The sequence below is a fragment of the Trachinotus anak genome, unplaced genomic scaffold (genome assembly GCF_046630095.1).
Source record: "Trachinotus anak isolate AG129_WGS33_773 ecotype Australia unplaced genomic scaffold, CSIRO_AGI_Tana_v1 ptg000011l, whole genome shotgun sequence".
Classification (NCBI taxonomy): domain Eukaryota; kingdom Metazoa; phylum Chordata; class Actinopteri; order Carangiformes; family Carangidae; genus Trachinotus; species Trachinotus anak.
Window position 1 is genome coordinate 12,593,271 of NW_027273862.1, and position 288,358 is coordinate 12,881,628.

Sequence of the window (288,358 nt, forward strand, 5' to 3'; positions counted from 1 at the left end):
TGACCCAGTCACTCCACTGATTCATTCATTCATTCATTCCCCTTTACTATTTCATTTTGTCTTTTTTACAGTCCCTAGATGTTCTCCTGTTTCACCACTTTTTTTTTTTTTTTTTATAAAGGTCATAGCCAAATTTAGAATGAAAGAAAGAAAAGAGAGACAGAGGCAAAGACAGGGAGGTAATTGGTCTTTGGTAGACTCATTAGCGGCAAAGCAAATCACCGGGATGCCTATAAATTGACCTTTCGTTCTCTTCGTACATACTAATGTTCAAGCTTTTTGATATGCACAGGCATGTGTAGCTCATTAAACACACGATGTAGTTTATCAAAGACTGACACAAGTTAAACTCCATGGGCTAAACAGAAAAATTTTCTTAATTTGTGTCTTTGAATTTTTTTTTACAAACCCTGACAAAAAGATTTTGCATAAATAAACACTCTTAGCTATTAATATAGTTTTTAATCACATTACAAAAACATTTTCCACACCAAAAGTGCAGAGGTTTCTTAGAAATAAAAAAATATTCACAAAAAACGACTGAGAGTACTTCTTTGATACAGGCAATTGTGGAATGTGACTAGAAGGTTTGAAGTTGTCCTTCCTGGCTCTGCTCCTGACTGACTCTGATCCTGCTTCTCAGTTAACTTCTGGCTGCTGAACTTGAGCAAATTTTGGCCCGTCTGCCTTTTATTAAGGAACGTGGCTTCGTGTGTTTGTTGTTTCAATCAGTTCATTGAGAAACAGACAGGCAGGGGAAGATTAAAAGATGAAAAGAGACTTTAAAATAGACAGACAAAGGAGGAGAGGGGGAGTGTAAGGCCATCTGACACAATTTGTAATCTTCCCCTGTGAGATTATGCCTCTCCGCTATATGATTTCTTTGACAACAGGGACAGAAGAATGGCACACCAGATGAGACTGAAGTAACCGGTGAGTCTTTGTGTTGCTCTGACATTGCTAAATAAATCTTAGGGGGCTCTTAATGGAAGTCCCACCAACCACCAAAAGGATATTAATGGTAACTCTTTTCCATTCATTTTCATCACAAAATTATTAACATTACCACCGATGGAATCTGAACAATCTGAACTTCCTCATTTCCTCTGGAGCCAGATGAGCCAGCCTGTATTATAAATGTCACGCAGGAAATGTTGACACGTTTGGGAAAAAAGACTGACAAAATGTCAGACTAATTTCACGATTTTGAGGACCATGTTTTCAGTCTTAAAATATCTTTTGATTTCTTTTAGCTGCTAGATAATGTCACTTCCAGTCACACAAGGCAGGACAATATGTGTTTTCAGAACAAGTTAGTAGTGGGCCAACAGTTTTTAAATGTGGTGGTGTACTGCTGTAAGTGTAGTAACACTGGGTTGTAAAACCTCTTTTCAATTCAGTTATTCACCTTGTTGTTTTTATTTATATTTTGGTCAGAAATGAAAAAGAAAACTATACAGTAACTCAACATATAACAATACAGCATAAACATCATACCGACTATGAGCGGCTGCCCAAGAACTTGTCACTAGCAAGCATGCCTGAAATGGTGGGATGATGGTGGCAGCTGCATCTCTGCATATGGACATGTGACAAAAATTGATACAAAGATTTTTTTGATATTAATGATTAGGTCAATTGGAATACATAGTTTTTTAGATTAACATCTGTGGATAGACATTGCAGATGTACAAAAACTGACTTGCAAGAAGTTGTTGTCTGACTTTTGGAGTATTAATCACACAGTGGTGTTTGTGATGTTGCATGTCCATGCCAGGTCATATGAGCCACCACTGTATCCGCTGTGTGACAGGAGCAGGTGCATGATGAGCAATATATTCACTCTGAGCTGCAGTGCTGAATTTGACTTTGTGAAACATGGACTGCTTTGGGAAGTGGTGCTGGCTGATTGTCTGCGGGGTGGTGCATGTGTGTGTGACATGAAGCACAGGAAAAAAACATCATAATACACTGTATTCAATTCATCATTGCAGTTTTCATATTGAAAGTAAGAGTCTAAAGAAACAAAAATAGCATCTATACTATACTATATTTGCTTTTAGATGTTTTATTACAGAAAGTGTTTGAAACCCATGACCAAAGTAGTCATGCATTCTGTCGCTGTGTTACTTCTGGATGGAATTATAATGAAAACAAATTATTCCCCTTTTTGCTGTGGATCCCCAAGGACCCCTGTATCTATATAGTACCTATAATACCTATCCCAACCTGAATCCTCAGCATGCACATGAAAATTGGCCAAAGCTGAATCCTGAATATGCCAGTACATATTATGTGTCAAATTGCAGCAAGTAGCCAAATGGCAGTCAGTTATATTTGAACACTCCTTTCCCATTTGCTGTGTCTGTGAGCCACTTGAACTGCACACTGTCACATCTTCATGTTTCTTATCAACACTGTGAAGTTTCAGAAGGCAAAAAAAAAAAAAAAAAAAAAAACAACCAAAAAAAACAAAAGAAAACAAAAAACAAAACACAAGGCAATCAAAAGTAGGAAAGTACAAAGTTGTAAAACAACATTTCCCTAAATCATTATCAAGATCTTAGCAGACTGGTTTGTTTGTGTTTCAAGGTGGCTGGGTTTATCTGCAGGAACAATGTGACCGTTGTAAGTATCAGTAAGTTTTTATGCACAGAGAGAAGTTTGTTTTACTGCGCAGCAGAATAGTGTTGTGTACAAGAGCTATTCTTACTCTGGCTTTGGTTTACCTACCGTCTCTGAAAGACAGAGCAAGAAGTTGTGTCTGTTAACAGAAAATAAATAGTGAACACTTTTATTAAACAAACTGCTCAAGTCATGAGATCATAAAGTGTTTGACAAATGGTGTGAAAAGTGACTTTTCAATCTGTGTAATCTGCTATTAGAAACAACATATGTGTGGGTTTGGGGCCAAGGTAGGTTAAGGTTGTGTTTTATAGCATGGTCTGTGAAAATTGGAGTCATAATTTTGTTCTGTTGTATGTATTTTTTTTACAATTTTTTTTTCTAAATAGGTCAAGTAAATGATGATTCAGTCAGAAATTAGTAAATTAGGATTATTTGAGCTCTAGCTGTAGGAAGTAACATTACCTGATACATTAACTGAAACTGTCTGCTTTAAAAAATAAATGATTAAAACTGAAATATTGATGGGTTTCAAGAGTCTCTTTTTTATTTCTAAGTAAAAAAGAGATTTAGATGGTCATATATTTTACAGTGCAGTTGTATTCTGTGATTTGTTCAGTTTGTTAATTTCTTCAAATGCTTTTCTGAATGGACAATGGACTCACGAGGCCATTGTAAAATCAATATGGTGATCTTTATGGAAAATTTAAGTAGATCAAAGCAGGACCATAAAGACAACAGGAATCAAAACAGCGGGCACTGGAGGTAAGAGCAGAATGAGAAAAGAAAGAAAAATGAAATGAGAGGAAAAGTAGGGGAAATTAAAAGTTGGAAAGAAGAGAATTGTACCACATACCATGAAATTGCTCTGACATTTCTTCCTGAGTGACATTTATGTAACGTCATTTGGCTGCTTTGGCTCTGTCCATAAGGGAGAGCTGTGATTGGTCAGATTCCCTCAGGGTAGAGTGTTAACAACAGCAATGCTTTCATTCACACACATACACACACACACACACACACACACACACACACTACACCTTGTACACTTTGCATGGTGCAATACAACACAATGCAATCAAAACAATCAGTACAACACAACACGCAGGAGAAACGCCAGGGATCTCATATGTCCTGCTGTTGTCTGAGAGCCTGAAGGACAGTATCAAATCACAGAGATCATTCTTTTTCTATTTGTCAAAACACATTGAATGAAAGTCCAGAGCTCATCCATAAGCCACTGTCACCTTTGAGCGCTGATGATGCCTGCTGCCAGTTTGGATGTTTTGTTGACATTTCTTGTTCATTTTACAAATCATAATTATCACATATTTGCTTTCTCATGTTTTATTGTACAAATTGCATTATGTCTGCTTTTAAAATGCAGAATTTTTGTTTTAACTTAATAGGCCTTTTTCACAGCAGGCATTTTGACTTGTCACAGGTATTACTAACATTAACAGTGGGTGTCCGAGGAAGACATAACAGTGTGACTGTGAACCAATACAACCAAGAAAATGACCTGAAACTCAAGAAGCTACTGAGAATTCACCCATCATTACATCTATTATTATTTATTATCATTATTATCTGTGCACTTTTATCACTTTGAAACATCACAGTGTGTGAAAAAAGGCCTAAAGACCTGCACTAGAAATGTAATATTTGCAAAATATTAAGTTTTAAGTATATAAGGAACTGGCAGATGACCTTAATATCACCTCATTATAAGAACAAATTTAATTAACCTTACACCTAAACACAGGTGAAGGCACCTCATATATGCAGATTTAGGTTTAATCAGCCAGAAAGCCAATGAAGTAATGGACGTACATGTTGTGATGTGGGGCAGGGGATAGGAATTAATTATAATTAATGAGTTGATTTGAATGTCATCTCATGTATTACAATTAGGTACACACACACACACACGCACGCATGCACACACATGCACACACACACAAACACACACGCGCGCGCGCACACACCACTCAAGAATCTGAATTGCATTACAGGTTAGGACAGGCACCATGTCAGATTCACACGCACTTTATGCTCTGATGTAAAAGTTTTCTTGCCATCATGACATTTTTTCTACTTTTTGTATGGATTTCAGTCACTTCACGCTATTTCAGTTTTCAAAACAGACCTGCGTATTAAAATGATTGGCCTATAGTTTATATTATCACTTCTAGAGGTACTCGAATGGTAGTTCATGATATGAGATCAATTCATTTTTAATTTAGCACAGTAACTTGTAAAATGTCGCATGTTTTTACAAAATCCCTCAACCTGTTTCACCAAATGGTCAATATTCAAAAAGTCAATATTGTTACAATGACTTTTTTTCCATACAAATATAGGCTTGGCTCATTTTTTAAAAAAGTTTGCAGTTGTGCTACCACTTAGAATAGGAGAAGTTTAATGTTTCAACCAATTTTTAACTTACAGCTTCTCTGCTTACTTGCTGACTGGTGCTCATGAGCTTTCAAACATGCTGCATGTTCAGGTGTTACAACTGCTGTGTCTTGTGTAGTCATCTTAGTGCTGGTACTTTTTTTAGAAAGGTAATAACAGGATTTTACGGCAAGTGAAACTCCTTTAGTGTTTGTTTTTGTAATACTCATTTCAGCAAAAGAGGCCGTGACAAAAAAATACCATAGATTCCATAGATTTCACAGGTGATTTTTTCGCAGTCCAACTCTCACTTTGCTTTTGTCGGCTACCCTTTTGATTTCTTATCTTTTCCATTCATTTATCTGTCCAACCATAGCCATCAATTGTTGGCCACAGAGCAGCTCTCCCCAAGGTCAAGGAACAGCATTTTTCATGGGCATCTGGACATAAGTCATTATAGGAGGGGAATTATTAATTGGTTCATTCATCATATTCTTTCAGACTTTAAACTTGAACCCTCAACTCTGGACTAACAACCCAATATTTTTTGCTGTTTCAGTATTTACAAGCCGTTGCTGTATCATGATATTTATGATCTTTGCCATGCATGTGACCCAGTAATCACTGAACCCTTTCACAGTCACTGCCCCAATTCCCTTGTAGCTGAAAATGAGATCCAACTCTTGAAGTGGTTGTGTGATAACAAAAACTTTAATGGAATTCTGCTCTATGCAATCCATGCACATAACCTGGACCACCACAACCCACACTCTCACCTCCCATATAAATCTACCTATGAAATCAGCCTCAACACCAAACACGTCTTGAGTTTGTCATCTTTTTGTAAAACTAAGCAGCAGAGAGCAATTTTATTACGGCAATGTAGAGATTCCATTCTGCACTGAAGTGAATGATCGAACACAGTATATGACACTGACCATACTGGCATACAGCCTGACAGAAATCTTCACAGCAGTACAACACACTGCTTTTGTGGGAGTTTGTGACTTCAGAACATGTAGTAACCCTCTGTGACCCCTTAGCGATTTCTCTGGCATCATCATCATCATCAGGTTGAATTTTTAATTTGTCTGGTTTGGTTTATGAACCAATACTGGGAAAACTGTGCTTATCACCAAATCTTAGGATGCTAACATAGTAAACTATGTTAGCGAACATGGTAGACATTATACCTGCAAAATATCAGCATGTTAGAATTTTCACTATGAACAAGTTGCCATGCTAGAGTTAGCATGCAAGAGTTGGCATTTTGCACAAACCACTGCTGTAAGCAGTACCGCACAGTAAGTGTAGTCTCACAGAGCGGCTAGCATTGGCTATAGACTTTTTTGGATATGGTGAAATGTTCTGTTTTGTACTTGAGAGTCAGTGTTGTTTATTGAGTATTCAATATACTGTTGGTGCATGACTTAGTGCACATATTAACACTTTATATGACACAGAAAAGGAAATGATTGCTCTTCTAAAATGTACTAGGCTATTTATGATCATCATTTATTTCCCCTTGCTGACCTTTTTAATTTTCAAGCTCATTGGTTCATGTTCTTGGAACCCGAACAGAGTAAATATAATTTTTCTCCTGGGGCCCAGTGTCATTCCAAAAAAAGGACTCACGAGAAAACCACCTGAGACCATAAACTCAATTTCTGCTAGACCATTTCAATTACTGTAAAGGTACAGAAGAAACAGGGATGGTGTAGGTTCATGGATAAGAGACAAGTGTTAATTGCATTTACCTTCTTCAAGTTCCTCTCTAGACGTGGTTTATACTATGCAAAAACACTCTGCTATGATTGATATTTTATCAAACATGTTTTTCCCCACATAAAAAATGAAAAAAGAAAAAGAAAACTGGGGGTGGAAGTACATCTACGCTTACTTCCTCATTGAGAAATCTGGATCAGGCCTTTTGCCCTGCCCACGACTGCTGCTTGCACTAGCCTGACAGATTAAACAGCAATGTGTATCAAGATAGTTTGCAGGGGAAACATTGTAGGAGATTGTTGTACACCAACATTGGCGGCTAGAAAACGTATCGAACTATAAGCATAGTTAATTGGTTATGCTGTTTGTTAGCTTGTAACTGGCGGTTACAAGCTAGTTGATGGGATTAGGTCTGTAGGTTATATGGTGTATGAATCCCTGGCTGTCTGAATCCGTTTTTATGAGACCGTCATTGGTTCACTTCAGTTCCAAAGTGAAAATAAGCAGTCATGGCGTTGACTGCTTATTTCGCTCATGATATGTCTTGTATTCAGATGGATATGTTAACAAGTTTAGAATAAAGCTGATGATTATTTGTTGTGGACTCCAGCTGTGTTTGTTGTTGGATTTCAGACTCAATCTATTCCTACTGTTTGTTTATTGAGTGTTGTCGTCAGTGTTAAATGCCAGCATCAGAGCAGACTGATTATAAGACCAATAAATGAGTCGCACATGATATTGTTTGTCATGGTGTGGTAATTTGGTTGATACATTCAAAACAGTGTGTTTGTTTGGTCTACCCTGAAGAATGAATATCTCATGTCTTCACAGTCACAGTGGTAGGAGTGTATAAATGTGGTGTATGAATTCATGCCACGGTCCACTAGATTTTTCTGATGTAGGCTGTACATGGATGTGTTGGAACTGACTGAAATTATTCACATCTGTTCACTGCTAAGAGGCATAAAGAGAAAAAGTAGCATCAGCAGCCTGTATATGTAAATAAAACCATGTGGCTCTAAAGATCCCCCTCTCCGTCTGCGTTCCTGCTGCTGCCCACACTGAATGATTAGGTTAGTTTGTTACGTTGTGCAGGGCTAAATGTCAGCATCAGACCAGACACAGGGCTATGTATCAGAATAATAAATGACCAATGTCCTCCCACACATTATTGGAAACTGTGAGTGTGTGAGAGGGTGTGTGTGTCTATAAAGAGGGAAGAGCTAGAACCTGAATGCTCCATTTCTGATTTCTAATGAGAAAAATATTTATAGCTTGAGCACACAAAACACTGAATTTTACACATAAATCTCCTGGTTTTAACCTCCTCGTTTATACTGTCTTTTACTAGTTTTGGGTAGAACTTTGTAACATTTCAACAGATTATTAGTTGAAATTCAACAATTCAGCTGTTTCACTAAACCTAACCCTAACAATTGTTAGTTGAATATTTGTATATACTTTGTTGAACCTCAGCTGAAACAAATATCAATGAAATATTACACATATTAGAATAATTAATAATTAATAAAGTAATAAATCAATAAAAGGTTTGTTGTTGTGCCCTCTGTTATTAGGGATCCAACTGAACTTATGTATTTTAAATAAGTTTACTGAAATTCACATGAATCACAACACCACTACCATGTGGATGCCTTGCTCAGGGTTTTGTTGGTGGGCAGGCAGTCTGGGCCTTTGGATAACTTTAATTTACATTTGCGCACAGTACACGCTTAAGTTGCCTCTTGTATACAAAAACTCAGTACATTATGTAAACGTATAGACGTGTTAGGGTTAGGGTTAGGGTTGTGGTTTGTCTTAGGTTTCGTTTATGTCATACTGATTAGATGGCCACATTTAAATAAACAATCAACAATAAATGACTGTCAAAACTGTGGGTGAATAATTGTTTCCTTAAACAGTTTACAGGCTCTACATTATATTGCATCAGCTGAAATGTGATATTACAGAGCTACGTGTCTCTGGCCACTTTGACCATGTGTATTGATAACTACTGAGCTAATGCTTGATTTTGATGTGTTGGATGCGGTGTTCAGTGCTTCACTCCCAGTCCACTGGCTCTAATTTGAATCGAGTTTATTGGCATTGTCAACCAGAGCATGCTTTTAATTTAACAATTTTGTAGCTGCGTTAGGACCATTAACTTCTTAGATGTAATTCATTAGTAGAGGTTGAATGGGTGGGGGGAGACAATGCACTGTGCATATGTGTGTGTATTTGCCAACTTTGGTCCAAGTGCTCCCAGAAGAATATAAAACATGATGTCAGGTTTATGTATGTCTGGTAAAAGTTTGACAGTGATGATAAATAACACTGCAAGCACTACAAGTTGCACCTGTAAGCCGGTGATGTGAAATCTTGTAGCACACTTAAAGTGGATTTATGCTTTGGTGTCGGTGTGTTATGGCGGTCCTGCTGTAGGTGCCTCCCAAGTAATATAAACTGATTTATATTTCACCATAGAATTCAACCTGTTGCTTGCAGCTACACTATAGTTGATGGAAATCCTTTCAGTCACAAAATGTGTCTAGTATTATTGAATAGGAAGATTACAAAACCTTTCACAAGCATATTTAATGATCAGAATCAACTCTGCTGGTATTGAGAACTGGTAGGAGAAAATATTTGGTAAATCAGTTCCATTGAAAGGCTGTAGTCGGCTATGAGAATTCAGATGACATATCAAAATAGATGACAGAATAAATAAATACAGTGAAAAATCAGAATTAAAGCAGTGCAGTGACCATGTTATGCACATGTCATGTGAGGCTGTCTGCCTGGCTCTCTTCTGCTCTCTGTACATCTGTTTGCTCATGTGGTTCAGTGTGAACAGCTGAAGAGGAGAAGTGAAAGTCAACGGAAAAACAACAAGATGGAAATGGGCAGAGATGACAGGCAGTCACACATCAATGCAGACTTTATCTCAGGAAAGCGAGAGAAAGGGAAACACTGTCAGCAAAGAAAGTGAGAGTCTGTACTGTGGTAGATGCAGAGGAGGAGCCACTCTGCTCTTTCTGATCTCAAATTTGTGCTTAAGATCAGTAACTCACACACACTTTATACTCTACAAGTCAAATGAAAGAGGAGAAAGAATGAATGTGAATGGAATAAGACACTACTTGCTTTAAACATTTATTCAAGCAAATATTTCTTGGTATGAATTTTAATGTCAAGAAATATTTGCTTAATATCACCCAAATGTTTTGTTGCATAAACATAACCTTGATGGCATAATCCCCAAGGATTATTCAGACTGCAACTGACTGTTGATGGGTGACCCTGTAGAATGATTCTATGCAGTGTGAGAGACTGAGAGCATCTACAGTGTGTTAGTGATGACAGCATTTGAAATGTCCATTACTATGGTGAGTAGGGGAAGTCAGAAATAAAGAAATGAAGCAGGATGCATTGCAACAAAACCACTCCATGTTTATTCCAAGTCAGTGTTACTTGACCTCCTGGACTATGATGACGCTTCATCCACATATCTTACAATGTTATAATTACTAACTGACAGGAATGATGGACAAAACTACATAGATGAGACCAGTATAAAGTGTCTCTTGGAATTACTCTTGTATTGGATGATTCTGTATCTCACAATTTACATTCACTGCCAGACCAGGCAGTCGTGTTTCCTTTATGCAGCAAGGCAGAGGGCAGTGTTTACAGGCTATGCTTGCAGATATTGCAGAGAGCAAGCTTTTTTTTTTTAAATGTTGGTAGTGGATTTAAGGAAATCTTGTCATTGAATGTAATCTGGGGTTTTACATAATTGTCCAATATCAATGTTCTCGTCTCATGATAGGGCTCATAAGACTCAGGTTATCTTTAACAGCTTTTGGGTCTCATTAGGTTGAGGCTACAACCTGACAAAAATCAGGACACATCTGGCCTCATTAGGGGGGCGTGGATGCTCCACAGTATTGGAGCTTTACTTATAAAATATAGGTAACATGCTTAACTAAAATTGTGAAACAGATTTAGTATATAATTTCAGAATCACCTCAAATCTATGTAAGAACAAACACCCATGCTAAAGGCTTTTTGGAGGGAAGATGTGATACATCTCAGGCAAACATTGCTCCCACATGTGGCAATGCTGCTTGCACATGACAATTCATACTGTATGTGTTATATGCCATTTTTCTCTTATCTGTTAGAACATTTTGCAAAGAAACAAGAAAAAGTAACTCTCCAAGTGAAATCACTTCCAGGGAGACAAATACCAGGTTCATTTTATAATGTGATCAACCTTTAATTTGGACACATGGTAAATCAACAAAAATCTGTGGGAGGACTGACCTCACATCTGTGACTGTTGCTTTGCACTTCAGCCAATAATTACTTAAGCCTGCTAATGATAATAATAATAACAATTATAATAAGAATATTTTTTTTTTTCTGACTAGGACTAGTAGCAAGAATAAGAGCCGGTGGGAAGAAATCAACGAAGTTATTTTAAGATGTGCGTTGGTGGAACAGAGCAACATGAGCACTCCATCCAGACCATTCCCAACAGCTTCTTCCTTCCTTGTTGGTGATGTAGGAAAAAAAATTCTCCTCTGTTGTGGTGGTAGGAGTAAAATATTAATAGGTTCCATTCAGTGGGAAGCCCTCAAAGCAGCAGGAGAAGCAGGAGTAAGAGCAGAAAATAGAAAACAACAAATAAACACCAAACCACTCTGGACACTCTCCACATATCACCAGGGTTCAGTCTTCTTTGCATCGCTCTCCACACAAGTTCTTCTCATAAGTAAAGGAGTTGAACTTGGTTGAACCAGAGCCACACAATGGTGAGATGACACACAGATAACCTCTGTGTATTAGAAGCAAGAGTCTTGCCTCCCTCTGTAAAGCAACTTCCTTCACTTACAATAATTTGTTAACTCTCACTTACATAATGAGTCACTGAACAAGCTAATCATGTTTTCAGTGCCACTGATGCTGCCCACCAGATTTTATTTCTTACTGGTGTGTAGAGTATATTGTTAATTTTCAGATGTTTTTTCCAAACTCGTTTGGCTGTAATTAACTTGAGTTCACTTAATTCTTTTGCTTGTAAATACAAGTCATTTTTTAACATTATAGAAATGAACTTTAAGAACTCCATTTCGATGAAGAAATGAATTCCTATGCTTTGATGTTTTTATACCAGCGGTTTTTTTAAGTTTATATGTTCATATTTATGTTTTATGTAGTCTTAATTCAAATACTTTGAATATTGTCACTTTCACTTTCAACTAATTTGCTCTGTCTAAAAGATAATAGCAGCAGTAATTTTACTATGTCCTCTGGCAGTGTCTTTTCAGTTTTTTCCTCTACACTGTACTCGTAGTCAGACCTTTCATATACTTCATTTGCATACTTTTGCATGAAAAATTTAGACTCTGCTTGTGACTCAGGGTGAAGCCTGACTTGAAAACACACAGTGTGATATCAGCCATCATTTATTTAACAGCTCCCCAACCTCTAAAACCCACTTTACTGGAAGAACCATTCAGGGCAGTCAAAGATAAACAACAGAACTTATCAAACAGCTTCAAATCATTTTATTTTCCATCCTTAAACAGGCAACACTTTTGTCAAGATACATCTTTTAATAATTGTGGTTTTGTGCAACTGAATGAACTGACGATGCTACTAACTTTTAAAGACAGATGATGCATTCCCAGTGAACTTGAACTTTCCCTTGAACTTTGAAAATATGTCTATGCATCCTCTAATACTTTTAAAGAGACAACACCGGCACTTTAATTGTGATGTGTTGGTGCTGTGACAGCAGACTGTAGTCATGACAGTTACATCATCAGAAAATATTCCCTATGTAATATTTACAACATCTGACATATGGTACACAGTAGAAATATACGTATGAAAGAATAATAACAAAACAAACTATAAAATGTAAATAATAGTTGTATATTTAAAATTTATCAGAGCTGGGTCAAAACATTTTTAGCTTAAGGAAAAAAATGCTGAAAATCTTTCATAATGCCAATTCCCCTTATAACTTGGACTGAAAAGTGTGTCTGCTAAATGTGTGTGATGTCTAGACAGGACGGTCCTTTTAACTCATTACAGATATGACAAATGCAGTTACCTGAGTGGAAACACCTTTCTGATCATGTGTGTGTGTGTTTAAAAAAAAACAAAAGTCTCTCAAACTCAAATGTTACCGTATGTTGAAGCTGACAATGAAAGAAATGTGTCAAACAGAAAATCTGACTGTGTGAATGCAGCCTCACTGTAAAAAGCAAGTAGTGCAAATATGACAAACATACACCAAGTGAGAAAATACATATAATGTTTACCTTCAACCCACCAGCTAATAGCTTCACAAGTTACAGTCAAACAGGAATGAAGCTGACACCTGAAAACCCCCTCACCTATTCAAGGCCAAACAGAACGTACCAGCGTCAGAGACAACCCAATATGTTAGTAACTGTTTTTGTAAATGTACTCTTTTGCTCTTCTGCAACCAACTGCACCTCCAGTGCAACCTGTGCTACCTGGTAACACCTGTTTGGCCTTATATCTTGTTGAATAATGGATATAACTTCAAAGAACCAACTCAAAATGCTTGAAAATAAAGAAGCAGTGATGTAAGTAGGTAGTGTGCAGCCACGTAAGCAGACAAAGGCAGGGAATTGTGACATAAAAATCATCCTCTGGAAAGTTTAGGTCTTTGGTCTCAGTTTCCAACTTCATACCAAACCAAAAAATGTTCAGTAGCACATAAACATCACATTATTCACTTATATCAGGACAAGTGTATATATGTAAAATTTTATACCACATAAGATAATATATATATTTGCAATTCCATGTACTCTACATCTTGGCCTATTTAGCAGCCCTTTGTCCTAGAAATTACACAACTAATTCATTTTGCTCAGTCTCAGTTTGAGACCAATATAATAGCTACTTGCATTATGTCCAGTGCAACATTTTTCGAGTTTAGTAAGATAAGTAAAAAGTTATAGGGAAGTGCTCTCAGGACCTTGACACTGTGGACAGGAGTTTAGTCCCGTGAGTGGTCAGGTTTCAAGGTCAAAACTACTTTGCTTAAGGTAAAGAGGAAATTAGTGGTTTGGTTAAATGTTAATAAAGTAAACATGTCATATTGTAGCTTGTGCTTCAAGTCATAAGCACAAATGAAGCATAAATTTTGCATTGCAAAATAAAATCATTTCCTCATGTTGATAAAAAAAAAACAAAACAGAAAAAAAACCTAATCAGAGAAAGCACTGTATTTACTGCTGAAAATGAGTAGAGTGTAAATGTAACTTCTAAGGGACAGGGCTGCTATACTTAACAATAACCCTGAGCTATCCTCTTGTTATGGCAAAGCCATTGCATTCGCATTCATTTATTAAATCAACTCACAACAGATGATGATGCTTTGCATTTACTCATCATTCAGCAGCAGACTTGAGTTCACATGGAGAGACAAAGTTACAGCTTTGATGAACAAATTAAGAAAATGTCTATAACGACAACACGGGACACATCATGAAGGATCAGTGAGCACTTGTGGTTATAAGGGAACAGGCAGCGTATACATTCTTATTCTCAGGGTTATATTTGAAAATAATTCATTTTCAGAGCTGAGGCAAACATATCCTGCTTCCACACATCAAACATGGTGTCCTGCAGTATCTAGCACTGCAGGGTGTTTTGGCAACAGTAGTGGTTGTATGATAAAACCAGTGGTTTAACAGAGGAGTACAAAAATTATTTAATTGGTAGTAGAAGAAAAACAATAAACACAGGTATCAAGTAAGTCAGTGCTGTATTTTTCCTTTCGTATTATAAAACCCCAGAAGCAAAACTGGTTGTGTTGGTTTTTGTGTTCATCCCTGAGACTGTCTGAGGCACAGAGCAGCTAAAAGCACATATGCATCACATCATGAGCTCTTACTTCCCCACTCATACATTAGTACACTGTATGTTGACACAGTAATCAATAATTATTCACTTTCTACAGTAACTTTACAGGTAAAGCTGAAAAATGAACACTTGAATATTAAACTCCATAAATTCTGGTTAGTGAAAAATTCTGTATTCCCAATAAAAAACAAACAAACAAAAAAAAAAAAGAAGTCTCCACACACGAGTGTGCTTGTAGAAAACCTACAGTGGCTGCAACAGTATCTGGATCGACTGGAGCCAACTGTGAATGTTGGCTGGGGTCCATTTGCTGCTTTCAATTATTATTTTTTTGATTTTGTGTTCATCAGTCGATCTCTGGCATACACTTAAACCATTTGGATACGCGGCCCTGTCTCTTGGCTCCTCTTTCCTGTACGTTTGAGCCCAGAAGCCCATCCGTGTAGTGACCATACTCACTGATGGCGTCTTCCACACGAGTGATATACAGCCAGCTGACTATCACACCAAAGAACTACAGAGAGAGAGAGAGAGAGAGAGAGAGAGAGAGAGAGAGAGAGAGAGAGAGAGAGAGAGAGAGAGAGAGAGAGAGAGAGAGAGAGACAAGGAAGCTAAGTATTAGAAGTGGAGGAAGGGAGGTCACCGTGGATGCTTCTCATTTGTCTTAAATGTCTCTTTGTTTCCTTCACTTGCATCTTACCCTCACATCTTAGTCCTTCCCGTGTAGGATGCATGGATGCAAGGAAGAGATACGAGGAAACATGATTTCTGAACTGTCATTTGAAGCAACATCAGTTTCTGATGACTAAAGTACAGCTGAATCACCTGTCACTCTGCAGGTGTAATATATAATGTGTAATAATAGTTACTACTGCCAGGGCAGCGTTGTAGTGATGTCCTCCAACATGTCAAAAGTGAATGTAAAGTATCTTTGCAGGTGCACATTCATTACAAACCTGTATTTTGTGTTTATATTGTAAACACATCCATCAAACCAGAGTGCTCAGACACTGAAAACACATGAGCCAGCAAGGCTTTATTTATCATTTGCATTTACTGTAAACTTACTCAGTTTACATATAAATATATAAACTGATTATGTGAAAATCCCAATTAGGATGAGAATGTATCAGAATTTGTAGAAATAATTTAGTATATATGAGCTGAAAGGCTAATTATATTGTTATCCATGATACAGGTTAAAATGGGAAAATGATGAACAATGAAAAGGAAACTCTTTCTGATGAATGATGAAAGATGTTTTCTGCTTCCTTCAGTAATCAGACCTACAGTTACCACAGATCCAATACTATACAATAGAAGACGTCCTCTTACCCATGAAGAGAAATAAGGGAACTGAGATGTCCTTCTTGATGGCAGACCATATTCATTTTCATGTCTGCCATATTCATGTCAGATGAGTAAGGAGACATGAAATAGGCCAAATGAGAAGCACCATATGTATGGACTGGATGAGTGACTGACAGCTTCTGCTCTTTAAAGCCCATCATGCTTATCAAAGTAAAGCATCATATCTATTCATACATTCATAGCTGCCAGTGTATGTATGTGTGTGTCTGGATTGTATTGCTTCATTTGAGTTAAAGTGAGATGTGAGAGGACAGAAATGACAAAGTGTCTGTCACACCCACATCCTCTAATGGATCTGGTAAAAAGGAAAATGGATATGGAGGGAAATGGCGGATGTGTAGTGTATGCCCATAATGTGTAGATTTGTCAAAAAGTTTGTGGTTAAATATATCATCATATTAATCATCATCATAGCATCATATTAAAATACAATAATTATTCTCAGTAGGTTGATGTATCAAGGACTTTGTCTGCTTTATTTTAAACCTTCATGAAATGGACCAGCGTGCAAAGCATCTTGTGAAAATTGCCCTGCTTATTTTATCACTGTTAATGCTGTGGAGTCGTCAGATGCACCTGAGGTAAAGCAATTTACATTTCCTCCTGCTCATCGGAGTTGCTTGCATTGTTGAATATGGGTAAATGCTTTATGTCACTGTGCTACTAATATTTACAAATATACTAAAGCTAAAGTTGCGCAGGTACAAAAGACACAACACCTTTACCCATCAAAATGTTCAGTCGAAAGATTAAACAGGCTAGTAACAATGAGATCAATACACACAAACTGCGCTGATCATCATGGATATTGCACCGCCAAAAGAGATGAAGGTTACATTAGTGTGTGTGTGTGTGTGTGTGTGTGTGTGTGTGTGTACCTGAGGCAGTAGGATCCCTAACAGCAGTCCAGCCATAATTTTATAGTTGTCCATCAACCAGATGAAGAAAGCGTTGGTGCAGCCTCTGACATTAATAATGTCGGTCAAGTCCAAACGCTATGAGAAACAAAACACTTGTTATCCATCATTTTCCACAGTTATATAATATCACAACACTATACATATATACAGTAGCTGTCCCATGTTTTGTACCTACCAGTTTAACTAATAAAGTGGAAATAGACACATTTTTTCCTTTAAATTATCATTACGAAGTGAATACAGATTGCATAAGGTAATGGCTACAGAATCATGGCCCCATCTGTGTTTATACTGGTTCCCCTCACTTATAAAAAGCTTTTAAAGCTGGAGTTTTAAGCTGACATTAAAAAAAGAGGAACTGCACTTTAATGAGGGTGAAGACACATCTGTCTTTTCTTAATTCAGTCATGTAAATCAGTGTTCATTATCTTACCTCTTTTTCCAGCACCTTGTAGCCACACAGGGTGTTGGCCACTTCATTTGGCTGGAGGGGAGAGAAGTGGAGAAACACAGCAGATAAAGTTAGAAGTGAGCAATAAAAAGGAAATGGAAGACAGGCAGTATAGCTTTCAGCATCAAGGGGAGTCAACATCAGACAGAAGAAGACAGGTTTTCAGTCAAAATTATCCTTAGAGGTGGACTTTGTACAAAAACCAGAGGCAGACTGTAAAAGAGGTGCGCGCATGCGCGCGCGCGCGCGCGCACACACACACACACACACACACACACACACACACACACACACACACACACACACACACACACACACACACACACTTCAACTAGGTGAAACTGTAGTGTGTATGTAAGCGTGTAACCAAGCCTTTTCCATATTCAAATAGGCCTATTGAAATATATTCATGTATTCAAATAAGATAAGATAAACTGTCAGTCTCTGGTGGCTGTCTGACACAGGAAGAGGAGGAAAGGAGTGATCCCCAGTTTTAACTCATTGTACAAGTTTCAATGACCTTTTTTTGGAGATTTTTTATTAATTTCTATCGGATTGGTGCGATTACAAGTAGGACAATTACAATATCACACTGTCACCATATTTCCACACGAGTGATCTATGAAATATCACAATTCTAGATAACTAAAGAGGAAATAAACCATTAAGAGGCAAATAGCAAGAGTCAGTGTACAGGTATGAGCTTGATACATAGCATGTCCCACTCCATTCATTTCAATGGAACAGTTGGAAAAAACTTGTGAGCCCTCCATCCAAAAACAAACACCATGCCCAATCAAGTGAGTTAATTGCTGCTTCATGTTGATTTGAACATGCAGGCTTCAAATTACAAGCATAATTACAAAGATTAGAAGGTAAACAACTAAACTTTTAAGTGACTGTCGCCTGCCTTTGACCAGTTACTGGTACTACTACTCATGAACTGCAATTCATAATGCATAATGTATGGGTGCAGACCTATATGGAACTCATGTATCATCTAAATATGAATGATGGACCTTTTATCTGGATGATTATACAATTAAACAATTGAAATATAACCTGCATCAGCTGCATCTATTTTACATTTGTACCAGTGGACAACACTTTAAAGAATAAAGTGCACATGTATATTTTACAATTGTATATGCTGTCTATAACTTTAACTGGCACCTGGTACTTGCTACTTCTTACATTATACTTAATACATAATACAATCAGGTGTAACCCATCATGTGCAGCTTCAACATGTGCTGTCTCTCGCACACAGGCTTGTATATTTCACGAGTTTTTGTCATACATCACTTACGTCCTATGTCAAGACCAAATTTAACTTGTTCTTTGAGCATTGTGATCTATGAGTTATCTCGATGTGAGAACTTTGTCGTGCTTACATTCATATAGAGAGAGATCATAAACCCCGGCAGCTATTTAAATATTTATTGACAAATATGGGCAACTGAATACAGTGAATAACAAGAAACCACACTGAGAATTAATTATTGGTTTGCCACTATTCCATATCTTGACACTATGATAACAGCAGGACTGACTACAATAAAAATATTACATTGGCTGCCTTTAGGCTGGTTAACAATGTTTCCTTTGTAGTTAACAGAAGTGAGCCACACAGCTACTACATTAATGGAGAAAATACAAAATACTAAAACAGTGGAATGAAAAATAAATTACACCCACTGGAAAAAAGGAAATGATTAGAAACATTACATGCTGTTGCTTAATACAAAAATAAATAGTTGACATTTTTCTCACTTAATTAACCTTATTATCACAACTGACTCACAATCATGCAAACTTGTCGAATAAGAAAATCTTAATGCATAGCTGTGGTAACTGAATTTAACATTTACAACAAGGGTGAAGGACTGGTGGTTTCAGCTTCACGACATCAGCTATGACAGAGAGTAATCTTGTTCATCACATTGTTGTCTGAATAAAAATGCTTTGTTTGTTCTCTCTTTATTCTCTCTTTGTTCTCACTCTGGGAGAGTGTAGGTGTATAAATGAAAGGTAGCAACTGTGATGTGTGGGAGAAAATTGCCTGTGAATGTGTCTAGCATGGAGCAGGCTTAATCACCATCGTAAGGATGATGAGATGCATTTTAAATGTAACTTCACACTATTACAGCTATTACTATAATGACATAGAAACCGAACTGAGTGTTCAGGCTTTTAATAAATAAATAAATAAATACATAGGCAGGAATGACAAAATGTTTACTTTATCTAAGCTGTTTAGGTAATGTTACAAATGCTCGTATCTAAACTGGTTAACACATACTATATACAGGATAACCACCAACCAGAAGTGCCAAGAGTGGTAGATAAGATATGGTAGTAATATTACCTACAACAGGAAACTCATCACAGACAGTAACAACAGTGTATGATACTGCATAAGAGTAACATCAGATATTGTAGCAGTTAGCGTGGTAATGATACTAACAGTTAAAGTGATAGTGATACCGACCTTAGTAGTAATGCAGCAGGTATATGGGACACCGCAAGCCAATGGACCACGTGCAGAACAGTTGTGGTACATGTTGACCGACCAGTCTTTATACTCTTGACCTCCACAACACTTAAACTGCCAGAGATGAGAAAGGTGAAGAGGAGAAAAGAGGAGACACAAGTGAAGAAATTGGAAGGAGAAAAGAAGTGAAAAATAGAGAAAGAAAATACAGAATGAAATAAAAGAAGAAGTATGGGGTGAATGACAGATTGAGAGAGGGTAGGCAGGTAGGTGAGAGAGGGGAGAGATAAAAAGTAAACAACTTTGTAAACATTATCACTGCTGTGCTCATGCAACGCCAGTAACATTTTGCAATGAAATGAACCATAATTAACAACAATTTGCATGTAATTATGATTCTGTTTTTAAAGTGTGTGTTTGTCTCTCTTTAACTTTGTCAGAATGTTGTGTGTGGTAGGGCTGGGCAACATGGTTGAAATATAATGTAATATCATGCCAAAAAAATAATATTTTACAGATGTTATCCAGATGATGACCACAAAGCTCCATGTGTCCTTTCACTCACATTAAAGAAAACTAAAATCCAAATTCAATATAAAGTCTCTCTCACCCTTCCTACACAGTCAGCCAGCATTTGAAAGCAGCAGCCTCTCAGACTGAAGTTATTCTTGTTGAATCAATAACACTTGCAGCCCCATACAACAAATTGATACCTGACAACCTCCTGCTGTTGGTTCACTGGCAGACAATAGTGTGACACCAACCAATTATTTTCTATGGCCCCCTATTTCTGCCATTACTGACAAACCCTCATAAAAGATTATTACTTCATAGGGACAATGAATGATAAGCTACGATTATTGCTTTTGGCTGAGAGCTTTTGAGTTACACTGAAACAACTTCATTATTTGGTTTGACTGAGTGTTTCTGTGGAGCATTGTTTGAAGACTGTTTAGATAATGGCTCTATCCAGAAACAGTATCATGTGATGCAGAGCATTTGTCATGGTGGATATTTTGACTTCTCATAGCAGTAAAGGCATGACATTGATGGGATGCAACTGTTATTACTGTTATCAGTTATGCTTGTTTGACAAGTCAAAATATGCACCATGAGAAAAGTCTGTAGGACAGACATGACAACCACCTGAGACCAAATGCTTTTCAGTATTTAAATAATTTTAAAAAAGCACACTGCCTCGAATCATAGCACTCAAACCAAATTACACCCACACTTTAATGTCTCAGTAATCTGTAATCAGTAATTTCTATTTGATTTTTTTTTACTTTCACTAGGTAGATAGCAGCTGCACAGCTGCCAATGTGAATAAACACTCAGGAAGCCCCAAGAGGCACACCATTAGCTGTGCTTGTTAGTCATTTACTAAGACAAATATTTTATTGGAAAGGAGAAAGTGAGTCAGAAAGGCAGGAAGAGAGAAAAAGAGGACAAATAGGAGGAAGGGTCAGACACCAAGAGAGACAGTAAGAGGATGAGACAAGAAATAAAGAGAGAAGATGAATAAATGAATAAAAATTAGGCTACTCTTTGCCAGGCGGTGTGATCAGTATGCTGACATGATGCCAGTGTGCCAGGAAGTTACTTCTCGCTGGCGTGACACCACAGAACGCCAGCACTGGGTCAGGACCCAAACAGGAGTCACAGGAAGGCATAGCAGTTATGATGTGATTAATGTCTGCAAATAAATTCAAAAACATTACAAGTTCACACTGAGTTTCTATTTTAGCAGGAACAGGTGTACAGTATAATGCAATCCAACAGTCCTGCAGTAAATCCATTCTTTGGGAAGATTGATGTCGAGTGCGGTTCAGGGGATTGTGCATCCTCACAGGACCAACCTGAAGCACCAATCTCTCAAGACACTTGTCAATGAGACTGCAGCAGAAGAGTGAAGTCCCCCCATCCCGTCAGACCATAAAGAGACTCTCCCCACAGTCTCTTTCAGATGGATGACTCGATTCCACAACAATTTGCCGACTATTGTGACAGCAAAACATGAAGTCAAGTGAAATGGGACTAGTTTTCATCTGTTTTCATCCCTGTCTCAATCAAATACTGACCCTGAAACAAAGACTCTTTCTATTTTCTTTTTTTACTTTTCCTGTGGTTTTCTATCATATACTTCTCTGTTGGATGGCAAATATTCTTCAGATGTCAATTACTGAGAGAAAATCCCTTGAGTGAGTCGTGTTTTGCAGAATTTGCTGAAGGAATGATTGGCTTTGCAGCCAACTGCCTGAGTGACTGATGACCGGCTGTTCACTGGCAGACTGGCTGACTAAATAACTAACTGGGTGGCTAATTGGCTGGTCAGATTGTGGGTTTCAAGACCCAAGTCAGTCCATCCTGTGCTCCCTGCCTTCATTATTAAATGGCACCCATGCAGCAACACTGTGACTTGCATGATAAAAGGCTGAAAATCAAAAGATGTTTGCTGGCTCATTTTCTCCCCTTCAACCTGAAATTGTTTATAGCTGCACCATAAGTTATTAGAACAACTCTGGAGGAGTGCACACCACGGAGTTTGGAAACAGGCTATAATCACAACATCATAAAAAACAAACCTGTTCATTTTTTGAAAGACTTTTTTTCATTGTAAGCTGATTCTATCTAAATCAACAGTAACGCTGACATGACTCAGCATTGATGGATTTGCATGAAATGTGAAATTTGCATTCAAGACCAATCAATAAAAATTCAATATGTTTCTCTGGATATAGTTTCAACCGTTGTGAGCTTTAACGTATTATGTTTTCATTATGTCAAATGCTGTGCAACTATTGTTGGCACAGCAACGCACATTGACCATATGCAGTCCAGCCAAATACCAGGTTTTGACATAGTCTTGGCTTAACATGACTCTAGGTCACATACTGGAAATGTATTATTAGGCTTTTGATTATTAAATCAAAATGTCTCTGAGCAATGCTCACCTCCATGTGGACATTGCTCAGACGCCTGCATGTGTGCCTTTAATTACACTCCCATCAGGCCAAGTGGGCTTGCATTTTCTGAGTAGTTATTACAAACCATTATCCATCATCCTGCCAAATGTCATGTCTCTGTCTTGTGTTGTCCCCCATCAATTAGAAATACAGAAGAAAAGGAGGCAAAGGGATAATAAACAACCAGAAAACAAAAAGGTCTCAACCCTACAAATACCTGAGGCCAATGCAATATCAGCTAATCAATAGAAGATGGAAACAAAGAGATAAGAAAAACAGGAAACAAGAGACAAAATAAGAAAGATATTCAGTTGCTTCTAACTTTCTCCCTATGTGATCATTTTAGAAGTAAATAGCACAGTTTCTGTCTTTTTGGTGATTTTGTCAAATGATGCCGCAGCTATAAAATCAAGGTTTTAACAGTTGCAGGGCTGCAGCTTGGAAATAATTTGGAAGGGAGTGTTGGTTAACACGTAGTCTTAATGGGCCGCAACTCGGTTAATATTTCATACTTATTTGATTGTCTGACAAGAAACAGAAATGAAAAAACATGTAAATGAGAACAGCTTTAGTGGGAATTCAGCAGTATTAAAATACTATAGCTATATGTGGGTACACAGAGGAGGAGAGAAGCAAACAGATAAAGGACTGAAACCAGTTTACACTACGCAGAATGCAAAGACGATGTCAGTTTTTTCAACTACGTCCTCAATTTTGCACATTGATCATGTGTGATCCAGCCATATACTGGATTTTGGCCTAGTCTTGTTTACTTGGGTCTGCTTTTCAAGAGCTGTGTAGTTCAGCTCTTAAAATGTATGGAGATATCTATCTGAGCCTATTTAGATGTGGCATAGTGAATTTGTTTGCTTGGTCCCACTTTAAAACACCATGTCTTCAGAAGGTTTTTAGATACCTAAAATGACACTCATCCACAGAGTTGATTAATGCCAAAATGTGGCACTTAACACTGGCACAGTACAACATTTTATTTTCACTGTAATAAACGTTGGACTGTCATAAAAATAATCTCCCCTACATCTATATGTAATACAGACTGGTTAGCTTATACATAGCCTTCTGCTTACAGATGCAAATGTTAGTGATGCTCTATGAAAAAACAGTTGTGTTTTGGAAAGCACACAAAGACAACAAGTACTAGTATATAAACAATCAGTCAAAATACTGAGTATAACTGCCACATAATGGGAAGGAGAAACTCGAATCCTCCAGTGACCCTCCTCTGTTCAGGTTGTGTTACTGTGTTACTGTAGATCCTCAGATGCTCCAAACAATCTATCGTTTGACATGAATAATGGATTGTTCCTGCCAATGTTAAGCCGGCCTCCTATGTAATGGATGGACATAGTCTGTAGACCAAACGGATCAATCAGGGCTTGTCCAGGTCTAATAGATGAAGCCAGGTATCAATAACAGACAGATGGAGTTACTGATTGGTTCTTCTGAGAGGGCAACATTAACCTATGCATTTTAGCTTTAATATTAAAACACTTTGATTCCCTTGGTTTTGTTTATTGCCAGTTTTTTTCCCTTTGGTTACTCATTAACATGAAGTGTGGATGAAGCAGTTTTTCCTCTATGACTCATTTTAGTATTTAGTGGCAAACTGTATGACTATTTCCAGAAAGTCCCCTTGTTCCACTTTTTTTTTAACCCAATAATGCCAAATGCATCAAATTTGATACAAGCATTTCTGAGACCTATTGCATCACCTTATGGTAAAAACTTCACTCAAAACCCTCTTGTATCCAATCTGATACTTGTCTTCCAACCCCTGGTGGATCCCTTTATCACTACAACAATTCAAACACAGTACATGGGACAATCCAAGTTGGCCACCTTCAGATAGTTCCCAACTCACTGGATCAAGGTGAAGAAAATTGCAATTTTTATGATTTTCCAGTGACATTTCCTTTGAAATTTTTAGTAATATTCTAACACGAACAATTAATCTGTTGAAGCAAGTTATAATTACATATTTTTTTGCATTTTAATATGTAGTAAAATCGTGTATAAAATTTGGAAAAACCTATAACCTTTTTTTCAAATTTTGTGAAAGGGCCAAATAAAGGTTCCAGATTCAAGAAATCAGAATTTTCTGTCCATTATTTCTGGGGTCAGGCATTACAGGGTTAAAGTTTTTTTTGGGGCCTTTTTTAATGCCTTTATTGGATAGGTCAGTGAGAGAGTGACAGGAAAGTCAGGGAGATAGAGAGGGGATGACATGCAGCAAAGGGCCGCGGGTCGGATTTGAACCGAGGGCCACTGCCTTAATGGTATGCGCTCTACCAGGTGAACCACCGAGGCGCCCCGCCCTTGTTCCACTTTGACCCAGAGCTTGTGTGCAGTTTTATCTGGTTCTTCAGGCACTCTAGACAGAAAAGATTTATGAATATCACATAAAACATTTCACCTACGTATCTATATACTAAAATTGTAAAGATGACATTATATTTCTATCTAAACAATTAGAAATGTGTTGTTTGACAGATCTGATCACCCTCAACTCCATACCCGATGCACTGTTCAACTCTGCCTGTAACATTTCTTAAACAATGCGTTGATAATATTAAAGGTATAGTATGCAACTTTTCCACATGTTTCAGCATTTGTTAGTTATATATATCTTATTGAGTTGTGTACTTTATTCCAAATTTTTCCATTGATTTTCAAACCTAAAAAAATGTGTAATTTTAATCAAGGTAACGGTCAGTTTTATCTGGTCACCTGTCAATTCCATCTTTTAAGCTACATTTTAATGATACACTTTTTGGAACTTTTAACTACATTGGATGTCTGGATCTTAAGTTATCAGAGAAACAAGTTGAGCAAATGTTAGTGGTAGTTCCATGTTTACTGAACAGCATTGGAGAACCATGTCTTATTTTTAACATGAAACTGCTTAACATGAAACTGCTATATTTGTTTTGGAGAAGTGGTGACCTCTTTGGATAATTCAGCTTGCAGTAAAAATGATCAGTGGCAGAAAATTACATATTGTGCGCTCCTTACAGACTGCCACTTTTGAAGTGTTGTATTATCTCTAATGTACCTTTGCTTAGAAAAATACTTGAAGACATTGTATACAGATAACTGGATAATATGTGACCTGTACACAGTGTGCCAGTTGGTTTCAGAGCTAATCACTAAAAGTCCTTCCAGGATAATTAATGACATCTCAATCAATAGTGACTAAAAAAGAATTTCCATTATTTTCCTAAAAAATAGCCTCTCTGGATAATCCACAAAACACATACATGTGAAATTGTGTCTATAGAATCATGTCTTCTGACCTGCTCACTGACTGTGATCCACTTAGGCCTCCAGGGTCTAAGAATAGAGGATGCTGTTTGTAAATCCCCTTGGGGTAAATTATTGATTTGTGATATTGGACTATATGAATAAAATGGACTTGCCTTAAGTTAGATCTCTCAGCTCATCATGGCTTGTAACTACAAATAACAGAGTAAGATCCAGATGTGGTGAGTTACTGTAGTCCTGCTCTAAAAAGGAGAAACTGTCTGATAATGTAAGCTCCATCACAAGGGATACATTAACTTACACCTTGTTTTGATTGTGTGTTTTTTTGTAAACAGTCTAGACAGACTATCTGCTTCACAGCATTGATAGTTCATCAAAAATTCTAAAATTTATATCAAAATTGATGATAAAATTGTTGAATTGATTATTGAATTATGTTGGAGTATTTGAGAGACATAAGACCACCAAAATTAAGATACATTGATGCTGCGTGTGTGTGTGTGTGTGTGTGTGTGTGTGTGTGTGTGTGTGTATACATAAGGATTACTAACTAAGGTTTTACTGCTTTTTAAATTTTCTCACACACACACACACACACACACACACACACACACACTACTTGTTGCTGTATACATAGTATGTATGTATACATATACATAGTCCTACATAATAGGACTTTAAATATTAAAAATTTACATAGTACAGTCTAAAATGTGCTATATAAATGAAATTGCCTTGACTTGCTTTGCCAAAAATGCCAACAATGCTGCCTATGATGAATCAAAAATGAACTTATAAATATGCATGATCACTTTTTTGTCAAACGACCACACAGCACTGGGGAAATGAAGTCAGTGTCTGTCTAAATGACTGAAAAGCTTTGTTGTTTGCAGTGCTGTAAGACTTGATATGAACCACACAATCCTACTGAGGCAGCTGTGAGAACACTGAGAGCTGTGACTTCAATATAAATTGGGAATTAAAAATGGTCTGAAATATTCAAGCTGTGTGGTGGACGGGTGTTTGGAGTTTCCTCTGATGAGAGAGATGAAAAATGGCAGCTTATTGCAATAAGACATGGCATTAGTCAACATTATGATTAGTGTTATGATTAACTATGCAATGTAATTGTGTGGGGAAAAAATGCCATCACTGTCTCCCCCCTGGTTGAAGACACTGGAGGAGACAGTGACAGCCATTTCTGGTGGAATAAATGTCACATTTCCATTAGCATACTGAGGCACAGTGGATGGAAAGGCCATCTAGAAATTAACTTAACTCAGGATATGATATAACCTGCCACTAATCTATGGATTTGTGTTGTGATTTTTCTCATTTCCTGTTGCTGCAAACCTGACACAATTCAGGGTTACACATTTCTACAGCTGGAACAAAGAGTTTACAGGGGGTTTGTCATAAGAAACACTTGGTTAAAGGGTTCAGTATGCTTCAAACAAGCTTATCTATGGTTACGACTAATAACCATTACCAATTAATTGGATTAATATTTTCTAAAATAATTGACTAATAACTATGAACAATGCTCATCATGTTTCTGAGGCCCAAGGTGACATCATCAAATGTCTTGTTTTGTCCAACTAACAGTCCAAAACAGACAGTCCAAGTTACTTAAGACAAAGACAAAGACACTGAATACTTAAAAATGAAAAACTGAAATCAATGTATCATTTCAGCTTTACACTTATTCATATGAAGTGTTGTCTGAGCACATCTAAAGCCAAAACTGGTCTGAACACATGGCATGACAGTGACAAGTCCGATTCAAACATTTAAATGTCTGACAGGAAATGTGATGGATCAAGAAAACGTGGTCACATTCTAAACAGTAAGAGTTGTGCACAAACACGGGCTGACACCATCCTCTATGACAGGATATGACTTGGAATTATATTTTTTGTTTACACTGAACTTGGTATTTTCCAGGAAAGTCTCATCTGACCTGTTCAAATCAAAGTTTTCATTCCTGAGCTCAAATTTCATGCACTAGAAATGTTTTACATCGGCTGGATATAAAGCTGTGGAGAACTGACAGGAGCACACTGAAACAGAAATACTTGTCAGATGACCTAATCTACTTCTTAAAAAGAAAAAAAAAAACAAACAAACACAAAAAACAAACAAACACCGTAAGCACATGTTCACTCCAACTGCTCATACACAAACACACCCAAAATCTCTATGCAGGCACCAACCCACACACAACAAAGGGTTTTATATGGGAACTTTTAATTACTACTGAGAAAAGATCATGATGATTAAATCATGATACCAGAAATTTGGTGGTTCCAAAGTACCATCACATTTTTGGAATTTATACATCGACTTGGTATTGAGGTATTGTTCTTTTGACATCCCTATTACAGTCTATCGTTGAGTTTGTGTTGACTCAACACAAACCCACGTGTAAGACTGAATTCAGGCCATTGCCCTCACAAACATCGATAAATCCACAAACCCCATTTACGCGTGGAAACAGCCACAGTCTGCACTAAGGTTTTCTGATTGTCTAAGTCCTCTGGGAAGACACTTAAATCTCTCCTACTGCAGGACACTTGAGTCGACCATTAGCTTTACACCAGGTCAGGAAAAATACAGAAGAAGCTTTACACCACTGCTGCCAAATGACTTCGTACCATTACTGAGGCACTGTTTGTTGTTATCAGAGCAAGCAGATCACAGCACCAGTAAGTTAAGCTCTTCAAAAAGCCCATCACAGGACAAACATAACAAATCTGCTGCCAAAAGAAGTTGGCTTCTGTTTGTCTGGAATCATAATGAAGTGGAACTGCTTTTGAAGGTAACAGCCAAGTGCAGGTTAACCACAGATGTGGAGTCATGCCAAAATTAAAATGCCAAAGTCATATTTTGACCAAAAATTTGAACTGCACAAAATATTGTCCCTCCAGCAACAACAACTATTCCTTCCAGCACTGAAACAAGTGGCACTGATGAAGGAGTCTCTTAATCAATGGAGAGATTCATGAATGTCTTAATCTTGCAATAAATGATTTTTGAGCCTGTGGAAACAAGTTATGAACACGTCATTGAGACTAATTCACATTATATGTAGAGTTTTTTTGCAAACTGTGTCACAAACAACGTAATCAACATTGTCATTGTGGCTGGAGACCTGGGGAATTCTGGTACAATATTCACTCTTTTTTTAGCTTTTTTTGGTATCCTCCTCCATCCTGAAGGAACTACCTGGCTCTTCAGCTGCTAAATGCTCAAGTGAGTCACTAACATTGTGTGTCTGCTTTTTGGTGCCAAGCAGGTTGTGTACAGTGGGTTTTAGATCTTCTTCAGTGAAAACAGTTGAAAATTGTGGATCAGACAGCTACACAATGAGCTGAAACTCAGGATAACGGCCAATAGGCGCTACAGATTCTGGTGATAATTCTCTGTCAGTTCATCCCTTTTCAAACTGTCACATTGTTTTTCATATTATCATTTTTTATTATTATTATAATAAAAATACCAATTATAGTTGCTTTAAGTAAGAAATTAATACAAAAAACCCCCAAAAAACAAAACAACTCATCTGTCTACTCAAAAAAATCATTTGCATCTGGGCCCAGTCCTTCAAACACAAAAAACTTGCTTGTGAAATAACCATATCTGCTCTAACATCAACAGAAAAAATTGTGTGTTCTTGTGCAGCCCCATTGCTCATAGTTAGAAACCAGTATGAATGGTAGAAATAAACTGCCTCAGCACACTGGACATTAGGGGAAGGTGCCTTCTGAGTCTGCCGATCTACAAATGTGTGAATGTTCAGACTTTTGGATTCAAGTATTTAAAAGCTGAACAGGTCCACAGTGGAGGGATTTGAACTGAGGCGGGGGCTTCAACTTCCATTTGCCTAACCACCAAATCAGCTGCCACACAACCAGCTACTTTTGTGCCTTAAAGTATCTAGAATATCATTGATCAAAGTCACAGTCTTGTCCACTGTGCCGGTCATTCTGCACATTCCTTAACAGCACAAGGCGTGAAGCCTGCAGACTGAAGGAACCTTTGTCTTTTCTCTTCTGTTACAAGTGGAGTTTGTTGCAGGCTGTTTCTGAATTTCAATGGGCAATCATCCTGCTGCCCCCAGACGCAGCATCCCCGAGTGCTTGACAAAAGTTGGTAATGAGATCTTCAGCTTTAGGCTGTGTGATGTAATCTGGGAGCAGGTGCACAGTGATGGCTCAGCACAGTTCTCTCATTATTTTGGACAGGACTTGCTGTGATCATCCAAGTTCACTGGTGGTACTTTTTACTCAAACAGATCTTAAATCATCCTTGTGATACTGTCTGTACTGCATTTTGATTATAACATATTCAAAAAGCTAATACAGACTTTTCAATTTATATCTCTTGTTGACAGGAATATTCCTCAGTGTGAGTGGCATAACCTTACCTTCCTCTGTACAAAGTCCATGATGTTTTTGAAATCCAGGTCATCATAGTAGTTCACTATTCCCTTTCGGATGTTCTTGTTCAGTAATTCCAGCGTCTATAAGGGTGAAAATAAACATAACAGTTTGGGTGTGTTAATGTAAATGTAGGGGTGTCATGTGACCATGTTGCTTTTGTCAGGGACACAGCTCATCTACCATTAATGTGTCAGACAGGCAGCTCTGGAGAGGAAATGCTGTGATTAGTCAAGGTGACTGATCCACTGAACTGGAATATTAAAATATGACAGTCTGACAGCTCACATCTGTCAGTCACAATCTGGTACAGCGGGGTCACATTAGGTTACTGTATCAATCTATCCACAGACAGAATAAATATTTGAAACTTGGAACTCCATTAAGTACACTCGTGGAGAGCTCTTCATTGAATGTTTTCATTTAGCGAGCCGTTCATTTATTCCACTAATTTCACTCCACTTCCTTTCTAATACCTTAGTTTTATTCATAGTTTATTAATCTTTGGGCTTTTTCCCTTACTCAAGCCTGTCGATGCTCTGTCATGTCTCTCTCATACCCACCAATAATAATGAATTGAGACCTCTACCCTCATGAGAGTCAGAGATTAAAGGGACTGAGCTTTTCATTTAATTTCTTTTCTCCCTCCTCAGAATATATCACATCCTAACAGTCAATATATAGGGGCAAGGCAGCCACGTTTAAACCTCATTACAATGAGCAGATTTATAGACTTGAACTTAAAGACTCTGCTTCTCCTCTGAGAAAGACGACACTGGGCTATTATTAAAAAAAGCTCACTATTAGCTCACCTGGCTTTATCATCTTAAACATGGTGTTCATGGAAATGAACAAGCAAAGAAAAATCCATCAAAAAATCCATTCCTTATACAGGCAAGAAACTGAAATCCTATTAATATGCACACATTTCTCATTCACTTCTATGTTATTTAAATCTCAATGTAAATGAGATGACACTAAACTAAAAAGAAATAAGAGTAGCTGGGACTTGATTGTATTTTAAATGAAAACGCCATTGAGACAAACATTAAAATGCTTTACCTAGTACTATTGAAAAAGGTAATCAAAGACAGGCCATTGTTATGTTTAATGTCACAGTCATGTAAATGAGATGATTAAAAAGCATTAAGAAAGTCACAAACCCAGAAACTCAAGCTGGTCCCCACAGAGCCACATTAAAACATTCATGAATGAAGGAACCTTAAATCTAATCAATAAAACTGATGTAATTAATATCTCAAGAGAGGACTGTCAGTAACAAATTCATTCATAATTTTAATCTTAACCATCACTTTGAACACGTTTTTCAGTTCCTAAATGCTCTATATTTGCAAAAGTCATGAGAAAAATAACATGAGGCATGTTTATGCCTTTCACCATCAGTTGTAACATGATCTTCATGTAAATGAGATGCAATTAAAAGTCATCACTGACAAAGAGTTATGATGACTTGTTATTCAGCACACTATAGTTACTCCCGGTACAACATGCACAAATATGTAAAAAAAAAACTTGAGCAGCAGTGAACGTGATTAAGGATACAGCAGGTCTCCCAGTAGTCTGCATGTAAATTCAAAGCCATTTCATGCAGCTGTGAGTCCTCTCTAATAATATACTTTGGATTGGGTTCACACTGGTTTGGCCAGAAAGTATGTTATGGCCACAACAGCAAAGGCTAGACAATTTTATTTGGGGACAATTTCATTTTATTATGACAGAGTCTCATTTATATAAGTTATATAAACATCTGATATTGCATAAAAATTATCTAATAGTTTTGCTCCAAATTGTCAAGTATAAAACAGTGAGTTGGAGCACAGAACACTGTTGTTTCCTTTACATTCAAATTTAAATCAGTAAAAGTGTTCAGACTGTATTAGTTTTAAATTAATTTTCATAACATGCACCCATGATTTGCTGAATAAATACGTTCTGAGTCTGTGGTGCAGACGTTGTGGGTTTCCAAAGATCTCAGCATGATTAAGGTGCTTGTTCACTTTGAGGACGTGGTAGAGGTTCACCTAAACTGAAACAAGCTCCTGCCTCTTGCAGCTCTTCATCCTACCACTTTACTGTTTCTGTAATCATTCCTGCCTGTCAATATTGAAAACTGGTTCTCTTTGAAAAAAAAAACAAAACAGAAAAATATCAGAAAAATATCTTGAATATTTTGATCACAAATGAATTAACACTGTCACTAAACCTGATGACAAGGATTCGCTTTCTGCAGCTGTTTCTCAACAAAGGCCTTCATGTGGCTCACCATGAAGGGCTTTTAATGCGAAGCAGTGGTGAGAATTATTTGTTGTGCATTGATGTCAGCCTCATAACAAAGAAGTTCATTATTGCATGAGTACAGCAAATGAGATGTTCAAGTCATGTTGTGTGATGGGGATTTGCCGGGAGGTGGTCTAAACTTCCACCTGCGGTGCATCACTGATCAACCAAACGGTTACTATATTCAATGGAGAAAGTCTTTCCTTGCTTCCTCTTTTTTTTTTTACACAAAGTGCTGCTCATGATTGCAACCAGAAGCTGCTTGCTGAGTCACGACGGCATAAAAACTGTGGATCATGCTGTGTTAGTATGCACAGGAACGTTACTGGATTTTGTTGCCAGGAGGGAAATGAGTTTAAAAACTGAAGAGTGAGACAAAAAGGGGAAACAAAGAAAGGATACAAGAGAAAGATAAGGAGCGATGTATTAAAACTGAAAGAGACAGACAAAAGAAAGACTGATACACAAACACAAAGACAGGGCAGGGAAGCAGAACGTGCCATCAGCACACTGATATCACACAAATGCTAATCCTATCTCCTTTTTGAACAGATTAATTCTGATTATGCTGTCCCTGAACCTCTCCTGACTAAAACTATGAGCAAAGTGTGGTGTCAGTGAAACCTCCAGATAAGATATTATACCACCTGCATAGTTTAGTTCATTATCTGTCTACAATACACCATTTGGTGACTGTCAGTTTTAAAAAATGAGAATCAAAATGACATTAATATTTTCTTTAATTTTCTCTATCCCACTATATGGTGAATTTTTTTTAATGTAATGTGATATAGTTGTTCATGGTTCATTCATTCATTAATACTGCCTTACATATTTGCTTTTCTTTCAAATTTCCTCTCTGTTATGGATGTTTTTGGGAGTTTTTAGGGACTTCAATTCAGTTCAATTTTATTTGTATAGCGCCAAATCATAATATACATTATCTCAAGGCACTTTACAGGGTAAGGTCAAGACCTTACTTTGTTATAGAGAAAAACCCAACAGTTCCCACAAAGAACAAGCGCTTTAAGCAATGATTGAAGGGATGGCTACGACATGATGTGTGTGACATAGATTCTATTGCAACACTTCCTACTGTTGCAGCCCAACTGTCTGCTGTTTAAAGTCCCTTTTGAATGAAGAGGGCAGTCTTATTTTGTAGAGATCATGAAACCCTTCGAGGCAAATTTGTGATTTTTCATATTAGGCTATATAAATAAAACTGACTTGAATTAAAACATCTCTGACAAATGCTCTAACTGAGGTGGGAGTGTTCCTAACAGATTATTGATCAGAGCTCACCTGGTTGCGGAACGCCAGTGCCAAGATTCCTCCAAGCAGCTCCAGGAACAGACATGCTGCCAGGGTGTACATGAACTGTGATCCAACAGACAATAGAGAGAAGAGCCATTACATACTTACATATTTATCTTTTCCGGGATTTGCCTTGTAGTGAAGCAACATCTGAAGAACTGGCCATTATAACCAAGTCATCACGAGACACAATGTGAGATGCAATTTTAGATAAGTGCTGAATTATACTGCAACTGTCCACCCACCAAGCTTTTTGATGGGAACACCTGCACACCTGCTTGTTGCGCTGTGTATTTTGTGGCAGCAGTGCAGTGTATGAAATCATGCAGATACAGGTCAGGAGCTTCAGTTACAAACATCAGAATCTGTGGAAAATGTGATCTCAGTGACTTTGAATGTGGCATGATTGTTGGTGCCTGATGGGCTGGTTTGAGAATTTCTGAATGTGATTATCCCCTGGGATTTTCACACATAACAGTCTCTAGAGTTTTTACTCAGAATGATGAGAAACACAGAAAAAACCATCCAGTGAGCGGGAGTTCTGTGGACAGAAATGCCTTGTTTGGAAGAGAGGTCAGAGGAGAATGGCCAGACTGCTTGGAATTGAAAGAAACACTACAGGAACTCAGATAACCACTCTTTACAACTGTGGTGAGCAGAAAAGCATCTCAATGAACAACATGTTGAACACTGAGGTGGATGGGCTACAACAACAAAAGACCATGACAGGTTTTGCACAAGTTTGCATCAACAGCATGAATCCATGGACCCAACCTGCCTTGTGTCAACAGTACAGGCTGGTGAGCCCTTAAGACAAATCAATCATGGTGCCACAGCCTATCTGAGTATTGTTGCTGACCAGGTGCCTCCCTTTAATAGCCACAACTAAACCATCTTCTAGCCACTGTTTTCAGCAAGAAAATGCACCATGTCACAAAACAAGTCTCACACTGGTTTCATGAACATGACAGTGGGTTCACTGTACTTCAGTGGCCTAGCCAGTCGAATTATAATGGACCAGAATCTCAAAGGAATCAGTACTGGTCTACCATCAATATGATGTGCTTGCTAAGTGTATGTTTATCTTTGGACCTATATTTTTTGCAGGTTTTGCAGTTTTATAGTGTTTTAAAGTGATCCACTGGTACAGATAAAGGTGAATATGAACACACTAGTTTATAACTAAAGCAGCTTTAAGACCAGAAATCACACAGTGAAAGCACACTGAAAGGATTGTTCGTATAGTGTGCTACTATAAAAAAAACATTAAATAAAAAAAAAGAAAAAAGAAAAAAAGAGTGAATTCAATAGTGAATACAAGAATGAATGCAATATTTACAGACTAAAAAACAAAGAATTTCTCGGCTGTAAAGACAACACTCACCACTTTCAATAGTGTTAGATTATCCCTGAGAGAAGCCAAGACTCCAATGAATGAAACAATAAACATGACGACTCCCAGGACAATCAGGATTATAGCTGGGGCCAAAAATACCCCCTCCAGTGTCTTGTAGCGTTGTCTCTCCACCTCAGCATAGATGCCAATGGCCAGGATAAATCCACCTATTAACTGGGAACACAAAGGTGAAGCAGATAGCACGGGTTAGTCATCAGCTTGAACATAATGGAAAACAGGTGGAATTTCTGAATTTTGAATGCATATAATTTCATTTCTTTAAATGTGACTAAAAGAAGATGTAGATGTAGTGGACCAAAGACAAAGCCACAAAATTGTCTGCACACACAAAAAAATTATGTATAAAAGAAACATTGGCAGAGGACAGTCATGGGATCACCAAGTTTCATGATATAACAATGACAGAGGTAAATGAATGAAGGTGATCAGACTCTATAAACTGGTATTGGGGTTTGGTCGAATCTAAATTCAGTATTAAAATAGCTTCTTGAATCTGAATAATGTTCATATTCTACTGATTCTATCAACTATTAGATTTCAGTAATTAGAAAAGTAGAAAAGCTTTACATTACCCTACCCCTAAAATTCAAAGAGTACAATGACCTAAATATAACTAACACAGAACATCTACTTAGCAGAAGTACTTATTTGTATACTGTACACATTATGAGTAACATATATTATGAACTAAAGATGTTGAGTATTGGAAAACAAGTTTACCTTGTTGTCTAATTGTCATGCAAGTATTCAAGTTCACTAGCAGTTGTGGTAGTTTTATTGTTAATTCCATTATCATTATATTCTGTAAAATCAAAATAAAGCTACTGCAGAACATCTTTCTTTTGCTTGTAGATTCCTTTTCAAATGAGTTATGTTTTAACCATGCATTGGTCTGGATGGTAATGTCAGTCTGTTGGTCTACCACTTTGGCCCAGCCTGAAATATATCAGTACATTTTTGTAGATATATCCATGTTCTCCGGAGGAAGATGCCAAATGACTGTGGTTTTCCCCTGACTATTCCTCTAGTGCTACAAAGTCTGACCAACTATTGGTTCAACTAAAATTAAATTTGGTGCGCACATTCATATTCCCCACAGGACAAATTGCAATAACTTCGAAAACTAATGACACTTCAAATAAGCCTCCGGAGGAGCTTGTTTCATGCTGATTAGGAAAATGTTAGCATTCCAACAATTCATTCCAACTAATCTAGGATAGTGAACATCCGCATGCATAGCATTGTCACTGTGAGCATATTAGCAGGCTGACTTCAGCATTTAGCTCGAAGGACCAGTGGGCCCATGTACAGCATCACAGCCTCAAGAGTATAAAACTTCTGTTGTTTACATAGTTTATATAATTTGTTTACTTTTGTAAGACAAACTTCATAATTGGTAATGTATCTGGGTTTCTTTTGTTATTTGTACATTGTTTCATTTAGATAGATAGATGGATATACTCTATTTATCCCAGGGGGGTGGGGGTGAGGATTTACATTTTCAGAGCAACCAATCACATAAATAAACAACAAACAAGCAACTGTTCTATTATTTTGAAGGCTTATCTTAAAGTTGTGCATTAAATCCTCTGCTGCTCTCATGTGAGTGAGACTCTGACATCAACAGCAAGCAAGCAGCAAGCATGGACACTGCATGGACAGTGATATGAAGGACTTAAAGGAGATGTGAACGGTTATAAATAAGACTCGAAGATTATTCCCTCTTTTGTAGCATACAGCCATCAACGTATTTGTTTTGTTTGTCTTTGTTTTTCTTTGGTAAAATGTTATTCTACATGCTGTGCATGCTTATGTTTATGTTAAGCTAACATGGTTATTTTGTGTGTGCAGTTTTCATGGTAGATTTGATGTGAAGTCTCCAGCAGCAGTAGCAGGAAAGTCATTTGTGTCTACCTGTGCTTCAAGGGAATTATACTAATTATAATCTGCATTTTCACTAGACTGGAGTGGACTGCAGTGACAGACATTTCAGTGTTGTTATTGTAAATGACAACTTTCTTTAATTAGGTTCTCTGATGGACTTCAGTTGGGGATACAGTAAATCTACTGGGAACAATCAGTGATGTCTGAAGTACACACACAAACACACACACACACACACACACACACACACACACACACACATACACACATACACACATACACACATACACACACACACACACACACACACACACACACACACACACACACACACACACACACACACACACACACACACACACACACAGCTTCACTGCATCTTTATCTTGGTGGCCTTCTCTCACTCAATTACTCCAACATAATTCAATAATAATTCAAGCCTGACTTTAGAATTTTGAAGGACTATCAATGCTGTGAAGCAGATAATCTGTCTAGACTGTGTAGAGAAACACACGCACACACATTTTTATCTATCACTGTCTTTGTGATTCTTTGTCTTTCAGTTCCTCCGTTTCAGGATTTCATGCATCTATCCATCCATTTTCTAAATGGACTTATCTTGCTTGGGTTTCTAAAAAGGCTGGATTTTGTCAGACAAGAGGTGTCTACACATTGACTCCAGTGTATCACAGAATTGATGACTGCAGAATGAGGCTCAGGACTTTCCTCCTGTGAGGCTGCCGACTCAGAGACAAAATATCTCTGCAGATCAGAAACTTAACAGGCTCTCTGGCTGAAGGTTTATGTACACCATAAAAACAAGACGCCATCATCAAGACACCACATCAGACTTCAAAGAAAAAATAACTTTGACAACATCACGACAGGAAGAATATGAATCTGAATCTTTTCAGTTCAAATGGCATCACAATTTTTTCCCAATAATTCAATAAAGAACAATTTAGAGGATCTAACAAACAAGCCTGCAATTAAAGGGGATAAATACAATTATAACACAACCTAGTTGCATTTTTTGAAAACTGATATTGTACACATCTAAAAATATACAGTAATTCAGCCCCATAATGATGCTTGGCATTTCTATTGTTTAAATAGTAGTGTATACCTTTCAACTACCTAATTTGTTATTGTACAATAGAAATAAAAGTGGTCTTGACAGTGTAGTATGGCCATTAATGAATGCTAATTGCAGGCTTTCCTCTCAAACATATATAAACAGGTCAGCCACAAAGACTCCTGCATTTGATAAAGGTCCTTGAATGTTTTAAGAAGCCTGGGCTGCACGGTAAGAAATTCTGTTTAAGGCAGCAACTACAAACTAGAAGAATCTCTCCACTTCTGCACACACTGCTCCCTACAAAGTAAAGAATATATCACATCAAGGCTCATTTACGTAGAAATTAAAATTGTTAATTTGATCCTCCCTTAAAAGGTCAATTTAATTAACTTATAACAAACCTTCTGGTAAATGTAATAATTGTTTCACACTGATCTTGTTAACACTGACAAGAGTTTAGACAAACCTGAGCTCGTTGCACAACAGATGAACAACCGACTGAGACAATAGCTTGATTCTCCAGTCCAGGGATTTTTTTTTCCACTTAGCTATAATATTATCTAGACATGCAGATCATTTTTGTTGTTTCTGTTAATGTATTGAGATGATGATATCTTTGATGCATGCTACAATGGAGGTGAGTGGACTAAATGCAACTCACTTCTATACCAGTAGAAAATAAATAGTAAAAAAAAAAATACAGTAGTAACAAACACTCCCAGAAACAATGTCCCAGTGCAATAATTCAAAGACACAGAGAACAATAGAGCTCTTGTGGCTAAATGACACCTTTTGTCAGTTAACGAAGCAAAGAGATTATTCCCTGAAGACCTACCTGAAACTCAAAATGACACTGGCTTGCAATTATTTAAGGGGCTATGAAATCTGGTAGTTAAGGAGCTGCCCATTTCAAAAGCAATTAATTATATTCAAGCCCTATCAGAGGCTTAAGGGAATTGTAATATAGTCTGGTACAGCTAAATCGTTTGATAAAATGGTGATCATTTTGATTTTGATCATTCAGTCTGTTAAAGACCATTAATACTAACAGGAATGTTATAGCTTCTGATGGATATGATCAGGGAAGTGGACCAATCACTTGTCATGAAAGGAATTTACAATTAATTTAAAAACTACTTTCTCTAGGATATAGGCCTAAATAACCTACATATTATATTTCTAAGAAAAATACAGCAGCATTCTGGTTCAGACCCTTCTCAACTTATTAAGTTCCTCAGCGAAATTGGGCTGTTCCCAGATGTATGAAAAATGTTTTGGTAATGCCCATTTTAAGATCTTGGGACACTGAAGAGATTAGCAACTACAGGACAATAAGTCCTCTTCCAGTCCTGTCTGGACAAGATTGTCTCAGAACAACTGCTCCATTACTTGGAGACAAACCAAAATTTGCACCCTTTACAGTTTGGCTTCAGACACAACCGTTCCACAGAGTCAGCCACTTGTTTACTATTAGTAAATATAAGACAGTCAATTGAAGTAAATGTAGTACACACATTTCTATCATAAATCAAAATACCTTAACTCTCAATGTTCAATTTGTCAAAACGGTCAGTGGTCATGGTTTGACAGGTTACGAACAGTGTGTTGTGATTAATCACATCCTTTTCAGTGTGTACATTAAAGAAATTTGCAATGGTATAGGTCTTCAGATGTATGCTGATGTCATCCATGCATCTGCTGTTGCAGATACCCAAACCAAAAACTCTGTTGACATTAAACACTGATAAAATAAAGTTTTCCATTAAAAAGCTATCTGCAACCAAATCCTTAAATGAATAGAATCAAAGGTGAAGCTAGTGAACAGGGAATACATTTCAGTATAATCTTAGATTCTCAGTTAAATTTCAAAAGTCGTGCCAAAATCTTTTGTAAAACGATTAAGTCTAGCCTTGGCTTTGCACTTTTGACTGTGCCTTGTTGTTCAAAGATACTCTCACATATTACCTATGGTTTCTTTACCTCGTCCCCGGTCAACCAGTCAGAAATGAAATTCAGTGCCCTTACAATCAGGCCTTGAAAATCTTGGATAAAAGGCAACCAAAGCATCATCTTAGCGGCATTTTTAAGTTTTAAGTTTATTGATTTTCATATGTAAAGATTGTGTTTAAATGATTAAATTATCTGCCTCCTCAGGCTTTCTGCAAATACGTTGGGAGATTACAGAGCTGCAGCAGATCCACCAGAACAGCTGTAAGTGGCAACTGTCAAATTTACAACTTGATCACTTGAAATTTAATACAAACTTCATCAGCAAAAACAACAACAACAATAATAGTAATAATAATAATAATAACTCTAAGACACAGCTGCAGGTGTGTGACAGTAAAGATGCACAGAGCAGGATTTTCTTTGATTCACTTTGATGCTCAACTGATCATTGATGAAAGTGTCCACTGAAATAATGCACTGAACATACACTGCATATAAAAAGGCACTGAACAGACAACAAAAATATAAAAATATGCTAAAATTCTGGAAATTTATCTGGTAAAAAGAACATTTCCATGGGATTGGGGGTTCATGACAACAAAAAGTCTGTCCCCACAATGTGCTTCAGGCAAATCTAAAATTAAAAAGGCTACTTACATAGATTCAGTTACTGCCAAATATCACAGGGGCACATGCAGGCCTGTAATGTGAGCAGGCCACTGAGGAAGTAACTGGGCAAACACCAGTGACCCATTTATAGTGACATCAATTATTTTGTTATCCTTTATGTATCCACGAAGGGTCAAGTGAGTGTGCTTCCTTGCAATGTTCTGCAACACACACATATTTTACATTTACCTGTACACTGCCAAACACAATAACTACAATATAGTGGTTTACCAATACTGGAGGTTAAGCTTCTTGCACTATAGGAACGAGGAACAAAAATATTACAACTTTCAATTTCAGGTTTGTTTGTGCAGCACAGGGAAGCCAATTTTACCAGACACAGCTATTAAATAATTTGAAACTATTTCGACCGGTTTTACACTTTCAATGACATTTTGTTTGTCTTCACACTTTACACTTGCTGTTGGTTATTACTCCACACTAACAGTCATTCAACAGAAAAACACTTAAAAGTTGAAGGCAACCTTTTTTTATTCACACACACACACACACACACACACACACACACACACACACACGTTAATCACAGCATGTTGCTACTGAAAACAGCTCATTCTTTGACACATTTTTTGCTAATTGCTTTCAGCCTCCTCACGATCTATCTTCAGCCTTTCCAAATTAAGATGGACAACATGTCAGAGAAGAGGAGCAGAGGAGGAAGCAAAGGAAGGAGGGGAGGAGAGAAAATTAGTACTCATTGCTGAGTTCTGACAGTCCAAGCACTGTTTATACTCCACCATCATGTCTTTTCCTTACATGTCCCTGCTTGCTGTCTGTTATGGTATCTTGCTGCTGGCTGGTCAACCCCCCACCCACCCACCCCAAAACTCACTTCCATTACCTCCATTCAGCCAAGAGCATTTTAAACAGAGCAACTCTTAAGTTCTGCCAACAATAAAATATGTCAACGTTCATGAGTGATGATCTTTACAAAGAGTCTTGTTGGTTTGTGAATCACTCTGGTTCATGTAAACAAATCTTAACTAAAATAGCTGTGATAATATAATAGAACAGGCAGTACTGTGTTTATCCCCATGCACTTAGCTGCAGATGACTTAGTGACAATATCAGGGCATAAGGCCAAGGTTAAGTTGGATTATAAAACCTATTACAGTCTGCTAAAAACAACTTCACCGTGCTACCAGTATGCTTGACTAACTGCTATGGGGGAATACATTGCTGAAACTCAAATGTAGCTTTGAAACCAGGATACAAGCTACAGAGAGCCATGTACAGCCTCACAGAGCTGCTTTTAGTCTTGTTTCAAGTCTAACCAACCAATTAATACATTTTTTCATCAAACAGGCAGAACTGTGCAGTGGTGCTTGGCCACTGGGTTTACACACAAAATACTATATCTTGATGAATGCTGGCTTAATGTGTGTTGGACTAAGATTTTTTTTATATGATTTTGACATGAGGCCAAGAGGGACGTTTATACTTGGTAGGTATATAATGCTAGTAAAGGTTGCTGGACTGTAGAGGACTATAGAGCTTCCAGTATGGTACACAGTCCCAAATCACAATGCAATTAAAACTGCTCCGTGGTCAAAGGTCAAAGACTAACATTGAACTGGTAAGTCCCAAAGTGTGAAGGTGTTTCTGTGTGTTATCTGTATGAGTCAGTGTTAAATAAACCTTCACTGGGTAAACAAAAGTTGAGAAAAGCAGATAACCTCATGCAGCAGACTAAAGTGAAACGAACATGATGTTCAGAGCTGGAATCACAGTTAGTTAGATCTTTTAAAAAAAAAAAACTTCAGTTGTTTTAGCATTACTCTAAGATTAAACTGACAGGAATAAACACACGATGAAAGAGTTACAGATGGCAATCATAACTGACAACTGACAAAATCCTTTTACAGACCTCCAATTATGTCCCAGATAATCCCCATATAATATAAAATAAAATAATATTGCATAATGTTGCTACTGTTTTGGAATAACAATTTATCTCAGACTGGCATTCAAAGAGTGTAAAACATGTCCTGTGGTATTCTCCTCACCCACATGTTTTTGTTTTAGTCTCCAGTCTCGTGAACTGTACCACCTTTTATCATACACAAAAAGGCTAAATCAGATTAAGCTCCTGTCCTTTTATCACTGAAATCATTTTTCACAGTGAGCAGGAAATGAGTCACCTTCTCCTGTACATTGTTCCTGCAACATATGCTATTTTGTTTGGCTATTTATAGCCTTAGCAGCTGATCTCAAGCATGTGGATATCCTTACCTCTGGGGTACTGAGTCAATGTGAAGAACAGGTCACTAAAAAAACTGAAAACACGACAGAATGGGCCAATAGTATTCTTCAATCATCTTTTTAACTGTTTAAAAGTTCAGTTAAATATGAGAAAGCAAAGGTCTGAGGTCAAAAACATGCAACAGGAATTTATTTGGGCAACTTCCCAATAAATCACGAGCAGAGTACTTGGCCTATGCTTCTCTGCAATGCTGCCAATAAAGCTGCCCGTTGTTCTATCATAGTTCATAGCTGTATCAGCATTTGTTGTTTCCATCATTACATGAAATGTGGAAGTGTTACTGAGAGCACCGTGCAGTGAACTAAAAATAAATCCCACACTCCTGTTTCATGAAACATTTTGGCAGAATCTCTGTTGGTGGCCATTATAATAAATCAGCACCACCTTTAGTGCTCAGTGTGTGAACATTTGCTGCTGTTTACATTTCCTACAGGATGTGACAGTATGACCTATACAGCTCTTTGTTCTTGACAATATCACGCTGAAATGAACCATATTCCTCAGAGACCGTGTGCTGTGAGAATATCTCCTTAATACGACAACAAGCTGTCAGAGCAAAGTAAATATGACTTGTTAATCTGTTTCACCCCTTCTATCAAGGCAGCATTCATTCTCCATAATACACTCATTACCAACGCCTGTGCTTCTCTCTGCCGCACCATCCCACTCTCTCTCTCTTGCTCCATGAATAAACGCTTCAGAAAAAGCGATTTTCTTATCGCACAAAGTGTCGTCTCAATCAGCCATCTGTCTGCACAAATATACAATCTGTCATGTTGTCTATTTGATGGGGCGGCTGCAGAGTTTGGCTAGGCTGTACAAGATCTTTGTTCTTAAAAACACTGACATAATGTAAGCTATCACAGCAGCTTATTTTAATTAGATCAAAGTTATTTCAAGGCATTTGCTCACACAAATGTCAAATTATATTACTGCCTGTAAAATAAAGTAAACTGATGCAAGCAAATTATCATTAAGGCATTCCATCCTTGTTTTTGACAAATCACTGCATCTTAGAACATATTTAAGCACTAAACCACTTATATTGACACAATTCTCCCTTACAGCTGAATATGTGATTCTTAGGTTGCCAAGAGTCTCAATTACCACATAAATATATACCCTATTAGGCGTCACTTCTTCTGCTAAGATTATCTTTTTAGTTATTTTGTATTTACTCACCAATTCATCTAGCAAGTATGTAGGTTGGACAAAGAGTGCTCTTCCGCCAACACTTCACTTGTCATCTCTACTGTCTTAGAAATAAAATGCAGTGTCTTATTCCTGTGTTGGTGTTTGTACTTCTGTAACACAGTCCTAAGTTCTCCTTGAAGGAAGACACAGCATATTTATCCTTTTTTTTTTGGTCAAGTTTGTCTTATTAGAATAAGATTGCATAGCATAGCATATGCACAGCATATTTGTCTTAACTGCGGCTTCTGGGGCCTTTCATGGACCTCGGCCCCTGTACATCTGCCCACTGTCCCTGTGAGTAATCCAGACATGTGGGGGCAGCACGAAGCCATCAGTTACCCATCCCGAGCTTGTCAATCAGCAGACCCATTCATATTCTTAGTAACCTACTTGTTTCATAAACAGTATATCACTATAAGCAGTTGGTGAAATATGGTTTTAAATTTGCTTGCTTTATAAAAGAAGACGATAATAATAATAATAATAATGATGTCAACTTTAGAGAAGATGACTCTACTCATGAGACAAAGCTAAGACGCAAAAAGGCCCAAAACAATTAATAACAGGGAAATGACTCAGTAACTCAGTCCTCATCTTACTTTTACTGTACTGTACTGACTTACAAAACAGTGGCATGTGAATCATTTTTTATCAATCAATTATTATCATTTCGCAAGCGTGAGAGACTCGTATGCCATCAAGACACAGTAATCTATCAGATGATGGGTGTCTCTCAATGGCAGTTCTTTTATATTCATTAAAAATTTCATCAAGCACCTGTGAACATCATCCGTACACTACTTTCAGTCCAGTGTGTTAATGTTCTGTGTCTCCTACTGTTTAAAATTAAGTATACTGCCAGAAATATCTTTGAAAACTTTACAAAGATATGCCCATATCTAACTTGAGGCTACCATAAAGATAGGATTTTGTCAGTAAAAAGCCTAAAAGGATGAACGATTACTGGACCAGCTTATTCATTTAGAGCAGTAAAATGCTGCCATTTTATCTTTTTTATTTTCATTTCCTGAACACATTTTTGCTGATCTGTCTTGTGTTGAGCCACACATGACTGTCACAGTACAGTCTGACCACGGCAGGACTCAACAAAACACGCACATACAGAAGGCTATGTGGGATCATCCAGATTTTTTAAAGCCTGAATCATTTGATCCTCTTTTTTCTTCTCTTTATCTGCTCTCTCTCTCTCTCTCTGTCTGCTTTTACACAGTGCCTATGTCAGGCAGGTAAGGGTAGGGTAAAGGTGCTCAGGGGAGGGTGTGGCCACCTTGCAGCAGGCAGACGGTTATGTTGTGTAATTCAGCCTTGCAGAGTAACTTTACCGCAACAGGTACAACACCTGCCGCTTCAAAGCAGGGGATCACAAAACTCAAAGCTGTCATTTGAAAAGGAGACAAAATCCTGTCGTGATCTTTCTCTTGCGATAACAAGGTCTATTCGTATTTTTCCTATGGAGCTAAACAAAACACGCTGTCCCAGCTAAAACACACACACACACACACACACACACCCTGTCTGTCTGTCTGTCCTCTAGCCGGGATATCTGTCCAAACAAAGCGCTCACTCCTCCTTAACGAAAGACAACCACGGCGGTACTCACCCACCAGCTGACGGCGTAGGAGAACAGCAGGAATTTAAGGCAGATGTAGGAAAACCTGTGGCAGTATCGGATCTCGGCGTTGTTGGACATCGTGTCTGCCAGAGGACAGTTAACTTCAGCGGCTTCCTGGGCTGCTGTTGACAGGACACTTCCGCGTTGTCCTCGTCACCACACCTGGGAGCGCCAGTAGCAGTGATGGACGGACGCATGGATGGATGGATGGATGGATGGATGGATGGGAGGATGGGCTGACAGAAGATGGGAAGATTTATGTTTTTACATTTTTCTGTTTACTGAGATTTTTCTGATGAATGATGCCCTCGGTGAAATACAATTGTTTCTGGGCGCTGAACCTCAAAATTGATTTTAATGCCTCAAACTTCCTCTGCTCAGGGGCGTAGCCATGATTTATTGGCTCGTTGTATATCCTCTTCCCTTCCTTTATTTAACCAGGTAAAAGTCTCACTGAGATTATAATTTCAAAAACATTTTTTTCCTACAATGCGTAGGCCTACTATAACATTTTTTCTTGACCGCTGGTGAATTTAACAAATGAAGTTTTCCTTTGTGCAAGCAGATAGCAACCGTTTTGTGTTTCCTGGAAGTAGCCTAGCTTTAAATAAATCAATTAAATATGATCAATTAATAACAGACATGTATAAGCCTCAGATAGGACATGGTGAAGTAAATAATCACACAGAAACATGATAAGCAAACACAGTTTTGCACACTTTCAACAACTGTTTTTTAAGCATAATGTTATGAAGATTTATTTTGCCAAATGCAGTTTGTCGTAGCAGCGGCCGTAGAGATTAAACACTAATTTAAAAACACATAGAGTCTATGCTCAAAACGTGTTCTTTTGCCCCCTAGTGGTGAAGTGTAGTAGAGAGACACACAGAATGGGACATTACTGTTGTGTTGTTTCCCAAAGAGGGAAACGATCAATGAGTCCTTCAGATAACTTGCCAACATCTTTTGATGCAGCATCTATGTTAAAGTCACATGCGACTGGTAAATCAAACAAGACATTCAAATCACACAAACCACACACTGGATCAATGAAACACATGCAAACCCGTTCCTTACACATCACCATCACAACACTGCATTATTATGTACAGTACAAAGTTGACAATTCAACCTGAATTTAGTGCAAAATGTATGCAATATAACCCTCGCATAAGAGAGGGTTTAATATGATATGATTGCTGTTTAGTTAAATAATCTAAAGCTTGGATACAAACCCAGAGTGTGCAAAGTATATGCTGTGTATAGCCAGTGATTTCCCTTAGTGTTTGCTGTGTCTGCATTCGCTCTAGTCGACTCTTATCAGCAGCTGAGAAAATTGTCTGAGGGGCTGTTCAGTCAAGTGTATCACCATTTTCACCCGGTTAGTGTGGTGATTTCTTATCCCTCCCCTCCACGTTTTCTTATCTTCTTCAACAAGCAAAAGACCTTGGGCTGACATTACCGGTGCAAAGTACAGTAAAGCAAACCGGACATATTCTCAATTTATATTCTGAGAACATAACAAAACTTTTATATGAGATTCACTTGAGCATAAAATATAAATGGTTGTTTTTTTTATTGTCTTTCAGTGGTGTTTTTCTACTACTGAGTATGTGCAAAATGTTATCGTGTGTCAGCAGTCAGATGTAGTCCTTGTGATGGGTTCAGGTGCAGCTTCTAACAGAAGACATGAGGAAATGTGAATTGACGCAGCCATTTGTCTTTGTTAGTGGTAGTCAGGGATAGACAGGATATGTCACCCCTTCCTCATCAGGCCTCAGATAGTCACCAGTGTAACTCGTCGCCCACGGTGCCTCAGGCTCCAGATTCACTCAGGAGACCACACTTATTGAATACAGTTAAACCAGCTGGATAGAAACTTTTCATTCCCCTGTCTGAATCCTTCAACATGCCCTGCCCCAGGCCCTGCTGGCCAGTGAGGATTTGTGACCATGTGAAAGTACACACATGCAGTGCATACTGTACACATACAACAAAGAGAGAGAGAGAGAGAGAGAGAGAGAAGAGAGAGAGAGTTCAGCTGAATGAGATCAGACTCTGCTGCTATCCATTCTTTTCTGTGCAAACACATGGATAACACATACAGTTGATTTCCTCTGAGAGAGAGAGAGAGAGAGACCCACACAGAGCAGGAGGGAGGTGACACAGAAAGAGCATACGTGTGAGAAATAACAGCAAACAAAGTGGTGGTAAGGAAAGAGAGCCATAGAAGCCATTAGACACTCCAATGTGTGGATGTGAAATGTGCACATTGTGAAAGTACAGCAAGTGTATGTGTCCTGGTGGCACCTTATGGTTAGCGATAAGTGATAGGATAAAAAGTACAGTACATATTTATATTGTATCAAACACACATAGACGCCAATATACACAAACACAGACCAACAAATGCCCCCTCCACAACACACATACTGCACACAACACCAGGACACACTGGACACCTGTGGACTTAACTTACACGCACATATTTTAATACTTTTATTTACGTCCACACTCTTAAAGCAGCAGTACATAAACACTGACTCATTCAGTCTCTGCTGGGACATTTAAGTGTTCTGTGATGTTTCAGGTGCCACAGCTTTAACTAACGGCACAGACGGCAGGAGCTTCTCTGTCTCTCTCTGTCTGGCTGTGGTGTTTCAGCCTCTGTGGTCACTCCCCTTGTTTTCAATCCTGCAATCAGTTCACCTCAGATAAATTCTCAGCCTTTGGAAACATTGCAATTAATTTAGATATCAAACCACTCAATGGACCACCTCTTTGCTTTTTCACAGACTAACAGCTCATTAAATGGGAGTGTGATCAGCAGAAGAATAATGATGAATCATGTCATGTGTTGATTGTGAATATGTGAGAGGAACAAGAAAAACATCAAGCACAACCTCAAAAACAGAGATCTTGTCAGCCGGAGAAACGGAAAACAAGAAACAAATCAAGAAATTATGGTAGTATTTATGGAATTTGCTATTAAAGAAGCATCTCACTGAGGAAGTGAGTCTGTATTTATTGTATATCTACATAATGCAAATGTATGAACAGTGAAATCTCCTAAGAGCTCTCTATCTGTTCTCAGACCGCCCAGCAAAACAAAAGTCTAACCCATGTTGCACATCAGGCCTCTCTGTGTGTCTCCTGCATATTGACAGAGGAAAGTAGATAATGGCTAGGTCAAGGCAATAACACCAAACCACCACAAACCTGATTCAAATTTCAGGGGAGCTGGGAGCTGATGGCTGCAGGACATTACAGGTAACAGGAGAGATCTCATCACCTCTCTCTCCTCATATTGCTAATTTAGTCTCTATTTCACTCATACTCAATTCATTTCATATCTTGGTTCAGACGGAGCCACGCACAGATAACACTCTGCGGTTTCTCCCATTCTCCTTTCTCTGTCTCTTTCAAGATTTCCTCTTTCATTAACAGCTGTTTTTGCCACATTTTACAGCTGCAAACCAGAGTGAGAAGCAGAGCTGCTCTGATTCTTTCATTCCTCCTCTCGTAGCACAGCTCCACGCGTCTGTGCGCCTCCTTCGCCCTCAGCAGCCTGTGCCGTGATAAGCGAATTACACTTTCTAGGAGGGAGAGACAGAGTGTGTGTATTTGTGTGTATTTGTGTGTGTGTGTGTCTCTGTGTGTGAGGGAGATAGTGAGAGAGCAGCGATGTCTTGATGGATTATTGGATGGACCTGGTTGTCCATTACGCAGAAGGAGTCTAATCTTCTCATATAAACAGCGATGGATTGGACCAACTGATGTTAAAACTGACCACTCAACGGCGCAAATAGAGAGGTAAGAGAGATGAAAGTAATAATCCGAGAGAGATATTCACTTATTTTTTGAGGAGAACATCCTTGGGGTCGTCCAATGCATGAATTCATCACTTGTGCTGTGACTGTTGCGCTTCTGTGGTCAAACCACCCTGTTATTGTGAGTGTGTGCGCTAAATGCCTGGAGTATGTGCATGTCAGCCCATAAATTCACTTTGCTTTGGTAATAGTTGTTGAAGCTTGATCGAATGTGGACAAAAACCAAGTGCGCTTTGTTTTATTTAACGCACAAGGATTTTGTTAGTTAAAACTAACATATGTTCTGGTAAGATTAGACTATCAGGAGACTGTGAAACTTGCCACAACAGTGATATGATGCATGATTATTAACTCGACTCTGCTGATGCCCAGAGAGCCAAATGCCTTCACAGCTAAACCGAGTAATTTGACTACCTCAAATCTGAAATGGATAATTGTTTCATGGTGCAACAATGAAACAATTAAAAAAAATAAACATTTTACTTTGATAAAGTACGAGCTAAAACGGTCCACAAGTGGTTGGCGGGTGAATATTTTTGCCTGTTGTCTATAGGCGCAGTGGAAGAGCATGTCATAGAGAGGTTAGCCCACTGAAGGTACATGAAACATGTTTAATGTTTGCCACTGGCAAATACACACCACATTCACATCTTTATACATTTGTAAGGCTCCTTCAGGAGAATATAACTAGTCTACCCCTCATTTAGTCTCAATACGCATGGCGCACAACGCACGTACAGGTATACATAAAGTGTCTGTCACCAGGTAAACAGGGAGGAAATATGGACGCAGAAAGTCTTATTCTACACATTGAACGAGACATGGAGGCCACTTCATTGCCCTTATCAGTGACCGCCGACTGGCTGGAGGACGGAAACGAGACGACTGGGAATCAGTTCCAGCAGCCCGACTGGCAGGTGGGAGAAATACAGCGAGATTAGAAATGAAATTGGTGGAAGTCAGAGGCAGCTCTTTGAAATGAAACTGTGGATCTAAAGTTCTGTAAAATTTCTATAACCAAACAAAAATTGATGCTTTTTGAAATTAGATGTTTGTCAATATATAGTCTAAGAGTAATAGAAATGATCCTTTATGATTACATGATTACATTTTGTAATCTGGCTGTGATATTACTAATTAGACACTCATGGAAAGTGTTGAAATAAATACAGTTAGGATAATATCAAAGGTTTGAGGTTTGCTTTATTATTTGAATGATCAGTGCCTCTGTTGAATGCATTCTTCAAATCCCATAATATTATCTACTGATGTTTAATTCAGTATCATTTACTCCTCTCCTCTCTCAGGTGGCTCTGTGGGCTATAGCCTACTCCCTCATCATCCTGGTGTCCATTACTGGGAATGTCACAGTGATCTGGATTATCCTCGCTCACAGACGCATGAGGACTGTAACCAACTACTTCATTGTCAACCTGGCTTTCTCTGACGTTTCCATGGCAACCTTCAACACTCTTTTCAACTTTGTGTATGCGCTTCACAACGACTGGTACTTTGGCCTGGGCTACTGTCGATTTCAGAACTTCTTCCCCATCACTGCAATGTTTTCATCAATATACTCGATGGCTGCCATCGCAGTTGACAGGTGAGAAAGCAATGACCCCGTTAGGTCTAACTTGAACTATTCGGTGTGTTTCTTTAACATTACAGTTAAGCTGGTGCTCTCATCCAACAAGTCAGTGCCTAAGAACCAGCAATTAGACAGTGAATGAGTGAGGAGATGCATTATGCAAACAGTCAAAAAGGGATGGATGACCAGTTAGTGAATCAGTCAACTCAGCAGTACAGAAACCATGTTGTATTATAGCCCATTTAACTATGTTACTACACTATCTGTGATATATCAATGTTTCTTTCTTCATAGATTGTAATTATGGTTTTGTGGTTTACACACTGGTTGATGTGTAATACATATCCTGGAAACTACACATCATCCCATGTATTTTGGTCTTTAATGGTTGATCTGGTCATGCCCAGTCAGGAGTTTGTTCTTTGAGATCAAGCAGCAACTTCCTGTGAAATGACCAGTCATTCAGACACATGAGCATCACTTGATAACATCATCAGAAACTGTTCACTCGATACAGATGAAAAAGCTGCATGAAGGAGATATGGGTCAACAGGCAGCAGAGATACAGATGTCATTAATGCTTACTGGAACATGAATGGGCCGTCTGTTCTTACTATGAAACTGTGCTTAACATAGGATAAGTATACTTAGTTAATACTTTATTAGGTAAACTTGTACAATCTAATGCAATAAAAGTAAAATACAACAGTTCTATAATAGATATTCTATATATGAAACTAGTGATCATTTTTGAGGCTGTGGTTAGTGATGGTGTTGCATTAGACTGCAGGTGTTTCCAATGCTTTGTTCACCCTCATTTACATACACAAAGGAGACTGAATATTGTGAACTTCACAGGACTGCTCTATGAGACTACATTTCATAGCAACGGTGCAGCCAATTAACTGTACAATACAATTGTTCCAGAGGAGACTTTCATTGCGGCATTTCATTATTCTCTCATATATGCACATGCCATATATGATGCATGGCTCTCTGTGGCTCAGGACAGGTGCGGTGATGAATGAGACGTATACAGGGATCAGACCAGTTGTAAAATCTGTTTATAGTTCCATAATTCCTCCTCATTAATTTCCACTTTACAGAATCATCAGTTCACGTGATTTATTCAAGGCTCTCCTTTTGTGTTATCAGCTGCAGCAGCAAATGGAAATCAATGACACAATAAACAGATAAACTGTTGAACATAATCTTCAGTCATAAAGTGGCACAAAGTGTGTTAATCACAGTTACCTCCACACGGCAGCAACAACTCTAAGCGCACCTTTTAGGTTTGTAGAGGTGGGTCTGATGTGACATGTGACATGTGCCAATCAAAACATGTTAAAGAGTGAGGCCACTGTAACCGAGAATGAAAATGAGTAGTGAGAGTTAAGGTTGATGTAAAAGAAAGTAAAAGACCCATGAGTGGTCATCGTTTTACACAACAGAGCCACCATAACTGATTACATGATATCATCTTCTGTCCTATAAAAGATTGTTTGTTTTTTTTTATGGTTCATTATTTCTGCTTGTGTTTCAGCGTTTAGGTAAAAAGTTTAAACATTTTTTTGTTTCATCCGTTAAGTAATTTCCCCTACGCTTCTCTGAGGTTCATTTCAGGCCACATTTTTCCCAAGTGTACAAACAGCAGAATGCAAATCATTTTAACACAAATCATTTTATGCAAGCTCCCACTCTGTTATTATGTATAAAAGTAAAGCTGAGAAAATAAAAGAGGCACAGCCATTCAAATACATTCATGCTGTCAGTCCTGAATAATTCCGATTAACGATTCAAAGCCATTGCTGAATCATTTAACTATAATGGTGACAATACTGAGTAATGCTGCTGAGCAAATGAATTTAAATACATCATATAGGATTCACGATGGGTTACCATGGCCACCAGGATTATTGGTATTTATTATATTTATTTCACCCTCATTAGTTTTATTCTGTCTTCTCAATTACATGATTCATAGCTGCCATCAGTGAACTACTTAGGTTACAACAGGGGCCTCTATTTCTTTTTTAATGTAGGTTTCACCTCCTTGTGCATAAATATTCTTGTTCTTGCACATCAGATATGCAAATACTTACAGAAGCTATTGTCCATGATCATTTATATTTCATGTAAATGGTCAGTGAGTCTCTGCTGTTACTTGATTATTCAGGTTTTCCCTCTTCTGCGTTTCCCTCGGTTACTGTCAGTACACTGAATTATGTTTCTCTGATACAGACATGTACCGAGGACTAAAATATTATGATTATAATTTTGGCAGTTTGCCAGAACATAACCACAGACAGATAAAGACATACATACAGACAGAGAAATAGAAAATAAATCTTCATGCTTACGTAAATGCAGATTTATGCATGAATATGTGTCTGCCCATTTTCCATAAGACTTTTAAAGTGCCTTGAGATATGATCTAGATAATAATAATAATAATAATAATAATAATTCTGAAGACCACAGAAAATGTGGTGGTGGTGAAAATATCTTCCCAGCCAAGGATAAATGAACTTTATCAACTTTATAACAAATAACTTTTTCTCCTTTCAAAATGTAATTTTATATACATTCTTACATACAATCAAAAATGCTTTTGATATAAGCTATTTAAAATAACACACAGCAAGAACTTTTAAAGAGATTTTTTTTTTTTTTTTTTTTTTGTTATTTCACATCTGGTGGTTTCATGAATAAGTAGGTATATTTTTATTGAGAAAACAGACCTCAACTTATAACCCCCTTGCCACAGATGTCCATGCAAAGAAGAGCTTTTAGGGTTAGACTTTATGTCTATTCCTGTGAGTTGAACATCAGTTTTCTGACTGTTTATCTGAAGGCAAAGATACACACACATATATATATAAATGTAAAAATTTTCTTCTTTTTTCAGGTACATGGCCATCATCCACCCTCTGAAGCCCCGCCTGTCCTCCACTTCTACAAAGGTTGTGATTGCTCTGATTTGGATTGTAGCAATATCACTGGCTTTCCCTCAGTGCTACTACAGCGTGACAAGATTTTATTACCCCAGAACTGTGTGCATGGTTGACTGGCCTGATGATTATGGAGGAAAACATCAGCTAAGGTGAGAGAACAAGATTAATAATTAAAACCCAGTATAAAGAAAGACAGTGACATTTGCAACAAGGTAGATCAATAAAACAATAGGTGGTTGATCTTTTTTATACACTTGCACATATATGTACAAATAGGGCCTATATTTGTTATATGTTATATATATATATTGCAGATCAGTACACAAGTATCAAGTTATTATAATGAGCAAATTCAAAAAAAAACTGAGTCCACATTTTTGTTAGGGATACATTTATTTGGATGGTTCATCTGCTTATGTTCATGTGCTCGGCTTCTCACCTCCCAAGGACTGTCTGACACTTCCTGTAAAAGAAGCGTGTGAAACAAAATCTATTTATTCATGACTTAATGACTAAAAGCTTATTAGAAAATCAAATGACCACATGGCCATAATGGTCATGTCACTAATGGTTCACTGAGGACAAGTCCCCTGTCTGAATTTAATTATTATTATTTTTTTAAATCACCAGGAGTCACTAGCCCTTCTCTCTCTCTCTCTCTCTCTCTCTCTCTCTCTCTCTCTCTCTCTCTCTCTCTCTTTCTGTCTGTAGTTATCAGTTTGCAGTGATACTGCTGATCTACTTGCTCCCTCTCCTGGTGATGCTGGTGACCTACAGTTTGGTCGGCCAGTCACTCTGGGGTGGACATATCCCTGGAGAGGCTTCAGACCATTACCACAGCCAGATAACAGCCAAGAGAAAGGTCACACACACTTCTACTTTTCTGCTGTCATAAACTACAACTCTGGGCTTTTAATGTGTCAACTGCAGTATTATCAGAATGGACTAAATTTAGCTGAGCTGAACTGAGCTATAATATATAAAAATGAGATGAAGTTTAACTTTTCCACATTAAAATGTCTAAAAATGACTAGACCTATGTTATATATATTTTTTAAGTTGTGTACTTACATCATCCCAAATGTTTCCAGCAATTCTCAAACCTAGAGAAAAAAGGTTTCTTTGGTTGCCTGTCAATGACGTCATATGCCCTATGCGCAAGTGTCAGTAATGTGGCTGTCTGCCAAATGCTCAACATTGACTTTTATGCAGTTTTAAGCCGCATTTTTAGGATACACTTTTTTAGTCATTAGACATCTGGATGTTAAGTTATCAGAGAAAAAGCTGAACAAATGTCAGGCAGCTCAGCTCAGCTCCCACCCACATCAAAATACCCTACTGGTTTTAATCACCTGGTCTCTTGGTTGTGGAGGAGACCTCTGGATAATTCAGATGCTGGTAAAAACCTCCTGAATGTCTGTTTTATAAGTTATCAGAGAAGCAATCAAAACTTAAGTTAACAGCAACCCTTACCTGATGTCTTGTGTTCGCCATAGCCTATAGTCAGCAAAACGGGTCTGTTTGTTTTGGGAAGGAGACCTCTGTGGATAATTTGGCTCCCAGCAAAAACCTATTGAATGACCGACGCTGAAGGAATCCTAAGTGGGAGAAGCTTACAATAATGGTAGTGAAGACAAGAATTCCCACGATCCCATGCTATTTCATGACGTCATACAACAACGCCTTTGTTATTGTTTTGATTTAGAGACCCTATAGCGGCAGGAGTTACATATTGTGTGTTTAGACACAAAGTAAAATTGAAATACAACAGTAACATGGGCTTAAATAATGTTTGTTTGTGACTTCCCATAGGTGGTGAAGATGATGGTTGTGGTGGTGGTGACCTTTGCCCTCTGCTGGCTGCCTTACCACATCTACTTCATACTGGGATCATTTAACAGAGACATTTATAAACAACATTACATTCAACAGGTTAGCAGCTGTCTCTCTGCCTGCTATTCATTAATTCATTTTGGGCTAAACCTTCTATTCAACAGGCATCATGTTTTCTTTCCTTGTCAGGTATACCTGGCCATATTCTGGTTAGCGATGAGCTCGACCATGTACAATCCCATCATTTACTGCTGTCTAAACCAAAGGTAAAAAAAAAAAACATTCTTACGTCCTCAGGTTCCAGTGTCCCGAAACATGAAGCAGACAACCAACTCTCCCCTCTCTCTGCAGGTTTCGTGCTGGTTTCCGTCATGCGTTTGCTTGGTGTCCCTTCATCAAAGTGTCGGAGGAAGACAAGATGGAACTTCAGCACACACACACCTTTAGAGTCACCATGACACGCAGCCACCGCACTGACACCTCATACGCACACACCTCTATCAAAACAAACAACACCTACGACTCAAACTTGGCTGTTAAAAATGAGCTTAACACAGAGCACAACACTTGCATGCAGCCAAAAACACACAGTGCACACAACAACACATACATGGTGAAGAGGCTAGATGATATAAAATCATCACTTATGGAGCACAACCACTGACAATTGAAACAACTCATGATGAGCACATCCTCGATGGGAAGGAAACAGGGTTCTTCTATAGGTAAAACAGAGATGACTAAAATAAAGACTGCAGCCAATGAAGACAAAGATAAACGTGGGCCTGCCAACAGCCAATCAGAGCTCATCAAACCACGGTGACATTCATCCATGTGGAAAAGAAAGAAAATGTTCATAAGACCTGAGTTGGGACCTGGAATCTTCTTTGTTACAGCAGTAAAGAAATGGAGGTGGCTATAAAGCAGATGGATGATTTGCTGTTGATACCAAAGTTGTCAAAGTGAACACGAGAAAATATAGTTTTAAATGGGAGAAAATACATCTGCATACCAAACAACAAGAGTGACTTACTCTGGCATCATTAGCATTTGCTGCTAGCGGGACAGTCTGATGATAAATCCATCCATCTTTCTCCATCTTGTAAATCCTTTCTTTTTAGTGTAATTGTGAAGTTTTTTATCTGTGGTTACTGGTTTTATAGTCCATACATTGGATGAACAGTTCACATGCATCAGCACTAAGCCTTAAGGTTTTTGTTTTCTTTCCTTTTGTCTATCACAGGACACAGAACTTCATTCTTAAAGGGGCATTTTTTATGTTCATTTTCTATTTAATTATTTTTCTTCACCAACCATTATGCACAAAATGATAATTGAAGTCTTTCACTGGTTACTCCCTTTATTAAAAAAAACTTGACATCATTCAGAATAAGCACCAATATCCAGGTTAGCTCCTATAGTTTGGCTGGGAATGGCCACTTTCATGACTTTATAATAAATGCCAAGCTACAAAAAGCAGGAGGTGACACATACACCATGACTGTGTACTTTTATGTGTAGCAACAGGACCAACCTCAACATTTTCTAACCATAAGAAAGAACATCCTCTGTGAAAGCGGAAGCAGTGATTGACAGTCAAGGAAGCAGCACCTGTTTCTAAATACAACATTAACACTGACATTAATTTATCATTATACATTTTAGAAGGAATTTACCTCAGTTCACAGAATTTGCTAAAGCTCCCTAACATGAATTATATTGTTAGCATATATCCATTACTGTAAAGTATGATTTCCTTTTGAATGTCAGTCACACAGTGTGCAGTCATGTAGTATGTTGCTCATATATTGTTATCTCACTGGTTCATACAAGTGTAATATTTTTCATGGTCAGTGTGTACAGTATAGTCCAGATTAAAATGTCAAAGTGCTGCTACTTAGAAGAATCTGATGTGAAATGTAACTTTGACATCTATTGAGTAGATTAATGTAAAATATGCTAATGAAGCGTAAATGTAAATGTGCAACTCATGTGATGGTTGCACATTAACAGTCACGTCATGATGCTGTAAACTAAGTAGCCGTTAACATTTCAGAATGTAGTAAAATCCATTTGATTCCTTGTAACAAGTTTTTCACTTTTAAAATGCACACAGTGATGGTATGAAACACATGTATTTGTCGAAATAAAGTAATATGCTTAATAAATGTAAAAATGGCAATAAAATTGCAGTGCAATAAATACTCACACTTCTTTTTTATATATTAAGGAGAGATCCCATTGAGATATTTCAACTATTGTAACAAACGTTTTGTTTGTGTCAGTTGCCTCCAGCGACAGAGGGATCAGAGGTCTAATTCTGGAGTAAACAGGTCCGGAGCTGGTGCAGAGTTAGTTCATTGCTCGACAACACTTGGGACTAATGGTAACAGACATGGGTGCTTGAACTTAATGTTCTCATTGAACAGTGACACCATCACCAAACAGAATCCATGCAAAATATGCAAAATCTCTGGTGTAAAGAACTATGACATCGGATTGACACAGGTTTGGTTTTATTTAGTGACTGGTTGATTGACAGTGTTGGACGGATACAGTCTGGGTTTTGTGAACAGAGGCAAAGAGATTAAGAGATTAAGGTTTTGTGTGATGGGGATGGCTTTTAGACTGACTTCTGAAGGCAGGTTAGCTTAGGACCTGCTGGAGAGGCTGGCCTTCTTTATCCTGGCAGTAAGTAGGAGTGGAAATTCAACTAGCTTTCACTTCCATTGCTATGATTTGTTATCAGTATTGGCTTCAGGTTGGACAGGTGTTAACCTTTCCTCACAAGCCAGAATTTCACAGTGATTCACTGTGATGGCAGTAAATCTTTTAGTAAAATCTCAAAGGTCCATCCTTGCATTTCAACTGCCATTTAATTATGATACCCTGTCTTACATGGATACCAAGTGTAAGAATGCATATTTCTAATTTTAAAAACATTTGCCTTCATATAGTATAGATTAGAATATCTTTATGTGAGATCAAAAAAGGCCAGCCTAAAATAAAAATGTCTCAGAGAACTGACAGTGATCAAATAAATCTTTACAAATATAAATCCTTCATAGAGTATCATAAGTTGCAGTCATTAACATAATCATCTGATCAAAGAGAAAAATAAATATTGAATTTGCAAGAATTGTGCTACATGACTGAGCCATACAGCCTTTACGAGCACATGGAGAACAGCGGGTGAGTGTAGGAAGGAGCTTTATTTTCAAAATGTTTAAAATTCCCTTAAAGTTTCAGTTACTGTAACATCCTTCTTATACACAGTTTGGCCATTGTTGTTCCTCTGGCATCATTGTTAGCACCACATTCCTGTTTCATGGCTGTTGCTGGGTAACTGTAAGCCTCGCTGTGGTGATGAGGGCAGCCGGTACTTCTTAAGACAACAACAAATTATCAGCAGCTGTGATCAGTACCAACAACAGGATTTCTACTTAGTAAAATACAAGTGCTCTTTGGACATATTTTACAGTAGAGTACGTCTGAGAAAAATAGGATTTTTGTCTTAAATTAGAACAGATATGCACATTCAGTTAGTACGCGACATGGCTTTCCCTGCAGATCAAGTCCCCTCTCTGTCATGTCACACCCTCATTTACAACACAGGTACCATCTGAGGGCATTTTGGACAATGGCTTCCTCTCTGTGCATCATTATTGCAACATGTAACATTTTTCAACACCTCCCAATATAAAAATAAAATAAATAGCAACACTGTATGTATAACATATTGTATTATATCTGGGTAAGATATTAAAAATTTAAAACAAAAAAAAATATTGCCATTCATTTCATTACACATTTATATATCACCTTATTCCCTTTTAAAATGTGAGTAGTCTACAGCAGACACACTTTGGTCTAAACCAGTGTTTTTCTTTATGTCCCTGCCTCTATTGAACATGTTGCTATAATCAAAGTTTTTTATTTATACTGCAATGTTTTGTTGAAATGACCCTGTTGTGCTTGCTGTGTTGCAACAGACTTCAGTTATGAGAGGAATCCTCCAGATGGCGACATAGGAGCATTTTTGAAGTCTTTTTTTTCCTGCTCTGCACATTTTCTCAGGAGTTCAATGTGCATTTATTATATCTATAATGAGTGTAACCTCAGAAATCAAAAAAATTCAAAGACCTTAAGGATTTGGCTATTGTTACAATGGTTAATCAAACATAATCTAGCTACAACATAGTGCCTGACTCTGTGCGTCCTAACACAGCAGAGAAAGCTATCTCTTTCTTTCTCTGTCACGTAGACAGACTAAAGCAGCTACTGGAGCGTGATGCATTGACTGAACTGGTTTGATTTAGGAGGAAAAGGAGACAATGGGTGAGAAAATAGTGAAAGACAAGAGTAGAGGGGGAACCCAGAGAAGTGGGGAGTTAACAGTAAGACAAAAAATATTTTCTATTTATTGTTCAGCTCTTGTCTCAGTCGGCAGCCCACAGCTGTGATGAGTGCAGCTCCTTTCCCGCTCCCATCCTCTGACAGCAGGAAGTTGACATTACACCGAGGAGCCAGTTCATTAACTGTTTGGTGCATGATCCGGGAGAAACTAGAAAGAGAGAAAAGATTTGACATAATGTTATACAGTGAAGTGAAAAATATCGTACTGAAGTAGAAAAACCAAGGCAGTCTAAATGTAGGGCACTAACAAGTCAGTGAGTGAGATCCTGGTTTGCTACAGTTGGTCCGAATCAGCCTGCAGGTGGGAGGTCTGCAGCCAAAGCTGGTAAAACTCGTTTGATACATGTTTAACAAGTTTGGATATGCAGGTGCCTTCTCTGGTAATGTTAGCTTGCCATAAACAGAGTCTTAGTTTCTCCTGATATTGCCACTGACTGTAGATTGAAAGGATTAGGCACTTTGTCCATGGCATGTGGTAAACTGACATTACCCACATCAATAATGGAGCAGATTCTGGAACTGGACAGGAGGTTAAGTGAGAATCATTTTAAACGTAGGTATCTCTAAGTGTTTGATGCAACTGGAAACACATCTTATATTTGATTATGAAATTACTAAAGCATGACGCAACATGATCTGGATGGAGTGTCTGCTAAATAAATGTAACGCAACAACTTGTACTCTACATGCCATGAATTGACTCAGCGTTAATAAAATTATCCCGTGGCCATTAGTTTTTTATGATATGATGTCATTACAGTAGCTGCACACTAGTTCAGTGTATCAGACCAGTGTATGTTATCAGTTGCTCAGTACAAAACATTGTTGTTTTCTTTTTTTGCACTTACAATAAAGGAAGTAAATAAAATGTTGTCTTGAGTTTTTTTAGCATTAAGCTTTGGCCAACTTGCAAATGCAAGTGTGCAAACAAAGGCTAAATGCACACTCATTCCCAAAATGTAGTATGAAGCCACATGGTGACATACAAAAATATACAGTATCTAGTATATCCAGCTTCCAGTTAATGTTGTCATGAGATGGCTAAGAACAAAAACTGCCATGACAGCTTTTTAAAAGTACAGCAAACAAGGTGTGTTCATTCAGTTATAATGGCCTGCAGCTCTCACCTTGATTCCTTGTGTACTTTAGTAGACAGTAAATAGTTTTGTGTGATTATTGATGAACTCACTGTGGATGTAGTTTGTACAGTGTCCCATCCACCCCTACAGTGATGTTGAGATGGTCCAGTCCTCGGTTCTCTCTGATCTTGTCGACCACAGCCGCCATTCCTGCCCCACACAGCTGAGCTGCACGACGTGACACTGCTCCACATACCTAACAATGAAAGCCGTTATCATTATTGCAACAGTTAACAAACTGTGAACCAGAACTCCACAAATGTTGAGAATAAATATAACCCAACATTTCTACCTTGTGTCGACTCTTGAATAGTCACATATGCCGAGTTCTTTCACAAGACAAGTGTGATAGCAATGTATTGTGGGGCTCAAACTCTTTCACAGTGCTCACTGTCCAGTATTTACACACAGCTGCCATTTTATTAGGTACACCAATAGTTCAAAATAATGCTGTCTAGTACAACAGCCTTGCATTAATTGCTATACGCTCTCAAAACGCCATGTGTGATGCAAAAAGGGTGAAAAGTTTGTGTTGATAAGTGTCCTTGTTGTATTATCGAGGTTTGAGCGTGAGACTGGATTAGCTACTAAACATGTTTGTGTGTTAATGTTTTGATTTGGTCCAATTTGAAAAACATATTTTACCATAATGGTTCTTCTATATTGGTTCTTACCTCCTTGACTATGATACTGTCATCACAGGTGCTGTCCAGACCTAAGTGCTGCAGGATGGATCTGACCTGCAGCAGAGCCAATCTGTCACTGGAAAAACACACACAGACGCAATACTGAGTCAGCAGCAGAAGGAGAATAAGCTCAACAAAGTGCAAGGGCAAGAACATTAGAAGCCTGATAATGAAATAAACTGAAAGATGACGAGTTGACGATGGACAAATACTTTTCATGTCCTTGAGGAATGCATTGTCACTTGATACAAACAAACCAAAACAGGGCTCAATTTTTACCTCTCTATCTGTGAGAGGAACTTTGTTTCAAAGATGCTTCTGGTCTTCAGTGTCTCAGAAATCTGTCCTCTGAACAGGAATCCTCTTTTGGTCATGTCTATGAGGATGTTTCGCACAATTTCACCGAGGTACATGCCGCTACACATTTTCTCATATCTGTAAAAACCCATGCAAGCACAAAACATACACATAAATAGACATATACACACAACTACATGTACTGTAAGTTGTTCATAACGATGTGAGTCCGGGAAATAAAGAGTTAATATGCTAGCAGGTGTTGACTTGAAGAATGTAAAAAAATAATGTGCGTGTGTGTGTGTGGGATTTCAACCTTTGTTTGCCTGGATTGAGCGAGAAGTCATCCACAGTGCGGTCGTACTCTGTCCTGATGTCGTCAAGGCATCCATTGTCTCCAAAAGCCCCCCACTCCATGTTGACGCACATCCGTCCCTCATCTCCCTCTATCATCTCAATGTTCCTCATCTCCTCCATGTAACATGCATTACTGCCAGTGCCTGTAGTGAGACCGACACATTAGGTGGATAGAGCACAGGAAAACTGAATATTTATCAAAAAGAGTCACGATCAGGTAAACTAACCGGCGATGAGTCCTATCTCGCAGGTGGGTTCTTCGTAGGCACAAGTCATCATGGTTCCCACTGTATCGTTCACTACAGCCACTACATCCAGGTCAAATTCCTAAAGAGGAAACACATGAGGTGATGCAACATCACTGTTTACATTTTTGCACAGTGCCACATTTGACTGACTGATGCTGCTTCTCATTTCCTACCTCTCTCCTCTTAATGGCCTCCCTCAGCAGTCCCACCACATTTTCTCCTTCACAGTCTGTCGCCTTGAAGCCTTTCGTCCATGTCACCAGGATGCCCTACAGAGAGAGAGAGAGAGAGAGAGAGAGAGAGAGAGAGAGAGAGAGAGAGAGAGAGAGAGAGAGAGAGAGAGAGAGAGAGAGAGAGAGAGAGAGAGAGAATTTAGCAATGATTGTGTCTCCATCTTCAGGCTCATGAAACACAATATTGTGTCAATGTCAGTGTCAAGCTAACAACAACATGATAGCCAAGCGGTTAGGGTGTGTACCACATGAGCTGATGCTCTTAGGAGGTGAGTTGCTGGTTCAACTCCCGACCAGCCTGACTATTTTCTGCATTGATTTAATTATAAATCAAAGGCAAAATGCCCAAAAAATATTGTAAAAAAAAAAAAAAAAGCTAACAACAAAACAAAACAAAACAGTATATCAGAGAGGAAGGAAGAGGACCACACTCACAGCATCCAGGCTGGTCTGTCGGCAGGGGAATGAGAAGGTGAAGCCCAGAGGAAGACGAGCGTTCTTTATCCCCATGTAGTCCAGGAAGTCACTGATGCACTGCACAATGTGATCAAACAACTGGAAGGAGAGGGAAGATATGACAATGTGTCATACTCAAAAACATTAGTCACATTTTGTTCCATTTTCAGCCTCCAGTGGTTGGTCTTGTATTTACAACCTTAAATGGACATGTGTGATTTCACCAAACTACATATTTGAATAGATATAATAAAAAAGAAAAATGTTGTCCCACAGGAAAGTGAGCAGAGGTCTAGCCAAGCACAACAAGGGGAAATGCCTGTGACATATTACAACAAGATAGTGACAGGCAGAGAAGTGGTAGCGGGGGGTGAGAAGGCCAAAAGGTGACAGACAGGATTAGCCTGAGCCAACACAGAAGAGTTAAATTCAAATCTATGTTTTAAAAGACTGTCACCAATGCTAATCTTGACAGGTTGACCTCTATATCTGTCTACCTCTAACTTATTGACCTTCTTCCCTGCTCCTACCCTATTTTCACACGTCTGAGTCAACAAACCATCACACCCCAACATCCTAACCTAATATTTAAAGTACAGCTATGGTAACAGAAGTTCAAAACTTTTCATCCATCCTTCTGTCTTTTTCTCTCTAGTGCTCTCTCAGTATAAATTCTGTCAGTTTAACTTGGATAATGGGGTCAAATGACCGATGAAATGACGTCACCTCCTCTCCTGTGCCCTGCATCACTTCTAGAGGAATAGCATAGATCTTGTTGTGCATCTCCACTGTTCTCCTCTTGCCAGAACGAATCTTGACCAACAGAACTCTGAAGTTGGTTCCTCCTAAATCCAAAGCCAGGAAATCTCCATTCTCTGGCACACAAACAGAAAGAAAAGCAGACAGATAAATAAAACAGTAACCATGTCAAACAAACCTCAGAGATAATGACCTTCTTTTGGACTGCAGACCGACATGTCACAAGTTGTCAGCTTGAATATGAATACACGAGTGTGTGTGTGTCTGTGTGTGTGTGTGTGTCACCTGTGCCATCAGGAGTGCTTCGTACAAAGGTTGGCAGCATTTTGACAGTAGCAGAGTCCTGAGTGCTCTTCGAAAGGCCATTTTGGATCTCTATCCTCATTCGTTTCTTTACCTAAAGAAAAAAACACATTTGGGATTCAGGAAGTGACATCCCAAATGGATGTGAAAGATGCACATCCATTCGTGCACACACAGACAGACAGACACAAACACAAACACACACACACACACACACACACACACACACAGAAGTGTCTCTCTGTCCTCACCTCTAGCAGCTGTTCTGTCGTCAGGCGGAATTCGGACAGTGTTTGGTCGATTTGTCGTGATTGGTCAGCGAGTCTATAGGCCACAGCTGTCACCATGGCGGCGCCCTTTCCACTGCCGCTCTCTGACAGGAGGAATCGGACATCTGAGTCCGGAACCAAACGACGGACTGTCTTATGAAGACGACGGGCATACCTGAAATATGCGTAGAGTTGAAGGGGTGAAATTTTACCAGTGTTAATAGCTAATTTTCTCTTCTTCAGACAGTATGTGGACTGATGACACACAACTGAGCCTCTGACAGCAGCTGTCAATGATTGTAGTGGGAAAGTGAAGAGCGATGATGAGATGCATGATACCAAAAATGGGTGAAATTGAAACAAATTAAAGCAGTGCTATAGACAAAGACAGAGCACACAAAATAAATACAAATGCATAAATGTTCATATTTTACTGTCACTCACTGTGGGTGCATCTTATAGAGAGATCCATCGATGCCTACAGTGGTTCGGAGTCGTGACACACCTTTGTTCTCCTTTAGCCTCATCAGGATGGCAGCCAGGGTGGCAGCTATCAGGTTGGCAGAGCGGAAAGACACGATGGCGCAAACCTGAAGGAAAAGGAGGTGAGGGGATAAAGCCATCAAGCAGCACATCCAAATATAATGAACTGCAGAAGAAGATAAACAAAGCACCTCAGGTGCCAAAAACCAAAAGATGTATGGCAGTTTATGTTTTTGTTTGGAAGTTTTATACGTCTAAATAATATTGCTTTAAACAGAGTGTTTAAGAGGATACACATGATTTAAGTGGTATTTCAGCATCAGTACACACATGCTGCACAGCGATGCAGTCGTCAGTTGAAGGCTCCACACCAAGTCTGGTTAAAATCTCTTTGGCTTTGGTCAGTCCTTCCTTACTCCTACACAGGAGAGAGAGAGAGAGAGAGAGAAAGAGAGAGAGAGAGGGAGACTATAACTGACTAGAAAATGATTTGTTCAGTTCAGTTCAGTTTTGTAACTACTTGATTGAGAAAGTTCAGTTACATCTACAGTTTGTAACCCTGCAGTTTAACTTACTTCTCTATGGCTGAGACGTGCTTGGTCTCAAACTTTCCTTTAGTGAGCAGCTCAGGGGTGATCCTTCCCTCAAACAACAGGCCTTCTCTGGCCATTTTCACCAGAATAAGACGAACCAGCTCCCCCATGTACATACCACTGACCATCTTCTCAAATCTATGGCACAGTAAAAGAAAAGAGAAGTGGGTAAAACAGACATCTGGCTTCTGGTTAAACATCCTAATGCTGTACTTTTTCCTGCTGATGGCTCTAATAGTTAAAGACATCACTATTCATGTTTTAACAACTTTTTGTTTGTTTTAATATAAATAAATAAACATTTTCCAAATCATTCTCACATTTCTCTCCAGCATCAGCAGGCTGAGTAAATGACAGCTAATCATCAGATTATTCTGATTATATGAATAAGGCTCTGATGGTTTTGCTTTGACATACAGCTGTTTGCCGGGGTTGAGAGAGCCTCGGTCTATCTCTCTGTCAAACTCTGTCCTGATGTCCTCCAGCCTGCCGTCGTCTCCGAAGGCTCCCCACTCAGTGTTCACACACATCCTGCCCTCGTCTCCCTCCACCAGGTCGATGTGACGCAGCTCCTCCATGTAGCACGCGTTGGTGCCTGTACCTGAACACATAGAATTACAAATCCTTACAGCTTGATCTCTTTTCTGTTCTGCTTGTTTGATTTATCTTGAGTTTTATTTAAGTTGTAATAATGGCGAATACTCTCTGGAATCTGATTGGCCCCTCATAGCTCTACATACCGATGATGATGCCAACTTCACAGCGTTGATCATCAAAACCACAGGTCATCATTGTTCCAACTGTATCATTTACCACTGCCATGATGTCAGCATTGTAGTCCTGAAATAATGAACACACACATATATATAAGGAAAAAACACAGAATCAAATTTTCTTTTTTTCTGCATCCCAGTTTGAATTAAACCAAATGCATTAGGATCAACTTTGATAAGTTGATAGCCTCAGACCACAGAAGTGAAGTGTGGCATCAAATGAACGAAATGAGAGAAAAAATAAGACTCACTCCTCGTTTCTTAATAGCTTTGTTGAGCAGCTGGACAACATCCGTCCCCTCCACTCCACCAGCCTTGAAACGCTTTGTCCATGTTAACAGAATGCCCTGGAGACAGAGCCAGAGGGAAAATCAGAAACCGAACAGAAAGATTTAATGCTTAATGGAGACTTGGTTTTGCTGGGCAGAGCCTAGCACACACACATTACTGTGGCTCAGGCTTCCATCACAGCTGTGGAAAGGTGTAATGTAAATGGACTGTATGGTAATCTTCAGATATTTGAATGAGAGATGATACCTGGAAAGTGTGGTGTGTCACAAAGAAGTCAACTAGACACCTAACTGTATAAGCAAGAAAGGTACTTCAGACTGCTGCTTGAGAACTTTGATTAGTTGATCTCTCTGATTTTGTTTTACCTCATCTAGTTTGGTCTGCTGGCAGGGGAAGGAGAAGGTAAAACCAACTGGGAGTTTCTTGTCTTTGATGTTGTGTTTTTCCATGAAGTCACCGAGACACTCTGCCACATGGTCGAACAGCTGGAACAGAGGTGGAAAGAGGATGAGGTTAACTCAGGTTGAGCTGAAGAGAGACTGTGTGTGTGTGTGTGTGTGTGTGTGTGTGTGTGTACTTGTACTTGCTACATAGTAAGGACCAAAACAAAGTATTTTACTAACAGAGTGAGGACATTTTGGGAAAGCGAGGACACTTCGGCCGGTCCTCACTTTTTGAGACAACTTAAAATCACATTTTGAGGGTTAAGACTTGGTTTTAGAGTTATGGTTAGAATTAGGTTCAGGTTAAGGTTAGGGTCAGGGTTAGGGTTAGGCACTCAGGTGTGATGGTTAAGGTTAGGGTAAGGGGCTAGGGAATGCATTATGTCAACGAGTGTCCTCACAAAGATAGAAGTACAAGTATGAGTGTGTGTGTGTGTGTGTGTGTGTGTGTTTCCTTTGGTATAAACCTACCCTTGTTCCACTCCCATGAATTATGTCCTCTGGTGTGTCATAGATTTGACTTTCCATTTGAACAGTCTGTTTCTTCTCATGGCTCACTCTGACATGGAGAATCCTGAAGTTGCTGCCTCCCAGATCCAATGCGATGAAGTCTCCTTTTTCTGTTCAAACAGAGGAGGAGGAGGGAGAAAGGCAGAGAGGGGGAAAAAAACGTCATTTTGCAGTTAGGTACATGGTTATAGACTTATACACTGATCTTTTCATTTGTAGCAGATATATTGCCTTCATTGTAAGGGGCAAGGTTTCAGCATTAGTCCTTTGGTTTTCTTCATAAATTAAGTATTGGTGGCACTGAAGAACACACAGCTAATGAAGACAGCTCTGGACTGGGTCTTTACCCATCAGGCAGACATGCATTATCAGGACATCTTTCTTCTGTTAGCTTAGCAAACAAACACACCTATCACTATTACTCTAGAGTGAATTCCTGTCACACAATACGCAGCCTCCAAGCAACACAGGGAAGAAGTAGTGTATGGAAATGTAAAGTAGTCGCAGATAGCTTTCATTTAAAGTTATGTCATGTCTTTGGGCCAACACTGACATCTATCAACCCATATGGCAACAAATAAGTAAATAAAATACGTAGAATGTAAGGTTAGTAGTCTAACTCTATATTTTAACATTGTGTACTGGTATATATACACTATAGGTTTGCTTGACTCTCTATTCTGTCTTACTACAGGATCAACCTCCTGTATATTTATTGGTTAATGATTGCCCAACACCACCAAAAGTGTTATGGCAGCCATACCACCTGGTCAAGAGCTTATCAAAGATAATGTTTCATAGGTAAATTATCATGAGTAAACTGTTATTATCCAGCTAGGAAAAAGCGGTAAACCTGGAGGTTCAACAAGTACAGAGTTTACTTTCATTCAAACTGACACTGTTGTTTAAGTGACAAAGAGCTGTGAGATAATTATTACTGTGAGCAGTTATTTTGCTCAGTTAATATTATCTCTAGGAAATTATAGTAGTGTGTTAAAATGCAGTTTGGATGGAGAAAGAAAAGCTTCATCTTAAGCCCCATCCTCACCCACATGTTAGGTGTTGATGGTGTCTGTAACCTGTGATCAAGAGTATTACTTATTTAGACCATAATATCCCATAATAATCTGGTATACAATTAGTTCATGGTTACTTGGCGGTAAGCAGTAATGGTAGTTTATTATGTCTGTCTATCTGAATTGTGAACATACTTGGTTTATAGCTTTCTCTTTAGATTAACTGCAATAGTGTTTCACATAATACATAGTGTTTATCATAACTGATTAGTAAAAGGACTCAGAGACCATTGGTGAAAAACCAGGCAGTACCATCTAACTCATCACAGATATGGTCTGCTCCCTTCTTGTTACTCCTGTTTCCTTTCAAATCTTATTTCTATGTGATTCAGTACAAAAAAATCAAACTGTAACCCTCCACCTCAAGTAGACATTCAGAAAGTACAAACACAACGTGCTGCTACTTGTGCTGCAACCTTTTGTGCAGCTCATAATGCAAGGTCAGGTCAGTGTAGTTCACACGGGGCAGAGTGACAGATAATGTATCTGGAAGGAATGTAAATGCAGTAGAGACGAGCAGAAACAAGTTTTCAAACTAAGAATGAAGACAGGAGCTTGCAATAAAATAATGAGAAAACATGACATATTTCATATGCAAGCCATAGAGTAACACTGCAACTGTTATTTTTTCATGGTTATTCAGTGTCATTTGTGCACATTTGGAAAAATAGTACATAATTAAACATTGTCTCATAGTAAGAAGATGGCGGAACATTAAATGTCTTCATAACACACAAGCTAATTCATGTTCTCTCTAAACAGACAGAATAATAATTCTATCCCTTCAAATCTCTGCCAAAGACTGTTACCATGGCCAAAAAAAAAACTAAACTAATAAAAATTAAAGCCAAACAAGCATTTAGCCATAAATGTGTGCAGTATCAGAGAACAGGTGATAGTAATACTTCATCTATCCAGAGGAGGCTACTGAACCAGCAACTGAAAAGCAACATTTAGTTGCATGAAGCAGCTAGGTATATTTTTAAAAGCACATTGCTATATAACTGTGTATGCATGTACACTGATGTAACTTTAGGACTTTCACTGTCACTGTATGTGTGTGTATGTGTGTGTGTGTGCGTGTGTGTGTGTGTGTTTCATGTTGTAGACTAAAGTCAATTTAAGATTTCCTTTGTATCGCCCTGTGTGTGCTTGTGGGAGAGAGAGAGACAGAGACTGAGACAGAGGGAGAGAGGGTTTTGCTTCCACCAATATTCAGCTGACTAAGGTAATAAAATCTGTCTATCAATTCAAGGGGGCAGACACAATCAACATGTGACAAAATTCTGACCCACATTTAGATAAATTACAGGCAGTTAACGACATTTATGTGCATAGTGTAGCAAGAGGAACCAGTACTTGTGATCTTAAGTTCAGGTTAGATTTCAGTATGCAAGAGATCTGTTGTGCCAAATCAGGAGTGAAAATGAAGAAAGAGTTTCTTCACCCACTTATTACAAGATGTCTTCTCTGCATAACAGATTAACCCATCAACATGATTCCAGGATTGTATTGTTCTCAAACCAGATAAACACCTTCAATTGTCGTCATCACCAACTGTCGCAAGTGGCTCTGCTATTAATCTAATCTAACTCCAAACACTGTAGTGGTTAGCACTGTTGACTCACGGCTAAGAGAACCTTGGCTAACATTACAGCACCAGAGCTTTCTGCAAAAGGCTTGTGGTTTGCCCCGTTTTACTGTGGTTACAACTTGTTTCCTCCCACATGCCAAAGACATGTAGATCAGGTCAACTGGACACGCTTCATAAATGTCAGACCTTTTTAATTTGTCTTTCCATTACAATATAATGTACTAGTGACTGCATCACTGTAACTTCATAGAACTGAATGGTGGTGGTCAAAATGCATGTTACAAAATAGTACTTCCTGTCCCTGTTGTATCAGTACCTTATTAATATTTGGATGAAGCTGAGTTGGACTACATGCCATGGCAGGCCAAGCAAAGAGGAGACACAAAACATAAGTTTTTCATTTTAGTAGATCCCTTTCTCTTTATAAGTTTCCCCAAATTTGGACCTGGGACCAGGGCTCCATGTTCACGAACACTGGGCTTGTTCTTTAGTAAAAATAACAATAGTCATTAGCTGACCTTCTTGGACACTCATTCATACAGTGATAAAACAGTCAAACTGGTTTTGATATAGATTTCTTCACAGAAAGAGCTTGACTCAGTGGGGTTTTAGATAATCCAACAATGGTTACAATGAGGGTTAGAGAAGCTCACCTGAGCCATCGGGGATTGATCGCACAAACGTTGGCAGCATCTTTAGAGCAGCAGTGGGGTTCGTGTCCCGACCCAGTCCTTTGACCAGCTCCCTCCGAAACCGTTGCATGATGTCCACCAACGTCTCGTCAGAGAAACGCATGGAGTACAGGTACTTATCGATCTGAAATGAAACATTAGAGCAAAAAACAGAAGCATTAGTCTTTTTAATCTTGACCATTAATCAGCCACAAATACACACTAAATTCACTTTTAGTTTATAACTGACGTGACAGAGATTTAGTGGATTTGCTAATCACATTTCCCATAAGCAAAGTGATGAAGTGAAAATGACTATCTCCCCATCCCATAATGTTTTAGTCATCCATGAGTATAATCCATTTCCTGATTGACTGAAATACAACTACACTGATTGCAGCCTGCTTAACCCAGACATGAATCACAGCCATATAATATAATAAATACTTTTTATATTTCTTTATTGCAGTGAGTTAATAAAGTCTTTGAAATCACCTGTCACACCAAAGTCAGTGGACAGTCAGTGGAATGGACAGTCAGTGTATAATGAAAAACAGAGCATCATCAGTATAACACAGGGTAAGACCAGAAAATACAGAATGAAAAGTTACAAACTCATGTCAGGAATAGTAGCTACAAAATCCACAGATAGAGCACAGGTCTGGAAATCATATATCTTCACTAGTTTTATAGACGGTTGAAACTGCCCAGTGTTTTATAGACTGTTGAAACTGCCGAGTGTAGAAAGTGCCACCGATATAGTGCACAGCAGCCTGAGCTGTAGGCTGTGGCCTTTCAGGAACAGGATGTTAAACAATCCTGGTGAAATCTACTGTTGCATCACACAGTGGGATGAAGCAAAGATCTACTTTATGATCTGACGGCGTGGCAAACCAAGAGCAGAATATTAGTCACACATAACTATGATTAAATGTCACGTTCATGCTCTGTAAAATAATAGTGAAGCTAAGCAGGATTAACTCTTCCAGTTGTCCAGCTGAAGTTATAAAACCTGGAGTCCAATCGGTGAAACCAGAATGGAGATGTGGGTTAGAGCTACATGAACTTCAAGAATCATTAATAATTGTTTATTTGTATAGAGCTGAAAAGGTTACAGAGCCATCTCAAAGATGTTCAATATTCATCAGTCCACGGTGAAACAAAGTGTCCGTAAATGGACATGATTTAGTTCTGTGGCTACTTTCTTTAGAATGGGTCGCCCGGCTAAGATGACTCCAAAAGAACAACATGAAGAGATCTGTTATAGGACCTGTTCTCTGTTCATGATTCAACAATATGCAAATCATGGAGCATGGTGTCCAAAAACAAACAAACAAATTAAAAAAAAACTGTCCTGTGCCTCTGAGGTTTCCAATAAGCACCTTGACACTCCACGACACTACTGGGAAAATGTTTCATGGACTGATTGAATTGTTGAATTGTTTTGGATGAAGCACTTCATAGGGTGTAAAAAGGGCACTGCATATCACCATGAAAACATCATACCGAAGGTGAAGTAGGGTGAAAGGACCATCATGATTTGGTGGCTGTCCACCTGCTGAAGCTCAGTAGAAGCTGGGTGGTGCTGCAGGACATTGACCCCAAACATCAAAGTAAATCTACTACAGAATAACTTTAAACAAAGATGATCAATTCAGAAAACCAGAGGAGTTCAGAGGGTTCACACACTTTTTCCTGGCACTGTATATGTAAATGAAATACATAACACTCACAGGGTCAGACTACTGTAGTTCTCACACATGCTCACATGATTCAGTATTCACACACTAACTATTTGTGTGTGTTCTGTGACGTTTATTATAGCCCCATGTGATAATTAACTGGTATTACTCATTGTAACAGGCATCAGAGAGGAATTGTGTAACTTCCTGTCTCAGGAGTCACACATTAACTGTATTTCCTGTATAGCTCTGGTTAACTTACAGGAATGAATTTGTGTCTGCTGGCCACAGAAAAGGACTTTACGAACCCAGTGTTACAGGCTTCAATCAGCAGATATTTACGTTGAGTGCACAAAACTATAGTTTGAGTTTTGTACAAGGCAGTAAAAGATTTCTAAGCACAAAAGGCAATCAAAGAAATGGAATATGGTAACACAACCAGCTGTGATGAGATGTGAGATTTTTACTTTAGGAGGTCAGTCCAGCTTTTATCATACAGCAGATGGATGATAACAGGTAGTTTGAATAATACAAACAAGTTGTAAGCCAACATGGCTGGAGAGTCACCTACATGGGAAGAGCACTGTCCAACTTTAACTACTCTGTAGGTGTTACATTCCCTATATTCTGTCTAAATGTGGAGTCTCGGGGATGAAAGCTCATTAGCACATGCTCTTGTCAGACAGGAGCACACAGCTGAGAAAATGTAACCTCTCACCTCAGCTCAGCTCAGAGAAATACATCAGTACTCTGAAACTGCTGGAGAGCACCATAAACATGCCCACATCTGGCCCTGTATTTTATGGTGAGATCTACTCTGTGGTTTGAAGAGACATTTAAACATCAATGACATGTTGGTGCCTGACAAACGCCCTCCCCTTGTGACGCTACTGCAGGCCCTAAGCAGCTGTTTTTTCAGTTACACAGTAAACAAACCCCCCACTCTCCTCTTTTGACAACACACAAATACCAGACTCTCTAATGCAACTATTTACAAAAACATGCGGATATGCAGGTTTGACATATACAAGCAACATTTTTGCCTTGTTGGCAATCTGTATTTGGCCTTATGGTAAGACACTAAAACACCTTAAAAACATCAGTTTTTAAGAGGTTGTTGCATTTGTATTCATATTTTTGCATTTGATCTGTCTGACCCAGGTCATCTATCAAATGTGAGGAAACAAAATCAGATTAAAGCAAAAGCTACTGTACTACAAATGTCTGCAGTTTCCAACAACAACGTCCTATTCAGAGTGTATATGTGGAAATGATTTCACTTTATGGCTGAGTATGAAGTAAAAATCCACAGTGAAAAAACTTTTCAAAACTTTGCATGATCCAGTACTGACACATTTGCTCACACTGGGGATTCTATTGTCAATCAACACTCAGTCTGCAGCTCCGTGTAGTTGGTAGTTGTCCTTGTGGTTGTCTCCATCCAGTTTTCTCCAACTCTTCTGACTTTGCATTAATTAACAGAAATGTTTGAGAAGCCGAGGAACACTGAGGCCTCATGTCAGCTAGAGACATTCAATCAAGGTAACAACACCCCAAATGAATTCTGCTCCAGGAAAATAATTATTTTTAACCCCAAAGAACAGACTGCCTGTCACATAGTACATAGTATCGTATCTCAGCACTCTATAAATAATCACTGAAAGAGTAAATTACATTTTTATAAATGGCAGCTTCATTTGTGAATGTATCCAAATCCAGACCTTGGACGTAACATGGATGCCAACAAGGAACAAGTTAGTCAAGTGTTTGTTAACATGTTTGCCATAAAATGTTAGAAATTGATATAGTAACTCAAGGTTTGATGACTTAGAGTTTACTTTGTACCACATTACGGTCTGAAAACACACAAATGTTCTTGAAACAGATGTGTTTGCTTCTGTGAATGAAAGAAATTAAGCTCGTGTGAGCTTAGTGCAGATCATGTACCTTTCTATCTGTCAGCTGATGTAAACAGATCCATTCATGTTGGCACTTCAACACGGCGATCTACTGCCAATGCATCCTGTTCATACCAGCTGCTGCGACGCAGTGCTGCTGTCTGCCACTCACTGTTATATTCCTCCTATAACCACCCAGCCCCTTGCTCTTCTGGTGCCAACGGTGGGAACTGTACTACCAAATACAGAATAATTGTAAAACCATTCATAAATTTGGTTTACTTCATGCAGCGTTCTTGGCTGTGCTCTCAGTGAACTCACAGGTTTATATACAGTATATTTGCACTTCCCTAAGTTGGATTCTTATTCAAATGTCCTGGTTAAAATAAGAATGTGTTCCCAATCAGCTAATTGAATAAGAATGCATTCTTAGTCAGTCTACATTAATAACAATGTGTTCCTAGCCGACCTGCCAGGTCCTGGTTGCAATAGGGAGGATTAAAAGCAGGTATTGTCTCCGCATTGAACAATGAGAAATCCACTGAACTGCAGGCTGAATTCAGTTCATGCTGCAGGAAAGAAATTAGCATCACTGTACTATGACTCAGCACCCTGCAGCTAGAAACCATGTCTAAGCACTTTATTTTAGCAGGGCATCATCTGATCTCACACAGCTCAGATAAACATCTCTGCCGTGGGCTTTATACCTCACATGAATAAATAAAATGCTGTGCTCAACAAACATGATTCATCATCATCTTTCACTTTCAATTAGCTTCACTTTCTAATTTTATCAATTAGATTGTATGACCCAAAAAGGAGTGTCTAGTTTTTTCACTAATGTTCAGCAGAATGATATCTCCCCCTGTGGTGATTTGAGGCCTCTGGAGTCTGCACGCATGAGTCTGTAAGGCCATGTTTCCCCTTAAACACACCTCTGACACACAACTTTCTCTGGCACCGCCTGGAGCTTGGTGTAAGTTACAGGAAGAGATCCCACTCCTTGCTTTTCTTCTCTCGTCTCACTCCTTCTCCCTCTCCTTTCTGTTTGCATTCCTCTAAACAATGCCCTGTTCTCCTTGTCACTGTGAGGTGATTCAGGGAACCACTGAAACCTGACTCCGTTGTGTATGTACGTGTGCACGATGTTGTGCACGCACAGCCTCACCATGTGGAAAAATACTGTCCTCTACACTGCCCTCTCCTGCACCAAACCGTCTTCTCCCTTATGCGCACACACACACACACACACACACACACACACACACACACATTAAAACACTGCTTTGGATGCCTGCTAACACTGTATGAGGAAGTTCAGTCAAGGACAGTGCAGTGGATTGAGTGGAGTGGCGATGCAATCAGCTGATTGAGGCTCTTTGACAACTGCAGTTACAACCCAGTCTGCGTGAAAACAGCAGTGAAGAAATTATCTTTAACTTTCACTTGCTGCTGGTTAAATCCTGAACTGTCGTCAAAGCTTGAACAAGCTTTGAAAAGCCACACAATAGCTACACACCTGGCACTGCGTGCATGCGTGTGGGTGTATTTGTGTGTAAGCCTTCTCCTCCTGTCACCTATGGTCACATGGTTCAAAGCTGGCCTATTTTAGGGAGGCAGGGAGAGGAAGAGAGCAGGAGTAAAGGAGGAGGGAGATGTGTTGTATTACATCAGATCCTTGCTACTGATAAATGTATTTTATCTTAACAGACCGTGGACTGATGTTGGTACAGCAGGCACACCTGGGCATGACAGCTTTTTGTATTATCCTAATACAGAGTGAACAACTCTCACTCTGCACTCAACTGAGGGAGCAGCGAAGGACAGGAGAGGAAAATGGAAGAAGGAAGTGTGACAACTTTTTCCATTTATACAGGAAAAAACCAGCGTCTGGTTTGATCACTGCAGTCAGTGATCATGTGTGACATCATCAGCAGGAGACCTTAAAGGGACCTTGCGTCATATGTGAATTAAAAAGCACATGTTGAGAAATGTTCTTGGAAAAAATCATATTCGCAAAGACAAATACGATGACCCAAGTGGGTCTGGAAGTATTTTTAACCACCTCTGACTCTTTATGTTATTGGAATTCATCAGATGACAGAATACAACTAATTGCGTTTGTTTCCTGGCAATGTGATTTTAAGCCACAGTCAATCAAGAAGTGGAAAAGCTCAGCTCACACACTCAGTGGTGCAGTCAGTTTTATATGAGGAGTCTCACAGTGGGGGCCACTCAGCTGAAGAGTTATGAAAGAGGCACATTCATGGTGTTCACCTCATGTCATTCTTCTCCTCTCTCAAGCGGAACTTTTTCACATTCAATCATACTTTAAAACTTGCTAAAAGAAGCTACAAGAGAGCAACATTTTTTTCTCATTTGTGGTCATATCAGTTCCTGCTTCATATGGATATTGCGTAAGGGCAATATTGTTCTACTCGGCTGAGCTCCACTGAAGGAATCATAAGAGTACAATTTTAACAAGATCACAAAAGAAAGTCAGTGACCCCTGTAATGATTCATGTCAGGTTCCACCCTCTCATCCTTCTGCTCATCTGTCTTTTCATCCTTGCCTCTGACTTCCTCTCTCCTCTTCGCCACACCTCTCAAAACTTACATCATGGCAGCTACCACACACTCGTGTCGTGTCTCCTTACGCATCTTACTACACACACACACACCTCTGTGCAGTTTGTCACGTCTCACTGAGCCAAATCTACAATCTATTACTACGAGAACAAATCACAGGGGTTTCTTACACTGATCTCCGCACATGACAAATGTTTTATTCACTTCCTGAAAGAGATATGCCGACATTTCCTCAGACATTCAGAAAACTCCAGTTTTACAGCAAAGTATTGATGACTATATGAATAAACTCAATGACCTCTACAACACATGCTCTCGTCTTCTCTCTGTCCACCCTCCTTTCTTCTTAACTTTTGCTTTTTCCTCACTTCAGTCTCTCTCTCTCTCTCACACAGACAAAAACAACATCTAAGACAGAAGCAGAAGAAACAGAGAGCACTCACCTTTTTAACCTGGTCATCCTTGAGTTCAGTGAAGTAATAGGCTAGTAGCTGGGCTGCAATCATCCTGGTCCTCCTTGTCTTTCACACACACATGCAGACTCACTCGAACACACACGCACTCTCTCTTGTTCTCTGTCACACACACGTTCACCTACAGTCAGATGGATAGAAATCTAAAATAAAAAGGTAAAAAAAAAAAGATAGAGAAACTCTGCTCTGGCTCTGCTTTGTACATACAATCTGTCACACAGAAATAAAAATATCCTGAGTCCAATCCGTGGTGGGGTTTAAAATAGACAGAGCTGCTCCATGTGCGGCTAAGACTCTACAGCTCTTCCTCCTCTGTGCATGTGAGTGAAGCCAGGAAGCATGAGTGAGACAGCAAGTTTAGCTGCAGGAGGCAGAGAGGAGGAGAGAGAGAGAGAGGGGCAGGGAGGGCCAGAACTTGAGCCCTGCCCACTTCATGTGAGCTCATTGGTTAGAGTGTGTGCGTGGTCTGGGCGGGGGTGAGTGCCACATCCTCTTTTCTACGATTGGCTGTTCTGCTGATGCCTTGGAGGCCAACTCAGTGATGGACGACGAAGTGGGGGGGGGGGCTGCATAATTATGGAGGAGGATAAGCAGGGAGGGGGAGGGGGGAGGGACATATAAAGAAAGAGGGAAGTACAGTCAGGAGGGAATTTGGGTTTTACTGTTTCATGGAAGTTATAAAGTGAGATTCCATTTAGCCTGTGTTCGTAAGAAAATGAGTCACACAGTCATGATTTTACTCCAAGTGCTATTAAACTCTTGAGTCAGTTGTGAGCTGGCTCAGGAGACTGAGAGGAAGGGGAGGGAAATCACCAGCCGCTTGCTTCTTTGAGCCTGCATGGGGAACTTTGAGGGGTGGAGCGAAAGCTTTGGTAAAGTTCAGGAACCTGAGTGTAGGGAGGTCAGGAAGCATGGTGGATGTGTTACCTGGGAAGCAGAGTGTAGTAGAGTTTAGGCAGATTGTACTGTACAAAGCTCCTTCTCACTGCAGGACTTCTTGAAGCTGTGGCATGGTGGGCTAAGTTATTCTTTATAAGACTGGTCTCCATGTGTTTTAGAGCTGAATATGAATAATAGAATCTATATTTGAATATAGATAATCTGTATTTTAAGTACTTTAAATAAGTATTTTGTTTTTGGAGAAAATGATTTGGCTACTGGACTCTATCAACGTTTTGTCATGTATGATGGTAAAGTGTATAACGTTGTGCTTTAAACTGTCGGTCTGACAAAAGAAGCAGCTTGAATCAGTCATGTTCAGCTAGGCTTCACTATTTTCTGACCAATGATGACAAAATGACTATTCTTGAAAATAGTCTGCCAATTAATTGATAATGATTTGTGTTTGTGTGTGTGTGTGTTTTGTCACCTGAGATAAGACGTTGAGCTCTTTATAGTGCCTTAGTTGGTTGACAGTGGATGATCCTGTTATTCAGTGTTATGTTGTCTTATGTGTGTTATGTGTTTTTATGTGTTATGTGTGGTTTAGTCTCGATAGTAGGATTTCATGTCAAACATCAACTAATATCTTAAAATATACACATTTAAAGCAACCATATGCCATGTTTGCGTTGCACACACCTCAGGTGCTAATTAATCATCTATGACAGTGTCCCTGTGTGACACTGCTTGCTCTGTGTGGATCTGAGTGACTGAAAGCTTCCTCAATAAACTATGAACTACAGATAAGTGTGCAGATGGTTTGACCTCTTTATATTTGCCTTCCTACCACTGCTGAATAGTCCAATAGAAGAGTACACACCTGCCACTCCTGATGTTTTCTCCACCTACTCTTCCATAATTTAAATAGGAAGGAAGCCACTCAGTCGCTTGCTGAGAGTCAGCCCATCAGACAGCCTCTTTCTCTGGCTCCACTGTCCTTTCAGACAGGCGTGACATCATCTCAACAACAACAGCTGTCTGTTGTCTGGACTCTCTAGAGAACAACAGACACAGAGGAAATGTAACCCTTCATATACTTAACGTGGAATTAACTGCGGAGTAAATTCCATCTTAATACTTTATCTAAAAGGCAGCAGTGTGGCAAAGTGAGCAGCCAGGCTCAGTCCAAGCCCTGTTGAGGCGTCCTCCATAACACTATCTACAGATGATGCTTTGTAACTGACTTTGACTTCTAAATTCATGAGGGAAAGGCTTAAGCAAAATTAGGATTAAGTAATAGCAAGACTCAAATGGAAACTGTAAAGTGGTGGTGATTTGATTTGGTTTTTTAAATATTTTTTGTCTCCAGCTGAACCAGTGCTGACTGAACTTAAATATGTCACAGCTCCCCAGTGTTTCCAGGAGATAATATACACCATTTGCATATTACACTTTACTGTGAAATACTCTATAGGAAGTTGCTAAACTACGTTACCAACACCTGTTCGCATGTCTGCCATTGCTGTGCTGGCTGAAGCATCATGCCAGAAGAGTTTTTAAGGCAGATTAAATCCACACCAGCTAGCTTTAGCCTCCCTGCTACAGGCTAAGACGTATGACAGTAAGTTAACTACAAGTACAATACAGTACAGAAAACCAGCTGCCTACAAAAATGGCAGATCAAGTTACATGTCAGCACACACTGTTTCCTAGTTCTGTACAGTTCACGTTTACCTACATGCTTGTGCTTCGATCTTCACTTCATCATCCATTTCCAGAATATCTTTCTAGCCTTTTTTTCAACAGGCTCATGCATCTGTTTCAATTTCTCATTCCTCACAACTCCACCAGTAATAAACACATCAAAATGAATCCCACATCTCCCCCACTGAATCTGCAGTTGCACTTGAATAAAGCAGTGTTAGCACATCCAAATGCTAAAAAAATTAGTTACCTTCATTGATAAAGTTTTCCCGTGATCCCCGGGAGCTGGCATCCAACAGCTGTCACCACAGTGATGTTTTGGGGCATTAAGGTGTTTCACTCTTCTACTGTCCACTCCACACAGAGTTTCAAATCCCAGCTTCATGTTTTGATTCATTATAACTTTTGATATAGTATAAAGGTGCCAAATAAAATGGAAATCCTATGCTCCCTGACAACTGTATGTAAAGAAACAGAGGGCAATCCTACACCAAAAGAGCCAGAGCTCGTCCTTTTGTAGGTCCTTAAGAACTGGCGTCTCATTTCTGCCCATTTACTGGCGGCCATTTCTGTGTTTGTGTGTGCATATGTGTGTGTCAAAGCTCTTATTGTTACTTCACAGGGGACACAAAGACACACACCCACATATTCATGGAGACTTGGACAGACAGAGACACAAAGAAAATGAATATATAATAACACTCACACACCTTGCTCCCTGAGGAATGACCATTCAGGGAAAATCTGAAGGATGTGAGGACGTATTTGAGGTTATTCAAACTAAAATGAAAGCTAAAAGCCAAAGGGGTGTACAGTAAAGGAGTAGAAAATGTGGATTAGACAAGAGGAACCTGATTGAAAGTATAAAGAAGAAAGAGGACGTAGGAAGGACACAGAAGAATGTGACAGGAAAAGAAACATGTCAGCCTCTGCATCCCCGTGCTGCAGGAAATGCAGATTCAGCAGTCCAGCTGTGTTAGTGTGTGTCTCTGCACTGAAGTGCATGTGTGGGGAAGCTATTAGGTCACTACTAGGACAGTGCGGGATTACTGTGCTGTGTGTGTGGGTGTGTGTGGGTGGGTGTGTCTGCATGTGTGACGTAGTCCTCATCTGGTAGCATCCTAACATGTTAATCCCTGACAGATTAGCTACTGTTTCACTCCTGTTGGCACGTAGCCTTTCTCCACAGATATCTTTCCTTCCTTTCTTTAATCCTTTCTAATTCGTTCCCTTCCTTCAGTCTTCCTTTCCTTAATGCTTTGGTTTTGGTTTTTTTTTTTTTTTTATTCCTTGCACTCTGCTGCTTTTCTCTTCCTTCCTTCATCTTCAACGCATCATCTAATCTGCCATGAATGGATTATCATAAATACACTGATCATTGCACTGCTCATTCCCTCCCCAGTATTGTCAGATCAGTAGTTCGGGATTATAATGCAATCTGTAAACACAAACACTAGTTATAATTTTTTTTGCCAACAAACATTAATAAAAACCTCTCACCATCCCACTGAGAAAGACATTGTCTACACCTGACCTTGTAAATCAGGTCATTAGACTGAAATTTTATCAACAACACTCCATCTTTAGCTCACTTTTAACAGAAAATATCTAAAACTTTGAGGTCTTTCAGTGCATTTCCCCATGTTTCTGCCTGGACTGTTATTTCAGCATGTACCGTGCAGACCGACAGATAAAGACACAGGCAGATGGGCAAGAATCCAGCCAGACAGATAAAGCACACGGCCAGAATGACCAAAAGGGCACAGACAGACAGATGAACAGACAGACAGACAGACAGGCGATCACAAGGACACAGAGTCAGTCCAAAATGACTGAACAGAGCATCAGTTGTTTTTATTGCTGGGAAATGTGGTCAGCGGCATTCCTCTCCTCCTCCTGCCTTTCATCAATACTGAAGTACTGCTGACTAACACACACACACACACACACACACTGTTTGTTTCTCATTTATACATATATCATAATTTCTGAATAGATTGATATTAAATATAGAAAAAATAATAATCATTTATTCAGGGGCACCTCGGTGGCTCACCTGGTAGAGTGCCTACCATTAAGGCTTAGTCCCAACTGCAGCGGCCCGGGGTTTGAATGTGACCTGCGGCCCTTTTCTGCCTGTCATCCCCTCTCTCTCCCTAATTTTCACTGCAGCATAAAAGTTAGATAGAAAGTCTTCAAATACTGTAGCATTAAAACACACACAGAAGGATAACACACACCCACACATTCAGCTAACAGGAGCACATTGCAGTGTGTGAATTTTTGAATGGGAAGAAACTGTTCAGTTCTTATTTCCATAGAGTCACATCATAAGTACACTAAGATCACATTTTGACAGCTGCAGCTTGTCTTACTTACGATGTTCTCAGCTCTTATATCTGAGGCCAGGAGTGTAATCAGTGCACGGCCAATATTAGCATGTGAGCGTGCAGCTGCAGGTGTGATGCTTATTCCACAACTGACTTGGTAATGATTGGAAAGTGAAAGGCTTTGGTTTAAAAAGTTCAAGTAACAAATATGGCTTAAGAGCCATGCATATTTTCTGTGCCAGTCATACATTAATACTGAAATCTGGAAAGGGTTTAGTGTATCTCTACTACAGAGGCAACAAACAGAGGAAGCGCTTTTTGAGTGACAAATAAGAAATGTTTTCTCTGAGCAGAGAATCAGGTCAACAAGCTTAAATGTCTTCTTGTAAAAACTGATTTCATTCATTCATTCATTCAAAGCCCTAACATTATTAGGGACAGTGATTTAATCCCTGACAACAGTATTTCCATCTTTGCTGTATGTACCATGTTTCTGTGACAGTCTGACGTTCTCCCGGAGGATGTTAGAGGTGACCAGCATTGCACAGGGAATCTGACATTCCATATTGCAAGAAAAATTACAGAAAGTGACAAAGAAACTTTGATAAATACATATTTATTTGAATTTTTCATGTCAAGTTACATCTCCTGCTTCTGTCTGGTCACAGCTGTGATGAGTGCAGCACCCTTCCCGCTGCCCTCCTCTGATGGGAGGAAGGTCACATTACACTGGGGAGCCAAAACTCTTGCAGTCTCTTGAAGAACTCCAGAGAAACTAGAAACAGCAGAAGAAGAGTTTGTAGTTTTGAGAAAGTAATTCAGGGAAACTAAATAAAAAGTAAAGGTAGCTGTTGAATCCAGTAACATTTTGAATTGAACTTAATCGTGTCCACATCAAATAATAATAAAAATAACTCACTGTGGATGTTGTTTGTAGAGTGCCCCGTCGACCCCTACAGTGATGTTGAGATGGTCCAGTCCTCGGTTCTCTCTGATCTTATCGACCACAGCCGCCATTCCTGCCCCACACAGCTGGGCTGCACGACGTGACACCGCTCCACATACCTATATAACAATGAAAACCTTTATCATTATTGCAACAGTTCACAGCCTGTTGGTGCCACTGTTTGCTGAGCCAGATGATATCAAATCACTTCACAAAACAGTGGGGAAAAAAATCTTACTTAATCCCAAACTAAAATTGCGACACAGAACAGGATTTTTTGAGCATTGCAGTAGGTCGTACTTTTAACTCTTAACCTCTCCCTGGAATTTGTGACAAATTTTCAAGAAGAAACAAACCATAAGGTTGCAGAATTGTGTCATTTTACATGTACAGTCCTTATTTTTATTAGTTGTTAACAAGGTTCCTAAGTTTTGGCACAATCACCTAAATGCTCCTTGTCATTCACTAACAGGCCTTTTTCAGATGGGATATTTTGACATATCATTACATGAATATCCATAATGATGGCTTCATTTCATTTATGTGTGGTTGTTTCAAGGACTCTCTTGTGATGCCCTCCACCTCTGCCCAGTTTGCAGTCTCTCCTTTTCCCCTGTCTCCTTGTGTGTCTGTGTGAGGGTGTTTAAGCAGATACAGGTGGACAGGAGTATGAGCAGAGCGCCACCAGCTGCATCCCATTCTGCAGTCAAGACATCTACAAATACCCAGCCACCCTGCCAGGATGTTGTAACTGCACATTCAGACTGCTCAGCTCTGGCCCCTTTCTCCAGCCACTTTGTCTTTTCTGTCATGCCCCTCTGCCCAACGGCTCCATCTGAACTACCCCACCTTCCCCCCTGCTCTGCTTACCAGCCACCAGGCCAGTCTCACGCTCCAGTCGCTCCCTCTGCACAGTCCAGCTCAAACTTCATCCTCTTATCCTACAATAAATATTCTGCAATTCAATTCCAGTTTTCCTGTCTTTCTGTGTTTGCTCTTGGGTTCATCCTCCTTGCTGTAACATTTCTAGTGTGTATGTTGACTCACTAGCAAAACTTAACAAGGGAGGTCAAATAGAGCACAGCCGTAATTAATGTATTTTCTGCAAAGATTAGTCAAAATATCTGCTCTAAAGAAAGCATACTGGTCCAGTGTATAGTGTATATACCGTAATCAGTTTAATTGATTTAGACTTTAGACTTCATGTTATCTGACTGTGTGAGGGAGATAGAGTGGTAAAATTGACTATTGTTAGTGAAATATCAAAGATTATTGCTTTAAATGTCTGGGTTTGTGGATTTTTCTTCAAAAACAGACCAGTCTTTCAAAAGTGCATGTAATAGTTGTTCACCAGTAAACACAACTTCTGACATCTGTTAGTGTTAGAGCCCCAGCCCTTTCTCATCATTTTCTATCCTCTACCTCTTTTACAATGATGCTGTCATCACAGGTGCTGTCGAGCCCCAGCCCCTGGAGAATAGATCTGACCTGCAGAAGAGCCAGGCGGTCACTAGAGGGAGACAATGCAGATACACACATTACAGCAAAATACACACACAGTTTACAGGCATAAACAGTCACAATCTGTGTGTGTGTGTGTGTGTGGAGATAACATTTACACATTTAAGAGACATGTTTAAATGAGTTTCCCCTACCTCTCTATTTGTGACAGGTATTTGGTTTCAAATATTCCACGTGTTTTTAAAGGTTCAGTGACGTGTCCTCTGAACAGCAAACCCCCTCTGGTTAAATCCAGCAATACCTGACGGACAATTTCACCTAAATACATCCCACTGGTCAGCTTTTCAAACCTAAACACACAAAAACACACAAAGAATTTGGTTAATCCAGCAAGACTGCAGAACCACCTGACCATGTTACAGGTTAGAAGTCTATAGAAGTTTGTGAGTGATATGTAGCCAAAACACATGAGCACACAACCACATGATTAACACAAAGGTGACAGAATATATACATATACATATGCCAAGAGATAAAGGTGTATTACTGTGCTGAAATCCTGAGACACACATACACAGATAACATGAAAATAAACTACACTGTGCTAAATCAACATAAATTTTAATGTGTGTTTGGCCAAGCCTGGAGCATTTAGAGCATGCACACACACACACACACACACACACACACACACACACTTGTAATTCTATCTTTGTGAGGACACTCGTTGACGTAATGCATTCCCTAGCCCCTTACCCTAACCTTAACCATCACAACTGAGTGCCTAACCCTAACCCTGACCCTGACCCTAACCCTAATCTAAACCTAATTCTAACCATAACTCTAAAACCAAGGCTTAACCCTCAAAATGTGATTGGAAGGTGTCTCAAAAAGTGAGGACCGGCCAAAATGTCCTCACTTTCCCAAAATGTTCTCACTCTGTTAGTAAAATACTTTTTTTGGTCCTTACTATGTAGCAAGTACAAGTACACACACACACACACAGTGAGAGTTCCTAACCTTTGTTTGCCAGAGTTAATTGAGTTTTGGTCCACCTCAACATCATAAGGTGTGATGATATCATCCAGAGAGCCATCATCACCCAGACCTCCCCACTCTGTGTTGATACACATCTTTTGTAGCTTGGCATCCCTCACCTTTTTCCCTTCTGCCCCATCATCCTGTTGAGAGCAGACACCAGTGGTGAAGGGGTTAAACATGAATTTAACAACACCACAGCTCACTGACAAACTAAACACTGTGATGGGTTCATAAGAGTTCTTCTACCTTAACCCCTTCTCCTTCAGGCATCCTGTCTTCTCTCTCCACTTTCTTTTGTTCAATCTTCTCAATGTTCTTCAGTTCCTCCATGTAACAAACATTAGTGCCAGTTCCTGTGAGACAGATCTAACATTACATCTACAATGCTTGTTGTCAAACTCAGTGACAGACAAAATCCAGTATACTTGGTAATAAGTTTGTGGTGCACAGTTGAACCCAAAACACACACAAACGTGTTATTGTCACAGAATTTGTGAGCTACCTAATTGGTGAATACATTTTCTGATCGAATGATAAAATCTACCATCATACATACAACCCCAACCTTAACTTCTACCTTTAACCTTAAACTCAGTTTTAGCCTCTATCTGAAAGCAAAGACCTAAGTGTCATTCAGCTCACTAAAGAAGTGAGGACCCACCAAAACGTCTTGACTTTGTAAACATTTCCTCACTCTTAAGGTCACGTACCAGCAATCAGCCCAATTTCACACTGAGGGTCTTCATATGCGCAGCTCATCATGGTCCCAACTGTGTCATTGATTACAGCTGCTATGTCCAAGTCAAACTCCTGTATAGGCACAAACATACATGCATGTGTGTACACAAACACAACTATACATACAGTACATGTACTGCAGGATGCACACACACACACACACACACACACACACAGACACACACACACAAAACCCTGATCATAATTATAAAAGTCTGTTCTGTTGAACTCTGACTCACATTGCGTCTCTTGATGGCCTCCCGCAGCATGTTAACAACATCATGCCCTTCACAGTCTGTGGCCTTGAAGCCTTTGGTCCAGCTCACCAATGTGCCCTAGAGAACAGACAAAAATTGGAAAAGGTTGCAAAAGTGATGTTTCTCCTTTTGGTATCTGTTCACCTGTGTATTTTACGGTATATTTATCTTTTGAGAAGATGCATTTGAAAAGCTGCTGATTTGGTTATTCATTGCTATTCCAATGAGAAAAAAAGAAGAAAAAAAGTGTTTTGTGGCTGTACCAAACTAATCTAACATAACTGAACCCAAGCCCAAGACCCAGCTTTTGATGTCCACGCTTACCGTGTCAATGGCTGTCTGCTCGCAAGGGAAAGAGAAGGTGAAGCCGGCAGGAAGACGAGCATTTTTCATCCCCATGTAGTCCAGGAAGTCACTAATACACTCCACAATATGGTCAAACAACTACAGACAGACAGAGAGATAGAATAAAGAAAACCGAAAATCTGTCAGCTGTGTACTTGACTTTCACTACTGTTTTTTTTTTTAGAAAATGAATTTGAACTTCCTCTTCTCTTTTTAGACAAACCTCATGTAATGGGTTTCTTTGCTCAGTAAATATGATACTCATTGGCTTTTCATTAGTAATTAATCAAACCAAATCCCATCTTCATGTAGTCTGTCTGCCTGCCACTGCCACTCTTTTTGCCTATATTAATAACATGAAGACACTATATCTGTGTATCTTACGTCTTCTCCAGTTCCCTGCATTATCTCCAGAGGTATGGTGTAGATCTTATGGTAGAGTCGTGAGTACGGTTGCAGACCCTTTTTAAACTTCACCAACAAAGCTCTGAAATTTGTTCCTCCCAGATCCAGGGCAAGGTATTTTCCATGCTCTTGAAAAGAAAACACAACATGAAGTAAGCTTAATGATTATCTGATTCAATTTGAGTCAGTTAAATATAGTTATCCTCATGTGGGCATTTAAAAAAGCATTAGGCCACTTGTTTCAACCAAGATATTATGTCTCTTGTTGCAGCTGAAAGAAACATCAGCTGTGTGTCTCTGTGTGTTTGGGTGTGTGTGTCCGTGCATGTGTGTTTCCTTAACCAACAGAGGCGTAGATGTGATTTCAATTTTAGGGAAAACACACTCATGCTTTCCTGACCTCTGCCATCAGGCGTGCGGTACACAAAGGAAGGAAGCATCTTGATCGCTGAGGGGCCTTTTGCCTTCAGTCCTGCCTCCAGCCCCGTCCTCATCCTGGCCTTCACCAACTGGAGCTGCTCGTGGCTCAGTCTGAAGGGAGACAGTGTCTCATCCACCTACGACACAAGTAAGAGACGCTGTATGTTTGATGTTGTTTTATTAATCGAGATAAGACGTTTGAAGGTGTGCGCGCACACACACACACACACACACACACACAGCATCCTAACCTTTCGCTTCTGTGACGCCAGTCGTTGGGCGACTGCTGTCACCAAGGCAGCTCCTTTGCTGCTGCCACTGTCTGACAAGACAAATCTGACATGGCACTCAGGAAGCAACCGACGCACCACTTTGTGGAGACGTTTAGGGTACCTGAAATGGAAGCAGTCTAATGTTAAATGTTTGTGACCTCTATTGGTAATCTGTAGCAGCTGCAACAACATCACTACTATTGTAATTTCCCAGTATAGAGGTCTGGCACACAATGGCAAGTTGATTTAACAAATAAGAATCCATAATCATATTTTAATTTAGACACCTTTAAAGGTAATTTATCATGTCTTTGCAGTATCACCAATCAGAATGATAATTTAAGGTATTTACAAGGGGACCAGTGAAGGAGGATAAATCAAGATACTGCATCCCCAAATATGTTTTCATAGATTTTATTGAACAGTTTTATTATAAATTAGATATATTAGATATAATATATGTCTGCAATTCACAGATATCAAAATTTATCTTATCTCTAATATTATGACTTGTAAGACCATTTTCTAGGTGAAAGATCACACTGTGCTGGCAAGTCTGAACCTCTGACTGACAAAATCCTGTCACCCCTGGATTAAAGGTTCGGCACAGGAACTGTGTGTGTGAATAGCACATTTGGTCTAAACTTGTAGTTATTTTGGATAAAAAACTGTGATCATTCTAAAATTTTAATCTCATTGTTAATTTTATAATAACCTTTTTTTCACAGCAGACATTTTAACTTGTCACATTAAGAAAAGCACAGGTGTAAATAATGACATTGTTTCAGTAAGCCATGACAGCGTGACAGCGAACCAGTGACAGAAACAATGGAATTCAGCCAACATTAATTTTATTATTTATACCTGTGCTTTTCCTATTGTGACAGGTCACAATGTCTCCATGAAACAGGCCTATTGACCACTGGCATATGAGTATGACTTTCCATAGTAACCTACTGTGGGTGGGTCTTGTACACTGTTCCATCCACACCTACAGTGATCCTTAATGCCCTCTGATTCCGGTTTTGCCTGATTCGAGTCAAGATGGCAGCCAGTCCTGCAGCAACCAGGTTTGACGATCTGAAGGACACAATGGTGCTGACATGCTGGACAGCGATGCAGTCATCAGGTGAAGGGGTCAAGTCAAGGCTCGAAAGAATGTCTTTGGTATTGGTCAGACCATTTTTGTACCTGAGAAAGATCAACATTTGTAATATCTTTATATCCTTTCAGGCAGAGGCAGAGTGACACAGATAAGACAAAGATAACTTACTCCTCCATGGCCGCCACATCTGCAGTGGTTATTTTTCCCTTGGTCCTCAGGGCATGGGACACATGTCCATCAAACAGCAGTCCTTGTTTAGCCATCTTTAACACAACCAGCCTCACCAACTCACCCAGGTACATCCCACTGACCATTTTTTCAAAGCTGCAATGAGGACGTGTGGGAACAAATAAAAAATAGCACTTTAATGTTGATATTGTGTCATTCAGGCTGTGCCATTGTGTGCCATATCACCAAAAAAGACAAAGCTGCTTTCCTGACATTTGTTTCCCAGGGTTGTTGGAGGCTGCATCGACATCCTTGTCAAACTCAGTGATGTAATCGTCCAGGGCCCCGTCATCTCCAAAGGCTCCCCACTCAGTGTTCACACACATCCTGCCCTCGTCTCCCTCCACCAGGTCAACGTGACGCAGCGCCTCCATGTAGCACGCGTTGGTGCCTGTACCTAAACACAAAATCATACAGGAAGTCCACTGGGTTGATTATAATTATCAAAATAAACTTGTACTGGCCACATTCATTGTCTATCTTCTCCTCTTAAGAATACGACTGAAATAAGACACCTTTAAAATGAAAAGTATTAATCCTGAACTAATCTTAATTTAACCGTCTGCTAATTCTACCCTTAACACTAATAGCAAATCCTATTCTCAAATTGACAACTATTAACCCAGTTTGTGTTTATGTTTCAAGCACAGAGCACAAGACCATACACACAAAACACACACAAACTCACACACACATGCAATAACACAGTGAACCACTAGAGAGAGCAGCAACTTAACTAAAGGTCCACAACATCTTTCAAGTTTTGATTACAGAGGCTGTGTTTAGATCGTGAAACAGGCCTAATGAGGCCTGCTTGATTATTTTATCATTATATGGATAATTTCACACTAAAAGTAAATTTTAACTTTTATAATTCTTAAGAAGGTGTCAGATCAATTTTATTGAGTCAGCAGTTTACTGTGATGGACTGTATTGTATTATATGGTCAGGTGTTCCCTATTTTTCCACTACCCAAACAGTACATTAAATAGATAGCATAAAAAATGGAAGATTCAACAGATACAAATGAAGATGAAATATTACAATGTTTTTTTTGTCACAAAGGCACAACCACACTGGTAACAACTGTTTGGGCCACAGAGCAGCATCTCTGAAGCTGGGGGTAGATTTACAGCACCAGTTGTCTGCTGCCTTCTACAGTTACAGCCAGTGGTTCAAGAAGTATATAGATCCTTCAAGTAAAAGTACCAGTACAGCAATGTAACAATACTCCATTACAAATAAAATTCCTTTTTATCAGTAATATCACGGAAATCTAAGTAAAGGTACAAAAGTATTGATGAGAAAATGTACTTACTACTTACTAATGTTCTATAGTGTCAAAGTAAAGGTACTCCTTTTAAAACCTGTAACTCATGTATTATTATATATGAGGTTATTAGATTCTTAATTAATCAACTTGTAATCAGGATTTTACTGCTCAAAGCTGATCAAGGTGGAGCTAATTTTAATTACTTTATATACAGTATGGTAGTTTAGTCCAGTGATTTCCAGGCCAGGGGTCGGGCCCCTTCAAAGGGTCACCAGATAAACCTGAGCCAAAAAAAAAAGGAAAAATAAAGTTCCTTCAGATCTTTGCTTTGTGTTGTGAAATGCTGGATGATAGTTATTCAAATGAAAAAATGTGAGAAGATGTGATTTAGAGGAGAAATTACTATTTGATGGAACTGCAAACAACTCAGACATCCTAAATGTGACAAGAGGCCCAGCTACACACAAGCCAAAAGGTTGGAAACCACTTTAATCTTAAACAATTTCTAGTGTTTTATAAGAGAATCATGTTTTTAAAGTAAAATTTTTACCAAGAAAGTAACCAGTAACTATAGCTGTCAAATAAATGTAGTGGAGTAAGAAGAAGATTGTAGGTGTGTATGAATATAAAGTAGCAGAAAATGTAAAAACTCAAGTACAGCACTACAGTAAGCAATTATTGAATGTACTTACCAATGATGAGTCCTACATCACAGTAATTGTCATCAAAACCACAGGTCATCATGGTCGCTACAGTGTCATTAACCATGGCTAACACCTCTATATCCATTCCCTGCAGAGTGATGCACCAGGTTAGATTTACAGTTGAGCTTTTACGTTGCATCTGTGTATTCTGACATGACTATAATTTATCGTGCTTAGCCAAACACCAAGTAAAAAATATTGTGCAGTACTGTACACAGTCTACTTCTGATTTCAGTCTCTTATTAGTGGTGTCTGTTTTGATAATGTCAGTTATGATTGGTATCGCAGTTACAGCTGAAAGTTTCTGCCAAATGTGTAAAATAAGCTCCTCATCCACAGTCATGTCTCAGTTCTTTTGAAGGCCTGTCTCATGAATAAAAAATAGTTCATACCCCAGTTCTGTCAATAGCTTCTCTGAGGGCCTGGACCACATCCTTCCCCTGGAAGCCTCGAATCCGGTACTTCTTACTCCAGTTCAACAACTTTCCCTGTAGAGAGGACAGAAGAGGTTTTTAGGAAGGTAAATCTAAAAAGATAGAGCCACGACAACTTAAAGAGCAGAATATAGTGCAGGTAGAGGTCATGAAAACCAAACGAGTGCCATTACCTGATCCAGGGTGGAATGTTCACAGGGGAAGGAGAAAGTGAAGGCCAGAGGATGTTTCTTCTCCAGGCTGATGTTCTTCTCATGCAGGAAGTCCTTTAGAGACTCTGACACATGGTCGAATAACTACACACAGAGCGTCAGACAGACAGAGAAAAGAGAGAAAGAAGGTCAAAAAGTAGGTGAAAATTTGAAAAAGCCTCTTCATTTTTTACCCCTCTCTGTTGTTGAACCCTCCTCAAATGCCTAAACTCCTCCTAGCTGCCTTTGCTGTTCCCTCTTGAATTCCACCTTTGCTTGTTGCTCTGTCTCCTCACTGTCAAGGGTTCCTGTCTCTCTCGTTCACCTTCTTACCTCTGGTCCTCTCCCCACGAGTAGCTCCTCAGGTATCGGGTAAGTCTTCTCCTCCATCTCCACTCCTCCCCTCCTAATCCCCATTCCCTCTCTCACTTTAACTTGGAGCACCTTAAACTTGGAGCCTCCAAGATCCAATGCCAGAAACTGTCCTTTCTCTGCAGGCGTGAAGAGAGACAAAAACATATTATATGAATTGTACCGAATGCATGCATACTCATGTATGTGTATGTTTCTAAAAAGTGTATGTTTCTAAAAAGTGTGAAAACCCCTAATGTGAGTAACCTGATCCAACAGGAGTGGAGCGGACATGTGTTGGCAGCATCCTCACTGCTGCAGCAGCATTGCTTTCAGCTGAAAGCCCCTTCTTCATCTCAGCCTGGAAACGAGCTGAGATGTCCCTTAGCTGGTTGTCATGGAGACGCATTGCGTACAGAAACCTGTCCACCTAAAAAAATATATGGGACAGACAGAGCAAACAGAAACAAAGAGAAATTAGACAAACTGATTTATCCACCACTGACCACCACTTAAATGAGAGGAGGAAGACCAGGGGAAAGGAGGAGAAGAAGAAGGAGTGAGACTATTTGCACCATCATCAGACCCCATCCATCAATGTCATACACTATTTGGGGCTCTAGAGATCTCATTTGTCACTGTATAATATTGCAAATGTAAAATCATAATTTTAAATCTGATCTCTGATTGTGTTTGTGTGTGAGAAGGCGCCATTCAAGACAAAATCTGTTATTTTGCTCTCTGAGTAATAAACTAAAAGGAGCAGCAGGACAAAGATGTTTGGGCCGGGTCAGTTTGTTCATCTTGTTTATTTGATCCTAAAATGTGTGGTATATTCACACCATCGTTGGAAAGATTTGGACTTGATGGGAGGAGTTATCAGCATAAAAATTGGTTTCTTCAGTCTTAAATTATGGCATATGTTTAAAATGCCATAAAATCTTGTTAAACTCAGAGTCAGTTCAGTACCATCAACAGCAACTTAACTTATCAGGGTCTGTCACTTGCACATGGGAGTACAGAAGACTATGGACCAGTGTTTGTCACAAGCGGTTTGGAAGTAAAAGTTTTAAAAAAGGAAACTGCTGATCTTCTTAAGAAATGACAAAAAAGCCTTCCCACACTCTCTCCCACACACTATCACTGAGGCAACACTTCCACAGGGCAAGGTCCTTCTGGCCCCTGGCACTCAAGTCTGTGTGAGTGTGTGAAGCGTTGCTAATGGGAGTGTCAATACTTTGTCCCTGTGAGAGTGTGTGTTGATCTCATCTGCACTATGAGGGGCTTAGCGACACTGTCAGGAGAGGATGTTAATCATTTCTTAGGAAAGACAAATGGTGACACAGTAATCATTGATTACAGCACTTTGATCCTCATATTGCAGTATTTATACTACTGCTTTATCTTTTAGATTTTGTAAAGGTACAGTATTTGTGTGCACATTTGCAAAACCTCAGCAGGTCAAGTTCAGAATATGGATCAACCCGACCATAACCAACAGTGTATGATGAAACACCAAATTAGTGAGATAAGTGAGAACTGCACATTATATCATGCACTGTAAGTGACTTGTGAATAAATCTTTGAAAATGTACTCATCATAATTTGGTTTTAAAATGTTTGACAGTAATTTTGCCAGCTAAAACAAGGCGACAGTTGTTGTAGCAACCAATTAAAGCCAAAGAGTAATTTCATAATAAAACAGGATGACGAGCTGCTTAGATTAGTATACTGTGTAGTAAGTGACTTTTTTGTAATTGACAGAGTGCAAAGTAAACTAAACCAGAAAATAGTGCATTATTACAAGCACTTTCATAAGCAACAAATTCTTTTTAACTGAATGGATGCTCTGGGGTTAGTTACAACTATCTACACTTTTTTTCTGTCACTCTGTTATTTGAATATGTTAAAGCAATCTTTGTCAGTCTCATAATACCTCATCTGGAGCAACTCACATATTGAAAGTAAAGCTGAGTGTCACTGCTACTGGAACACAAGCTCGGTTAAACTTGTTTGAGTGTGCCACAAAGTTAATACAATGAGTAACTCTTACCTTCTTCGTGGGGTCCTCCTGGAGTTTGGAGAAGAAGAAGGAAACAAGATGAACAGCCAACATCTTGACGTACAATGCACACCACCATGAAAACTCCTTCGAGGTCAGTTGGTTTGAGTTTGTGTTTGTATTTCAGGGCTCGATGCAACTGCATCGACTTGAATGAAATTATGGAAACGTGTCAGTGTGTACCCATACTAAGATGCAGAAAGGCTTTTTCCCCTCCCACCTGATGGTCTTATTCTGTTCTCACCGACTGAGTCCACTGAGCAGCGACCAGCCTCTGCACTATCTCAATGATTAACAACAAGCCAAACCCCTTTCTACCATCATGTCATTCTCTCTCTCTCGTTCTGTGCCTGTCTTGTTCCATTGTAACTTCACATCAAAGTTTTGGTTGGTTTATGCAGACTGCCATTCAATAATGTGACCCACCTTTAAACATTGATTTTAGCCTTTAGTTTGAGTTAGCTTTTATGTGTCATAACTGTTTAATTAGGGTGTGTGGCACACAAAAACCAAAAACTTAGACAGTTAAAACAATAGATTTTTATTTACTGATGTCATCACTTTAAATATACAACCAGGAAAAAATATGGCCTCTCATCTGTATACGGACACTAAGGGTTGCACTTAATTCAATCTATTCAAAATGTAAACTGTATGCTCACAGAAAATATTCATTAGAGAGAGTTGAAAGTGAATGCTTCAGGTATTCCCAAGTGAGCTGGATATATACTCTCGTGCTGTTCTGAAGTTCGACATTTGACTCCACTGCATGAACTGAGCAAAGCTTATTCCAGACCTGCATAACACACACGCAGTGCATTTTCAACAATTTCTGGTCACAAAAGAATACTTATAAAATAACATTTATGAGAGTGTGACCTTTTCTGAAACATTATTTGCTAAACAATGTTTCTTGTCAGTTTAAGCTGTGGGCAAATCTCCCATCATGATCCATGACAATGGTTTATTTCTTGTAGGCCAAAACTCAGGTCAGTAAAGTTTGGTGTTGGGCCAACTTGTCTCTTTTAAAGTAGGTTCCAAGGTTATTCTGTGAGTTATTTTATTCCCCCACTGAAAAGGAAGAATCTCTGACCAGGTACCTGATCCTTCCCAGTAGTTCACAGGATCCTGTACAGGAAACTGTATCCATTACTGGTTACAGTTTGTACATTTGTAGGTTGGAAGAAAACACATTAAGTGAGCTTTTAGCACAGACAAAAATGTAGACTACATGACGGCCATAATGACGCAGTATTGTGGTGTACACGTCAGGCCATAAAACACTGCTGCTGTGTTCAAACTACATGTTGGTGTTGTACAGCTCAAGCTAAAAGCTTTTTACGAGCCTTCCAGAGCCTTCCTAACTTCAAGCAAACCACAAGATATTATCCAAGGCTTATATCAGTCATCAGTCATCTCCATGGGAACAGTAATGACCTTGAGCAAACATTAATACATTGTTGTTTTCCTCTTCATTTCTTCTTCTTTTTCTTTTTCCCTTTGTTGTTATTATTGTGTTGTTCGGTATTGGGTTGGTGCTTGGTCGAATCCTGTTTTTGATCTGTGGACCACTCCCTCTGCAGCTGCCGGAGCAAATCAGGAGTCAACAGCCCGTCTCTTACCAGCCGACTAGCCAGAGAGCTGTCCATCATCACTCCTGAGCCCCTCTGTCCCCTTTGACCTCTGCTGCCAGTCAGATAATTGCTATCTGCAGTTCCACTGTTCCCACTTGTTTGTCCACGCCTGCTGCCCTGTGTCTGTGGTGGGTTAGTAATAGTTGGGTCAGTGGCTCTGATGAGACGGGTGATATTTCGGACGCCCTGTTGGATGATATCGTCCAGCTGTTGCTGTATTTCTCGAACCGAGGCAGTGTCTGGAAACATGTCCATGAAACGGTAGCTACAGACAGACAGACAGACATCAACAGCAACAATTAGGGTGGTAAGCAGTCATTAACAGAGCTGCCTGTAAAAATAAAATGTTATAACATAAAAAGAGTTTGGAGGAAGAGATATGATGATGATGATGATGATGATGATGATGATGATGATGATGATGATGATGATGATGATGATGATGATGATGATGATGATGATGATGATGATGATGATGATGATAATAAGACTTATTTCATTAATCAAGGTATAATCTAATTAACTGCACTATGTCTCTGCACATAAACAAAACCTTCTGATAATAATCCCAATTAAATGACATGTAAAATAAGTGGAAACAGTAAAAAAAAAAAAAAAACAACAACAAACAAACAAAAAAAAAAAAACATTACCTTAACCAGAGGTAAAGATCCAACACATCGTGAACAGCTTCCAAGTGAACCAGGTCTTTGATGTTTTTGGGATGAGCCAGAGGCCAGCTGATGTGGCGACAGACCCAGTCAAAAGTCAGGGGTTCATCCCGACTGAACTGACGTGCAAACTGAAAGAGAAAGAAAGAGCACAAAGCTGTAAGTATGCACAGCTTAACAATCGAGCAAATGGAAAGACAGATGATGAAACTTCATCTTGAACAGTATCATAATATTACCACTAATATTAATACAATTATAAGAAATAAAGGATCGTAATTCAGAAACTATTACCATTTCCATTAATTAGTGTTTTCACTGAAGTAAACTAATGAAACACTTTGCACTTACATCATACACTGCTTAACCACTCTTTCGAGCAGAGAGGAGCTTTCATGGCTCACATAAACACCAATATCTAAAACGTAGCCCTGAATCTCAAAGGTCACTTGTTGAGGATTTTATTCTGGAGCTAATCTTGTTTTATCAGTGTGATATAACAATAAAATGAGAGCGTATAGTACACTGCCTATAAAAAATATTTTTTTACAACATTGACTCACTGAATCAGTTTCTGTTGTCTGAAGTGATTCAGGAAAACTGAGCGAGATAACTACAGATCCAATGTTTTGTTAGGTCTCTCACTGACCCCAACAAACCCAGTCACGCACTATTAATAAATTATTGTTACTTTTCACCTCAGTGTTGCTACTGCCCATTAGCCTTCTCTTCTGTCCTGGCCTCTCTCCATTTACCTCCTTAAATCTAATGCCTCCTTCCCTTGTTAACTTCTACTCATCCTTACCTTAAGGAAGGAAGTGCATACAAAGGGTTGTTTCTTATTGATGGGAGCAGTACAGAAGACGTAGCGTGACCTCAGGTTGAGTGGGATATGCTGAATCATATCAGCCAGAAACTTGAAGTCATCAATGTTGCAAACAAAATACAGACCATCCACCTGAGAGAGGCTGACAAATATGTCCTGAAAGAAGAGACGGAGAGAGCATTCACAAAGATTGTTAGGATGAGAGGATGAGTCTACAGTGGACACATGACAAACTAGGTCAATTTCATGAATTTCAAATATTTATCAGGACCCAAGTACTGTGGATAAAACCATCAAAATTTCAAAATCAACAGAGTGCTCTTTTAAAGCCCAGAAATGTAGCTAAAAGCTGGAAGAAATCTACTTATGGGGTTGCTACTTGCTGTCGCAATCATGTTTAATAAAGGTGTGAGGGTAAATAAGTAGACAGCTGTACTCACAACAAGGTTGGATAGGGTAGCATCAGGTAGATGATAGGCAAACATCTCTATCTGCTCTGCTGTCGGATGGAGACCTGCAGTCTGAGACAGAGGAGGAGAGATAAACATCCAGTGCAGCTGTGTGTGTGTGTGTGTGTGTGTGTGTGTGTGTGTGTGTGTGTGTGTGTGTATGAATGATCACCTCTATGGGCTCTACTGTGTGGCTGAGTATTTCCTTCAGGACAGGCAGATCATCTCTGTGCATGGTGGTAACTTCTCCCTCTTTAAACTTGGAGGAGAACCTGTGAGAGGTGACAGAGGAAACTGGTTTGACAGAATCTCACTTGTGAGTGTTGTATCCTCTCTCCCACCTTTAACCCTCCGGAGTGGCGAGAATATTAGCAGAAATGAGACTAACCTCCCTGCACGGCCAGCGATCTGCAGAGCCTGTGATGTGCTGATGGTCTCCATCTGTTTTTCCCCCTTCTCGTTAACATTAGGCTTTACCAGACTGTTGAAGATGATACGTTTTATACTCCTATAGAGAGAGAGTGGGAGATATACAGGTAAATGGATAGATATGAGCTGAGTTGATGGAATCGACACAATTTCTTAATATAAATTAGACGCTGCCACTGTAGCCTCTATGTGTAGTAGTGTGTATGCTGAACATGCCAGCAAACAACAGAAAAAATTGAAAAGGGTAAAGGTTGAAAGTTTCCCAGTGACTCTTTTAGATAAATATCAGAAATACAACATGGAGTCAGATATTATATCTGCATGTAATGGCTTTTTTTTTTTTTTTTTTACATTTTTTAATTATTTTTGTTCAAAAATAAGATTTAGAAAAGACCTCGGTATTATTACAGTGTGTATGATGCTACTTACAGGTTAAGGCCCATTCCAATGGCATCTGTAGCAACCAGGATCTTGCAGGTGTCATCGGGGTCATTGAACTTCTTGGCCTGTGACAACTTGGTGCCTGTAAACCACAGAACAAAAAACCTTTGTAATGACAAAAGTCTGTAACGATGGTTTGTAAATCATTTATGAATAACATGGTTTTTTGTTTTTATAATGGTTTTTTGTTGCAGTGTTAAGCTGCAAGTTGACGAGTTTAAATCTTCTCAAGGACAACTTGCGCACTCACCTGGAGGTAAGCTCCCATAAATGACAGCACATTCTAGTCCTCTGGCCTCGATCTGTCTGCTTATGGAATAGATGTCATTTTTACTGAAGCAGACAATACAATCTCCTGGTCTCAGGTTGTCTAATGTCTCCACAGCCTGATCCAAGACTGAGAATGGAGTTAAACGCTGGTAGGTGTGAACCTTAAGAGAAATGAAGGGACAGAGAAAGTTAAGAGGAAAGTGAGCGGTGCCCCAAAAACAGATTTGGACAAAAGCAGCCAAACTCTCCCTGATATACTACATGCTACAGCCTCACCTCCACCTCCTCTCCAGTGGTGTACATTAGCTCTCTGACAAAGTCTATGGCTGCAGGTTCTCCACACACATGGATTTCCTCTGCACAGAGACCTACACAATTACAAAGAGAAGAAGAAGAGAAGTCAGCTGCAGGTTGAGGTTGGAAACATCATCATTCAAAACAAACGATAAAGTCATAGATACAAGCGAAAAAAGAAAAATCACATGATAAAGCTGTGCACACTTGGTTTGTCAGAGGTTAAAATGCCTAAAGATGCTGTGTGCCAGAACATAACAAATGTTCAGCAATGTTCATCATCGTTAATTACCATCACAAATATTAAGTGTGAGTTTTTTAGGTGAATAGTAAATGAATCAGAGGGAACAAGACAGTGCAACAGGTCTTCTGTGTGTTTTGACTGTATGTTTTTGAGTATGTGTTACAAACCCAGCAGTGCTCTGGTCCAGGCCCAGCCTCTGGAAGGATCTCTGATCATCTGAATTTCATCAATCACTGCCACTTCATCTACAGACAAAAAAAACAAAACAATTCTGTGTTAAATATTCTAGGTGACATAAAAAAACATTAAAAAAACAAAACAAAACAAAACCAAAAAAAAAACAACAACACATATGCTTGATCAGAATGTCTGGATTTTGGCTGATGACATTCATTGAAAATGTGACAGAATCACATGAAAAACAAACAAATGAGTCACTGGTCAATAAATACCTCTGGATCAATTTAAGGGTAGTTACAAAGTGCATGCATCTGGGCGTCAATGATTTCAGCCATAACACAAAAACTCGAAACACCTTATTTTCACGGCTAAGATAAATTTCATTCATTTTTGTGTGATTAAAAGATAAGTCTTTTCATTTCTAGGACTAATTTGAAAAGAGACAATAGTCAAGGTTTAAACATGATTACAACTGTTTTTGATCAAAGCCAATGTCATCTAATGAGATACAATTCAATGCGCTGTCCTGCAGAGCAATGCAGTTTTCTTGTAATATTGATGCTACTGTGCAGTAATGTTTGAGTGTGTTATGTTTACTCACAAGGTGTGGTAACACTGCACATCTCAATGGTGCACGCCACATGATCAGCTGCTCGACCCTCCAAGTCCACGAAGGTCCTCTCCTCCCCTGTAACCAAGTCACATGGCACACCCTGGGAGCACAGACACAGACACAGACACAGACAGACAGACAGACAGACAGACAGACAGACAGACAGACAGACAGACAGACAGACAGACACACACACACACACACACACACACACACAAAGGGCAGCAGTTATAAGTATTGTATGGTGAGGAAGAGTTACAAGTTGGCACCTTAAGAATACATACAGAGATGGGAGATAGAAAAGACAGGACGAATACAGTTAGATAACAACAGAATATTAAGAAAGAGTGCTGCACCAATTTAGCAGCGCACTCCCTTAACATTGCTGAATTCACAAACTGACTCAGAGATATTGCCTTTTTTATTCCATCTATTCTTCTTGTCAAAACCTGGAGCCTACATTATCACTGATGAAACTCGACTGCCGGCAGTCCAGTCAGAGTTTCAGGTGTCACAGTTTATCAGATTTCGTACAGCTCCCTCTTGAGTCGCTAAAGGCTTTATGCATGGTACTGCCTAAGACTCATAAAAAGGGATTTGGCTGTGTAAAAACAGTCAACAATAATCAGTGGAGACGCACAGCACTGTTGCTCTTCTCGAAGATCTCATGGGCCAGTAGCTTCAGAGGGCCACAATAGACTCCTGACTTAGCACTCAGGTAGCGCTGAATGGCGTGGTAGGTTTTACCACTGTTAGTGGGACCAGCGTGGAAAATCACTTTCCTCTGGATGGCACGAGCCTCAGGGTACCTGGTGAACACACAAACAAAGAGATACTATAACCACAAGTGCAAGTTATGACACATGCAAACAGGTACAGACTGAAACCTAGATCCACTTTAATGGAAGTAAAGGTATAAACCACTGTGGGTGCCAGAGTTAAATCCAGTATGAGATGTATTAACAGCACCTGGATCTCTAACACATACCAGTTGGCAGGGACTCTGAGGTCTGAGATCTTTCGCAGGTCATCTATACAGTCCAGCATGGGAAAGATTTGCTTGGCATGACGCATGAAGTATGGGTAGACGTCATCTATGTGACCTTGAGAGCAGCAGAAACGAAAGCTAATTAAACCATAAGTTAATTAACCATCCACATTAAACCTTTAATTAGTTACTCCTGACACACACATCTGGAGGCTTTATTAAAAACTGACAAACCTGCTCCACAGCAGATGTCGCTGAGGATGATGTGCAGATCAGCAGGAAGTGCTGACGATTCCAGGGCATACTTCCTGAAGCTGATGAAGGCCTGGTGGAACAGACGAGCTGTGTACACACACACAGACGCAAAAGACGTATTAGGGTGCAAGATCTGCAGAAGAGGTCACTTTAAAAAAAACAGGTTGGTTCATTAAGCTGACATCAGCAACAATAACCTCACATGAGGTGACTGCAGCTTTCAGCACTAGATGTCGAGACCTCAATGCATGATGGGAAACCCTGGCTTTCCACTGAATTGAGATCTTGCTGTCGACTTGATCACTTTTATCCAAATTTGTCACTTTCTGTTTAATTCTAATGACCTTGATTTTCTTAGTCTTCATTTTTTACTATGCAGGTCTACTGTGCGAATAGAATAAACGTGGTCTGGTTGATAACAACCTTTATTGGCCCAAAGAAACTGCATACGTTCATTCTGAAAAAAAAAAAAAAAAAACCTTCTGGTAACAAGTGGGACATGAAGAGTTTTAAAATAATGTCAGTACGGACTGAGGTTACACTCCAATGATCTAGTTATGCCTGATAGATCATTGAAAGAAACGTAGATCTTGTATTAATAAGGTTTATTTTTCATCTCCTGCCTGTATCTGTGTGTAAATTTGAGAATATTTTCATGACTGAATGACATTGGGGGGACTTTCTTTATGTAGTTTGTATGTTCTCCCCGTGTCTGTGTGGGCATTATAAAAGCCTGTGGTCTTTTGACCAAAACATTTATTAAATAAACAGTTATTGGTGACTGAGATGTAGACAGATTAGACAAATAAATACCATTTTGACTGACACTGTATTGACAACTGTACAATGATCAACAGTTCATTGGACAGTTTATTTCCTCACCATCCAGGCCATGATCTGCTGCCAGCTTCTGCATCTCCTTCTTCTTATAAAAGCGGTTCAAAACTTTCAGAAGATCATCTGAATCACAGACACAAAGAGCGGAGAGAAACTTGCATTAATAAAAACACCAGGAAATTACTTTCATGATAATAATCCAGAGATGACACAGGCACCAAACACACAGAATAATACTGTAACAGCCGGAGCAGTATAAGTACATTAGGTGCTGTTATTTACTTACAAGTACATTTACTGACCTTTGTCGAGCGGCTGGCTCAGCTCTAACCCTACACTCCCATCTGCCGCAGACTCCGCCTTCAGAGAAACAGGGACGAACAGAGAAGTGTCCGGGGCTTTTGGGGGAGAGCTGTTAGATGAAGTATTTCTGCTGCAAACCGCAGAACCAGCCTGGGGTTGTTTATGTATCAAACCAGACCCAGACACATGGAAGCCGCCGGCGGTGATGCGAGTAGTCCGGCTGTTAATGTGGCGCTGAAGCCGAGAAAACACAGACACACACCGGTTTACTGACATAGTGACACCCCGGAGTTTGCACCTTCTCTGGGCTACACACGAAACCCGTGTTACTGTCGCTCCATGCTGCTCAGCAGGTGTAAATACGTAGATTACACCAACCAGCAGTTACAGCAAAGGACGGTCAACACATTTCTCTTCCGGCTAACACAACGTGGGACAGGACCACTCTCTGCGTAGCTGCCCGCAAATAAGCCTGTAGTAAAATAAGACAGAAAATTGCTTGTATTCAAAACGTAACGAGAGCTTCTTAGTTACATGACATGGATGTTACATGAGTGACAATGACAAATGTTTGTCAGATAAATTAATATGATCCAAGATTAATTTTGTCAAGAACGAATTATAAACAGGCAAAATGCTGGGGCTTCTCTATAACTGAACCCGAAGATTGTATACACAACAGAGATGATTATCTCGTCCTTTAAAAAATGTCCCTGAAAAGCGACTTAAACGATCTTTGGAGGTTTCCAATGGCATGCATTCACTTAAGCTAACTCTTCAAACTTATTTGTCCCTTGAAAAAGAAAACTGGATGGCGACTAAGGCGTATTTATGTTGGGTAAATTATATCAGTTAATTAAAAAAAAAAAAAAAAAACATGACATAAAATGAGTGTACACCATTTCATATCCACCTTTCTAGTATAACTCAACACAAATATTGAAACAATTATCATAATAGTATTTCCTTTCTCTGTTGGCATGCACATGCACCAGAGTTACAGAAATAATGAAATCATAACCTTAAATCCACCACAACTTCAACCTCCCCCTCTCTCACAGAAATGTTTGACGAGCCAGAAAGAAAATGTCAATGAAATTTAAAAATTACATTTTTTATAACTTTGTAGTTATGCTTTGTAGTTCAGATCTTCTTACATGATAATCTAAGTGCCGTTTCAAAGCTTTCACACAGACTTCAAGTTGGATAACTAATGCATTTTGTGGTCTTGAATGTTAAGTGTCCTGCCATTGTGAAGAAAACTGACAGATGTCACCATCTGCATCAATATCACAGTTCAACGTCTGACACTATTCTCTTGTTTGGTGTACAATATACAATGAAATATACTTGTTAACAATAAAGACCTGAATGTCTTCTGACATTGTTTTTAAAAGAGTGTTGTTCACAAAATATTCAGTATAAATTTGCTTTATTCACCATTCATGTAAGCTATATATTTGGGTTTGGTGTGTATATATATACACACACACGTGCACGCACGCATGCACGCGCACGCACGCACACACGCACGCACGCACGCACACACACACACACACACACACACGTGACATGATTAGGCATTGTGTAAAGATTAACATGCAGTAAATATGACAGGGGCAGACAGTTTTGGCATTTAAGTGTTTTTCATTACCTTGAAAGGTATTTAAAGTACATCAAACATACCCTACCTGTACAGTGTTCAGAAAGACAGAAAATATATCTGACAGGCAGAGAGAAACAAAGTGTTACTTGCAAATAAATTACACTGTTCCCGGACAAAGAGGGAGACCAAAATGCAAGGTCAACACTCATGTGAAGGAACAAAGCAAAACTAAACCATAACTTTAAGAGTAGTAGATCTGAGTGTTCAGACATTTAAGAAAAGAAACATATGACATGGCAGCATGACTTGCACATTAAAGAGACAAAAAGCAACAAAATATTGCTCTTAGCAAGTCCAATTAAAATAAGTAGTGATATATTAATGACAGTATAATTTCCATTACAGACACAGGAGATCTCTGAGGTGAACTCGTCCTTGAGGGATGTTTCATTTCAGCTTCCATGCTCCTTTGTACAAAGTTAAGCATCAGAGGGAAAAGTGCAAAACTGGCCACAGATCAGAGCTTAAAGGCAAATTGACCCTACAACACAGGACTGGCAACATCACCCAACTGTGTGTGTATGAGTGTGTCTTTAAAGCAGGACCTACACTGCCGGTCTGAGCATCACAGTGGAACATTGTTGGATTTTACAGTATACTGATACTGCATTCCTTCCAGTGCTTACAATAGCAGACATGAGCCATTTATTACATTAGTATTCTAAATATACCGAAACAAGAGGCAAAAAAAGACACAGCCTATGAAAAACAGGATGAAACTGACAAGAACAGTGGATCTACTGTCAGCTGATCAAGGCCAGTATCATTTCAGTTTTCCATTGAATCATTCAAAATGTAAAAAGAAGATGTCACACGTGGCGATGACAGAAAATCAGTTTTCAGGTAAAAGTAACCAAACAACTTCTCCAACTTACAACTTTTATAAGCTTTGAAATTTAGAGATTGAAGATGATCTATATCTTACACTGACTGATCAATGTGCTGATGTGATAGTGAGCTGGACACAGGAACTTAAAGGGTCAGTTCACTCAAATTACCAGTAAACATATCTTCTATTTAGCCATACAGTTTAAATTTGCAGACATTCTGAGATCTCTTTCTCAGATTTCTTCCTCCATCCAAATAAAATGGAACAGAGTGGAATTACAGCATTGGGGCTCAAATCACTGAAATTTAATTCCCCTGTTCTACCACCGTAACGTTTTTTTTGTAATTTTGGTAAGCTGACCCTTAAAATAATTTTGAACAACAAACAATAACTGGTTTCCATTCTTCAAGATTAGTCATAAATAAACAGCACCTTAAAGATTAAACACAATGCAGCATGCTAAAGACATATGTTGAAATTTGAAGGCAATCCTGTAGTAACCTGTCAGACCCCATCAGTGAAAACTGCATCAAATATTCATCTTAACAAGAGACTGAAATGTTGTATTAAGCTCATGAATCTTTAATGAGAGGAGAATTTGAATGTATGATTAGAGCTGCAACGACTAGTTCATTCACTCAAATTTAATGGCAACCTTTTTGATGATCAATTAATTGTTTCTGTAATTTTGTTAGGAAAAACTTTTATTTCATTTAATACAAGCTTTTGCTGCGTTTCTCTCTATTACGTAATGTATATTGGGTATTCTGACCAGTTTTAGACTGATGGTCAGACAAAAGATGTCACCGTTGTGCCCGTGGTGACAGTCTATACACTAAACAAATCAATAATGAAAATAATGGTGTTGCAGCTCCAGATGATTTTAATTTATTTATATAATTGTATGTAATAAATGGCTTTGTATGACTTGTATGTAATGAAAAGTGGGCTGAAACAGGAAACATATAAGAGTGGAATGTAATTTCATTTTTACAAACCAGCCACATTTGAAGATGAAATATGGGGTCAAATTTACGTTAAGATGGACATTTGTTGCACTAATTCTTCAGTTAAGTAGACATTTTAGAGCAGTCTGTGGACTGTCGCTACATATCTAACAAAAACAGCAAGATGGATGAACGAGAGCACAGCTGCATCACCGTATTGCAAACTCAAGTATTGTGTATAGATAGCTCATCAACTCATAGCTTTGCCTCTCATGTCCTTTGCTCAAGCTAATCCCCATGTGACTTAAAGACTTTTAACCACCTGCTAGCCCACCCAGTTTCAGGAAACCGTCATTTTGTAGGAGGTTGGGAGGGGGGATGTCAGAGAATGTCCAGGATATGTGCTGTCCAAACATGCAACCAAAACAAGCTCCTGTCGCGATGAATGGTGTGGTGGTCGTGTGTAGCCGTCTCCTCTCCTCCGTTTTCGTTCCTGTTTTATTACGCCTTCAGCGAACTGCGACTGTATGGCTTCACTTGTGTGTGCTTGGGTGTGTGTTCTTAGTCTGAGGTGCCAGGATCAAGTAGGCTGCCTCACTGTTCTTTACTACGGTTGATTTGTTTTGCACTCTTGCTTTGACATTTAGCATTCAGCAGACTTGTGCATCTGTATGCAAATGAGTTTCAGTCCTGGGGGAGACAGTGCTGTTGGTAGGACAGCTCAGATCTGAAGCTGTGAAGTGGTGAGGGGGAGGGTGCGGGTGTCTGAAGGTATATTATGTGTACTCATGTATACAGACATTGCTCAGTCCAGGGAGACAGTGGGGCAGCCTGTGTCTGTCTGTGGGGCAGTCTGTGTGTATTTTCAGTTCATAGTGTCACCCTCACATCTCTGGCTGCTCTGCATTAACTGGCTGGGTTCGGGGCTCAGGCGACTCGTAGCGTTGATGGAAGTTTCTTTTCCTCAGCTTCTCTGGGGCTTTTCTCCACAAAACAATCTCCTACACACAGAGGCAAAGGGATAAAAGCAGTGAAAAGTACAATATTCCCAATTTAAAATCTGGTGTTAGACAGGTAGCCTTCTTGTAAACATTCAGTATTTCTTACCAAAACAGTCTGTGTACCCTTGATGTTTAACAAACACATTAAAGGCATTTCCTTCTGCATAAAAGATTTGCAAAGCTGATTTGGTTTAATATTTTGAATCACTGTTTACATCTATGTTTGTTTGGTAGCAGTTTTCCCCCTTACTGTGTTTCTTAGTCATTGCTGCCTTTCTTGGCGCAGTGCTGCCACCAACTGTTGATCAGTAGAACAGTGTGAAACCAAAACAGTCATCATTGTGCATTTGCACAATACAAGAAAAGGTGACCCACTTGTAAAACCTTGCTCTATAATTCTGCTACTGTTTAAAACCTCCACAGGAGTTAGAAATGGAATCACCGTTGTAATCAACTTGTCATAGACAGAAATAAACTGAATATCAAAAAACACATGGTAATTCTGCTGCTGCAGCCCTGCACATCTGTGACAGAAAAGGTAATAGCAAAGCACCATGACATGTTTATTAATGCCACAAATGGAAAACTATACAAAGTGGCCAGAGAGACTATGTATATTTGTGTAGGTAAGAAGCAATATATCCATGTACAATTTCACAAATGTTCTGCTGGATTATGTATCACAGCCTGTCTGAAAGAGCGATCGATTAAAGTGTATGTAGACTGTCTTATCTTGCTGTAATCAACAGGTTTAATAGAGACTTCACAGTATAAACTACAGTTTTTAACACCAGTGCTATTATAATTCGGCTATTTGGTACCAACAAAATAAGCTTTAATGGGTATCCATTGCCAAAAATGAAGGATAAAATTAACCATATTTTAATCTCTACAAAAACAAGATTAGATAAGAGACTATGTAAACAAGACTAAAAATATATAGTGAAACAGACACAACTTGGCTGTATTATCCACGTGTGTCTCAGTGTGCTGTAGAAACATACAGACACTTGCTCACTGATGTAGAATGTCACCTCTGTGTGTGCAAGTGTGTTACCTGTTGTTTAAAGTATCTTCTGTCCTCTTCATCCACCAGCACCAGATTAAGGAAGTAGCGCACGGAGAACTTCTTGTTGACATCCCTCATGGTGGGTGTTAAGTCATATCCTGTAAGGAAACAGAAGATGTGATAGGCTGTCACTCACACTTAAAGTAAAAACATGTCTATTTAAATGTTTTAATAAGAGATAAGTTAACAGGGAAACTGACCCCCTGGTGATATGAGGGTACATTATATCAGCTCTTACCTGCCAGGAACAGTCTGATGGGGATTGATTCTCCTTTAACTGGAGCTCCATCCATGATCTCATACTTTGCAACCGTCTCTGTCTCAGTGGTAGTACTGGGACCTAAAAAGGAGGACAAACAGTTTCATTAAGCGAAGAGACTAAAATAAGGCAAAGTGGAGCAAAGATGACAAGTTTTTTTTTTTTTACTGGGACACAACAAGTCTTCAAAAGAATAAACAACTGCAGCATGTTACAGCTAGAGAAACTTCAAATGTGATGAACTACAAAGTCAGCAGAGTGATGCTGCTGGTCCATACACACTTGCCACCTGGCTACCCTGGATTCTTACCGATGCCTGTTATCTCCTTCTTGATGAGCTGTAACTCCATGTGTTGGATCTTGATCCTGACCAGCAGGAAGTAGATCTTCCCAACAATCACATCCTTCAGGTGGTATCTGGAAACGAGAAACATCAAGAGATGCTGCTCAAAACTGATGAAGGTCAGGTCTTACTTGGAATTGAGGTTTTATATGGCAGCAAAAACAAATTCAACAGAGAAATTTAAACAATATAGATCTCACTTGGATTTGTTGTATTCAAACTCAATGTGAAGACAGTCTTCTATGCCAACTTCCATCTTGATCGAGTTGTTGACATCTGGGTAGGTGGCTAACTGGTGGACAATTAACTCGTATTCCTTCACTAAGTCAGACAGACGACGAACTATTGTCACTCTGAGGAAATACCTGCAAGAAGAACACACAGACACCACAAGCTTTGAGAGCCAGATGAAAACAATGCAGAACATGCTGTTCTCCAAAGGTAATGCTCCAGTGTATCAATCTGTGACAACCATATCAAATCTACATGAAAAGGCAGGAAATTGAATGAATTGAAATTTTGTAGGCTTTATTTTTTCTCTTCTACATGTGCACGTACCTAACTCAAAGAGAACTATTATGATTAGTCCATTCAACTTTTGTCAGAACTGGGCTGTTTTTAATATATACTATTAATAATATACTGTTTCAACTATTACTTTAATTGTCCATGAATAAACTTATTATCTTAAATGATCAATGTATTTCCTGTAATAAATATTAATAACACTATGATATTAATATAATAATTGTAATCCGAGCAAGAATAACAGCAATATATTCGCTGATCTCCACTTTATCTTATTTACCCCTCCAGTGGGGTAACAGTACAAGAGGGGCTAGAGAAAGGCTACCCTGCAAACTGTTTGCTGCTCTAAGACTGAACCTGGTTACTTGACACCAAAGTTCCCTGCCCATCAAAACACTAAGAGACATGAGTTCAAAGTCACATACATAATATACACATTAATAACATAAGAGAAGCTGCACTTTGCCTCATGTTAAACTGAACTGTGAGTATACCTTAGCCTGACGTTCGCTCCAGTATAGGACTCATAGGGCTTCTCCACCTGCATGAACTCAAAGTCGTAGCTTCTGTTCTGGGTGAGTTCTCCAGGTAGAGCCAACTCTTTCACCAAGTCCACAAACTCATGGGTGTTACTCTTATCAGAGAACAGTTCTGAAATACAGCAGAGTAGAGTTTAGAGTTAAAGCAGGTCTGGTTGGTGTTTTAAATCAAAACAGTTTGAACTTATCAGAAAAGGAAATTGTCTCTTAAATTTCAAAAAAGCTTTATGTCAAGTTGATTCCATTGTCTCTCAGCACATTGCCTGCCCCTACTGTTAATATAGCTGGAGGAGGTTCTGCTCTACTACTGCAGGCTGCACATGACAACCACATGCTCTGCTAAACCTTTCAGTCACGTGAGAAAATCCTATTGTTGAAAAGTATTTTTCTAACTATAAAGCCCAATGGACTCAGTTAGCATTCTAAATTTTCATGGAGCCAGTTCGAAAAGGAAATTTAAAGGTTAGTGTTTAACAGAATATACCCATATGTGAATATATCAATATGATTAGGTTAGTCTATCATATCTATAAATATCAGTTATGTTTTCACACCTCTTCTGAAAGACAAAGAAATAGAGTGAGAACAGAGAGATAATGATAGATGCACCACTTTAACAATGCTCACCTATCTGTCCAACAAACTCGATGCGGATGCCCTGATGCTCAAGTCGCTTTCCTCCCTGCTTCACATTTAGATTCACCTGGAGAGGAAAAACTGATGAGCTCAAGTATGAACCAAAAAGCAGTCACTCTCAGTGATACAAAACAAAATCACCAATTTACAACTATATTTTACTACATATTACTTTGACAAAGCAAAACTAGAATATGTTCTCTTTACAGAACACAAAGAATATGTATTTCCAACAAGAGCAATCCCTTCTTACTACATATTACATACTGCTCGTACTGTATTTATACACATTCTTGTTGAGTGTTGATACAAGCCTGAGCAGGTTAAACTCTTCAGAAGAACTGATGACAGAAGGCAAACAGCCAATCAGGTAAAAATGACAGGTCAAAGTAATATTGAATAGACCCCAATATTACTTAATAAAGCTGATATATCTGCTGATACATTTGTAGATCCTAAACAAAGCTGCTTTACTTCCTCTGAAATTCAGAGGACATACATCAAAACAATCTTAGTTTCCCAATGGACTCAGGTCAAGAGAAAATCCCAAAATAGACAGGGCCCAGAATGTGCTGACTGAGTTCTGTTAACTAATACATAAAATTATAGTATTTGCACCATGCTCCATTTGTGTAGGATCCCATTACTAAACCTCATGGAGCTCTGCACTCTGCTTTACCTTGCCAGATACAGACTCTCCGTCATAGAAAAGGTAGTGTTTCTCCACTTTCCCATCTTCTGTCTTCAACTCGGCTGTCTTTCTGCTCTCTGCATCGTTCAGCAGTACATCTATCTCACATACCGGCCCAAACAAACCTCCTAGGAAACTCTGAAAAAACAAAATACATCACAGACAACAATATAATACATATGTAAACATAAAAATAAAAAAGGTTAACTAGCTGGTGGGCTAAATAATAATTTTACTAAGCCTTTGCTGTATATACAGTAAATTAGAAAAGCTCCTTGCTATATTAATCCATGACTGGAAAATCCATGCTAAAAATGACACATGGCTATCTTGATCTAAGAGGTTGAAATACTATATCACAGTTTTCATATTACTTAATAAATTACAAATGACTTAATAAATGTGACAAGAATGAAGCCGACTCTTAGTTTAAAGCCACAACCATCTATTAGTGACTGAACTGAATTCAACAGAGTTTGTTTAAACACATCTCTGTGATTAATACTGCCCGCTGTGTGCACATAAATGGCACTAACATTAGTGCCATTTGGGTGGGCCCTGAACACAATCATAGTCTGAGGTTATAATCGTGTAAATCCTATTAACCTCACTTCCTTGTCCATGGTCAGGGAGAAAGATAACATCTGTCATGTCCTCACTAATTCAATCACTTATCACAGCTACACAGCCACATTATTTCCCCCCTGAGCCGGAACAAAGTCACAAACACATGCTTCAACGAGTCTGGAGGAGCAACCCCAATCATGAAGATGTCAGGAGAGACCAGTCATAGTTCAATTCATCTCATCCCATGACAAGATGCATCTGTAACAGGCTCTTAATAGAAAGCCCCAAAATAAACTTACAGAGAAAAAACATGGTAAACACTATAAGGCTGCATCAAACTCTGTGCAGTTTGGTCTTTGGCTAATTAAACCAATAAGCCACCATTTTAAAAACTTGCATGTGCTTTAGTTATAAAACCATTTATGTAATTTCAGGAGTTGTTGATGTGTTTTAACATTACCTTGTAACACAACAACTTCACACCACATCGAGCTAAGCTGCAACGTCAGCCACTATCGACATGTACTTAAGCATTTAAATACCATCAACATAAACAAGCTGCAAATTCCTCAATCATTAGCTAATTGTACTATTAGTAAGCACTGTTATTAGCCATAACCACAGCTGCTAAGCCGCTGGCTAGCCAAAACAGCGGGGCCGGCCTTGTAACGTTACTGATGCTAATTGGGCCGACCCAGCTAGCTTTCCTGTCAGCTTTAAACATTAAGCAGCTGCTGTCAGCCGAAGCTGGGAGCCCGTGATAACATTGGGGTTTTTGAGAATAAACATCCAAATTCACTTCAGCGTAGTCCGAATAGTTGATGCTTGGTTTAACACTCACCATCTCGGCCGTCTGGACAGTCAAAGCTAACAGCTAGCCCCGCTCCGTTTAGCCAGTCTGCCTGAACCAGGAGGTAGTATCGAGGCTTACTGTCATGTGACCCGGGTCATGTGTGTGTGTGTGGGCGGGGGCGGGGTGGGGAAGCACCCACCAACACCCATAGGACCACAGGACAGGGGCAAACTCTTCTCATTATGATTATCTTAAAAATTATCAAGTGTGCTGCTGCTGTCCTAAAACTTGAATGTCCCAAGTCACAGTCACCGATAATAACAAACTGTGCACACTAATGTCTGAGTATTTAAGATTAGTACTACATTATGTATATATTCTTGTTTTTCTTCCTGTTAATAGAAAAAAAACAGATTCATAAAGTCAAATTCTTTTAAAATTCTGTCCAAAAATGTTGTTTCTCGACAATGACATAGTTACAAAGCATAAAAACATGTTGTTAGCAAGTGTGAAATTCAAGAGAAGATCACCTCAACTTCTTTCTCCAAACATGAGACACAAAAATTGCCCCAGTTGACTGAAGAGCATGATTGACAGTTAGCAGGACAGAGTAGTTAGGAAACACTGAAAACACTACTGAATAAAGTTGTTATAAATCCTTTATTAATAGAAGTATATCAAATGGAAATGACAACACAGACCATGTTGAAATGCATGCATGTGCATAATACATTTTGTATGGGTTTCAGCTCACAGTGGTTAAGATTGCATTAATCTGTTCCTGAGGGGTTTGGGTTAGCAAGATCCTCTTGTTCAACCTTGCAGACCAGAAGTTTACAAGACGGGCTGCATAACCCTCCTGGGTAAGTGTAAAGTGTCACAACATTTCAGACAAATGGGATCAAATAGTATAAATAAGTCTTTGTTTTCGTGTGTCTTTAAGGAACACATAGCTCCACAATATGTTCGAAACAACATCTCCAAGGTAAGCAACGGATGGACAATGGTGTCAACTTATTGCACTGGTATTTACAATTATTTGAAATCATATTTCAAATTTTATATTATACAGCATATTTCAACTTATACATCTCTTCAACAAGAAAGCACAAATATAGGTCACTATGCATTTGAACTAAATTTAAGCGTGTATATGTCTCGCTTTTACTTTGGCAGATACTTTAACTTTGGCAGATACTTTTACATTGTTTACAGTTGTTGAAGAAAATAATTCCAGTCAATAGTACAGAGAATACAAAATATATATTTGGCCTTTATCAGTCTCTGAGCGACCAAGTTTTTCCACCAAGATTTTCTCTATTATCTGAATGGACAGGGTAGAAATAAAATAGAGGCTAGCCTTGTGTATGTGTGTGTGTCTTTCAGTGGGTGGATGTTCAGTCTACAGCTGCAGAAGGTGGTCGTCTTTCAACTCCTGCTCTGCTGGTGTTGCCTCACCAACCAGAGACCTGCTGGGGATAAACCGCCTCATGCCCCTCATATCTCCACCTGCAAGCAGAAAAACAAGGACAGATCAGACTATGTGGAGCAGAAAAAAAGGGGGGCCCTTGACATGAAGACAGAAGTGGAAAACTAAAATTACCTGTCTGTATGTCCATGTCTCCAGAGCCTGTCTCACTTTCAGCAGCCCCAAAGGCCTGGTCCGCCATGATTACACCTCCAGATGCAGAGCCTTCGTAAATACCAGAACCTTCTTCAGACAGAAAGACCCCAGGTGACTCCCCCTCTTCACTGGTCATTGGCATTTCTTCCTCTTCCATCTCTTCTTCCTCTTCCATCTCTTCTTCCTCTTCCATCTCTTCTTCCTCTTCCTCATCCTCCTCTCTCTGTGGACTTTCATCCTCCACAGGCTCTGCCTCTCTGGAAACAGAATGAGAGTCGGACATTGAGAAATGTTGATGTAGCTGTCTGTTTGACAAAATTGTCTAGCATCATCACCTGAGAAAATAACACTCAGTCACCCCACCACACTGAACACTGCATCAGCTTTGCTCTATTTAAGAACTTACGGAAAGTTTCATATTTCAGCTTTAAAGATCCCCACCACACATATAAAAATACCTTAAATAACAACTTGTCTGTGATATGGTTCTTCCACAGAAACTTCCCTGCTACTATTATACTACAACTACTACTACAACAACTACTAGAGGTGCTAGAGGTTTTAAGTTTGTTTAAAGTGAGCACAGAGAAACTTTCAGTAAATGAATGTGAAATCTTCTGGCGCACAAACTTCACTCTGCACCGTTCCAATAACAATAAGCAAAAACATTAGGTGGACTTTAAGGGGAGAGGATTGGGTGTTGCTTTGCTTATGTTTTTTCAGACTAATGATACTATTCATGTTGAGGGTATTACTCCAAAACTGGTCAGAGGCGTATTTAGTGTTTTGAGCTTTTGGTTTTTTACTTTCAAACAATTAACAGGAGCGGGTAGATGTGTAGGATAAAATTGTTGGGACACAATTTAGAAGATGATGTCACTGGTTTAAGAATCCTCCACACCCATGGTCCTCCTACAGAAGTCTTTTCACTTGTTTTTCAACATGTCTGACCCTTTAATATGTTTATTGGTTCATTAGGTTTTTTTCCAACATAGCATAACTTAACTTCAACAAGAAGATGGCCTTTAAACATCAATACTTATCAGGCCCTGATACTCCTCATGACCTGCTACTGCTGATGGTTTTTAAAATAAAACTGGAAGCCAAGTGGATCTCTTGGTTTTTAAGATAATCAAGGCTTACAGAAATAGCATAACCTTAACCTAGGTCGCTAAGAATATTTTGCTCTGTAGACAGAATTTCTTTAAAAGGTTGTTGAAATAAATGAGTCAAAGTAAGAAATCACAGTTTAATTACTCAGTTACTGTGTCCCCTTTATATGTAATCTGGTATTTCTCAAACTTGAGTATCAGAGCAGTGCGGCACATACTTAGACACAAAACAATAGACCAGAAGCAGCAGCCCACCAGGCGTCATAGCCCACTTCCTCTCAACACTTCCCTCTGGCTTCCTGTTGAAGGCGAGCTGCAAAAGAGAGGGCTGCTGCTGAGGCCCTGATGTTCTTTAGCAAGCTCAAAGTAATGATGGAGGCCAGATAAGACTCACAGACTAACAACTCAGACATTAATAATCTTCTTTTCACCGTTTTTTTTGATCAGACAGAATAATATCATATGATCGGAGCGGCTCAGTAGAGTAGCATTCAGCATGCAGTACATGTATGTAGTATGGCTCATTGATACCAAAACAAATATCTCTGTCATCCACTATTTCTAAGTCTTGTTGCACACATCTGATCCAGAAAATATGCTTTAGATGTGATGTGTGATCTGAGTTTTTCTGTGGAAACCTTGTTATACAACAGTTAACTGAGTTGTTATTTATATAATGCTGCAGCTCATTAAACATGTTTAAACACTGTGTGATTTCAAAGACATCGAGGGTGAACTGAGGCTGGGTAAAATATGATTTGAGGTCTTCATTTCTGAAAACTTTCCTTTTTCAAAAATAACACATCATTAACTGATAGGATCAATGTCAGTTAAGAGGAACTCTAAAAGAGGAAATTGAGGGCCAAGACCAAGACTGTGATACAGTCTTTCTCAGCAGTCACACACATATTAGAACCTAAATTCTTTTACATGTACCATATGTGGCAAACACACACCCTCACACACACACATACACACACATGCAGTTCCTTACTGGCTCATTAATTCCAGAAAGTCACTGCTTTGAAGTTTAACTAAATGGAACAATCTGAGCCAAGAGTCTAAATAAATGAACACATAACTCCCTCACAACTCATACTTCTTCCAAAAGAAGACCTAGATGGGGTTTAAGTACTGATTTGATAGGTCAAAAAAAAGTTCAACTTTAACAACAGGGCAGCAGAGGCTGCTGCTTTGACATACAATTATTATTTTTACAGACAAATGAACTGTTGTCATCATAAGCTGAAACACTTGGAAGTGGCAAACATTTGATGCTTTACTATTTAAGGCAGAAGCATGAAAATATGTGAATGTCTTAAAAAATGGCAATGGAGAATTATTTATGGCTTATTGATTTTTGCAACAATCCAGCTTGAAGCTTATGTTGACAACTTCATGGCAGTTAAGGAAATATGAGCTCTGCTAAATGCCATCTATTTTTTCAAGTTTATACAAAAACTTGCCATGAAAAATAAACTTTAAAGTTTATAATTTGAATGTGGCCCTGATAATAAATGTGGTTCACTCCCTTAAACATTGCTTAAGCACCTTCCCTTTAGGATTCGAGTTAAAATCTGCAACTATTAATCAAAACTCAATTAGAAATGTCTTAATTCACAAACTTTTTTTGTTCAAGGGCACAAAGGAGTGGTATCTATGTCTGCACTGGTAGAACTCACAGAGAGTCAACAGCAGAGAGTCATGAGAGACACGATGACATGCAGTACAGAGAGTGAGGCTGGTCATATTAAAACCAGAGACGCCATCATTACATGCACATGAGCTAACAAAACATCTATGAGATTTACATTTTCAAAAGCAGATCAGCATACATGCTGTATATGTATATGCACAACATAGAATAAGAGCAAAATGTTACAGAAACATAAAGGTAAGTCATGCAGTGAGTGAATTCGCACCCACATCATTCAGACTGTCTCTGCAAGATCCCCTGAAATGAAAACACTCCCTCTTTACTAGCGTTTTCAGTACACAGAGCTAAAGTATGCATCCACAAGACACTTTGAGCTAACCAGTCCCTTCCCCACGCACACACACACAGACACACACCAGCATTAAGAGCAAATGTATGGGGGTTCATATATTGATATCTGTGGCCAAAATGAAGATTTCATTTTTATTCTACTCTTTGCAGCTTGTTCAATACAAAAAGTTTGTAAGTATATTTCAGTTTTTAGTATATCACACCTCTAATTTCATCATTTTCCACATTATACATCTTTTAATGATGAGCATTCATAAATGTACCTTAAAATTATCTGGATAAAGTTTGAATAATTTAATAATTAAAAAAAACTGGATATACTGAAATAATCTGGACAACATCATCCTTTTGTGCTGAGAAAGTAATAACATTTCTCCCAGTCATTCTAAACTATTAGGAAGTAAAACAAAATTGGCCACAGATCAACATCCACTGCTTTAACTTTTATTTATTCCTTATTCTGTGCTCTGGCACAATGTGAAATAGACCAAGATCTCTTCAGGTCCTTCTTATTCCAGCTCTAACTTCTCTTTTCTAACCCTCTCTCTGTTTACCCCTCTGTCTTTCTTTGTCCCTCCATGTTGTCTCCTATTTTGGCTTTTCTTGGCCTCCTACCTCACACTTACACATTCTCTCTCAAACACACAACACACACATATACACAGAGATACAGCCAGATAGAGGTTGTGTTGCTGGAGTTGTGTTAACCAAAATAAGAGACCCAAAGCAGAATCAGCATTTCTATATCTAAAGTCTGCATTTATCTGACAGTAGTATACTAAAATATCACAGAAGTGGTTGTTTTGTTTTTCCGGATTCAATTTAACATTGAAGTGAACTCTCTGCTACCAAGACACCCTCGCCTTACTCTGAGCAACTCACGGAGCAAATAAACCACCACATCCTAAGCTTGTAGGCTATCTAGGAGATAAACACAACTCATGAGTACATACAGATACTGTGCAGCTGAAGCAGGCAGTTTGGCTGGTAGGTCTGGATTCCATGCCATCTCTGAACTTTGCTGAGTCACACAGTTGGCCTGGTCACCCACAGGGTTACATCTCACAAACTTATACACAGCAGTCCTTGGCGCTCCTGGAGAGAGAGAAAGTGTTCAATGTTCAATTTACAGTTTGTGTCATGTTGTTTTTATGCAACAATTCACTTCAGTCAGTGTGTTCTTGACCAACATCTGGTTGCTCATCTGGATCAGTTTAGCGCCACAACTGAGGTTTAATAGTTCTATGTTTGGAGAGTTTCAGGAGATTACAACATTATTCTGCAACAGGTTAAAGTAACGGTTGGCCTTGTGGCCTTCAGAGCTCTTCATTCTCTTCAGTAATGTGTCAGATTAGGAAGTTACAGAATCTAAACGTTTTCTCAACACATCGCAGGAAGTTGATCATAGAGCTCATCTGATGCTAAAAGCACAAAGAGTTCTTTTCCACTAACACCCTGTGTAAAGAAACTCCCTGACTGCTTCATTGCTACAGCAAACAAGATAGCATATATCCCACTGCTGCATTCCCAATTGCCCTACCGGGAACAAATAAAGTAATTGATTGATTGATTGATTGATTGATATATATGTATTGGCCGTCCTTCTATGTAAGGCGCAATTCATGTAAGACTAAATTCATATTAATCATCTGATCATGAGATTTCATATGTTAAGTGATTGATATGGGCATTCTGTGGATTTATCTCTGCTACATCACACAAAAGTTGTACAAGTTCTTTGCGAAACTCCCTGTTTCCTCTTTTGTCCACACTGTTGAGCTCTCAGTATTGTTTAAAACTTATAAACCACTTTTAAAAAGTTTCACTTTTGGGGACGAAGATGGTTGGTGTCCTGTGACAAGGAGAGTCAGTTAAAAAATTAGTAGGCCTAATATGCAGTAATGATAATATCTTGACAGAGTGTAGGTTTGATGTCATGTGACTGTGGGCCTCTAGCTTTTGGGTTTGTGTGTTATTTGACCCTAAGATGAAATAAGATGTCATGCTGTGCTTCCTAATCTTCATTCTGCTCATTTTTATTTGACAGATTTAACTAGATTTAGCTGTTGTTCTTATTTTGGCGAGTTGCATAGTAATTGGCAAAATCTAGAAGAACCACAACAAAGTATACCGGACTTTTGTCATGTCTTTAAAAAGAGATATTAAACTAGTCTAAATTATGACAAAGTCTTATTAGTGACCTAAAGATCCAGAAAAAACAATTTAGTACCGGGTACCCACTACTCAAAAGTTTTAGAACACCTCAACTTTTCAGATGCTATTTAAATCTATTAGTGTCTTGTCTCAGTGTTTCTTAAAACAAAGCATAGAAAAATAAATAATCATAGATTTTAAAATCATGGAATGTTTTTGTTGAACTAAATTTATTCTACATTTGTGACTCATTGAGCAACCGAAGATGCTCAATGCATTCTTTCTGTAAAGGAAATCAAATGTTGTTCACCCCAGGTTTCCACAGATCTGTTGCCCTTGTAGTTTGCTTTTCTTTCACCTTCTGTCCATTTCACCCCAAACCAGCTCATTGAGGTTTGAGTCTGGAGACTTTTCTTCTAATGTGTTGGCTCATTGTCTTGCTGTAGGATGAGCCCCTGACCAATCAGTCCTTTGTTACTTGTCTTATTCTCACCATACAATACAACAGTAAAGTACAACTTCCTGGAATAGATTATTGCCCTAATAATGCATTAGACTAGGGTGTAGTAACAGTTTCAACACGGTCTTTGTACAGACAGAGGGTTTGCAAGTGATCAACAAAATTTGTACATTTCAAGGGTTCAATTACTTTCATTTCCATGGAAAAGCTGTAAGTTAACCAATCCCTAAAAAAGACCTGATGATCTTTCAGCAGTTGGTGACCGAAAGTTGTTGTTTCTTTAACTATTTCCTATTTACCGCTCACCCACTCTGTATACTTGAACTTGTGATATTTCAATAAAAACTGGAAAATCGAGGTGTTCTAAAACTTTATTACTCAGTAAAAGCACATCACAATATTGCTATTTTTCATTTGGCCTGTTACAGGCTTTCCCCATGTCGTCTCCTTCCTCTACTTTGAAAAAAGGACACTAACCTATTTGTATCATCGTAGGAGTCCAAAACCCCCCAAAAAAACCCCTTACATGTACACAGATCTCAACAAGTCATATCGAAACGTAATTGGCGGGGGGGGGGGGGGGGGGGGATACTGAAACGCCTTTGCTCTTTCCGATTTTAAATTTTTCTAAACCAGACAGGGGTTTCTCAAATATTTCCCCACGATAAACCTTAACCATCAGTTCTTCTTAAACATTTGATGGCAAAGAACACACAAGTTCAGCTTCAGGTTTTATGAAGGTGAGAATGTAAGCAGTCTCCCTACAGGTGGGAGGATGTTGAGCCGACATCAGCCCAACAACCAGGACAGAGAAAACTGACAATAACCACTGTACCATATGAGTCAGTTGCTGTCGGGAACCCCATTATGATGACACACAAAGTCAAATACCAGTAAGGTGGAAAAACAGCAACAGCAGCTCCTAATTTGGAGCCTATAGGAGGACAGTCGCTGTGTGGATGACACGCACTGAACTGTTGGGAAGTGAAATGATAACCTGTCTAAATAAAGTCCGAGTAAAATCTGCCGTTACCTGTGCACTTCGTGATAATACACTGTCGACTTACCCTTTCCGTTATGCAAGGCGAGGCAGGAGATAAAGAGTAGCGGGATCAGTTTCATCCTCAAAAACGTGTCTCTCTCTTTTAACAAAACAACAGAATATGAAGGAACCCCTTCCAGATATGAAGCTTCTCTCCGAGGTGAAGCAGAATAAAAGTGTGAATTGCCTCAGAGTCAAACTCCCCCTTGTCAAGGCTCAGCCCTCCGAGTGCGTCACGGTTTTCTTCTGGTTTCCTCCTGGTGCAGAAAGCGGCCGAACATCCTCAGTGGAAACTTTTGCGCTCGCTGCCTCTACTATCCGATATCAGGTCGGGGGTTTGCGTAACTGCGCACCCGGACTGAGGAAATACCAGAAGATAGCATTTTACAGATTCAATCTGTACTTCTGATAACACAGGAAGCGCCAATTTGTCTTAATTGTTTTTGAGGGTTTCTGCCTCTAGGATTCACGTTGCTCTCCGACTCTGTCCGTGCGTGGAGGAGCTGTCCCGCAGGTGAAGCAGCCCCCGTGAGTGGGTGTTGATGAACCAGGAGTCAGTCCACGTCCCCAGCTCTCCTCTCCTGAGAGACCCGCAGAGATACATCAGTATGTGTGATATCAGCCACTGGACTGTAGTGCAGGCCTTTGTGCGTCTGTGCCTGTTTTTCATTGCTGTGTGATGTGTGTCTTTAATGTGTCTCCACATGTCCTGTGGAGACACATTATGCCCCATTACGTTTCAGAGAGAAACACTGCACTTTGTTCTGCACTTGTGTGCCTTTATTTACCAGCTGTAGCCATGTGCTACCTTGCAAAAACATTATACATATAAAATATACGGTCAGCTGGAATAAACTTCCCAAACAGTGCAAAAGTAGCTGAAATTAACCCCCTCTTGACCACATCAATATGCTGCTTACACTTGAAATGATATATGTTTTAATAATATATAGAGGATGAATATATCACTCTGAACTGACCCATACTGCCTTATGAAGAATTTGCTTTTGAAACTTTACGTGGATTTTGTTGCTTAAACATATGGATTTTTACTTATATATATGGACTTATATATATGGACTTTTACAGTAAATTGTTGAGTGTGTGTCTTGTATTTGTACACTGTGCTTTGACCATTTTTATTCAACTAAAAGATCTAAATACTTACTCCACCACTGGTGTTAGTGTTTTTCCGTCTGTGATGTCAGACTGTGCTGGTAAACACAAGTTGAGACATTTCAAGTATCAACAGCTGGTACGGTGCCTCGGGCAGGTGGAGCGTATTTATAAGATTAACTGCATTGACAATGACTCACAAGTTACCAAGGATGCTCCTGGGCTGTTAAGAGCTGGAAGAGGAAGACGTGAAAAAAGCGCTGTGTTTTACAACATGTTGCAAGCATGTGATGTAATGTGCATATGATTTTATGGAAGTGTGAACTATGGAGGTGTGGGACAGAGTAAGAGGAACTAACTGTGTCACAGTTTCACCAGGGAATGACTTTGGATCCTGCAGAAACTCACTGGTGAGCAGTCTTCACTCTACCGTCAATTTCTAGTGGATTAAGAAAAAACATAGATACTTAATCAGTGAACTGTCCCTACCCACATTCATCGGTGAGCACTAGAAAGCAAGGTTGGGCTTTGTTTTTTAGTTGGTCCAGTAAATCACATTATATATTATTATTGCCTAAACCCTGGGCTGTGGTGTGCAGTGGTATGGCATATCACAGATGGTTAGGTTGGATAAACTGGATAGACAACAAAACAAAAGGGGACTTACAGGTAATTTTAGCTTTAACATCTCTTGAACCTCAGTATTTCATTAGAAAATAAATCGACTCCACACAGTGATACATATATATTGTATATTCTTTACCTGCTTCTTCCAGTCATTCATTGATTAAAATTACTTATTAAATCGAATAAAAAAAAATTCAAACCCATTTTTTCCAAGCTGGACCACACCATTTTTATTTAACACAATGTTATTCTCGTCTTCCTCTATTTTCTCGTAATGTGTTGAGAACTTTTGTCAAAGCTAGAGTAAATGTGAAGTTAAGTTTTACTGGTCTTTGTGTTGATACCCCTCCAAAGGGTCTGATTTGTTGATGAGCGTTTCATTAGTTTCATCCGTTAGTAGTGACGAGAGGAACGCTGATATCATCTGTGGTTTTGTGATGTGAGAGTCACTAGTTAAATCTCACATCACACGATCTCACTGCACCCTCCAATGTTTATCAGAGGTTGTAGTGATACTTCACCTTTTGAGTGTAGACTCACTAAACCCTGTGTAGTGATACACACGCCAAGTTAACACTGACAAGCATTGAATGAAAGCTGGATTCTCATCATTAATACATTTTAAATGTTTGGGTATTTCTCCATCACCTCTCCCATCTTAATGTAATGCTCCTTTGCATTTGATTTCTTGTGTTGAACCAGAAAGAGACACACACACACACACACACATATATACAACCACAACACAACAGTGTAACTGTGATTTATGATGTTTAGGTGGCCTTTCTGTAACAGTCTGACTCATGCAGCTGTGTCTGTATGTGTGTGTGTGTGTGTGTGTGTGTGTGTTTGTACATATTACTGTCAGCACTCTTTCAAATATTTGTTGAGCTCTTGTTCTTGCTCTGTGGACTGAATACTGCATTCCTCCTTTTCACTGTTGCTGTGTTATTCTGACTCCTCTTCTTCCTCTATGTCTCTGCCCTTCTTTCTCCGTGTCTCATTCCCATTTCTTGTCAATGTCAGACAAGACGAGAACAGGCGCCAGAGAGTGCGCGAGAGAGAGAGAGCACTGTTTATTTCAGCTGACACATCAGTACGATGCTGTGAAGGAAGTGGTAACATCAGTTGCTATCATTTTCCTGCAGGAAATGACACACTAGTCTGCCCAACCTCGCCTCTGTGCACGCAGACACACATACAAACACACAGACACCCACACATATTTATACACACACCACTGCACACATAGCATGTCTCCAGCTGATGCTCCTCTTGTCTCCTCCGCAGTACTCAATACTCAAGCAATTGCAAAGGCTACATTGCCGACGCAATCACTGATATCGGATACATTCTGTATGATGTAGACATGTTTACCTGCAGCAGTCAGCATGTTACTGCAGCTATAAAAAGTCAGCTTTTATAGCGAGTTTGGTTTCCATTCCCACGCCTGTCACATTATGTGGGATTCAAGTCTATTGTCTGAGCAACCAGAGTTTATGGCAGCAGAGACAGCACTGTTTTCCCTCTCCCAGAATCACAGTAGATGCACACACAGTCGTTAACATATATGCAAGCACGAGAGGATCATTTCAGCAGTCTGGGCAAAGTGACGCTCAAGAACTAGATTTGTTTGGGCTCCAGAGAGACAGTGGAGCCGTGACTGATAACCACAATAAACTAATATCATCACTTTTTCTTTAAACAAGTAAATGTAACACTAGATGTATTTAGGCCACAGGATTAGTCTGTTCAACTCACAAATTGTCACTGTGCCACAGTTTGTCATACACAGCAAACTGCAATGACATTTCCAGTTGCCCTGCACTTCACTGTCTACTTATACGTTTTCAGTTCCCAGAACTGTGAGTCAGAATGTAATTGCTTGTGACACTTTCTAACTGTATTTCCATCTAAATGAAGCATCACAGGTTCATAGAAAAAGAAAAAATCTCTGCAAATGACAGCAGAACAACATCTTAACATTTGTTGTTTCTAGTATTATGAATTCTGAAAATGTGAGGAGAATATATGTCAGCAATTGAATCTGATGGAGGAAGGTTACAGTGTAACTACAGCATTATTATTTATCATTTAATCTCTTTGTGGTAAAGATGTCTTTTGCAAGGGAGACCAAGTACGGCAGAGAAAATAAGCAGAAAGAAAATATAACACAGAGCCACAAGTCACACACAAGCACACACAGAAAAACAAACACAGACATCTCATCCATTGGTATAAGACATGTCTTAAAATCTTTCAACGTTATTTTTAAGATGTAATTTTGAAATCTGTCATGATTCACACACTTCTTTGTATGTTTCACAATGTCAACTGTCCACATCAAAAGATATTAATATCACATGCCATTTCAGCAAGCACATCTTTATTACTGGTATTTAATACAAATTAAACATTCAATTAAACACAAAATTTCACAGTCTTAGGCTTAGATACATAGATATCAATATGAATGTAATCCTAAAAGTACTATAAGTCTGTATGTGTATAAGGAGTAAGGGTGGGCAGCATAAGTTGTGGCAGCCCAGTTCTTACTCACAGCACATTAGTTTGTAGAGTCTCGGTGTTGAGCAGGTATGTCCATACACGTTTTGACAAGCATCAGAAAGGTGACAGGGAAAATAAATTAAAGCAGAAATCGCAGGTTTCTATTCACTGAAATTGTTTCCATTGCATTAAGAGGGCACAAAGAGATAGTTTTTTATAACAAACAATTTACATCACAATCAATATGTTGAATTGTGTGTGTGTGTGTGTGTGGGAGGGGTGTTATTATTTGGTGAAATGTGAGTTCTATTGAACACATTTCTAACACGCCTTGAAGAAAAACCAACAGGAAGGCTTAATTAGATAAAAACAGCTTAGACACTGTGACCTGTTCCACTAACAAACAGATCTGCAGATGACAAATGAAATGACAAATCGACATCAAGCATCTTAATAAGGCGTTTGAACCTTGTTCAACCAAAATATATTCTCTCATGTGGTGATGTGATGACAGTGTTGGCTGGTTTATCTTTTTTTTTTTCCTTTAATGTGTAATCTGTCTGTATATCCATATCCATACCACCCATACGTTTTAACAGGGTGACAAGATTTTTGTAACCTTAGGTGAAATTGGGATGCGTATAATGGCGATCAATTGTGTGTCCATGGTGTCACCAGACTTGTATCTGCAGCTGTCTACAGCTTCACCACATGTCCTTATGGCCTCAGAGAGGAAGTAGCACAGAGTAGGGCAAAGTGATATGACCTCATGGTTTGCTGTTAATGGCAACAGCTCACTCATCTGACATCTTAGCAAACATTTCCTCTAATGAAAACATGCAACTGTATCTGAGAATTCACAGATATTCTCAATTAACTCCAGCGCAACCGTTAGAAAGATCTCACATGGAGAGCCACTGAAGATTTTTTTCTTTGGACTTTTAATATTAACACAAAACGTGCCTTTATCTCTGAAGCTGTAACACGTGTGTAGTTTAATTCAGCAGCACAATATGATAAATGTACATAACATTGTCAATAATATGGAAACTTGCAGCACAAAACTGTAGAAGAAGATTGACAAAAGATGTAGGTTGCGCTACACTGTAACTTTTATAGGACATCAACACACAGTCAGTTTAAGACATAATTTGGTTTTAACAGACACAGTTTTAGATGTTTCCCTGCATTAAGCAGTTTAATAGTCTGGAAAAACAGCTTCTTGTATTCATCTGGAGCCCAAACTGAGATAATTTAACCCAGAGACCCACATTCATCAAATCCACTTAGTAATCATGTTATACAGAGATATACCAGAGAGAAGACTGACGACCCATTTCACACCCAGCTTCTCTCTGCAACTACAAAAGCACATTTTGGTACTGTGACATAGGTGTGTGTTACTTCATTGGTTTAATATCATTATATACAGTATCTGCTGCACATAAAACAGGATGACAGTGTGATTCCCCAGAGACAAAAAGAAAATACACAGGTTGAACCGGATGAAGCAGGCATCATGCAAATTGTGACGTTTAATAAGCCAACATCCTGTGTTAAAGTCTACTTAATGACTTCATGCTACTGAGATGGTTGTTTCTCGGTAGCAAAAGCAAAAAAAACAGGCACAAGTGGACAATATCTGTACCTCTGTCTTGTCTATTGTTATTAGTATTGCAACAGTAACCCTGGTTACAGTAAGTTTTAGATTTAAAGTAGCTGAAGAAACAGAGTTGTAATGTGTTGAGTACTTTACAGATAATGAAGCCACATTAAAAGAAAACCAATATGATTAACAATAAAAACAAGCATGAATCAGACAAAGGTCACAGATGACATTGTAAAATAAAGTAAAATGGAATGAAATAAAATAAAACTATTTATGTACATATCAGCCAAGGATGGCTTTTTCATTTGCAAAGGCATTATCAGACATTTTAGTGATAAACCTGCAATTCATTTGTTTTATTTATTTTTTCCAACCACCCTAGTTGGGGAAGAAAGCATCAATGTAAAGTGACAAACAGTTGAAAACATGAAGATATTATCAGCCTCTGTCAATTATTTCTTAGTACAATGAAATAGACATTTTTGTATCGATTTTGAACAGAGTATATTTTCTGTGCTATCTCAATTAAAAGTAAATTGACCACACATTTTACTACACAGAAGAAAGCACATATTTATAGTGTGTACTGTGTTCAAAGGTCTTGTGAAAGCAGCGTTCCCACTGCAAAAAAAGAGGCCATCACCAATACAAATACAGTCAGCAAGACAGTCACTTAATCTGCCACCCAGTCTCTCTAACTGTTGGAGGTGTCATTGACGACAAGGTGGTAAATTTGGACTAACTGTCTCATCAGGATGGATTTAATGCTATTAGTCAACCAACAAGTCAGTCAGTGAGCAGTGGCATCCTTCAGTTGTTTGCAGCCATCCTTGCTTTGAGGCGGTTGATTTTGAGAGGGAGCAGGCCAGCCATCTCCGTACTCAGCTCCAACTCTGTCTCCACAGCAGGGGCTGCCTCAGGGTGGGCCTCACAATACTGCACCACGCATCTAGACAACAGGTGAAAGTGATGGTCAACACTTTATAGCGAAATCAACATGGCAGCTGGCAGTATTCAGACAGTAGAGAACACCCTTATTCCATTAATCCAACTGATTTCAACAAAAATCCTCTCTAGTCTAGTCTCATTGGATTTTCCTCATGCTTCTGTATTGATGGCAACCTGTTACCCTCATCCTACAGAGGACTGCAAGAGAGCAAGTCTTTCAATATGCAACCCAGAAAGTATCTAGATGTATCACCATAAAAGTGGAAATATAGTGTCATACTTGTAGTTTTCCAGAGATCTGTTGAGGTTGTCCAGCTGAACAGAGGGTATAGAGCTGATCAGCCGACTGTGTAGTCGGGCGACTCTGAAGCGGGCCACCAGAGCCGGCCTGAGCACCTCCTCCTCCAAGTGCTCCGGAAACTTCCCATCTGGAGAACATAGAGAGTCTAGGAACATCTGGAAGAACCTGGAGAAGAGAGGATTACAAATCACTCAGATCACAAATCACTCAGACGCACACAGAGGTACTCCACACATAAATGTACACTCACTTGGCAGAGGCAGAGCAGAGGTGGTTGAATTTCTTAATGGTGTGGTTATCTAGTGACTGTGTATCCGCTTGTCTGTTAGCCAGTGTCAGTTTGAGGTCCATCATTTCATTGTAGGTCTCTGCCAACTCAAACATCAACTGTCTGCGGATCAATAGGTAGTATTGGGAGTTCAAGTCTACAGAAAAACAGTGGGAGGTAAGGAAAGTCAGATTTAATCAATTATGGTGTCACCCTACATGGATGCTTATTTTATTGATCTTTTTCTACTGTATTATATCTTATGAAAATATTCAAAGAGACAAAACTTTCCTCTAAGGAAGAAAGAAAACTGCAATTCAAGAACAAAATTAGCTTTTTTTTTTCCAAACTACCATTGCAGATTGGCTCTAGCATATCAACTCTTCTTTTGTGCATTTTGCAGCGCCGCTCCAGATCCTCTTCAAAGAAAGCCAGGGCCCTGAACAGAGAACTGTGATCCTGTAGGATCTCTATGTGGTCTGTCACATATCCATCCATCTGATAGTACTCCTTTGCCTGCAAGAGAGAATGAAAAGATCGAGAGACAGTCACAAATAAGGACCAACTACAGACAGTAGGAAGACACAAAAAGGTCCAAGGATGATCCTGTTTAATTAACCACTGGGCCTAATGACACCCACACACTTCAGGTTCACCACCATATTTAACAGCTGGATCTGGACTTGCTACATTCAACACTTGAGGCATTATTTCAAATGTAAAAGCGAAGAAAAAGGATGAAACACTCCTCACTCTATCAGATCACATTTCTTACTGGCTCAGGAAACTTGTTTTTTTTTAGCTCTTCACACAGGGATAGGAATTTCTGGCCTTAAATACAAAGTGTTTCTGAGGGGCAACTCTGCTATGATTACCTTCTTTGTGAAAGTCATGACTTTTGGTGCAACGGTGTCACAATGGAATTGATACATTTCCGTCATACTGTCTGAGGCTGTATTCTGCAGTGTCTTTGCCCACTGCCTTTGTCACTGTGAATGATTTAAATTACAAAAGTACAATCCTTTTTTTTGTACTTTTCTATCAAAATGACACAAGATATAATTGACACATAATGGTACAAAACAGAACAGAAATAACCTCATATTTATAAACACCCAGTCTAGAGTTGCTTCTTGAGAAGAATACTTCAGACAACAATGTGGTTGAGGACTGTAAGGAACAGCTGACTGACACCAGGGCAGCGCTGTGCAATGCCACTGAAACCAGCTTCAGCTATAAACACACTGCATTAATTGATGTATCAAGACAGGTCAAAGTTATTTTGTATGGCTGAATGTCACATACAGTATCTCAGTGGGCTTTACAGCTCTGGTTTTAACCTGATTTTTAATGCAACATTTTACTGCTGGTCATCTGCTGGTAAAGTAACTTCAATAACTTGTCAGTACACTCATTGTCCGTAAACTGTGTTGCACTGCTGTGTGTGTCTGTTTACTCCTATTCAAGTCTGTGTGTGTGTGTGTGTGTGTGTATGTGTGTGTGTGTGTGTGTGTGTGTGTGTGTGTTGTCTTGTGTTGTTTATACCTGTGTGACATAATTCTGTCCCACTAGAAACACAGCTCTGGCCTCAGTGAAATCCAATGGCAACAAACATTGGACCTAGAAAACATAAAGCAAAAAAGTTTCAAGCTTAGCTCCTACAAAAGGTTGATTTTTATTTGCACAATGGTGCCCTCCAGTGGTACAATAATCTAGAGTCTTCATTTAATGCCAGATTTTTCCTCAGTTGATTGTGCTTGTGACCTATTGACTGAAACCATCACATGACAGTACATGACATTAAAAACAGTTTATGCTCTAGTGCTCAATCAAGAAAAGGGAAACATTTCTGCTGCTACTGATGTAGAGATAGTGGTGATTTAACATGTTTAACATGATATAAGATGTTTCTTAAGAATAGTTTTAACAAAAGCATTGCTAGAAGCAGTAGAAGTAGCATCAAACACAGCATACACACCTTCTCCTCCAGGGTAGCAATGGAGTCAAAGAAGTCTTCAGATCCAAACAGAAGAGCGCTCTTCCTGCCCTTCTCTTCCTCCTCCTCCTCAAGCCTTCTTGCTCTCTTCAACTCTTCTTGACGATCAGTATCTAGCTCCCCAATGTTGTCCTGGTCACAAACCAAGGTACAAGCACATTTTAAGAGACACACAGCAATTATGTACATCTAAGCTCAGATACACAGCAGCATGATCAACTACACAAATAAACATGCAGGTTTGTTGAAGTGATCATTCTTGATCTTCCATCCTTCTTTTATCTTAGCATAATCCTAGGTGCAAAATTTTTGGTGCAAACATCTTTTCGTCAGGGTTTTTGGCACATTAAGTCGGGTTTATGAGTGGTACTCTGTCTGTTCAGTCAGGCCGGTTATAACTGCTCATAAGACTTGAGTCATGTGACTCAAGCCCAACTCATGAGCCCGACAATTTTAAAAACTGCCACAGGCACAAGTGCAACCATGCAGTACCTCTAGCAGCTTCTTAGCATCCTGCAGGAGGTTGAGACAGTATTTTATCCAACATCTCGCAATCTCTGCTCTCTTTTGTCTGAGCTGTTCCCTACGCTCACTCTCCGTCTCACCTGTGTCAGACAGGAGGAGAAAAAGATGTTCAGACATGCCAGGAAAGAGTAGGGGTGAAGTGAGAGGCAGAGAGGGGGAAAGAGTCAGAGAGAGGACGGACGGTAATAACTGAGGACAGGAGGTTATTACAACTGCAGCAATATTGTGTTCACAGTTGTGTTCTCCTGTTTGACTCACCAGTTGATAAGAGAAATTGCATGCAAAAGGAAAGAAGCAAATCAGTGTTGTAGCGCTTATTTTACTATGAATATGAATTATCCTTACTTTCCTGTGCTGCAGCCTCTGAAGGAACTTCTCCTGCCAAACCTGATATGACAGTAGCCGCTGAGAGGCAATGTCTGCCTTCCATGTATCGGCCCTGAAAAAAAAAATATATATAAATAAATCACACACACACCTAGACACCTCTCATTACTTATACTCAAAACAAACCACTGTGACACTGCTAATAAACACCTAAACCAGATCTTACATAATACATGATAATTACAACCACAATTCGGTGCCATGTAATCAAAATTATTTGACTCCATGTCAAGTCTTTGCAAAACTGAACCAAAACAAAACTGAAACTTTTCACTTTTGTGGAAACTGTGCAACATGCAAGGCAAAATAGATGAAAATGTTTTGGGTGATAACATGCCATATAATTGTAGTTTAAAGGTTTTAAACTGATTGATATTTATCTGTATGACTCAATCTAACCCTACCTTAGTGATGTAATACTGTGATAGTGTAGCAGCGTTCAGGGCCCACTCCATGGGACTGAACTGATTTAACTGTAACTGTCTCTGCAGGGTACTGTGACAATAGGTGGCGGCACGCTCAGTTTCACCTGGAAGACAAAATACTATAGTTATTATAACTATCATCAAAAAAAGGATGAAGTAATATATTAAAATAACAACACTCATCTATATTATATACCATAGATAAAAATGAATCCAGCAGTTACGAAAATCACTTTTATTTTTTTTTATTTTTGGTCCTCTGAACTGTGGTTCTCATTGCTGTACTGAACTGTCAACTATTCAATACAAATATTACAAAAAAAAGGTGGATGTTAATAGATTAAAAAACTGATTTGCAGTTTCTATATTAGTTTAAATATTAAGTGCATTTTACATAAGTTATACTGTAACTATATACTGTCCTGAACATTTTATTCAAACAAAATCAGACTCACCAAGGTTTTTATAAACTTGAGCAAGGTAGTACATGGTATGAGTGTAGGCCAGCTCAAACCTGGTAGGAGGACAAAGGAAAGAAAAAAAAGAAAGAAAAAATGGCAGGAAGAGAAAGACGGGAAAAAGTAGTATATGGAGAAGGTAAAGTTAAGTCATAATATCATAACTGCAAATAGGTATGAAATCTGTAAATCTTCATATGTGCGTGTGTGTGTATATAGGGGTGTTGGAGGTTACAAGTTACCTCTTGGTCCTTTCCTGATGTGTCAGCAGGTTCTCCTCAGATGTAAAGTACTCTGTCATGTCAGTGGGAGGACTCCCATCCTGGAAAAAAAAAGAAACAACCACAACCATGGCTGCAGAGGAGGAGGATTTGCCCAATGTAATTTTCAGTTGCAGCCATGTTGGCTCTGCAGTCTTGTCCTCCTGCTGTCGGCTTCTAAGTCAATTTGTCTTTTGAATACTGGTGTCAACACAGTTATGGCAAGTAACGTTCATTCACAACCAACACTTGTGTACAAAATTGCTCCCTTTTTGCTACCGAGTGCACTGTATAAACTTTTCATGTTGAAAAAGTGCAAATGGCACTTGCACAACTTTTTATAAAGGTTACTACTACCAGGCTCCTGACAGACATGTAAATGATGGGCATGTGACACTACACCTGTTGATGGCAAGGCACATTAACACTGATTAATATATGTGTGAATTGAGGGTTTTCGCTTGCTCCAGCCTTTCCTCCACTGTCATCAAGCAACTTCAGTTAAACAACTATACAGGAAATCGATTTTACCTCCTTCAGATATCGTTGGTAGATGGATTCTGCTCCTTCAAGGAATCCCTGAGCGGTCTCTGTCTCATCCCGGCCTGCCCAAAGGATGCCCAACTGGTTCTGATAACACAAACAGCCAACACAAGTGATCAACATCATCTGGTCCTCTGATCTCCTACTACAGGTATGATGTTAAGATAAGGCAAGAATCCTCTATTATGTACATGTTAACGAGATGCTAGCTTTACTTTGATCTTGCAGACATTATGATCACTCATCAATAAGAGAGATGGAGAAAACTGCTTTAATATATTAGCTAGTCTGTCTGGGATGGTTGATTAGCAGCAGCATCTCAGTCATAATCTGTCACATCTTTTCACAATATTTCTAGAACTAGATGTTTTGGTTAATCTTAACAACATGCTGCCAACGTTAAGCTAACAACAGGTTAGTTTCCTTTCAACAGCTTTATGGTTATCTCACCCTGACATGGATAAACAGTGACACATTCTCGGACGACACTCTGCATCTCTCCAGCTGTTTCATGCAGTTCATTAGGTGTTCCTGTCCGGCTGACAGCTCCTCTGTGTCGACGTGATTGACGCCCAGATAGTACTCCACGGCCCCGAGTTTCGCAGCCCGCAGCCCGGCTGCTGAGTCGCCGCTGAAGCCCTGACCGAACCCATCCTCCCCCGGCCCGTCTACCGGCTGCTCCGCCGGCCGCTGGTCGCCGCTCTCTCGGCCGCTGTCCTCCTCGCCCTCGCCAGCCTCAAAGCTCTTCAGTGAGCAGTATATCTCTCTGAGCAGCTCCCTGGCCTTGTACTTTGAGCGGAACGGGTCATTTTCCGGGTCGCTTCGTGACTCTACCTCCGTTAAATGCTGGGCGTTGGTGAATTTGTCGTTGATCGCTCTCCACTCGTCACTGCTGAGAGACGCCATGATGCTCTTCTTCTACGTCGTCCAGCTGCGACAGGACCCTCTTATTGTTGCATTACTGACATCTGCTGGAGTTAATCAGTTACTGTGTCTCTTTCCGTGTTTTCGACCATTGCAACACATAATCCAACGTGTTGTTGGGAAGTACAATACAACATCCATTTATAGCCTATTCTCTTGAATCTGGGTCTCCAGGCGATCAGTAATAACCAGTGATGTTAAAGTTGCTTTACAAATTTTATGCCGCTTCATGCCTCGGCTCTGCTATATCCCAGAGAAAAATATTGTACTTTTTTACTACACTAGCTACATTTTTCTGACAACTACGGTACAGCCACTTGTTACTCTGCAGATTTACATACAAAAAGTGTGATCATCCTATAAAATGTGATGCAGTGTTACTGATTAAACCATCCATCAGCTTATACAGAAGTTCAAATTAGCTGCACCTCAGCATTACACTCAAATACTGCTTATCCAAGTTAATGCATCAGTAATAATATAAAACACTATGAAAAGGTTTATGAAGATTTATGAGTACTTTTAGATACTTTAAGTGTAGTTGTTGATGATATGTAGTTCTATTTAAGTAAAACTGTGAATGATTAACAGAATATCTTCCCTTTGCAATATTACAATTTTTACTGGAGTAAATAGTGTGAATCCTACTTTTACCACTGGTTTTGACAATGGCACCTAGCTTCTATTTGTTTACTGTCAAGTTCACAGAAAATGGTGGCAATACAAAAATATGTTTAATATATTCATCAAACACTCAGCATTTTTCACATAAAGGTTTAAAAGCTGGGGTATGTATATATTAAAAATGAAAGATTCAAAGTAACCCTCATTCATTTCCAGTCAACTTTGTTGAAAAGATGTGTTTTATGTTTGTGCTGCATAGCAAAGTCATGAGTGTAAATACAGAACTCTTTGACATTACCATGGTGAAATACCTAACACTGGAAAGGTTACCTGATCCCTAAGTAACGACAACCATGCAGCAGGACTTCAAGACAAACAAGAATAAAAGGAAAACTATAGTTGCAAAGCTTAACTTAAAAAAAAAAAGAAATCCACTCGCTGAATTGTGTTCAAGTTGGTTATTGCCAGTTTATTTAAACAAACCCAGAGAATCGAATCGTTAATCAGGGAAAAAAATGATGTGAATTATATAATGACAATAAATTAATGCGAATGACACATAATGACCACACACAGTACATGTTTTATCAGCACTGACAGAAGCAGCCTGTCTTGCCCAGTTATGCTGGATTATAACATAGACTGTCCCAGCCTTATTATACAGATTTACAGTGTGGGCAGCTTCACCACATAAAAAGACATACATACTGATTTTGAACATTCACTTATACCGCAATAAATCTATGTCAAATTACATCCTTATACACACCACACTTTCAATATACAGTATAATATCTTGCTCCGGGGAGGAACAAATTGAAAGCTAACCTCTCCATATGTTCATGTTTGAGTAAAGGTTAATGAATGAAAGTCCATGTTCTTAGCCAGTGATAATCTGCCAAGGTAAGGACATATTTGCACAGATTAACTTCTCTATCAAATATCATGAATATTTCAATTACTAAGGAGGTACAGAAGTAATAAAAATGTCAATATTGATAACCCGAAATGAGATGATTGGTGAATAATGATTATTTTAGCCTAGCTTTAAAATGTTTTCAACCAGTGGATTCCGGGTGCAGTGTGTTCAGTGTCAGGCTGGTAAGCTGAACGTACATTATATTTTTGTGCGTCATGTTGAAAGTTGCAAAAATCTAAAAATAAATCACAGCAGTTGACCTAAAATCTTGGAAGAAAGCATCTGCTTTTTTCTGTCTGTCTAGTAAAAAGAGACAAAAACTTAATGTGGAGGATCAATCATATATCATGGTGTGAGTGCCACAATTTCAATGATTAGATAAAATGTTTTGATATCCAGGTTTGGGTGGCTGTCATAGCAACACGGTGCCACTCTGTAATGGATGTTCTCCAACTGCTTCACTCTGTCACTAAGATCCCTTCTTCTTCTCCATGCTGAAACAATACACAGACAGTCAGAGTGCATACTCAACTCTAATTCCATGCCCTAAATTTAATATTTTCATCTTTTTTCAACCATGATTTAAAATTCATGTTCATTGCTGCATGCAAGTCACTCCAAGTTCACACTTTTCCCCACTGGAGTGTATCTGAGAGCAATGCTTTTCCTCAAATAAATTGAGTCAATGAGTCGATGAAGGACCAGGTTGAAAATAACTAGACACATTGTACAGACACATTGTATTTGGGCAATTGTTATCATAAATAACAGAAACTATTCTAAAAAGAAAGATGACAACATAGACGATATGAACAGTAGCCAGTTAAGCCACCTGTCTAACATCACTAACATTTCTTTAAGTGACGCTCAACAGGACAGCTGATGACTTGCAGAGAAATCAGGTGATATAATTACCAACAGCATTGGATTTTTCTCTAGGCAACTGATTACATTTTTGGGAGATTTGACTAAATTTGCAATACTTTCATCCAATACAAATGTTTTATTATACATCTCCTGTTCACAATGACAAAGAAAAAACAGACTAGAAAATGACTTACTTGTATTTAATGAGACGACTTCCCTGGATTAGCTGTGCCGACTCATTGGTCAAATGGCAGGCAAACAGTAGCCAGTTGCGTGGCTGCACCTTGTAGGCAAACCTCATGAAGAGCAGTGAATAGCAGGACAGAGCTGAGACAAGGGAGGAAACATGCAGACAAGAGACTTTTATTAACTAATAGTTATAACTAACATTAAATTATGGACACTTCTTACAACTGCTCAAACATGTAACATAAATAGTTTATCCACAAAAGACAATCAATTATAGATTAACTAACAGCACACAATTTCATATATGAGTGTTACACTTTGAAATTTTGAAGCAACACAGTCCTACAGATAAGTGGTCAGTACAAACTCTTCTGTCAGGCTTCTGTTCCTTTTTGAGGCCAAAGTCATTCAGAATGTGACAAAGAAATTGGACCGTCACAGGAAACATCCAACGTGACTAACAAAAATTGCAGCTGTTGCTGTACTTTAAAGAATCTCTCATTTCTTAGTTACCTTGAGATAAAGTACACATTACAACCCTTACCCCAATGTGAACCAGAAAATGACTTGGGTATTGTGTGTGCTGTACATTTGTTTATCAGTATATGTGTCTGTGTGTCTTACCGAAGGTCATCCTGCCACTGATAATCTCAGGGCTCTTCTTCATATCTGTGATGGCAGCTATAGGAAGACCCCAGTTTGCTACAGGGCCCCAGAAATGCTGCACACACACACACACACACACACACACACACACACACAAAATGACATATTATATTATTGGATATTAATCTTAAAATGGTTCTACAGCAGAATATGATTATGTTACAGCACATAATAATAAAATCTTATTGTGAATTCCATTATGCAACAGAACTGGTGTTGAAAATACATGGAAGAAAGGCATGACAGTGAAAATTTGAAAATGATACAACTAAACACACATACACTCGGAGTAATAGGCATGGCTATATTGTACAGCAGATGTATTTAAAGTCAAAATACAAGGGTAGGCAGATAGACCAGCAGACAGTCACAAACAAGGAGAGACAGAAAACAGATAGGCAGAAGCAAAAAAAATTTGTACTTACCGTGCTGTTTAATGTTTTGGGTTATTTTCAGGGGCCACAAGGAAGAGAAAAGAACACAAATACAGATAAGTCGTACTGACAAGAATTACATCACACAAAAGATACTGCCACACAGTGGCCACAGGTTTGTTTCAGGCAGTTCACAAATGATGAGAAAACTAGTACAATATAAAGGTCAGAGATGCTGCACTGAGTACAATCATCTGCTTAGTCTTGCTCCATCATCACATCACTAAATTAGGTTATAATGAATATGGTAACATAAGAGTCCCTGGATGAAAATGTTAACTACACTTACAGTGAGCTGGCAACCACAATATTCATAACACAAGCTGACACACTAATCGCTTACTGTATTTGCCCCATGATTACAAAATACACCACCAAAAAAGTGCCTTGCTTTGTCAGAAAGTCAAAAAGAAGCTAAAGATGGTACCAAAGACCACATCTGCCATCGTAATGTATGCCTCACCCACACTTACAGTACATGTTTCACTTTCAAGGTACATTTTAAAAACTTTACAAAGTTCCTACATAAAAAATAACCCACAGATAACCATGTCGGTCTGTGTGACAAATACAAACAAAGATGGCCTCTTGCGTCACTGTGACATGGTCTTTACTCTAAATCTGTGACAAATGTCAACAAAGATGAGCTGCACCATAATTTAGCCTGTACTCTATTCTGACACATGTACACACACCACCAGGGTTCACGTATATATTAATTATCTCATACAATAACTGAAGGAGTAATAAAAGCAACACTCCCTGCTTGTAATTGTCTGTAAAGCCAGATTTGATTATTGCCACAACTTCACTATAGTTGTTTGAGGTCAAACATTACGTTAGGTTATGAACCACTTTCAAGGATTGTTTTAGGATGTTTATAGTGCGACTGTCACAATGTCATTCCCGTATAGTGTAGCTCCAAACATAAAAACTTGTTTATCCACAGTTTCCTGTTCTGCATTTACAGTAAACCTCAAAAACTTGAGTAACAAGTGTACTCCACGGTACAGACACAGAGAAAATGCACAACCGTCCTTGAAAGCTAACGGAGAAAATCGAGACCAATGCAGCAGACAGTACGACAGAAACTGTTGAGTAATAATAACATAGTTTTGTTAAAGCGCAAATTCAGCCGGCTATTAAACATTACCCAACGTTACCGAGTCGTATAACCTAGTCACTCAACAGCCAACTAGCTAACGTACATTAGCATGCGTGCTAACAGAGACATCTGGCAGCTCCTAATACAAACCTCGTCAAATAATCCCTGAACTCTTTGCTCTTCAGGTGATCAATAGCTTTCCGTGCAATTGTCCCCGCCATGGTTTAACACTGTTTTAGCGGAGAGGAGCACTGTTTCAACGCTGAAGGACGATTGAAGACTGGAGACTCAGCAACACCCAACAGAGGACGACAGGTCAAATTTCCAACAGTAACGCTGACGCTTTACGACACTGTCGTGGTGACGCAGTTCAACCTGAGGCGGCTGCCAACGTCCATGCCGCCCGGTGTCTGGTCTGGTCTCTAAAAAGACAAAGTTAGAAATATTATTACTGTACGAAACATTAGGGTACGTATTAGGGTTGTAAAACACCACCATAAAATGGTTCCCCACCATAAAACGGAACGAAGGTGCAGCAGCAGGTTACACAGGTGAGTGTGTCCAGGATACATTTTCTTTATTTACAACAAAGCAGAATAACAACAGTCATATAAAACTCTGCAAGAGTGAACTTTAAATTGAATGTATGTGCTATTAAGGTTAAATGGCTTCATGCATTATGTCAGTGAGGGTTGTCACACCTGTAGAAAGAAGACTGAATGCAGGTACTGTGCTGTGATGGGAGCTAACAACACAAGAACAACAATGAAATGGGGAATTCAAATTCATAAAACAAAACAAAACAAACAAACAAACAAACAAAAAAGGGAAAAATAGAAAAAAAAATTTCTTTGGTTTTGCGGGTAAAAGAAATCTGATCATGGGGGATCATGGAGGAACATCCTCTGCATGTTAAGAGTCTCCCTAACACTGTTGGGGAAAAAAGCACAAGCAGATGAATGCACACATACTTACATGCAAATATTTTCACATACACATTCTCACATACAGACATTTTCCCCAGATTTGGGTAAAAGTAAACTTTATTATCCTCAACATGTTTTTTTTGGAAAAACACAAACAGCAACACTTTTGTAATTACATCCTGCATCGAACATGATCACATCATATAATATAATGCACACAATGTAATGCTTAAAGAATAATGAAATAGAATTAATGCAATAAAAAGGTAATGTACTGTAAATCCCAGAGAATCCAAATAATGCAGGTGCACTGAAACAGCCCTAGGGGGCAACATGAGCATTTACTTTTACACTGTAGAAAAGGAGGCAAATGATGGCAAGTTTACCAGAAAGTCTAGGCTAAAATCTGTGCTCAATATCTTATCAAAGAAAAAAACCCAGATTATACACAGTCTAAGGAAGCTCCACAGAACAAGAGCAGTGTCTTCCACTGGTATCTACAGATTATTGCGACGCCACATTGTGTTATCGTGTGTGCTTTACCATGGCCATTTATCACAGACAAAGTCAGACAGTGATAAAACTGCAGTCCACTTTTTAATCACATGCATTGTTAGTCTGGACACCTGTAGTTCAATTTCGCTTGGAGAAACTGTTGACCCAACAGAACCAAACAGAATCAATAACTCTTATATGGGATATATATATATGTGATAGATTTTATATGCAGGCCATACATTTAATATGCAAATTTCACCCACTACTCAGGCACAAAAAATTGTAATGATGAAGTATATTTTTTCGCAATTTTCTCAAAAATGGATGGGGCTAGATTGAAAATTCTTTTGCCATTTTGATCTCTGAAATTGCCTGTACCTTTGCTTAAATACTTTTCTGCTCTAAAATGCTTAATTTTGTGGTCATTAAAGAAAAAGCAAACAGAAACCCATAATGAACTCGTCCAAGGCCGTTCATTTGATTCTCACAAAATTGAGTACATATCATCTACAGACAATGCTGGCAAAAAGTAATTGAAAAAAAATGTATTAATCTGTTTTGAAATTATTAACTTTTAAACCTGTGTTGTTAATATCAATTTTACATAAATGCTCATAAATCAAAATTGGCTAATGCTATTGTAAAGAAACTCAGTGTGCGACTCTGGACCTCTGCTCCTAGCATTGTTATAGAGTCTTGGGATATTCTGGGCCTAGGGGGCACAACAAATTCAAAAAGTTGGTATCTTGGAATTGGCTGAACAGAATCTTATGAACTTCGGCTCAGATGATCTCAGGTCATTGATCAGTCTCTGAGCAATTGAAATTTCTCTGAAATTTCTAATTATTCCACCTTCCAAACTTCAAAACATCAACAATAAATCACCTGTATGTCCTACAGAGCTGAGATATTTTCAGTACATCCACTGAATGATGATGAAAGTTTGCTTCACCGTAACCTATGGTCAATTCAGAAGTCCATCACTCTATATTTTTAAAAATATGCGAAATCAATTAACATCTATATTGCCACAACTCTTTATTCAAATGCCACCTAAATTGACACAGGCATACTGTAGACGGTGGTGTTCGGATCGGACAAATGGTAAGTCCACATCGATATTGATAATCTTGTTGTAATTTGTACTGTATGCACAACATATTCTTTTTTCACTCAGCGTTGGATTAAAAGTCACCAAAATATTTGATGATACCGCCAATGAAGTGTGATTTTTTTTTCTGAACTCTCAGACTAACATTTGGACCATTAAAGTGAAACAGGTAAAAGTATCCCAGTTTTGCACATGGGATGTCATAGCCTCAACTTATGTGGAGGTGTCTATAGCACATGGTTACCCATGGCTGTGGCCATTTGGGCTGGCATGCCTGACAGACTTTCAATAATATTTGATACATATGGTATTGAAATGCTCGCTTGGACCCTGATAATTGCAGCTATATTTTTTATCCTTCTTTGTTTTTTAATGCTTCATTTATATATTTATCAGACCACAAAATACAAAATAGATGAAGCAACCAATACCACCTATTCCAATTATTATTAATATTATTATTATTTTTATGTTCCGAAAGTCCTACGTCTTGAATAATAAATTGACTCGACATCAGTGTCCACCATTGGGCTGGTACCTGATCGTAGTCCGACCACAGGTACTCTGGAGACAGCACCTTGGTTGGTTTGTTGTACAACAGGTACCTGCATGCAGGCAGAAAAGCTTTGTGTATTCTGTTTGAGTGCTTGTCTCTCAGAAGTACTGTAGATAATGTGCAAATTGTCCTCTAAAGGATAAGAAACACAATACAGTCTAAACAGTTATTTAAAGAGCAAAGATGTGACAAAAACTAGTACATACAGAAAAGACTGTGAATAGACAGAAATGACTGTGAGTATTAACAGCATGTTGAGTTGTGCCTGTTGTCTTTTACTTAGAAAGAGCACAAAAATAATTTAAGAGATAATTTGGTTTTCGTTGCCTGACTAGCTTGTACCTCCTCAGGTATCCACCCCAGACAGTAGCAGTATAATAGTAGTCTCCTTCACCAGCAGGAATGTACGCCTTGGATTCAGGCCGACGCTTATATGGAAAAGCTGGCTCCGAGACTCTGCTCCAAAGTGGTTGTGGAAGAAACTGTCAATGTCCATCATAAAAAGAAAATCTGCTTCATTACGGATCTGAAAACATGACAGATGAGATGTAGGAATAAATGCATCATGGAGAGACTCAATTGGATAAAAGAGTATGTGATAAAACAATATACTTTTTTTGTTGTTGTTTAGAAAAGTCCAAGAAGTAAAGAGTAAGCAGTGGAGATTTTGAAGCATCAGCTGCTGTAACAAGATGAAAACATCCGTATCTTCCGTGCTGTGTATGGCCTATTTTGCACATTTCTTACCTTTTTGTCAATGGTGAAGGGGGCCCATTTCATCCTGCCAAGTACTACATCCTGCCAGAGCATCGCACTAGGGACAGTGACAACTTAGATCTTGCGACCCTTACCCAGTTCAGTCTGTCCATTCAAATTAAAAAGAAAAAGATTTGAATTCTAATGGTCTTATAGCAACATTCAATCACAGTATGTAAATACTAAAATTTAAGTTATCAGGAAAGTAAAATTTAATGATGCATTTTGTAGCTGAACCAAGCAAGTTGAGGCAAAATACTGTGTAAAGTGGAGAAAAATAGTGCATAAGTTCAAAAAGCAGTGAGCACAGGTTGATCAGAAATTGTGGACTTAAGTTTTTCCACTACAAAAAAATGAACAAATGTTTCACTGTTTACATGAAAGCAGTTTCTGCAACCAGTGTGTTGAAGGTCTTTTCCTTATTTACAGGTGTCTTTTCCTGCTTTTTTTGTTCTTCTCTGACCCTCTATTTTGCGTACTGGTCTACCAACACGACTAACACACGCAATGCACAGTGGACCCTCCCTCCTAAAAAATGTAAAGCAAAATACACAAGTGAGTGCTCACTTGTGTACAAAGAGACTAGAGCTGTTATTTTGTGGTATTTCTTTATAAATACCCCCTGACTACTTTTATACATATTAATAAACAACAACTCATTTTAGGGACATCTTTTTCATTGTCTGTGAAGATGTAGTAAGTGACCCTGAAATCAACAAGAAAGAACTTTTCACCTGACTCTAGGAAGCCCCTTAGGAAACGAGGAAGTACAGATGGAGAGAAGCAAACTAAAAGCATTATCAATTGGTAAAAGACAAGAAAAGGCAACACATAATGAATTATACAATATAGAAGGTAAGGTAGGATTTATGTGAGATAGCTTTACATTTTCAGGTTTATGAGATATTGTGAGATATCCTGGTACCTACTTGCCCACAGCGAACACCGCCACAGCAACTCTTGGGTCCATTTTCTTATAGATGTCATCAATAACCACTGGATCAAAGGTTCCCTCCCAAGCCAGAGGAGCATTCCAGTTTGTCACTGAGTTCACATCAGTGCGTCTGGAGAAAACAAAGAAATTGTGGAGTCAAACCTAGATCTTAAAACATCGAAGGGTAGAATGTGTGCGTGTTTATATATGGGTATTAATACGCATAGTACCAATTGTATTAAAATGGCCATTATAGTTTCTAACAGCACATGGTGACAGCCCTTGTTCAGATGTCTTATTTTGTCCACAAAGGGCCAGACTGGCTCATTTATGCTCGCAATCTGAATGTAATTAACATCAGCATAACCCCAACCCAATGGCAGTAGCTAATTATGCAGTCAGTGCCAAAGATTGCCCTCCACATGCTTTCAATACATGAAGAAGAGCACAGTGGGTGCAATAACCATGCTCAAAATATTGTATGCACTCAATCAATTAGAATATAATATAGACCTAATGGTAGCTATTATAATGTTGTCATTTGGTAGTCATTACATGAACATTCATATTCCCACAGAATATTGAAGTCATTACATGAACATTTATATTCCCACAGGATATTGAAGTCATTTGAAATTTATTCAACAGGTCGTATTCCCTTTACAACCTTCTATTTAACTACAAGTGCAATATTTGCATTTGGGCTTCAGGGGCACAGCATTTCCATGCGTAATTGCAGTCAGTTATTTTACTTCATTTCTTTACACAGTCGACTCACCCCCCCCCAACATGTACAGTTATAATAATAAAATATATACAATCATAAATACAAAAAATAACAAGAATAGAAATAAGCTAGCTATAATAAAATAGAGAATGAAATTTCGAAATTGCACAAATCCTTCATCACACAAAAAGAATAAACACACTTATGAGAATCAAATTATTACAATATTGCACTTCAACACACTGTCAACCAAGAGTCAAGACTAAACCAATTCGCCTTGGTGTGTAGATTCGTTTTGTATTATTTTTTAAGGATTTCACACAACCCAGAGAAAACACATGTACATGACACTATAGGCCTGTATTCACAATATTATGAATGAAATGTGTTTTATTTGGAAGCAGTTCGTAATGTGATTGACTTTAGCCTACTGATTATATTAGTTGTGCACTATTAATGGATCCCCCGCTCCTTCCTCTGCAGTGTCTGTCTATCACTTATATTTCCTCTACAGTGTCTATCACTTATATTTCCTCTGCAGTGTTTGTCTATCACTTATATTTCCTCTGCAGTGTTTGTTTATCACTTATATTTCCTCTACAGTGTCTATCACTTATATTTCCTCTGCAGTGTTTGTCTATCACTTCTATTTCCCCTGCAGTGTTTGTTTATCACTTATATTTCCTCTACAGTGTCTATCACTTATATTTCCTCTGCAGTGTTTGTTTATCACTTATATTTCCTCTGCAGTGTTTGTTTATCACTTATATTTCCTCTACAGTGTCTATCACTTATATTTCCTCTGCAGTGTTTGTTTATCACTTATATTTCCTCTACAGTGTCTATCACTTATATTTCCCCTGCAGTGTTTGTCTATCACTTATATTTCCCCTGCAGTGTTTGTCTATCACTTATATTTCCCCTGCAGTGTTTGTCTATCACTTATATTTCCTCTACAGTGTCTATCACTTATATTTCCCCTGCAGTGTTTGTCTATCACTTATATTTCCTCTGCAGTGTTTGTCTATCACTTATATTTCCTCTACAGTGTCTATCACTTATATTTCCCCTGCAGTGTTTGTCTATCACTTATATTTCCTCTGCAGTGTTTGTCTATCACTTATATTTCCTCTACAGTGTCTATCACTTATATTTCCCCTGCAGTGTTTGTCTATCACTTATATTTCCCCTGCAGTGTTTGTCTATCACTTATATTTCCTCTGCAGTGTCTATCACTTATATTTCCTCTGCAGTGTCTATCACTTATATTTCCCCTGCAGTGTTTGTCTATCACTTATATTTCCTCTACAGTGTCTATCACTTATATTTCCTCTACAGTGTTTGTCTATCACTTATATTTCCTCTGCAGTGTCTATCACTTATATTTCCCCTGCAGTGTCTATCACTTCTATTTCCCCTGCAGTGTTTGTCTATCACTTATATTTCCCCTGCAGTGTCTATCACTTATATTTCCTCTACAGTGTCTATCACTTATATTTCCCCTGCAGTGTTTGTCTATCACTTATATTTCCCCTGCAGTGTTTGTCTATCACTTATATTTCCTCTGCAGTGTTTGTCTATCACTTATATTTCCCCTGCAGTGTTTGTCTATCACTTATATTTCCTCTGCAGTGTCTATCACTTATATTTCCTCTGCAGTGTTTGTCTATCACTTATATTTCCTCTACAGTGTCTATCACTTATATTTCCCCTGCAGTGTTTGTCTATCACTTCTATTTCCCCTGCAGTGTCTATCACTTATATTTCCTCTACAGTGTCTATCACTTATATTTCCCCTGCAGTGTTTGTCTATTACTTATATTTCCTCTGCAGTGTTTGTCTATCACTTATATTTCCCCTGCAGTGTCTATCACTTATATTTCCTCTGCAGTGTCTATCACTTATATTTCCTCTGCAGTGTTTGTCTATCACTTATATTTCCTCTACAGTGTCTATCACTTATATTTCCCCTGCAGTGTTTGTCTATCACTTATATTTCCCCTGCAGTGTCTATCACTTATATTTCCTCTACAGTGTCTATCACTTATATTTCCTCTACAGTGTCTATCACTTATATTTCCCCTGCAGTGTTTGTCTATCACTTATATTTCCTCTGCAGTGTTTGTCTATCACTTATATTTCCCCTGCAGTGTCTGTCTATCACTTATATTTCCCCTGCAGTGTTTGTCTATCACTTCTATTTCCTCTACAGTGTCTATCACTTATATTTCCTCTGCAGTGTTTGTTTATCACTTATATTTCCTCTGCAGTGTCTATCACTTATATTTCCTCTGCAGTGTTTGTCTATCACTTATATTTCCCCTGCAGTGTTTGTCTATCACTTATATTTCCTCTGCAGTGTTTGTCTATCACTTATATTTCCCCTGCAGTGTTTGTCTATCACTTATATTTCCCCTGCAGTGTTTGTCTATCACTTATATTTCCTCTGCAGTGTTTGTCTATCACTTATATTTCCCCTGCAGTGTCTATCACTTATATTTCCTCTGCAGTGTCTATCACTTATATTTCCCCTGCAGTGTTTGTCTATCACTTATATTTCCTCTACAGTGTCTATCACTTATATTTCCCCTGCAGTGTCTATCACTTATATTTCCCCTGCAGTGTTTGTCTATCACTTATATTTCCTCTGCAGTGTCTATCACTTATATTTCCCCTGCAGTGTCTATCACTTATATTTCCTCTACAGTGTCTATCACTTATATTTCCTCTGCAGTGTTTGTCTATCACTTATATTTCCTCTGCAGTGTCTATCACTTATATTTCCCCTGCAGTGTTTGTCTATCACTTATATTTCCTCTGCAGTGTTTGTCTATCACTTATATTTCCCCTGCAGTGTCTATCACTTATATTTCCTCTACAGTGTCTATCACTTATATTTCCTCTACAGTGTCTATCACTTATATTTCCCCTGCAGTGTCTATCACTTATATTTCCTCTACAGTGTCTATCACTTATATTTCCCCTGCAGTGTCTATCACTTATATTTCCTCTACAGTGTCTATCACTTATATTTCCCCTGCAGTGTCTATCACTTATATTTCCCCTGCAGTGTTTGTCTATCACTTATATTTCCTCTACAGTGTCTATCACTTATATTTCCCCTGCAGTGTCTATCACTTATATTTCCCCTGCAGTGTCTATCACTTATTTTTCCTCTACAGTGTCTATCACTTATATTTCCCCTGCAGTGTCTATCACTTATATTTCCTCTACAGTGTCTATCACTTATATTTCCTCTGCAGTGTCTATCACTTATATTTCCTCTGCAGTGTCTATCACTTATATTTCCTCTACAGTGTCTATCACTTATATTTCCTCTACAGTGTCTATCACTTATATTTCCTCTACAGTGTCTATCACTTATATTTCCCCTGCAGTGTTTGTCTATCACTTATATTTCCTCTGCAGTGTTTGTCTATCACTTATATTTCCTCTGCAGTGTCTATCACTTATATTTCCCCTGCAGTGTTTGTCTATCACTTATATTTCCTCTGCAGTGTTTGTCTATCACTTATATTTCCCCTGCAGTGTCTATCACTTATATTTCCTCTACAGTGTCTATCACTTATATTTCCTCTACAGTGTCTATCACTTATATTTCCCCTGCAGTGTTTGTCTATCACTTATATTTCCTCTGCAGTGTTTGTCTATCACTTATATTTCCTCTGCAGTGTCTATCACTTATATTTCCCCTGCAGTGTTTGTCTATCACTTATATTTCCTCTGCAGTGTTTGTCTATCACTTATATTTCCCCTGCAGTGTCTATCACTTATATTTCCTCTACAGTGTCTATCACTTATATTTCCTCTACAGTGTCTATCACTTATATTTCCCCTGCAGTGTCTATCACTTATATTTCCTCTACAGTGTCTATCACTTATATTTCCCCTGCAGTGTCTATCACTTATTTTTCCTCTACAGTGTCTATCACTTATATTTCCCCTGCAGTGTCTATCACTTATATTTCCTCTACAGTGTCTATCACTTATATTTCCTCTGCAGTGTCTATCACTTATATTTCCTCTACAGTGTCTATCACTTATATTTCCTCTACAGTGTCTATCACTTATATTTCCTCTACAGTGTCTATCACTTATATTTCCCCTGCAGTGTTTGTCTATCACTTCTATTTCTATGTGTGCCTCGCGAACACGCGTCCACGCGCCACCGTGCGCGCTCCTTTCCGTCCGCGTGCCCGAGGGTTGCCTGTGTGTCCGCGCTGAGGGGTTTCATCAGGAAGGAGAAATGCCAACAAAAATCATCTTTGACACCGAAGATAACACCATGGAAGAAGAGGAAGTGAACGCCGTGGCCGAGGCTAAGACCCTGAAGGTGAGCAGCCCCGGTCATGTCGCCCGGAACAGACCGAAGGACCCGCTCCTCTCTCCGGACGTCGAGTCCCGGCTGCTCCCTGTTTGACAACATGTGGCTCGCCGTGCTAACCGGGCAGCTAACTGTTAGCGGACCACCGTGAGATACATTTCCGTGGCCCCGCCGGTAACGTCATTTTACAAGCTCAACATAGCGAGCTCAATGCAACCGACTGCGGCACGAATGGAGAGAGTAAATATGACCCAGTGCTGTGATAATGTCGGCACACGGAGTTAATGTACCCACTCAGCCCCGCTGTGGGGTCACATGGCCCGTCCACATGCTGCGGAGCGGACCTGTACACAAGTGGAGGAGCGGGCTGACAACGTGGAGGCCTTTAACACGCTGTTGCTCACCTGTGTGTGTTTGTGCGCTGCTGTGTTACACAGCCGGGCTCCTCAGCTGTCAGATAAACTAAACAGTGAAATTAACAAAGCTGCTTCTAACGATTACTGACATTTTTCCACAAAACATTACCGACTCAAGCACCACTTACAGTTAGTTAAACTAACTCCACAGTGTAACTCTCAATTGTGTACTACATGTAGGGATGCCCAGAGCACGGTTTTTTTTTTATTTTTTATTTTTTGCTGCCGGTACTTATCATCTCAAAGTGAGATCGGCCGATACCGATCATTGTGTGTGTGTTGTAATAGCTGGTTTAGCGGTGGGTTAGTCTGCTTAGCTTTGCAGTGCACTGGGTTCTCCAACAGGCGGCAGCGTAGGCTGATAAAAGCACAACAACAAGGTGTCCTTATCCAGTCAACAACATGCTTTTACTGTGTTCAACAGAGCGGTACAAAAAACTCGTAAGGAGCAAATGCAACAAGTATCCTACAGTAAGGACAACTGAATAACAGAATGTAATAATTATTTAAGTACATGCATTAATTTATGTGAATTAAAACAATTCAAAAAATATTCAACATGCTAAACAGCGCAAATAGTCTAATAAATAAAAGGCAGTATGTTTCAGAACATTAACTCAGTTGCATTATGCAAACAAAAGAATAATTGGATTTCAAGTCAGATGCAAGCTGCATTCAAATTGTAACAAATGTAGTAAATAAGATAAAATATGCCTCAGGACATTGGTTGCAGCCCTGTGTGTGTTTGATATTTCCCCCGCCAGGTATTTTATTGGGGCATGCATTGCAGGTGGCGTACGTTATATTAGTCTCACACACTTGTAAGAGTTACACATGGCCAACATTTTTTGTTAATGAAAATTGGCCGATAATGATGGGCTGCTGATCAACTGGGGCATCCCCAATATGAAGTGTCAAAAGTTTTGAAAATGGCCGTCACAGATATCCATTTCTAAAGACAAAATAAGTTGGCACAACAGTCTAAAGACACTAAAGGGGTGTGATTAAGTCACCATCAAAACAGTTTTTGATTAATTTTACCTTCATGGATAATTAGCAAAGCAGTACAATTCAAGTGGATGCCGATTTTGTTTTAAAAAACAGTCATGTAACTCACAGTATACTTTAATTTTTGACCTTTTATTAAGATGTAATCTTATCTAATATGTAATTAAAACCTAAAAAAGACAATGTAATATTAAATGTGTGACACATGATCTAGGTAGAAAATAAGACCCCATCTAGGTCGTCTTTTTTTAAAACCATGAGTATCTGCACAGTATTTGGTTTAACTGAAATCTATTCGTTTTTATTGTTTATGTTAAAAAAAGAACAAGACCAAGGAGGGCAAGAAGTTGAAGAAGAAGAAGTTGGAGGAACAGGAGGAGCCAGACTGTGAACCTCCAGCACCTAAGAAGAAAAAGAAAAAAGCGGATCAAGTTAATGGCCACGTAGATGAGGCCACAGACATGAATGGCAACAGTAATGAAATTGAAACACCAAAGCAGAAGACTAAGAAGAACACTGAAGGAGACACAGAGGTCAGTACTGCGTTGTTATCAGAAGTGTGAACTACTAGATTATCTTTCTTAATCTTGCTTGTTCTGTGGGGCACTGGACGATCTCTCCTGTTAAATGGTGAAAAGGCTGTAGAGCTGATTGTTGGCAGATTAGAGTTTTGTTAATATAAATTCTTTGACTATTCCCTGGTAGAAATGGTCTTACTCTGTCTCCACTTTTATCTTTGGGTTTAGAAAAAAAAGAAGAAGCAAAAGAAATCAATCGCAGAGGCAGCAACCAACGGACATTCCACCCCAAACACCCCTGTTCAGACGCCCATCCAGACGCCTTCACAGTCAAGTGAAGAGTCAGCCAGTGACAGCGAAAAAGAAACGGTATGACTCGTGGGCCGATTGTGTAGTTTTTTTCCTCTCAGAAGTTGAAAGTTCACATTGACACCGAGTGTATGATGAATCCATTTAGTGGTCTTTAATGGACACTCTTCAGAGTCAGTTTTAGAGAGGAAAACAATCATAGAGACTGACTCTGTTCATTTGTTTAGGAGGAGACACAAGAGCAGAGGGAAGGGGCCTTCTCCAACTTCAAGATCTCTCAGGTCACCATCGATAAACTGAAAGGTAAACATCTTAATTATTCCATAGTTTTTATTGTGGCTCAAGACCAGACGTGAACTGGTACAAAATCTGACACGCTTGCTGCTCTGTGCAAAGCTGACAAGACTGTATGCTTTAACTGATGAACTGAACTTTATAACTAGATTATCATGTTTGAACGCCTACTTTTTTATTGCATACACAGATTTATTGATTATGATTGACATATTGTGTCAGTTTTTGAGAAGTGATTTGACATAAGGTTTGTTCACTCAAATAATTTTAATTTGAAATTTGATGATCACTGTTGCAGATTGAAATTAGTGCACAAATTACCATTAGACACAACAGTTTTTTATTCAAAATGTATGCTGAAGTGAAGAGTTAACTGTGCTAAATAAAAAAATTACTATCGATTGTCTGTCTTTCTCCCTGTCCTGTGACTCCACTTCTTATCACTTTCTCAGCTCGGGGAGTCTCTTACCTGTTTGACATTCAGGTGAAGACATTTAATCCTGTATATGACGGGGAAGATGTGATTGCCCAAGCTCGAACAGGAACAGGAAAGACTTTCTCCTTTGCCATCCCTTTGGTGGAGAAGCTCCAGAAGGATTCAGTGCAGCCAACCAGAGGCCGGCCTCCTAAGGTGCACACACACAAACACCAATCACTGAAAACCAGCATCAGTCTGAGTCCCAGTGTCAGTGGTTCTCTGAGTATGTTTATGTATGACTGAGTCTATTTTGTGTGTGTCCGTAGGTCCTGGTGTTAACACCAACCAGAGAGTTGGCTATTCAAGTCGCTAAGGACTTCAAAGACATTGCCAAGAGACTGGCTATTGCCTGTTTTTATGGAGGCAGCTCATACAACCCGCAGAGTAAGTCTTATGCAAAAACTCAGTTATGTTTAATAGAAGTTGTTTTTGAAATAGTTAAACTCATTTTAGAGCCCATTTATTAATACTCATTTCATACTTCTTTGTATTTGATGTCAATATAGTACTTTTCAGGTTAACTATTTAAAGTGATTTAAAGAAACGAGTAATGGGGGCTTCTAAATAGAGCTAAGATTTTTTTTCTTTATTTTTTAAATGTTTCCATCTGCTTGTTTTGACAACATTTCTTTAACAGCACACTTTATAAATCAATAATAATCAATAATACTGACTCTCTCCACACCCCTCCTCCTGTCTAGTTGATGCTATTCGTAATGGTATTGATATTTTGGTTGGAACCCCTGGCCGTGTCAAAGACCACATCCAGAACAATAAACTGGACCTCTCAAAAGTGAAACACGTTGTCCTGGATGAAGTGGACCAAATGCTGGACATGGGATTTGCAGAGCAGGTTGAAGAAATTTTGGCATCATCATACAATAAAGGTAAAGTAAATCTTTATGTGCTGCTTTGTGAATTAAAAGTTTGAAATGTTAAAAAGTCTCATAATGGTTCCTGCTGATTTCTTAGATTGAGCATATGCATGTTCTTGTCTTCTGTGTGTGTTCATATTTATGTATATAGGACAGCGTGTAACCATTTTGGGGTGTGTTTCTTATGACATAGTAGATAAAAGTCTGGGGGTAGTATGATCATGTTTGTAAAATCTGAGAAATACTTGTTAAGAGTTATGGATGTGGGAGTGTAATGTATTTTATTCACCACAATTACAACACTGTTTTTGTGTTTGTGTCTGTGCGTGCATGTCCCTCTTCAGACTGTGACGCCAACCCCCAGACTTTGCTGTTTTCGGCTACCTGCCCCCCTTGGGTCTACGATGTGGCCAAAAAATACATGAGACCAGGATGCAAACATGTTGACCTGATTGGCAAGAAAACACAGAAAGCTGCAACAACTGTGGAAGTAAGTGTGTGTGTGTGTGTGTGTGTGTGTGTTACTTTGGTTACTTTTGTTATTTTTGGGGGACAGATTTCAGAGCAGAATTCCAGTTGAGCACAAAAGCTGTTTTTGGATCAGTGGTTAAGGTTAGAGTAAAGGTTAGGAATAGACAAGTATGGCAGGTAGTGGTTATGGTGAGGCTAAGTCTCCAAGATACTGATGTAAGTCTATGTAATTTCCTCTAAAGTGACAAAGGTGATGTGTGTGTGAGAAAGAGTTGGAGGAGGTGAAAGGGCCAATTTAACAAGCATCACAGCACACTTAGTTCTTAGTCTTGGATTTCTCTAAGTTGTCTGTGAGCAGAGTCAGTTAAAGTAATTGAGACTATAAAATAAGATCACATATATCTCCACTGGGAAAACACAGCAAGTTCATTTGCAATTATGATGAAGTACTAATTCAAGTATAGTATAGTATACATAGGATAAATGGGAATATCTCTTCTCATCTCCTGATCTCTCTCTCTCTCTCTCTCTCTCTCTCTCTCTCTCTCTCTCTCTCTCTCTCTCTCTCTCTCTCTCTCTCTCTCTCTCTCTCTCTCTCTCTCTCTCTCTGTCTCTGTTTATCTTTTGTCTCTGTCTGTCTGTCTGTGTCTTCTCTTCCGTAGCATCTGGCCATAGCGTGCCACTGGTCACAGCGTGCTGCAGTGATAGGGGATGTGATCCAAGTTTACAGCGGCAGCCATGGCAGAACAATTGTGTTCTGTGAGACAAAGAAAGAGGCCAACGAACTGTCCATGAATACATCCATCAAACAGGTGGAGACACATTCACATATGCACACACACACACACACTTTGCAGTTCATGAATAGCCATTTCATACACTGGCAATACTTTACACTTTTAATTTGTAAAATGATCATCTTACATTTCTTATGAGATTTGATTTGGAAGTTCTGACAGATTCATTTGTTGACCAGGGCTGTTATGATGTCTGTTTTTATTTTCTAATTGTGTTTTAGCATGTTTGTGTCAATCACCCCAGAGCAATACCATTAGAAATGGAAAGTAACGGCAACAAAAAAGCAAGCAAACTCTCTAGTGTTCATTTCTCATTTTATTTTGTTTGCATGTTTTCAGAGTTCCCAGTCCCTCCATGGGGATATTCCTCAGAAACAGAGAGAGTTGACACTGAAGGGGTTCAGGAATGGGGCCTTTGAGGTTCTTGTTGCCACCAACGTTGCAGCCCGTGGATTAGATATCCCTGAAGTCGACCTGGTGGTCCAGTGTTCTCCACCCAAGGTGTGATGTGTTGCCAGCATTCTACAATAATATTATAACTTAAGTATATCTTTGCAAGTATCGGACCTGCCATTTCTTTGCATTTGCCTGCTTTAGATTGAGTAGGGATAAAAATGAAAACGGCTGCAATACACATAGGGGCGCTGGTTGATCAATAAAAAATAAAGAAATTAACTCTTAGTGGATAAATATTAACTGCACACTTGAATTAGGAATCTTGGAAGCTTGTTATCTTTACTTAATCAGAACATTTTTGATGTCTCTGTGGTTGTTGTCAGGATGTGGAGTCATATATCCATCGTTCAGGACGTACAGGCCGAGCAGGCAGGACTGGAGTCTGCATCTGTTTCTACCAGAGGAAAGAAGAGGACCAGCTGCGCTACGTAGAAAACAAAGCGGTACGTGTTTTTAAATTTTGTCGAAGGCGCAGAAGACAGAGGCAAAAAAGAGTGACGGGTTTAGTTGTTTGAGCAGTTGTACCAAAATAAATAAGCGATGCTTTTAGTAACATCTGTGCTACACATGTGATGGAAATGTACAAGAGGGAAACGATCAAAAATAATGGACAACAGAAAGGTAGACAAAAGAATGTTTTATCAGAGAAACCAAACAGACATTCTTCAAAGGATGTGGTCCCTGAATTGAGATGTTTTAGGGTGTAGGACTTAGACAGATCTTGGCAGATGGTGAAGTAAGTCCTTGTGGATGTGAAGGAACCAATAAACAGAACTGAATCCAATTCTTTTTCAGGTAATTGATTCGTGGCATTTTGGCACCAGTTCTAATGTGGAACCAGGTTTCGATCCCCAACCCTTTGTGTGCCTACTTCAGATGTTTGTGTATTGACTATCAAACTAAATACATTTTATTTTGTTCCCATCCAGGGTATCACATTTAGACGAGTTGGTGTTCCCACTGCCAATGATATCATCAAGTCATCAAGCAAGGATGCTGTCAGGTGGGTTATTCTCAGAAGAGAGAATTGTTATTATTACTCTGGGAACTTGGCTTAGTTTAAACTGGTTACATAGACTTTAAACAGTGGCTCCACAAAGCCTCTGTTCTACTGCAATCACAATTTCCCGACAGCAGGCAATTAAGTGTCAGATTGTTACAATTTTATTTTTTTATTGTGTTCTCTATCGTGTATAGGTTTCTGGACTCTGTTCCACCCACAGCTATTGGGTACTTCAGAGCATCAGCTGAGAAGCTAATTGAGGAGAGAGGGGCAGTTGATGCACTAGCTGCTGCACTGGCCCATATTTCTGGAGCCACAAGTCTAGAGCAAAGGTCACTGCTCAACTCTGACGCTGTAAGTTATATGTGCACATATACAGTAAATACAGCAATAAATCTGGATGTGACCACAGGTCAACCCTCACACACAGCTTTTATTTTCACACAAGATGGCTTCATGTCTGGTCATGTCAGGCTGCAGGTTTAATACGTGGGGGTAGGACAAAGAAACAAACAACATTATGGTCCAAAGAGCAATAACCCTTGAATACAGACCTTCCCACCTGACATGTTATTCCTGTTATGCACTTGAAAATGTAGTGCCTAAATTTCCATTTGGATTCATCCATGAATTTGTTGTGCTTTAGGTGATGTGTCACCCTTATTCCACCTAACATATTATTCCTGTTTATATTTCCAGGGTTACACCACTATGCAGTTGGTGTGTTCTCAGGAGATGCATAATCTGGGTTATGCCTGGAGAACCATCAAAGAACAGCTTGGAGAACAGATCGAGAACCACATTTACAGAATGACCTTCCTCAAAGGCAGAGCAGTATGTATACACCCAAATATGTACATAAGTGATGGGCAGCAGGTGTGAATTTACACAATACACTCAGCTTTTTCAGTTTTGGATTATGTTGTACTGTAGTATGGCTGATATTTGAGCCAAAGATACATTTGACTGCAAGGATAGGGTTTAGAATGGAGTAATCTTTGTAGCAGGAGGAGTACATTTAATTGCATGTGTACAGTTTTGAATTGAGAAAAGGGATGTAGGCTTTAAAGAATTGGCCCAAATGGTAGTCAGTGACTGTTGTTGATAGTACTAGTAGTAGCTTGCCAAAAAAAAAACTCCCATAGTGCCACCAAATGATGATAATAATAGAGTTTGCAATAGAAAAATACATACATAGACTGACTCCTCTGAAAGGCAGAGTGGGTTAAAAACACTCACCACCTCACCCTTATTGTGTTTCCAACAGGGAGTTTGTTTTGATGTCCCAGTTGACAAAGTCAAGGAGATTCAGGTGAGAACAAATCATTGTTGTCAAGATTACATTAGTGAAAGTGAATAATCCAAAATAAAATAAGAAATATTTTGACAGTGTTTCTTGTTGAAGATGACATCCTTTTCACCTCACTTGATTCCATAACAGGAGAACTGGAAGGACGGTCGCCGTTGGCAACTGACTGCAGCCACAGAGCTTCCAGAGTTGGAGGAGAAGCAGTTCAATAACCGTGGTGACAGAGGCTTTGCTGGTGGTAACCGCGGTGACAGAGGAGGAGGTTTCAGAGGTGGAAGGGGACGGAATTTCGGGGGAAACGGTGGCCGTGGTAACGGGTTCCGGAACGGCGGCGGTGGCTATAGCAACAACAGAGGAGGACACAAACGCAGCTTCAGTCAAGCTTTTGATTACTGAAGAACCAACCTGTGACTGATAAGACTGACTGTCACTCATCTGGGCTGGCAGTGGTTTTTATTGGCTGTCAGTGAGAGGGCTCGATGCATGGCTGGTGGAAATCTCCATCATGATGCAAGCTGAATTGTAAACTGTCAAGTATTCATAAGTTTGATACACAGTACATTAAATTGAAGATTTTCAATATAAAGTAAATATATTATCTGAAGATTTATTTCCAAGTAGCCACATCCAAAGGGTTTAAGATCAGAACTGGCAGCCAGTGTTTCTTTTGGTGACACATTAGATGAAACTCATGAAATGACATGTTCCTAACAGTTTTCACTGCATAAATTAGTACATACTTCATTTGGTATGTCTTGAATGGTAGAGAATCAAAAACACTGGCTAATCAACCCATGGTAAAAGTTTTGAATTATGTGATGCCATGAATTGAAAGTTTGAATGTGTCACTCATTGAGTTTCAGTTAAGTGTTACTCTTTTGTTTTTTTTTTATACTCTGCATGTTTGGGGAACAGTGGCAGCAATCAGACTTGAGCCTTTTTCTAAAAAACAAGGCACACCATCCTGACACAACAACTTGAGTACACTAGAGAACTCTGAGCGTCCAAGACAATGAAGAAGCACTTTACTGCCGACGCTGTGTCATGTGGGAGGCGCCACATTTGTGCTGTGCGCCCACAGGAAAAGGTGTTTAAATGGGTTTTAACCTTTACACTTGTGCTCAATGTGAGGTTGCCGCCTACCCTCAGCTAAAACCTCTCCCCAAAAATATATTGGATAATTGCTTTGCAATTGCCTCTATTTAATAACTGTTTCTATTGCTTCCATTCATTTGAATGAAATGACTTATTCATTAAAAAAGGTCAACTGAAATTGTCTTCATCCTTTTTAACGGGGTGTGAAATAAGCATATATATGATGTACAATGTTCTATGGTATAAATTTCAATAATACTGCTTTAAGGAACCTTATACATTTAGCTGGCTTTTAGGAAGATCATAAGTGCATTAATTTGATTACCAACAATATAGTAAATTTTATTTACAAAATTTAATTTTTTTAAGCTGGAACTGCTAGTAGAGTAAATAATACTGAGGAAACCACTACACACAACAAATTATAAGGTTTCATTTATTATAACATTTTGGGACTACTACACTACCCACACAGTTAAGCCCTCTTCCTTTATCTAACCCACTAAATCCCATTCACCCCCACACAACTTTGGTACAGAGGTGCGGTATTTTTGTGCACAGCAGTCAAACCTTGTTCACCTCCTACCACCTCACACACAAACACACCAGAAAATATATTTTCATTTTAGTTCTACATATCCTTGCATTATGAAGAAAAACAACATAACCTTGTTGAAGATATTTGTTATGTAGAAAATAATTTGGTGGTTTAAATGAATATTGTTTAAAGTGGGTAAAACTATGTTAAAAATAAGGTAGTCTGTTTACTGTTTTGATATATATATATATATATATATATATATATATATATATATATATATATATATATATATATATATATATATATATATATATATATATATAGTTAACCACCTTTTGAATCAAGTTTAATTAACACCTTTTGGTCACATACCAACAATTAGACAACTCACAAGAAAAAACTGTTTCCTGTCAAAGGACAAAATATTCATTTTACCTGTGTAGTGTGTGTGAATGGGATGTAAAGATGAATAAGAACAGCTGAGTATGAGTCAGACCATAAAAGCACCATTTAGACAGCTGTTTAAATACAGCTTTGCAACTTTTATACGTGAAAGGCTTTATTTCTGACATGCAATTATGTCTTTTCCTTTTTACAATACAAAGACAATGTTCACACATTTATTTTAATCAGTTCAGTAGTGTTCCAGGCAATTTACCAAAATCTTTCTAAGAAGATTCTTTCCTTTTGTAAAGTGCATTTTTATAGTTGGTACACATAATTACACTTATACGAATCTCAACACAGTATTAAAAAGGCAACACATTAGTATAAAACATGCTATGAGATTTAACAAAAAATGGTTGATAGTTATTCTCACCATATTTCATGTGCAAATATCGCGTTTAAAAATCTTTGGCACTGTTTTCTGAGAGTAATGCATTCAATTATTCCATCTTTAACCTGAATTGACAAGGAGATCATTCTTGAACAAATGAAAATCATTTGTTTCCATCTATATCAATTCATTGTACATTGTTATTCACAAAAACAAAACAAAAAAAAAACAACCAACAAACTGATTTTGATGCAGACACATGAAAAGAAAAGAAAACAATCAACACATTACATTGACGTTTCTGTAAACTTTCTGATAATTTTTTGTTATATTTTCAACCCTCCTAACAATTGGACAATGGGATGTAAAATCTACACAACAAACAACACCCTCTATCTTCAGATGCTGGATTTCAAATAAGAACTTTTAATTAGTCTGTAGACCTGTATTCGATCATACTTTAAACAGAATAAATACATATATTTAAGTATGAAGAGCAAAAATATTAAAATAAAACAGATCTTTTTTGTAAAACCTGACTTTACATCCTCACAATTCCTCATTTTAATTTCTCAAACAAAGCTGGATGGATCTGTTATAACTGATATCCCTTGGGCCATTTTGCCTTCCCAGCTGAAGCCAGTATGTCCTGGTTGTTACTGTTACAGATCATCACTGGTAATGACAAGTCCATTGGCAATGTGGTTCTCCAGAGTGAAGCCATCATCATCATCATTCTAGATGACAGAACGACAAAATAAACAATGTCATGGGCTGCACTGACAAGTAAATGTTATTAATTCTTCTGTGGCATAAATTTGGATAATTGTAATAAATATTATTAACAAAATTCTGAGTCAAATGGAGGATGGAGCTTTGCATAACTATACAACGCTGCGATTTATGCTGGACTATGCGGGAGTGTACCAGTGTTAAGTATTTACTGATTTCACCTGCATTGCATTGTTGAAAGTGTGTCTCAAAACGGTTTGAGGTTGTGCAAATGAACTGTGGCTATTCTGCACCTTCCCTCGGCCACAAGTTTAGCTACTTAAACTAGCCGCTATGGGTGTCTACATTGTGTGGAGCTGGGCACATCACACAGGATCTGCAGATTAAAGGTATCTAACATAACAAAGGATAAATAACTTTCTTGATGTAGTTCGATGAAGACTCAATGTCAATCCATCAACTGAATTCAAGTGACCCAGACTGAGCCACAAGCATACTGTAGCTGCACATCAGCAGTGTTGTTTCCTCCCAGAAGCCTAGAGAAACTAGGATGTGTTCAAGCTACTATTGCCATTCCATTAAAAACATTAAACCTTTTTATTTGTCATCTACGGCCATTATCACATTAATAACCTGTTCCATACATTAAGACTAGCATTACCATTGTACAGTACATTGCCAGGGAGCATTATTGTTTATATTTAGGGTATGGTCCTAGTTTCAGCTTGTGGGTGAAGATTCGAATATGACCAGTCTTGTAAAAATGTTTAATTTCTTATCTGCCATAAGAAATATTTATGGAATACCCTGCCAAGAGGTATAAGAGACAAGGGCTCTGGGGTGAACATTTTTAAATGACAGCTGAAAACTTACCTATTTAACTTGGCTTTCAATTAATTCTCTCAGATTTTACATTTCTTACTGATTCCTGTTTTTATTTTTAATCTTTCCTGTTTTATAAATATTTGTATTGTCTAATTTGATTTTCCTTTTATTCACCCTTATTTTATTGTACTATTCAATTTCTTATTGTAAAGCATTTTGAGATACATCTCTTGAAAGAAAAGCGCTCTATAAATAAACTATTAAATTATTCTTATTATTATTACCTCATCTTTTTGCTGTTTGTTTTGTGATTGATGTGACTTAGCTGCAGTATCAGTGTAATTTATCATTAGGAGTAATTATGTAATCTATCTTTTTTTTGTAATTTCATACTTTCAGTGCCATTCAATCAATCAGACTACTTTCCAATAAATCAATATATTCCCAAGTTTCCAGTTACTTTAAATGAGTGAAACAGCGCCCCATGGGTTGCAAATATGGTAATAGTCGGTCGTCATGTGGTGGTGACTGATGGTGTTGCACTATAATTAGTGCGATCGTCTCCATCGAGAGAAACAGATGAAACTGTCAGCTTGATCAGAAACTCTGACCTTGGGCCACAGTGAAACTGTGAAATGAAGCCACTGTGAAACTCCTCCCACTCCAACGGGTAAACTCCAACTAAACTCTACAAAGTTAGTGAGGTTGTTCAAATGGAATAAAGTGGGTTTAACTAAGTTTTCCAGCAGGACTAATGACAATAGTCACATGCTTTTTGTGACTATACTCAGCTAACCTTTGGTTAACTTGGGATAAAGAGGGTGGTGCTGGAGCACATGACAGTAAAGACCTTGACACTCAAAATATATAAGACGAGGAGTACAGTGGAGGAAAGTGCGACGTGGATAGGATATCTGAACATTTCACCTCCATGGAGGACAGTGGCAGGTAAGTCAGACATGCCCTCCTCCTGCTTTCCTCCTGGTAAATCACCAGCTGTGGCTTTCAGTGTGTAACATTACTGCTTGATGTGCAGTAGCTGATGAGGGTTTATTGCTTGTTGTGCTTGAAATGAGCTGTTTGTGTGTGCGAAATCTTCTGAAGTTTGACAAAACCTTGACAAAACCGAGACAGTTGGGGCTTGGAGCAAATTAGGACCCTCCAATTTTATTTTTGACCTTTCAGTTGTCACATTGAAACGTTGTGGAGGGTTTATTAATAAACTAATAAATTCATTGGCACTTCCTCTTTCACAATGGTATGTGGAGGGGCCCAAGCAGCATAGTGCCTTCGTATCATCAAGACTCTGCTTGTCTTGTACCTTCCAATTAAAAAACAAATTCCCTGCAGTTTTATGCATATACTCGTATGTGTGTTTGAGGTGTGTTGCTTACATCATCATTCTCTTTGTAGTCTTTCTCTGTGCTGCGATAGGACACCACATGGATCAGTGTGTAAATCCTGCAAACAGAGAGGCACCAAGATAAAACAGAAGTAGAAAATATGAAAAATTAAAATGAGGCAATAGATGCACAACTGTTCCGATAACAACAGGGGATATCATTATAATTCTCCATAAAGGCAGGAATATATCAATCAAAATCCCCCTGCTCCTGGTGGGAGAAAATATTCAGTGAAAAAACTTTGGTATTTCTTTGCCACTGCATCAAACCTGCAGTGTCTGAAAGCTTGGCAATTTCCTGCTTAGTTTTCATGGTCAGTCTGTGAACAGTGAATCTGTCAAATACAAAATCTGACTTTGCAGAAGTAAAAACTGAATGTAAAAAGTAAAAACTGAATGTGAAGTGATGAGGATTCAGTAGGTGTGTGTGTGTATACCTGTGATATAACATAGCCAGGAACTGGACAAAGAGAAGAACAGCAAAGGACAACAGGAACATCAAACTCAGAGGCTCCACCTGTCAACACAAAATGGCAGTAACGGTGCTAACTTTTAGCAGGAGTTACAGCAGCACTGACAGACATTCAGAAATATGTCAAGTCGAGTCCTCCTGTCTCTGCAGCACATGCACATAGGACTGTCCGTCTGTCTGTACACACCTTGAGGTATTCTCCAGATTCATTTCCATTTGGATAGTATTTTGGGATCTTGATGCTGATGACATCATTTCCAATGGCCTGAAGGAAGAAGGTAGCTACCACCCACAGCACGTTGATAATGAAATACAGAAAGACGGCCTGTGGGGAGAAATGACAATTTAATGCTATTTCTTAACTCTCTAAAATACTAACACGTCAATTTTTCTGCCTGCAATGATAGTGGATAAATGTGGTGAAAAGTGTGAGTAGGCATTCAAACTGGGCAGAGATTTTAACTGAGATAAACATCCCAGAAAGATCTATAATTTCTCATGAGCCTTTTGATCATTGTCTTTCCCATTACAAACAACACAGTCAGGGGATGTTTTCTCAATAATACATGTGACATAAAAAGTTAACAAATTGAAATTCTAATAAGAGCACGAATGCTGACCAGCGGGCCGGTATCATCAGGTGATCATAACTTATTACAAACATTCGGTATCAGCAAATATGTCGACCACTATGTAGCTGGAAATTGCATTAGAGAGATGCCAAAGATGTGTTTGCAGTAACTGAGAAACAGTGTCATCATTACATACTGTAGTTTACCCACCAGGCAGCACTAACAAATTATTTTTCAAATGTAAAATGTTCTGCTCTCCACATATCTTTGTTGCAATTCTGCGACAACCAAACATTTATCATCAGTGTCTACAGTATGTGTTTATGAAAAAAGGATTATTGGATGGCATACTGAATTTCTATCTGACTTTTTTTTTAAGGTCTCACTCAAATATTAATATTTGCATCTGCCTTTACAAATCTAGTATTGGTTTGACTATAATTGTAATACACATCTTTAATAGGTTAATCGACAAATACATTTCAAGCAAACCAAAAGGGGAAAGGAAGGAACCACAGGAAAGAAAGTCATTTTTTAAGGATGTTCTTAGCTTTTTCTGATGTTATGTTATCTTATCATTGCATGTGCACTCTAGGAACCCCCTGTTTGCAAGTTCTTGAAAGTGGTCAAAGACACACATCAATGGACCAATAAACATGAAAGAGAAAGAACTGTTTTTGGTTTCACTGATATTTGGCTTGTCCTTTTCTGTAGTACACTTCAATACTACTACTAATACAGTTGGACAAACAGTAAACATTAGCACCAACAGTACATGCAGTACAGTCACAGTAAATCTGACCTTGTTGCGCAGTGACTTCAGTTCTTTGGTGACCTCCTCCTGATGCGCTTTGGTGTCAGAGATGGGCTTCAAGTAGCGCTCAAGTAATTTGTTCCAGAAGTCTTGCTCACCCTAAACACACAGATTCATGTGCACAAACAGTTTTTAGGATTCATTTAAATTAAGTGAAACTGAATGGGTCACTTGTTCAATTTAATACTTCCATTACGCAAATATTAATTGTCATCTGAGGCCATCACAAATATAATCATGAAATAATATTTCAGGATGGCTGTTTACTTTTTTATTTCTGCACCTTCATTAACCTAATCATTTAAAAGTAAAGCTAAGAATGCCTCACCCTCTCAGATGTGACATTTGTGCAGCAAAACTTTCTCAACATAACTGAATTACTATTTGTTTATCTGTACGGAATATGGTTCTTACAAACTTGAGGGCTGAATCAGCATCTTACCTCATCTAGTTTTTGCACCTGCGGGGCGGTGAGTGTTTTCTCAATGGCTCTCTTTACTCTCTTCTCGAGTCTCTCCATTCGACTGGTTTTAAGGATACGCCGAGCCTGGGAGATGGAGTCAATAACTCAATGATTCAATCATTTTGTCTTCTGTAGGAGATTCAGTTTTTAGGTTTTTCATAAAATTAAAAACCTCGGAAATACAGGTAGTCATATGCGATGTAATAAAGTAGTACATTTTCTATATGCATATTTTAGAAGGACAATTGCATTGATAGATATCAAATAATTATGGCAAAAATAATTGTTAAAGAAAGGGAATCTTAATAGCTGAGCTATTGGCGCCAAACCCATCACATATTGTTTTAGAACAACACATTATTACTATTTTAACCAAATCAGTTATCATCACCTGTTCTGTCAGTGCATATTGTATCTCCTCCAGCTGGCTGTTTGTCAGAACATCTTCAGGGCCCACTTCACTTAGCTGTCCGTGAAGAGTGTCTGTTAACATTAAGACCAACTCCTCACACAGCTCACTCTGATTTTTGTTGCGGAGTGTGTATCTGGGGAGAAGAAAAGCACCAGAACAAACAGCTATAATTATACATTTGCATTTGTTGAGTTTTACCTGATACAACAGTGTAACTTTTTTGTTTTTGACTTAAGACACAACAAATACATAAACACACATAATGAATAGTGCACACACACATAATATTTGATAATATTTGCTTGTACACAGACCTGCTTGTTTAAAGGCCATGTGTTAACATTAGTAACAACACATACAGACATGTAGAAAATAGAAATGAATACGAACTATTTAATGAATTTGTCTTCAGTGATACTCACTGTTTTATTTTATGCAAACATTGTTAGAGTTTTTTGAATGCTGTGACAAGAGCCTAGTGACTGAAAAACAAAAACACAGATTTCTTTGTATAATCTTAATTATTTACCGTACCGTATTTGCTCTTGCAGATTTCTTTTCATGTTGGCATAAGTCAGTTTCTTCAAAAACTCTTCTTTCACCGGCTCCACCCAGTCTACACACACACACACACACACACACACACACACACACACACACACACACACAGAATTAACATCAGTATAGTGTGCTATGCATATTGTGCTGTACATAATGGACTGCAGATATTACAGTAGTAAAGTTTTTAGGACAAATACACATTTAAAGTGCTTCTCACCGCTGACAGAAAACTCTGGTGTTCCCCCCAGATCAGAAGTCATGAAGTCATCATCATCATCAAGAACGTCATCATCATCTTCGTCAGATGAACTCAGTGATAGGCTTCTTTTTTCCACACTGTCATCACTGCACGCATGCATGCACACATTTTAGTGAATTTTGTGTAGTACTTCACAATCCCAGTGAATAAGTGTTTTTGTCTGTCCAACCACTTGGGACTTGAACTGTATTGTCCTGTGTTAACTGTCAGCAGTATGTAGAGGTCAGTTTGTGTTGATGAATGACAGCTCATGCTGATTGACTTAATAGCAGCACAGGGTTCTGTCAGGTTGACTAAAATATTTAGTGACCAAATAGATTAATGATAAACAGAAGAGAAGAAAGAAAAGAAAAATAAATACCTCTCACTGAAAGCACTGTCCTCGCCTCTTGCTTCATTCATCTTTAGTTTGTTAATGGGATGTTTCTTATCTTCTCCAACAGCTGCTTTGGTGGTCTCGAGTTTGTCTTGAGGCTCCAGCTGTGCAGCTGGCTGTGGAGTTATTTCCTGGCTGGTGATTGGAAGGGAAGGGACTTGCTGTGTATTTTGGTGTGTGATCTGTTGCATCAATAAATTATCTGTTTCCTGTGTTATCTGTAAGGCAACAGGACAAAATTAATATATCAATTCATCCATTTATTCATCCACTGGAAGGCTCATCACTGGCTGTTGGGTGACAAACAGTACCTGTATCTTCATGTCCCAACAGCAGAGTCTACAGTTTCTGTCACACAGAATATTGTGGTTCTTCTTTGCTTCTCCTCCTCCCCTGACAGACAGAAGAAAGGAAGGACAGTCAGAAATAACATACATTAAAATAATGACACACATGGTGAGTGATTATTGGAGATGCAGATTAGCAAAAATGTTGTGTATCTGTTGGATAAGTGATTAATTGGTCAATAGCACCGTGCTCCCAGCACAACCTGAATCAGATAAGCAGTGGAAAATAAATGAATGGATGAATCGATGGATTTGGTCAGCTAAAAGTCTACATGACAATACACAATCATAACTTTGATATTATCATTAATTTCAATTGTACTGTACATATTTTATTTCTTGCACTTTTTAATGTTAAATTTAAATGAGTGTACAGTTCTCAGCCTGTTTGTATTTCTGACATTAAGAACTAAACTCATGGCACTCAGGGACATGTATTCATACTGAGTTAATCAGTTCATGCGGGAATCAGTCTGCTCTATAGGATAATGATAATGATCGTGGATTATATCACACAAATGCTTTGGAGTTTCACCACAGTGTGTTTAATCCACTTAATAACAATTAAACTTAATGATATAGAATTGATTATAGTCACACAATCAAAATTATTGCTACTTGTACTACTGATAGGAAATCTTACCCTTTCTACTACTGTTTTTACTGTTTCTATCAGTACCACTTTTCCCCTTACTGTTATCTTTACTGCTGCCACTAATACCATTAGTGCTGAAACCAGACATCAGTTAATCAGCTCAGCTAATAGATTGGCAAAAGATTAGTTGATGATTGGATTCTTAAAATGAGGGATTTGTTTCCTCTTTTTAAATATCATGAATTAAAATTTATTTAAAAGTAATTAAAGGATGAATCAATCATGAAAATAATTGCAGCTGAAAGGACCACTGCTCCTTCTAATAAGATCATTGCATTACTTGTTGGATTCCCTTGTGCCCCAAGACACAATGTGCATGTTGACCAGAGAGTAGATGGTCAGCAGGAGATATCCACTGGGGATACAGATGAAATACATCAGACCGTAGATAATCATCCCTGCAGAAGAACATATCGTAATGTAACATAAGCTGTTAACATGAAATGACATAACATACTGTTAACATAATATAACATAAAAGAAAACATGTAACACCACTTAACATAGCAATAAAATGTGAAAATGATATTTATAATGGTTTAATATAATCATACCAAACTCCTCTGGGTGTAGAATAGCAGTCACCATATACATGATTGCCATAGAAACCAAAAACAAGCCAGTAGGGGTCAGGAAGGTGCCCTGGATCACCATGTCACCTAAAAAGAGAAGGTGATGCGTGTATGTGCATTTCAGGGTTTAAAATACATTTGCTAAAAGATTTATACTAAAAAAATGTCAGTAATATGAAGTCAAAAAGAATGTTTCTACCCACCGATGATGGAGAAGAGGGATGCAGTCATGAGGAACGCGTACAGAACACTCATAATGCCAGCAATGACTATTTGATTATTAGGCTTGGCTACAAAACAGACAATGATGTAGAACACGGGAGGAATGCTCGCAATGATGATGGAAAGTGTACCAGCGATTTTGAAGACAAACTGGAAAGCACCTGTCAGGAAAATTCATAGACAAAGACAGAGACAGTCAGATGGAGAACGACAGAAACAAATTGCAGATGCAGGTAGATGGACCATCCTGAAGTTATTGAGGTGGAAACTAAACGATCTTCAAATCCTAGTAAAGTCACACTAAAGTTTATTACAAAGTCTGGTTTGATTTAAGCAAGTACATGTATGTAAAGCACTATGAAAACTGGATGCAATCTTTCAAGGTGCCCATTCCCTTTACTGATATTTGCTTATAGGCCCTTTACACTATGTAATTTTCGGATGGGAATCATGAGAGAAAAATAATGAAAATTTTGATCAATAAATTAAACCTCAGATCACTTCATTGAGTCACAAATTAAGGACCAGAATTCCACAGTACGACTGCTGCTACAGTCCACATTAACAAACCCATCAGACCAACTGGAATAAGACATGAAATGACACAGAATACAGAATGATGTGCAAATCATATAAATCCATATGTAATTGAAAATAGAACGATGACAACATTTTGTAACTGAGGGTCTTTACTTCGCCTGTACTTATTATCATTTATAAAATAAAAACATACGGAGGCTCTGTTATGAGGAAAACACACTTCACCTTTCCTTTTTCACACCAACAATACAGTGTGGAGAGCAACTCACCCTTCCGGGTTTTTCACCTTCAAAATAAAAGCCCTATACATATGCAGCGTAACTGCTTCTTTAACAGAAATAAAACAAACCAGGGCATCCTTTCAACATAAACTTAATAGAGTAGGTTACAATATCAAATTTTGAAATTGAGAATTGTTATTGTTTTATAAAAAATATATGTTCAACTTTTTACAATTTAACAATTTTAACTGCTCAACAGTTCAGGGTGCCAAATGTTTTCAATGGTTCACAGTTCTGGACTGCAGACACGGCAGTTTAGCATCTGAACTCCTCTACTAAAGACGCGCAGAATGTGGTTTGGCATTGTCTTGCTGAAATATGCAAGGCCTTCTCTGAAAAGACATTGTCTAGATGGCAGCATATGTCTCTCCAAAACCTGTATATACTGTTCAGCATTAATGGTGCCTTCCCAGGTGTGCAAGCTGCCCAAGCCATGGGCACTAATGCACCCCCATGCTGGCTTTTGAACTGTGTGCTGATAACAAGCTGGATGGTCCCCCTCCTCTGTAGCCTGGAGGATGCAGCATCTGTGATTTCCAAAAGGATTTGAAATTCTGATTTGTCAGACCACAGGACAGTTTTCCATTTCACCTCAGACCATCTTAAACGAGCTCGGGCCCAGAGAAGTCAGTGACGTTTCTGGATCATATTTAGATATGGTTTCTTTTTTGCATGGTAGAGTTTCAACCTGCATTTGTGGAGCAGCGATGAACTGTGTTCACAGACAATGGTTTTCAGAAGTGTTCCTGAGCCCATGCAGTGGTTTCCACTATAGAATCGTGTCTGTTTTTAATGCAGTGCTGCCTGAGGACCTGAAGATCACAACTATCCAATACTGGTTTTTGGCCTTGTCCCTTTGCCTACAGAGATTTCTCCTAGATTCTCTAAATTTTTTAATGACATTGTGAACTGGAGATGCTGAAATTCCCAAAGTCTTTGCAATTTTATGTTGAGGAACATTATTCTTCGATTGCCACACTATTTGTGTTAAGTAATGAACCTCTCCCCATCTTCACTGAACAGAGATTCTTTTTATACCCAGTCATCTACTGACCTGTTGCCAATTAACCTAATTATTATTTTTTAAGTTACACAACTTTTCCATTCCTTTGTTGCTGCTGTCCCAACTTTTTTGAAATGTGTTGCTGGCATCAAATTCAAAATGAGCATATATTTTTCAAAGAACAATAAAATTTCTCAGTTACAACATTTGAGATGTTGTCTCTGTTCTATTTTCAATAAAACATGCATTCACATGATTTGCAAATCATCGCATTCTGTTTTATTTACTTTTTACACAGTGTCCCAACGTTTTTGGAAATGGGGTTGTATATTGTGTAACACTATTATTCACCAGGCATTCATTACACAATCTGACATGCCTCAAAACTGATTTTTATTATACCTCTCTTGGATATCTGATACACAATGTCATAAATAGCTATCACACAGTACAAAAGTAAACTTCCAACACAACTGTTGAGTTAGGTAATAGTGTTATGCAGGTACAGCAGGGTTCCTGAGGAAAAGTTCAGGATGAGCATAAAAATAAAAAATCATTGTTTTCAGTTACTGAGTTCATTTAAATGCAAGAGGAGTGTGGCCTGATTGATGCATTCAGTCCTCATGGACTCATAAAAAGTATAATGAAGGGAATTTAGGAAATGAGAGATGCAGAGATACACTGTTATAGAAGGAAATAATAGCCCTGCTGCAGTCATTAATTGTCCACCAATAAGCAAGGGCTAGTAGAATAATGAACCAATAGACCAGAACCTACCTGCTATCATGAGAGTCACAGAGGCTGGACCAAGGATTGAGGAACCGACTGTGAACATCTGGTAGAGGATGTAAAGTCTTGAGATGGATGAGTTTCTCTTCACTGTCTCTGAACCACTACAGTTGAAGTCAACCACAAAAGAGTGCATATGAATACAATGTACGTTTCAGAGTGTAATAGTAAACAGCTGATTGGGGAATTATATCTTGTAGATATGACTCAGAAACCCTACGAACAAGAATCCAAATCAAAATAAAGATCATGATGTCAAAATTGAATTTAACATGTTCCAATCAGTTAAGTGAAAAAGTGACGGGCCATGGACTGAAACGACACTACTTCTATAAACAACAGTAACCTGTGCAGAAGGTCCAGTGTATTGGCCAGTGTAGAGGGTCCCCATCGTCTCCTCTGGTTGTAAAACTCTTTGAACTCCTGTGGTGAGTTGGTGTATGCATCTGATGCAGCATTGTATTCGACACGCCAACCTTGCTGCAGTAAGAGAGTACATAGCCAACGATCCTCCCCTAGAAAAGTATATAAACAAGACAAAAATGAGATATGTAGTATGGATGTGAACAGTCACAGAATAAAGGTGAACAGATAAAACTAGGAGAGGTAAAAATGACTGGCGCACATGTGTGTCTGTGTGCCAACCTTGGTCATATTGCACATATTCCGAAGCTCTTGTTGCAGTTGTTGTGTATCTCTTTAAGACGTTGTCATCCATTAAGGCCGACCCTCTAAACAGACTGAAACATCCCGGACTGCACAGCACAGAGCCAAACACATGTTCTGCTGTCTTCTGTAGCCAGTGGCCTACTGCATACTCAAACTTCTGGTACCACACCATGGGACCTGAGATGGAAGGCAGAAATAGTAGTGAGCAGAAAGGACTCACAGAGACACGGCGATAGAGAACAACACAAGAAAAAAAGCGGAGGACTGGACCAATCCATCACACACAGGCAGACATTTAACAGCCCCACCCCCACTTGTTTCATTTTATTTATTTATTTTTATTTTTTTTACAAATGGGCTTCATAGAACAGTGTGACTTATTTTTGACCTATAAGAGGAGGTTACAAACTAGACCTAGAAAGCACCAGTTATGGGAACTGAACCATGACCCTTTTAATCATTAATACCTTTGATTATTGCCACAAAAATAAGTCAAATTAATAGCTGTAGTATGTAATGAAGTCCAGATCTAAATCAACCATTAGTAATATTTTTAAGGTACTGATGACAAATGTGGTTTTATAATAATTTATCTTATGACTTAATGTGAGATTTACCATTTAAGGACATGACTTTGAGTTGCTCACCCTCTGCAACTTATTAAGTCCTACTTATAAATGGGTTGCTGTTACTCTGTACTGGCCCCAGGTGCCAGCTGCAGAGGGCAAGCAAAAATAAATTCATAAACAATAAATAAATAAAAACAAATGTACTTACCCATACCAGTAGGATGGATTCTACCACAAGCTGCACCTACATTGTCATACATTCTCAACCTGTCAATCAAAATAATTTTTGATCACTACATTTAAAATGTTTTATAAATGGTACAATAATAACTGAAAATGCTGAATGACAAACTGACAAAACTAGCTAAAGCATTTCATGTCCTCCCGTGATTTATGATGGATAAGGATGAGAGCTTAGTCCTGACTTATGATAGTGCAAGTCAGTCAGTTGATTTTTCTGTCACTGACCTGTCCACAAGCAGAATCACAGCTTTAGGTTGGAAGTCAGTGTCTCCGTCCAGAGCCAGGATATACGTGTTGTCATCTGAGATGAATTTTCTCTTGTTGTCATTGTCATACTGAGGCAACAGGAAACTCTCACCATCCAAAGAGATCAAACTGGCTCTGCATGGGTTATTCTGGCGCTGCACAAAACAGGATAGTTCAGTATTTTACACACGTGCTGTCAAAATACTAATATGTACACATTTTAACATAAAAGGCAGAAATATCTTACTGGGATCTTCTGAGGGTTCTTGACGATGTAGCCCTTCCAGCCGAGCAGATAATACAGATACATAATCTGAAAGTCACATACATTAATATTTAGTGTGGAAATCCAAGTCTAGCTGTCAATGACATGGGAGTAAATTAAATTGTTAATTAGTAACAATTTACTAATTTACGTTAATAACGTTAGTTGCACTACAGCTTTTCTTCTGAACGGATGTTTCCAATGTGGCTTCATTTGTGCGACACAAGTAAATAAATGAAATCATAGAAATCAGAGGGCTTGTGTTCATTCACCTATGCTGCTTAATGCCACACTGATTACAACCTTCCACATCCATGGTATCATCTAATATTACCTAGCCGGATGTTTGGCAGACTGCTGTGTCATAATCTCAACATGATCAAACTGTTCATAAAGACAGTCTCCAACATCTGATCATGTGGTCATAGTTGAGTGACGTATAGAAACTTGTCGCTGTATGAACAGTGGTTACATAACCTTTGAAACAAGCTGCAACTTAACAGTATGCGTGCATGAAGACATGCACTTCAGAGGTGCGCTCTGTTATTTAAATAAATAACTACACCACTGACGATCATATATATGAATATATACATATACTATATGACCTATTACCATTGTTTTTGAATAGGGAATTGCTTTTGAATCAAGAATCGAAATCTAATCGTGAGATTTTCTGAATCGTGTACTCCTAATAACAACTTTATTTATATTAGGAATCGACGGATATGTTTTTTTCAGGGTTGATATGATATCGATTATTAATATTCAAGGAGACCAATATTTTGAACCGCTATGTTGACACCAATAACACAAAACAACTGCAACTTAAGGACTCTCATCATGGCATCCAGGTGTTTCTATTATTATGTCCACCCCATTCATATCACTGAACATAGGCTAAATAACACAAACACCTCTGTATAATGTAGTACAGCTCACAACTTTAAGAAGACATTTTATAGAAGTTTTTCAGTCAGAGCGTCTGGTTTCAGTCAAGAGAGACTTGCAGAGTGTTGGTTCTCCAGATGACTGTACATTTCATTAAAACCCAGAGTTTTTTAGCCATTCTCTGTGTCATACTCATGTCCAGTTTTACCCGGGAACTACTTAGCAGAAGTCTTTTACTGTAAACTACCAAATAGCAGCTTGTACCATGCCACCTAGAATTTATACACACATGTACATACACTGGAATAAAATTTGACATACAAAACATGATTAGTACTCCATACCTGGGACCATCTTTTCTTGTTCCTGATGAGACTTTTGTCTTTTAGGTGAACATAAAGCATGTTGCCTTCTGGCATAACAAACATCAGCCTTCCACCGTAAGGAGCCTCAATGATTGACACATCATCTGGCTCTTTGTTGGTAAACACCCTGAGTGGTTGAATGAATAGGTGGTTGGTTAGAAAGATTGATGTATAAATGTTTAGATATATAGATAAATAGTTGATAATTGGATAATCTCACCTATAAACTTCAATGACAACATGGATCAAGTCATCTACATAAGAGTTGACCAGCCTTTTCCCTGTGTCGTCGTCAGTCATGAAGGCATCGTCCACATAAATGTGACACTCAAAGTCAAAACAGTCCTTATGTTCTTCCTTTGGATCTCCTCGATAGCGGTCCAACCTTAAAAAAAAAACAAATGACAGTAACAACACTGCAAAACCCTGTTGAACACTGAAGTATTTTTGTCTTCTGTACCAACTGTCAAAGTATGAAAGGAAATACAATGGGGTATACGATTTCAAATGTTGAAAAGCGAAAATTACATTTGAAAAAGGAATTAAACCAATGTTGTGTACATGATACTGGTACACCTAGGTGTCTGCAGTGACTGTGTGTTTCGAACCTGAACATGGAGGTGAGAATCTTCAGCATTTCATCATAAGTCTCATGCCACATGGTGGCACAAAGATAGATCACACAGTTCTGAATCTCATCGTGGCTGCAGAGCAGAAGAGAGAGGAGAGGGGATGGGAGAGGCTTTCAACAGAAGTTTTCAACATTTCATGTTGTGAACATAGACATCTCTCAGCCAAGGAAAAAAAAAAAAAAATTCTGTTATTGGGGCTGAGAACTGTTAAAGTCTCATTGTGCCAATGATTTCATACAATTTCCACACATGCGCTAACATGGTTGATACACACAAAAACATACAGGATAAACAGTATAAAGTAATCAGGCAAACACTCTTCTCCCTCTCACCTCTCTTGGTTTCGGGCTCGGGGCACCTTCATCTTGGTGTTGAGTAGCAGAGACAGGTCAATGAAAGCAGATTCATAGAGTCGACGAACGAAGAGCTGAGACGTTCTCTCGATACGTTGGACCTAAGACATGGTGAACCATAGAGGGGTTTAGGACTATGTGTTTTTGTCTTATTTTAGATGAGAGGCCCCTGTCTTGATGAAATTACTAGAAGACTTAAAATTTAATAAATTGTCCCATGTAATATATTGCAGTTTTAAGTTTGATGCTCTTCGTCTGGAACTTAGATTAAACTGAGTGCTTTAAATCTTTTTTAAGTGTTTTGTTTGTCTAAATTACAAAGATAGTTTTGTTTAATATGCATATCACACTATAATGATGTTACTTACATGTGTGTGTGTGCATGTGTGTGTGTGTGCATGTGTGTGTGTTTGTGTTTATACTGATACCTTGATCTTCCACACATAGTAGGTACATGCGACAAAGCCTGACCACATACACACTCCCTCCAGTGCCAGCATTGAAAAGGGCCATTGCAAGTAGTGGCTGTCAAATAGTCCACAAAGACTTGGGTCAAAATATTACATTGAAGGGATGTATTTAGATGCTTGTATATAGATTACTTAAAATTTTGTGACAGGATATTGCATGATGTGTAGTTTTAGGACATCTCACTCACATTCACTCACATGTAAACATTTACCTGTTAAGTGAAGTACGACAGATGCTCCTGGTAATCTCGAGTAAGACCACAGGGGTTGTGTTCTTATGGCTCAGGTAGACTAAGCTTTCACAGAATTCTGCAATGGAAACATAGCTTAATGTTTTGTTGTTAATTACTCTAGAGACACCAAGCTTTCCACTATTGATATGCCCTTCAAGGTACAGAGATATGTGTAACTTGTAGGGAAAGATTTCTCACAATTCACCACAGCTGCAGAAACATTTTTTAGGTTTCTGTAGTATGATTAAAATAACTTAATCAAAATGAATTAGTTCAAACAAAAGTAACAAACAAGAGAGCACAAACAAGTCTGAAGATTGGATTATGATATTAAAATAAATCTACCTGTGATGCTATTGTGTGCTGCGCCATCCAATTCTTGTGCCTGGGTTAGGAAAAGTACCAGTCCCAGCAGTAGTACTACAGGTCCCGTGCAACATACTGGCAGGGCAAAACTCATCCTGACTGCATGAATCTTACAGGCCACCACCCCAAACCAGTGGCAGGCTGCTGAGCAGAAGGCCTGAGACAGGACACAAGGAAAATATTTATTAACAATTCATTGTCAGAGGCACGGAATTCAATTTTTCAGTTTAGCAGGACAGTTGCTAGGACTACAGACGTAAACAAGTTGCAGTTCAGCGGATTTGCATGAAGTGTCATTGGGATACTGAACTGTTCAAGGCATGTTTTGCGCATTCCTGGAAAGCAGGGGAGTGCGTTTCACCTCTCATCCAAGAGGCTTCATCAGTTCTTTCTCGCACCTGACCAGGCTGGGACTGGTCCAACTATCAAGTGACTGTCTTGGTGGAAAGTTGGTTTCGACTTCATTAGTGCCCTATTGTGCTATAACGACAGTCGTCGGAGTCACATGCCACTTGTGAACAGTTGTTTTTCTTAGAGGTTAAATTGTTGAATCTCCTGGGAAGGGATGAAAGGGCAGCATTGTAAATTGGAGATAGGTGGTATCTCCAATTTACAATGCTGCCCTTTCATCTGTCGTTGGCACATGGAGCACAAAGGGAACCAGTGACATCATCAGCCTTGTGAAAGCCCCTCCCAAAGGTTAAAAAATACCTGGGTCTCCACACCAGATAGTTGGACCAGTCCCAGCCTGGTCAGGTGCGAGAAAGAACTGATGAAGCCTCTTGGATGAGAGGTGAAACGTCTTCCTAGACAAATAACCAAGTCCAGTTGCTTTCGATTTAAAACTCCTTTGAGATACTATGACCTGGACAAATGAGAATATTCACAGGCCAACTTGAAGAATCCAAAGAAAATATAGTACTCTATGCTGTATACCATGTCTGTCTGTCTCTAACTTTATGCCTGCTTTTCTGTTTTCCTCCTACATTACCTGCAAGAAAAACAGCACCAGTCCTATTTGCAGTAACTCCCAGTCATGTTTCTGCAGGTTAAAGTCCGACCAGACAATAGACTTCTGAATGAACACATTGTACAACAGGTATACTCCTCCTATAACAGAATAAGATGTATCACTGATATAAAAGAGACAATATGATATAAATGCAATATATACAGCATTAAATATCAAAATATACAGATATAATACAGAGTAAATACAAAAAGAAAATGAACACAATATGTTCAATTATTCACTTGATTTAATTAGCATGGAATCAAGTGTACTGATTTGAAATAGTAAAAAACACTGGATTTTTATTAAATATAAAGAAATTAGGCTGTTGTACCCTATGGTAAATAGTGATTTGATGAGTAATGATAGTGATGTGTTGTGCAGAACAGAGTGAGTAGCTTTGCAAATTGAAAACAACAATTGAAAACTTCACACAGTTGGAGAATGTCCTCTCTAAACCATATGTACGCCTGACATCACAGACGTCTGTTTGTTCTCCATTGTAAATGTCGGAAATTACATTTTCAGTGTAAGCATAACAAAACACAGTGATGTTGGCTGTTGATAATAATTCAGGGGCATATGTGATTTTGTAAGCATGACTTTTTGATAATTGTGTATTGATCCAGAAATCGATGGCAGATAATTACCTATCACAATTATCCTCAGAATACTGCTGATGACAAACACAAAGTCCCTGAAACCGTCCAATTCTGACAACGTATCCTGCAGGAAGGAAGATAGAAATGGGAAAAGAGTCTCACTGATTATGTCAAGTCAATATGTTTGTAGACTACAAATATACAGACCCAAAACAGATCACTTATCTGAAGCTTTATCAGAGGACATGGAAAAACACCTGGCACAGTTGGCCATGTGAAGTTGAAAAAGTTTAAACGCTTTTTACATTTTAGGATAGTGATTAGATCTCAGCTTTTTATGTAATTAACTTGTGGTCTACAATGGGGTGAATGAACGGGGTAAATTCCTGTTTGGCGGCTGATGAAAGAAGTAGTTTGTAGTTAAGATGTTGTTGCAGTTAAGACAGAATAAAAGAAACACATTATAGAAAACATTATACCTGCATGCGGTTAGTAGCTTGCAGTGGATTTTCCCACCAACAAAGGGAGATGAGAAGTGAAGAGAAAATTCCAATTCCAACATAGATAAAGCAGTCGGCACTCTGTCTGTCCACAAATAATGATACACGAACATGGTAGTCAATTCCCAGAAGGCAGTAACCTGTTGGGCAGATAGGCAGGTAGTTAGTAAGTGAAGCAGGGAAGCAGTTAGTTAGCTCTGTTTCTGTGTCTGTTATGTCAGGGAATTTGCATGCAAGCTAATTATTTACAAAATTCAGTTTTAAAGTAGTTGTCAGTTATTTGCGTTTCAGCTGTTGACCGGAAATAAAATTTCCCTGCTCAGGTATCCCCCTAGAAATTACTTTTATATGCTATACATTTGCAAATAGCAACTAAGTTTTGAAAGAAATGTAAAGCAGACTAGTTTCCATATTGAAAAACATTAACATAATGAGGAAATGTTATTTAACGTATTAATGTTTAGGTACTGGCTGCACTTTGTTAAGGTTAAAGAGAGAATGTAGTCTGGTTTAATACAGAGGAAGTGACTTGTTTATTTACATTTAACTGAAACCACAACCTTTCAATACAATTAAGTTAATTTTTTTGGGTTGTAGCCGTACACACATTTGTTACCTAGATAGGTTACTTCTTCGCTTAGGCGTAGCTAAAAGTTTGTCAGGATTCAAATATATTTTATAAACAATGTCAGCTGTTGTGTTTGTGTAAGTGTTTGTCTCCCCCATGAAACCTGGGGCTTGCAACCTATGTGAAACTAGCATCTGAATGCTCAGATCAGAGCTTGTCAGTGTTGTTCTGCCAGTCGGTTAATCTTACATCATTCATCTGAGACAGTTGTCGTAATTAAGGTGGCAGATTTACTAAACCAGATGCTGTATAGAAAAAAAAAAAACCCCAACTTAACAATGGAAAGAAAGTGATGGGGCAGATAATTAGAGAGACACCTCAGATCAGTCAAAACCTGAAGACACAGACGGTAACTGAAATGTGTTCAAAATGAGTGGGAGAAAAACAGTAAACAATCAGTATGACATCTATTATTGCACATTTGCTGTAGAAGGAAGAGGATAACACATTTTCAACCTCTTTCTCCTTGCACTACTTTTGTGTATGGAAACATGTGTCAACACGGTTGATAAACATTACATCTGAGCTAACAGAGAGCTTCAGTGGTAAATTTCACATGTTAAGTCTATAGAGTAATGAACAGTCAGATTTAGATTTTCTTTTTTGATGAGATAACAAACCAAATGGGACTAGACCCTCACAACAGCACCATCTTGGATCTGTGAAGGTAGGAATTGGAGGTCTGCTTTGTAATTGTATTGTTGATATTAGTTACTAGTATCATGTTCAAAAAAAGCCAGACAGGCAGAGAAAGACTTCCAGATGGGCAGTAAATTAATGAGTTACCTGCAACTGTAAGAATGAGGGAGCATATTGGGAACAGGATTTTCCATTTTTCCTTCTGTAGTCTGAACACAATCTGCAAAATGGCAGACATAATACAGACTCCTCCGCTGATGAAGAGATTAGTCAGCACGTCAAACTGAGGCATCACAACTAGCACCAGGACTGAAGTACCAAAAGACACCAGACACTCAATTGCACAAACCTGGAAGAGACACAATGATGCCATTATGTCACATACATATAATTCAAAAGGCTACAAGTGGGTGAAAACTGGTTTGTTCTCATGAATGAAATGGAACCCAAACAGTCAAAATATCTAAGCTATGGCCAAAATGATTGCCACCAATTATACATCATTAAGTTTTTTAAACCACACTCGACATACAGTTAAATATATTGACCTTCCTCCATGATTGGCTTAACAATCAGGAAATCTAACTACTTGTCTTTTTTCAATGTTATGTGGATTTTCTGAATGTATTGAAGTTGGCAGTGTGGGATTTGCATGTGCTCCTGTATGCATTAATTTTGAAAACCAAAAGAAGCATGATTCTCATTGATATGTGCACACTGACTAGGAACAGAAATATGATACACTGACATACTATGGTTAAGATCTGCTAATTGCATGTGCACTTGTGCATAGTTACGTATTTGGTTTAGTAAAGCTGAGTGTTTGACTGTGTGGACCCACTTTACAGTAGTTCCTAAATTATCTTTTTCATGAAGATTAACATTCAGAACAGATGATTAGTTATAAATAATAATATCCTTGTGATATTGCTAAGCCCTACAATTCAAGGTTGTTAATAAGGATTTACAATATGCTTTTTTTTCCATTATCATATTTGTTATAATCAAGTGCAAAGCATTTTACATAATAAAAAAGCATGCTTCATAAAAACATACAAATGACATGGTCTTCATGTTGGGTTGGACAAAGCTCTTGAAGGTACATCTCCACAGTGATTTGAAGAACACCAGGACGTTGGGGCAAACCAGACAGAAAACCAGCATCAGCATGTAGAACTGTCTTTCCTTTGGGCTGCGCATGGAGGTTGGACTGGACAGCGTTGACAACACCAAGAGAGAGCCCTGATTGGACAGACAACTTAAGTATATTAAAGGAAAAACAGAAAATTTGGATAGATGAGACATGAAAAAGGTAAATGTAGGATTTGCTCCGTCATCTAATGATTATACAACTAACATATGTTTCTCTCTTTCTTTAGTTTGATATAGTCCCCACTTTTGACTTTGTCACTGTAATTTGTTTTGAGTGCAGTTGCAGTAAAGTCCTGTGTGTGGCAGTACTTCCTTATACTGTCAATAAAAAGATGACTAAGGACACACTCACACCAATAAGGAAGTTCATTGGGTCGAGCAATAAACATTTTTATATGACAAAGGAAAACAGAGATAATCATTTTTTGGAATTTGTTGTTTTGTGGTGGACTATAGCTCTGTGATTCATCTTCAAGACATAGAATGAAAGACAAGGCCAAAGGAGGAAGATTAAAAACTGAAAGGGGCAGAGGCAGAGAGGTAGACAATGCAACACAAGACTGATAGAAAAAAATAAAGATGACATCTACAAAGCGGGAGACAGATACACAAAGAAACAGAGATAAAACAACAAAGGGAGTTGGGTACAAAGGGATCAAGTATTGTAATGCCTGCCCTATCATAAATAGCAGCAGTATTGTTCATGTTACTTTGTGGACAGACAGCCAGAGACAGATAAGAGACATTTCTGTAAGCAGTTCAAATTCTGATAGAAAAAAAAATGTTTGAACTACAATCACTACACTGAAAACAATTTAAAATATGAAATACTTATCTAAAGCATAAATATGTGTTTTTGGTGTTTGAGATGGTTTATAGCTGATTAATGCAGCCTTACGTATGCAGTTTATTTGCATTTAAAATAGCGTTGAGTTTTCTAATCACCAAAGGGTTGGTTAAATATTTCAGGAACAACAACTCTCAGAAGCAGGCTACAGAAAGTGATACAATTAAAGAAATGAGTCATTTTAGATCAAGGGCTCATATTCAAATTAAATGTTTTGTTCAAGTGTAATAATTTTCTTTCTTTCTTTTTTTTTTTTTTTTTTTTTAATTTAACAACAATCATTCCTAATCTGCCAAAATGGAAAATGTTAAACACTGCAACAGCTTCAGACACTTAAAGTAAAAGACATGCACACAACATGTATTTGACAAGGATCCTAAGATGAAAAATTACCCCAAGATTTTTAGCCTGAAGCCTCTGAAACCAGCGCCAGGGACTTCATGGCGGCATTTTTCCTTCTAAGCCTTAACACCAATAATAAATAGAAAGAGAAATAACTTTATAGATAGACGGGTAGATATTCCTACCTTAGCGACAACAGCACTGGTCAAGACAGCTATCCCCACAATTACAGCCACCAGATACTGGGCCAGTTGGAAACATCTTCTCTTACTTTCCTTCTCAGCTCCTACTGGGTTCAGCTGGAATGGATCCCATGTATCCCTGAGATGCACACATGGACACACATATGTCATGAGCTATTATCACAATTATATCATTGTTGTCCTTGGAAAAGGCCAGTTATAGCCATTGAATTATAGAGTGCTGGTGGAGATGGGCTAAAACCAGAGGGTGCATTAGCCTGTCACAAGGAAGCCAACAAGATCCTTAATACACAATGTGTTAGTTATATAAAATAACCCTGAACCCATTTGGTATATTTCTTCAGAGGGTACAGATTCATGGGTACAATTTGTCTTAACTTTTTTGCAGCTGTTAATTAACTGTATACGATATTTCCATTTTGTTTTTGTTCTTTTAGTTGGTAGATTTCTTCTGTCTGTCTACTTTATTGTTACTGGCCACTTTGCATTGCTGTGAGATGAGATGATGAAAAGTATTAGCATAAAGGGAAGGGTGAATAACATGTAATAAAGATTCCAGACTGGATTCTGATCTAAGTAAATAATGGTACAGGGGTATCTTAGCTGACTGAGCCTCCGCTGTAAACCAAACTAATGATGTTTGAGTGTCTATCAGCCTATCAGCCACTCCCACTGATAGCTGATTTATGTCAATTATGAGGGTGTTGGTTATCTACCTTAAATTGATGACACATGCAGTCTTAGGCTTTGCTATAGCAACTATCAGTTATCAGTTATGTGTGACCAGAGCCATGCTGGCAGAAGCTGTTTATGTGAGATGAGTGTGTGTGTGTGTGTGTGTGTGAACAGTGATGCACTCTTTTCTTCAATGGTGCATATAACTAGTCAGTAATTAACCATGAAAATCTGCTCCTTTTAGAAGAACTGAACTTTTAAAGTACTGGAGGAAAGACTGTTTTTAATTTGAGCAATCAGTAACAAAGTACAAATGTATATCTTGCCACACAAGGGCAGAGAAGTGTAACTCAGAACACTGATGTTACTGAATCCCCTAAATTGGCAGCCATGCCAGTAAGGGAATTGATTTTTGGTTTGTAGTTTTGCCAATCTAATCCTGCAAAACTCTCTCAGGACCTCCTGGCATTATAATATGATTGGTAGTTATTTGTTGGCCCATCTCCTATTATCATTTATTTTGCTCAGCTCTATGGTAATATATAATAATAATAATAATAATAATAATTATTATTATTATTATTATTGTATGTATATGTAATATATTTTTTAAAAATCTAATCCCATAAACAACTGGATCCTATTGTCCTCAGTGGCATGAATATGCAGAAGGTGATTGAAATGATGTGATGTTTTTAACATTTTAAATGGAGCAACACTCCCTTGACAGCAGTCAGTATCTGTTGGGATGATATCAGCCACAGCAATACAGAGAAGCACAGCGGTGCACTGGGGAAATTGGCTGTTTCCTCAAATTGTCATTTATACCAAATAGAAACCTGGTAATACAATAGTTTAAAATATTTCACTGGACAAACAATTTGATAATTATATCCATTACCAATATCCTTCTTGCTAACAATTAACCTCCTAATAGTGATACGAGGTTAATAAACTTGTGGAGGTACAGCAGCTGCCTAATTCAAAGCTGCATGGTGTATCGAATGTACTTGTTTCTAAATCTGTCTCACGTCAGATACAACTTCAAAACTTGGTGGTATAAAATTTTGCATCTGTTAAAGTCAAAGAATCAGTTAAAGAATAATCTAAACTGTCCTTCAATAAGGAAATAAAGTCATACTATAATCCATTCCCTGCCAGTAAATTGCTGTGATCAAGCATAGATTGTAGCCCAATAGTAACGTGTAACCTTTACCTCTTTTTTATCTACTGTGTGCAAATGACAGTATAAAAAAAGTTATTTTCTCATTGGACCATCTAGACAGACTTTTGGTCATTTCTGACTAAAGACTAAACAAGTTATTTGTTACATTATGAACAGATTAAGCACTCTGAACATATATGGACAGCATCCAAATTTGTCTGAATTTGTGAAGTTTATTCACAATAATATTTCTCAAATTCCATCATCAATAACTAATCACTTTTCACCAGATTTGTTGGGCAGTGCAGATTAAAGCTTGTCGTGTTAGGTCATGTATAGATGTAGCAGGACAATGACCACAGATACCAAAGTAAATCTAGAGCCGAGTTTGAACCCAGACCTTAACCCGATAGAGATGCTGTGGAATGACCTCAACATAGTCATTTGCACCAGACATCTTTAGAATATGGCTGAGCAGAACAGGTTTATAGTTAAAGTTTCTCATAATTGTGCCAGTCCGATCAGCAGCTACCGGAAGCACTTGTTTGACGTTATTTCTAACAAGATTACAAATGTTTGTGTGATATTAGCTTACAGACACTGTGTTTGTCTACATTTTTGTCTTAGATGGAGATCAAATCACATTGTATGACCAGTTAATGCAGAAAACCAGGTAATTCCAAAGGGTTCATAAACTTTTTCATGGCACTGTATGTATATGTGTACGATGAGTTTAAATGATAGAGGTAAAGAAACAGAAAATGAAGGAATCCATAGAATTTCCTGGTATTAATCCAAATACATATAGTTATAGACCTACATATATTGTTGTGACATGAACAGATGCAGATAGTAGCTTTGTTTTACACCAATTTTAGAATTTTTTATGAATATTTGCACAGGTTGTTTGTCAAAAGGCCTCACAAAGACAGCAGGGATCACAAGCTATAGAAGTAGCCACCAGAGAAGAAGATGGCTTTGTGCTGCCCAGGAAGAAAGTGTCAGCTAGACAGACCCCCCCCCCCCCCCTCCATTGAATATATTTGATCAGACAGGCTAATTGAGATCAAATTGTGGACTGCCATCCATATGTATTTAATATATATTTAAATTCAACTTATTATCCTCATTTTTCATCTGTTACATCAGTCACCACCTTAAATAAAGCAGACATGAAATGTAACAACCTAAAGAGGCAACACGTTGGGTAGATTCATTTTTACCTGTGTCTTCCCTCTCTTTTCTTTCCTCTGTATTTGAGTTCCTCCATCTTGCTTGTCTACTCCACTGCTTCAGCCTTACGGTGACCTATGTAGAGTCAAAGAGGAAAAATATTCAAACAGGAACCTGAAATTAGTCTTTTTTTTAATTACCCACAGTATAATAGGTACTGAACACAAGACAAAGAACAGAATGACCTAATTAAGTCAATTTAAAATGTAAGAAAACAGAGAGACTGTACCTTGATAATTCTTCTATTTATTGAATCTCTGCCTTCAAGTTTTCAGCAGTCCACCTCTGGTGTTTTTGTATCTCTTCAAAGAAGCTCTACCTTCAGTTCACCTCAAACTCAGAAAAAAATTCCTCCAAGCTCAAATGTCAGCAAACTTTTTATCCGCAGGAAAAAAGTTTCAACCATCCAAAGCACGATGAAATTATGTGAAATCCCAAATCATGAGTACAGATGTATGTATTTTAAATGAGTTTCATTTTTTTTAAAATTGAGTTTTGGACTGGAAACCAACAGCGTCACAGTCTTAATCAGACTGTTAGTCTGTCAGTCAGTTCATCCTTTGTTCATCTGTTCATCTGAGTGTTATCACCAGCTCATGAAAGAAACACCCCTTTAGACAGTCAGGTTCAGCCCCCTCAGGTGTGCATGCTCTGATGATCAAAGTTTATGTAAACTGTGTAAACCAGGAAGTGCGTATGGTTTCAGGTACATTGCTGAGTAACCATAAAATATTATATCCACCCAACATGAGTAAGTTACATGATTGGGGATTTTTTTAGACAGTGTGTGTGTCAGTGCAAATGATCCTTGTACCTTTTTATTGCCCCTCATAAAAACTGGATAGATAACAAGACATTTCTGGTCAGTGAGAAGCTTTGATTAGACACACACACACACACACACACACACACACACACACACACACACATACTTGTACTTCTATCTTTGTGAGGACACTCCTTGACATAATGCATTCCCCAGCCCCTTACTCTAACCTTAACCATCACAACTGAGTGCCTAACCCTAACCCTGACCCTAACCTTAACCTAAACCTAATTCAAACCGTAACTCTAAAACCAAGTCTTAACCCTCAAAATGTGATTTGAAGGTGTCTCAAAAAGTGAGGACCGGCCAAAATGTCCTCAATTTCCCAAAATGTCCTCACTCTGTTAGTAAAATCCTTTTTTTGGTCCTTACTATTATGTATTAGTGTCATACAGTGCCACACTGTAAACTGCAATGCAATTTGGGAGAAAAAAAATGTGATTACGGTACTTTCACAGAATACCGTTATCTACAGTAATTTACTGTAAACTTTAGTGTAAACAGCTGAGCATCTTGGGAAGGTGAAAAAAAGGGTGAAGCTAAGATTTAAAAATCAACTGACATTAGTTCTTGCAAAACAGTTTGGGTTGTTTTTTGCAGCTTGCATTTTATTCTTCTGGATTTTAGCCTTGGAGCACATTCACCAACCAGTCTCTGTCACCACAAAGACACAGCCTCACTACAACTGCTCAGCCTTTTGTCACTGATGTCCAGAGCTGCACTGATAAGGCAACCTTGATTGAGTAAGGTATGTCACCTTTTTTTTCTGCCTCAAAGTATCAAAATGTTAGTGAATGTCAGAACATTATCACTGTAAAGGAAGTAAAAAAAATCAGTGTGAGACTTTCTCCAGCTGAATTTTCTGCCTTTTAAGAGAATCTTAGTCATTGAAAAGCTTCACACAGTTTTTCAGTCAGCTAAAATGAACACGTCAGTATTTTGTCTCAGTTTACAATAACATTAAACAACACAGTTGCTTTTGCTGAAAGATAATTAGACTTGAGTAATGTAGTGAGGTGGTAAGTCTAACCTAATGCTTTGTTTTCCAGTTGGCAAAAAGAGTCATACAAAACTTTATTCAGACATTTCTAGAACCACAGTCTAAGTTCACTGTTTTGTTGTTTGTGCCAAACTGTTGCACAATACATTGTTAATGACAAACTGTCATGGGGATTTTTCTGTAAAATGAGACACATAAAAATTTACTCATTATAGAGGGTGTCACAGTGGTCGTGTTTACATTTTCATCCCATTCATCAAGAACTCAAAAAAATATTTTGTGAGAGATGTTTCAAGTTGAATATTTATCTTGTTCTAAATTGTTTTTCAGAACCTGCACTGATATTAATCCTTGGTGGCACAAAAGCAAAGCCATGACAAGGTGCTGACCAAGAAGAACAGGAACATGGTCAAAGAGAAGACGTCATCAGTGAACCTGCATGTCTACACTCATCAAGAAGCTCAGTGACTTCAAGTGGGACTTCAATCTTTCATTCACACATGCACACACACAGTCACTCAATATTGTACTGCTATTTGAATTAAATTTTTAAATTTTCTTTTCAATAAATATTTTAAAATGAACTGCATAATGAGTTTTTTCCCCCTTTTCAATAATTTGTTTATTATAATTAATATTTATTACTATAATAATAAAAATAATAATAATTATTATAGTAGTATGGTAGTAGTAGTAGTAATTGTACCACAGTAACATACTGTAAATTTACAGTAATTTACTGACAAAACTGTGAACAGTATTGTGTTGTAAATTTACAAGAATGCAGTAAAGAACTGGACATGTATTTCCAGTGATTTACTGATATTCTAAAATACAGTAAGAAACTGTAAAAAATACAGTACCTTATGGGCAAAGCTGCTGTCAGTAAATTACTGTAAATTTACAATAAAAAGTCTTACCGTGTAAGGCTAACACTTAGCATTGTGTTGTGTATTATAGATAACCTTGAGTGAGAGGACGCTGTATGGACGGTGCACTGATGTTTTTTTTTGGGTGTCTGACATAAACGCTTCATCCTCTTTATCCTCCATAAGATATCCAAGATGCCATCCTTATATATGACCCCAAGATCAGCAGTATAGTGTTTTGGATTGAGCTTTGTATACTTGTGTATATATATGAAGTTGGTTTTGTAAGGGTTTGTGAGCAGCATCCAAAAAAAAAAAGCATGAAATGCCAAGTTTTATTTGTGATAATCTCACTCTAAGCTTCATCTGAAGACCAACTAACACCATGGGAACATGGGCTCTGTTGTTACACTTAATGTAAAAGTGCTCATTTCCCTTGCCTTTTTGTAAACAAAGTGTTGGGCTAAATGCCATTCTAACATGTAATGTGTTACTTTAGGTGTAGAAATCAATAACAAACAATGAAAAGCTTTAATCAGTTTATGGTCAAGGTCAAGCGCTGACAAATACAATTTTAGTGTGTTAGTGTTACCACTGGGTGTCAGTACAGAGCTTTAAATTGTAGCCTGTGCCAATGCTTGAGTGAATTTTCTCAGTTTTCAGTTGTTCAGTTGTTCAGGTGTGTGTGTGTGTGTGTGTGTGTGAGAAAAGAGTTTGTGAATAATGTTTATTCACATGAATTTCATCTTCATGTGTGTCTCACATGGTGTGTCTACATTTGCATGAGAATATGTGTGTGTTTGCATCTGTGAAGCCATGTGCCTGCATGTTAATGTGTGCGCGCATATGTGTGTGTGTGTGTGTGTGTGTGTGTGTGTGTGTGTGTGGTGTGGGCTCAAAAGAATGTCTCTGTCAGGTTGTGGACTCTCATTAAGATGCTCTGCCAGTGCATAATAAGCTGGCCATATGGTCAACATGGCGGTGGTATCTCCTCCCTTCAGGTGGTTGAGTTTCAAAACAGTTCCACAATAATAACATACAGCAATCAGAGAGCAGGGCAAGAGAGAGAGAGCACATTTTATGTATTTAATTTAGAGAAGCAAAATATTGCAAAAATAAAATATTGCAAAAAAAATGTCTTATTGTTCATGAAAGTACGTGGGAATGGCTAACAGACCACAAGAAGTTGTGTCAGACAAGAGTTTGGCATCTTGTCATTTCTCAGTAGCAGTGGTCTCAGCTCCACAGTCCTGCTCTATGATCTGTGAAATGTTGCTCACATCACAATGGTAATGTCACCGAGGGCAGTGTTACCACTATTCACAGCTGATGCCACTCAGATCTACAGAAAGGTCAGTAGCAAGGTACCCATCTCTGGCTCTGATTTGGGCACATTGAAATGCTCAATGCCAAACCATAATTAGTAGCCATATGGATGGTGTGTTGAGAATAACTACCTGCTGTAGATACACATGGAGAGGCTATGCTTTCTCTCATTAATCCACTGTTCAGAGGCTGTAAAATGGCAAGGGAGGAGTAGTGTCATGAATGAAATGTTAAATCACACTCCCTAGACTGGCTGAGGATATCTACTGGAAACCTCTTAATTCTCTAAAAGATACAATAGTTTGGTCAAATTTAGAATTTTAGTTTTAACATAGATTCAAATAGTGCCGGTTACAATGAAAGGGTTTCTGACACTGTTGTTGTCACTGCCCTTTCTACAGCTGCACGTGATGTCGGTATAAGCCACTTTAAACGTATTGTTTCTGGTGTGTTTTGCTGAGTCCCCCTTACATAAGACTTTGGGCAGCTGCTTCCAGCTCATAAGCTCACACTACCCAATGGTTCAATACCTGCCCTGAGTGAGATAGTGGAGAGCTGAAGTAAATCATGGGCTGGGAAACTAGATAGTTTTCTCAGCAGTCATTTGACCAAACCAAGGCTAAAGTGACACTAAATATGAGACATGCCATACATTTGGAAGTTAGCCAGACAGGAGAGTCCAGTGGAGCGTTCATGTTGTTCTGTTTGGTCTATAAATAATATGAGCCAATAACTTTGTACATTATCCACTTGATAAATGAACATACAAGGTCTCATTGCTGTGAGTTTGTTGTCAACTCTACTTTCTTTGTCAATAGTCAAATATTATAGCTTTGACACTACTATTGATGTGTACTCATGAATGAAAACATTTAGCTTCTAACTGTTTCAGCTCAGTGTTCAGAGAAGATTGCACTGCTACTGAGCACGATAAATATGAAAAGGAGTGCTGCTGATCTGTATTAAGGAAACATGACACAAACAGAGAATTTTTTTAAATTATGCACAGCAAGAGCTCTAAAGTGGCCTGAGGGTGTTGATGAGCTCTGATTGTGCTGAGAGAATATATTTAGGTAAGAATCAATTGAGGTAAGCCTCCCCTTTGTCCAGTACACACACACTTAGACACACTTTGTTGATTCTTCCACTGGCCACCACTGCTACAAACTGAAAGAAGTCACATAAAGCTATTCCTACAACCTGCACTACTAATCACAAGGTAACATTTTTGTGTCGCTTCACATCTGGTTTGAACAAAGTTGCTGAAAGTGTTTAAATCCAGTTTCCTCTGACCTTTTAGTCGATGCACATCCTGTAGGTGTCAGGTATTATTACCATCTCCCACTGACATTGGACCAGCATGCAGTTTGATGTCTAAAGTCTGCCAGAGCAATTGCAGGGCAGTTATATATAGAGATATTACTATAGGACACAAAGACATTTTTGAGTGCTGTATAAATGTTCAGAAACATCAGAGGATCAGCTTTAGATCCCTGTGGGGGGTTTCGGTTGGGGGGGGGTGGGGTGGGGGGGTTGATTGGTCAACTGATTGACACAATACAATTGTGACAACACCAATAATAGAACTGCAGTGAAATCTTCATTGCAGAAAGCTATTTTCTTTGCAATTTATTCCATATATTGTTCAGGCTTGGTGGTAAAATTGTATGCAAGATTATGGTAAATCACAAATGAATTTTTATAGAGGGGGCAGCACAACCTGGTTCACAAGATGCGTGGTGGGATGAATATCTGCCAAATGGAATCATGCATGTTGCCACTAACAGAGAAACCTTATACAGTATAATGAAATGCATATAATGCAAGAGCTCTACAATAAATCCAACCATTGTAAAAGTGACAATTGTCAAGTTTACTTGTGTATGTTGTTGATTCAGCTCTGTTCGTGTTTGAGACAATGGTTGTTGTGCAAGACTGATTTGTTTTAAAAGGCTATTCTAATATTTAGTTAATCCATCTCTGAAACATGTTGTTTCACACATTAGATTCACACAGATTAGACATACTTCAGAACTTGTTTCACTGTGTAACAAATGTCAAAAAACAAAACAAGAACAAATATTTTGGGCATAGATATTAATTTTGGAGCACCTTGTGCCAAAAAGGTCAACATCTATTGCCCCCCATCTGAGCTCGGTGTCAGAGTTGTTTATGGATAATAATATCAAGATTTTTACAAATTAAGATGCTAACGCCCTGCTGTTTGGCTGATTAGGCACTGAAAAATATTTTACCAAGCCCATCTCTTTGTAGTTTAGTAGATTCCTCATTGTCTAAGTGACTCTAGTTTAAGAAAAAAAAAAACAAAAAAAACAAAAACAGAGGTCCATTTTTATTTGTTGCATATATAAAAGAAGCTTCTTTCTCTTAATATCCAGATTTACCACCTTTAATTCCAAGACAGCACTTTAAGCATTCCTGCCATAAAACACAATACCTGCCATTTTATTTTTTTTAAATGTAGTCATCTGTTATGATTCCTCAACATATGTGAAAATGTATACAATAATAAGATAAACCATGGTTTAGACTGTGTTATAAACCCAGACAAAACATGAATATAAATATACAGGAATGGTATAGGAATACACACCTCCGGTAACCATTGGAGAACAAGAAAGTTCACCATAACCTTTACTTCTGAACAAAACAATAGTGTAATACTTGTGTGAAACTCTAAGTTTTCAAATCTGCAAACTCCCACATCCTCCAAATATACATACACTGTCCATGCATGTTGAAGTTTTTCCAACGATGAGCCATAATTACCATCTCCCAATTGCTGGACCCAAATGCAGACAAACACAGGATGGCCAAGAGGTTGGACAGACAGACTGGGTTGTTCAGGACGGTGTTGGCAAGGACGAAAGCAGATCCTTCCAGAGGTTGAGCAGGGGAACAACAGCAATGACCGGGTATCTTTGGAGCTCAAGCAGGAGGCCGATGGCAAAGACTGGACATCAAGCAGGAGGGCGTCAGCTAAGACTTGGGGCTCAGGATAGCTGGACAGCAGAGGCTTTGGACTGCTGATATCTGACTGGGAAACTGACTGAGGGCTAGCAGAGGCTGTGACTGCTCAAGCTGGCTGCGGATGAAGAGTCATTGTCAGGGCTGTAGGCTGGGAATTAGCTGACTGGGTTGATGATTGGGAAGCTGGCTGAAGGCTAGCAGATCGGGGATTCAGGCTAAAGGGTCAGCATGCTGGAAGGTAACAGTATGGAGCATAGGATGGAGGCTAACAGGCTTGAATGCAGGCTACAAGCTAGTAGACCCAATGCTGACTGGGGTGCTAGGTGGAGGCTGGGAACCTTGGCCTGAAGTGCAGGGCTAGAAAACAACCTCCAACTGTTCTAAACCACCTCCTTAGCAAACCCAGGGTCCTTCTTCCAAAGGACTTCTAGCAACTTTAGAAAATCTTCATTCAAAAAGGGTCAGCAAATCAAAGTCCTCCCAACTAAATGGCAAAACCAAGGAAAAGTTTGTCTGCTGGGTCCATATAGATCAGTTTGTTGTGTTACATTTGAAGGTCGCTGGACCCAAACACAGACACAACACAAAATGGGGGAGGTGGAAAAAAGGCAATTTAGTAATGAAAACCGACTTATAAAACAGGCGAAGAACAACTAAGAAATAATCCAAAATCCAGGCAGGAGCAAAACAGACAAACTGACAAGGTCCGAAGCAAAGACACAGACTTAAATACACAAGGAAGGCAGGGATGACAGAACCCAGGTGAAAGACATAAGGGCGGGGCAGTCAATCACAATGGAGGGAAACTGGACAAAGACAAAGTAAACAACCATTATTATTATGCTATCGCCTAGCACCTGCATAGGCCACTCAATAAGTTCAGAATCAACGGATGTACAAACCCAAACATCTCAACACATTTTTATCAAAACCTCAGTGTAACTGCGTTCAGCTTCTAACATGTAACTTTCACTTTAAGTGAGAGTCATACTGACCAGCAGCTTTCGTGTAGATGAGACATGAGCACCATCTGCTGCCCTTTTAAAGTATAATTTTACTCAAGTCTTCATCTCACCCCAAAACCGAACTCCCTGAAGTTGTAATGACATATTTAAAATATTTAAAAATAACATTCCCTTTATCCCTCTTCAGCCATATCCTATATCAGAAAAAAATATATAGTGTAACTGAGTGGCCTTTGCAAGCAAAATTAGTATATTCCTGAAATATCACTAATATCCTTTTTTGAACGTAATGAATGCAAATATGTAATAGTAGTGTACTTATACAGTATGCTGTTCAGTAATTTACTTGGCTTCGTAATATGACCCATCTTGTAGATGCTCAAAATGAAGATAACTCACTTAATAGTTCACAACGCCCAAGCCTGGACACAGCTTATCTGAATTCCTCAGTCATTGGTAATATTCAGCATTTTTTCAGGCTCTCGACAAAAGAAAATCTTCAGCTCCCGCAGGTGAGGTAAAAGTGTGTTGGATATTGTCGCCAACCTCTCTCGACATGGTAGCTGCTTTTTCATCCCATCAATCTTCTTGCGTCTCTGAATGATGTCCTGTGACAGATCCTGGAGGAAAAATACCTGTTTGCCTTGTCATGTCACCCATTCCCTTTCTCTGGCTCTGAATCTCAGGAAACGCACAAGAATATATCGGTCTGAACTGCCTCGTTGGCTGGTTTTGTAGGAGCGTTCAATTTCAAAATCCTGGGTCACTTCAGTATCCAGTGCATCAGAGATAAGCCTCTGCACAAACCCCTGTATATCTTGCCCTTTGGCACCTTCCATCACTTCCACTAAACAGACATCATTGTGACGGCTTCAAGACAAATTATTCCTTCTTAGAGCTGCATGATGGATTTCACAGCAGTCTCAGCTTCAGTCATTTGAGTCCCTAATTTCTCAACTGTAGTCTGTACTGCATCCATACCTGATTTCAGTCCACTCATATTAGACACAATACCATCTAGCAGCATTTTAATGCTAGCTAGTTCTGCTGTACACCATATCGTTGAGAGTGTTTTGACTATTCAAACCATATTGTGGAATATTCTGTATTTAAAATGTTTAAATCACCGTTTTAGGACGGGGATGGGTGAACAGCATAGCAGAGGATTCTATGTGGCCATCTTGGATGTTAGCTCCACTAGAAGTCTGCACAGTGTTGATTTTTTGAATTACCAGAAAGTATTATGAAAGTAAATGTACACATGCTGTTTAGAACAGAAGAACTTTCTGTTGGCCTGAAAAACAGACAGCTGTGGCTCTATAGTTCACCTTGACCAAAGCCCAAAATACTCATGATTAAATTTCTCCACTCAATGGCACCCTAGACAATGTTTTTCCCCCTTCTATGATATAATTTCACAGTCAGGAGAGAAAAGGCAGATGTAATTCTCTGAGACAGCACAAATCAATCGTTAATCATAAAATAGGCTCCTAACTAGAGCAGTTAACTGACCTTTACATTCCTGTTATTATTTTACCAGTAAGACTGAATTTTAGAAAAGATTAGCATCTGACTGCTTAGTAAAGATAACCAGGGACAAGTTTTATTGGCTCTTTTACATTTCTTTTGTGCATTAATTTAAAGATAACTTCCATAATGATTTTTAAATGATATAAAATCCATCTGTCTCTTGGAATGTGGTAAAAATGAGCTGTGAGTGGAGACTGACCTCACCATAGTCTGCTATTGAGAAATGTTAATTGGATTTGTGAAGTTGTTGGTTGACTGCCACTGGGGTCTCACTTCTTTACTTCACACTAAATTATACAGGCGACATCGTCAGGTGGTACACTGGGTCATCCAGTAATTACGTGTGGTTGGTGGTTCAAACCTGCTACATGTTGAGGTGTCCTTGAGAAAGTCACTGTACCTTGGTCTGCTTCAGGTGAGCAGGTCAGTGATATCAATGTATTGTTAGGGAGAGATGTACTCTCAGGATCTAGACCTACATCCACACCGGCTTTAGATTTAACGTGTAACTTGCCATTATTGACTCTAGACTTGCCTCAGACATTACTCAGACTTGATAGTAAATTATCAATGAGACCAAAGATTTCTAAGTCACCTTCACCAACACGGGGGAAAGGTGTTTCATGATGTTGCAGCATGGTGTCCGCAGGATTTCAACCACACTTTCCTTTAAATGAATTTGATTCAGAGCCTTTTTGTTACACAAATTATTGTGTGTGTTAATTGTCAGAATATTTTTTTATGAGGTTTATTAATCCCATTAAAACTGTGCCTCACTGTATGTAAATATACTGTATATGTTCAATGATTTTTTTCCCCTTGAAATAGATGGATTTTCTTTGGAGCCATGAGACAGAACAGCACCTGCTAAACATGTTATGTTGCTGACCACACACTAGTCAAATTTATTCTGACATCTGTTTTCCCCTGATACAGGTAGTAAATTGTGGCTAAACCAATTACACTATGAGTATACTGAGACGTACTGCAACTACTTTAGTATAAATAAAAAATAATCTGGTTTCAGCAAGAATCACCATATAGGTTTTCTACTACATGTCAGTTTTCTCTACTTCTACACTACTGACTGATTGATAGTCACATCCACACCTGCCACCTGAATGTCATAGATTAAGGGCAAACTTGCTATGGGTAAACTGAGGGATTGCTTTGATATAATAGATGTAGTTCTGGGCAGTGGGTATTTTTCTTCGCTGATCAAACAAAAGGGAAATGCGGCAGAGCATGGACAGAAGGACAACGATAAACAGAATTTTATTTATTTCAGCTTTATTTAAGAGAGCAGTGGGACATTTAATTTCAGAGAGAAACATAAAACAAATATTACTTATTAAATGAAAGACCTCACAAGGAAAAAAAAAATGCAAGAAATAAATTGAAACATGGACAAATGGATTGAGAGAAACTTTTCTGTCCTTACTCAGAGGATGTTTTTACTCTGTTCTTTACTTTTCATACCAAAGTATGATTACGACCATGTCTGTGACTCTGCTGCAGTACATTGAAATAAATTGTTTCCTTCACTTAAAAATTTGTTGCCTCTGAACATAATCCAGGGACCACAACTTGTACTTGGGAGACTATCCATTACTTTTCTTCTCTCCTCACAGCATGAGGTGAGGTTCCACTAAATTGACTGTAAACTGCCTCATTGCGGCGACATGTCATTAGAAAAACAGGGCAATGTTTAATTAAGCATTTTAGTCAACAAATACTAGTATACTAGTATGTTATTCAATGCTGTTCCTCCAACAAACAATGTAGTTTTTCAGCTACTTTCTAAATCATAACGGTGCACTAGTCACAACTCAAAGATTTCTTGGTTCAGTATTCTGACTGGCTGGAGAAAAAAGAAAGTTTCTATCTCTTGTTATTATTTCACAGGTGTGTGTTCATCAGGTATATTGCAACATCTTGCTGTGTGACTCGGTCAATGAAGACATAAACTTTGCATTTAATCACAAAAGCCCTGCAAATGTCATATGGTGCTATGTGTACAGTCGGTGAACTCTACTGATCAAGTCGTGAAAAAGCTGTGAGCGTGGCCCCGGTCTGTTTATGTCTACTCTGACTGTCATTTGCAATTCTATCAAGTCCCAAAGTGACATATTCTACCTTCTGTTCATCTCAGGACGAAATCACATTAAAATATTGTTGGTGTCCTACAGAGAGAGAGATGCGTTTGTGGGTATGTATGTGTGTAACAGCTGTAATGCAGAATAACAAGGCAGATGGTATCAGCTTCTTTGTTGTGCATTGTTGTCTTGTTAACTCACCTCACCGTTTTCTGTTTGTCTTTCATTCTTTCTTTCTGCCTTTGAGTTTGGAAACAGCTCGTTTGTGGCATACAATGAAATGAAGTTGTTGTTTTTTTTTTTTTTTAAGAATTTGGATGAATGATATCACAGGGCTTGTGATGTACACAAATATGATATTCATGTAGCACATCCTCTAGTCAGTGTTTTGTTTGATTGCTACCTTTGCTTGATTTCTTTTATTTTTTTCTCTCCTTGTCTGCCTTTCAAATAAACACAAGGGTTTGGGTAAAATGATTTTCATCTCAACAAACTTTACCAGCAACAACAACAACAACAAAATTAAAAAAAATTAAAAACTTTTTTACACAAAGTTTACATTACTATGACAATGGCCAAATTCAAATAAAGTTGCTCAACAAATTATGTCTGTATCACAATATGGGAACGTGTGCACTGTTGTGGAGAACTGTTTTTTCATCTTGTTGGTGAATTCCCACAAAAACTCCCACAAAACTCCCACATAAAGAATTATAACCATCACACCTGAATAATGAAACTGCAGAGAGTCAGCAGGTCAGTAGATTTTACTTAAGTGGCATTATACAAAATGTTTACCAGATAAAGAAATGTCACTTGTTACTTTTTATTGAAATGTAAGTGAATTTATTCAGCCCTGACATATTGTATAAACACTCTCACACACTGTCTGACTGTTGCTCACCGGCTCACTCTCTATATCTTCAATCTAGCTCTCCACAAACTTCTGCCACTCTCTTTGGTGATGGAAAAACACCACGTGCACTGTTTTACCTGTCCTTTTCCTTTTGTCCTCCTTCACCCTTACTTAATTCGGTACGTCTTTAACTTTCAAAAGCAAACAGTCAAAGTATGACTTTTGTCACTGCACCAGTTACCTGCTGCAGTCATGTGAAAACCTGGTTAGAAATTATTCTTGATTGTCATTTTCTTTACACTTTTCAGCACCTGATTTTGACTTATATTTTAGCTTTCAATTTAATCTTTGTTGATGCAGCCTCACAAATTACATCACCAAGATTATTGAATTTAACCATGAGAACTATGTCTGGAGCAAATAATTGCAATATTCACTGAAAATACTTCAGATTGCAACTAATGAATGTAAACGTGAGTAATGTTAACTCTTGTGAGAGTTAATGATGCTCATGCATAATGGACCAAAAAGCTGTTTATTAACCATCGAAAAACATCAGATTTATTTATGACACCCAGCCTTTGTCTGGGATGGCTAGTACTGGCAGTTCAAACAATGCAGAGGTGGGGTCTAACGCTGTGTGGAAGGCAGGTCGGTGGAGGGGATTTGTACCGCTGTTGGTGGCAGTGACTCTGGACGTGTGCTAGCTATGGTGCCCATTGGGTCCCGTTTGTGCAGGCCCCTGGCGGGTTGCCTTGGCTGGCGCCTAGGAGCTGACTTAGAACTGGTGTGGACCAGTTACTGTTTAAGAAAATCAAAGCTGTCTGTTATTCTATAGTAGGCTCCAGTAATTCATTCAGTTTGAGAAGTGGCAGTGATTGGGGGCTGGGGATGGATTAGTAGGAAAAGGTTCTATTGAAAAAGAAAAGCCAAGAGCTGCTCATAAGAAATGTTTATACTGAATCATGTTTTTTTCACCTCTATTTGCATACACAATCATGCAATGTTTGAAACACCTCTCAGTATAATGGAGTCCATGCAGTTTAGAAACATTTGCATTTCTACAGGCTCCATATTGATTGTATAAATTAAAAATGTTTCACTGAATTTAAATGATGCATGTATTCAAAGAGCTTTCACCTGATGGACTAACCAAAGAAGCAACACCAATTCATCCCTCTGCTCGATAACTCCCATGCACTGTGCAAGGTCAGAGAGGGCAGAAACCAAAGGGAAGAGGCAGGGGACAGGTCACCAGTCTGTCACACATACTGTATGTATAGGCAATAACCACATTCCTGCAATGTAAAATGTTTCATTCACCTACAGTGACCTACCTGTTTCTAGACTGACGAAAGTAGAGCACCCATGCAGTGCGGAGAACATGCAAACACGAGGTGATAACCATTGAGCTGCTGCACTGCCTTGGAGCAATATTGGATTTAAAAAAAAGAAAAAAAGAAAAAGTTTTTCTCAATTTTCAAAATTCCACTCAGGGTTTGCTTTGTTTCAGAAAACCAAACTTACTGAGCAGAGAATTTAAAATAAAGGAATTAAGAAATGGATGGTTGGATGCAGTAAATCAAGACACAGGGGTGGACAGAAGCAGAGAGGAATGAAGAACAGAGTGGGGAAGGGAGCGAGATAGACTGACAGATGACAAGGAGAGAGAGATAATGAGGCAAAGCCAGAGAGACGAGAGAGAGGAGCTGTGCCTGCCAGCAAACAGAGAAAATCAAATGGGGAAAATTAGAAAAACGAAGCAAGAATTGAAAGGATGAAGGGAGAGAAGGAGGAATTAAGGGCAGGTGATAAGAAATGGACAAGATGACTAATTGAAAGCAAGAGGGGGAGAAAAGTATGGACTTGTGTTAGGTCAGATTTGTGGAAGGTGTTTGAGAGACAAAGGCTGTGTGAGAGGGAGATAGGGTAGCAAAACAAATTAAGAGAGGAGGGCAAGAAGGAATGGGAGGCTGAAAGTGTGACAGAATGAAAGAGTGAAATCGGATGGAAAGGCCTCTCTTGTTCATCCAGGCTGAAAGTTGAATTACAGTTTACAAGCTTCTGGCCTCAGACAACCATGTTTTGTATGTGCTTGTGTGTTTTGCGATTAGGCAGTGATACAGGAACGGAGGCATCATACCATATGCTCATATCATTCTATTTGAGTGGAGTGCACCCAAATCCATATTATTTTTGGCCCACATTTGAAGCACCTGTTATTATATTCTCAAAGTACCTGGCTAGTGTGTGAAGGTAACACTTGACGGACAATTGTACTTAACAAACTATTTTGATATGATATTTGCATAGATATCAAGTCAATACAACAAGTCCTGTTACTGAAAGAGTAGAACAAACAACCCAAGCTGCTATAGGACTTATAGCCAGATGAAGAAATGTATGAGGAAAGGACAATGTGGAGGAGGTTTGTGTTCTGCTGCAGCTTTAATTATTCGAGGACCTCTTTGTGTTACACAATTCATTTCTGACCACTTGCAGTCACCTGATATGGCGGTTGCATTTGCAAACAATCTCATCTGTCATAATGATTCTCACAGAAAAGCACAATGAGGTGTCAGGGAATGATATATAGGATAGGGCACAGGTTCACTATACAAAGGTTGGCATTCCTGCCAGACACAGCAACCACACAATAGGGGTTTTTAGTCGATGCTGAGTGCATGCAGTGTGCAAATGCCCATATGCCCACTCCACTCCACTAATGGCATCACAACATCTGTAAGGTGAGATGTATGACATCAGGTCTCAGAGCTATGATCCAATTTATTTAGGTAATGAAAGCTCATAAAGAAACCAGGCGGGAGAGATGGGAACCAGATTTCGGTGGTTTGCAGGATAATGTAATTCAAGTTTATTTATTCAACTGAACTATAAGCTTAGTATAAGCAGCAAACATTACACAAACTCACAGGATTTTCCACTCTCACTCATTCAATTCACCTGCAGCTTATTTATGGAATACCAAATTCATATTCCTGTGTCTCAACAGCCTTTCTCGCCTTTACAGTTGGTGGCTGGTGCTCTTTTTCTGTGTTGCACAGATGAGGGAACAGGCAATACTGAAATCCACAAGCTGCAGTCCCATGTGAAAATAGAAGAAAAAAAAAAATTACAATGATAATAATAACAATGGTGATGATACTAATAATGATAATAAATAAAAACAGATATAATAAATAGATATTATATAAAAAATAAAATAATAAAAAATAAACTGAAAAATGATGTTATTTAATGAGACTAATACAACGATCTTGATATTTGACAGTTGCATAGTGTACTGAGTGAGCGGTTTCTTTACTTCATCCCTTTCCTTCATCCATTCTTGCTCTCTCCAACATGAAATGGTCAGTATGAAGACAGATGACGTGATGAAGACATGATGAACGATGGAGATAACTGGCTGATGATAAAGCTGACAGAAGGATGAAACATAGCTTGAGGGAAAGCTCGGTCAAGGTCTTTTGTGCGATTTTATTTTTGGGAAGCAATGGCACAGGTGCAAAGTGCAGTCAACCGCAGAGATCACACAGGGCATGGTGTCCATGTCTGGTATTTCTGAGGCCAGGGGCATGTGGTTCACCTGACCTGCAGACAGAAACTAAGTAGGATTTTGAGGGATAACGTCAGTGGGTGTGCAACTGTAGGTACTGGCATTAATCCATCTCCTCTCACCTCCTGAAAAGCAGTGCACTCCCCACCATCAGATAATGACTGTTAAGTCAAGAGCAAGAATGTCTTTTTTAAGTAGGTTTTACTTTACTTTTTTATAATCAAACTGAACAAGCAAGTGTTGTATACATAAATCATATGTAAAAGGGCTTTAATAGTCAGTGCTTTGCCACAACTAAGGTTATGAAAATAGAACAGACTGTGTGCTTTGGGTTGTATGACATCGGGCTGATCTAAACAAGCCAAAAGTACAATCTCATGTCGGTCATTCTACCCACTAATATAGTGTCCACCTTCCTGTCAGGTGCACACTCTACTGTGCTGCTATTTCTTTGAAAATGTAAATTTAAGCAAGACAAAGAACACTGTGTCCCTGATAGACATAAGACCCTGAAGGTCTTCCATGTTGAGGTCTTAGATGGTTTTATCTGTGATAAGTTTCTGTATTTCTTGTTGGTTGTGACTGGTAGCATGGTTTTCATCAGTTGAGGAACAGACATATGGTATTAACCATGTAGATAGAGTTAAAAAAGCTAAAAGAAATATTTTACAATTGGAAGATTTCAGAACAACATAAGATCACCCTCTAATTATAGATAGTTTTGCTAATTGACACAGATCAGCTACAGTAAAGCATTTTCTGTATGTCCAGTCAGACATTAAGGTTGTCACTACCCTTTCCATTTCTGTATCTTCAAGGAGTTCTTGAGTGGAGTCTTGTTGGATTAGCAGACTTTCAGACAACAACCCTGCAATAAAACAACCCAAAGGGCTGTGGAAGTTGACAATATATGATCCAGGAAGTTTAGTTGAGTAATATAGGTGAGTTTGAATGCTTATGATACTATCAGCCAGAACTCCACACAGCAGTTGGTTTTGCAGTTTGTCACATTGTCAAAATGTTTCTCAAATGCAGCTTTGTTTTTTATTTATTTACTTATTTTTTGGCATATTTCCTGTGAAATGTTGCTGTGTTTTGCCCCTCCATATTTTTAGACATTTTTTTTTTCAAATGCTGCTTTGAAGCTATGTAATGATCAGATTTAGTTCACTGGTAAATAGCATCACTCTCCAACTTTCATAAACACACACAGAACCCGGCTCTGACATCTTCATCTTGGCTGTTTCTCTGAATCATCAAGCTAGTCTTCATTTTTTGCATCTTTTAAACTTTGTTGTGTGTCAGTGTGTGATGTGTGTGTGTGTGTGGCATACACACAGTCATTTGTTACTTTGAAAATGAAATAAAATTTATAAAAAACCAGACAGAAAATAGTACGAGTGGATGACTTTGTGAAATGCATGGCATTATATGATCTATGCTCTGTTTATTTGTGAGTGAGGGGACAGAAAAAGGGAAAAAGGGTGAGGATGTGATGGGTGTATGCTTATGTGTCAGTTTCAGCTTAATAAATGCCAGAGTCATTCCTGCTTATGTTGGTATTTTGTGCTCTAAGTGTGGCAGCTGATGCAGCTGTGTGCCTCAATGATTGAAGGCAGCAGAATGTTCAGGATTACCTTCTGTCAATGTCACCATGTAAAAGTCAGACTTTATGTGTGAAATGGTGCACAGAATGGCTTTTTTTTGCTGGTTTTTGTTTTCTTCTTCTTTTTTTTAAATGGCCCTGAGAAAGATAAGTTCCTCTGAAAAAGAGTAGGAGCGGGTGGTGTAGATAGAATCCTACAATAAATCATGGTATGTGTGATGTCTCACAGTACTGATGTGTGTGATATAGTTGACAAAATAACCACATGGCAATGCCTGTTTTTGGCTAAATCAGCAAATTAAATGCTTGACTAATCACCGGATGAAGAACTGAAATAGTTCCATAGATTAATGCTGCTCATTGCCTACAGCGGTCAAATACAACTAGAGAACTGAAAGAGACAGACTGCAGTGATCATTAGTATCACGGATCTGGGAAAGCAGACAACTGCCCTAGAGACCAAGGCCTCTCTGGCCACCAAAAGACCCAGATTAGCTGTGCGCCAACTGATTTTTGAAATTTTAGATTTTTTGCAAATGCGCAACAATAAAGTATAGTGCGAACTAAGGTGGGTCAGGTCAGGTCAAGTCCAGTCAGTTTTTTTATACAGCCCAATGTCACACATGTAGGCCCTGCACCATTATCTGATCTTGTGACCTTAAGATATTGAACCCCAAATTGCTACAGAAGATGTATATAGCGATATATATGGAACAAGCTCTGTCTAAATGTGTGTGTATGGCTGTAGTGTAAAGTGCTTTGAGTGGCCGCTAAGACTAGAAAAGCACTATATCAAATTAAACACAGGATTGGGATTGGTTTAGGTGGTTAATACAGGGCCCAACAGCAAATGTTTGGTAATTCTGGCTATGCTGACAGTTGTCTAATTCATATTCTGCCATCATAGTATAAATACTGTCATCATATTGCCCAAAAAGCCTCACTTTTCTGTTCACCTTCCTACAATAAACAATGTTAAAGGAGTCAAAAACAGATCCGTGACGCAAGTTCGAATCCCACAGATACACAGCCTCTTATCTTTATCACCAACTCTTCACTTTTGTCTCCCTGTCTTGGACTCTCACTCTGTTTCTCTGGTATAGCCATAAAATAATTGAGCTGTGGTCTGCTAACTGTCTTTCACAGTGTAATTCAATCTGTGTGTTGTCCAATTACAGTAATGTGTAATCTGATCTCACTTTCAATAACGCATGATCTGATTATACTTTGGGAGTCATAAACTTATTTTTACAGTAATGCAACACCTGTGTGTGGTGAGAGAAAGAGAGAGAGAGAGAGAGAGGCACTGAGAGAGAGAAAAAGACAGAGAAAGGCTTCCAAACAGAGAGAGAGAGAGAGAGAGAGAGAGCGATTGAGAGAGAGAAAGGGAGAATGTGTATACAGAGAGGCATACAAGAGACTTTTTGTACTTGTGGAAGAGAACTTGATTACTTTCATTGGACCTGACCTCCCAAACAAATCCAATATAACTGTCTGCGAGCTACTTACACAGCAATCCCAGTGGTGTGTGTGTGTGTTTGTGTCCGTACATGTGTTTGTGTGTGTGTGTGTACGCCCTGTGTATTTTTCTTTGGATGTCTTTGTTTGTGCATGTCTGTGTATGTCTATCTGTTTGTGTTTGTTTGTGTGTGTCTTTGTTTGTCTGCCTGACAGTGTGTGTCTATTCGGTTAGTAGCCAATAGGTCAAAGCTTGGGTCAAGGTGACTTAGTGAATCAAAACAAGCTAATTAGCTGCTAACCTAATTAACTTGTCTAACAACGCAGTTAAAAAAAAAAAGGAAAAGAAAGAAGAAAAAAAGGCAACATTCACCCCTCCCTATTCCTCCCTCCTCCCATTCCTTAATGAAATATGTGTCTCCTCTCTCTCCTTTCTTCTCCTTATCATAATCAGTCTCTTCTGGGCACAAACTCAGAGTTTAACCTCCTCAAAGTCAATTTACCTTCCTACCTCACTTTCTCTCCTCCTTACCTCTCTGTTTCCTCTCTATTCCTGTCCTCAGCCTATCCCCACTTTTTCTCTGTCTCACTTTTTCTTGTCTGTCTCTTGTTTCCCATTCAACTTTCATTGTCCTCTGTCTCACTCAGCATGAGGAGCTTCTGTCTTCCAGGAGGCCCAGGTGGACGTGATACGATGCTAAATCTCTACTGCTTTTCCCCCCTGTAGTTGTAATTTTGTTAATGACATAATACTGACTGAACAACAAAAAAAATATATATTAGTGCTAGTATTTTAATAGTGGGAAATTAGAAACATAAAAACACATTGTATTGCATTTATAATTTTCACAAGTGCTTTCAGTACATATTATACTTAAATATAAGTAAATATAAATTCTTTCCCTTGTCTTGTCAGTAACAGATGAAAGTAATGTGGACAGAAATCACAATGCTGATCCTTTACAAGGCTGTTGGTGGTGCAGTTGCTCACCCAACTTTGACTGTAGAGCTGATATGAAATTCAGAATTCCATCGCTGTTTGTGTATTTTTAAAACTTATGTCAGGGCTGCAGCTCACCCTTTATCCCCAAGCGCAGGTGTTTCTGTTGTAACAGCACCATGCTGGGCAGGTGACAGATGTGTCTACAGTGTCTGTGCTCTGACAGACGTTACAGCATAGAAAATAATAACAACAACAACATAAATAATAATAATAATAATAATAAGATGCATTTGCTTTTCCCTTGTTCACAGAGTTGGTATGCAGCAGGCAAACCCAGTACTGCGACTGGTCCCTTGTCCTCATCTGTGTGCGTGTTACACATATGTGTTAGACATTTTATTATTTTAATGTTTAAATGCATTCACTTGGGGAAATGATTTCAGGTTGTACATTATTACTTTTACAGCACATTTTAACAATACTGTGATAATACTGATAACTGTGATAATTTTGGTCACTATAATTATGATATTGAATTTTTTTATATTGTTTCATCTCTACTGGTGAGGCTAGCAACCACAGCAGAGAGTAACTCTGCCAACTTCTAAATGGATAAAATACGTCAGTTAATACCTCAATCATGATTTATTTAAGTTTTTACTTCTTCTAAAAAAGGATGGTTGCTAACAAGTGGCTAAATGAGACTACAGGGGTTGTTGGGGACGTTAAACGTCATCACACCAAAGATAAAAAATGATTTATTCACCAGTCCACCTTTACACCCTCATTGTGTTTATACTCACACTTTTGCAAACTATTACTAACTTTGTAAGAGGAAAGGATTTTATAGAAGGGGTAAGCAAAGGTCATGCAATGGTGGTGTAGTTTGTTTAGAGCCTAATTGAAATTATTAGAAACTTAAAAATGCATTGTTTTGCATTTATAATTTTCATAGGGCTTTCTGTACATATTATTGTATTACTTGAATTTACAGTTAGGTTTCCAATAATATATTGAGGGGGACAATCCTCAGGAAGGGGGCGACATGTTCCCCTGTCCTCCCAGGGATTTCTGCCTATGATGAAGATTATCCTCCTGAACAAAATGAGTCAGTATCATAAACATTTGTTTGTCACACAGCTTATTTTCCAGTAATCCAACCATTTTGTTGAGGGAACCAGATTGATGCTAACATTCAGGTTGACCAATAAAAATACATCATCACTGCGGCACTGTATCTGTGAACATAGGAGTGCAATGTATGTGCACTTTAGGCTATTTAATAAATACCAAAACTCCTCAAGACCCAAGTTCCTGTTTCTCCCCTGTGGTTCCCAACTACAGTTCAGATGATGAGCCAGGAAAGTTTAGCAACACTGCCTATCTGTAGAAGCCACTGCTCACCACTGTTGTAGAGCGAAGTCAAACACAATAAAGCACAGTAATCCATATGCCTTAACCACTAGGAAGGAGAGAGAAGGAAACAGTGAGGGAGAAGGGGAGAAAGAGAGGGAGCGAGGACGAGTGTCTGCAAAGTTGAATTCACATATTTTTTTGTTGTTCAAGCTTCATCTAAGTCATGGAGCTGCAGCATGCAATCAAGACTCAGTTAACATTCAAGGGATGGCCTTTTATTATTAGATAGATTTCATGTATTATTTTACTTTGAAATATTATGTACACATGTGTGATTAGGGGATATAGAGGAAGAAGGCATGATAAAAGACAAATATGTAAAAAAAAAAGAAAAGAGAGAGAGGGGGAGATAGCATGGCCTTCGCTTAAATGAATTCCAGTCAGACATGCCATTATGAGAATGGTTCATTGTGAATTCCACTGAGCATTGAAAGATATTGGAAATCCTGTAAATATCTGTGCCGTGCTGCACTCCTTTTTGCTAGTGTGTTCGCTGGCGTACAAGACAGAGTTATGACCACAACCTCTGAAATACAGATAAAGTGTTGTGGACATGAATTATGTGAACACATTAACCCTTGAATTTGCAACTCTATTGCCGGACAGGTACATTCATACTGGATAATTTTGCAACTCTGTGGAATATAGCCAATGCCAATGTTTTTTCATGTTCGGTGCCAAAGTTTTCTTTCTGTTATTTACAACATCTGCATATAGTAACTATGCTATTATGGCCATAATTCCTAAAACCCTGGGCCTTGAATTTGATCATGTGGTAGTAGAATGAAATAAACAACTATTTCATCCTTCCTTTGATCAACATGGGTAACATACAATGATGTCTTTTTCCATTGGCATTATTAGATTTCAAAGTGAGGGCAATTACCTTGCACCACCAATTCATTTTTCTCACTTTCCATAGATTTTCTGAACTAGACAATGTGTGTGTACTGTATCTAGACCATGGTGTGAGGGAAAGTAGAAAACAGTCACTTCTTGAGGTGCACTGGCCATTGTTCTTAGTGTTTTTGGCTGGACCGCAAGAGGGGGACCAGCCCTATAATTGTGAATGTCTGTCTCACTGAGTGAGTCAGTCGAATGCCATGTGACTGAGTTGTATTTTCAAAATGATTTAGTCCAAACAATATCTATTACGAGGGCACGTACAGCCAGCAGTCTGCTTTTGTTGCTAGATTTAGAGACTTTCTTTCAAACAAGACTAGGTATAAACCTAGTATTTGGCAGGACTATATGTTTCACTATTCAGTCGCTATTTCAAACTTGTTCCATTGTCTGACAACAGAAACAGAAAAACATGCAAATGAGAACAGAGAGAGAAGCGAAGAGACACTTTATTGGAAATTCAGCTTTATTAAAATACTGTATATGTGAGCACACAGAGTAGGAAAGAAGCAAACAAATAAAGGGCTGAACCCGGCTGACATCAGAAAATAAATATGATGCGATGATGTCATTTGTTTACAGCAGTTTCACAACAGTTTTCACCTGTGTCCTCAATCTTGCACATTGAGCATACCACATCCAGCCATATACTAGGTTTTGATGTGGTCTTGTTAATTGTCTTTTATGAATGTCAGAATTAAAGCTTATTAGGCCATGAAGGCAGAGACACACCAGTTGTGTTTTAAGCACTCATAGTTACCTCTGAGGCTGACCTGCTTTGAACAAATGGTTTAATTTAGAAGGCTGTCATACTTCGTGCACACAGGCCATTAGTCCAACCCAGCAGGGACCTTTACAGGCCCCTACTAAATGTTTGATAATTAGCTGAGGAAGTATGAAAGATATGCGAACAAAACTACACATTTAATGTTTTGAAATTCTTTCCAGGAAATAGGGATTGCTGTTGCTTACATCATCAAAAAAGTCGATATAAAGAAGAAGATCCACTTTTTGTTTTTCAACTGTTTATTGCCTGTGGAGACTTCATCGTGCCTAGTAAATGTCGACTCACTCCATGACTAATACTTTGGAGCACTGCTCCATATTATGAAAACATACCTCTTATCTTCTTGAAAGCCACTTTGTATGACCTTGTGCATCATTACACTAGAGACTTCTTTCCCATTGACTGTCTGTTTCTTATGAGGGTGTAAATTGCTTTTTAATAAATAGAAAAAGATCAGAGAGGGACATGATTGTGGTGGTCTCGAAAGGGGTTAAGAAGGTTACCTAGCCATGTTTCATATTGATCACCATGATGATGTATCGACCCATGTTAGATTATACTTTTTAATTTGCTGAAAGACTGTTTTCAGCTCCATTAAAACCCAGGTCTCCTCATCTTGCCTTGTAAGTTCCATGGAACAAAAAAAATGAGATAATCATAAGCTCTGTAAAAACAATCAAGATGCAAAGCAGTTTTAAACCTTTATATTGAATCACGTTTGTGTTGAATTTAATTGATTTGATGACACTGGTATTTTTCTTCTTAGAATTAGAGTATCATGATGCAGTGAGTGTCTAATCGACAATATCAGATAGTTGGATCTGACAGTGTTCTTAATGTAGATTTTGCTAAAATAACAGGGAAAACACTTTTCAGAGTTGCTGAACCATTGACTGCATAAACAGATTCAGGTAGAATTCAGGCATTTGTTTTTATGGATGGTATAGAGAGCAACTTGAAGCAGTCTAATCCAGGGGTGTCTCACCCTTCTTTTCTGTGGAGCTACATGTATCATGAAACATGATTTCTACCAATGCATAGCAGCCAAGTGTTGGTTTGATTTGCCACTCAGTAATGATAAAAAAGTGACGTGGCCCTCCTTACACACACATAATGTGGTGGTACATAGATAAAATTGACTTGACAGCATATAATTTAGTGTAATATAATGTTCTGTATGTTCTGATGGAGTATGTCTGAAGAGACATACTGTATGTCACTAAATACAAGTATTGAATACAATTAATGATGCAAATACAGTCTAATCTTATATTGTAAACCATTCCTATTGTATTGTCACAGTATTTGACCGATGTTAGTTTGGTTCCGATTGCAGCACTAGCAGAGAGTGTATTCATACAAAGACTCTTAATTACTCCGTTGACAGTGATATTATCTTACATGAAAGTGTCATCGTGAACATACCAGAATTTTGTGTGTTTTGTTGTGTTTGTGTTTTTGTGTTTTAGCATCTCATCAACACGTCTTTAAAGGATCATCACATCATCAGAGCTCTCTTTCCATCGATGTCTTTTTCTCTGCTGGTCTCCTCTCTAACTTTCATGTCACTTCTGACTCTCACTCTATCAGACACACACACACGTGTGTGTGCGCACAAAAACTGTGTTTCTTATCTACCAGTAACAAAGCCTGGGCATGTGGAGTTGCAATTTTTTTTCGAATGACTTCAATCAACTGATGTGTCTTAACATTTCATTCCACATTCAGATGTTGTGTATATGTTGTATGAAGTTAATTTATGAAGTCTGTATTCATTAAAGGAGGCCTAGCCCTATCGCTCAGGGTCTCTGACAGCCTCTCATTCCGAAACATTAGCTTCTCGTTTGAATGATCATCAGAAAATACATGGAAAAAGACATCACTGTATGTTACCCATGCTGACTAATAGGTGATCTGAAGGATTTGCAGAGCATAAACGTCACAGCAGTGACAGCTTATCACCAAATATTATGCCAAAAGAGAAAATCACTCAGGGATTACCATGCTTAGGTAAATAAATTCCGCTTCTATCATCAGGAATAAACTCACATGTAATGCACAAGTCAGGCAGACGTGCTTCAGGACAGGGAGACAGATGATCAAATAGACAGTCAAACAGGCATACAGATATGCCCTGTTCAATACAAATTGACAATGTGTGCAACCTCTGCAAAGGGTCAATAGCTTTTCGTGTGTTAGGGTTGGGGGAGGGTGGGTATTAGAGACAGTGAGAACAGAGGAGTGAAAGGGGAGGCACCTGTGGAGATAGAAAACAGACACAGAGGATAGAAGAGATTGAGGGAGACAGAGAGAAACCTCAGCAGAGAGCTGCATTTAGAGGTGTTGAGGAGGAAGAATTAGAGATTGACAGAAAATTGACAGAAAAAAAAGAGGAATATGAGGAGATACATGATGGAGGAAGAGAGAGAGGGAGATGGAGAGCAAGACAAGTGAGTGACAGAGATCAATAGAGAGAAGAGGGCAGCATAGAGAACGAGTGATGAGGGTCTGAAGAGATGAAAGACCGTCCACTGATCTGCTCCCCAACTGGAGAACTGAAATTGAAATTGATCCCAGAGACAAGTGTGTGGGTGTGTGTGTGTTTGTCAGTGGCTTTCATGTCAAGAAGAGATGTGTATGTATTCAACCACATAGGTGCATGGTTGTGTATACCTGTTTAAACTTTGTGTAGTGTTTGTTTGTGTTCATGCAAGCATATTAGAGAGAGAGATCCAGGTCATGGGACTGATCGACTAAAACAGGCAGACATTGAGGGAGTTTGGTCAGATACCATTTAAGGGTCAAATATTTCCAGATGTCTGTTACTGCTGGGTCACATAGTACTTGACTGGGTTAAACTGAAGCACTTTTTAAAATCTCTGGCTGAACTTAATTTTCTCTGAAGTAAGTTCTCTGAAGAAAAAGAAATTTATCCGGGTCACTATCTTCATGTTGAAATCTAACCCTTTCCTTGGGCCGTCATGTGGAAACCGTTTTGATTGCGAAGTGCATTGTGTGTGTGTCTGTGTTGCATAAAGATAATACTGTAATTACAATCGTAAATCAAAATCAAAATCCTTCACCCTCATCGGGGTTTAAGGTGTTCTATTTCAAAGATAGGAATGCCTTGTGTATAAAAGAAATCAGTAGGGGCATTGAAAATGTACTTGAGGTATTCATGGACATAAATTGCTTGCCACAACACAGAACACCCTGTGTTTGTAAAGCCTGAATATTTTTTATTTTACAAAGAAAATTATTGTTTCAGTAATTATATATAGATCTACTCTTAAACACCTCGGTTCACTTCTTCTCCTGGAATTTGTTGTATATTTTTATAAAACATGTAGCTAGATACATTTCTTTTCATCTGTTATCGATCTGTGAACCAGGTGTGGATATGTTTTCTCTGCTGTTATATGGGGAAACATTTAATTTTAGTGTTACGACATACCATTTAGTTTTCATGTTAGCTCTAAAATATTCCCACTTTTCCCCAGTCCCTGTCACCTACAGTGTCTTTTTTTTAATCCCAGAGTTTTCCTGACAATTTTCTACAATATTTTGTGACGCTTGAAATCACACAGGAAATAAACCAAACATATAACTGCTCCTACTGTTAATCTGTGTATTTCCTCTAATTAAAATACAAAGTGGAATTGGAGTTCAGTCACAGAATTAAACACATTTTGTACAACATAATCATAAAACACATTTCTCGAAGTACCTGCAATTAAACCATGTAACACAAGTCATACCCCATGATATAACTGAATTTTATTCGAACAAATGACTTATATTTATATCTGTTTCTGAAATGTATTCAGATGTTTAAACAATTCTTTTCTTATATTAGATATATTACTAGCATATGATTATTAGCACATATGAGAGAGTGGAATTGCTTGATATTTTCTACTTTAATTACAAATTGAAAGTGAAATGTTCCATTCTTGCCTGATATAAGATTTCAACTGCTCAAGAGTTTGGGGTGTCCTTTGTCGTATTTTTCATTACATGATGCGCCAAATGTTTTCAATGGGTAACAGGTCTGGACTGCAGACAGGCCAGTTTAGCATCCGGACTCTTCTACTACAGAGCCATGCTGTTGTAATGCGCTCAGAATGCAGTTTGGCATTATCTTGCTGAAATATGCAAGGCCTTCTCTGAAAAGAAATTGTCCGTTTAGCATTAATGGTGCCTTCCCAGGTGTGCAATTGAACTGTGCGCTGATAACAAGCTGGATGGTCCCTCTCCTCTGTAGGACGCAGCGTCCGTGATTTCCAAAAAGAATTTGAAATTTTGATTCGTCAGACAGTTTCCCATTTCACCTCATTTCACCTCAGACCACCTTAAATGAGCTCAAGCCCAGAGAAGTCGGTGACATTTGTTTAGACATGTCCTCTTCTTTGAGTTTCAACCTGCATTTGTGGATGCAGCAATGAACTGTGTTCATAGACAGTGGTTGTTGCACTATTGCCGACACAGTCTTTCACAGAGTGGTGAACCTCTCCCCATCTTCTTTGCACAGAGACTCTGCCTCTCTTTTTATACCCAAACATCTGTTTCCAGTTTTGAGATATTCAACCAGGTGTTTTTTTTTTTTTTTTTTAGCATTACACAACTTTTCCAGTCTTTTGTTGCTCCTGTCCCAACATTTTTGAAATGTGTTGCTGGCATCAAATTCAAACTGAGCAGATATTTTTCATAAAACAATAAAATTTCAGCATTTCAATGTTGTGTTGTCTTTGTTCTATTTTCAATTAAATATGAGTTTACATGCTTTCCAAATCATCATATTCTGTTATTATTTACACTTTACACAGTGTCCCATCTTTTTTGGAAACGGGGTTGTATTAATAAAATATATTTATTGAAGACTGACAGATTCAGGTTCAGATTTGTAACCTTGCCTGACCTCTGCCATCTTTCACTAGTTTTAGCCATTCTAGCGGCTAAAACATGTTCCTATCAGTTTATTGGTTAGTCAGTCGTTCCACCACTTTGGTCTTAAGAACTGCTTTATGTATTGGCATACAATTTGGTGCAGACCTTCATGGTGCCCAAATGATGCATCTTAATGACTTTACTGATCCTGCACGTTTCCTCTAGCACCACCATGAAGTTTACCTTTCTGGTTTTGAGTAAAATGTCTCAACAACTAAGGAATTAATTGTTATTAAATTTGCTACCGACATTCATGTCCCCCTGTCAGAGAGATCCTCTTCTGGTCAAAATTTCAGTCTGTCCAATACTTCGGTTTCCTTATCCAAACGAAAATCCTAGGGTGTAAGGATAGAGGGTGTGGTATACTGTACAGATTGTTAAGCACCTTGAGGTTAACTGAAATAAATAAAATTGACTTGACTTGACCTGGAACTTTCAGCCCTGCTTCCTAAAAATTACTTTCATACAACTAATTTGCTGTAGCAGGGTCGTTTCTTTTTTATGGTGAAAACACAAGAATCATAACGTAACGTGAAATTCACTGCTAACCCAAGATGTTCAAACATTTACTGTTAACTTTTTCATTTGGGTTTTGTGCAATATTGACTTGTGGGAAATGAAACATATTTAAGATATATGTATATGGTTATGTTTTGGCAACTCAGAGGACCTGGTCAAGGTCAAGGATAGATTGTGGCTTTGCTTAGATATTGAAAAGGTTATTGCAATTCACAAATCTATTGTGACTTTTTCATTATTTAACCAAGACCCCCATATTTTCCCAACTTTAACCAAGCATTTGAGAAGCTCAAACCTAACAACCTTTGAAACACAAGATGCAAACTATGAGTTACATCCTCCTGCATGATACCTCTCTGCGATATATTGATATCACTCTATTGGCATGGACAAAACATTCCCAAAGAATGTAATCTGGGCAGCAACTATGTTTCCTTTAAAATACATTTGGCAACACAATACCACTATATCTTACATATTAACATATTCTTTAGCAGACTGGGTTGCTCTTTTTGCTTTCACACTAAAAAACAGTCAGCTCCCTTGCTAAAACATACATTTTTTAACCTTTGCTTTGTATGTATAAATTCTGTCTGCTTGCCTCTTTCTCTTACGCCTCACTGTCTCTCAATCTGAAAGAGAAGAGTGAGAGAAAGTTATTCTCATTCAGCACAGCAATTCATAGTGCAATCAAAGGGAATATGCAATTAACAGGGAAAGCCTTCAGTCAATAACACGTGTGTACTCATACACCTTCTCTCACTCGCTCCCTCTCCTCCAACTCCTTCCCTCCATTCCTCCAGTGTCCTCTTCTCCTCTGTTGAGTACCTTCTCTTCTCTCCTCCACCACATTAAAACCTAGACTATCATGGAAGATTTCCTTGCTCTCTCTCCTTTCCTCCTCCTCTTGCAAATCATTTCTTACTTAACCACATCTCAGCAACCCTTACCATCAGTAATAGCCCCCAACTCCCCTACATCCCTTTCCTCTTTACAGTACCTCTCTCCCTCCCACCAGCCCCTCACACTCACACAGCTTTCATCATTATCATCACCACCTCCTCCCAATCTGTTTACTCTCTCCTCCCCACACTCCCTTTCCTCTCCCTCCCTCAGTAACTCAGTGGCATCCTAATTCGCAAGTTCTTCTCTCTTGCTTTTCTACACCTATTTTCTATTTTCACCCCAGTGCTGGTGCAAATGGCTCAGAACCACAAAATGTCTCAATATCATTCAAAAAACTCTCCTGGATGCTGCCATGGTGTCTATAAAGTCAATCTCCCAATCATTATTAATGGAGCCGGTTCAGAGTTTTTCTCTTACTGACATCATCAAGAGAGTGTTGGCTCTTTGGTTTGGGAAGGAGTCGTGCATGTTCACAAATTTAACGTTTATTCCTCTCCTCCCCTTCCTTTTAATATGCTCTGTTCCACCACTCCCTGTCTCCCACTCCTCCTCTGACCTGTTTCATAATCACTGCCTCATCAGAGCCATTACACTTCACCTTTTCCATCCCGCTTTCCTGTTCTTAGTCCTTCCCAGCATACTGCAGTCTCTCAATCCTCCCTTCATCATCAGTTTTCATTTGGACTCTTTCATGGTTATTATTTTATTTCAATTAATTCCCTCCCTCCCTGACCAAATTCATATTTATACAAATCATCAAATTTAAAAGGACTGTGGTTGTATTGGGTTTCACTTTTGACTGACTGGCTCCAGAAATGTAACACAACAAGATTAGCTAATTTAGGCCATTTAAATGGTGTGACTGCAAGGCTAGCAGTGGGGGAAAACATTTTGGAGCAATATAAAATAAACATAATAACAAACCCTGATGGAAACTAAACCTGTAGTGCAACAGTATTTTGACAGGAGGTGCCAAATATGCACTATGACTTAAACCAGGTTGTTTTTCCTCTAGCTAATTAAGGAGTTTATGTTTATGTAAAATCAGCAGGTGTCTACAAGGTTGATAAGTCATTATTTACTTATATGGTTGTTGGAGAGAAGAAGGGAAAGTAAAGGAGACTGAGAGCTGAGATTCTAATCAAGAAGCAAGATGTTTTGGTTGAGAACTTGCTGAAATCACCGGGGACTTCTTTTCTCTCCCCTCCACCTTTATCACATATCTTCTCCTCTCCTTTCTCCCACTCTTGTCCTCCTCTTATCTTTTTAATTCTTCTTGAATTCCTCTGCCACCTTTTGTTCTTCCTTGACTCTAACCTTCTCTTGTGTCGTTTGTTTCTGGCTTTCCCTACCTCAATTTTCCTTTGTTTCTAATCTCATCACACTGTAGCATCCCAGCTCATGTTTGTCTCAAATTCTGTCTCAGCCTTTTTATTTTCCTGACTCCTCCTGTGTGTGTTGTCTCCCCATCCTCCTGTGTGTGTTGTCTCCCCCTTTCATTTTCTCAAAAAGGCGTCATGTTTGACTCTGTGCTCCCTTAGGAGAACAGGTGTGTTCCCTATTACCTCACAGTAAGACACACACGTACACACACACACATGTGCACACGGACGTGCATACACACACCACAGAGCTCACAATTAAACTTCAGACAGAGGGTCTTGTGTCTATGGGAGGGCAGCAACTTGGAAAGCAACTTGGTATGGTTCGAACAACCAACAACAGCACAAACACATACACACACACACCCCTACAAAAGAACATTCAAATGATGAATTAAAGTCAATATCTTATTGTATCTAATCTTAGAATAAAATAAAATAACCACAAGGGGAAAATGGATAAAAATCAATCATAATGAATTACAACATGAAACAAAAGCTGTAACATTACTCTGAATGAGCATTACTCCAAGTTAATATAAATTTAATTAGAAAGACATTAAAAAGATAGGTCTTTCATTTCATTTTAAAAACACCAAGAGAGCTTCCCGCTCTAAAATCCAGAGTCTTTGTGTCCCACAGTTTAGGGGCATAAAAACAAAAAGTGGCTTCATTGGTATTTCTGTGGGACACTTAAAAGAAAGGCAGTGGAGAACCTTAGTGATCTGGGTGGAACATAAAATGAAAGAAAATCTCTGATATAGAGAGGAGCAAGGTTGTTTAAAGCTTTATAAACAAGTGAAAGAATTTCAATCAATTCTAAAAGGTATGGTAGTCAGTGCAGCATCTTAAGCAGTTATGTGATTTATTTTATTTGTTTTAATTGAGACTCCGCAGCATTTTGAACTAGCAGTAGTTTTTGTATAGCCTTTTTAGGTGATCCAGTAAAAACGAAGCTGCAATAGTCTAAACGGCTACTAATAAAAACATGAATAAGTATTTCAGCATCATTCTGATGTAAAAAAGGTCTGACTCTAGCAATATTTCTAAGATGAAAAAAGGATATTTTAATGATGTTAAAATGAGAGTTAAACTTAAGATCTGAGTCCAAAAATTTGTTTGCTGAGACATCCAAGTATAAAGTGTTCTCTTGCTGGTTTTGGTCCTATTAAAAGAATTTTGTATTTCTTTTTCTGCATTTAATTTTAGAACGTTGTTACCCATCCATGTATAAATTTCAGTGAGACATCCAAAGGCATTTGGGGAAACAGAGATTTACAATTGTGTATCATCAGCATAAAGATGGTAGTTGATATTGTGATGGTTAATAATGTTTCCAAGTGGAAGCATATATATATATATATATTAAATACTGTGGTACTGTGATACTTAAGGACTCATGCTAATAAACAATTGTCTATCAGGTGAGCATGAATAAAACCAGGCTAAAACATGGTCAGAGAGACCTGCCTATTTCTCTAGTCTATCACTTAAAATATTGTGGCTGACTATGTCAAATGTAACACTGAGGTCTAAAATAAGGAGGACAGCCATGTTGTTACAATCCACAATAATTCTTAGGTCATTTATAACTTTTGGTAGGGCAGTCTGATAATCGGATTGAAGCTTTTCTAAAATGTTACTGCTAAATGAGGAAATAGTTAATAAAAGTAAGTTTTCTCTAAATGTTTACCAAGAAAAGGCAGATTAGAAGTGGGTCTGTAAATATTCAAGACCAGTAATACAGATTGGTTTTTTCACTTGTTAAAGAAGTTGAATGTTCTGTTCTCACATAAATGAGGCATCTTAAAGCTTTTTCTGTCAAGTTGAATAAATAGAATAAATACAGTGGCTCATCCTGAAACCATTCAAATATGCTGTTTTTCTTGACCTGTGGGCACTTGTGGGGAACTGCTGACACTGGTTCAGTAAGCTAAACTTCAGCCTACTACGTCAAATACAATGAGCAAAGGTTTTTGAACCTGGTACCCAGGCAATGTACAGTGTTTTTGTCATTTGGGCACAAGTTGTGAACAGGTTCCACAGCACAGGTTGCAGTCCAAACCAGAGTACAGTATAGCTGGGTGTAGATAATACTAGTTTGGTTTAACCATAAAACATTTAAAAACAACTTATCTGTTGCACATCTTTATTTACAAACACAGTATTCAGTAACACAGTAACTCAGATTTCCTGGTTGAAGGTAGTTGTCAAAGATGCTATGACAACTACTACTGTCCTATAAAGGACCACATCAACATCACATATTTAAGGTAAAGTTATTTCTTTTAAAGGCACAGTAGAGCAGAAATAAGAAAACTAAATGAAACTTAAAATGCAACTATTTTTATGAATAATTAATCATCAACCTTACACAAAAGGTTCCTATAAGAATACTAGCCAACTGAGAGGTCAGTTGTCAATGATTAATGTTCTTTGCCATTCATCACTCACTCACTTATCAAATCCATTAATTGACTGCTGAACTAAGTGTATTACATCCCCCTCACACCCCTGAATTGGTGATTATCTGTGTTGTTATTAGGGGGTGGGTGTATTCAGAGAGCTTATGGGTTCTAAGGCAATGAATCATGGGACTATAAATACATCCAGTAGTTATTTTTTTCTTACCTGTTGTTGAGCTGTTGTCAGGCGGTGATTATAGCATAATCAGAAAAACTAAGCTGTAATATTTTAACATAGGCAGTTAAGGTTGCTGTGTTCTCTTCATTGTTTCGCTTGATGAAACTGAGTTAGTACAATACTTCTTTTTGGTAACTTAACATTTCTACCATTATTTTATAATGTTAATTGAGACTAACTTTTAGCCTGCATGTTTTTGCCTGAAGGGGCACTGAGATGGAAATTAGGTTAAATAGAGGGATTAGAGTGTAAGCCTAAAATAAATTAACTGAAAAATGGGTTGTTAATTTGTTTTAGGTTGATGTGAAGTGATAATCTAAAAGAAGGTTTTCACATCTAACTGCAATACCTCTGCTGAAATTCAAATGTAATTTTTGACACTATTTGTAGACTGAGAAAATATCTGTTATTATTATCTGGTCTAATGTGGAGGGCACATTCCACAGTTACCCGGTGAATCCTCCAGTTTTTCTAAACAGATATTGGGCCAAGTGCTTATTGTGGCTTAAGTTGTTCTTCAGAGACTATTGAAAAAAAAAAACCTGCATCCATAAAGCACATTGGGCTATATGTTTGTGTGAAAGGTGCTATATTCACCTCAATAGCTTCAGTTATTTATAGATAAAGCTGAGTTGAGTTGCTGTTTTACTAAAAGCTGACATATCTTAATTTCTGTCCCTCAGTGGTCTGAGCTCAAAAATCATGTTAAACTTTAAAGCTGTCAGAGACACACAACAGTACTTCCTCTCACTGAATAGTGAAAATAGAGTGAGAAGAGAAGAGTAGAGAATAGAGGTCTCTCCAGTGGAGATGCTGCCTGGGTGCCTCTGGAAACTTTGAACGAAATTATTGTTTGAAAGAACATTGCTGGAGCCTTTGACTGATTATTGCTAACCCGTTAAATTACAATCCGCAACTAAAGACTCATACCATTACCAAAATGAACAACTTCCTTGTTTTAGCATTGTTGTTTGCCTTGCGAGACCCTGCTTCCCCAAGCCACACAGCCCCCAGGATCACCACACACAAAACCCTGCACCATGTCAAGGTGATGATTGTAAGAGGAGCAAAAGAAGCTTTCAATTTATCAGTAAATCTATGCTCCAATACTTATCAATAGCCATGAGCTCTGGGAAGTGTCCAAAAGAATGAGAAACGGGTTTCCTCCATAACGTGGCTGGGCTCTTTCTTACAGATAGGCAGAAGAGCTCAGACATCCAGAGGGGCCTTGGAATAGAGCCACTGCTCCTCCATGTCGAATGGAGCCACTTGAGGTGGTTCAGGTGTCTGATCAGGATGCCTCTAGGGCACCTTCCATTGGAGCTTTTCCAGGCACCTCCAACCGGTAGAAGTTAGTCCCAGAGTGTACATATCACTTCTGACCTGGAAATGCCTCGGGGTCCCCCAGGAAGAACTGGAAAGCATTGATGGGGAGAGGGACGTCTGGACTACCTTGCTTTACCTGCTGCCACTGAACCCTGACTCAGTATAAGTTGTAGAAAATGAATGGATGTTTCATTATTTCTCCAGTCGAACCTGTGCAATTACATGTCTTAAAAATAATTGAAGACCTGTAATGTTGTATAGAGAACATTTACTTATGTCATATATCTAGTATTAAACTTGCTTCGTATAATCTTGAGGTTCAGTCTTTTAAAAAGATGAATGCACATTTAGAAAAAAATGACACACATCTTGTGAAAAGGTTGCAAACACAATTATCAAAGCAACCAATCTGTTTTTTCTAATGACAGTCATGAAAGAAGAATGCAGTTCAGATCTGAATGTACTCTCAGTGTTTGGATAATGAGGTCAAAAACAAACAAAACAAACAAATATATCTGAAGTGATAGGAAATACCTTTTCTTCTATTTTCAATTAATGTCAGTGCAGACATTGGTTTGTAATATATTATTCATCCACACTCTCTGCTTTAAGGTTAGCAGTTCCTTGCAACACAGAGCGAATGAGAACATGCCCTTTTCTTCTCCGTTGTCTTTTCACATGCAGAAACTCTACAAGACCCTGGATGATTTCATTAGTTCTTAGTGCATATATGAATCTAGAGAACTGTTTATGGTTTCCTTGGTTACTGACTTCATATTTTGTCATTTTTTCGCTACCAACATGTGTTTCTTCCAGCTGACACTGTAGTACAACTGCTTTTGGCTGCACCGCATGTCTAACCACATTATTGTGTTGTAACCACATAATTACAGGAAAGACCAACCTCAAGGGTATTATAGCTTTTATTCAATGGAACGCCTCCGTTACACTGCTTGAGAGGTGTTCTTAAGATGGTACATACATCAGAGCCCAGCCCCAAGCTACAGTATAAACCCAAGCTGCTTCTGAATACCTGCGTGAGCTGCGTTTGCTGTACTTGTGATTTCCGCTATGAATGTGAATGTGGACAAGTTGCTATTACTGAGCTGCTCCCAGTCCAGTGAAACCTCAGAGATCACTGTTGTTTGTGCCACAGATGATCCTCTCTGCCAAATGTTGCTCAGTTGAGCTTCATGCCCGTGTGGGAACATTTCTCAACAATAATCTCGAGGCCGGTGTATTCAAATTTACTCACGTAGCGATGCCTTTAGAAAAAAACAGGATGCACATAACTGACTCCACAGAGGAACGATTTTTAATTATATTTTATTCTGATTCATTCTGTTCTGCAATGTGAACTTGAAGTTCAGCTTAGTCTCTGTTGTTCTTTTTCCCTCTTTTAAAAGTTGTCCTTCTCCTGCATCTTTGACCAGTAGATGGCAGCCTTACTACACAGAGCTGTAGAAAGGAGCTATCCATGGTGCTGAATGGATTCTCTCTGTTAGTGTCTGGCTGGTTCACAGATTGTGTTTGGATGAATAATGTTTTTAGAATCAATCAATCAATCAGTCAATCTGTCTTTCTGTCTAATCCGATCTAATCTGATTTGATCTAATCTAATCTAATCTAATCCTATCTCATATAATCGAATCTATCCATACAGTATCTATCTATATGCATTTATCTGTGTGTCTGTCCCAGCCTGTCTCTGCAGCAGCAGATGTGTGTTGTGAAAAACGACTCTCTTGTCGGTTAAAAACGACAATCTTTTTAGGAGTGTATGCTGAATGAAGACTCCCACCAGTAGATGTAAAAAATGTTTTTATAAATATATATAAAATGACTAACCTAGTCCAATGCACAGAGAGCTACCAGCTTGATGGATGACTCACAGTAATGCTGTGAAATGGCTCAACCCACACACACACACACACACACAAACACAAACACAAACACAAACACACAAAGACACACACACACACACACACACACACACACACACACACACACACAGCCACTCGCTGAAACACACATGACACATACTGTAAAAACCCATGTGGCTTTCTCTCTCTCTCTCTCTCTCTCTCTCTCTCTCTCTCTTTCTCTTGCTCTCTTTCTCTCAATCACACACACACACACACACACACACACACACACACACACACACACACACACACACAGGCTGTGATATTAAAATTGAGATGGTTACCTATATGTATATGAAGGACGGAGGTTTCCAAGTAGAACAAATTCAGTGTGGATTAACATGGCAGGAGATTAGCAACAAATCTATTATAAAAACTATTTAAAGCAAAAACAGGCTGCTGTACCCTATAAATCCTGTAACATGTGGTCGTAGGACCCAAGGGGGCTTTTTAGGGGTCTGAAGCAAAATGAGGATTAGTTCAAATACAGTGATTTTTCCATGTTGTAACAGCTACTAGTATGAATGTTAGCTGATGATTCTGATTTATACATACAACAAATAAGATCTGTCTACAAAAAATCTTTCTCAGTAGACACATGTATGTGTCCCCATTTATAAGTGTGCTTGATTGGCTCCAGTAACTGCCAAGATGGCAACAGGTGGTAAATCCGCATCTAAACTCTGAAAAAATCTCTCTGAAAACTGCAGGGGATATAACAAAAGCTACGTCAGTTTTCAAAGTCTGTACTTTGGCCACCCACTTGCTGGCTTTTATTTTCATGAGTTGAAAGTAATGGGTGACACCTGCTGTGAAATACTGTAATGGGCCAAATTTAGAGTGACATGTAATTTGCATTTGCCTCTAAATCTTGCTGCTGCTGGTCGTCTTGGTGGCTCAGCGGGCTAAGTCTCCACGTTGTGTTTGTAGTGTTGTAATCTTGTTAGCGGGATCCTCTGCACATTTCACCAGGGACGGGGGATCAATAACTGGCTCGTGGCTCCGTTTGGGGTGCGCACACAGACACACATATGTACACAACTACTTTCAAGTACTTTCCTGGAACACTTTATTTGGGGTCACATGATGTTAAACACACAAGAAAAAAAATCATCATCTCCTCCTGCTCTACCTCCTGCCAGTCATTGTGTGTGTGTGTGTGTGTGTGTGTGTGTGTGTGTGTGTTTCCTGCCTTTTTCCTTCCAGTTCTTTTCTCATTTTTGTTTGTTCTTCTCTCTCTCTCTCAACCCACCGCTATTTCCTTAGTTTCCTCTTTTTTCCATCCTTTCCCCTCCCTTCTTTCATTTCATTTTGTCTCCACTCATTGTTTTCTCCCTTAGGTCCCATGTCTCCTCTTCCCCTCCATTGCTGTATGACTCCCTCTCTTCCTTCCTTTTCTCCTTCTTTCTTCAATCCTCCAACTTCTTCACTCTCTCTTTCCCTCTATCTCTCTCTCTCTTGTGAACCCCTCCTCTCCTTTTCTCTCTTTTCTGAATCCTAGTTCTCCTCCTTCCTCTGTCCTTTCCTCCTCCTCCTCCTTTCGTATTCTCTCGCTGGCTGTCTCCTCTCCCTCTTTTCCATCCCTGTCCCTCCTTCCCCCTCTTGTTGTCTTTCCTGAAATGCTTTTTCCTCCTTTTCCTTTTTCCTCCTCTGCTCTCATCCCTCTTTCTTTTCATCCTCCTTTACTTTTCTCCCTATTTTTTCTTTCCTGATAACTATTCCTCCCTTCCTTCCTTCCTTCCTCCCTTCCTCCCTTCCTGCCGCCTTCCCTTACCTCTGTCACTCTTCCCTCCCTTTCCACCTCTTTACTGAAATCACAACCTCTTTCCTTCTCTCTCTCCTCTGACCCCCTCCCTCTTTTTTCTTTCTTCCTGCCTCTTTTATTTCATCTATCACTTCTCCCTGTCTTCCCTGACATTGGTCTTATCTCCTCCCTATCTCCTTGTTATGGATTTTTTCTCCCTCTCTTTTTCATGAAATTGCTCCTTTCCCCCCCCCCCCGTCTGTCTTTCTTGAATCTGTTTCTTTCCTCTCCTTCATTTTCCTTACTTGATCCCCCGTCAAACCCCCCTCTTTTCTTCCCCTCTCTCCTCTCACCCCTTCTTCCCTTCTCCCTCCCTCTTTTCCTCCCTCCCGCTCACTTTCTTCCCCTCTTCGATTTCCTTCCTTCCTTCCTTCCTTCCTTCCTTCCTTCCTTCCTCCTCCACTATCCTCCACTTTCCCTCCCGGTCTTTTACTTCCCCGAGTAACCTCTCTTCCTCTCCTCGCGTCTGCCTCTCTCTCCCATGCTCTCGCTCCCTCTCTCTCCCTCTCCCTCTCTCAGTCGTCGCTCGCTCGCCGTGCTGTGCGGACCTACGGACCATCTCGCTCCTCTCCTTCACTGAATCTCCTCGTCTCTCTGTCTCTCTCCTCCGGTCCACCGGTCTCTGCTATGACAGCTCACACCAGCGGCGTGTTGCCCGATCTCAGACCGCCAACCCGTCACCGGTTGTCCTGTCCAAACGTTAACATGGACATGTGTGTGTGGGATATTCGTGATTGATCCTCGGGTGTAATATATATATTTTTTTGTTTTTTTTTTTGTTTTGTTTGTTTTTTATATTAAAAACGAAAGAAAAAGGAGGAGGGGGGCGGCCGTCCTCTTTTACCCCCCTCCGCTTCCTTCAGCCAAGCAGAGCGGCAAGGTGGGGAGAAGGCTTTAAAATTAAGCCAGCTTGGATTTATTTAACAGCAAAATGACGGATTTGGGAGTGCCGGAGATGCTGCTGATGAGGAGGAGGCTGCATGTGAAGAAAACGGGCAGGCTGAGACGCGACCTCCCGCTTCTCCTCCTGCTGGGGCTTGTCTTCGGGGATTTCTCCTCGTCCAAGGGTGAGTTTGGGAGGTTTTCGATTTGTCTGCGTTTCTGTGTGCGTGCCCGCGCGTTTGCATGCCGGCATGTGCGTGTGTGTGTGTGTGTGTGTGTGTGTGTGTGTGTGTGTGTGTGTCAGAATATTCGCAGGTCGGTCTGTCTGCGTCTGTGCGCACACTCGAGAATAAGGAAAGGTGGTTAATTCGTGCCGTTTTGTTGCTGCGGACATCGTTGGTGTGTGTGTGTGTGTGTGTGTGTGTGTGTGTGTGTGTGTACGTTTGTGTTAGAGAGTTGCGGATGTGCGTGTGTGTGTGTGTGCGCAGCTTCGCAGCTCTGGTTGTGTGTGTCCTTCTGTGCGTGCGTGTTTCAGATACCGTGAGTGTAAATGGGAGAATTAGAGCTAGCATATATGCACGCACTGGGGCTTAGTGTGTGTGTGTGTGTGTGTGTGAGAGAGAGAGAGAGAGAGAGAAACAGAGTGCAGTGCCCAACTTGGACACAATATCACATCTGAGGAACAGTGCAGGCAAGCTCAGTTTTGGGCCTCCATGCTGTGCAGATATTTTTTTTTATCAATATGAATGAACCAAAATTCCAAGTGGTTCGTCCCAAGTGTAGACACCAAATCTTGTCTTGGCGACTAACTTAAAATCCTGTGTTAAAGTAAACAAAATGAGCAGAGAGAGACTGGGACGCAGACACACAGGCAGGGATGGGGTGAAATTTCATCTGGAGGGCAAGTGGAGAGGAAGGATGCTCATGGTGAAACATGATTTTGTGGAGTCACACTCACAGAGGAACAGTTGTCTCAAAGGTTGTGGAGAGTCTGATGGTATGACACGGAATTGGTGTTATTTGTCAGCAGCCCAGCAGGTCTGTGTTGATGGGGCTTTCGTCACCATGGAGGCTGCTCATGCTGTAGATAGATAGATTGATAGATGGATAGAAACGAACGCATTAACATTCCCCTCGTTTGGTGGGACCGTTACTGTTACTCTGTTTATCAATAGCTTCTCTGTGTGCACTTCTCCTCCCTCTCTGTCTCAATGCCTGTCCTTCTGTATTTCCCTCTCAACCCCCCCCCCCCCCCCCCTCTCACACACATGCACACATCTGTCAGGTCTTTCCCCTCTGTGATTAAGAGGAATATAGTTTCTAGCTGTTTTAAAATTCCTAGTAATTGTTTGTGTGTGTGCATGCCTTTCCCTCATCACTGATCTACCTCTGGACGTTTTATACTGTCCATTTTTATTTTGCGTCTGTGTGTGTTTTGTTGTTATCTTTATCTGTGTTCCATCGCCATACACGCTGACTGTCAACCTGGAAATAAAAAGATTTGAATGAAAATGTGATTGCTGGAGAATTGTGCCCGCTCATGAATATGATGATGGTGCGTTTAAGCTTTTTATGATGGAAGCAACTGCGTCTTATCACCTGCAATTTATCTTTCACTTCAGTATGTGTGCACGTTTGTGTGTGTGTTTTTCACTTTTTACCCATTGTCAGCAGTTTTACAGTGGCTGCTTCTATTATTACTCCCAGTTTAAAAAAAAAAAAAAAAAAAAAATGTTGAACATGTAACACGTAATTTACCTGTTTAATCCAACACTAATGAGACCATGATAATGGCCACACGTAAAGCCTTTTAGTGTCACATTATTACTCTGTGATGTGCAATAGACCAGCAGCTATTTTTAGCGGTTGAAGAGCTAAACACACAGAGACAGAGTATAAGAGAAAATTAAAGGGCAGACAGACATCTGGAAAGACAGACGGAGGGTGGCAATAATTTATTTTCATCAAACCTCAAACCCCAGATGGTTGTCAGCCTTTTAAATGTGATGTCGCATTTTAAATTCCAACACACAACTAATTATTGATTGTCTGGAAATGTCACTTAAAATTGTTATAAGAAGTCAGGTATCTTAAGACATGAACAGAAGTGCAAATTAAATATTAAAGAACTAAAGTTTTTAGGATGCTAGTGATTATTTTTCATGATTTAACAATAATTTAATAAAAAGCTTGCCAAAATCTAAATCCATTCCTCGTCACTGAATTGGGATCCTCCTGCTCTTACTTTGACATTGATATTAGACATTCCTTTGATAATCACCACAAAAACTATTTTTGTAAGTATCACATGTAGTAAGTACAAGCTGAGCTGAACAATTTTGCCTGACATCTTAATAATTTTTAACTCAACCAACAAGTATACCCTGTAAGTAAAGGAACTAGTTCCTAATTAAATAGCCTACACAAATAGGATTTCATTGAAAAGTCTTGGATTGGGAGACATTAGTTAATTCATAATGATACATAAAAGTGTGCTAATTGTGAAAAATTTGTATGCGAACGTTATATGGATACCCATATAACAATATAAACAAAAAAAGATTTCTGTGGTCTGCCCTACTCCATTATTTACAATATTTACAAACACTGAGTTGCCAAACTCGGCTTTTTATCAAATCTCAGACAGAGAGAAAAAAACAAAAACTAATTCAACCCATTCATCAACAGGTTGTTTCAGCCAAGAAATGTCCAAACATCCAACTGTGATGATGATTCCCATAAAACCCAGCTACTGTTCATATAAACAGTGTGTTGTTAACTACACTCTACTAAGGACAGTACAAAAGACACGCATACTTTAGTCACTTTTAGGGGAATTACATAGACTTGATTCATTTCCTGGAGAACCTAACCACTCTTAGCCTGTCCTTAACCAATTAACTAGTCTTTAGTCTGAAATTTGTCCCCAAAAGTGACTTCAATCAGACACGCACACACACACACACACACACACACACACACACAGATGAGAATAACATGTCTGAGAACTTCATTTTAGTCTCCCACTGGGACTATGAAGCACTTGATTAATCACTCATGCGCACACTCATTTATACACTTAGAGAAATAAACACACGCACGAACGCAGACACAGACACATAGGACATTACAATGACTTATTTTGATTCTCTTTTCAAAGTTAAGACTGATTTAAATGTCTCTTTCTAAAGCTTTTTAATGTTTTTATCCTTATGAGGACATTTAGACCAGTATGCATACTCACACACTCACACACACACACAAGTGCATGCACACGGTGGCAATTAGCTGACATTGAATCAATGCCAAACAACAAGATATTGGAACTAGCTGTCTGTCCCCCTGCCTGGCATACTAATAACACACACACATGGGAAACACACAAACTGAAAATCTCTCTCACGCACACGTGCGCACGCACACACACACACACACACACACACACACACAGAGTTCTCGTGGATGAGACGATAGCTAATTAAAACAGAGCTATCTGCCCCATCCAAATTCACTGTGGGTCTACAAAACAGAGGGAATGAGATGTATAGAAGTGTGAAATGTGCCATAAAATATAAGCAGGGGGAAGACAACTTTAAATAGTGCAATAAAATGTGAAAGAAATAGATAATGTGCATGTCAGATCAAAAAATATTTTACCAGACTTGAGCTTGGAGACTCATTCTTGACCTTGGGGACACCTTCACTGTATGCTTAATACAAGGTTCACTTACTTAGTCATTGCAAAAGCTTTTGACTGGATCCAATGGCATTCGTCAGTGAATGAAATATATAACCACCTGTTATCACATGACTGAGGTCCTGTGCTTAGGTCATGTGATGCCACCTGAGCTTGTTACATTCGCTGAGCAGGGCTGTCGGACACAAAGGAAAGCTCTGGGAATAGATAAATAGGAAGATATTATGTTTATAATTCACCACGTATATTTTTGAAGAATTTAGAAGAATAGAGTATAATAAGTTATCCTATTTAGAATTTATAAACAGGTTGTAAACATGATATACATGCATTTATAGTACACTGTAATGTAGTTATAAGCAGATGTTAATGTTTATTGATGTATCTGTCAGCAAATATAACTCCTCTGGTGGGCACCCGTAAGTGGAGACTGCTGTATAAACAGACAATAAATGTAAGAGTTGTAGTTATATAAAATATATCTTTGTTATAATTTTTGTACATTTAAATTTTTGTACCTAAACATGTCTCTATATCTGCTTACAACTACATTATAGTGTGTTATAAACCTTTTATTAAATGTTTGTATTGTTTTCATCAATATTAAATGTGCAACTTACAGTAAAGTGTTCCTGAATTTACTGAATTGTAGCTTACCTATTCAACATAGGTGTTGTTTTTCATCTAAAAACAAGACACACAACCCCAGTGAATTAAAGGATTATTATTTGTTTTTAAAAAAAGTAAAGTTGACAATCTCAGTTTGGTTTTGATAATCACTCACCAAATCCTCTGATTTGTCCAGATTCTCTCAAGTGCAGTGCAAGTTCTATGCATATGCAGAAACATGTGTTGGTTTGTGGCTGTCTCTGCGTCTCTCTGTCTGTAATGATACATTTCTTTGTAGCTTGCTTTAAATTCAGCTGTGTGTCTGTTGTGTGTGTGTATCTGTGTGCTTTGTGTTTTAACTTTCTGCTTCCTGTGTATGAGAAGCATGGGAGCACTTATAACTTTCACCTCTACGTTGGAGAGACATAGTAAAAAGCACACACACAGACACACCAAGACAAGGACAGAGATTTTTTCTCAGTTTTCCTCTCAGTCACACTGAAGACCGCACACAGTTCAAACAAAAAAAGCAAGGAAGACCGTGTGTATGTGTGTGTGTGTGTGTGTGTGTGTGTGTGTGACCTGTAACAGAAAGAGCGTCATTGAGTACTGATGATTTTCAGGTACTTGAGGGTCCTTCTAGTTGTCCAGTGAGACCAGAGAATACACACACACTTCAATACAGTTAACTACTGCAGAGTACACAGTTCACTGGAGAGCAAAGAGGTAGAGTGTGAATGTGTGTGTAAGAGAGAAAGAGACACAGAGAGGGAGCAGCAGAGAGTTATAATGAATCTTGGAAGCCACGAACCCTTCGTTTTTCATTCTCTCAAGCTTTGAAATTCAAATATAGATATATTGATATACATGCAGAAGACTTGAAGTGAAACGGTGCGACAGAATAGAGTTAACTATCAGGGAACACACAAAGTATGTATACATGGGTCATTATGCTTGTGATGCTGGAAAGAAAAAGGGCTTTTTTTGCCCTCCATGCTGGCTTGAAAATGAGCGAGTAATCTATCTTTATAGTGTTCAAATGACAGAACTTTTAAAAGAGCCATGGCCTACATACAGTAGACTAATGCAGGGGGAGAGGGCAGTGAGAGAGACACAGGGGGGGAAAGACGAAAAAAATGTGTGAAGAGAGAGAGAGAAAGAGAGAGACTGAGATAGAGGCAGAGATCAGAACAAGTGTATTCAAGACAGATTGAGACAGGGAGGAAGCAGAGGAGCTGCTATGCACTGAGAGACAAAGCGAAGGAGAAAATGAAAATGTATTCCCCAGCAGACGTGATTAATCAGGAATGACTTTTCCATCTTGTGCTGCTCGGCTAGTAATGTCTGGCATTAAGTAATGACATCATAACCCTGTCCGCCCTGAATTTATACCTCAGATATGGAGGGAAATCCACTGAGCTGACCCGAAGCCAGAGGCAAACAGGGCTCTAAAATCTGTTGATATTAATGACTGGACTCAAATATTTCATGCTTGCTGTAAATACTGCATCACACACTGCAGAATCTTACATCCATCTGTCATTAAAAATCAGAGAGGACAGTGTGAAAAAAGGAAATAAAAGAGCATGTGTATATCATATGAAATAGCATGACAAAGCTTGAAATTATGGACATCATAAAAGTGCTGTTGCATAGCTGGTCCAATTGTTTTACCAACCATTAGTATGCATGGGTAAATGCCATGTCTGCTTTAGTTGTCAGGCTCTTTTTCTGAACCACCATGTTAATGTGTTTTTTTTTTCTGAAACCTTTAAACCCAACTGACAGAGACACAATTTTTAAAATGTTGGCTTTGTCTGCATACATCCAGTACCTGAATAAAGATATTAAAGGTATTAAAACACCAAATACCTATCTGATGAGCTGTGTGCTGGACCAAGCATTCTAATTTATATCATGACTTGAAACTTTGCATTTGGCTGATATAGATCATTTAATGCAGCCATTTTGGAACAGCAGTTTGTTGCTGTTTTTCTGTACCTTGTAGTGCTGATGCCTCGCTGTGGTGGGAGCTGAGGGTTATTTCATAACATAGGATTACTCAGGCAGCCAGCCCTAAAAATAAGCATGAAATGAACCTCTCAACTGGAGTTCATAATGAAAGATCGGTCGGTGTGGCTACAAGACATGCATGAAAACCAATATCCAAATTTAATTTGAAAAATTATTCAGAACATCAACAGCTACACTACATTTTTTTTTTACCAATTCCAGTGAAGTACATAATTTCTGCTGCTTTCTGTTCGTTTGCTATGTTAACAGCCGTGCAATGCATTCTGGTAGTGGCGTAGTGGGTTCAAGAAGCGTTGCTGCACATTGACCGCTCCATGTATGCATAAAATTGGGGTCTAGTCTATTTTGGTGAAATTTCAGATGTCATACCTCACCTGCTATTTGTCAGAAGACTGAATTTGTTCATCCGCATTTGTCTGTTAACACGAAAGATTTTTTGTACTGTGGTATTCGTCAGCACCAGTTGATTGGTGGGCTCTGCCTTTTTTGGTACTCAGAATCCAAACATTGCTTTGACTTGTTGTCATTACCTATATACAGTTCATGTGCACCCATTTAATTATAGAACTATGGTATTTGGTAGAGGCTACATTTTTGAGTGTATTGCTCAAATAAGAAATACTAACTGAAGTCAAGTTTGAAGCTTGTCAGAAATAGGCAAAGTGCAGTGCTATACTCCTTTGAGGAAAGGTTTTATAGTTGAGGTGCAAATTACAAATTACAATTACAGTTACTTTCCTGATCTGATTAATTTTGGTTAATTCAGCTGAAAGAATTTCATGTTCGTTTTTTTTTTTTTTTCTAACCTAAGCAATCACATCACATTTAAATGCACTTCAGTATGTACATTAGAAAGAATTCCTGTCACCCTAATTATAATGTTTTTGTTCTGTGCTAATTGTTGTTTACTGCTTCATTCAGTTCAGAAAACTAGGCCTATACAGGAACTGTTTTGAGAGGTTAATAGCTCAGCAGCTGCCTCTTTTCAGAGTTATCACATGCTTTTAACCTGGAAGTATAGCGCACTGTATATTATGGCTGAGATGATGACGGTGATCTCAGTCACCAGTGATGGGCTCCACAGCTAAAGGCTACCGATTCAGCAACAGTGATGATTCAGCGTAGCTCGGATGTTAAAAATTCAGTACTACCTCTGTTTTAAACATTTGGTTGATTTTTTTTTTTTTTTTTTGCTGGTGCCCTCAGTAGCGGTGGCTTCCCTACATCAGCACATTGCTCTCTTGAGTTTTTTTTTTTTTTTTTTTTGATGTGGTGCCATTGTCGGTCTGAATGTAAAAACTGTTCTTTACTATGGGGTATCCCAAGGCTAGCGAGTTAAAATAACACAGATAAAAGTAATATGGTAATTACAGATCCAGGTATGGAAAATCAGTTTTTGATGAGCATGCAGGATCAGCGTGTAGGACCAGTAAGGATTCAGTGTTTTGCTGAAGGACACTTAATAAGTTGAAGATTTTTTAGCTTGAAGACAGATCCTGTATACAGCTGAACGATAGCGTCCGTCTACTGTGTCATCCTGCGGCTTTAAACCTATGTATCTGTTGGTATGTTGCTGCTGTTTGCTGAATATAGCAGCTAATGTGTGTGTTAATGTAGCACTTTTGCTGTTTTGTTATTTCCACTTCGCCTCTCTGTTAGCATGGCATTTTCTATAAGCTGTAGGCTAATGGCTGGCTAGCGGGCTAACATTAAGCAGGCTAATGTGTCTGTTAATGTTACATTAGTGTTATTTCAGTTTTTCTCTCGCTTAGTTCCATGGTTTAAGGGCATAGTCTGTGCGTGTGTTTTTTTTGTGTGTGTGTGTGTGTATGTGTGTGTGTGTATGAGACACTGTTACGGCACACCTACGCTCTGTACATGTGTGTGGTGTATATGTGTGTGTCTGTGTCTTGTACTGTATGAGTGTGTGTGTATGTGCGCTCTACATATGGAGCCAATGAGTTAAATTTCCATTTCAAAGCAACGAGTCAGCAGCAGCAGAAGCTACTTTCATCCATTAATGTGATTTTTAGGGAGAGAGCGAGACAGTGAGACACACACACACACACACACACACACACACACTGAAAGAAATACATAGAGCCACAGTAATAATTACTCTCCAGGTTGGGAAAGGGTTCAGATTGTTTATTGGAGTTTCTGTCTCTGTGTTCCACTCTCACTGACAACCCCCTCCCATCTCCCATCTCCCTCTGTCTTTCCTTGTGTTTTTAGTCAAATTATCTGTACTCCACTTATCAGCTGAACATTCCAGTGTTTTAATGCAGCTGTCGCTCACATTTACGGGTTCACTACTCTTCAAAATGTTGTTTTATCCCTGTGTCTGTAAAAAGTTAAGAAGTCTGCAGAAGATGAATCATTTTTAAGAATAAACAGTCTGCAAGTGTGGGTGTTTGTCTTGGCCTTAAAGAGAAAAATGCTTAGGGTTAGGGTTAGATCTGTGTGTGTAAGGGGGAACAGTGACCGGATTATTTTTGTGCTTGAGTGCCCTTTTGTGTGTAAATGTCCATGCGTAAGCTAAAAGTATGTGTGTGCCACGGTGTCTAGGCACCGTGTGTGTGTGTGTGTGTGTGTACACAGCTTTTCTGACTGCAGCCATGCGAAAGCTGTACAAGCTGTGTGTCATATTAATGTAATGCTGCAAGTTGAAAGTGAATGTGGTAGTTTTGAATTTGTTTATGTATGTGTATTGGTGTTTGCTTGTTAATAAAAGTCTGCATGAGTGGGCGTATTTGCTTGTATGAGTTTGTCCATCTGAAAGAATTTAAACTGGATTTCCATAAAGTCTGGAAGTTTGTGTGTGCAGATGAGCACTGCGCACAAGCATAAAAAATATGTGGCTGTCAGTGAGGGGTTGTTTATTGTTGGGATCTTGTGTGTTTGTGTGTGTGTCTACACTTTCATGCGTGGATCTGGAACATTTCTATGCATGTCCGCATTAGTAACCAGCATATTTGTGTGCGCACTTGTGTTTATTCATTTTCAGTTGAGCATGTGTGTGTACATCTGGGTATAAATGCATTAGCCACAGGCTATCATTGCTCCAGTAGCATCGTTCTTATTCTATCCATTTTTAATGATCGGTAATGGTCGCTAGCAGTGTTGAACCTACATCGTGAGGACACCGCAAAAAAATTGTCCCGTGGTGCGCAAAGCGAGGAAGACAGAGGAAGGGAGGCTGAAAAAGAGATCGGGAGAGAGGGAGAGGAGAAACCGGGAGGGTGTTAATAGTTGTAATCTTGTGGGATCCAACATCATAAGAGCAAATGTCCAATGGTGTAGCGTGCCACTGCAGTACAGCCTTACAGGGAAGTCAGTGGGAGAGGAGGTGAGAAACTGGCCAGCAGGCTGGCTGACTGACTGACTGTCAGTTTGATTTACTGACTGAATAATGGACTGGTTGTTAAGTTGATTGACTGACTTGCAGGCTGATTGGTTGTGTTACAGGCTGGCTACGTAACTGACTGAGGCAATTGTTGATTTGTTGAAGGCCTTTTACAAGGTACCTTTGTAATGACAGAGCAGGAGAGGAGGAGGAGGAGGAGAGAGAGCGCAGATAGATAGATGGAGGAAAAGCAAAGCCCCTGTACTGTGTTTAAACACTAGAAAAAAGGGTTTGGAATGAGTTTTCAGGGTCCAAAGGCCAAGAAACCTACTTAGCACATAATGGCTCTTAAATTGTTTCTTGTTAAATTTAGGTTTTATTTGTTTCCATTAAAGACCACAATGTGCTTTATTACCAATGCTTCCTTGTGTCATCCTTAGGGGAAATAGGATTTCATCCACAGAAATCCACTGGAATCAAATGAAAGTAAATCAAATCAAATTCAATTGTATTAAACTAAATCAAATTACATAGGGTAACAGAAACATTTGAAACATCAATTCAAGTCCAAAAAAAAAGAAAAGATGAAAATGGTTTAAAACAGGCACCGAGGTTTTCATGCCACGCTGACATCTGTGAGTGTAAACTGAGCAATATTGCTGTGTCAGCTGCAGAGGGAAGGCAGAGAGATGGATGGAGAGACAGAAAAATGCTGAGGAGTGGGTAAGGGGGAGTGAAAGAAGACAGCGGGGAGGGGGCTAAGGATGAGGAAGGGAGGGTGGAGGGAGGAGAAGGAGAGAGGAGGAGGGAGGGAGGGAGGGAAGGCCTTAAGCAGTGTGATAAGGAAATAATAAAGGCAAGGTTGTAAAAGGCTCCAAGACTCCAGCCGTAGCAATATCAGCTGCACACACACACACACAAACACACACACACTTTAACACACACGTTCTCCCATTTTTTCTCTCAATCACACGCACACAGCTGTATGAAAATTGATGTTGCAGTGTCCTTTACAGGCCATTAAATCTGAACAACGACAGTTGCTTACTTCTGTCTGACAAATGATGGCTAAATAACACAGCTTTTCTGTCTGTCTGCCTGCCTGTCTTCCGCCATGGTCTGAAATGCAAGCAAAGCATGTGCAAGTCTGACTTTGTTTTTCAGACTATTTATGGGTTTTTTGAACAATGTTCTTGACTCAGATTTGTTCTAATTCTGCCAGATTTTGCTGCCAAAGACGGTATCAGGTCCCTGCAGCACATCTTCAGCACATTAGACAATAAGTTGCTTCTATGAGGAGTTTCAAGTAGTGCTTCTTGAATGTCAAGAAGGAACCGCTTCTCTCTTCTCTCTCTCTCACCCCATTTTCTTTCCTTGGCTCTCCACTCATCCCTTATCTGATCTCTTGTTTCATCCCTCTGCCCTTTCTCTCCTGCCTCATGTTTTCCCGTCTGTTCATACTTGACTCTGATTCTACTCTACGTTTTGCCTTATGTATCATTCCCCTGCTCCATTTCTTTCCCTCCCTGCCACTCATTTCTCTCAATGTTCTTTCTTTTCTCCCCCCTCATCCTCTTATTGCTCTCCTCCTTTTCTCCATCTATACCTTTCTAGCTTCCTCCACCTCACTCCTTTGCTTTCTCCACTCCTCTTTCGTCCGGTGTCTCTTTCTCCCTCTCTCCCTCTCTCTCTCTGCCCTTTCGAGTCCTTAGATTAGGTTGTTGGCATTTTCATTGAGATGTCTATATGACCACTGAAATAACTCTCCTGTCACAGTCTCATCTACCCTCTATCTACTTCTTTTCCTTGGTCTTGTCATTCTCCACTTCTACTCCCCATGAGTTCCTCCTCCTCTCCACCAGCCTTTTATTTTCTCGCTCCATTTTATCCTCTTCCTGTGCTGCTGCTGTCTTGCTTCTCTGCCAGTATTCCTCACAGTTTGTCCTCTCTCTATCTTTCTCGGTATCTCTGTGTCCTCCTCCAGCCTTTTCACAATTCTGCACCTCAGCCTTGCTATCTTTTCCCCTCTTTCTTATTTTTTTTTCTCTTTCATTCTCTATGCCTTTCGACTCTCATTTTCCCCTCTCTATTTCCTCAGCTGCTTCCATAGATCATTTGTCTAAATGTCAGATGGCCACATCAGCCACTGTTGATGTTCTATCCGCTTGGTACCACAGACAGAGAGACAGAGGGAGAGAAAGAGTGAAGTGAGTGTGTGGTGGGTGCAAGGCTGATGCTGCAGTTTTCCTGTGTTTCTGGCAGTGAAGAGAGAGAGAACATGTTCAAAAACGATACAGGGTGTGGGGTGGGTGTAAGAGGAGAGTGAGTTGGCTTATAGAGAAGAAAAATGAGATAAGAGAAATGGAGGGAGTGAAGAGGGTGGAGGCAAGAAGAGAAAAAAAAACAGGGGGAGAAAGAGAGAAATGAAGAGAAAGGGAGAGGGAGAGTCTGCGTGTCTACATGCCTCTAATCTGTTGATGGTTGAGGGGAAGCAGACAATAAGCCATTATCTCTTGAAGACTTAGCTTCAGCTGCAGCAGTACGGCACTGCATACTGCTAGTGCCAAAGCAGCTTACAGCACAGTTCTGTACCCAGGATGCACTGACACCCATACAGGAACAGGATAGCCCATCAGCAGGAGTTTAAATAAGGAAGAAGATAAGTTATCAATACACAGCTTAATTACAGTAACAATCAAATCTGTATAAAAGATCAGAGCAAACTGTAGCGTTTTCATCTTTAAAGAAGAAAAGCAGATATACACAGCTGGCAGTTTATTGGGAACACCTAGCTAAAACTAATACAGTCTAATCCAACAGCCCTGTAATAAATCCTACTTTCGTGAAGTTATGATTTTCAGTTTGTGTTGAAATTGTGTTCAGGAGGTGTGGAATCAACTGTATGATTATTCTGGAGGATGTATGTGGTTTGTGGTGGTGTTGAAGTGTATTGCATTATATAGACAGGTGTTTGTGTTCTTTAGTGCAGCCTCACTGAAATAAATATGGAAGACAAAATAATAGAAACTCTGAGAAATCACATTTATATCCTACTTGCAACAGCAAATATGTTTTGTGAGACATGTATGGCCAATTTTAATTATGGTCCTGAAGATTAAAAAGGGAAAAATTCTGCAAAATATTTACAGGCAATGTTTTGCATTTGTTGCCACAGCATTATACGCTCATCGCAACTAAAGCATGATAAACATTTAATATGATACTTGTAGGAACTTACAGCTCTTGGGTAAGATCATATTGTGGTGTTCATTAAAAGTGCCTGCTGAAATTTTCTTTTTAAACGAACACGTGTTTTAGGCCTACAAACCAATATTTACTGTTTAAAGAAACATTTACCAAATAGATTATTTTTAATATAATATTTGTTTTGGAACCTGCATTCTTTAAATCCATTACTGCCACCTGTTTATCTGTGGAATTGGTGTTGAGTCACCTGCATTTCTGTGTGCACACGTGCGCACCCACCCATAAAAACATTGTCTCAAACTGGACAGGGGAACTTAATTTATTTTTGAAAAATTCAGAAGTGACTTGAAGCACCAAACAGTTTACTTTATTAACATCCTTCCGAAGCCATGATCTTTCTCTAACTGTAACCGAAGTGCTTTTGGTGCCTAAACGTGACCACATGCAGGAATCAGGACGTGAAGCCCACTCTTCAGTGTCAAAGTCGTGCTCTCTGTACACTCTCTATGTCCCCAACCACCGCCGTACGTCTTTCAAGTGGTACAAATTGTATCACTTCAAACCCTCTAAAAAAGCACAGGCACTGCAGCAATTAAGCCTGTCACATAGAATATTTGGGAAAACAAATTAGTTACATATAAACACAATATCTAGCAGACAGGGTTGAACATGTTCCGTATACAAATGCATAGGAGGCGTTATACTAACTTACAGGTGACTTCCAGCTGAGAAATCTAATTCTGTAATCAATGTTTGCTATTAATTTAAAATGTTTGACTTTGCTGTTAGTTTGAAAATGTGAGTAGAAATGTAAGATGTAAAGGATTATTGTACAGAACAAGGCAGACAAAAGTACCAGGGGTATGACTAACACAAAACGCATAAAGAAGCCCCACCGAAAATATACATTCTGTATAGTTCCTGTGTGTCTATGAAGGAGAGGAGTTAGGGAAAAAAAAAAAAAGGCATCTAGATGGAAAAACTAATGCTGTTTTCCATTACTCTGGCACATTAGGCTTTAATGTATTGAATGTTCTGCATTAAGAGCGGTAAAGCTTACAGTTTTCCCTATATTCTAATTAATATTTAATCAGGAACCTGATGCACCTCCATTTGCAGTTAAAACTGAATGATTAAAAAGTTAATGTACTTCCTATGGTGGTTATGTTTGTGTTGTTTTTGATAAAATGGCACCATGTGGAGACACATGCCTCTTTAGATGTCTGTAGAGCCCTCTTAGATGTTTTTATTTCTAAAATCTCCAAAGAATTTGGCACTAGTTTGATCTCTGGGGACTTCAATTAGACAAGACTCTCCCCATTTTCACTCAGTTTGTGGACTGCACAGAGGACCCGGGACCTGCTGTATGCTAATGGTAAAGAGGCCTGGTGATTCTACCTTGCACGTTACTTTGCACGCACTAACAATGTATTTATTATTATTGCTGTTTCACTGTAGTTTTTTTTTTACTTTTTTACTTGTTTACTTCCTGTTTCTGTGTGTTGCACAACAAAACAATTTCCATGCAGGCAACTTTTCAGTTTTTTCTGATTCTCATTTGATTCTTTTTATGTGTTTTGATGATTCAACAGATCTTATTTTTGACTCTGCTCTTCCTTCTTTCCTTCCTTTCCTGCACAAATGAGCAAGGAACACTGACGAAAGGCTTGCAGTGATATGGAGTTACATCAGTTGCCTACATTGTTAGGTTTTGACCCTTAACTCCTTACTCACTGTAAGCTGTTGTTCAATAAGTAATGCCGTCGTTTCCACCTTGTTGCTCTGATATAGATGTTTCTTCTGTAAGTGGAAGTGCAATGTGTAGTGAGCATGGGTAAAATGATATTTGGGAGGAAGAATGGAGCTTTTAAAGCCTCACAAAGGTATTTAATTGCACAGGTGTTCTTGATATAGTGTCCACCCTCTGTAGGATGAACATACTGTACAATCTGCAGTGATAAAAAAGGATAAAAGTCTCATAAATATACATGAAAAATCTGCATTTACTGTCTAATAATCTCTTTCAGGCTGTCTTTCCTGGTGCTAGAAACAGGAGGGAGGCCAGATTTGACACCAATGCTGTTAAAAAGCTGACGTCACTGCTCTGACTAAGACAGAGAACACAGAGAGGTGTCACATAGCAAGCCTGCTCCTCTCCTCTTTTCCTCTCTCCCCTCTTCTCCTAATTTTGATTTTAGCATTCATTTTGTGGCATCCAGTTGCCTGCTGGTGTGGAGCTGTTTAGAGGGCATGAATAGCTTTCTAAATGATGGCTAAATTTAACTAAATGACTTCCTGCACTCAGATCTGATATAATGTTCTCCCCTGCTCCTCTCCTCTCTGGATCTTTCTGTGACTGCCTCATCCTTTTTAGCTATTGTCCTTTTTCTCCTCCTTCCTCTTGCTCACGCGCTCGCTCTCTGTCCTGAAGTGTGATTTCTATTTCTCAATCTCCCTCCCAGCTACCCCCTCCCTCTCCTATCTATTTACCTTTTTCATCTCTTTCTGTCTCCTGCTCCAACTACTCCCTCCTCATCCTCTCACTTCCTTTCTACTAATTGTTTTATTTTGTCTGTTTGTCTGTTTTCTACTCACATAAAAGGGTCAGACTGTTCTCTGTCTGAATCTATCTCTGTCTGAAGTCTTAATAAGGTGGCTTTGGGAGAATTTTCTTTTGACATATTGGATAAGTCAGCTGGCAGTTGTCTGTCTGTGTCTATCTGTCTGATCTATCCACTTTGTCCCTGTTTCTGTCTTCTGTCTTCTGCAATAATGTGCCTTTGACTGGAAGCAGCAACTAATTAGAGGATAGATCTTTTACCTGAGAATTATGGTCAGAAAATTGGAAAAGGATAATTGCTTGTAGATCAGGAGTCAATAGTGACTCAGCCAACCAACCAGCCTGCCTCTGTGGTACTCTATTCTTCCACTAACAACCTCTCTGCAGTATTGTCTAATTATCTGATTTATATGTATGAAGTATATCTGTCATTAGATTAACATATATATTATGTAACCATATAATTATGTTGTAATATAATGTTACGTTGAAGACGTAATTTATATTTCCTAATCTGTGGTATCCAATTACTGTATTTATAAGTTTGTGATTTATATATTGAAACAGTTCCACATATTATAATGGCACAGAGTAATATAATGATACATCAGAACTTTAATTTAGTTAAATGCATTGTTATTTCATGGACCCTGTGAGCCACAGAAATAAATTATTTTATCAAACACAGCTTCAGTATTACAAATTAATATAATATAATATAATATAATATAATATAATATAATATAATATAATATAATATAATATAATATAATATAATATAATATAATATAATATAATATAATATAATATAATATAATATAATATAATATAGAGGCCCTCTTTGGCACCAAAGTGTTGGCGATTGTAACCTCAGTGAAATACCACACACATTGGAAAGATGTGTATAACCAAAGCTTATCAAGTGGGAGCCCACCAGGAGCAGCTGCTAACAACATAACACCACTGCCCACTGCATCAGCCTCACTTATCAACCCACTTTTTGTTTTTATCATGTTGCTGCAGCGTATATCCCATCACACTGCCATTGTTTATCAGCCATGGCTGTGTTCACCTTCGGGGCATGCAAAATGAGCAAAAATGTACATAAATGTGTTGTAATGATGACCACCATCTTTCACATTATGCAAGATAAGAAATAATAACCTTTGTGAAACAGAATAACTTCACCCATACATTTTTGAGTGTCAGGATAGTTAGAAAAAGAAAGAAAAAGTAAAAGAAAAAAAAAATCAGTGCCATTTCACAACATGAGGTTCACTACACAGGTCATTTTTGGAAAATACACTTATTGGCTTTGTTACAGAGAGCTTGATGAGAAGATTGATACCACACTTATTAAGAAACTAGAGCTGGCTTGTCTTAGCACTGACTGGAATCGGGGGAAACATCTATCCTGGCTCTCTCTTCAAGTTCAATAATCCACCTACCAGCATCTCTGAAACTCACTAATTAACACAGTATACCTTGTTCAGCTTAAATGTACACAAACAGAAATGTACAAATTGTGCAGGTTGTGGTTTGGTGACAAGACTCCTTATCAGCCCTGTTGTCTGTAAAACTGAAAAGAAAACGATACCACTATCCAATGCCTGCCATCATTTGTGCTGAGTCTGGATCCATTTTAATCAGACCTATTTACGTATTGAGCATGCATAACATTTGTTTTTCTACTTTGAAATTCCACCTGAATATTGATTCTAGACACTAGACACCAAGGAAAACCCATTTACATTTGTTGTACTTGTGAAAAAGTGTTTCTGGTTCTGATGCTGAAAGCTTACAGATCTCACTGTCAACTCTGTTCTGCTTTTCCATATTTGAAAAAAAAAAAAAAAACAGAGAAAATAATCGTTCTATGAAATAAATGGACATGTGAAGATACTAAAAATCTTTCTTGTCTGCAATGCAGGTTGATTTGTGCAGTAAGTCTGGCTCAGCAAGCTATCGTCTCTTTCCACAGTCTGCTCCATCAACATGACTGACATGTTAATCAGAGTATTATTTGTGGTTGAATGTGGAAATCATTGATGAATGCATCATATCTCAAAGGTTGTGTGAAACATGTCATCTGCAGTCTTGTTTTAATGAACCACTGCATAAGAAGTTATGTTGTGTCATATTGAATACTATTAATAATCACTGTTTATGATGACTGTGATTAGTCATCTTGCTTGCCAATTAAAAATAATACATTTTTAATTTGTTGTGGATTACATGGTACAGTAAAAGATTGTCTTCATGGCACAGTTCTGCAATTATTTTGAAGGAAAATAAGTCCGAATGATTCTTAAGATTCAGGTACTGAGAAATATTTATTCAGCAATCCTGACTTATTCTGACAACAACCAAAATCTGCATTCAGCCATGTGTCTGGAAAAAAACACATCAAGTCACCAAAGGGAATCTTGGTGACCTTATTGTTTAAGACCTGGAACCTTTGTTGCATCTGTTCCCTCCTCTTAGTCCTCATTTTCATTAACCACATTTAATTAAAAAAAAAAAAAAAAAAGTCCAAAGAAATTTTGAACTAGTACTAATACTGCTCCACCCACTGTGTCACTGTCTTCCTCTCACAATATGGATGGATATAAAACAAAGTATTACTCGAGATTGTATGGCCTTTTGTCAGTACAATTATTACACTGGATGTGGCATTTTATAGATGTGGTGATAAATTTTACCATAAAATGGAAGATGAATACAGTCACCTTAAATGTCACATCGGAGGAGACCGTCGCTCTGTTTCCTCTTCATATTTGCATCCTTTCTCACTATACTTAATATGCACATAATTTCAACTATAGTGAAACTAAACTGAAGTGTGTCACCTCCTTTCTTCTTTAGGTTTTTATATACATTTTAATGTAGAGACCCGGCAAATCAAGGATAATAGCAATAGGCATCAATGCAAAAATCAATGGCTAAAAAGATATAATTTAAAATCCATGAGAGTCATCTCTTGCATCTTTTGCCATTCATTATCTATGGTGCTGTAAATAGGAACCACCATGATATGAAACCTGTCACATCTGGGTCAAGGTGAAGAACCAACACCTGAAGACATCAGAGGACTGTCCACGTAGCACAAATGTATCCCAGCGTTGCATGGTTAACACTTTATAAGCATACTATATAATGCATGCAAGGCAAGATGTAGCAGCAGTGACATAAGTCAGAGAGACTGTTTATTGCAAGGCTCGCAGAACAAAACTGTTGACTCTGGTCTTGTCATCCATGTCTTATTTCCTCTGTTTTCCTCCACTCCACCATGATATTACAACATGACAGGAGTCATAGACCTCTGACCAGCTGCTTTATTACTCAGAATACAACTGTCAGCATTCATATCGAGTATTTTCTCTTCCTCCCATTGCTTTCCCTTTAATCTGTTCTGAGTAGCAATGATAGTATAATTGAGAGTGACCTCTTTTACTGCGAGTATAGCATGCGTCTTCTCCATGATGATTAGTATTCAATATATTGAAACACTAGTGACATGAAAACACATGCACCACTAGATATGATATCAGTCAGGGTGTAGCTGTGAGCTCCAAAATCACTGTATCCATAACACAAATGACATGATCAAGAAATGCTCACTGGTGCATGAATCAAAACAATTACAGGTTCTTACAACGTTTGGTACTTAAATTTGCCATTGATCTTGATTGGGCATTGAGAGCAACAACATGTCACAGTTTCAGTGGCATTGACGGCAGAAGACAGAGTTGATTTCTTGTTTTGGTGTTGTTGAAGGTTGTAACAATAAACCTCTTTTTAATTTATTTGTCTAGGGGAGATTGATTGTGCATCTAGACAGTTTTGCAGCAATCCCCTGCCTTATACTGTATATTTATGGTTTTGCACAGACAAAAACTGTGTACTATAGTGCCTTGCTCAACAGCATTTCAAATCCACTGTTGTTGGTTAAGGAGAGGTGCTACCTAATTAATAATTTACCTAAACATTTCCCCAGGCCTCTCTGGTACTGGCAGTGTTTTGCTGTAATGACTCACCAGTACTGGAAGAACATAAAAAGAATATAACTGAATATGAAATAATAAGAACAAGAAGAATGTAAACACTGTCACACAATGTTAGTGCATGTAATTCAAAAAATTGTGAACTGACAGCTCATTGGTGATACTAATGTTTTACCAGTCTCCAAATAACATGCTTGCACATAGGGCAAACTGTCCTACTGTACAGCTTAGAAAATACAAACTAAATGTGTTGATCTGTGTGTTGTCCAAACTTGTCTAAAGGCAAAAGAATGATAACACCTTGAAGGTGGGTCAAAGAGCCTGTTCTCATAGTCCCCTCCAAGATTCATCATACTGCCTCCTTGATAACACTCCAGGACTTTGGCTCCTGTGCATGTCTGTGTATTCTTAATGCAATGAAGCATACAAATTGGGATGAGGGCAGACCCTTTCGGACAGCCACTCCTCTAAGGTCTGTCTGGTGTTGTACTCAGCTGTACACCGGACAGTGATGGAAAGAGTTGTGTGAAGAATGAAAAAAAGGGACCTTAAAAGAGAAGTTCAGACACTGTGTTACTTTAACGCTTCTGGACACCTGGTTTAGTTGCTGTGTAAATAGTTGAGTGGGATAGTTGGATATGTTGTTGAATGCAGCCCCCTAATTGTGATGCCAGAAACAGGGTTTCACATGCTGTTACGTAAACCTTGTATTTAAATGCTGCACCCTGGGCTATAGCAGTCACAGTGGAATGAAATGTTTCATTTGCTTTTCCTCTCATAAAATGGAAATATATGAGGCTTAAGCTCATCATGACTCTACTGTATCCGTAGTGCTGATGACATAAAAAGTTGTGACCTCATCTTTCTCTCCACTGCATTACATTACACTAAGAATTCACCTTTAACTCAATTAAGTGTTGGCTCGTGTTGGCCCGTATTATTATTGTAACAAAGCAGCTACATAGTGATTTCCATTCTTGATGCTACTGTATGTGGATGTGGTGTGATAGTTATGCAACTGACGTGTTCTGTCATGGTTATCTTGCCAGTCTACATGACCTGGGCCCACGTGTGACAGCATCAGCAATGGTTTCACAAATGTACTGCTCCATATTTCTAGGATGAAGGGCACATCTTCTGATTTGTAATTGATACCATCACCATGGTAGTATCAGATACCTTGGACATTAAACAGTGGACATCTATCCCCAGTTAAAAGGTCCTGTATATTCATGATCTCTTCTCTTCTCTTCTCTTCTCTTCTCTTCTCTTCTCTTCTCTTCTCTTCTCTTCTCTTCTCTTCTCTTCTCACAGCCCACTTGTCATGATTGTCAGTGATTTACTGACTCTACACACATTTGCTCAGTGACATTAATTCTGAAAAGTGACAAGCAACAAATCAAGCTACTTTGCTGGTGTATCTAAGAGAATCTCACTGAATATGAGCTGACTTGATTAATATGCATATTAACATATGATGGCCTCAAAGCAACTCTTTGAAAAACCAAATACAGCTTTGAATAATAAAACATTGCCTCTCTTTTCTGTTTGTAAATGAAATGCAACTGTGGCAGCACATAGGGTGATTTTTAGACCAGGGATGGGGTGGGGTGGGGGGTGGGGGGGTGGGTTCCTGCCACTTTAGACGATGATGATAATCCATCAAGTTCAAATTTCTGCTTCAGTAATTCATTATGGAGGTAGTTCAATCTAAGAGATTACATTATTGTGTATAATCAAGTGGATTACTTGACTCTTTTCAGTTTCAAACAAGAAAATGCATTACATTTGAGCATTTCTTGGGTTTTACAAGAGGGCAGTTATCCTATCACGAAAGGTGACTGTGACAGTGCCTAGGATGTTTTTTCCGCCATATGGCCACTGCAGCAACATGATAAAAAAGCTCACTTTGATGTAAAGAGTTGCTTATACAGTTGGCAAGAGTGTCATGCTGTTAGCCTACTTTTGGTGAATAGTCACATTATAAGATTAGTGATCTGATTTCATGCTCCTCTCCTCTCCTCTCCTCTCCTCTCCAGTAAATTTTAAATTATCTATTGTGACATTGCTTGTTGAGGTGGAGCTAAGCACTTGGGCAAACAATAAGGACTAATGACTGTATTAGATTTAAATTCATTCTTCTATAGTGACAGTTGCGGTTTGTTGTGTGTGTGCATTGTTTTTGCTGCCTGATTCTGTCATAACTTTCTGACAACTGTCACAACTGAGATATAGTCACTTAAAAAGGATGCTTAATCATGGCACAGGCTCTGACCTGGAAGTGTGCAGCATTTAAAAAAATAACTTCTTTAACAATTCTCCTGTTTATTTTTTGTTTATTTCTCTGCAGCAGAGCATGACGTGTACGTGGAGCACTATGTGGAGTGTGTCTTGCCTCGTGACTGAGTCAGTGACTGTTGTAACCACAGTTTTGATGCCCTGTTTGCTTACATTTCATATATACAGATTGTTGCAAGGTTTTAACTTATACTGTGCACTGAAATCTGCTGTCATAGTGCATCTTAACTCAAAATCTAGATCAGTTATTATTGGCAAAGATTATCAATAAACAATCCTTTTTACTTCAACCTTTTTACATAACCACCACCAAGCATTGTAGCGATAATGAGTTTTTTGGTAGTTTCATTGCTTTGATGTTGCATGGATTTAGATTCAGAGCCATTGAAGAAATAATATGTGATGACATATGTTTTTCGTCTAAGGCACAGTTGGGCAATATAGATGGAAAGGTGGTATAGGGAGGTGGTAAGGACATAAGGTGATCAAAGGGCTATTTTTCCCCCCATAAACGTAAATGTCACACTTTCATAACCTCTGACTCACTTAAACAGGACTGGAATGATTCACCTTAATGCTACAGCAACAACAGATGTTGGCACCATTTTTGAGAAAATATGAAAACTTTTTTGTGTGCTTATTTATGATACAGTAATACAGCAAATTATGATACGCATGTGGATTCCTTGTGGAATCCTGAAAATAATCCAGTATTGTTTTCTGACCATTTTCTTGCAGCAGTATTTACATCTCATCCATCATCCAGAGGCAACTTCGGAAACTGATTTCACTCTCCCATGTTCCCTTTTGGCCATGTTTCCTTTCATCAAGATTTACTACAGCCTATTGCACAATTTTAGGGCTGCAGCAATTTATTATTTTCTGTATTGGTTATTCTGCCAATTACTTTCTCAATTAATCTAATACTCATTGGATCTATAATGTACCAGAAAATTGTGAAAAATGCCCATTACAATTTGCCAGAACGTAGTTTCACATCCTCGGTTTGCCTGTTTTGTTTGATAAGCAGTCCAAAAAAAAAAATTGATAATAATCAGAAAAAACAAAGAAAATCTGCAAATCGAGAACATTCACATTTGAGAAGCTGAAAACAGGATTTTTGTCATTTTTGCCTGGAAATCTTTTAAAATGATTTATTGATTATCAAAGTTGTTGCCTCTTCATCAACCTCTTTTCATATTTTACATTTCATTTATCTGCCATTAGATTTTCAGGCTGATAGAATGTAAAGCATTTGTTGACTGTATCTGGAACAGAAGAACATGTTTACAAAATCAGAAATAACTCTCAATAACTACAAGCTTGGTTAGGTTATGTGACAAAATACACAACCAGCCATCCTGCAAGGGGACCCCGTGTGTGAGAGGCATTGTACAAATGCATATCCAGTTCTTTGTGTGTGCAACTTCAATCGCAAATCATTAGCATTTTGCCAACAGCTCAGGGGGTCATGAGTGTCAAGTTAAACTCATCCATCCAGGGCTTTTATGAGTAGGACATTAGGCAGGCCAGAATATAGTCTGTGAGACGACACACTCAGTCTCCTCTCTACCAGCTCTTTCCCTGCGGTGGAAGATTGAGGGACCCGAGAGGAGACTGAACAGATATAAAAACTAATTTGTTCCTGTACCCAATACGATTTTTAATGCCAGGAAGTAATACTTGTGGGCACTGGCTGTGTGCGGTAAGTCACCACTGTGCACTTTAAATGCAAAGGCTTTTATACTCATACTATACAGTATACTTGCCTGCAGGAGTGTGGTGTCCTAATTGAGCAACTCTGTTGTCTGTTGTTTTGAGAGCTTATTTTTTTCTATATTATAAAATTGGCAGATAGTGAAAGAAGTTTTCTTTGTAAAAAACCGGACCCGTATTTCAGTACATCAGCGTTTGCTTGTATTTTCCTCTGTCATATCACCAGGTGACAAGCTGGCACATAAAATTGTTAGCTACTAAGCAACAGGCATGGAGCAGAACTGAGGAGTAGTAAGACTATTAAAGAGTTGTGGAGGGCTGTTTTGAAATTCTGTGTGTGCCTGTATGCGTGTGTGCACATGGCGGGCGGGGGTGTATAAAAGATAAAAGAGACAGAGAAGGAGAAGCAAATTTAGCCGTCGTGTTGTGGTGACTTGGTCAGAATCATAACAACCCGCAAATCAATGACAAAAAAAAACAACATACAAAATGGAGAGAAAGACTCCAGCAGACAGCCTCTGAAAGAGAAGAGAGAACACAAGAGACAGACAGAGAGTGTATTAGTGACTTTGCTAGAAACTAACCACAGAATGAAGAACTGTAACAACATGGAAGAATAAAAATAAACAAACAATAAAAACAAGCAAAACTCTGCTTTCATTCTCTGAGGACATTTCCTACTTAAACCCAGCAATACATTAGCCAGCAGCCAAACAGATATCACTGGAAATTAGAGATGTCCTGAGCTGATCCTAAGGTTTGGCATTGGGTCTGATCCTGGCATATTTTGTCGGAACCAGCTAAAATAAAATAACACCTGTCAAAATCCATCCTTTCATTGTTGTGCTCTGCTGTGTTTTGTCCACCTTAGCCTGCTAGTGTTGCAGCTCCAGGTCTGCTCTAGACGTAGCAGAAGCCAGTAAAAATTGGCGTGTGTGAATGTAAAATCTTATTTGAGTGCAGTGGTGAGTGACTCTGTCACTAAGCTTGACATCCCTCTTGGAAATGTTATACTGTTATAAGAGAACAATTGTTAAACAAAGCAATCAACATATAAATTCCAAGTCCTGATGTGAGATTACTGAAATAGTTCCCATGGCCGATAAATATGCACTTGACAAGGGAAAACCAGGAGACCACTTCTTCGTTCAACATTTTTCTGTTAGCTTGGATGTGTGTAGGGTTGTGTAGACATTAAGGGCCCACACAAGACCGTGTCATGTTATGTGTGTCTACATACATGTGTGTTTGTTTTTGTCAGCTTGTTGTATAAGTGCATTTGTCTATTCTGCAGGTAATTGATGCGTTGCATCTTTTAACAGAATGGCAGCCATTTTCCCTAATGTCTTTTTTCAACATGGGGGAAATAGTGGGCATTTAGCCAGCACTTTACTATGTGTCTGAACCCATTAACTAGCAGCTTAGATATAACACAGCCCACTGCCTCAACCCATTGCCTGGAAACATAACATATTAGACAGCTTTATTAACCCCAGATTAACCAGTCTCTTACTATATTATATATACAGCATTGGCTTCCAAAGGAAGCATTTAGCTAATGAAGAAATAACTAGAAGAAAAGAGAGTGATCATTCTGTCCATAAAAGGATAAGTTACTATTCTTTACGTTCATTACTGACCAGCCAACTATAAATACAAGTGTTTATAGTGCAAGTGTATCAACACACTGTGTGACTCCCCACATATGCCACTATTTAGTTACTGTTGGGGCACATACAGTGTAGAGGTAGTTCTGTTTTAAATTATTAAATTAAATTAATTAAATAATTATTACTTTCTATGATAAAACCTTTCAGCATAACAAATAATACAATTCAACATGGCGATACAAGACACAAGACTATAGCCTCTAAAATGACATGATAATATTTAATATTCCTCGAATTGTTTCACCAAAAACAATTATAATAGAATTATAGTTTTAGTAAACTGTACCTAATAAACTGGCAACTGACTGTACTGTATACTGTATCTGCATTCACAGAGTCAACAGATCCAGTAGTCAAACAAGCAGCAGCATAATGTACATAATAATAAGCATTTATTTATATCAACACAAGATATGCTAATGTCAAAGTCTTGCCACTGTTATTTGTGTGCTCAATATTTAAGACTTAACAGTCCAGTAACACGATTTAATGAAAAGTAAATTTAAAAGGTGGTGACATATGTAACATATGTATCATGACCAAGTGGAAACCTACTGTGACATCACCCATTGGTTTGTGAACTTCCATTTTGAAGCCTCGAGTTTTCAATTTGGCTTTCGCCATGTTGGCTTTTTGAATCCAGAAGACACCATATTTGGAGAAGAGGATGGAGCTGGGAAGCAAGAGGGCTGGATTTGACCTGAGAACTGAGGACTCCTGCTTTGCTAACAAAGTTAGTTTACATAATTCAAGGTAAACTTCCTATCCAAGTGTTAAATTATCAGACATCTTCGTAATTACACGTCAGACATGCTAACGCTAGCCTCTAGTTCAGACAGACTCACGGTTATGTGTTGTCAAGCAAGAGAAAACAGTCTTGAAATGCAAAATATAGAATTTTAATCATGTGATAAAACATGCGATTAATTACAATTAACTATTGAAATTCAGCAATTAATTGCGATTAAGAAAAAATTAATGGTTTGACAGCCCTAATGTAATTATAGAACCTTTTTAATGACTCGATCTGTACGATTTGTCTGAAAAGTAGATCATATGCCAAAGTAAGATCATCCACCCTTAGTCACATATTATACGTTTGATTGCTTAAGAGAACTGGGGTTGTATTTTTCATACGATATGTAATGATAGCGTTATTACATATTACAGTCAACTGTTGGTGCCTGCTGTTTGTCCAAGAGTCAGCAGATCAACAGATGGAAATGAGCTTATTTAACTAAGTTACACCACATAATACTGTCTTTGATTCATGTGTATTCTCACAGTTAACACTTGAGAGTGTGTGGTAATGTTAATGTTCTTTGGTCAGGAGTTTGCAAGCCATTTTTGCAGGTCCTGTTCATTTCATTGTTGATGGCAGGACTCAAAACATCTGTTGGAATGATTCTTCCACTCTTTCAGAAAAAGTAACATTACTGAGAGCTGGGAACCAAGTGAGTATTAATTACTTTTCTTTTTTTTTTAACAACTAAGCCAAGGGAATAATTTATTTTCAGATAACTGCGTGGAGCTCATCTAATAAGAGTGCCATGTCTTTAGCCTTTCTCTCTGTAGCCTGCAATATGATGTATTTCTCACTATTAAAATGTTTTTTTTCATCCAGCCATGATCTGGATCATTGGGGGCAGCTACAACCTCATGGCAGCAATGAGGGAGGTTCTGCATCACCTCCACCTGCAGTATCCACACATCATGATCATCTTCTGTGGCATCACCCAGAGATGGCTGGCACCAATCCAGTGAACAGTGTTATGGCCTCATATGTTTTAATGTTTAAGTGGCATCGTGTACATCACTTCACATAAGGTTGGACACTCCTGGGCTATTCTTGCATGATGGAGTTAATTTCACCACAAGGGTAAATTATATTTTAAACACTTTTGCTGAGTCCATTAAAGGTCAACGTCAGCAACAGTTAAATGTTCATGTGACAATTTGTCCACGGTTGAAGTTGAGTCTTAATGGATTTTTTTTAGCTCCAAACATAACCCACAATCTCTTCAGTGATAAGTGTTATTTTTGTTAATATAGATTTTTTTTTTTTTAATTTAACACTTGTGGCCATAACACTCTTCAGTCTCATCTATGCTCTTGTCTATTTTACACTGGAGATTCAGCTACGTCGTTTTATTCTGCAAACTTGTCTTGTGACGGTGGAATTTCACTCTCATCTGTAGTTATTATTTTTTATTCTATAAAGAGTTACAGTTGATTGTAAATTTAACACATTATTTAATTCATCCATTTACTGCATTCTTTTATACAACTATCCAGTGTTGTAAAATATTGAAATTAATGCAGTTTTTATTGTGCAATAAAGGTATTCATCAACCTCTTGTTTTAAGTTTGTTGGTGGTTTTTATGGAGCATATCTGGTATGAATTTTAACAAAAGCAACATGCACAGTATAACACATTGATGGAGGTTTTTCAAGAATTTGTAATTATTTGGCTATTTTTATATCACCTTTAATCAGCAACATAAATAATCCAAATGTTTATTGAATGTTGCTGTTCGTCAACACTGACAATAAAGGATCAAGAGATAGATTGTGGTTTCCTTATGTGTCTCGTGCACTAGTTCACCAAAGTGTCCTGTTAGATTCATTATGAGGCATATGGTAAATTTTATCATGCTAGGTTTATTTATCGCACACAATAAACACAATAACTGTAATTATGAATAAAACTAATGTACATGCTGTACCACACTGAAAACTGCTTTCAAATCTAACTGTCAAATCTTCAGTATATACTTAAGAGTTTGTAAGGGTAATACATACTTCTGAAGTGGTAACAGCAGCACACATCGGTTACAGGAGTCACGGTTCCAACTATTTCCTAATGAAGACCATTTTGATGACAAATTGGAAAATCCTTTAACCTGTAAAAGTGGTGATTGTGCTGGACTTGATCCATCACTTAATCCCAGTTTCTGATTTTTACACTCTGTTATTACCATCACCAATCAACAACATCAGAAATGAAGTCAAAGACAAGAAATTGAACCTGTGAACACTACAGAGAGAGTAATTAACAAACTTCTAGAAAGTTGAACTGTTCTTTTATCAGTGGAAGCTGAACTGGAAGTGATTTTCTGGCATCGTCATCATCACAAGCCATTGAAGAAGTAATGATTTTCATGCAGTTTCCCTTCTCCACAACGAGATGAATGGATACCAATGTGCTGCTCCATACATGACATCTTCCTTCAGTTGGCACCGGTCATTCAGTTTTCAGTGTAGATGCCTTTCATATCCTGACACACACACACGTGTAGTAACATACATGGTCACTTAACAACAGCATTTATTATTTGCCACGCAACGGTCTCATTTGGCTGCAGTGTTGCCATAAGCAAATGAGAGAGAGAGAAAAGGAGGGAGGAAGTCAAAGGAAATGAGGGGAGTTAGGCAAAGAGAAAGGCTCGGAGAGAGAGAGATGGAGAGGAAGAGTGAGTGTGAAGAGCAAATGGAGAAGGCTGAATAAAGGTTCCGGGCCCCAGAAGGCCGAGCTCTCAGACATTTTAATCAATAACCGCAGCTCTATCAAAGGACGGCTGATAGGCCAGAGACAGAGGGATTGTTCTGCACTCACTGCCTCACCCCTAAGGAGTGACTCAACACTCTGGGACAGGGTGAAGAAGAAGAGGGCGGCGGAGACAGATGGATGAGGAGAATGACAAAATATAAGGGATGGACAGATAGTTTGGCAGAGGGAGGGAGAAAAGAGCAGACAATAGAGACGCAATTACAAAGACAGAGGGAGACAGGAGACGGTGAAGCAAAGTTTTTATGATAGATTTTCTGCTAGTGTTGGTTATTTTCTGCCATTATGTCATAAACAGAAAATTTTCAGTGTGTGTGTGCGCGCGTGCGTGCAAAATCAAAATCTTTTTTGTTACTTGACAGACTGCTGCAGCTCAAATATAAAGACTGTATTCTGGGAAGCTTCATGTGTGTGAGTGTGAGTGTGAGTGAGAGAGAGAGAGGGAGAGATCTGCTGTGATTTGAAAGTAGCTCAGTGCAGTGACTGATATGGTGAAGGAGGGGGAAAAAGAAAAGTACAAGCCTTGTTGCGTACTAACATATTATTGTTGATATAAAACTTAGAAGAAATTATTCATGACATTAAATTTTTCTCATTAAAATGTATTCAGGAAATTTAACCAATGTTCCTCTATAACTTGGCTGAATCGCTGGCTTATACACATAAAAGCCTGTTTGAAAATGATGGTGGAAATGAGCAGAAAATAACAAAAGTGTGAGCTGTGGACCTGGACTTTTTTTAGTGGCCATTAATCTCAATATTTACCTCTGCCAAGGAGGTTTTGTTTTCACCCATGTCTGTTGGTTTGTTTGTTCGTTTGTCAGCAGGATTCCACAAAAAGTACTGAACCGATTTGCACCAAACTTGGTGAAGGTGTAAGGCCAGAGAAGAACTCATTAAATTAAATATTGGGGCAGAGCTGGGTAATTTGCTATGAATTTGAATGTTTTCCTCTCAAGTCTGGTCTGTTTTGTTTGACACTGGCCTAAAAAATTACTGAAATATATGCAAAGAAGCTGCCAAAACTATATTCTACCCCAAATTTGTTATATTTAAAATTTTATTATAACTGCAGAGGTGCACAGTATGTTTTTGTAGTGAGTTAAGATAACTGAAAGATTGAAATTGAAAATGTAAAGTAAAAGTATGTCCATGAAAATGTCCTTAAAGTACTTAAAATGAAGGTACTCAGCACAAAAAAATTAACCCTGTGTCTGTTATACTAATATATATTATATCATTAGATATTATTATTCATGCATCAATGTAAAAGCAGTTTTTTTTTGCTGTTGTAGTGTGTTGAGGTGGAGCTCTTTTGAACTAGGTCAATCCTGTCTGTACCTGTTCACACATACACACACACACACACTTATGCTAGCCCCCCGAGCTGGGTACGTTTGTACAGTACATGTGCTTCTTTATTGAGTCAGATTGGGGTCAGTGTGTGTCTGTTCGTAAGTCAGAGGTTACGAAATGGACAGACAACGCAGCTGTAGCTGGGAGGTGGAAAATTATTTCGATAGTGCATTTCATGATTGATGTTGAAACATTCACACATTTTTTTCGGAGGGGATTTAAGATATAAACAGGATACACCCTTTGATCTGCGTGGGATGGTTTTCTCGAAGATGGGAGAACATGTTTGATGTTTTTCCTCATTTGACAGCCACTTTGTGTCCGCATTATTTGCAAACTGGATACCCGTCCTCGAGGACAACCCCACAATAATTTTTGGGATATCCAAAGTAATCCCACACTGCTGATTTTAATTTCTTTTTTGGGAAATGGACATTGGCAATATCAGTCTCACTTCTCTCTCCCATTGTCTCCACTGCATGTGTGTGTGTGGCAGAGGAGGAGGGAAGGAGATGTGCAGGTGAAATTCTCTGTTCGGTTGAATCATCATATCACCCACAACTCTCTGACTAGTTAAGTTTGGGTGGAAATCCAGCAGGGAGGGATGTGTTGTGTAGGAGAGAAGGAAGAGGATTAACATCATCGATCCATTAGAGACATGACTTCTGACCTTTATTAGCTCTCCTCTCCTCTTTTTCCCATGTTTGTTACCTGTCACTCTCCTCTACAAACTACGGATTGAAGAGGAAATGATGTAACTCTGACAGAAAAGAACTGAGAGTCAGACCCACAGTTTGGTTTCCGGAGGGGAGACATGGAGGCTCTGTAACTCTCCAAAGATTCAGAGTGTGGTGTGTTGTTCAAGAACCATGTGCTAAGCATTGTGACGCTCGGAGCACTATTTAAACTCTGCAACTCTGTTCCTCAGAATCTGCATGTGTGAGACGTCTGTGAGTCTCAGAGGAACATGCAAGTTTGGAAGTGTAACAATAGGGTTGTTAAAAATGCACACAGCTCATCTCTTGTGTGCGCGTGAGAAGTGATTAATTGCACGGTTCTGCATCCTGCTGCTACAGTGTCACCAACACTGCTGTGTGTATGTACACGTGTGCACTTAGGGATGGTGTTTGTGTGCTTCATTTGAGGTGCGCGTGTGTAAATTGAAGACTTACGTCGTCCTAATTCAGTAATCAGTCTATACTAGAAAAATCTTAGCTCAGTTCATATTAGGAATAATTAATGCATAAGTATCTCAGTGATCAGCGGTGTCATGTCTTCTTTTTTATTATTTAAGTTGTAATGTGCAAGTGAAACATACCAAAATATGTCGGCTATAAATTCAAAAGGATGCTCCAAGAAGTCTCAGTACAGCTGCATTTGAATTAGAACTGATTGTGATTGCATTTAAATACCTCTCATGTGAAGCTTGTATCCCTTTTAAAATAAATTCAATCAGAGAGTGATTGTAAATATTGTTTTCTTACTTAAATAACATAACTTGACAGATTCCTGACCATCAAAACCTTATGTGCCTATGTTCCTGACATGATGGAGTTCGTAATAAAAACTTAGTTTGAGATAACATTTCTCAAAGCTGACTCAAAATACAGGTCTGTGTCATTCCTGTCATATCCTATTACAAGTAGATGCCTCTCAGTATAGTGCGTCCCTCCGCTACTACCATGCAATTGTCAAGGTGTTTGTTCCACATGTCAGATTCTCACTGTAAGCTAATTATTTCTTACATGCTCCATTACCAGCAAGCCTCACATCAGGAGATGCATGCATTCATCAGTGTGTCAGAAATTCAAGCGCCTTTTTAAACATTTTGGCTGATTATCATGCCGGCCTGCATGGGCCCAGTCAGCACTGTATTTGTACAGTGGCCCTCAAGTGACTCCTCTGCCTTTCCGTCAGGGAAAGTTATGAAGGGTTCTTAGGGTGACTTATATCTGAGCTAACCAAACAGCACACCGCCAGAAGATTCAAAGCAACAGCTCATGATTTGAAAAGCAAAATGTTCTTCTTAGGGTTTAACAGTATACTATAGGTCTGCAGGGACTTTCTGGATATTTCCTATCCCATCAGCACTACAAAGTTACCTTTATCATTGCTAAAACCCAACAGTATAAACAGCCTGATAGCAGAAACATGCAAATGTGATAAAAGCTGAGTAGCAAGCAAAAGAACAGACAACTAAAATTAAATGGAATTCACATTTTCTTTGCAGATTTGCTTTTTGTTCAACTAGTATTAGTTTATGTAAGGGCATTACAGCCTCAAAGGGCTGGTGGTGTTGTTAGCTTTTTGTATGGACTTCTTTTAGCTTTGAGCTCGCAATAGGAAGTTCAAGTTCAGTACAGTTCAATTCATGGAACTTCATCCTTTGCAAATACAAAAATCAACCCCAACAGTTTCCCTATCTGAATTGGAGTGATAGATGGTGTCTGCTGTACAGATTACAAACTTCACTTTAACTGTGTTTCATACACATAGGCCCACAACGCTATAAAAATAAAAATAACAAAATACAGGACAATAACACAAAGATAAAATCATCGCAGTTTACAAGTCCCGAGTAATTCGAACACATACAGACATTCGTTTCAGTGTTTCCAGAAACAAAAGGAATACCTTTGTGTTAGCTCAGTTAAGGCCCTTATGATTAAATTTTATGAGTGACTTAATTGACACATACATGTATGCATGTTGTAGACACATAAAATTTGTGGGCCAACATGTAGGCTTGTGCACATAGTTTACAACACTGGTGCTGCACATTCTTGTTATCAAATCAATCCTCCCTGGTGATGTGACCCAAATATCATACTCACTACATTTAGCTCTTGGTCTTCATGAAGAATGCATCTCCTTTGTTCAAACGTGGCAACAATCTTTATGAATTAAATTTAATGCCTTACTGCACACTACAACCTGAGCAACTTAACAGTTGCTGTAAGGAGACAGGACAACTTGACCGCACTGTCAACACTTTTCAGAGGGACTACTTCTTCACTATAAGACAGTCGTGAAGAAAATCGTTGACAGCAAGGTGTGTGGGTTATTCTGAGTGCCCAGCACATTGTTTGTGGACAGGAACACTGATGCTGAGTCTGTCATTTTACAATGTTTTGTGCACCACAAACAAAATTCCACTCACCTGTCAGATTGGGGTGGGGACAGCAGATATATGAAGCACACAGTAAATCTAACTAAAGCTATTTCATAGAAATACCAGTACATCTATTCATCTGTAAATGTTAGAAAATGTATGGCTTTTAAAAGAAACTGTATTATTGTAGATATTGAAACAAAACTCTTCTCAACTAAATAAAAAGTCAGCAACATAAAAAGTCAACAAAGTCCTGAAATACGAACAGTATTTAACTAGATTTTTTATCGCAATAGCAAAATATATGATAAAAAATGGCCTCATTATTGTCGTTGACGGCAATGGTAACACACTATAACATCCACTTTATCACAATAAATTTTGAGTATGGCATACTGTGAGTCTTTATTTTGTAATAGCTTTCTTAAGCCCGTGAATCGTTTTCACTACAGGTGGGATTTCGCTTTTCAAATGGCTTTTTTGGACAACTGGTCAGTGCGGTGGGTGTGTTAGTAGAGAGAGAGAGAGAGAGTGAATATGCTGATAGCAATGGAGAGATGGATAAAGAGAGAAAACGAGAGGGTCAAAGCCAGAAAGGCATTGAAGACAGGGGATGGTACAGCAAACAGAAAGAAAGAGGGAATGGTGAAGAGTAGGGAAGGCAGATAAAAAAAGAGACTTGTAGATCCACAAACTGACAGGCTCTTGACATGAAAGAAGAGGGGGGAGAATAAAAGAGAATATTAAAAGAACAGTAAGCACGCACTTATATCCACACACACACACACACACACACACACACACAGTGTGTGTATATGTAGTGCCTGTACTGTGTGCTTGTGTTTATTAGATTTGATTCTCAAGCTGGAATAAAAAGGGAAAAAGCATGAGAAAAAATGTGCAAGAGCCTCTGAGATCAAGGAGGAAAATCTGGCACAGTGTCATGTGTGTTTTAAATAGAGAGACAGGGAGATGGAAGGAGACACAGAGGAAGGAAGATAGAAAGATGGACAGATTGCAGGATAGAGGGAGACAGGGAAGGGAAAGGAAAAGGGAGAAAGAGTGAAGTGGAGAGGGGATAAGGTAAGTGGTGGTGAAAGGGAGACTTTCCTTGTTGTACTCCTGATTTTTTTCTACGCACAGTTGGTGTGAAGCCTTGATAACATCTACTGAGGCACACACACACACACACACACACACACACACACACCAGAGTAGCTCCGTGTTTAAGAGGAGAGTATATACTGCTGTAATGTGTGACAACAGGCCCAGCTTTACAGCTCACTAACAAATATCCTAAGGCAATACAAACAGAAGCACAAGGTTACATTCAATTCACATGCATATGAATGCATAGATGTTCATAGAGCAGCTGAAAGGAACAGTTTCAAGGGTATTACATTTACTTTACGGACTGTAAGTTGCTTTTCAAAGGGATGCTTTGACTTTCTCAAAAATAAGCTCTTTCATGAACTCGGGGAGTTGAGAGTGAAGACGCACAGAAGATTCAGATCAGTGGGAGAACATTGAACTGTGGAGCAGAGTGGAGAAAGAGAGAAAGATGGAGAGATGAGCAGACAAGTCGAAACTATTCTTAGCTTTCTGCTGTTAACCGCCTTGGCATCCTCACATGCACACTCACACACACAAACACACACACACACACACACACACACAGGCACACTTACAAGTATGCACACACTGGGGGAAGAAGATGCTGTGCATTCGTCATCCATATAGACCTCGGAAAGATGGTGTGTGTGTGTGTGTGAGAGAGAGAGCCAGAGAGAGAGAGAGAGAGAGAAATAGTGTGTGTGTGTGTGTGTGTGTGTGTGTGTGTGTGTGTGTGGGTGAGAGAGAGAGTGAGGGGGGCCACTAAAGTGGACGACTAGAGAGTCAAAGAACATAGAAATGAATGGGAATACAGGAAGCAACACAAGAATAGAGAAAAGGATAGAGGACAAGAGGAGCGGAGAGAAAAGGAGAGATAACCGATGTTCCCGTCCTTGTATTAGCTCTAATTCCCCCTAATGTACCTGGTATTAAAGGGGGAGTTCACCCATTTTCTCTGACCTTGACTATAGCACTTTGAGAAGCTATAGAGATACAGAGCTGGCAGAGATTGTCTGGCTCTGTGCCAGCAGTTCATCTCTACGTCATTCTAAGAAAAAAAAAAGACACACTCCTCATTTTATTGCTGCATATTTTACCTTTTCTGTCATCCTCCTTGCAGCAATTCGTCTGCTGCTTTCTCTCCTCCAGCATGTTCATAAAGTATATAATGTTAATGGTGTTAAAATACATATGATGCATTAGATGCATTTCAAACCGTGCTTAATTGCCACACATAAAACGAAAGTATGATGAAACCTTAGAGGAGATTAGTGTGACTGTAACAGCAGCAGAAGTATAATACAGCAAAGAATAACAGAACAAAACCCTAAAAATAGAGTAAAACCCAACTGGGGCTCTCCAAACATTATGCAGCTGTCAGTTCCAACACATGCTGAGTGGAATCTGTGAATCTACAGAAAAGGAAAGACTGTTACTTACATCTGGAGGGTACAGTAAACACTGACTGATTTAGCCTACGTTTTGCATTTCATTTCTTCCCCTAAACGCAGCCTGATTTCAGTCTGTTCCTGGGATATTGACAGTGTATTGTATTTCTGAATATACAATTGATTTTCAGTAACCAGAGTTCAAAGGGTTTATTTAGTCTCTGCTTAGAAACTGTGCCATGATGAGCAGCCAGCCATCGGATTTTGGCGAAACAACAGTTGGTGCTGACTGAGTGAAATGAAATGTTTGACATTTTCAGTTTTCCTGATACAGCTGATAACTTTTTGATACCACTGTCATATCTGTCCATTGTGAAGTGTGGCTTGGAGAGTGTGGGAAACAGGGTGATACAGTTTTCTTTCTTTATGTTTACTTAACGTACAGGCATGAGAAATGTATCAGTCACCTCATCTAGCTCATTTCATCTTGTAAGAAAGCAAGTAAGCATTTTCCCAAATGTGAATCTCTTAAAAATTTTTTTTTTAACGATTTAATAAAAACTGTTATGGGCTGTATATAAATCTGAGTAGTGGAACAGTGGAATAAATACTCTTTTGCTCAGCCCTCTGTCAACCAACAGACAGAAACTGAGAGGAAGAGAAATGGTATGGCAAGAGACCATTAAGGTTAGAGAAAGACAGAGCGGGTAGATGTTAGGGACAGAAAGGCACAGAGGAGAAAGAGGAGTGAAAGAAAGAGCTTAAAGATAAATCAGAGACCAATTTCAACGGGTCTTGGCAAGGAAGTCCAAAGGGCTTTGCCTTCCTCTATTCACCTCTCCTAATACTTTTATCAGAAAATAATACACACATTCAGATTATTGACATAAACAGGGTGAGTCAAAACCCTAAATACAGCGACACTGTGTCGACACACTTCTGTTCTCTAAATTCCTCCTCTGTTCCTCATTCACACCCTCGCTCACACTGCCTATTTTTACTCCTGTGTTTCTATCTCCAACATTAGTTCCAGCCATTTGAATAATGACTGAAAGTTGTCATTCATATGCAGAACATGGAAATGTGATTTGTCCCTTTTACCTCAAACCTGCATGTATGCGTGTTTGTGTGTGTATCTGCATATGCATGATTAACCAGTGCTTGTGGAAGATGAAATTTGTGTGTGCATCTGTGTGTGGGTGTTCAGTGTGACCAAATCAGGAACAGTTTTACCAAATTAATGCATGGAACTAATCATCAGTAACATTGTTTTTACTGACTGCAGTTGTCTGAATCTGACTCACGGCCTCTTGCATGTCATCCTCTTCCCACCCCCTAACCCCTCTCTACCATACTTTGTCATACTGCATTGTACTTAATGAAGCAAAAATGTAATTAACATTTTTTCAGACACTAAATAACTTAATAACTTAAATTACTTAATGACTTATAATAATAATATTAAAAAGTCAAATTAATGTGTTATCTCTTTAAAATTTATGGATGGAGTTTTCTTTTAAAGGAGGAACACAAGGCAAAATAACATCACATTTACATACATTAATCAGCTTGGGATACAGGCTGTGTAAAGTATGTGCAAGCTCTGCAACAGCCTGTAGTAATGTTTTTTTTATTTTCAGATCATATGGCAATAGATCAACATTCGTAAAATATAATGTGTCTATCCAAATTTGTTATCTTAGCATCCTCTTCAAGACCAACATCTACATCATGAAAAAAAAGTGAATACAGGTACTGTATATGATGATTTGCAATGTGAGGCAAGTAATGACTATTTTAGAGTCTCAGCTTGTTTACAAATGAAGGACAAACAAAACCTTTTATGCAAAAGCAACCATGAAGAATTTGGCATCGAAAGCTAGAACCCACAAGGTTTTCTTCATCTGTTTTTTTTCACAGTGGAATTACTTCATTTATTCACCTACCTTTTTGAATTCTATCATTTATCTATGCTACTGTACCAGTGACCTCACAAAACATGGTTTTGGCCTCTTGAATGTGGTATCGCAAGACCACCTTGAGGGATCTCATGTTCTTGTGAATGCAATATATCAGGAATGCCCAGAGGGAATTTCATTACTTCTGGCACAAAGATTCACTTGGAATCAAGGATGAACTGATTAGATCTTGGTGGTCAAAGGTCAGAGCCACTGTGACCTCACAAAACATGTTTTTGGCCATAACTCATACACTAATACACTACTTAAGACACAAATTTAACTCAAATGTCTATAAGGATAAAATTAAGTGATAACATTTTATATCCAAATGGTCAAAAGTCAGCTTCACAGTGGCATAATAATGTTTTGTAAAAAACATTTCTGGTCGTTATTCAACGCTGTAACTCAGGAAGGGGAGATTGTAACCATATTTCTTGCAACTTGCCTGGTTGGCAGAGGCCTACAACCACAAGGCGGTAATTCTAGTTCTGTATTAAACCATGAGCTTTTTCTTATTTCAGTGCAGTTTAATAATGCTGTATTTGTTACCAAAATATAGAATATTTTGGCAGAAAACAGACGATGAACTTATGAACTTTTTTTGTGACGTACTAAGCAATATTCCTTCATAATGTTAATAAAACATTATCTGGCTAGCAACACCTTTACATTTTCTTTTGCAAATTGGTTTCTGGTTTTGAAGAAACAGGGCTGCCATTACTAACACATTTTAATGAAATGTAGATTCAGTGTATTTCTGAGATTTTGTAGTATAGCAGGGACACATCCATGAGAATACAACAATACTCCACTGTCCTGTGTCTACTGGTCATAGGGATCACAGTGCCCTTAAGTCATAGCTTCCAGTTTGAAGTGACCACAGATCTGTTGTTAACAAGTCCAATCTGATCTTCATTCTGTATGTTATCTGTGTCATTTTTTGGTAGGTAGGATACGGGAGGCATTTACATGTCTGTACCCAGGTGACCATTTTGTCATACTTTAATTCATTCATGGTTCTTTATATCGAACTCAAGCTACAACATGGGACAAACTTGTACTGTGATTATTTTAAAACTAATAAATAATTCCTGTTTTTTCATGTGCATCACAGATGGCATTATCTCATGGACATCGCTGAATAACAATTTTCACACAGTCATGGCTAATAGCTTATGCAGCATCTGTTATTTACAGAATATTCTCCATAACAGCAGCTCAAAATACATTGTACTGTACTAACTGCGTTGTTAAGCGGTATTTGCTTATTGCAACCCAATTTTGTTACTTGCAACCATCCCAGTGTATGTGTATCTCTGTGTGTCTGTGTACTTATGTGTGTGCATGAGTGTTCATCATAGTCAGGCCTGCCAGATGCTATCTGCCATCCTGAATCAGTTTGATCGAACACCCAATACACATACGCGCTCAAACAAGCACACACAAGTGCACAAGCACACACTAATCACCTAATCACTCACATTGCCTTGTCTAAGTACTTAGTTCTTTCTCGATGAGTAAAAACTACTTAACACTTAAACTTAGCTGAGTTCATTGTATCCTGAAGTGGAGAGGAGATAGAAAATGAAAATAAATACAAGTGATTAGCTTAGGCAGCAGAGGAACAGTGAAACGAGAAAACATTTAAGTAGAGGCGACAAGGTGATCTGCTTTTGCAGCGTGGTCAAGGCCTTCCACAGTCATATCATAATAAATGAAAATCCTGTGAGCATTCAAATATAAAGCTACCATACCATTTTACAGTCTACCCCATTGTAGAGATTCAAACAGGTACAAGATCAATCTATCAACATCCTACACCTGATTTTTGCTATGTAGGATCAAAATGGGGGTAGTGTCCATCCCAACACATACAAGGGGCTACAAGCAGCCACTAGCCCAGGGGTTGTCAAGTACATTTGGACTCGGGCCAATTTTTTCCTAACCCATTACGTGGCGGGCCAGAACATAATCAAAGGCCAATTTTAAGAAACTGATGGATGAAAATGTAAATTAAATTTACTTTATTGTGTGGCCACAGTCACACACACACACACACACACACACACACACACACACACACACACACATATATATATATATATATATATATATATTCGACTAATTCATTGAACTGTTGTTATTTTATTTTATCATGTCATATGTCCGCTATTTCAGAGGTCTATCAAGCAAGCGACAGAACCTTCGGAACTTCATGTCAGAAGTTTTCATAATAAAAGCAAAAAGCTTGTTTGAATGATAGAATTGCAGAAAAAATGAACATTCTTGCACTTTTATTTTGTAGACAAAATCGCTACAGAGGAAGTGATTCTGTGGGTAACTATTTCTGCTATGACGGAGATGTATTGTGGAACCAGGCGCTGTGCGCTGCTCCTGATGTGACACTGTTGTGACTGTCATTCACTCTCAATGTGGATAAAAGTAATAATAAGCATCTCAGGTGGGAGGAGATTCTCTATTTAGATATATGCCTCAGCTTAATGTGAGACTGTCAGTTCAATATTGAAAGGTAAAAAAAATCAGATTATCAAAATAATTTGGCAGGCCAGATATTATTTCTGGTGGGCCAGTTTTGGCCCGCCGGCCGCCAGTTGCCAACCACTGCACTAGCCCCTTTTCCACCAGCCAGAAAACCTGCTAAGACCTACTATCATCTGGCTTTTGTTGACAATAGAAAAGGGTACAATCACCATTCACACCTGGGTCAAATGACTCTACAGCAGATGGTAGAAATGAAAGTGTGATTGCAGCCCTGAAATAAGTTTAAAAAACATACAGTCTCCAATCGAAGTGTCTAACGATGAGGCTGCGACACTTTTATGGGAGCACCAATCCGCGAATGAGATTGGACGGATCTATTTTATCAGTTTGCATGGCAGCTAGCAGCTCACACTCTCTCCTTTGCATCTGTATGTGTGCTCTGTAAGTGCATGATATGACATTGCTCCTTGCAGTTGTGTGTCCTCAGTCCAAATAGAAGAAAAGTGGGTTTACCTGTGTTTACAAAACCTGCTTATGCCCACTAAATTTAGTGGAAAAAGGGTATCTGTAACTCACAATAAAGGCTGTAGGGCATTTACACTGAATACCAAAAATAGCTACCTACCTATTTACCACAGATATTCATAATCATGGGACAAAAGAAATACCTTAAAAATTACTTTTTGTTGTGCAAAACACTTTGAAAGGTGATGAAAAGCACTGGAAATGCTCTAATCTGCATGTTAGATTACAATCATTCTTATGTGTATCATACTGCGTATCTAAAGCAGTGAAACAAGCATGTACACTATGACAAATGTATGTACACACACAAGCAGTTGTTACCCACACACCTCGAACACCTCGGCACAGTGTGGGGTCCATTTATTTATGGTTCACAGAACATAATGTAAAGGTTGTTCTTGCTTATGTTAAATGATATGGTAATTCATTATATTGTGGACCACCTAGTGTGTGTGAGCATGCATAACATTATGAGAAACAGGTACATTCCTTGATACAAGTGTATCCAAAAAGAGATACACAGTGCGTACATAAAAAACGGTGCCTGTCCTACTTCAGCGTTCACATGCTGAATATCTCCTTTGATTAAATACAGTATCCTATCATTATGAGTTTTAAAAGTGATGAAAAGTATAAATGTAGTTTGTGAGATACGACTTTGTCAGTAAACAAGGGACAATGTTTTCTCTCCTCACAGAGGATACAATGATGTGCTCTAAAACTGTCACCTGTAATGAATCCAAGCACGTTGTGATAAACAGCGTCAGGGGCCTGAGAGTATAGGGCTGCTGCAACCATGTAAATCACATCTGAGCAGTCGAATACTAATAAACAATGTTGTCTGTACAGTCGGCACAGTCGGCACTTCACTGTTTTAAGTAAGGCACTATTTATCTCTGTAAAAGTACCCTAATTTAAACATCAACATCTTACTTCTCTTCATGTCATTTAACTTATTCCACTGTAATTATAACACTTATAGCACGGACATTAATTGATGAGATTACTTACTTGTGTTATAGTGAGGAGAATGTAATTAGTTTTGTCTGGATTTACACACACACATATAGGGAGTGAGAGAGAGGAGGAGTGTCTATGTGTGTGTGTTTTGTCCATGCATGAAGGTATGTGTAAATATATGTAGATGTTTGGTATGTTTCTGAGTTGGAAAATGTTTCAGTGAGAACAAAATATCTCTGACCTTAACAACGTTTGTTGTTTTTCCCGGTTTTTCCTGACAAGTGACCTCTTGTGGTTGTATGAATAATGACTGTTTCCTCTGAAAAGCAAAGTATAAGTACTGAGGTATAGTGCTGTGTGACATCATAGGGAGGAGTTCAGAGATTTGTGGTTTGAACAAAGTTTTAGTTGTTCAAACTTAACTCAACCTTAACCATATAGGTAGCAGAGCAGAAAATGCTCATTTGAATACTTTGTAAAAGTCATATGCAATGATACATTTCTTATTTTGTTGTTTAGGCATGAAGACTTGTTGCTCTGTACATGTGTGAGTATGTTGATAGCCCTAGTTGAGGGCATACATATTTATTTAATTACACATGCTGAAAAAAACTCATCATGTACAGTATTGCAGACAGTACACACATTTATGCCAATATTATCACTTGATCTTACATAATATTTTAATCCCTTTTCAGGTTTAATTCAATCCTATAAAATGATGCTCAAGACATATTTTTTATTTAGTGTTATTTGTAACAGCCATAAAAACATGGGGTCTTTTTGAATATGATAAATACTGTACTGACACACAGTGTAGAATACCATGATTTTTCCAAAGTTAGAGCTGCTTAAGGGGAAATAAAAGGGAAGCACTAGATGTTAAGGGTTTTTAACAGTCCTGCTCACAGTGTTAATGAAATGTGAACTGACAATGTACATGAGAATGAGTGCTGATCAGAGTCTTTATATGGTCAAAATTCTTCTCCAGTCAAACTGTTAACAGTAACCTGAGGAGGGAGAGGCAAGTGAAAGTATGAAAGAGATAGTGATGAGGAGAGAGGAACTGGTGGAGGAGGAGGAGGAGGAAGAGGGGGTGGAACAAGAGATAAGGAGGAGAGCGGCGAGCAAGCAGAGAAGTGTCTTGTCAAACCCAGATGAGACCTGAGAGAAAAAGAGAGAGAGTGAGAAAGGAGAAGGGGAGAAGACAAAAGAGAGGAAGAAGTGGAAAACAGGAAGAGGCTGGAAGGTATAAGAGGGATAGACCTCAAAGATGAGGGCAGAGTGAATGCTGGGAAAATGAAGCAGATGAATCTAGGACAGAGGTGAGGAGGATGGAAGCTTAGAATCGAGTGGAGAGAAAGAAGGCAGGCAACAAGATGGATGGACACAGAAGAGAGTGAGATGGATGTATACAGCAGTGTCAAAAGAGGAGGAAGGAGAGAGGGAAGACAGGAAAAGAAAGTTGAAAGAGCCGAGTCAAGAGAGGAGGATGAAGAGAAGGGCACAGGGAAGGAGCAGAGAATGAGATGGAAGATATGATGGGGGAATCAAAGAGAGACGGTTTCAGAGGAGGGTAAAGAAAAGATGAATGGAGAGATTTTACATCCAAGACAAGCATAAAACATGACAAACTAATGGTGTGCAAGCAGTTAGATCTTCCAGGCCAACTGCAACAATGTGCTTTAGCCCACTGACTTCAAAATGTGTATTTTAAATAACACTGCACCATTTTCCTAAACATGCCATATTTTTTTAGTTCATTTTTTAACTTCCATACAGCCACTGGTTGCATTTAATCTCAGGACGCAATTAAAAATCAACTTGCAAAGACTTGAAAGTTTCTATAATCCATCACAACAGTGGCGTGCCGTCAGGGCAAGCAAGGCATACAGTGCTTGCCCAGTTAAAGCTAAAAATAGACATCAGTAACGAATTGGAAGTGATATCTCTCCTTACATCTTATCTCACAATGGTTTTTACTGCCCACTTACGGTGGCGGCAGGTTATTGTAGTAAGTAAAAAAGCAAATTACACAAATTTATCATTTCTGTGTAAGATCTGCAGTAAGTTTGAGAAGTTTGAGGCAGAATATTGTGACAGGAGTAGAGCAGTTCTTTTTGGGAATAGCTCAGTACATAAGTTATGTGCATTGTGGGACAGAGAGAGAAGGAGAGAGCGGTGATGCTGGCGACTGGAGCAGAGAGTTAGCTAGTAAGTTAGAAGTATAGCCATGCGATGTATGTGCACTTTAGGCTGTTTGTCAGTAAGTTTGTCTGTAAACTTTTACAGTGTGGCAGCAAATAGAGCTGGGCAGCCAACCAACTGATACGACTCCTCAAGACCCAAGTTCCTCTGTAACCCCTGTTCTTCCTTACTACAGTCCAGACGATGAGCCAGGAAAGGTTAACAACACTGAGGCTGGAAAATGCAGGATTCTACAGTCACTGGAGTGTGTCATAGTTAGTTAATGGTAAATATGTTGAAGATTAAAATAGAAGTGATATTTTTTCTCTATACTGTAGATTTGATATGTTTAGTGTCAGTTCAGGAATAGTCCTTAAATTTGTTCAGACAGGAAGGAGAAAGGTGAAGATGTCCAGCCAGAGAGACTTTCATCACAGGAAAGACAGGCAGCACAAAATCATGAGACAGGACAGGCAACGAATATATGAGAGATTTGCTGCCCCCACTGTCATGAAAATATGGTATATTTTAGTCTGGTCCATATGTTGGATGTGTAGTAAACAGCTGAATCGCTGTTTGGGGAAGGGGGGGCTCTGCTTGCCTATCTGTAAAAGCCACTGCTCGCCACTCCATCGCAGTGAAAAGCTCTTTTTATTTTATTTTATTTTTTTATTTTTTTGTCAAAGTTACATTTTAATATTATAGTAATGCAGTTGCAAGCAGGGACTGTTTTAAAATTCTTCTTGCTGGTGCATTCAACAATGTTTCAGTGGACATCTGCCACAACATATTTTACTCTCTAGAAGACAGCAGCAAGTAACACTGATGGTATTAAAAGGATATTTTGTACTTGGTCATGTCTGGCTTTAAAATTGTTGCTGCAGCTGACTGAAATTTCAGAGGTCATAGTGTCCTTAAATGTACCAACAGGGAGAGTTAAAAAAAACTGTCCCTGCTCCAGCTGCATCACTATGCAACTATGTTATTTTGACAGAAAAAACAAAGCTGTGGTTTTGTTCACTGTGATGGATTGCCCATTTCAAGCAAGTCTGAAGTCTCTGTAAGTTGATTTTCATACCCTGCTGAAATAATACAAAAGCAAAAACTGCCTGAAAATCACTCTTAAACTTATGGTCATCAAGGACATCCAAAAAATCTTGCAGATGCTGGGTAACTGTAATCTGCATGGGAAAAAACAGTAGTTGAATAACTGAGCAGATTGTCCTCATATGTACAATATCAATTATCCAATTCACATCATAATACATGATTTCACAGCTCATCTATGAATAGTATAGGTGTAGTCACACCCTCTCCTCTACCCGAGGAACAACCTTAGGGAATGACCACTGAGAATGAGTGAGAAACTGTGTGCAGGTAGCAGCAAGAAACACAACATGCTTCAACGTATAAAACCACAGTCCTTATCAATACAACTTACTGTTACTGCTCTTTCTTCAGTTTTAATAGGTTGATATTTAGGCACATTTTACAGCAAGTGGTATATTACCTATATGCAGGACCTTTTTCTTTTTCACTATAGCTGTTCATAAGGGATTTCAATTATTGGTGCATCAGTTAATGTAACTTTAATTCACAGTGTTAATCACCGCAAGAAAAATGAAACAGAAAAATGAAATAACAAACCAAAGTCTTTTTTTATTTGAGGTATAAACTGGTGTCTTTTTTCGGAGTTCGGAGATTGTCCACCTTTTGTTGCACTGCTGACTATTGAAATTGTCTGTCCAGATAGACGACAGGTCGGGTGTGTGAATGTGTGCCTGCGCTTGCTGAGTGAGAGTTTGTGCATGTGCGAGAGAAAGGATGGGTGGAGGGAGTGGTGCAGATAATAGGTGACTTTATCTGGAGCTGAGAGATGTGGAGGTGGAGAGGGAGGTGAAAGAGGATAGATGTTTGGACCGGAGCAGTGGGATCACTGTAGATAATGGCCAGGCATAATATCTGGCAGAGAGAGGAGGGAAGAAGAGGGGAGAGACAACAGGTAAAGTGAGGCAAGGCGTGCATGGACGGATGGATGGATGGTAAGGATGGAAGGACAAGGGTAGAGGGATGAGTGCAGATAATGGGCTCAGATCTAATGTCTGGAAGGTGGAGAGACAGAGACAGGGAGGTATGGATGGTTATGCGTGCAGGAGTGGAGCAATGAGTATAGATAATGGGACCCATCTAATGTCTGGAGGGAGGAGAGGTTACAGAAAAAGGGATGGAGAGATGAGGGACGGCACTATCTTCATACCTGCGTGCCATGCAGCTTGAATGTGCACTGATAGTGAATGTGTATTTGTTAGGTGATATTTGGATATTTGGATTTGGTCTCTTGGCTGTTGAGTGTCTTTGCAGCGACCTATTGAATGTGAACTGCGTAGGCCATGTGACACTGTGAGCTGTGATGTTGTCTCTCCATCAGTGTCACAGAGACAGATTCCCTGCACATGTCCTGTCCGTGATAAATAAACTGATTCCTGTGAATGTACTGTATGAAATACAGGTAATGGGCTTGATTTAATGTCTGCAGGAGAGGAGAGGAGAGGAGAGGAGAGGAGAAAGGAGGAGAGGGAATGGAGACAGGAAGAGATGGATGTGCTGATAGAGAGGACTGGAGGGATGAGTTTAAAATATGGTTAGATGTGATGTCTGGAGACAGAAAATAGGAGAGAGCAGAGTGCTGGAGAGAGACAGGGGTAGAAGGAGGAATGGAGAGGCTGAGCATAAATGATGAGATAGGTCTAATGTGTGGAGGAGTGGCGAGAGGACACGGGGGAGGAAAAGGGGGGGAATGGATGGATGGTGGGATGGGGTACAAGGATGAATATTGTGGAGAAGGGAGAGTGAGAGGGCGAAGGAGAGATGGATGGATGGACAGTGAAGGGATGAGTGTGGATAATGGCTAAATCTAATGTCTGGAGGGCAGACATCCATCTGACTGACCGAATTATAGTCCGGCTCACTTTCTACAGACTAATTACTGGAACACAAAATTCTCTCTGTCTTTCTCCCTCTGTGTCTTTGTCTTTCTCTCTGTTTCAGTACCCAGAGTGATTTTGAGGGCTTATGAGAGGGGAGGTTGCCCATGCTGATAACACACATCTCTGCTCAGCTCGTAGATCAGCTCACCTGCCCTCTTTTCCCCTTGTTAGCACAGATCCTCACATACCCTCCCTCCTCTAACAGATGGTTTTCTAAAGAAAATACAGTTCGTTACCTGCCCACCACTGTGCTCATTTGCCTTATTTTTCTCTTCCCTGCTCCCTTGTCAACTATCTGTTTTCAGGCGTAATCTAAACAGAGGAGAAACAGCAATCTACCTGTCTGCTGCTCTGCTTGTTAGTGCCATTGTTAACGCGTACACCTCTTGTTTAAGTACATATTTCAGAGAGTGAATAAGTGGGGAAACAACAAGCTATGTACTCTGTGAAATATTTATCATGACCCTGCTACATGCTGTTTCAAGTAAACTTTGATCAAATTGGGCTGACTTGTTAACAGTGGAGGTTGTGGGAAAATGTGTGCATTGAAAACAACAAAACTGCCTACCGTTTCTCTTGTTAGCTCTTGTGTTTAATAAAAGTAAGTGCTAAAATAAAGGAAATGCCAGCATAAAGTCCTTTTATAGGGTGTAGTGCCATCAGAGCACCTTCACTGAGCCTTGGCATGAATTCTGCAAATGTCTAGATTTTACAGGGGGGCATGGATACAGCACAACTCTTTTACAAGAAGCTGCATTATTCATTGTTTTGATGGTGGGAAAATAATGCCTATGGCAGTGCTGAATCTCCTGTTTTGTTTAGTTAGATTCAGGTTTAGTCTCTGGGACTGCTTTGGGATTTGGTTTCATTTTAAGGCCTATCAAACCAATTTCCTTTTGTTCCCAGTGGATGCAGCTATTATCTTCCTCACTTTGACAACATTAAACGTGCTATCAAAGACGTTCACTGTAGCTCAACCACGCCAGGAAAACACAACCCACATGACAGAGTTGCTGTGTTAAACACTTGTCTGCTTGCTGAGCTCCATGTGAATGATGACACTTCTGACCATATGATTATATGATACTTTGCACACTGCCTTCAGCACTGGTCTGCATCACCTGCGTCTCATAATAATGTGATGCACTCCAACTTGAACATCTCCTTCTGTGAAATACTTCATTGAACTGTCTGCTAATGCTTTGGATTATCACTATGCTTTGGGTGTGTGATTCAAGTACACAGTATTGGTGACATTTGTCCATGAATTCCCCAAATTAAATGTATGTTTGTGCAGGCATGGGTCCTGAAACCTGGTATTGACCATGAAGACCGTAGTATCCAGAAGCTCCGACGGTTCTACTTTCATCTCATCATCTCACCAACTTTGTTTCTGACTGAGACATTCATCTGTGATGCATTTTTGTGATTCCCAATGGAGAAGTTCATCTGCATCTGTTCATTGGACCCTGTGTGTGGGGGGGGTTGGGGGCAGCTCTGTCTCACACACTGAAGCACCGTGCAGCACACACATTAACACAGAGACCCTGCTTTTAGTGGCAATGGCAGAGAGAACTAAATGTTCAAAAGTGTTGTTAAGTGTTTTGCATATAAGGATGGATCCATGAGAGATCTCTCAAAACATCCAGCAAAAGTCCATCACATACAGACAGAGAAAAGTACTGTTTTCAACCACCTAGCTCGTAGTTTATCCATCATTGCACCAGGTGTGTTTTATGTGCTAGCAGCCTAGAGCCCGCTCACAGAGTTAACTAAATTATACAAATATGGGTTAATGATAAAAAGTAACCATTAGCCAGCTAATTGTTATGGGTGTGATCTTCAAGAGCAGAGTATCATCTGAAAAGTCACTCAGAAATTCAGTTTCAGGTTTAGATCACTCAGAGCAGGGGTGGATTTAGTGATGTGGGGGCTGCTGATAAAGTACTGCACAGTCAAAACACTATTGAAGAAAAAGTCCTGTAGAACAATATGTATTACATTTGGTTTACGTTTGATTTGTTCAAAACAATGTGGTTGAAGTTTGCTATTTGAGTGTCCAGATTTTTACTAAGCTATCTAGCCTGCTATAGTAAACTCCCCTCTGGAAGGGTTGTCAGGAAACTACGGCGGGAACAACTCGAGTCTCTCTCTTTTTATTTTTATTGTGTACACACATACACACAGTAGCATTCACTTGCTATGTGTTAGCCTGCCTGCTACAGCTACACTATACGTGGTCTAAATTGAACCAGGTTAGACTAGGTTAGACTAGGTTGTAAACCTGTAATGTAAACACAAGCACAAAAAACAAAATTAACTATTAATATTATACAGATACCCATATAACATTATTTCCCGTTCACAGATTTATCAGTTATTACTCACCGGCAAGGCGTACCGGTCCTGACGATAACTCAAATGAGAAAGAAAAAAAAGACTTGGCATGTGTGCCCTGCGGCGAACTGCGCATGCTCCTCACAGGAGATAATGAAAAACCTGTACATGCATCACTCATAATAATAAAGCAACAGTGATGACTGCTGGAAAGTTCTACACCTCCCACTTGGTCTACTGATTCAGGAATCCAAGTAGGCCACTCTAACTAGCTTAAACAAATAGACCTTTAGCTATAAACTTTCTCATAAGCATGCACATAACGGTAAACTCTTAAGTATGAATTACATGTCAATATTAATAACTGTAAGTTCGAGGCACTATTAATGTCCATAAACAACACACTATGTCCTTGATGGCAAGTTAACATCCTTCACCGAAACGCCCCACCAGCCTCCTAATGTCCATGTGGAGGATGGTGGAGGGGGGGTCTTGATCCTTTACCGAAACACATCACATGGAGGGGATCCATAACCGAAACACACCATGTGATGGGGACCTCATACTTGTTCCTCTATGGGTAGCAGAACCACCAGCCTCCTAATGTCCCTGTGGAGGATGGTGGATGGACAGCTCTCCACACCTCGGCTTCTCTTGGACTGCCCACTGGAAACTGGACAGCTTTGGCATGTCCTGACTTTCACATCTCATACTACACCCTTCGCGTCAGGACAGGCTTCCACTACTCGACCCAGCCTGAACCGGCCCCTCAGTGCATTCTGGTCAGCTAACCACACCAGGTCTCCCTCTGCGACGTTTCTAGCAGGTGCGTGCCACTTCTGGCGGACGAAGAGGCCTGGACCCGCCAGTTGACTCCATCTCTTCCAGAACTTGTCAACCTCAATCTGGACTGCCCTCAGACGCACAACGGGGTAAGTTGGATACTCGAACCCTTGTGAGTCTCCGTTGGGTCCTGCCCGACCAAGCAGAAGTGTGTTGGGAGTTATGACTTCCACAGTCTCATCCTGTACTTGGGCCTTGGCTCCGATAGGCCTCTCATTTGACAGGTTAGCTGCCAGAAAGAGCAGGGTCTGGAACTCCAGCGCTGTTAGGTTACCTTCTTCGCCAACGCTGCTTAGCGCTCTCTTGAGTACATGGACAGCCGCTTCCGCCGCACCATTTCGGTGGGGTGAGTCTGCTGGATGAAACACCCACGTCCAATCAGTTCCTGCAGCTGCTGCCTTTTTCTGGACCTGATCCTTATCGATACCACTAAGGAACTCATAAAGCTCCCGTAATACCGGCCTGGCGCCCACGAAATTAGTCCCTTGATCCGACCAGAGTTTTCTTGGGTGACCCCTGAGAGCCGTGAAGCGATGGTACGCTTTCAGGAATCCTTCTGTCGTCAAGTCTTCCACAATGTCGGCATGTACCGCCCTCGAAGCCATACAGCTGAACACCACACCCCAGACTTTCATCCTTGTCCGTCGTTTCACAGTGTCCCTAACAAGGTAGGGGCCAAAGAGATCCAGCGTCGTAAACTCAAAGGGCGCTGCTGGTTCAGTTCGTTCGAGGGGAAGCTCACTCATCACTTGTCTGCACATCCTCGCTTTGGTCCTTCGACAGTGCATACAGGAGTTAATGACATTTCTGGCGATCCTTGGTCCCTGCACCACCCATGCTTTAGACCTCACCCGGAGGAGTGTGCCAGCAACGCCTTCGTGGTTAGCTTCATGGGCTTCCCGTGTGAGAAGGGTACTGATCCACGTTTTATAGGGAACCAGGGGCACACCGGTCTCTCCCAGCGCAATGGTCTGCACTCTGCCATAGCATCGGAGGAGCCCTGAAGCTTCATCTCTGCTGACAACAAGCCTCTCTAGAGTCGTCGCAGGAAACGCAACTCCCTTCTGGGCAGCCAGGCACAGGTCTAGGAAAGCAGTTTCGAGTTCTTGCACTGTCAGCACCGCCTCCCACTTTGCTGGTATAGAGGCCCTCCCTAAACAGGTCAACCACTTCTTCACAGCTCTGCGGACATAACCGACTACTCCACAGAGTTTAGAGAGAGAACTGTACCTTGTTGGATCCACTTGGTCTATGAGCAACGCTCCCCACAGTGCCTCTGCTTTCTTGGCCTCAGCTGAGGTCAATTTCGCCCCATCTCCTGAGGGCTCTGGAGCCTTGCTAGCTTCACCTGTGACCACTGGAACTTCATCACCAGGTCCATCAGGGTTCAACAGTGCCTTAGCTTGAGCTCTGGTGACGACCGCGGAAAAGGCTTTTCTCTGAAGTTTTCCTATCATCTCTCTGGCGTTAGCTGCCACTTCTGAGGCGGACTTCATGGGCCAATCTTCGACTGGACGAGACAGGAAACTGGGACCCTTCTGCCACACAGAGTTTTCATCCAACTGTTCAGGAGAGCATCCCCTCGTGACTAGATCAGCGATGTTGACTTCTCCTGGGATCCACCACCAGTCAGTTACAGGCCCTGCTTTCTGAATCTCTCCGATTCGGTTTGCGAAGAACGTCTGAAATCCGTAGCTCTCTCTCTGGATAGCTCCTAGCACCGTCTGACTGTCAATGAAGTGAAACCACTTCTCCACGTCCAGCCGCCCATGCTTCACCACGTACCCTTTTAGGCGTGTGGCAAATACAGCCCCACAGACCTCAGCCTTGATTGCGTCACCTTTCTGATCAAGCGGAGTTAACTTGGCTTTTGATTCCACCAACCGGACGACCACACCATCTGACGTCTCCCATCGCAAGTACAGTACAGCTCCATAGGACTCGCAGCTCCCGTCAGAAAACGTGATTCCCCAGGGCTTACCCCTCCAGCCGGAGGGTGTGAGGCTTCGGTGGAACCTGATGTTGCTCAGACGAGCGTACTCCTTAAACAGCTCGATTGCCTTCCCTCGGAGCTCGTCAGAAAGAGGTTCGTCCCAGGTGTCCTTTGTGAGCTTGCCAGCTTCCTGGAAGGCTCTTCTCACAAGGATCACCCCCTTCTGCTTCACAGGTGACGCCAGACCGATCGGGTCGTACAGTCCAGCGATCTGGCTCAGTAGAACACGACGAGTCAGTGGGTCTGGTGTCTTTACTTCCACTTCTTCTTCAGTGAGGTCAACCTCTGTTCTCATTTTCTGCCTCCTTCTGGAGAAGTTAATGGAGACCATCACAAAGAGTCTGTCCTCTTGCACGAGGTAGCCAACCCCCAGGGCTTTGTTATCCTCCTCCCTCAGCTGGTTGGGCAACACCAGAGTCAATGGCTCGGACTCTGTCTCCTCTTGCCTCCCACTATGACCAGACCGGACCCAGGGTTTGAGATAGAAGCCTCCTGCTCTCAGTATTTCCTCCACACCCTCTAGGATTTTGTCCAGACACTGCGGGTCGTTGTGGGACGTGAGAAGGTCATCAACGTAGGAGTCTTCCTCGATGACTCTCCTTTCCTCCTTCATGTCAGAGAACTGGGGCAACTTGGCGGTCTCTCGCATGGCTACCTGCGCGATGCACCCCGCCGGTTTGTCTCCCATGTTCACTCTCACAACGGCATAGTCCTCAATTTCATCTTTTGGTGAATCTCTCCACAAGAATCGATGCACGTGGACCTCTTGTTCCTCCAGCCATACGGAATTGTACATCTTAGTGATGTCTCCGATGGCTGCGTGTTCTCCTTCCCGGAATCTGAGAAGCACCGCCCTGATGGGATTAAGAACGTCCGGGCCTTTGAGTAGAATGCTGTTCATACTCACCCCTCTGTACTCCTGGCTGCTATTCCAGACGAGGCGCACTGGTGTAGTCACAGAGTGGGGGTTTGGTGCGGTTAGATGGCTTACCCACCACACGGCACCCTTCCAGCCGTCCATCACGTCCTTGGTGAGCTTAACAGCAGCTCCCCTTCCCACCATCTCGTGGACTTGTCTCATGTAGGCCTCCCTCCATGTGGGGTCTTTCATGAGCCGCTTCTCGGCCCTCAAGAACGTTGCTTCCACAGCCTTTCGGTTGTTGGGTAGAGAGGCTGGGTCCTCCTTCCAAGGATACCTCGCATCCCAGTGCGGTTTGCTGCTGTGGGCATCATTTTCTCGGTAGGTCAGGCCCGCCCGTATCAGCTCCAACTCTTTCTCGTCGGCCAGCGACATCTCCTTTCCTCCCGGTGGGCACTTGCCACAACGACATCCTCCGCAGGCAGGGTCACAGGCAGCTCCGATGCTGTCCCATCTCAGCCACTCAAGAACCTCTTTGCTGCAAGCTGCTGTCGTTCGGACCTCCAGGCTGGTTTCTCGATCCTGGTGGCTTCCTGTTTTTCCCACAAAGTGTTCTTCAACCTTAACGGCTACCGTCTTCATGGAGTGAGCGAAGTGTGTCTTCGAGCGCCAGGTGGTTACTTCAACATCTTCGAAAAGATCTGGATGCACACCACTCACTGTCTTGCCTAGAGGACCGTCCCAAAGCACCAGATCACCGGCCCTTTGCAGTCGTTGTGGGGCTAATCTGCCTTCTCGAGTACTGATCAGTAGATCTATCTGCTCTGGGCGGGACAGTTCTCCTGGCTTAACCTCTGGGAAGAATTGCTCCAGCCGCTCCGATGTCACCACTCGATCCACTTTAGCGATGTTTTCCATCCCGTAACAGATCATCTCATGGAGCCTCAAGGTCCCTCGTGAAGTCCACACTTTTATTGTCACAAGATACCTTTTTGTGTCCACTTTCACCTTCATCGTGCCAACACCATACACAACAAGTGTGATCGGCACACCAGTCAGTCCGAGTCTCTCCGCAGCTTGGTGTGTGATGTAATTGGTGTCTGAGGCGAGATCGACCAAGGCTCCAAGACTGTCTCCTCTCTTTGTTGTGACAGGCACGAGCATCATAAGGACTGGATGCTCCTTTACGCCGCTCTGTACTATCAGATCCCTGCCAGAAGACACTCTTGATGTTGACTTGTTCGTGCAGACCTTTCGGACAGCTTCCAGTTGGTGGGGAGTCAGTCCTAACTCGGCGAACACAGCCTCCTGCTCCTCAGTTGGACCACGAGGTCCCTTCTTTTCCTCTGCTTTTATCTCCTTCTTAGCAGCATCCTTCTTTGTTGGTGCCTTAGGGCAGAGGAAATAGTGGTGGTTCGCTGGAGTATCGCCTTTCTTACACTCTTCCTTACGACAGAGGAACTTTGGAGTGCAGGTGCCGTCGACCCTGTGAACATCCAGGCACTTTGTGCAAGCTCTTGCTTTTTTCACATGAGCTTTCTTCTCCGAAACGGTGGCCTTCCTGAAGGTTTTACAGCGAAACAGTTTTCCTCCGTGTTCTTCATCACCACACACAGCACATGGTATTTGCTGGGAGTCTCTTTTTATTTCACTTGCTGTTGTTTTAGTGAATGACTTCTTTTCTCTCCTTCTGTCATTTGGCTTTTCACGGTAGCTTGGTCTCTCAGGAGCATTACCTGGCCATGGCTTGCTGGGTAGCAACTGTTCCAACCTCACGAGTAACGACTTTTGGTCTTCTAGGAACAGTAAGAGCCTGTCGAAACGGTTTCCTGGATGGACATTGTTACCAGGGTTTCTTACATACATCAGCCACTCTCTTTTCATGACGTCAGGGAGTTTGCTTTCTAGAGACCTGATCACCAACTGGTTCTGCAAGGCGTCTACACATCCCAGGTCTGTGAGGTCCAATGCTGCCCTCTCCACTGCTAAGATCAACTCCAACGTCTCTCGCGGTTGGTGGTTCTTTACGGCAGGCCGGGACTGTAGCTCCAACACGATCTCTTCGGCTGTTTGCGCTTTGTCACCATAATGGTTCTCTAGTTCTCTGAAGATATCGTTTGCATCTCTGCAACGCAACAGTCTGAGTTCACTTTTCACAACTTCATCTACACTGTCTAGTAAATGAAGTTTCTTGCATTCACGTGATCCCGTAGGTTCCGCTTGCGACTGGATACTCTCCCATTCAGCCTTCCAACGCCAGTAGTCCCTCCTGTCCCCGGAGAACTTAGGCAAGCTTATGGGTGTGAGTCTTATTTTAGGTCGCGCCCACTGATAGCTGTTATCTCCCCTGGCGTATGCACCAGAGCCGCTATATGGCCCGCTACTCCCTTGGCCCATGCTGAGATCAACGGACGGAGCAGTGTGAGCGCCCAGCAGTTGTGGCGTGCTAGAGAGGGTAGGAGGTAGAGCAAAACCAACACTGAGTCCAGCATCAGCTTGTCTTGACTGCAGGTTGGACTGAAATGTCCGTTGGGGAGTGCTGTGTACGGCAGGTGCTGCGTAGCTGCTTGGCGGTTGATTACCGATGGTGGCGACTTGAGGAGTGCTGGCAACGATGCTTGCTCTGTCAGTGGAAATGAACGGAGGAGGGCTTGTAACATACGCAGTTCCCTGCCCATCAATGGGCGAAGTAACAGCAGCAGGCTGGGTGTTATCAGGTGGGGTAGTGATAGCAAGGGTTACTGGTTGGGTAGCAATGATGTTATCAGCGGCTGTAAGGTTGTCGCTAACTGCTATGACATGGTCGCCAACTGCGTTATCACCCCCACCATCTCCATCCTCTTCCTCCTCATTTCCATCACCGCTGCCATTGTGGTCTGTACTTCGTCTCTTCATGTCCTCTGTGTCCCGTCGACATGTCCACTCGTCCATCAGTTGCTCCTTGTCCTCTTTCAACGACAAAAAGAGCGTCCATGTATCTTTTCCATGTGGTCGATAGTCTCTCCAGCTATACACAGTGTCTCTGAGCTCACGGAGTTTTCTATCCAGTTTACCAATTTCGACCCCTTGCTGCGTCCATGACACGACTTTGTCTTTCCCGAGTGCCTCAGCCCGACCAAAAGCCGTCTTGAATTGTGTGACAAGAGCATCAATGTCTGGCGCTGCATACTTTGACCACAGCATCTCCATGACCATGTTCTCAACTTCAAGGAATTTTTGCTCACTAGCGTCTCTCCTTGCCTGGGCATCCTGTGATTCTCCGTTGTCGCCTGTTGGGTCCATCTGCCCCAATGCATCAATGTATTCATTACTGGCATCAAGGAGTTTATCATAATCGTCTTTCAATCTTGCTAACTCTTCTGACAGATCAACTTCACGTAAACGGCCAGCACTGACACTAAGGCGGTTTATCCGTGCTGTGAAGATCCGTTGTGCACTTGAGCGTCTCCGCTTTAGGCCCTCCATGTCTGGTTTGTCATCTGCCATTCTTGTTTTCCACTCACGAATCACTAGATTCACTTAAGCAGCATAAAGAACCATTCAAACAGTACGATTCACAAAAAGGATTCATTCGTCCAAAACAAAAGAATCGTTCGAAAGATCCGTTCGAAACGATTCTCTTGCCAGCTGTTACGGCTGGAAGCCGGTGTCGCGCACACAGTTACCGTTCCGTCAGCGGCAGCTTTAAGCAGCGTTTGGTCACAATATCTGGTCACAATATCACAGTCTCTATGGCTACTTAGTAGCAACTTTAGCCTCCTTTAGCTTAGCGAGATAGCACCAAGTAGCACCCAGAAAAAGTCACTTCATCAGCTCTGTAGCTCTTATACATCCACACAGCCTTACTCACACACTGCGGTAATTCTTCAGCCCTTTAACGGCCCCGTTAGCTCTCGGCTCCGGCTCGTCCGTTGCTGCGGCGTTGTTAACGGTCACGTCCTCGCTCGGCTCCGGGTCTCCGGTCCCGGCGCTGGTTCTCAACGATGACCGTCCTCCGCTCGGGGCACGTGTATCTCCGTTGCACGGCTCCGACTGCGGTTTACAACTGTCCAGATTTTTACTAAGCTATCTAGCCTGCTATAGTAAACTCCCCTCTGGAAGGGTTGTCAGGAAAGTACGGCGGGAACAACTCGAGTCTCTCTCTTTTTATTTTTATTGTGTACACACATACACACAGTAGCATTCACTTGCTATGTGTTAGCCTGCCTGCTACAGCTACACTATACGTGGTCTAAATTGAACCAGGTTAGACTAGGTTAGACTAGGTTGTAAACCTGTAATGTAAACACAAGCACAAAAAACAAAATTAACTATTAATATTATACAGATACCCATATAACATTATTTCCCGTTCACAGATTTATCAGTTATTACTCACCGGCAAGGCGTACCGGTCCTGACGATAACTCAAATGAGAAAGAAAAAAAAGACTTGGCATGTGTGCCCTGCGGCGAACTGCGCATGCTCCTCACAGGAGATAATGAAAAACCTGTACATGCATCACTCATAATAATAAAGCAACAGTGATGACTGCTGGAAAGTTCTACATTGAGAAAATTAACCTCTTACAAATAACAAAAAGTACTGATAAGAGTACAGTTGAGGTACCGGATAACAATAAATAAAGTCCTATCAAGCATCCCGGAGACTAATATCTCTTTTTTTGCATAATTGTAGCATTAACACATTAAAACTGTTCTGTGTTATTATATTAGTGACAGAATTGTAAATGATAAATGGCACATCAGCAAATTTACAGTTATCTGTCTTGTTGTTTGTTGCCCTGAATCAAAGTAGTTCATGTTGAAATTTTCAAAATGTTGTTATTGTGTTTTAAGGTCATACTTAAAACTCCACATTGAACTAGAACAGAGGGTCACAGTCACTAATAATCATCAAAGACTATACCACTTAATTAGCTTACAGATCAATTTCAGCTAATCATTTTACCAATCAATCATGCCCCCTTGGGATTTTCAGCACTTTGTGTCTGTGTATCTGTGTTTGTTTCCAGCTGCTTTGAGATTATCCATTAAATAACAAGACAAATGATTTAATTTCAAGGACTGCAGGACATAGTGTCCTATAGTCAGCATGCACCTGTGTGTGTATGTGTGCTGTTTAGAGGAGGCTTTGGACTGACTGTTATAATGTTAAAAGCAAAAGGCAAAGAGCAAGTGTGGGTGAGTATTAAAGTGGATCTGTGTATACACCGTGTCTTTGCTTTTGTTTGTGTGCATACATTTAGTAAATGTCTCTGTGCAGGAAAAACACATATACAAGAAGACTTGTTTCTGCATCAGGAGTTTTTGTCAAGAATCTGGTAATATTTCTCTTAATACAATATAAGACACAATACAGACATATTTGTGTGTGGGTTAGTGTCTAAGATCTACTTCCTAAGGTTCGGGTTGCAGTTTTGTGTGCAGTTCAGTTGATGTTATTGCAATTAAGGTCTACCACTCTCTTGCTTTGTGTGTGTGTGTGTGTGTGTGTGTGTGTAACAGAGAGATAATTAAATCTAGCTCCATGTCTCTACCTGTGGCTGTGTGTGTGTGTGGTAATTAAATCTCTCTCTCAGTATATCTGAAGGAATGGAGATATGAGGCTTAGTGACAGAATCATTTACTGTGACATAATGACACTCACATTAACGCACACAAGTACTGTATGTGTGTGTGTGTGTGTATGTGTGTGTATGTGTGTGTTTTGGAGTTAAGAAAGACCTTGTTGTTGGAGGCTGACTTCTCACTTCATACGTACACTGTACACTTGATGATGATGATTTATCACATTTTTGTTTTTTTTATTTGAAGAATGAAATAAAATAAAATAAAAAAATACAGTGTTTCCAATGGGAAAAAAATGTAAAAATCAGACTGAACCCAACCATTCTGCAGTTTTCTGTTTACTTTGAGAGTCTGGTGCATCAGCAGTAGATCACTTGAATTTCTCCCCATTTTTTCTCCACTTCCCGTTAGTGAAAGCAGTGCTTGAATGTGGCTTTACTCACTAGTACACAGTACACTACGTTACCATAAATCTTTACTGCATATGTCTGCTTATTAAAGAATGTACTTACATGCTGTAGTTATTTTATGCATTAGGTAAGATTCCTCCATTTCTTGCCTAAACACACCTGAGATGAGGCGGAAAGAGGCTGCTGCTCTCTTGCTGTCTGAGGTGCAGCATGGGGTTCACTCCTGTTGGGCAGTTGCTGGATAAGAGCTCAGACCTATGCTCTCACCTCCGAAGTCTTCTGTCAGTAAATGGTCTGCCATGATGTACAGACAGCAGACAGGCCCAGTTAGAGGGAGCGTGGGCCAGCCTGCTCACTTTGAGGCAATTTTCATGGATGAGGTCCTTTCTTTCAGGATAAAGTGGAAAATAGTCTGAAGCTTTCCCATAAATCTTTCTGACATGAATTCATGGTCTGTTATGGTTTTGACGCATGGGTTTTTGAAGGCTGATCTTCAAGATCCATTCTCTTTAAGTTCGATCATATCTTCTTTAAAAAACAGAAGATTTAAAATCAAGAACATACTAGCACCTGTACATTACGAACATCTTTATGGACTTATATGATCATGTAGTTTTTAGAATTACCGACAGAAAATGTGACACGTCACCTTTGTTTGAACGTCTTTGCTTCTATGTAAACAATAAAACAACTTTTCCACAAAAAATGAAAATATAAATTAACAACTGAGACACAGATACATACGTTTTTGCTTTTTATCTGAGGATTTTGTGGAAATGATGTGCTTGTATAAACTCAAGACAATAGTTGATTATTTGTCTTATAAAACCATACAAAGCAAAGCTTTCCTATAAAAGCTGCATGAAGATGCCGTCCTGGCTGCTGGTTTAAATTTAATTCAAGCACTAACAGGAAGCTTAGTCTGAGCTGTGCTCGCCACAAGGAGACTTTGTTTACACTAAACTACATGAACGCTGTCGTCTTGGAGCAGAAAGCACAACAACTTTTGGATGACTGGAGACATAAAATCTTGGTAAATCTGTTTAAACCGATCTGCTCCCATTTTAAAAAGTTGAGTTAGTGTAAAAAAAATAAAAATAAATAAAATAAAAAATAGCCTGAATGAAAGGTTTATTAACATTGTCCAACAAGGTAAATGAACAAGCCATCCACTGTGCTAATTATTTTGACCTACCTATGAATAAAAATAATTTCTCTTTTTTTCCAATGCCATAATGTCTATTTAGTCAATGTAGTTACTTTAGTGTATCAGCATCCATGCATCATACATCACATAAGTTACTTTTTCCATTAAAAGCAATTCTAAAAAAAAAATTAAGTAACATTAGAGGAAACCTGAAATAAGTTCATATAATGGCAACTTGTCAGTAAATCTGCAAATTTGTGCTCATTTGAAATGAAAACAACATTAACCATTTTTTTTTATTGAATGATAATAATAATAATAATAATGTCATATCTCAATGTGACTGGTAACACAAGGCAACAGATTCTTGTATTTGCTGAGCAACACAGCTTTGCAGCCTTAGTGTTGCAGTAAAGGCCAAATAGCGATCCCCTTTAAAATGTGTAGCCCTGAGCAGTGGACACACACACACACACACACACACACACACACACACACACACACACAAAGACTTGTACTTCTATCTTTGTGAGGACACTCGTTGACATAATGCATTCCCTAGCCCCTTACCCTAACCTTAACCATCACAACTGAGTGCCTAATCCTAACCCTGACCCTGACCTTAACCTTAACCTAAACCTAATTCTAACCATAACTCTAAAACCAAGTCTTAACCCTCAAAATGTGATTTGAAGGTGTCTCAAAAAGTGAGGACCGGCCAAAATGTCCTCACTTTCCCAAAATGTCCTCACTGTGTTAGTAAAATACTTTTTTTGGTCCTTACTATATAGCAAGTACAAGTACACACACACACACACACACACACACACACACACACACACACACACACACACTTACTGTCTTTCCATAGTTGGGAGCATACACATAATGCATCGCATTGCCAACCTAAAACCATGTCTGTGAGGATGGACCTGGAGTCCTCACAATGATGATTTCAAACCAAAAGCCATGTGCACACACACATGCCCATCCACACACACACATACCCACACACACATACACACACACACACAGACAGTAAGTAAATCCTGCAACCTTGTACCTACCCAACTAAAGGTACACTCCCACCCACCCACACGCACACACACATATTGGTGAGTTATCATTGCTTTGCCCTCAAGAGCACTATCAGTCAAAATGTAATTCAGTCACCACTTGATATACTAGTGTGTTTGTGTGTGTGTGTGTGCATTTGTTTGTGTGTGTGTATATTGTACCTATCAGTGTGTGAGAGTGTGTGTTTTGGGTTTGTGTGTGTATGTGTGTGTGAGTAGGTGTGTGATATAATGGCAGGCCAAAGGGGGCAGAGAGAAATGGAGGGAGTCGAAACTCAAAGGTATTCTTTAGCTTTTATTATCATGATATTGCCAAGGGCACAGAGAGAGCGAGAGAGAAAGAGAGAGAGAAGATAGAGAGGCAGAGGTAGATGGAGAGAAGAGAAGAGACAGACAACCAGTGAACAACAAAGGAAGAAGAGGGAGAAAGAGACAGTAATCTCTTTTTCCTGTGGGCTTGAGATGTAATGCTCTTTGGCCAACACTTTTGCGCGCGTGCGCGCGTGCATCCGGGTGTGCGTGTGCAGGCACCTATACAGCTTAATATGCTTGTAATGTTTTTGTGTATGATGGAAGTAACTGCTTAAACTGAACCAGCCTTCTGTGCATCCATTATTTTCATTGTTCCAAACTAACAGTGGGAAAAATGTATATCTCCAAACAATTAGAGATGTGTCGGGTTGCTTTTATGGCAAGGAATATAACCGCTTCACAAAAAAAAGAGAGAGGGGGCACTATTGTTTCAGCAGCCATGGAGCTGGAGATTTCAGCCTTTCTTGCAGTGACAGATGGTGGAGCAATGGAAATGCTCATGGTTCCCTGCATCAAAGCATCAAAGCTCTGATGCCCAAACACAGACTGAGTGATAGAGGACCACAGTCAATACTGCATGTAGCATGATGATGACCATGTCATCCACCAAAATGTCAAGGCCTGCGGCAGATTTTCTGATCCAAACAGGGTCTGGATGAATTCCTCTGTGTGAAGTTTTTGCCTTTCCTTCACTGTCAGTGCATGTTGTTTACCAAATTGTAATAAGGCTAATGGAACTGCAATAAAACTTTGTCATGGCAAATTCAACAGTCTCAAGAGACCAAGAATGTGCAACTGGTCGCCTGACATTCTGGCCAAGTATGCCAAAGACCTCATTCCTTTGCTTAAGGCCATTTTGTTACAGAATGGCAGCCGGTTTACAAGACAGTGTTGAGACTCTCCATGTGAACTCTAGACACAGTGTACTATGGCAACAATACACTTTCAAATCCAACAGCAACTGCTCCCTTTGGAGCCATTATGTTCATTTTGGGTGGTTGTAGCAGTCAATTTAGTGACAATAACATAACAGGGAAAACACGGTTTCTTTGTGTGTTTCGTTGGATGGGTGGTGAAGGGGGTGATAGTAGGATCACAGAGGACCTGTGGTCATGGATCAATTCAGCCTGGAAAGTGAATTTAATACTGAAGATTGGTTTTGGCTGTGTGAATCTAAAAAAGAAGCACATGTACTGTATGTATCTTGTGCTGACATGCAAATATTCTGCAATGCTATTTGCACATTGGTACTACACCTTTATCATATATGGCTTAATATTTGTAAGGCAGAAAGGGAAACTGTCCATCTGTTGTCACTATGTGGCTGACTAAGAAGTTCTGCAAGTTCTGCAGAACACCTCAGAGGACACTTAACCTCCCAGTGCTGCAATCAAGCATGCACCAGCAGGCCTTTTCTCTCCACCACCTAC

General features: G+C 39.2%; 11 protein-coding genes across 15 annotated transcripts in view; 3 read left to right on the forward strand and 8 right to left on the reverse strand.

Moving 5' to 3' along the window:
- Positions 1-12,305: 12,305 nt before the first annotated feature.
- Positions 12,306-46,474, reverse strand: tspan15 (tetraspanin 15). The gene is made up of 8 exons (XM_071489143.1): positions 46,294-46,474; positions 35,581-35,766; positions 34,185-34,259; positions 30,572-30,667; positions 19,895-20,011; positions 17,386-17,436; positions 16,911-17,027; positions 12,306-15,175 (listed from the first exon to the last, which is right to left on the reverse strand). The coding sequence occupies exons 1-8, from the start codon at positions 46,381-46,383 to the stop codon at positions 15,008-15,010; spliced, it is 900 nt and encodes a 299-aa protein (XP_071345244.1). The 5' UTR covers positions 46,384-46,474; the 3' UTR covers positions 12,306-15,007.
- A 2,965-nt stretch (positions 46,475-49,439) lies between these two features.
- On the forward strand, positions 49,440-58,712 carry tacr2 (tachykinin receptor 2). Its single transcript, XM_071488133.1, has 9 exons — positions 49,440-49,575; positions 49,832-50,118; positions 50,901-51,052; positions 51,443-51,738; positions 54,632-54,826; positions 55,389-55,539; positions 56,490-56,609; positions 56,700-56,776; positions 56,862-58,712. The coding sequence occupies exons 3-9, from the start codon at positions 50,918-50,920 to the stop codon at positions 57,172-57,174; spliced, it is 1,287 nt and encodes a 428-aa protein (XP_071344234.1). The 5' UTR covers positions 49,440-49,575; positions 49,832-50,118; positions 50,901-50,917; the 3' UTR covers positions 57,175-58,712.
- Positions 58,713-59,009: 297 nt separating this feature from the next.
- Positions 59,010-96,153, reverse strand: LOC139627405 (hexokinase-1). 5 transcript variants are annotated; one of them, XM_071488129.1, is made up of 21 exons: positions 78,720-79,080; positions 72,090-72,252; positions 68,728-68,876; positions 68,179-68,298; positions 67,774-67,869; positions 67,490-67,589; positions 67,167-67,350; positions 66,732-66,887; positions 66,487-66,574; positions 66,118-66,263; positions 65,656-65,848; positions 65,387-65,498; positions 65,069-65,217; positions 64,322-64,441; positions 63,827-63,922; positions 63,633-63,732; positions 63,365-63,548; positions 63,031-63,186; positions 62,740-62,827; positions 62,116-62,261; positions 59,010-61,074 (listed from the first exon to the last, which is right to left on the reverse strand). In XM_071488129.1, exons 1-21 carry the CDS (start codon positions 78,780-78,782, stop codon positions 60,927-60,929), a joined length of 2,757 nt encoding a protein of 918 aa, XP_071344230.1. In that variant the 5' UTR covers positions 78,783-79,080; the 3' UTR covers positions 59,010-60,926. The 5 variants fall into 5 exon arrangements, with proteins under 5 accessions (XP_071344230.1, XP_071344228.1, XP_071344231.1 ...); XM_071488127.1 differs by lacking the exons at positions 62,740-62,827; positions 63,031-63,186; positions 63,365-63,548; ... (14 more) ...; positions 72,090-72,252; positions 78,720-79,080 and adding exons at positions 86,034-86,121; positions 86,267-86,422; positions 87,093-87,253; ... (14 more) ...; positions 94,104-94,266; positions 95,890-96,153 and having other exon boundaries at positions 60,791-61,074; XM_071488128.1 differs by lacking the exons at positions 59,010-61,074; positions 62,116-62,261; positions 62,740-62,827; ... (16 more) ...; positions 72,090-72,252; positions 78,720-79,080 and adding exons at positions 84,266-84,440; positions 84,585-84,730; positions 86,034-86,121; ... (16 more) ...; positions 94,104-94,266; positions 95,890-96,153.
- Positions 96,154-96,415: 262 nt separating this feature from the next.
- supv3l1 (SUV3-like helicase) lies at positions 96,416-104,764 on the reverse strand. Its single transcript, XM_071488132.1, has 16 exons — positions 104,332-104,764; positions 104,075-104,152; positions 103,172-103,279; positions 102,938-103,052; positions 102,590-102,758; positions 101,938-102,049; positions 101,324-101,401; positions 100,895-100,986; positions 100,599-100,779; positions 100,337-100,430; positions 99,867-99,986; positions 99,651-99,750; positions 99,470-99,550; positions 99,009-99,185; positions 98,186-98,334; positions 96,416-97,797 (listed from the first exon to the last, which is right to left on the reverse strand). The coding sequence occupies exons 1-16, from the start codon at positions 104,606-104,608 to the stop codon at positions 97,371-97,373; spliced, it is 2,358 nt and encodes a 785-aa protein (XP_071344233.1). The 5' UTR covers positions 104,609-104,764; the 3' UTR covers positions 96,416-97,370.
- Positions 104,765-105,747: 983 nt separating this feature from the next.
- Positions 105,748-114,365, reverse strand: vps26a (VPS26, retromer complex component A). Its single transcript, XM_071488972.1, has 9 exons — positions 114,249-114,365; positions 112,829-112,978; positions 112,141-112,216; positions 111,469-111,625; positions 110,647-110,811; positions 110,414-110,520; positions 110,083-110,184; positions 109,833-109,942; positions 105,748-108,775 (listed from the first exon to the last, which is right to left on the reverse strand). The coding sequence occupies exons 1-9, from the start codon at positions 114,249-114,251 to the stop codon at positions 108,659-108,661; spliced, it is 987 nt and encodes a 328-aa protein (XP_071345073.1). The 5' UTR covers positions 114,252-114,365; the 3' UTR covers positions 105,748-108,658.
- A 476-nt stretch (positions 114,366-114,841) lies between these two features.
- Positions 114,842-123,232, reverse strand: srgn (serglycin). Its single transcript, XM_071488968.1, has 4 exons — positions 122,626-123,232; positions 119,898-120,039; positions 115,804-116,081; positions 114,842-115,709 (listed from the first exon to the last, which is right to left on the reverse strand). The coding sequence occupies exons 1-4, from the start codon at positions 122,678-122,680 to the stop codon at positions 115,603-115,605; spliced, it is 582 nt and encodes a 193-aa protein (XP_071345069.1). The 5' UTR covers positions 122,681-123,232; the 3' UTR covers positions 114,842-115,602.
- Positions 123,233-127,941: 4,709 nt separating this feature from the next.
- On the reverse strand, positions 127,942-135,511 carry kifbp (kinesin family binding protein). Its single transcript, XM_071488473.1, has 13 exons — positions 135,022-135,511; positions 134,560-134,658; positions 134,011-134,090; positions 133,766-133,824; positions 133,290-133,414; positions 132,844-132,937; positions 132,466-132,578; positions 131,956-132,105; positions 131,523-131,597; positions 130,331-130,493; positions 129,960-130,134; positions 129,689-129,874; positions 127,942-129,409 (listed from the first exon to the last, which is right to left on the reverse strand). The coding sequence occupies exons 1-13, from the start codon at positions 135,475-135,477 to the stop codon at positions 129,271-129,273; spliced, it is 1,914 nt and encodes a 637-aa protein (XP_071344574.1). The 5' UTR covers positions 135,478-135,511; the 3' UTR covers positions 127,942-129,270.
- Positions 135,512-136,562: 1,051 nt separating this feature from the next.
- On the reverse strand, positions 136,563-140,637 carry mpc1 (mitochondrial pyruvate carrier 1). The gene is made up of 4 exons (XM_071488474.1): positions 140,446-140,637; positions 138,719-138,815; positions 138,100-138,232; positions 136,563-137,532 (listed from the first exon to the last, which is right to left on the reverse strand). Exons 1-4 carry the CDS (start codon positions 140,518-140,520, stop codon positions 137,508-137,510), a joined length of 330 nt encoding a protein of 109 aa, XP_071344575.1. The 5' UTR covers positions 140,521-140,637; the 3' UTR covers positions 136,563-137,507.
- A 9,311-nt stretch (positions 140,638-149,948) lies between these two features.
- ddx21 (DEAD (Asp-Glu-Ala-Asp) box helicase 21) lies at positions 149,949-159,359 on the forward strand. The gene is made up of 16 exons (XM_071488675.1): positions 149,949-150,161; positions 151,900-152,109; positions 152,323-152,463; positions 152,631-152,706; positions 153,150-153,328; positions 153,442-153,559; positions 153,877-154,062; positions 154,395-154,540; positions 155,184-155,333; positions 155,658-155,819; positions 156,098-156,217; positions 156,704-156,777; positions 156,972-157,131; positions 157,477-157,611; positions 158,045-158,089; positions 158,219-159,359. The coding sequence occupies exons 1-16, from the start codon at positions 149,964-149,966 to the stop codon at positions 158,480-158,482; spliced, it is 2,364 nt and encodes a 787-aa protein (XP_071344776.1). The 5' UTR covers positions 149,949-149,963; the 3' UTR covers positions 158,483-159,359.
- A 901-nt stretch (positions 159,360-160,260) lies between these two features.
- Positions 160,261-186,773, reverse strand: chs1 (chitin synthase 1). Its single transcript, XM_071489993.1, has 35 exons — positions 186,327-186,773; positions 186,088-186,172; positions 183,007-183,142; positions 181,537-181,722; positions 180,628-180,829; positions 179,193-179,353; positions 178,762-178,837; positions 178,091-178,209; positions 177,079-177,256; positions 176,713-176,809; positions 176,459-176,555; positions 176,010-176,131; positions 175,654-175,749; positions 175,266-175,430; positions 175,025-175,172; positions 173,772-173,837; positions 173,504-173,679; positions 173,244-173,302; positions 172,443-172,643; positions 172,144-172,312; positions 171,786-171,901; positions 169,166-169,345; positions 168,945-169,049; positions 168,671-168,788; positions 167,700-167,781; positions 167,374-167,606; positions 166,971-167,098; positions 166,727-166,808; positions 166,172-166,325; positions 165,760-165,864; positions 165,306-165,416; positions 164,119-164,256; positions 163,897-163,976; positions 163,452-163,518; positions 160,261-161,237 (listed from the first exon to the last, which is right to left on the reverse strand). Exons 2-35 carry the CDS (start codon positions 186,132-186,134, stop codon positions 161,163-161,165), a joined length of 4,275 nt encoding a protein of 1,424 aa, XP_071346094.1. The 5' UTR covers positions 186,135-186,172; positions 186,327-186,773; the 3' UTR covers positions 160,261-161,162.
- A 38,811-nt stretch (positions 186,774-225,584) lies between these two features.
- The window catches only part of LOC139627768 (CUB and sushi domain-containing protein 1-like), a 400,363-nt gene continuing 337,589 nt past the window's right edge, over positions 225,585-288,358 (forward strand). Inside the window, exon 1 of the mRNA XM_071488859.1 lies at positions 225,585-225,765. Coding sequence (XP_071344960.1) covers positions 225,630-225,765 — 136 coding nt within the window. The 5' untranslated portion in view covers positions 225,585-225,629. The remainder of the gene's footprint in view (positions 225,766-288,358) is intronic.

Excerpts from the sequence above, each read along its gene's own strand:
- tspan15 (XM_071489143.1), bottom strand. The coding sequence starts at position 46,383 with ATGTCCAACAACGCCGAGATCCGATACTGCCACAGGTTTTCCTACATC. Across the intron at positions 35,767-46,293 it reads CCTACGCCGTCAGCTGGTGG|TTAATAGGTGGATTTATCCT; the intron begins GTGAGTACCGCC and ends TTGTGTTCCCAG. Across the intron at positions 20,012-30,571 it reads TGGACTTTGTACAGAGGAAG|TTTAAGTGTTGTGGAGGTCA; the intron begins GTAAGGTTATGC and ends CATCTCTGGCAG.
- tacr2 (XM_071488133.1), top strand. The coding sequence starts at position 50,918 with ATGGACGCAGAAAGTCTTATTCTACACATTGAACGAGACATGGAGGCC. Across the intron at positions 51,739-54,631 it reads GCTGCCATCGCAGTTGACAG|GTACATGGCCATCATCCACC; the intron begins GTGAGAAAGCAA and ends TTCTTTTTTCAG. Across the intron at positions 56,610-56,699 it reads AACAACATTACATTCAACAG|GTATACCTGGCCATATTCTG; the intron begins GTTAGCAGCTGT and ends TTTCCTTGTCAG.
- LOC139627405 (XM_071488127.1), bottom strand. The coding sequence starts at position 95,952 with ATGTTGGCTGTTCATCTTGTTTCCTTCTTCTTCTCCAAACTCCAGGAG. Across the intron at positions 92,949-93,252 it reads AAGCTATTGACAGAACTGGG|GGAATGGATATAGAGGTGTT; the intron begins GTATGAACTATT and ends ATCACTCTGCAG. Across the intron at positions 87,924-88,090 it reads AGGCCATCAAGAGACGCAAT|GAGTTTGACTTGGACATAGC; the intron begins GTGAGTCAGAGT and ends GTGCCTATACAG.
- supv3l1 (XM_071488132.1), bottom strand. The coding sequence starts at position 104,608 with ATGTCAGTAAACCGGTGTGTGTCTGTGTTTTCTCGGCTTCAGCGCCAC. Across the intron at positions 100,987-101,323 it reads CTGGACCAGAGCACTGCTGG|GTCTCTGTGCAGAGGAAATC; the intron begins GTTTGTAACACA and ends GTAATTGTGTAG. Across the intron at positions 98,335-99,008 it reads TATGCACTTCCTTCCTTAAG|TTTGCACGTCAGTTCAGTCG; the intron begins GTAAGGATGAGT and ends TTTCTCTTTCAG.
- vps26a (XM_071488972.1), bottom strand. Across the intron at positions 112,217-112,828 it reads GAGAGTCTGTATCTGGCAAG|GTGAATCTAAATGTGAAGCA; the intron begins GTAAAGCAGAGT and ends TTTCCTCTCCAG. Across the intron at positions 110,185-110,413 it reads GAAGGAGATAACAGGCATCG|GTCCCAGTACTACCACTGAG; the intron begins GTAAGAATCCAG and ends CCTCCTTTTTAG.
- srgn (XM_071488968.1), bottom strand. The coding sequence starts at position 122,680 with ATGAAACTGATCCCGCTACTCTTTATCTCCTGCCTCGCCTTGCATAAC. Across the intron at positions 120,040-122,625 it reads CGCCTTGCATAACGGAAAGG|GAGCGCCAAGGACTGCTGTG; the intron begins GTAAGTCGACAG and ends CTCTCTCTCCAG. Across the intron at positions 116,082-119,897 it reads GCTTCAGCTGCACAGTATCT|AGAGGCAGAGCCTGTGGAGG; the intron begins GTATGTACTCAT and ends TTCTGTTTCCAG.
- kifbp (XM_071488473.1), bottom strand. The coding sequence starts at position 135,477 with ATGGCGTCTCTCAGCAGTGACGAGTGGAGAGCGATCAACGACAAATTC. Across the intron at positions 134,659-135,021 it reads CACTGTTTATCCATGTCAGG|AACCAGTTGGGCATCCTTTG; the intron begins GTGAGATAACCA and ends TTGTGTTATCAG. Across the intron at positions 132,579-132,843 it reads AGAGGCTGCAGCACAGGAAA|GTGAGACGGAGAGTGAGCGT; the intron begins GTAAGGATAATT and ends TGTCTGACACAG.
- mpc1 (XM_071488474.1), bottom strand. The coding sequence starts at position 140,520 with ATGGCGGGGACAATTGCACGGAAAGCTATTGATCACCTGAAGAGCAAA. Across the intron at positions 138,233-138,718 it reads CAGTGGCAGGATGACCTTCG|CTCTGTCCTGCTATTCACTG; the intron begins GTAAGACACACA and ends CCCTTGTCTCAG. Across the intron at positions 137,533-138,099 it reads AGTCGTCTCATTAAATACAA|CATGGAGAAGAAGAAGGGAT; the intron begins GTAAGTCATTTT and ends GTATTGTTTCAG.
- ddx21 (XM_071488675.1), top strand. The coding sequence starts at position 149,964 with ATGTGTGCCTCGCGAACACGCGTCCACGCGCCACCGTGCGCGCTCCTT. Across the intron at positions 153,560-153,876 it reads CAGCTCATACAACCCGCAGA|TTGATGCTATTCGTAATGGT; the intron begins GTAAGTCTTATG and ends CCTCCTGTCTAG. Across the intron at positions 154,541-155,183 it reads AAGCTGCAACAACTGTGGAA|CATCTGGCCATAGCGTGCCA; the intron begins GTAAGTGTGTGT and ends TCTCTTCCGTAG.
- chs1 (XM_071489993.1), bottom strand. The coding sequence starts at position 186,134 with ATGGAGGAACTCAAATACAGAGGAAAGAAAAGAGAGGGAAGACACAG. Across the intron at positions 176,556-176,712 it reads TGTCGTACTTCACTTAACAG|CCACTACTTGCAATGGCCCT; the intron begins GTAAATGTTTAC and ends ACTATTTGACAG. Across the intron at positions 175,173-175,265 it reads GTTGTCATTGAAGTTTATAG|GGTGTTTACCAACAAAGAGC; the intron begins GTGAGATTATCC and ends TCAACCACTCAG.